Below are 288,358 nucleotides of genomic sequence, written 5' to 3'. Positions count from 1 at the left end.
TTAGTTTGGATAAAGGTTTGTCTATCTTGTTGACTTTCTGGAAGAACTAACTCTTTGTTTCATTGAGTCTTTGTAGTGTTTTCCTAGTTTCTACTTTATTGATTTCTGCCCTCAGTTTGATTATTTCCTGGCATCTACTCCTCTGGGGTGAATTTGCTTCTATTTGTTCTCGAGCTTTCAGTTGTGCTGTCAACTCTCTGGTGTGACTAGTCTCTAGTTTTTTCATGTGAGCACTTAGAGCTATGAACTTTCCTCTTAGTTTGCTGTCAAAATGTCCCATAAGTTTGGGTATGTTGTGTCTTCATTCTCATTAAATTCTAGGAAGTCTTTAATTTCTTTTTTATTTCTTCCTTGACCCAGGAATGGTTCAATTGTGCATTATTAAATTTCCATGAGTTTGTAGGGTTTCTGCAATTTGTATTGTTGTTGAAATCTAACTTTAATGCTTGGTGGTCTGATAAGATTCAGGCGGTTATTCCAATTTTTTGTATCTGTGTAGGCTTGCTATTTTGCTGAGTATGTGGTCAATTTTAGAGAAGGTTCCATGTGGAACTGAGAAGAAGGTATATTCTTTTGTGTTCCGATGGAATGTTCTATAGATATCTGTTAAACCCAATTGGGTCATAATGTCTGTTAGTTCTTTTGTTTCTTTGTTAAGTTTCTGTCTGGTGGTCCTATCTAGTGGTGAGAGTCGGTATTGAAGTCTCCTAATATAAGTGTGTGAGGTTTTATGTGTGATTTGAGCTTTAGTAATGTTTCTTTTACAAATGTGGGTGCCTTTGTATTTGGGGCATAGATGTTCAGGATTGAGACTTCATGTTGATGGACTTTTCCTTTGATAAGTATGAAATGCCCTTCTTCATCTCTTTTGATTGACTTTAGTTTGAAGTCTAATTTGTTAGTTATTAGGATTGCTACACCAGCTTGTTTCTTGGGTCCATTTGATTGGAAAATCTTTTCCCAACCCTTTATTCTGAGGTACTATTTGTCTTTGAACTTGAGATGTATTTCTTGTATTCAGCAGAAGGATGGATTCTGTCTTTGTATCCATTCTGTTAGTCTGTATCTTTTTATAGGCAAGTTAAGACCATTGACATTGAGGGATATTAATGACCATTGATTCTTGTTTGTTTTGGATTTGTTGTTATTGGTGTTATTGTATATTGATTGCCCCACTTTTTTGGTGTTTGGTAAAGTGGGATTATCTATTGCCTATGGTTGTTTTTTGAGAGTAGTTATCTTCATTATGTTGGAGTTTTCCTTCTAGTAATTTCTGTAGGGCTGGATTTGTGGATATGTATTGCTTAAATCTGGTTTTTTTCATGGAATATCTTGTATTCTCCATCTATAGTGATTGAAAGCTTTGCTAGATACAGTAGTCTTGTCTGACATCCATGTTCCCTTAGCATTTGTAGAACATCTATCCAGGATCTTCTGGCTTTCAAAGTTTCCATTGAGAATTTGGGTGTAATTCTGAAAGGTCTGCCTTACTTGGCCTTTTTCTTTTGCTCCTCTTAATATTTCTCTTTATTCTGTAGGTTTGGTGTTTTGATTATTGTGTGTCAAGGAGACTTCTTATTGTGGTCCAGTCTGTTTGGTGTTCTGTAAGCTTCTTATACTTTCATAGGCATATCCTTCTTAAGGTTGGGGAAGTTTTCTTCTATGATTTTGTTAAATAAGTTTTCTGTACCTTTGAGCTGAATTTCTTCGCCTTCTTCTATACCTATTATTCTTAGGTTTGGTCTTTTCACAGTGTCCCATATTTTCTGGATATTTTGTGTTGGGGATTTGTTGGGCTTGAGATTTTCTTTGGTTGATGACTGTGTATCCCCTAATGAGTCTTCAACACCTGCGATTCTCTATTCCATCTCTTGTATTCTATTGGTTAAGATTACATCAGTGGGTCCTGATCATTTACCCAGCTTTTCTATTTCCAGCATCCCCTCATTCTATGTTTTCTTTATTGTTTTTAATTGTACTTTCAAACTGTGAACTGTTTGAATTGTTTCCTTCACTTGTTCGGTTGTTTTTTTCTTGGCTTTCATAGGACAGACAGCAGAAGCAGAAGAATGGGACAGACAGCAGAGGCAGTCTTCATGAGACCTGTGACGTTCTTGATATTCCACTGGCTTTTATTCTGCATTCTCCCTGTACAAGAGGAGGGACACATTGTTTCCTTTTGCCTATTTTCATTTAGGTATAGAGTCTAAAGACTGGGAATGTCCCAGGGAACCAGAGTTTCACACAATAAGGAAAAGAAACGCTGACTCTAAAATACTGAAAATAAAAACTGTGAAATCAAAATTGGTTCTAACAAAATATGCACTGCATTTACTCAGCCCACCAATTTGTAGTGCACTGAACTCCTGTCCTCACTTGACAAGAATTTGAGTACACATGATAGCTGCTGAGAAAGTATGAAATAATTATCTATGAAGTCCTTCCTGATATACTTAAGTCACTGGAGAAAAATGTTAAATACAAGTATTATAGGAACCCAGTCATTTTGATTTGTTTATTATAATATGTGAACACTATCAGCAAAAGAATGCAACAGTCCAGATGTCCAGTTAAGATAAACTACCATTAAGTTCATATAAGCACTTCCATTAAAGTTGAAAAACTTAAGATTATGGCTATGCAATAACAGCTATCACAATCACTTATGTTACAGTAGTAATAAATATTTTGCCAAACGGAACTTAAGAAGAGGAAGAGGATGAGGAACAAGAGCAACACAGAAATGAAGAAAAGCACTTGGATATGGGACACACCTGCAGGGTGGCCTTGCTTTGTAACAGCTCATTTTCACAAGATCTAACTCACTTCATGAAACAATCTCAAGTCCCTATGAGGCAGGGCCACCCTGACCTAATTATCTTGTGCTAAGCCCCACCCCTCATAGGCTCTCCTATCTCCATACCACCATGCTGGAGCGAGGTCTTCAACACATGAACCTTCCAGATGGCAGCTGCAGAGACCTCAGCATCCACCACCTGCTGAGTGGACTAAAAAGCTGATACCTCCATAAAACAGAACAAACTGCTGACTGAAGCAATAACATAGACAAATTCAGAGTGTTGTGTGAAGTGATGACAGTGTATTCTATCCTATATATGATCTCCTGGAACATTTTTAAACTTTTCAGTTGCTCTGAGCTTCATCTAACTAGAGTTAGATGAAGAAATGGTCCGATTTTACTTTGTTTTTTTGGCCAAGTGTATTCCACTTTTCCTATTACCCCCACAAAGTTCACCTCAAAAATGAAACCAGAGATTAGAATATCATTATGAATTTTTAAAATAGAAAATATACACGATTAGTTTCAGGTAGAACATCTCTCATTGTTCTACCTTTGGAAAACTGGAACTAGGTGGCCCAACTTGGAATATTTATTTACTTCCTTGGGAAAATACAAACTCAAAAGCAGACAGCAGAACTGGAGATTCGGGTATTTGAATTTACTGCAGGGCACTGTTTAAAAGTCAAATAGGTCTTCCAGAAGGAAATAGTGTGCAAAAAATATTTGTATGTATGTTAGGTTTTTGACTGTGACACTCATTACTTAATACATACCCAAGGGCAAGTAATGCAGCTGATTCCATGCCTGCTTTCTGTAAATAGATACTATAAATTATTAATAGTGTTTTTCAAGTTATATTAACTTTTGTCTTTCTGGCTCTCTGTTACCTCACTCAGGATGATTATATCCAGCTCCATCCATTTACCTGCAAATTTCATGTTTTCTAAACAGTTGAGTGATATTTCATTGTGTCCATAAATCACATTTTCATTTTCTACTCATCAGTTGATGGCCATCTAGGTTATTTGCATTTCCTGGCTTTGGGGAAGAAAATAGCAATGATCATTGATGAGCAAGTATCTCTGGAAAAGGATGTGTCTATCTGAATTTATATAGCATTTATATTTTGAAAGTCCTCCATAGTTTTTAGTTACCATATTTACACATGAAAATGACCTAGTGACTGCCACCTAAATTGATAGTGACTGGCACCTGAAGTGATAATGGATTTTATTTCATTTTAGTTTTCAGTCACCAAGATTGAAATGATAGTGTCAAGCAAGCCCTTGGGAGGAAGTCTTCTAATGGGAACTTTAGAAATTTTTACAATATGGATATCCCAGCCAGCATTTTCTTAGCATGGACTTGTTAAGTCATTCTGAAAGATGCATAGTTTGCTTTGTGCTTTCTACCCCAGAACTAAAGACATTTTTGTAGTTCTGTTGGGGTGTAGTTTTAAAAGTCTTCTGCACTCTTCTGAAGTAAAACAGTGGCATCATTTGCCATGCAAATTTTGGCTCCTGTAAAATCTTATCTCATTCACATATCTGAGAAAGTTTGACATCCCCTGATTAAGCCTTTTGATGTGGATTCTGTATTTCTTAGCTATCTATATCCTGGTTGACACATTTTTTGCTACCAAAAATATTACATTTAGTATTTTCAAGGGTTACCCAAAGTAAAAACATGTTATTTTATAACCATACCAAATTTTATTAGGGCAATCTGTTAAATAAAGTGAGCAGTGTTAGCATTTGACTGTGTAGGGTAGGCTCCATGCCCAGCAGTGATGGCCAACACAAAATGAACTCAATGGTGATTCTGTAAACTTATTTTTTTGTTTCATATTGCTTTGTTTGCTTGGGCAGGGTTTTTTTGTTTTTCTTTTTTGTTTTTTGTTTGTTTGTTTGTTTTACTTACCAGTCTTTTGCTTGTATATTATGATTTCTGATTTTGTGTTTTTATGGTGTGTGTGTGTGTGTGTGTGTGTGATGCACTTGAGTTTGTGCAAGTAGGAGCTCAAAGACCCCAGTCTGACAGCTGGGGGACCAGCATAAGACCAAACAAAGCCCTTGAATATGGGTGTCAGTTGGGGGCCTTGGGCAGTTTATGGGGCCTCTGGCAGGGGAACTAGTATTTATCTCTAGCTATTGAATGGGCTTTGGGAGCCCATTCCCTATGTGGGGATGCTCTTTCAGCCTAGATACATGGGGCAAGGCCTAGGTCCTGCCCCAAATGATATGACAGATTTTGATGATCCCCATGGAAGGCCTCATCTTCCCTGAGGAGTGGGTATGGGGATGATGGGGAAATGGAAGAGAGGGAACTGAAATTGGTATGTAAAATAAGATTTTTTTAATTTAAATACAAATTTAAAAATGTTTTATTTATAAGAGTTGCAGTGGTTACAGAGTCACTTCACAGCAATGAAAAACCATAAGACACTTCCCATATTACTTAACTCAAGTAAAAAAACAGTTCAGAGGGATGCTAATCCTATCCAAACAATTTCTCAATGAAGCTCTTCCCAAAATGATTCAAAATTATGAAAAATAGACTACATACAATGACTAACTATCAGATGTAGACATAATATTTGGTTCAGCCAGATTCGGTTGATATTTCAGAGGAGGATAATTTCTATCATTTTGATTTTGGTTAAGAGAGACTGTTCGTATTTCAGTAGTTTTTACTGGCATGGAAGCCTTTACTATCTATTAGTATTTTGGCATATATTTTCAGGGTTACTGTGATGATTACCTTCCTATAACATCAGATATAATGTGACCAATGTAAAGAAATGCATTTTGAGTTTACTGAGATATTTAAGCACTATGTGCCCATCTCATCTCATTACCTCCCTGACTTTAAGCATGATATGATATGCTGATTTGTTCTATCAGATATCCTCTACCGTTGAGCTCTTACAGTGCAGTGAAGTTCCTAAAGCATGGGAGTCATATCTCTATCAATTATTTAACACCACATGCCTGTCACAGAGGAAGGACTCAATACTCTAAAGTATGAATAATCACACGGTAAAAATATTAATTTCCTGCCATTTTTCATCCAGGTCCTTTACCGTGCTTCTCTTTAACAATTATTCTTTCTTGCAAATTTCCCTGACTCAAAAGTCCCTTTAGTTTTGTATATATTCCTGATGTAAATTTGTGAGGTAATACGTGACTCTGTTACATCTCTTTCTTTATCATCTAATCTCTAGACTTTCTAGACTTAAAATCCAGCAATAAGGAGATCCAGGGTTTCTGGCAGAGGAAGTGAATGGGGTTAAAATCATGTCTTGTAATGCTTTAAAATGTCTGCTTAAAAAGTTATAAATTTAAAGTAGTTTTAAAAATCAAATTATTTAAAATTGCTTACATTAAAGATACAGAAATAATCAGTCCTGAATGTGTGCAGCCCCATTTCTTTTTCTTACAGCTGTAACTTACATTTTAAGTATTTTATAGACGTTGTCTCTTTAATATGTTTATGCCGTGACTTATTGGCCTTTAATATAATAGGTGAGATGATATTTCACTTGGACTAATACCCATAATTTCTTCTCAATTTCCTCCAATAATTAGATATGTTTTCTACTGCTTACCATTGTAACATTGAATAACATATCTTCTTACCTCCTTATTTTCATCAATAAATGATATTTCTCTACATTTTTAAGTGAAGTGTCGTATTATCATTCTCACCTATGAGTACAAAGGACCAGCTTTGAGTACAGAGAGCATATTTGCATAAATTAGGAGCAGATGTTCTTGAAAGGGTCACAGGCCATGTGGACATGACTAATAGCTCTGAACAGAGAGAAAAACCATCTTGTTTCCCAAGTGTTGACTCTTAGCCCTCATTGCACTGGTACCTGGGTACCTTCATGCAGTACAAATTGTCAGCATGTATTGAACCATGACCTAACTCCTTTCTCCCCCTCCCTCCTTTTGTTTCCATTATTATCCAATTGTCTTTTACTTTTCAACCTTTACAGACTATTTTGTAATCACAATGTTCTATATTTTGTACATAGATTGAATATCAATGTAAAGAGTTTATATTACTAGATTATTGTACTGTTTACTGTAGAACACGAATCATGAGTCCAGTTCCTTTCTGCTGTGTATCCTCTAATTTTCCTGAAATTGATGTTTTTCATTTTTATTCTTGTCCTATGTCAATTTCTCCTCGTCACCTTCCAACCTTTGCTTCAAACTGGAATAATTGATCTTGACACCTGCTTCATGTGGGAGATTTCCTAATTGTTTCTTTGGATTAGAGACATTATTTCCTCGGTCCCACATATAACTTATTTATTTATTTATTTATTTCTCTAACTTGCTATTGCCAGGTTGGACCACAGCCTCCTGTAACTGCTTACAAAAGAATTAAAGGTTTATTTCCTACACATATAATTGTCTTTTCATTACCTTCAAATATCATTATTTGACTGCTACAAAAAGCTAAATGGAACACCACTTTCAGACCTTTAGTTATGTCTCTGTCTTCTAAAACCAAACAATAAGCCAGGCGTTGGTGGCACATGCCTTTAATCCCAGCACTCGGGAGGCAGAGGCAGGCAGATCTCTGTGAGTTGGAGGCTGGCCTGGTCTCCAGAACGAGTGCCAGGATAGGCTCCAAAGCTACACAGAGAAACCCTGTCTAGAAAAACAAACAAACAAACAAACAAATAAATAAATAAATAAATAAATAAAACCAATCAATAGAGGAGATGTCTGTTCTTAGTCATATTTCAGATTGGGGGGTTGATAGATGCTTCAGAAATTAAGGGTTGTTGCTACTCTTCTAGAGGACCCAAGTTCACTTACCAGGGCCCACATCAGATAGCTCAAAAGTATCTATACCTCAACCTCCATGTGATCTGACACACTTTTTGATATCCATGGGCACCTCCCAAAATATAATATAAGACAAACATATGTATTCATAAAAATAATTCTTAATTTTTATTTTATCTATTTTATCCTATGTTATGCTATTTCCATCCCTCTAACACCAGTAGAAATTGGAAAAAAAAGGTAATCAATAGTCCTAATCACAAACCACAACCATGACTAGCATGGCAAGATAACCCCATCATGCAATAGTGGTACTTCAATATTCATGGTAACTAAAAGCTGTCTAATTAGAATTAGAATTCTCTCAATAGGAGAGAATTAATGCCTGGGGTTGTAACCTAGCCAACTAATTGGTTTTGACTGGTGAAGATACAGCCCCTAGAAGAGAAATTGCTACTCCCTCTTTCCTAAACAAATACAATTTTGTAAACAAATATAATTTCTAATTGCATTCTAAAACCACAGGTAAGTATAGCCCTGGCCTCTAATCAAAGAAGCTTCTCTCTGCAGCAGATGGAGACTATTATAGAAACATGCAATGGGTCAAATGTAGATAACAACTGACTGTGGAATGCCCAGCACTAATTGATACATACAACCCCTACACCTAAGACTCAGGGAACATTGTGGAAGAGGAAACAGAATGATTACAAAAGCCAAAGGACCAGGGTCTCAGTTGCAAGGTAGTGTCTTCTACACATGACATGGGAGCTACAGCCAGGAAACCTAAAAAATATATAAATAAAATTAGGAGAGTCTAAACAAGACCAGAACGATGACAATACCAGCTGACATGCTAACATGGATGGGGAAAATTTCTCAGGGCCTCAAGCCTAGATGAAGAGCTACAGGTAATTAATGGCTGAGGAGGGAGAGAGGAAGGAAGAGTCCAGGGGAAGAATTCCATGATAGTTTATCCAACCCCAACTGCTCATCCTTAAACACACATGTATAAGAGCAACATTAAATGAACACAGCAGGGTTTTGTGTTTGTTTGTTTTTGGTTTGGTTTTGTGTGTGTGTGTGTGTGTGTGTGTGTGGGTGTGGGTGTGGGTGTGGGTGTGGGTGTGGGTGTGTAATAATTGAAGAAGAGGCTATGAATTTAAAAGAGAGTGGAGGGAACTTGGGATAAGTGGTGCGAATAAGAGGTGGAAATCGTGAGTAAAACAGATGTGTAAGAAAGTCTAAAAGTTTAAATAAAAATTTTTGTATGTTCTCGGTCTCCTTCTTGCTATTAAGTTCCAGACTGTAATGTTGTATTAGTTGTGTTTCTCATTGTTCATGCCTTCTGGACACCAACAAAGTTTCTATTGTTGACTTCATGCCTTATTCAATCTCTTTGATAGCATACCCAGGAAAACTACAATTCTCAGAATATTGGTAACGTTTCAACTTTTATTTACTGTTTCTAATCTCAATTAGCCAAAGGCTCATCTTAATTCGTTGCCATATGATAATGGTTAAAAGTCAAAGAATGTTTTAGATTCACCATTCCATGACGTTTGGAACACAATTAGCCCTGGAAACAAACTTGCTTTAAATTTTTTTCATTACCTAATTGGAAAAATTGCTTCAGAAACCTTTACTGTATGAGACATAGGAAGCATGGTATGAAACAGGATAGGCAAGTTTCTCTCATTATACAGTTTCACTCTGGAGGTTTCCTGATAGACTCAGATAGGTCGATAAGACTTCTGGCTGAAGTTCCTATCAACAGAATGCACCTCCACTCTCCCTTTCTAATCCAAAGTAAAAATTTGCCAGTAGGAGTCAAACAGATAAACAGCTTGGTACATTTTGCTCTCTCAGCAACTCCTGCATTGTTATTTGGTATTTGCCTTTATGGAACCTCTCTAAGTGGGTGGGTGATCCATGAGAAGCAAATGGGGTTTGCAACTAAGTGGACTACATATGCTCAAACTTTGCAGAATATCCACCTGGCATCTTAAAGTGGGTGCTGAGTGACAGGCAAATTTTATTTCCTGGAATAGAGTATTTGTCCACTTCTCTTATTTTCATCATGGAACATCTTGTACTAATTCAATAGCACAGACAGGTTGTCAAGGACAGCCAACATGACTGTTTTCTTATTATAGACTTGGCTTACCAGGTAGTCACTACACATCTTCCTAATAGCCACAAAAGGGGAACTGACTTAGAACTCTTCCATTTTAAACTCTGAAAACAACAACAGCAACAACAAAACCAATTCTTCAGATGACATGGCAGTTGTCGGATCTTCTCTTAACGAGGCTGGCAGCAGCCACTAGAGGCCCTCCACATCCAGAGTCTACAATGGAAATAGAATGCTAAGCAGCTCTGTGCAGTACAGCCAGCCTATGCCTATGTGTCGGGTGATTAATCACTCTAAAGCACATATTTGCCAGTCATCTACGTGACTGGCATATTAAATTCCAGCAATCTGTTTAATAAAAGAAGCTTCCTTCTCTGTAGGGCATCATCCAAAACCAACAATAATTTCTGTACTCATCTGTTTACTTTTTATGGCACTTCTGAAACATTTTTAGATAGTCTTTTGCTTAAAAGTAAGGGATACCACACACTGGCAAAGGCAGCTATGAATCTTTATTGTTGGTAGCATTCATGGTTGTTCCATAGAAGATCTGATGAAGAGTAAGACTGAGCTGAGCTGAGCTGAGCTGAGCCCATGATTCACTGGAAACACATTGTGGTTGAGGCTGAGAGTCCTGGGTCATACTTCTATAGTCTACCTTCTATATGCCTGTGTGCTCAGAGGTTCTGCAATAGTTTATAACAGAATTGAATGAACTGTCTGGTTTTCTACACATACTCAAAAGCAGAAGGGGGCACCTACATGTGGGTTGGATACTTCCAAATTTAAAAGCCAAGCAACCTGCTTAAGGTACCTGTGTGGTATAACTGTGGGATACAAGGAAGTGCTAAAACATCCCTATGACCCACTACCAGAATGTTGAGTGTTTACAATGACAGTGCATCCCCCATTAAAATTCATCCCAATTCCAGAATGGCTTAGAATGTAGATTCCTATACTAGTTGTCAACTTCTCTTTACATCCTTCTTTATTAAGACACCATGTTATCATGTTCTAATAAACATTAACATGACACCCTTCTACCCCCAAGTCCTCTGATATGTCTCTGTTTTCACTTAAAGAAGTTAATCAAAGGTTCCCCCATTGCTTTCTCTCAAATCAAAGCTCTCCTAGAACATAGTTTCCACTTCTTTTTACTAGCCTTTCAGAAGAAGGCTCAATGTCTATGATACAGTTCACCTGTATGAAATTCTCCCAGTGGTTCTCAACCTTCCAAATGCTTTGACCTTTTAATAAGTTCCTCATGTTGTGGTGACCCCCAAATATAAAATTGTTTTGCTGATACTTCATAACTGTCATTTTGCTGCTGTTACGGATCATAATGTTAATGTCTATTATGCAGGATATCTGGTATACAGCCCCTGTCGGGGTCATGACCTACATGTTGAGAACCACTGCTTCTGCAATGAGAACTATAGCTGCTTATTGTAGTAAGAACACTGTAGTAGTTCAATATTCACCAAGTTCTCTGAGTCATTTTTGGAACAGGAAGTAAGCTTCATGCAACAGGGGCAATTTCTCATCTTTTAAGAGTGATCTCTGAGCACCAAAAATGTACTATGTTGCTTGGGACATAGGCTGATACATTTACTTATTTATACTTTGCAAATCACCCTAGAGCTTGTAGGCATCACCAAGGAGAAGTGTGACATTTCATTTTTACTGTTTCTTTATTCACTGGTTACTTCAGTTTTTCTAAATTTGGATATGGATGCAAATATCCAAAAAGTTACTAGTAGATAACTTCTTTCCAATTAATTAGACACATTAATTTAGTGATCAAAAATATTATGCTGTGTTTGGATTTGTTCTGCTGCTTATGTCACTTGATAAAACAATATATCTAGAATTCTGTAAGGGAAAATGTTTTGATTGACTTTTGATTAATTTAGACTGGTTCATGATAAGAGATGAATAAATCCAAAACTCTGATCATGACATTTACACTTTGTCCTAAGGAAATACATTGGGAGTATCTGTTTCATTGTATCTTAAACTTTCTGTGATGAGTAAATAGGGTGGGAATGGAAGGAGGAGGTAAAGGAGAGTATCTGATAGACAAGTAACACTAATGACCTTTGAAAAGTCTTATGGGAGTTTGATGCTTTAGGAGCTTTCTAAAACATACATGCATATATAGTTATAAGGAAATTATTTAAATAGAGTTACCCTATAATGGGGAAAGTGCCTTTCCCAGATAGCATAGACTATCAAACAAACAACAATAACAACAAATAAACAAAACCCATTTCCAGGTGTGGGCTGTTGGTCAGTGGGTTCCCACAGACTTTCAAATGGACATGAGTAAATCAAGCTGGTTCAGATCAGGAAGCTTCATCTGTACAGGATAGCTTTTATAGTTCTGGAAGGTTCCATATATGCTACTGGGGAAGAACAGAAATCAATTTTACACAGTTGTGAGAGACTGCAATACCTATTGGCCTTGTGACACTATCAGGTGTCTCTTGCAAGTGCAATAGTGACATGAATGTTACGAGAATAACCAATCACTTTCTCCATTGCTCCAACATCTATCTGCTTCCTCGATGAACAAATAATCCTTCACTTGTTTGTTTAGGTAACATATATAAACCCAGAGGAACCTCTCCTTGAAATTCTGCATTTAATGTTGTTAAAATGGCAATGTTTGTGTTGTATGTGAACCATTAAAAAATACATACTTTTAGGTCATCTAGATGGCATCCTTGCAAACAAACAGCTTGGTGCAGTGGCACGCAGTTGTTATCCTAGTACTTGGAAGAAGAGATAGGTATGAGTAGGTGTGGTAGGTATGGGTAGTCACACAGGTAGACCCTCTATCTCAAAAAAAAAGGGAAAAGAAAAAGAAAAAAGAAAAACAGGGAGGAGGAGGAGGAGACAGGACAACTACCCATATCCAGCGTTGTGATTTGATTGTTCTGTGTGGAAGGCACACCAAATACTCAACATTTTGAAGGACCATTTTGCCTGAAGTGTTGTTAATCCATGACCCAGGCAATTCCCTTATGTCAGCCATTTCCTTTGCAACTTATCCTACACACCGATGCTTCAAAAAGCCCCTAACTGTTTTGTGCCATCACTGCCTAGACTGATACCACCACCTCATTAGTACACTTCTATCAAGTGCTCATAGTTAACTTCCATGAATAGCGAAGACTCTGCCACACATACTAGTAAACATGTATTACTAATTTGTATGCTAGGAAAACAGTTTAAATATTAAAAATACAGACTCATACTACACAAGCATAGTATGAGTCTGTATTCTCAAGGCTAGAGACAAGTCCATACTTGGCAAAATATGTTGCGGTCCTTGTAGGATACAAGGTTCTTTATGGGTCATGTCCAGAAACCTGAAATTCCAACGTGAAAACTTCGTTTCTTTGGGCTGAAGAAATAGATATAATTAAATATAAGTAAGGGTCACAAGAGAAGTGTATGACAGTGCCTTTTTTGTCTAACCACTAGCTACATAACCAAAGAGAAAGTTTTATGGGGAACTCCCAAGAAAGATCTGCAAACACTAGATATCCCTCCAGCAGTAGAAAGGACATATGAGAATTTCCAAAGCCAATGCCTTTGATTCCATCACTCCCTTGTCATGGTGTGTGAGTGCACTTGGGAAATGTCCATCATGGAAAGGAGACTATCAAGTAGGGTTACAAGTATCTTCTAAGATTACATAGCTGTCACAAAACTCCTTCAATTCAAAACTGTAAAGCCGAGTAATGTGAAAACTTGCTTTATCAAGTGTGACCAAGAATTTTTAAGTTCAGAGGTGAAACTATAATGGGAGTAACATCAAGACATAGAGAGATTTTGGATTGGGAAAATGTCAACTCAATTAATAGATCTGAAAATAGAGGAGTATATGCATATATTACAATACAAAATAAATAGTGTGGAAACATGTTCACTGGCCTAGAAATTTAGCAAATGAAGCTTTTGTTTTACACACAGATAGGCATACAGATAATTTAGTTGAAGAAATGCAAGTACAGAAAAGGAATTAACTCCAGGTCACAGTATTTGAGGTCCTTATTCTTCCTGTGTATTTATTAGATGTCAACATCTAAGTTACATTTGTATAGCATTTAGAAATGTTTTATTCCTTAAAGGACTAAAAAGTGAATCATTTACATAATCATGAATTTAAAATTTTTAATTTTTTTATAATCAGAAGCTCATGACAATGATCACTAAGTGTGATGGGATGATATAACTAGAGCAGGGTTTGAAGGAATTTCAACTGTATCTAAAACAGAAGCCAAAGAATATAAACTCACATATGATCAGAAAATGAATTCTTAAAATGTCAAAGGAAGACACAATGAATGGCTTGGATGCTACTTGATAGAATAATGTAACTGAAGGACTTTCATTCCAATAAAGTAGTTCAGGTGAAGCTCTCAAATCTTTCCTGAGACATGAAAAGTACAAGTTGGTTAGGTGAACTAATTCTACCAAGATCTCTCGTTTGAAGAAGTCAGAACGAAGGGACAACACAATTATTTTGTGTCTGCAATTCTCCGTCTTTTTCAAGGGGCAAGGCTTGAAATGAGCACACATTAACACTGAGCAGTGGCAAGGTGGATTTCGACATGTCATGACCCGAGAGCCCACACAAGTATTAGGCAGCGCTATTCTCCCACTGGCCTGCATTTCTATTGCTAAGGGGACTGTGCAAACCAGATAAATGTCAGACTTGTAATTCACCCAGACACGGCTGTACACCAGTGAGGCCAATCTAATTATCTCAGAGCAGGGACAGAGGGAGGAGAGATGAGGCAACTTTCCAGTGGAAAAATAAGATAAAGAGACACAGAACTCTCCAGCATCATCAACATGGAGTGAGCACATGGCTTGCAGCTGACCTCAGTGTCTAACTCCTGTCTCCAAGTCTAAAGCTGCCCATTGTGAAACTACAGGGCCAGCCTCCCATTAGAGCTAGACCAAACTTTCAGTGAGTTAAACATTGTACATACTTTTTTCTTTCTTAACTTTTATGATCCTGGGGCTTGAACTGAGGGCTTTGTCCATGCCTGGGGATTGAACTGGATGCTCTATCCATGCTAGATAAGTGCTCTGTCACCTACTCAGCTGCATTGACTTGCTATTTGGAACAGGATCTCACTACGTTCCCCAGGATGGCCCTGAGCTCATTCTGTAGCCCAGGCAAGTCTTCCACTTATGATCCTCCTGCCTCAGCCACCTGAGCAACTAGAATTACAGGCATCTACCACCAGGCAAGGCTCTATGTTAAATCTCTGCTGAAAATAGGCTCTCCCATGTATCAGAACAGTTCCAAACAATAACAGCCAGGCACTGCTGTGAACCACTTATAATTGGTCAATAATCTATCAGTCCATTTGCATCCTTTCCATGTATATCACAATGTAAGCATAGGGAAATTAAATAACTTGATCTACTTAATACAGCTAGAAATGTGAATTAATCATAGGGCTGGGATACTAGCAAGCAAAGTCTCCTCTTTTCAGCCACACTGTATTCTGAGAAAATGGCTTGCATGAGAGTATTGCTATTTAAAGTCTTTGATAACAAAAGAGTCAAGAATGTGTTCTCAAATCTGATCAGATAGAAGAATACTCTATATTCCTCATGGGAAATATGGGATGCATTGAAGAGAAAAGAAAAATATATTAATGAAGATGGGAAAGAAATGGAGGATTGACTCATGAAAAGTGGAGCCCACTGTGGCTCCATCCATATAGTAGAATATTACATGGCAAGGAAAGGCAACACCTGACACCAACGTTGCAATAAGGATCAAGTCTCTAGTACGTTGTGATAAGTGAAAGAAGCCAGACAGGATGCCAGTATTCTGTACAATTCAGTTGATACTACTGTCTGGAGAAAGCAAACCCTAGGGTCACTTTTTATTAAGTACATAGCACAAAATGGCATAATCATGTTTATGGCCACTTCAGAGATGGTTGGAAATTCTGTCTTAATCCCAAGCCAAAAGTCAGTCAATTTAAAAACAATTTAAAAACATTTTAATTAGTGTTTGTATGAGAGAGAGAGAGAGACAGAGAGAGAGAGAGAGAGAGAGAGAGAGAGAGAGAGAGAGAGAGAGAGAGAGAGAGAGAGAATGTGCTCCAAGTTGTGTGTGTAGACATCAGAGGAAAACTTTTGGAAATTGGTTCTTTTCTTCCTTTCACCATATGGGTCCTGAGGGTAGAACTTTGCTCAGTCTGGGCCGTAAGCCTCTTTAACCACTGAACAATCTAGTGGGTCCCTTAATTTTTAAGGATACTTGGGTCAGCAGCTCCAACATTATAAATCAACCACTCTAACACAATTCAATCTGACGTCACACTAATCGAAGGATACTAAAATAAGTTGCTGAACACCAGAATATCTCCACATATTTCCCAAATATAGTATTAGTAGGAAAGAGAAAACTATATAGCAAGAAACTAACCAATAATCATGATTAACATCAGTAATGCCGAGGCAAGTTACCTTTGCACATTCCCTGATGTGATATGAAGTGCCAAGTATACTTTACTAGGTACTGTTCCTGCCAAAAATTCATAAACTGCAACTGAATCTAATTGTGAGGGAATCATAGACAAAACAAAGCTAAGAAGCACTTTATAAACCAGCCTGTACTCATCCAAAGTGTCAGATCACAGAAAGTTAATGAAACCTGGTTCAATAAGATGAAAGAGACATGACAACTAAATAAAATGTGTAATCCTTGTGATTGGACCTGAGACTGGAGAAAAAACAATAAAGAATATGATTGGAACAGTCAGTGAATTTTGAAAATGGTCTTTCAATTGGGTAATAGAATTATGTCAATGCTGAATTTTCTAAAGTCAATGAAGGTACTCTGATTATGTAAGAAAATATCTTTATTTTCATATGAATGAGAAAAAACAAATGTCCCATATGCAGGAACACATTCACATATACACACTGAGTAATTAAAGTATGTGAAAACATTAGAACAACCAATGACTTGTGACAAACAGTATGTGAGGTTTTCCTGTATTCTTTGTAGCGTGTAACTTTTCTGTAAGTGTAAACTTATTTTAATTTCAAGTTATTATCCAAGTCAGAGAAGTTGAGTAATTTCCCTAAACTTACATAGAAATTATGAGATTCTGAGCAATGTGACTACAACGATGCCACCATCTTCACTAAACAATGCTGCTTGGTATTGTTAATCTACCAGCCTGTCTCTCTACCTCGATTATCACATGCATGATATACCCAATAAAAATCATCACTGAAGACAGTTCATATATCCATTTAACAAACCAGTTCAGCTAACACTGCTCTACCAAGGCAATGACAGTTGCTCTTATCATAGTGATGGCTTGGGGGTTGCTAGTCTGAAATAGTACAAGAGCACCAAGCTGTTCTATAGGACAGTTCTCTTTGGTCAAGTTTGAGGGAATCAGTTTTTTTCCTTTAGTGTATATGGGGATGTTAGAATATTAACACCAGAAGAGAGAAAAAATCCTAAAGTCCTTCATTGTCTTGAACAATCAACTATGGGACTAAATAAAGTCTAGCATTAAAATAGTTTATACTGTATCAGACACATTTAAATGTGTATCAATGCACACTCATTGAATTACTGTAGTATAGAGAGTACTGTCATTGCCCACATCTTACAGATAGGGGAGGAAAGGCTCTAAAAATGTATTCAACTGATGCATAGAGATACTGTAGGTCTATACTGCAGACCATTACTCTATATAAACTCCTAGATAGAAAACTCCATAGTGATTATTCACCCGCAATGTGGGTACATTTATTGCTTAGCTACACAATTTAATCTTAAAGATAGAAAACCTAACAAGGCAAAAACTTCCTAAAATATATACATATATGAAGGAGATTGAAATGGATTCTCCAAAATAACCAGAAAGACAGGGGCCCAGCTGGACATCTTTAGTTACATTAATCAATAAGAAATAACAACATGATATTGCTAACTTTAATGGTATAAAATAGAAAACACCACATGAAAGTGCTCTAAGAGTATCATCCTTGCTGAAGAAAATCATTCACACATCCCTTCAATTCACAAACACTGAGAGCCTAGCCTACAAGAGTACCATGGATTGTCAGCTTTGTCATCTTTATTAACCCACATTCCCTAGTTCTTCTGTCAAACATCCATGTTACTGTGATGTTACTTAGTTGGTGTAATGAGAATGCATTATCAATTGGCTTTGTGTATGAGAAATCATCCTAAACAATTGTGATGACTCAGGTGAAATGCCTGAACAGCAAAGCTGAGGCTTCCCCAAAGAAGAATTTTTGCCTGAAAACTCTAGTTCAGCTTGTACCCAAGGCTTTCAACTGTCTTCCTTGAAGTCCAGCCTTATAGATTTCTTATGCATTTGGATACTCTCTGTAATCAATTAGGTCATTCACTGGCTGTATATCTCTTCTTATAATATGTGTCACTTACAGATTCGATGCCCTGGTTGAACTCTAATATATCCATGAAACCACAGAGAGGGTGAGGGCTTGTTTGTACTAACTGAGCAGTTTAGAGTAGCTGCTGTAGAGATTTCTGAAAGATTGCAATCTAATTTGTGATGGAAAGACAAAGGTGACTGTGGTGGGGGTAGATATTTACCCTCAGAGTGGTGTATGTAAGGAGAGCTTTCTGGAGGATATGAAGTTTAATTTGAAATCTGAGAAACATAAAGCAAGAAAGTAAAATATAGAGATATTTTGTTGCAAGAAGGTAGCAGCAAAATGGTCCAAGCAGAAAATCTTTGTGTGCTAATGTCAAAAGGTTAAAAGGAGCATGGAACAAAGGGAGGATGTTACTATAGTATCTTAGATCTGATGTATCCTGAACATGGGTGGTGCAGTAAGGAGACCATGGGAATAAGCAGGAGGCACATCATGAAGGTGCTAGCCTTAACTTTGAGATGAAAAATAATTTAAATTAAGATCTTCCTGAGGCTTTGTTTTTTGGGGGAGGGGATCAAGACAGGGTTTCTCTGTGGCTTTGGAGGCTGTCCTGAAACTAGCTCTTGTAGATGAGGATGATCTCAAACTCACAGAGATCCGTCTGCTTCTGCCTCCCCAGTGATCAAGTGCTAGGATTAAAGGCATGTACCACAACCACCTGGATTTCCTGAGGCTTTTCATCACAGTTCATGTGAATATGAAGTCAAGTGAGAACCACAGACACCAAAATGAAATAGTTATATATGTGCTCCTATTCTATAATGATATGCTCTAGGTAGCATATCTTTTACATGTTGAAAACGTTTTCATATACATCCTTTCACTGAATCTTGGGGAAAGGCCTGGAAAGTGACTATTAGCATAATTCACATGAAGACACAGACTTAGAGAAGTTAACAGCTATCCCAGGCTCACTCAACTCTGCTTGTCCCTGCTCAGCAATTACAGTGGTATTTATGGCTCTTTATATTGAGCTGCAGTCACCAACAGTCCCAAAACTATACTGACCCTGTATTATAGACAGAAGGAGAAGGTGAGCAGCTGAGACAGAACCAGGGTTCCTTACTCTATGACTATAGGAGTTGAACTTTCATTCAGATATATTGATACTGTACAAGCTACTAGTAGGTACCTAATTTACTGAGCAAAACTGCATGGTATGTAACTTAATGGTGTTTTTCTTTCTTTATATTGATGCATCTAAGCATAAAATATGTTCTTGACCTTCCCCACCAAGCATAATGGTTTTCCTAGGAACACAAATTTTGCCAGAAGGTACAAATTCCTTCTAAAAATAAGGTGGTAAATGAACACTAACCCTAGAGATTGCTTTTCTGTCATAGTTCCACATTTTCTGATGCCATCAAATTAAAATGTGGGTGTAATGTTTTAGAATTTTCAAGTTACTAAATTTCATCAAAAAATTTCTAACTGCTAGTGGAAAAGGAATTAATGAGAAATAACAATGTGATTCAGAAGTTTAATGCAGTAATGGGTATTAAAACCCCTTGGGATTTTTAATGTATAAACTTCTCATTCCAGGAAGGATCTACTTATGAATGTCTTATTGGTCTACTCTTCAACAGAGAAAGACAAGATACAACTAACAACGGCAGGTTCCATCTAAAATATTTCGAGAATCACTGATTTAATTAATATGAAAGTCATCTTTAAATGGTAAATAATCCCATGAAAGGGCATTATTGTCATTTTATTGATGATAATAATCAGAATTCCACATTAGCTTGCCAAGGTCACCTTGCCAGAATGTATAATTATGATAAAAATTTTCTTCATGAGAGGTAGTATTTTTATCAAACAAATCCTATGCATTCTAGTACTAATGAAGACAATATACAGATATAGGACATGATCTTAAAGGCTGTTGCTACCAGAAAAACAGCCTTTGAGTTTGGGTGAATGCTTGTGGTTTAATGACTGATTTCCTTTTAGTGGTGACATTTATTACCTCAAGGTTCTAACTGCTCAGTTCCCATAGCAACACAAGTCCAGAAGTGATGACCCAGAGAGTAATCTTGTATTTCTGTGGATGGATATTATGTTCCTTGTAATTTATTGCTTCTTTTATAAAACTGAGTTTCAAGTTTGGATCTTTCATTTATTTGATATGCGGCCCTATGTGACTCTTTACCTTTGGTTTGTCTCCTCAGCTAGCTACTGAAAAACTAATGAAAATGTTTATAACATAGTTATTAGAAAAGTGTCAGCATAAAGTTGTTGTTTTACTTTTCCTAAATACTAATATATACCCTACTTGAAATGAATGACTTTAATGAAATAGCATAGAATTATAAAAGGACACTAGTTTCTTTGGGCATAAGGAATACAATGCAATAAGAGGGATACATGAGCTACATTTTTAAGACTGTGAACCTAATGAATCCTGGAAGAACAGCATGTTTTCCCTCCAATGAAGGTGCTATCCTATAATGTATACATATATGTTTATATATGTAAGCATTTCTAATTGTATGTGTAGTGTAACATTTAGAAAAGAGACCAAGCAAAGGGAACTTTAGGTGATAAGGAAGGGTGGGATGTAGGCAAGAGGTCACATGAATCTTGAAAGATGATATAAGGCTAATATTTCTTCTGCTTTAAATTCTATCACAATACTTTTATTTTTCTGGTAGATAAATACATAAAATGTTTTTGATAGTGAAAGTGTAACATCCTAAGCAAACTCCATGATGACAATTCTAGTCATACATAAGTTGGCTGAGATGCCTAGAGTTTGGATCTGGTAAATGTTTGTGTAAGGAGCTGCTTTAATTTAGCTGTGTGATATTTTCATTTGTGAGCTCATTACAACACTTTATCTAAAACTATGAATCATAAAATAAATTAAAAATAAATACATAATTCTTTCTTTAAAATTCTTATCTCACCTTCTGTTTCTATTTTATTGTCTTTTAATTGATCATTTTCAAAATTCAAAACATCATTATAGAAATTAGGATTGAGATTCTTGAACAAAATTCTACCAAATTAGGACATTTGGCAATTTGTGCATTCATGTAAGAGTATTTTTTTAATTCAGAAAATAAAAAATTCTGAAGTTGGAAAGCAAAATATCACACCTGCCTCACTGATGTTGCAAAGAATAATCCAAGAACTTCAAAAGCCATTTTGCAGCCATTTACTTTTATTAAGAAGTAGGGACATTTGTTTATATCTGTGGCCTGAGACACAGTACATAAGCGTGCATTTCTAAGAGCACTGGATTTCAATCCTCATGTTTACTTACAAGCACATTTTTATTTTATTACATAATGTGTAGTTCTGTGTGTGTTTATGTGTGTGGGGGGGTGTATCTGTGTGTACATCCAGCACATGAGTCCAGCACCCACAGAGGAATGAAGAGGGCATTAGATCCACTACAGCTGGAGAAACAGGCAGTTATGAGCCACTTGTCTGGGAACTGAAACTGGGTCCTCTGTAAGAGTAGCAAGCTTTCTTACCCAATGAAATGGAACCACTTCCCTAGTCCTCAAGCAAACACATTTTACGACTTTCAATACAATAACTGATTTATCACTCTGTCTTTGTTACTTTTCTATTGCTCTGATAAAACATTATGATCAAAAGTAACTTGGGAAGGGAAAGGTTTACTTCAGTTTATAGATGTAGTCCATCACGAAGGGAAGTTAAGGCAGGAACCTGGAGGCAAAAAAACAGAACAGCGGTGACAGAGGAACATTGGTTACGGACTTGCTCCCATGGCTTGCTCAATTTTCTTTCTTATAGCATCTAGGACAGGCTCTCCAGGGGACACACCACCCACAATGGGCTGGGCCCTCCCATTTCAGTCATCAATCAAGAAAATGCTCCACAGGCTTTCCAACAAACCAGTCTGGTGAGGCATTTTTTTTTTCAGTTGAGGTTCTCTCTATCCAAATAATTCCAGCTTGTTTCAAGTTGATAGAAAAAACAAACCAACAAACAAAGCATACTAACCAGAAAACAACTATTTTTTCCATTTTTTTATTTGAATTAGAAACAATATTGTTGGGGTAAGCGGCCAAGCTCGGAGGCATCTGATGCCAAGGGTTTGTTCAGTGGATCCAAGAACAGCAGTGGGACCCTACATACCTAGACACTGCAGAGGCCCTGGTGACAGTTCTGCCTCCATCCATCACAAGAGGACAGACATCAGAGTATTGGAACTGTCTGCATCTACCAGAAGGGGACCTTGGTCCCAAATCCATCAGGAGAGGAAGAGACTCCTGCTACACCCACCAGAAGAAAGGATGAGAAGAGGTCAATGTAAAAGCACATTCAACAACAGACAACCCAATATGACACCACAGAAGACTAGGAACCATACACCAACAAGGCCTGAACATCACAATGCAGATGAAGCAGAAGAGAATCACCTTAAAAAACATCTTCAGGAAAATGATAGAGGATCTCAAAGAGGACATGAGAAAATCCCTTAAAGAAATGGAAGAAAAAACAAACCAAAAAATACAAGATAGCAACAAATCTCTCAAGGAAACAGTTCAAGACCTAAAAACTGAAATACAGACAATAAAGAAAGCACAATCTGAGGGAATGCTGGAAATAGAAAAGCTGGGTAACCAATAGAATACAAGAGATGGAAGAGAGAATCTCAGGAGTTGAAGACACACTAGCAGAAATAGAATCATCAACCAAAGAAAATCTTAAATCCAACAAATCCCTAACACAAAATATCCAGGAAATATGGGATACCGTGAAAAGACCAAACCTAAGAATAATAGGTACAGAGGAAGGTGAAGAAATCCAACTCAAAGGCGCAGAAAACATATACAACAAAATCATAGAAGAAAACTTTCCCAACCTAAAGAAAGACATGCCAATGAAAATACAAGAAGCCTACAGAACACCAAATAGACTGAACCAAAAAAAAAAAAAAGGTCTCCTTGCCACAGAATAATCAAAACGCAAAATAAACAGAACAAAGAGAAAATATTAAGTGCAGCAAAGGAAAAAAGTCAAGGAACTTATAAAGGCTTTTTGACTTTTTCATGGAAACTCTGAAAGCCAGAAGGTCCTGGATAGATAACTATACCTACACTAAGAGACCATGGATGCCAGCCTAGACTACTATGCTCAGCAGAGCTTTCAATCAATATAGATGGAAAAAACAAGATATTCCATGACAAAACCAGACTCAAACAATACATATCCACCAATCCAGCCCTACAGAAAGTTCTGGAAGGAAAACTGCAACCCAAGGAAGTTACCGACAATCAGAAAAATACAGGCAATAGATAATCCCACTTTACCAACAGGAAAAAGGAAAAAGGGATAGAATCCCACACATAATTTTGCCACCATCACCATATAAAAAACAAACAAGAATGAACAATCAATGGTCATTAATATCCATCAACATTAATGGTCTTAACTCGCCTATAAAATGACACAGATTAGCAGAATGGATAAGAAGACAGAATCCATCCTTTTGTTTCGTTCAAGAAACACACCTCAACTTCAAAGACAGACAGACGGTACCTAAGAATTAAAGGTTGAAGAAAGATGTTCCAATCAAATGGACCCAATAAACAAGCGGGGTTAGCAATCCTAATATCCAACAAATTGGACTTTAAACTAAAATCAATCAAAAGAGATGAAAGAGGTCACTTCCTACTCATCACAGGAGAAATCCATCAGGATGAAGTCTCAATTCTGAACATTTATGCCCCAAATACAAAGGCATCCACATTTGTAAAAGAAACATTACTAAAACTCAAATCACAGATAAAACCCCACACACTTATAGTGGGAGATTTCAACACCCTACTCTCACCACTGGACAGGAACACCGGACAGAAACTTAACAAAGAAACAAAGGAACTAATCAAAGTTATGGCCCAATTGGACTGAACAGATATCTATAGAACATTCCATCCAAATACAAAACAATTTACCTTCTTCTCAGTGCCACATGGAACCTTCTCTAAAATCGATCACATACTTGGCAACATAGCAAACCTCAGCAGGTACAAAAATTGAAATAACCCCCTGTATCTTATCAGACCACCATGCTTTAAAGTTAGAGTTCAACAACAACACGAATTACAGAAAACCTACAAACTCAGGGAAATTAAGTAACACCCAATTCCACAATTCCTGGGTCCAGGAAGAAATAAAAAAAGAAATTAAAGATTTCCTAGAATTCAATGAGAATTCGGACACAACATATCTCAACCTATGGGACACTTTGAAAGCAGTGCTAAGAGGAAAGTTCATAGCGCTAAGTGCCCACATGAAGAAACAGGAGAATAATCACATTAGAGAATTAACAGCACAACTGAAAGCTTTAGAAAACAAAGAAGCCAATACATCCCGGAGGAGCAGATGCCAGGAAATAATCAAATTGAGGGCTGAAATCAATAAAATGGAAACTAGGAGAACAATACAAAGAATCAACATAACAAAAAGTTGGTTCTTTGAGAAAATCAACAAGATAGACAAACCTTTATCCAAACCTACCAAACAACAAAGAGTGAACATGCAAATTAATAAAATCAGGAATGGAAAGGGGGTCATAACAACAGACACAGAGGAAATCCAGAGAATCATCAGGTCATACTTTGAAAACCTATATTCCTCAAAATTCAAAAATTTTCTGGACAGATTTCACTTACCAAAATTGAATCAAGAACAGATAAGCAACTTAAATAGACCTATAAGCCCTAATGAAATTGAAGCAGTCATCAGAAGTCTCCCAACCAAAAAAACCCAGGGCCAGATGGCTTCAGTGCAGAATTCTACCAGAAATTCAAGGTACAGCTAATACCAATTCTCCTCAAAGTATTCCACATAAGAGAAGCAGAAACATCATTACCAAACTCTTTTTATGAGGCTTCAATAGCCTTGATACCCAAGCCACACAAAGACACAACTAAGAAAGAGAACTGCAGACCAATATCCCTCATGAACATTGAGGCAAAAATTCTTAATAAAATGCTGGCAAATCGAATCCAAGAACACATCAGAGAAATCATCCACCATGATCAAGTAGGCTTCATCCGAGGGATGCAAGGATGGTTCAAAATATGAAAACCCATCAATGTAATCCAAGATATATTCAGACTGAGGAAAATAAACCACATGATCATCTCACTAGATGCCAAAAAAAGCCTTTGACAAAATCCAACACCCATTCATGATAAAGGTCTTGGAGAAAACAGGAACATACCTCAACATAATGAAAGCAATATACAGCAAGCTGACAGCCGACATCAAATTAAATGGAGAGAAAATCAATGCAATTCCTCTAAAATCAGGGACAAGACAAGGCTGTCCACTCTCTCCATACCTCTTCAATATTGTCCTGGATGTTCTAGCTAGAGCAATAAGACAACAAAAGGAGGTCAAGGGAATACAAATCGGGAGGAAGAAGTCAAACTCTCACTATTTGTAGATGATAGTGTAATCTACATAAGTGACCTGAAAAACTCTACCAGGGTACTCCTACAGCTGATAAACACCTTCAGTAAAGTGGCAGGATACAAGATTAACTCAAAAAATCTGTAGCCCTACAGTATATGGATGACACACTGGTGGAGAAAGAAATTAGAGAAACATCACCCTTTACAATTGCCACAAACAACATAAAATACCTTGGGGTAACACTAATCAAAAAAAGTGAAAGACCTGTACTGTAAGAATTCTGACTCTATACAGAAAGAAATTAAAAAAGTTACCAGAAAATGGAAAGATCTGCCATGCTCTTGGATATGTAGGATCAACATAGTAAAAATGTCAATCTTGCCAAAAGCAATCTACAGATTCAATGCAAACCCCCCCAATCAAAATCCCAACACAATTCTTCACAGATCTTGAAAGAACAATTCTCAACTTTATATGGAGAAACAAAAGACACAGGATAGCCAAAACAACACAGTATAATAAAGGAACTTCTGGAGGCATCACAATTCCTGACTTCAAGCTCTATTACAGAGCTATAGTCCTGAAAACAGCTTGGTATTGGCACAAAATTAGACAGGTAGACCAATGGAATAGAGTTGAAAACCCTGATATTAACCCTCACACCTACGAACACCTGATTTTTGACAAACAATCCAAGTTTATATGCTGGAACAAAGAGAACATCTTCAACAAATGGAGTAGGCATAACTGGATGCTGACATGTAGAAGACTTCAGATAGATCCAAGCCTATTGCCATGCACAAAACTTAAGTCCAAATGGATCAAAGACCTCAACATAAACCCAGCCACACTAACCCTATTAGAAGACAAAGTGGAAAATACCCTTGAATTAATTGTTACAGGAGACAGCTTCCTGAAGATTACACCAGGAGCACAGACACTGAGATAAACAATTGATAAATGGGACCTCCTGAAACTGAGAGGCTTCTGTAAGGCAAAGGACACAGTCAGCAAGACAAAACAGCAGCCCAAAGACTGGGAAAAGATATTCACCAACCCCACATCTGACAGAGGGCTGATTTCCAAAATATACAAAGAACTCAAGAAGCTAGTCTCCAAAACACCAAACAATCCAATTAAAAAGTGGGGTACAGGGCTAAATAGAGAATTCTCAATAGAGAAATCTAAAATGGCTGAAAGACACAGAAGAAAATGGTCAACATCCTTAGCCATCAGGGAAATGCAAATCAAAACAACTTTGAAATAACATCTTACTCTTGTCAGAATGGCCAAAATCAAAAACACCATTGACAGTTTATGCTGGAGAGGATGTGGAGAAAGGGGAACACTTCTCCACTGCTGGTGGGAGTGCCAACTTGTACAGCCACTTTGGAAATCAGTATGGTGACTCCTCAAGAAAATGGGAATCAGTCTACCACAAGATCCAGCAATTCCAATCTTAGGCATATACCCAAAAGAAGCACATTCATATAATAAGGACATCTGTATCTGTTCAATGATGTTCATAGCAGCACTATTTGTAATAGCCAGAAACTGGAAGCAGCCCAGACACCCCTCAACTGAAGAATGGATAGAGAAAATGTGGAAAATGTGGTACTTTACACAACGGAGTACTACTCAGCAGAAAAAAAAAAAAAAACAATGGAATCTTGCAATTTGATGGAAAATGGACGGAACTAGAAGAAACCATTCTGAGCTAGGTGACCCAATCACAAAAAGACAAACATGATATGTACTCACTCATATGCGGATTTTAGACATAGAGTAAAGGATTACCAGTCTACAATCCACTCTGCCAGAGAAGCTAGTAAACAATGAGGATCCTAAGACAGAATGGTCCCCTGGAGAAGGGGAAAGGGTCAAGATCCCCTGAGCAATTTGAGAGCATGGGAAGAGGGGGTAGGGAGCTAAGAGAATGAGAAGGGAAGAAGAGAAAGGATGCAAAGGTCATGAGGGAGCAGAAAGGTTGAGGCAGGGGAAGAATAGAAGAAAGAATATGTGATAGGTAGGGTTTTAGTTGCGGGGGTGGTAGGGGAGGAGGGGAGGGAGATTGGAACTGGGATTGGCATGTAAAACAATCTTGTTTCTAATTCAAATAAAAAATCTGAAAAGATAAAAAGGAACAAGATTGTTTTACATGTCAATCCCAGTTCCTTCTCCCTGCCCTCCTCCCCTACCATCCCCCCAACTAAAACCCTACCTATCACATAACCTTTCTGCTCCCCAGGGAGGATGAGGCCTTCCACAGGGGTTTCAGAAAACAACTCATTTATTTATTTATTTATTTATTTATTTATTTATTTATTTATTTATTCTAGTTAGGGAACAAACTTGTTTCACATGTAAGTCCCTTCTCCCTCTCCCTCCCCTCATCCCCATCCCTCCTCCCCTACCCCCAACCTATCACCCACCCCATCCACCCACCACTCCCCAGGCAGGGTAGGTCCCTCAAAGGGGGCTCTGCAAAGTCCACCAAATCTTCCTGAGCTGGTCCTGGGCCCTTCCCCATGTGTCCAGGGCCAGAATGTAACCCTTCAGGTGGGAGGGGCTCTCAAAGTCCCTTCTTGCACCAGGGAAAAATACTAATCCACCACCAGAGGCTCCCTGGAGTACAGAGGCCTCCTTATTGACATCCATGTTCAGGGGGCTGGATCAGTCTTGTACTGGCCTCCCAGACAGCATCTGGGGTCGATGTGCACTCTCTTGTTCAGGCCAACTGTTCCTGTGGGTTTCTCCAACCTGGTACAGACCCCTTCGCTCTTCATTCCTCCCTCTCTTCAACTAAATTCCCGATTTCAGCTCAGTGTATATCTGTGGATATCTGTCTCTGCTTCCATCAGCCACTGGATGAGGGCTCTAGGATGGCATAAAGAGAAGTCATCAATCTCATTTTAGGGGAAGGGCTTTTAGTTTATCCTCTCCACTATTGCCTGGATTGTCAGATCGTGTCATCCTTGTAGGTCTCTGGAGATCTCCCTGGTTCCAGAACTCTTCTTGGACCTATAGTGGCTCCCTCTGATATGGTATCTCTCATCCTGCTCTCTCTCCTCTATTTTCCCCCAACTCAATATTTCTGCTCCTCCATTTCCTCTCCTCTACTCCTCTTCTCTTGCTCTTATTGTAGCAGCTCCCTCTCCCCTACTCCCACGCTCCCAATTAGCTCAGGAGTTCATGCCACTTCCCATTCCTGGGGACCATTTATTCCTTAGAGTCCTTCATGTTTCCTAGTTCTTTTGGTGAAGAGGATTATAGGCTGGTAATCCTTGCTCTATGTCTAAAATTCATATATGAGTGAGTACATACCATGTTTGTCTTTTTGTGATTGGGTTACCTCACTCAGGATGGTTTCTTCGAGTTCCATCCATTTGCCTGCAAATTTCAAGATTCCATTGCTTTTTTCTGCTGAGTGAAAGACCCCCGAAGAGGTACTTTCGTAGAAGGAGACCCACACCCAGGAATCAGCGAGACCACGAACTTGGATGCAAAAGCAAGAGGCTTTATTGGAGACGCGGGTACCCGGGGCAACTTAGCTTCTGTGTGGCTAAGCGCGCCGAGCCAAGGGAAAAGGGTCCTTATATAGGAAAAAGGTGCAAGCTAGAAGCAGGGATTCTATTGGATAATTCTAATGAGGCATTGTACAGAGCTATTCCCATTGGTCAATGTAAATGAGGCGCTATACAGGGTTATTCAAATGAGGCGAAGTATAGAGTTATTCAAATGAGGTGAAACACAGAGTCTTTCAAATGAGGTGAAATACAGAATCATTTCTATTGGATGGTTCAAATGAGACACAGAGCCATTCCAGACCAGCATATTCTCAAGGTCTGGTGTCTGGTACAACAGACTCAATTCCCCCCCCCTCCGAGTCCAGATGGCTGACATTGGGGGCGGAGACCTTGGGACGGAGTGTTTCTCATCAGGTGGGGGTGTGGGGGCGGGGCCGGGCCGGCCTAACTGGTGCTCTCGCCCTCCGGCCAACGCACCTGGCGCTCGCCCTTGGGCCGCCCCACCTGGTGCTCATTGCTCGGCCCCAGCCCCTAGGCGCGGCGCCAGGCGGGGCGGGCCGGGGGCGCGAGCCCTGCCGGGGTGAAGGCTTGGGAGGCCCCAGCAGCTCCGTGGCCCCCCACGTCCTTGGCCTTGGAGGTGGCTCCCCGCTTGCAGCTCCTGGACAAGCAGCACCGCTGCTCTCCCAGCTCAAGTTCCCCTTCCAGGCGCCGCCCGCGCTGCATTCTCCAGCCCCTGGCCGAACCCTGGCCTTGCCCTGCTCAGTCCCCACTGCGCTGCCCTCAGTCATCTGCTCCTCCCGCCTGCTCCAGAGAGAACACCCAGCACCGGCACAGGTGGGGAAGACAGAGGGGTAGGGGGCATGCAGAAGCATTCCAAGCGGGTCTTTCACTGAGTAGTACTCCATTGTATAAATGTACCACATTTTCTCAATCCATTCTTCAGTTGACGGACATCTAGGTTGCTTCCAGGTTCTGGCTATTACAAACAATGCTGCTATGAACATGGTTGAACATATGTCCATGCTGTATGAACATGCACTATTTGGGTATATACCCAAGAGAGGAATGGCTGGATCTTGAGGTAGACAGATTCCCATTTTTCTGAGCAACCACCATACTGATTTCCAGAGTGGTCTTACAAGATCGCACTCCCACCAGCAATGGAGGAATGTTCCTTTTTCTCCACATCCTCTCCAGCATAGATTGTCATTGGTATTTTTGATTTTAGCCATTCTGACAGGTGTGAGGTGGTATCTCAGAGTTGTTTTGAGTTGCATTTCTCTGATGGCCAAGGATTTTGAGCACTTTCTTAAGTGTCTTTCAGCCATTTCAGATTCCTCTGTTGAGAATTCTCTCTTTAGTTCTGCACCCCACTTTTTAATTTCATTGTTTGGTGTTTCAGTGCCTAGCTTCTTGAGCTCCTTATATATTTTGGAAATCAGTCCTCTCTCAGATGTGGGATCGGTGAAGATCTTTTCCCATTCTGTGGGTGGTCGTTTTGTCCTACTGACTGTTTCATTTGCCTTTCAGAAGCTCCTCAGTTTCAGGAGGTCCCATTTATTAATTACAGACCTCAGTGTCTGTGCTACTGGTGTAATGTTCAGGAAGCGGTCTCCTGTGCCAATTTGTTCAAGGGTAATTCCCACTTTCTCTTCTAGAAGATTCAGTGTGGCTGGATTTATGATGAGATCTTTGATCCATTTGCACTTAAGTTTTGTGCATGGTGACAGGTATGGATCTATCTGCAATTTTCTGCATGTTCGAATCCAATTGTACCAGCACCATTTGTTGAAGACGCTATCTTTTTTCCATTGTATAGATTTAGCACCTTTGTCAAAAATAAGGTATTCGTAGGTGTGTTGTTTTCAATTCGATTCCATTGGTCTATCTGTCTATTTTTGTGCCAATACCAAGCTGTTTTCAGAACTATGGCTCTATAATACAGCTTGAAGTCAGGGATGGTGATGCCTCCAGAAGATCCTTTGTTCTAAAGAGTTGTTTTGGCTATCCTGGGTTTTTTATTTTTCCATATAAAGTTGAGTATTGTTCTTTCAATGTCTGTGAAAAACTGTGTTGGGATTTTGATGGGGATTGCATTGAATCTGTAGATTGCTTTTGGCAGGATTGCCATTTTTACTATGTTAATTCTACCTATCCAAGAGCATGGGAGATCTTTCCATTTTCTGGTGTCTTCTTTAATTTCTTTCTTTAAAATCTCAAAGTTCTTATTGTGCAGGTCTTTCATTGTTTTGGTTAGTGTTACCCCAAGATATTTTATGTTGCTTGTGGATATTGTGAAAGGTGATGTTTCCCTGATTTCTTTCTCATTGGATTTATCATCTGTATATAGTAGGGCTACTGATTTTTTTGAGTTAATTTTGTATCCTGCTACCTTGCTGAAGGTGTTTATCAGCTGTAGGAGTTCCCTGGTAGAGTTTTTCGGGTCACTAATGTAGACTATCATGTCGTCTGCAAATAGTGAAAGTTTGACTTCTTCCTTTCCAATTTGTATCCCTTTGATCCCCTTTTCTTGTCTTATTGCTCTAGCCAGAACTTCAAGTACAATATTGAAGAGATATGGAGAGAGGGGACAGCCTTGTCTTGTTCCTGATTTTAGAGGAAACGCTTTGAGTTTCTCTCCATTAAGTTTGATGTTGGCTATTGGTTTGGTGTATATTACGTTGATCATGTTTAGATATGTTCCTGTTATTCCTGTTCTCTCCAAGATCTTTATCATGAAGGGATGTTGGATTTTGTCAAAGACTTTTTCAGCGTCTAGTGAGATGATCATGTGGTTTTTCTTTTTCAGTTTGTTTATATGGTGGATTACATTTATGGATTTTCATATGTTGAACGATCCTTGCATCCCTGGGATGAAGCCTACTTGATCGTGGTGGATGATTTTTCTGATATGTTCTTGGATTCGGTTCGCCAATATTTTATTGAGTATTTTAGCATTGATGTTCCTGAGGGATATCAGTTCTCTTTCTTAGTCTTATCTTTGTGTGGCTTGGGTATCAAAGTGATTGTAGCCTCGTAGAAAGAGTTTGGCAATATCCCATCTGCATCTATTGTGCGGAACAGTTTGAGGAGTGCTGGTATCAGCTCTTGTTTGAATTTCTGGTAGAATTCTGCAGTGAAGCCATCTGGCCCTGGGATTTTTTTGGTTGGGAGGCTTTTGATGACTGCTTCTATTTCATTGGGGGTTATAGGTCGATTTAAACTGTTTATATGATCTTGATTTAATTTTGGTAAGTGATATTTATCCAGAAAGCTATCCATTTCCTTTAGATTTTCCAATTTTGTGGAGTACAGGTTTTCAAAGTATGACCTGAAGATTCTCTGGATTTCCTCAGTGTCTGTTGGTATATCCCCCTTTTCATTTCTGATTTTGTTAATTAGCATGCTCTCTCTCTCTCTGCCTTTTAGTTAGTTTGGCTAGAGGTTTGTCTATCTTATTGATCTCAAAGAACCAACTCTTTGTTTCATTGATTCTTTGTACTGTTTTCCTAGTTTCTACTTTGTTGATTTCGGCTCTCAGGTTGATTATTTCCTGGCATCTACTCCTCCTTGGTGTGTTTGCTTCTTTTTGCTCTAAAGCTTTCAGTTGTTCTGTTAATTCTCTAATGTGACTTTCCTCCAGTTTCTTCATGTGAGCACTTAGTGCTATGAACTTCCCTCTTAGCACTGCATTCAGAATGTCCCATAAGTTTGGGTATGTTATGTCTGCATTCTCATTAGATTCTAGGAAGTCTTTAATTTCTTTTTTTATTTCTTCCTCAACCCAGGAATGGTGCAATTGGGTGTTATTCATTTTCCACGAGTATGTAGGTTTTCTGCAATTCGTATTGCTGTTGAATTCTAGCTTTAATGCATGGTGATCTGATAAGATACAGGGGGTTATTTCAATTCTTTTGTAACTGTGGAGGTTTGCTTTGCTGCCAACTATGTGGTCAATTTTTGAGAAGGTTCCATGTGGCGCTGAGAAGAAGGTATATTCTTTTGTGTTTGGATGGAATGTTCTATAGATATCTGTTAAACCCAGTTGGGTCATAACTTCTGTCAGATCCTTTGTTTCTTTGTTAAGTTTCTGTCTGGTGGTCCTGTCTAGTGGTGTAAGGGGGTGTTGAAGTCTCCTACTATAAGTGTGTGTGGTTTTATGAGAGATTTGAGCTTTAGTAATGTTTCTTTTACAAAGGTGGGTGCCTTCGTATTTGGAGCATAGATGTTCAGAATTGAGACTTCATCATGATGGACTTTTCCTGTGATGAGTATGAAATGCCCTTCTTCATCTCTTTTGATTGATTTTAGTTTAAAGTCTAATTTGTTAGATATTAGGATTGCTACACCAGCTTGTTTCTTGAGCCCATTTGATTGGAAAATCTTTTCCCATCCTTTTACTCTGAGGTATCGCCTGTCTTTGAAGTTGAGGTGTGTTTCTTGTAAACAGCAGAAGGATGGATTCTGTCTTCATATACATTCTGTTAGCCTATATCTTTTTATGGGTAAGTTAAGACCATTGACATTTAGGTATATTAATGTCCATTGTTCATTGGTTCTTGTTTGTTTTGGATTTATTGTTGGTGGTGTCATTGTGTGTGTACATTGCCCTCCTGTTTCTTTTATTGTCTGGCAAAATTAGATTATCTATTGCCTGTGTTTTTGTGAGTGTAGTTATGTTCGTTGGGTTGGAGTTTTCCTTCCAGAACCTTCTGTAGTGCTGGATTTGTGGATATGTATTGTTTAATTCTGTTTTTGTCATGGAATATCTGATTTTCTCCATCTATAATGATTGAAAGTTTTGCTGGGTACAGTAGTCTGGGTTGACATCCATGCTCCCTTAATGCTTGTAGGGTATCTATCCAAGACCTTCTGGCTTTCAGAGTTTCCATTGAGAAGTCAGGTGTGATTGTGATTGGTTTGCTTTTATATGTTACTTGTCCTTTTTCCTTTGCTGCTCTTAATATTTTCTCTTTATTCTGTAGATTTGGTGTTTTGATTATTATGTGTTGGGGGCACTTCTTTTTGTGGTCCAGTCTGTTTGGTGTCCTGTAAGCTTCTTGTACTTTCATAGGCATATCCTTCCATAGGTTGGGGAAGTTTTCTTCTATGATTTTGTTGAATATGTTTTCTGTACCTTTGAGCAGTGTTTCTTCACCTTCTTCTACTCCTATTATTCTTAGGTTTGGTCTTTTTACGGTGTCCCATATTTCTTGGATTTTTTTTTGTTAGGGATTTGTTGGACTTGAGGTTTTCTTTGGTTGATGAATGTATATCCTCTAACGAGTCTTCAATAGCTGAGATTCTCTCTTCCATCTCTTGAATTCTATTGGTTATACTCACATCTTTAGTTCCTGATCACTTATCCAGACTTTCCATTTCCAGCATTGCCTCATTCTGTGTTTTCTTTATTGTGTCTAATTCAGCTTTCATGCTTTGAACTGTTTCAAGAACTTCCTTCACTTGTTTGGATGTTTTTTCTTGGGTTTCTTTAGATTCTTTAAGAGATTTGTTTATTTCTTGAATTTTTTGGTTTGTCTTTTCCTCCATTTAGTGTAATTTTTGTTTGCTTTTTCTTCTATTTCTTTAAGGGATTTGATTGTTTCCTCTTTAAAGGTCTCTATCATCTTGCCGAGATAATTTTTGAGGTCCATCTCATCTTCATGCTCTGTGTTGGGCTTTTCAGATCTTGCTGGAGTGGAGTTCCTAGATTCTGGTGGTGTCATATTGGTCTTTCTGTTGTTGAGTGAAATCTTATTCTGTCTTCTTCCCATATCGTCTTCTAGTGGGTGCAGGTGGGGTTTCTCTATCTCTTCTTGTTGCCCAATGGTGTGTGGGGGCCAGGAATTCAATATCCACAACTCTGGATGGTCTTGCCTCTCCTGGTAGTCTCCTCACTTGTTGTGGATCGGTTGGCGGAAAGAGATGGAAGAGTGGGGTGTTTCCAGATTCAGGGAGCTCCTCATTGTCTGTGCGTGTGTACCCCAAGCAGGCAGATGCAGGTCCGGGGAGGTTGGGGTGAATGATGGTTTGGATGGGGGTTGGGTAAGGGCAGAGGCTCACTCACCTCGTTCCTGGGTTGGTCGATGGAAAGGGATGGAAGAGTGGAGTGCTACCAGATTCAGGGAGCAGGGAGCTCCTCCCTGCCTGGGCGTGTCTACCCCAAGCAGGCAGGCACAGGCGGGGTGGGGGGTTGGGGGGGTGTTGGTCTGGTGGTTGGGTGGTCGGGGTGAGTGATGCTCACTCACCTCGGTCCTGGGTCGGTCATTGGAAAGGGCTCAGAAAACAACTCTTAACCAAATATTTTCATGTTACTGTGGATTTCATGTGAGAAGCCAACTATTAAAATAGCACATATGAATAGCTTTAACACCCTGGCAATGGGCAAAATCATATATTAGTGGTGTTCTTATGTCAGTCACAGGCAGGGCAGACTGCTGTCCTTTGCTCATCTTAGTTTTATATCAAAGCTGATTCATGCCTAGGGCACATTGAAAACAAACAAACAAACAAACAAAAAACAGCAAAAAAAAAAAACCAAACTTTCTTTACTTTTTTCTCAAGACAGGGTTTCTCTGTGTAGCCCAAGCTGTCCTGGAACTTGCTCTGTAGACAAGGCTGTCATCAAACTCAGAGATCCACCTGCCTCTGCCTCCCGAGTACTGGGATTAAAGTCAGGTGGGACTCATAGAAGAGGGAGCAGGGGCTGTCCCTAATGCTTTGGCTGGTTTCCAGGAACTTATTCCATGTACTGGTTGCCTTGCCCAGCCTTAATACAAGAGGAGGAGCTTAGTCTTACCTCAACTTGATATACCATCCTTTGTTGACATCCATGGGAGGCCTGCCCCTTTCTGAACAGAAACAGAGGAGAATGGATTTGGGGGTAAGATGCTGGGAGGAAATGGCAGGAGAGGAGGGAGAGGAACATGCTGTCAGGATGTAAAATAAATTTGATTAATAAATTAATAAATTTGATTAATAATAAAAACCCAACAACTCTTTTAGAAAGCCAATTGTTTGGCTCCTTGCTAAATCACCGCCTAAAATGATGAACATATCTTTAGTTGATATGACAATGCAATCTATTGAATTGAGTCAAAACCTAAACTAGTAATCAGTGTTTTTGCTATCCACAAATACATGGAGTATGAAGTTAAGAGGGAGAAAAATCTTCCCTATGTTTCCTTTTTCCTAATGGTGCAGAAAAATCCTTTGAGCAGCCTGAATTAAATTTATAATCATTTTTGCAAATTCCAAGCTATAAAGAGCAGCTTCTCTTCTCTAGCTTTACTAAACTAGAGAGTCCTTCCAGCAGCTCATATATTCCATCTACTTCATGGTCTGAATAAGAAAGTCAATTCCTCAAAATTTCATATATTTTTCTGCCATCTCCACCTCCCACTTTTACTTCAGATAGAAATGAAGAACTCAATAAGGAAATAATGGAGTGTGCTGAACTGAAATTCAGTTCACTCTGGTTCAATTCAAATAACACTCAAGTTCTTGGATCTGAATGATGTGTTCCAACCCAGTATGTCCTCTTGATGGGTAATTTTCCCTTAAGTAGTGTCTGAGAGTTAAAAGCCACAAACCAACAACTACAAAAACACTCTATGAATCCATCTGTAAAGAAACATCTAAAGGGGAAACCTCTCTACTTGAAAATTCTTATTCTGTTATAGCGTAAGCAAGAAATTTGACATTGAGAGAACCAATTATTGCAGTATGCTCAAATCAATATAAATCAACATTCTACGATCTTGAAGCCTCAGCTGGCTGCTATTCACAGGATGAGTGTTTTCTTGCTAACACATGGTGTTCTACTAGCCAAGAAATGAAAAGCACAAGATCAAAAGTTTCACTGTGAAACACTTATGACACCAGCTTGATTCACAGGCATAAGGCAGTGTACAGAAAAAGCTTACTAGTTTTCATTTTTCCCATGACTTGCAACCAACTAAGCTTGGTTTGCGTGGGACTTTCATGAATTTGGTATTCAGAATTCTCAAGGCCAAAGACTCCAATATGAGTGATTATTTTATTTCAAAGCTAAGTTAGTCCTGTTGGTAGATGTGTAAACACAATGTAATTTTCAGATGTCCTAAACTCCCTTCACCAGCAAAATCATCTTTTTCAGTTTAAAATGCAGTACTTGAAAAAAAAGAGTAGGTGTATTATACTAATAAAATGTTTTAAAACTATGAGTATTATAGATAACATACAATCTTTCATAACTTATATGATAACAGCATACCTTATATGTCTCAATCTTCTTACCAACTACAGCTAGAAGAGAGGTTAAAATTCAAGCCCCTTCAGTGCATTTCAACAAGGGCTGTCATGAATGAAGTTCAAAATTGTAGGGGCACCAACAGGAATGTATCTGGAGCCAGGAAGAAGAAAAAAATCCTTCAAAGGTGTGTTGAGTAAACTGGGAACTGATTTCTTAGGATAGACTCAGAAGTCTATCCATTGAAGCTCTGTGCTATAGAGGAGGCAAAGGGTTTGGGGGAAGGAGGATGAAGAAGGTGAAGAGTGGGGTAGAGGTCCTGACCATCATGAGACAAAGTACTTTGCATAAAGTAGACAGCCCAGGAAAGTAAATGTAGCTCAGGATAGGCAGCCCTCTGGAAATGGATCAACAGACAGGTAAAGATGCTTGAGGGACTTAGTCTGGTTCCTCTACAGCAAACTTTCCTTTATTATCATGCTTGTCCTGATTTCCTGCTGAAAAAAAAAAACCCAAACAAATAAACCATAGTCTGTGCCATTTCCCTTTCCAGTCTCAAGTACTCAAATATTCTTTGAACTTATAAGTTAAACCTCCCTCACCTTTTGAGACCCATCTGGATCTTGGGTCTTGATTTTTATTTCTGATGGTTTTCTCCATCTCTGGTGATCAAGCATGATTTCCTGTCTTCCCATCTCTCAACCTCTAGTATCCAAACTACCTGTTTACAAACTTTACTTGATGTCCAGTGTTTGTGTCTGCACATTTGTTCATTAACTCATAAATATGTGTTGAGCACCTACTGCACACTAAGCATTATATGAATTCTGTTAAGAAGAAATGATCAGCTCAGACAAAAATCCCTGTTTCTTCTGGAGCCCTCAAAAAAGATTTGAAACATCTAAGTGGAAGACTCAGTTATACATTTCAGTTGTATCCTCTAAATGTCAAAGCTAGCCTGTTTATAATTATTTAAATTGATTAAATGAAACATGTGTCAGTAAATTTGTTCACCTTGGAAAACAATAATAAGACAGACAAAAGAAAGATGTTGCAAAGTTACTCTATAGTTCAGTTAAACTGTGATGATATAAGAAACAATTCTTCACTGTGGTTCTGGATGGGATGTGACTATGAAAAGAAGGAAGAGTTGCAATTTGGAAATGCTCCTTATGATAACCATGCATTTTGTTTCTTTGCTTAACTTGGTAGGACCATTAGCATGAGGAGCGCTTAAGTTCACATTGGTTTACCTTTATGACCTTCAGTTGTCAAAAATTTCATTTGATTCTCAACTTGATCATGTTTAAAATGGGAAAATATGCTGACATCTCCTGCTTGTATCTTTGACTACCCTTCTCCATGCTCCTACATCAGAGGGTTCTGGAAACTTGGATTACATCAAAGGGTTCAAAGACTCTGGATTCAGATGGAGTTTTGCCAGTGGGGAGCTAGAGAATGTAGATGGTGGGAGGGTTGGTGACTTCCTTTCCTTGCTGACTCCTTCTGCAGAGTGTTCTCTGGCTCCAATAAACTCTTCCTGGATGATGGCCTTCTGGGTAAAACTCACTTCCTCCTTTCTGCTGCTATAGCCTGGGCAGATTCTTTTATTCGTTCCCACTAGTACTTCCTGTGGTTCAGCAATAGCCCCTTTTAAAACTTGGTATAAATTACCCAGTTTGACCATGCCATCTTTCTTACTACCAGCAACAAAAACAATCATATTCACCTTTGCTATTGTGAAGGTAAAGTTAAAGTACATTAATGATTTAGAAACATTCCTACTGTGAAATAAGTATTAGATAAATTTAAATGTAGCCCTCTAGTGCTTCTTCTGGATTTCCTTAAGATATGGTGCTAAGAAACAATAACATAATATGTGTGCAATGTAACTTTGAATAGTTTGATCAATTTCTCCTTAAAGGGTGCTTTATAATTATAAAGAAAAATAATTTTGCTTATATAAAAAGTTATTTTTAAATAAAGTAAGAAATAGCATCTCCCCAAAGTCATAGCATAATAAAATGAAGTGTACTTCAGCTGTAATTAAAGTTGCAACCAGAACCAAATGTGTTCACTGTAATGATCTGAACTTCCTTCTCAGCAACATGCTTATACTTGCACAAGAAAACTTCATAGGCAGAAGAGAAATGAATTGTGAGAGAGCAGATCTATTTGAATAGATAACATGTGTGTGGACAAAATGTGGGTTACAACAACTTATTTCAGAAATGATTGTTAATATTTTGAGCTTAAGTTTCTTATAAATCTTGTCAGAAGGGAAGTGTGCTAGCTTTTTCTTCACTATTATAAAATAAAATAACTAAACAGCTTTAGAGAGGAATGATTCATTTTAGCAGCAGTTTCTTCTAATGTTAGGCCCACTTTAAGGCAGAAACATTCTAGAAGGGTGCAGTGGAGGGGAGCTAATTACCATGGTAGCTAAGAAAAAAAGAGGAAGAGAGAAGGTCAGGGCCAAGTCAAGGTGGATCCTTCAAAGATTCTTCCTCAGTAACCTACTTCTCCTTCCTCCTTATCAATGGCACATTGATAAGGCTGGTGTCCCCATAATCTGTCATCTCTTGATAGCACCACCAACAGGGGAATGACCTTTCAACACCTTAGTTCCTTTGGGAGACACTTCACATCCAATTCACAACACTCCACCCTGGCCCACAAAAGCTGTCAATTCAAATGGTAATGTGCAATGCATTTAGTGTAGGGCCCCCAAAGCTGTAATACACTTGACTATTGCAACAGTGTTCAAAAGTTCAAGATCAGACATACTTCCAAGACTTAAGGGAAACTGTTAGCTTTAAGCATCCATAATATTTAAGAAAGTTATCTATTTTCAAGATCTAGTAGCACAGAATAAACATTTCTATTCCAAACTTGGCTCAGGATGGTTGTGGCTTAGCTTAGCATAGAAAGAAGCATGGAGCTACCTGTGAATAGATGGATGGCTTATACTGATCTGGAAAAGTCAAGCATTTGGGGAGTGCCTGGCATACACCATTTTCTATCTGGCCAATTTACAGGTTTTAATGAAATCCAAAAGGAAATAAGAGTTCATTCTTGCCAAATTAGTCAATAGTGTTAACTCTGATTATCTTTTTTCTTTTTGGTTTTTTTAGAGACAGAGTTTCTCTGTACTGCTTTGGAGCCTGTCCTAGAACTCACTCTGTAGACCAGGCTGGCTTTGAACTCACAGAGATCAGCCTGCCTCTGCCTCCTGAGTGCTGGGATTAAAGGTGTGCACCACCAATGTCCAGAAACTCTGATTATCTTAACACATGCACAGTTAGGGTGAGTTTAATTCAATATAATGGGTTTTATAGATGAATTAATGCATAAAACCATAATAAAATTGAAAATGTCTCGTCTCGAGCCCTTATTTGAGGGAGAAAGTATTGTACGTCAGCAATTGTTGGTTCTCAGCCAGCAAAACAGAGCTAACAATCATACCACATATTATTCTAGATGCTTTTGGGGGGGGAGTTTGCACAATTTTAAAACAAAAGTACAGTCAAGTAGTGAGAAAGTACATGTCAAGCACAAGATAGTAATGGTTAAATGTGTATACTTAAATAGGACAGAGATCTGAAGTACATTGGGTTGTATACTAACATTGACTGAATTGTTAATTAGTGTGCTATTAGATAAGGCATAATTCATCTTTAGCCCTTACTTTATTTTCAAACCTAGAATGAGGAACCAACCGACAATAACTGTGCCCCTTTGAAGTCCTCCTATGCCACCCCTTCGGCTCTGGCAATTGAATGAGCTGCTAAATTTACTTCTCCACACTATAGTTCCAGCTAAGTTCTGTCTCATGAACACCTGTAAGGCAGTGGCTAGTAAAACAAAATGTTAGACATTTCAGTGGGTACTGCTCTGTTATCTCTGATGCTGATGTCCATGGTAGCTATCTCTTGACTGTTTAGGTATTGAGCTTCCCTGGGCATGAGAATGGTTTTGACTCTCCTCTTCAAAGTATTAAATTACTTTATTTTATGTGTATGAGTGTTTTTGTTCCATGTATGTCTCTGTACCACTTATGTGCCTGGTGCCTGTGGAGGCCAGAAAAGGACATCGAATCCCCTGGAACTGGGTTGTGAGCCACTGTATGGATACTGGGAATTGAACCTGGCTCCTGTGGAAGATTGGCCAATGTTTTTATGCAACGAACCATGTCTCTGTCCCTGACTCTACACTTTAAATTGTAAGTGGTAAGCCTAGAAGATTTGAATGAACATTGTTGATAGACAAATTTAATTATGTTAGCAAATCACAGTAGACTTGGAAAAGAGAGTGTCTTCCCTAATATATGTAATGGCATCAGGTGACCTGTGGCATGTTAAGCTGTAATCTAATGATGATTGGGTTACCTTATCTGCCACGTTTCTTCCTAGTGTACCATTCTGTCTTTTTGTTAATTCAATGGAATTTCAGAATAGTATCATCCATCGGGAATCATGTTTGTCTTACCTGAACTTGCTTCTAAGGGGCAAGCTTAGCTTAGACTATAAATAGACAACACTAGGCTCCTACCCTGCTAAAAGCATGCAGGCTGCCAGTCACAGGTACTCTGGGTAACTGTAAGGCGGGAAATTACAAATATGGAGCCAGGTAGAAATACAAGGGATTTTAAGATGGAAAAAGCCTTACTTACTTACAGAGCGACCTAGCCAGCCGGTGGGCAGCAGTCTGTACAGCAAGCCGAAAGTGCCCAGCCACCAGATTGCCTCTCATTCTACTTCACCCTGACCATGCCCTCATAGGCGTGGTCAGACACACCTGTAGCCAGCCCCTAAGTAGGCATGGCTACAGCTTCCCCTACATAGCTGAATTCTCTTCTTTCTTCCTGCCTCAAGCCTATGCTGTGGCATGTCTTCTGAAATATTCTACATAGAACTTCTCTGCCCTCAGAGACAGGTTATTGAGTTGCACATCTTTCATTGGAACAAAAGCCTATTGGAAAACTTAACATCTAAAGTTCACACGGTTAAGTCAGATCTTAATAATAAAACTTCCCAACATCTATAGCAGTATTTTGAGGGAAATGGTTTTTAAAGATAATAATAAATCTCTGGTGGAGACACCTCAAGAACTAATAAAATTGCTGGCCATGCAATGCTCCCCCAAGGATAGTGACCTAAAACCTATTGATTAAGTATTTGGTGTGAGATGTGCACATTGTAGCTTAGTATTCTTCTGATTGTCTTATACTGCTTATTGTTCAGTGTCTTAGCTGAGCTAGAAATATAGTACATGATTTTCAGTAAAAGATCCGCATTTGGTAAAAAGTTTCTTAAAATATTTCTAGTGGGTCAAATGGATGGACATTTGACTGAAAGGGTGGATGGCTGCTTTAGTTACTTCCTTTTGCCACTGTGACCAAATATTTAACAAAAAGCAACTCAAGGAGGAAGGTTCATTTTGTCTCACAAAAAGAGGAAAGAAATCCACTATTGAGGGAAAGGTATGGCTATGGTCAGGAAGAAGAGGGAGGGAGGGCCATGATGAGCTACCTCTCTCCTTTCCACTTTTTGTTCAGTGCAGGGACTCAGCCAATGGGTGATAACTGCTCCTGTTCAAAGTGGGTCTCCATCTTCTTTGGTCATGCCTGTCTGTAAACACCCTTTACAGAAACACCCAATCAAGTTGACAATCAAAATTAACCAATCACAACATTTTCAAATTTAAAAATGCATTTAAAGTTCTAAGTAACCTTATAATTTCATAATAGTGATATAATCACATCCTTAATCTCCATCAAGGACAAGAAGACCAAGGTCCGGAAAAACTTATAATAGATTGTCACAATCTATTGTGATATTTTACAATATTAACTTTCATGAGAAAAACTAAGTTTGGAACCTGGGTTTCGAACCAGATAGCTCTGAGCTTTAAAGCCTAGACCTAATGTCTTTAAGCAAAATGCATACCTCTCTTGATGGGTAAAATAAGGTTGTAACATCACCTTTCAACATTATTGACAAATAAATGGAAGAATCTAGACAAAGTGCCTGACACGGCATTGGTATTTTTAAAGGGGTAGCAGTTGTAAAGTGTATATGTTATGGAAAGAAATCAAAATTATTTTATATTCACTTGGAGGTCATTTCTTTGTCACAAGACATTTTATTTATATTGATTATGTATAATGTTGAAAACTTCATGAGCAGGAATGAGTTAAAATAATTTTCCTTTTAATTTCAAAGAAATCAATAGCACCATGGGGATATTTAACTTCTTCTAAAGACAACCGGAGAGAATCAATAGCTTTTCATGATTTGCACTTGAAATAAGCTTGGAATCAAAGACAGCTCACTATGTCCAGCCAGGCAGAGGTAATAGTGTACAGGCCAAAAAAAAAAAAAAATCTCCCCTTCAGTTGGATGCAGTCCCAATTGTGTTTAAGGGTAGACACCCAGGTACAGCATCAGACTGTGGATTTGAGTTAGGCTTGTTTGAGGGAGGGATCGAGTTCTAAGGAAGTATCCTTAATCCTTCCTTATTGCAAGGCTCTTGACTGGGATGTCATGAAAATTGTGCCAGTAAAATGTCGGTTGTGATTTCTTATACAGCTAACAGTGGCATTAATATTAGCTTTGCTCTTGGCTACTTTTAACAGAAAGCTTAAACAACAGAGCTGAAGTGAAATATGGAATGATAACAGCAAATGAATAATATATAAATCTGATCTTTACAAACGACACATTGAATACTATTAAGTTTTAGAGTAGAAAAGAAAATCACAGAATCTGAGTAGTGACATGAGATAGCTCAAAGAAACGTGTATCTGTGGTTAGAATATAAGTGCTCTTATCCCATTCATCCCTCCCGGGGTCCTTGGGGACTTACCATCTCTGAGCCTTAGATCTCTCAGGCCTCCCCACACTAACATAGTGAGGTGCTCATTTCACACCCTGTGTATTATCTAGCAGTCCCTTCCCTTCTGTTAACTATCTTCAGACTGTCTGTGCACCCGGTGAATTCAGGTGCTCACAGAGCTCAGAAAAAAGTATCAGATCCCCTGGAAATGGAGTTACAGATGGTTGTGAGAACCAAATGTGGGTCCTAGGAACCAAACACCAGTCTCTGGAAGCCCACAAAGTGCTCTTACATGATGAGCCATCTCTCCAGCCATTTTAACACTTTTTAATATTGACTCATAACCTCAGATTCAAATGTAAGTGGAAAAGGCTTTCATCTTTTTCTGGTCTCCACAAGAGCCACAACATTCTAACTTAGAGTAATTTCTTGATTTTAAGGTTTTGATGGCTGTTAAATTATAAAGATCTCCGGGAATGGGTGCATTTTATATAATATACTTACACTTTGGTATAAATGTAAAAGAATGGGAGCAGTACACTTATTATTTATTATTTTTGTTTATTTTATGTATATGAGTGCTCTATCTGCATGCATGCCGGCACACCAGAAGAGGGCAGCAGATCCAACTATAGATGGTTGTGAGCCACCATGTGGTTGCTGGAAATTGAACTCATGACCTCTGGAAGCACAGCCTGTGCTCATAACCACTGAGATATTCCTCCAGCCCCAGTATGCTTATTATTATAGATAGTCACCCTGATGTCCCAGCTGTTCCATCAATGATGATTTTTCTCTCTTGCCACTTAAATTTCCTAATTTACTGCATGACACAATTATGCCTAGAATATAGATGCATCTAACTTACCTTGCAATAGGTGTTGTCATAATATTGATAGTATAAATGTCAGAACATGAGTACTGGAGTGTTTATAAAGGAATTGGGCATTGCTCTTTTACATCATGTCATTCTTGACTAGACTGTAGACACAATAGAGGGAGCTTCAGCAGCCATTTGGTACCTCAGCATAAGACTGATAGATAGCATCTTGATTTCAAGCAAAAGCAAAGTGCTTTGACGTTAGATAGATGTTTAGCTCCAGCTCACTTTGTTTTCCTGGCAGAATTAACTTCTGAAAGATCGTTAGTGGTTCTAGGTTCTTAAACTCAATTTTAATGGGTCACTTCACAAAGAAATGGTAGTAAAAACTAATGATCTCAATTAGCAAACTCTGATCTCAACACCCACACCATCGTGTGTACACACAAGTGTATGTGTAATATATATAATAAATAAATGTTAGAAAGATATACACCTTTATATATGTCTTATGTTTTTACAAGTCTTTCTGGTAGTTAGTTATCATGATGAAACATTAATTCTTGCCATTTATTTTGTTATTAACTGTGATGGTTTGAATGAGAATGGCCTTCATAGGCTCACATATGTGAATGCTTGGTTCCCAGTTAGTGGAACTGTTGAGAAGGATTGGAATGGTTAGGTGTGGCCTTGTTGGAGTAGATTTGGTCTTATTAGAGGAAGTTTGTTTTGTGGGTTTTGAGGTTTTAAAAATCCATGCATGACCCACACATGGTGTCTTTCTCTCTCTGCTGTCTGCAGATCAGTGTAAATGGAGGTTTCCCTGTTCCTCCGTTGCTTTTAAATAATCACTCAGAGTTACAAATTACAAATTACAAAATATTTTATTGAATATCACAGGCTCATTATTAACTAGTTCTTACATGTAAATTAACCTGTTTCTGTTCATCAAATAATGCCATGTGGCTGTGGTTTTACCTGTGGTCTACTACATCTTGCTTCTGGCAACTGGCTGGCATCTCTCCTGACTCCACCCTTCTTTCTCCCTGTATTCAGTTTGGCTTTCTCGACCTGCTATAATTTGCCTGGCTACGGGCCAAAGCAGCTTTCATTATCAACCAATGAGATCAACATATATTCACAGTGTACAGATCTGCTTATATCACAGCAGATCAGGGTGTAAATCTCTCAGCTATTGATGGTCATGAACTAAACCTATGATACTGTAAACAAGTCACCAGTTAAATGCTTTCTTTTATAAGAATTGCATTGGTTATGGTGATTCTTCACAGCAATACAGCAGTGATTAAGACAAGAATTAAAACATTTTCATTTTATATTACTATTTTTTTATTTGAGGTTTGTGTGTGTGTGTGTGTGAATACAAGAATGCCCCAAACCACATGAGACAGTCACATGATAATTTGCTGGAGTCAGTTCTCTCCATCCATTGTGTGGGTTCCAAGGATTGAACTCAGGTCATCAGGCTTGGCAGGAGACACCTTTACACAGTGGCTCTGTTTTTCAGTTTTAAGTGAATTTTCTCTAGTCATTGCATAACTCCTCCAAGAGGTGATCATTTTGAAGTGTTCTTTTGAGTTGTTATAAAAATATTCACTTAGGTGATACCAAATTACATTCTCATTATTCAGAGATTAGAAGACAGGTTCCAGAGAAAAACAAAAAATAAAAGATACCAGGTTTTTGTTTGTTTGTTTGTTTGTTTTTTCCTACAACAGGTACACACTGTATCACTGTTGCAATACTAAGAGTTTACAGGGAAATTTTGGGGTCTGTGTCTTTGACAAAAGTCATATAAATCCCTTAAAAGCAGTGTTGCTCGAATTACAGCAAAGGGATTGCTTGCATAAGACCTTCTGCAGATAATGTTGGGAATGTGGATCCCAGTAGGATCTCTGCATGGAGCCTGAGAATATGAAGGATAATTTTTACCCTCAAAAGATGTTTCCAGCACATTTAAGTTCCAGAATATCCTTTTTGCTGATCTAACTAAGGAGATGAAGTTCAAAATTGATTCAAATTAACCTTTGCCCGACTTCATGAGAATATCACGAGGGTTTCTTCTTTTACTCTGCATCTAATGTCATAAATCTGACTTCATGGAAAGGTGGAGGGAGGGTCACCGCTAGTGATGAACTTGTACTCTGAAGGGCAGAAGACTTGTCTCAGCGAAGGACAACATGAGTCATACACATTAGCAGTTGACAGGAGGGAGTAAATGTAACCAACATGCAGTTCAGAGACTTGAAAACCATGTTATGAACCAGTCCAGGGAGAGAGTGATTGCGATATAAAAGAAGAGCTGCACATTAAAGAAAACAAAACAAAACAAAACAAAAAAAACCGAGTAACTTAATCGAAGTCTCCCATCTCATTCTATGAAGGCGCTCCTGGGCTCTGGTGATGAATGTGTTCATTTTGTGCGACTTGCTTTGGGTAAATAACCCAGTGCCCTATCAGCTCTGTAGCCCTCAGGTGGTGTGTGTACTGGGAGGACTCGGGGAGGGGCTGCCGGTCGCGGGCGCCCCTGGCACTTCCTAGGAGACTCAGAGCCCTTTCTCTGCAGCTGTCACTAGAAGACTCCTGGGCTCCTCTCTGGAAGAAGAAAGCCACCCATCCGAACCCGCTGTCCCTTCCATCCCCCATTCGCTATCCGCAAACCGCTCCTCCTTCCTAGTCTTTCCATTGTGCTCTGCTGCCTGCATAAGACCTTCGCCTCCTTTGTAGTGAGTGGGAAGACTTCCTTGAGGCTATCCGAACCTCAGGCTGCAATGGAGCTGTATGGAAAGGTAAACAGAAAACGGAAAGGAGTGCCTCCGCGGGCTCAGCCAGAAATCTGGCTTTTGGGGACTTTGGGGTGTGTGTGTGTGTGTGTGTGTGTGTGTGTGTGTGTTCGCGCCTGCCCCTTGAAGATCTACTCAATGCAGTCGTTCGTGCCCACAAACAGCATTTCTTATATGTGTTTGGTGTGTGTGTGTGTGTGTGTGTGTGTGTGTGTGTGTGTGTGTGTGTGTGTGTGTGTGTTCGCGCCTGCCCCTTGAAGATCTACTCAATGCAGTCGTTCGTGCCCACGAACAGCATTTCTTATATGTGTGCCATTCATCGTCGTTTTCCCGCGTGATTGTTGAATAAGAGTAAAACTACTCCACTCTAGGTATGTATAAACTTTTCGGGTTCAGGATAGAGGTAAGGTAAACGCCCGTTTGCATTGGAAATTAGAACAAAGTGCTGCGTTCCCTAGCCAGAGAGATACAGTTTGGCTTCCAAACGCGACATTGAGGAGGTCCTTATTTGGGATGAACTCGTGTCATTTTTGCCAGTGCTCTGAAGAAATGGTCAGGCAGGATGAGAGCGATAACCACCGGTGTAACTGGAAAAGAGAAGGGAGGCTCCGCTGCACAGTGCAGCTGGAGAGACAATCCTGAGGGAAGCCTGCTGGATCTCTGGGAGTTGTAGTTCACGGTTTTCCCGTTTACATAGATGCCTCTTAATAGTACACTACAACTCCCAGAAGCACAAGGGGTTCGTGGCCAGCACGCCTGTGCCAAGTCAGGAGCGGACAGCTCCGGTGCTGATGTGGGTCGGGCTACAGAGCCCCACGCGTGTGGAGTGTTGCCGGGCGCGCGCAGGCTGTGCACGCTCGACCAGACGCCCGGACCAGCGCTGTCCTCGCTAGCAAGAGAGAAAGGACGTTTGCATACAATGAGACACGAGGCTCCCATGCAGGTGGGTCTACAAAGAAAGAGTGGTCTCGGGAGCAATAGAGGGGTTTCTCCAGTCTCTGAGGGGACGTCTTCATGAAAGATAGACAAGGTTGTTCAGTATCTTTTCGGGCTCCGTAAGGAGATTGAGTGTGGAAAATGAAAAACCGAGCTAACAAAGTCAGAACAGACCATCTCTTTTTGGATTTGGTGTTCTTGGCTTCCTAGGTTCGTGATAGTGGTGTAAACTGGAGATTAGTCACATGAATTAGCTGACACATTAAGAAAGAGAAGCCAGTACCAGTGTCTCAGAAGTCCCTTTTTAAAATTTTTTTATTATTAGGATCTCAGTATCAAAGGAAAAGAGCAAACACGTTTATGCTTTTATGTCAGAGCCATGACACCCTTGACGTGTGTCTACTGAACTGAGTGGCTCAGTTTTGAGGACCCTCTTTTCCCCAGCATTCCTGTGTGAGGTAGCCATTCATTGCACTATCGTATCAGATTCCCCATTTTAATCACACCCCTCAGCTTACTCCCCTCAGAAATGAAACATACCCCTGTTGGAGCTACTCACAAAGTTACGCTGTTAAGTAAAGACCAATGTTTTTTTTTTTTTTTTCTCCTTTCTGTGTACAACTGGTTAATGCTGAACATAAGTATGTTCATTAACCAAACAGAGTGAGCCCGTTGCATAACAGAAAGGCGTTTTATGAATGGGTTGAGAGGAGAAGAGATCACTTCATTTGGAATGTGTTGCCCCCCTTCAGAGTCCACCTCTGTTAGCAAACTCAGTAACATAAATATTTGACAATCTCAAATGCTTCCCATGGTTTCTTCAGGAATCAAAGACTTTATACATCTGTTTTGATTTACTTTTCATTTGTTTTATAAGTTACATATATTAAGGAATCCTAACAGGATTTTTAAATGAAAGCATTATAAAATTTGTTTGTTGGAGTATTATATAATGGGAGACCTCAAATTACCTTAAGAGTTATTGAAAACTTGACTTGTGCCTGGGAATAGTAGACCCTTTGTGTTGCATCTGATATTTCTGTTTTCGACTTAGCTTTTTATTTTAGACCTGATGCAAAATGAGCGTGGACAATAAAGACTGTTGCAATCAAGATATATTAGCTTATGATAATTTCTCACTGGAGATGTTACTAAGAGCCAACTAGCTGAATTAAATATATTTGATGATAGGTAAATATTGGCAGTTATCTTTAAAACTGGATTGTCATTCTTCACTTTGTATATTTACATCAGAATATTATGTGCTGACCCCTAACCTTATGGTTTTCCATAATTAAAAAATAACAATGTAAATTGGAATTTAAAGTTGACTCCATTGATGTACTGAAATCTTTCTGTCAAATGACAAATAAAATAGCTATTGCATATTAATTTTATTCTTCTGTGTTGCTTAGAGTATTCAGAAAGGCAATGAAATGTTACAGACTGTATGAAATTAATACTTTAGGACATATTTTAAATTATTGTATGTCCACCAGATGTATACTAAGTATTGTGAAGCTGTATTTCAATGAAAACTCTAATAATGAATTCATGTAAAAATTAGGTATCATGGAATCAACTTCTGATAGATAGAGATGCTTTCCTTCTTGTGGTGTGTTTCAATTCACTGGGTTATATTTTTGGAATTTAAAGTATAACCCCCCCAAAAGCTAGTGTGAATTTATGCATTTTAAAAATTCAGACTTGCTAAAAGTATATTTCATTCAAGCATGCACATTGACTCATTTTAATAAATTGTTGTTAGGGTGAGTTCTATCATTTTCAGATTTTTAAAATTATATAGGCAATTACTGTTTCAGGATCCCCTTTTCTAAAATAGAATGATACTGCATGTTACTTTGAAACACAAAGATGCAACATTAGAATAGTGGTTATTCTCTTTTTTCCTTTTAATGATTAGGCTGTGCCATAACTTTAAATATATGCCCCAAATATTTCTTTACTTACATTTACAAAGGATGAGTCACAAGGAAAGCCTCACTTTATATTTCCCTTATCTCAGATTTTTTTTCTCCATTTTGGAGTATTTAGTTCAGTTGTTGATGTGAAACAAAGCAAGCTTTTAGTTCACTGGCTAGCTTCATAAATATTATGTTCTTTTCTGAAATAAAATTCTTTCGAAAAATATATGATATCCATTATAAAGGATTTGATGTTCTTATATAGATGGCTTTGTGTTCAGCACATTGTAGTTGTATTTGATACTTGAATATTTTATGCAAAACATTTTCTTCAAATTGATAGAAAAGAAGACAATACTTATTTCTTGTAGTGACTAATACAATAATAACTAATGATAGACTTGGATGCTCGTATTTTCTTTCTAATTAGTTAATCAAAGATAGCATTTGGTAAGCATTGTAAGTTGAGAACATTAATGTGGATGGTAATCATACCAGTCTTCTCATTCAGCCCATTGATAAATCCCAGGGGCCAAATGACACAGGAGACAGGAATGCTCATGACTGAGGGCAAGATTTTGAGAGCAAATTTAATACAGGAGCTGACTGAAAAATAACTCCAGTGCACTCAGTGCTTACCTGTGACAACCACTGTGCTTTGCATTCAGATGTCACTGTCCCTGTGTATATGTATAAAAGCCTCATAGGCATGGCTATACATGGCTCAACTACTTGTAAATAAGTTTTAATATTCTACAAGTCACCATTACCTACTTAAAAGCAAATTAATTGGAGCTTATTAATATTAATAACTGCTCTAACATGGAAGAGTTAAAATACTGTTAGATTGCTCTATCTAGAAATCTCATGTCCTTTCTTCAATTATTTTATTATCTATTATCTATGCCTTCTCCAGAAGGCATAATTGTGTGGTGTAAAGAATGAGGACCCTACTGATAAATGTAAATGCTCAATATAGACCTGTTATACATAAACCAACTGATAGATAATTACTGTCTAGGTATTATTTTTGTAATGGCGATAGAAAGTTTGTGACATTCTTGTATTTTATTATGCATTAATACCTGAGTATTTTCATCCTCTACAATCATTGTCTTTTGTACAATGGACAATTAATTCCCATCCTTCACAGATTTTTTTGCTGATGCTGGTGAGACAGTCTTCCCTATTTCTTTTTGACTTGTTCCTCAGGTATCATCTGTACAAAGGCAAGACACAAAGCGAATCCATGTAAAGAGCAAATGAACTTTGGTACTATAAGGATGGGTTCCCATCTCTACTCTTTTAAGTTCAGGAATTTGGATTTATTATAAAGTCACTTCTCAGATGAGAAGCTGCATTAATCTATTTACAAGGGAGCTTGATAGTATGTCTATTTAGCAAAATAGTAGTAGACTCACTGCTAGGGCCTCTAGGCTTCAGGTTCATGGGCAGATGTTCAGTACTAGTTATGAGTTACTGCCAGTGGAAAAAAAGATATAAAGCATTTGCTACCTCCATAACATTTGTGTCATTATTACATTCATAGGCATATCTTATCAGATCAGATTTATAAGATTGGTGATGACTTTTCTCCTGCAGTAGCCTGAAGATCATCTTCAAGTATAATTAAAACTAACAAGAAGGAAGCTTCAAATCAGTACTAGCTTGATTCTTCTAAGTCCTGGGACTAAAGTGTGGTGTCCTCAGCAGCAGTAGTCTTATCATCAAGTTCTTATAGACAGGGAAGAGCAATGCCAATAGCTTGCATTGTTTAAAGGGTTCCTGGAACCGCACACATGACCAATAACCTAAAAGGGTTATATTTCATACCTGTATATTATCACTTTGAACCTCAGTAATAACCCAGATCTCACTATGTAACCCAGGCAAGCCATGAACTTGAAGCAATTATTCATCAGCCTTCCAATGCTGGAATTGCACATCATGGTCTTGGCTTTGCTTGTCATGCTTACTGCATAATTCTCAGTATTATTGATGTTTGCTCAGAACAGCCCACCGCCTTCAGCTTTTTCTCTCATTTTGTGTTTTATTGATTTTTGGCTTTTAAAAATCTCATGTTCTTTATACTTACATTAGGAGAAATTTAGCTTTGAGAATAGAATTGATATCACTGATTTTGATTATTTCCTTTTTGCTGGTAAATATAAGCATTTAAAATGATAAAACCCCTCTAAGGATTGCTCTGAGCTGACTCATTTCATTTTAGTTAGAACCAAAATTATTTTACATGTCAATCCCAGGTCCCTCTCCCCTCCTTCCCTGCCCCCCAACTAACACCCTACATATCCCACACCCTTTCTGCTCCCCAGGGAGGATGAGGCCTTCCATAGGGGGTCTTCAGAGTCTGTCATATCCTTTGGGATAGGGTCTAGGCCCACCCCCTTGTGTCTAGGCTTAGGGAGTATCCCTCCATGTGGGATGGGCTCCCAAAGTCCATTCCTAAGCTAGGGATAAATACTGATCCACTACAAGGTGCCCCGTAGATTTCTGAGATCTCCACACTGACACCCACATTCAGGGGATCTGGATCAGTCCCATGCTGGTTTCCCAGCTGTCTGGAGACCAAGAGCTCTCCCTTGTTCAGGTCAGCTGTTTCTATGGGTTTCACCAGCCTGGTATGGACCCCTTTGCTCATCAGTCCTCCTTCTCTGCATCTGGATTTCAGTTCAGTTCAAGGTTTAGCTGTGGGTGTCTGCTTCTACTTCCACCAGCTGCTGGATGAAGGCTATAGGATGGCATATAAATTAGTCATCAATCTCATTATCGGGGAGGGCATTTAAGGTAGCCTCTCCTCTGTTGCTTAGATTGTTAGTTGGTGTCATCTTTGTAGCTCTCCAGACATTTCCCTACTGCCTGATTTCTCTTCAAATCTATAATGTCTCCCTCTATTATAGTATCTCTTATCTTGTTCTCTTCTGTTCTTCCCTCAACTCATCCTCCCTGCCCCATCATGTCCTCCTCACCCCTCCTCTTCTCCCCTTCTCATTCTCCTAGTTCCCTCTCCTTTTTCCCCATGCTCCCAATTTGCTTGGGAGTTCTTGTCCCTTTCCGCTTGTTCTTGTTCCAGGGGAACATGTATGTCTCTCTTAGGGTCCTCCTTGTTTACTAGCTTCTCTGGCAGTGCGGATTGTAGGCTGGTAATCCTTTACTCTATGTCTAAAATCCACATATGAGTGAGTACATACCATTTTTGTCTTTTTGTGACTGGGTTACCTCACTCAGAATGGTTTCTTCTAGTTCCATCCATTTGCCTGTGTAGTACTGAATTTCAGTTTATGTTATTTCATTGTCTACTGGCTCCATTGTGTTGTAAAATTATCTGTTCTTTGTGTTATTGTAAGGTGTGTGTGTGTCTGCCCTTCTCTCTCTCTCTCTCTCTCTCTCTCTCTCTCTCTCTCTCTCTCTGTCTGTGTGTGTGTGTGTGTGTGTGAGTGAGTGTGTGTGTAATGTCATGTTTCCTTTTGTTTGTCTTGAATATATTTCTATTTAGATTTGATATGCCTATATTTTTCCTTTGTAGTTTGTCAACTTAGAGGGCTGAAGTGACATCAACAAACACAAATATTTATACATTCCAACAAGTTAGAGAATATTTAGTCATTGTATCTTTAAATATAATTCCATAACATTATTCTATTCCTTGTCCTCCCAAGCCTCCAGTTACATGTAAGTTAGACTTCTGATACTGACTCAGAAATTACAGAGGTTGTGCTTATTTTTATTTTAATTTTTCTTTGTTGTATTGTATGATTTCTGCTGATTTATCTTCAAGCTTAGTGACATTTTCTTCTGTGTTCTACAGTGTTTGTTAATTCAAATACAGGGGTTATTTGTTTCAGCCATTGTATTGTTCCATTTATGCTCACAATTGGCTCCATTTAGACTCGAAACATGTTATGTTGCCAACTAAAGATAAATGAGCATTCCTGAGTTGAGAGATTGGAGCATTAGAATAGTTTAATGGGACTCATTTGTAGTATTGCTCAAAAAAAAGCCAAGAAGAAATGTGATTATTTGAGCTTCTTACAGGAAAAAATATAGAAATGTAAACAATAATTATATCACTTTGGTTATACTTCATAAATTTGGGGTGTGAATATTAATGTTTACATTTTAATATTTATAATTAATTTTATTTTTATTGATTCTTATTTATCTGGTGGTGTACTTTGTGTGCCTTAAATAAGAATTGTGAGCTTCAAAGCAGTTTTAAAAATTTGAATGAGGTATAAAATTCCAAACAATAAAATGAAAATATAATTTCTTTAGCCAATTAATATATTTTTCAATGGCTTTAATTCTGCACACAAAGAATGCTTTATACAATGTTGATATATCTCATAATGGTTTGAAGTGTCATGTCTGCTTTATTGAAGGCATTGAACTTGTTTTTATATAGTGAATAATGAAAGCATAGGGCTGAATGATCCAGGCCTCTAGCAAATGCTAGCAAGTCTAAGTCAGATTGGGTATAATACTAGGATTTTTGAAAATTAGTATTTTGTATCTACTTTGCCTCATGAAAAAAGTCTGTAACCATGGTATTTAGCTTCTACATTTTTAGCTTTTCATCCCAGAAAACAAAATCGTAATGTAACTGGAGAGGAGGCTAGGAGCCTCTCATCTGTCTGCTGCTATTAGGTTAAGTGTAGCCCATCAAAGATTCTTGTGTGACTTGTCAGCTACACCATGGCCTTGATGTGTATCTGATCTTATCAATGTGAGAAACTTGTAATTGAATACAGATGAATAATTTCTATCCCAGTGGACATGATCTGATGAGCCTTAATGATCTTAAAGAAGGCATGTGTTAAATACCAGTTGGCAAATAATGATTCTCATATCACCCTTAGCTATAACATTAGAATTAAAAGATAGCTATTCTTATGAACATGTGATTCAGTGAACACCTGTCTGAGACAACTGACAAAAGCACAGGTGGACAGGTGAATGTGCATGTATAAATGTGCATGAGTAGGTTTGTTTTTACAGAGAGAATAGTAGTAGTAGCTTTTGCTTGCAAGGCAGAGATGTCTTCATCAGTCATTCTAATTGGTGGAACCCTGCAACCTGGAAATACAAGTACATTGATGACACGTTCCTCAAGGGTGGTCCAGACATTTCTTTGTCTTAGAAATGCATGGACAACTAGGTTCTGACCTACTGAGTGCCCAACACAAGTGCTGTCTTGATGAATGGAATAAGGGGATGTCCAGAAAGACATCTCAGAGCACATGGTAACTGCTTCTTACAGGGTTGCCTCTTCCCATTCTGATAGTGCCTACAGTGACTTACACCACCAGAATGGGTGGCTGGTCAAGATAGAAGCTGGCACAAGCATTTACAATCATATTTCTGTGGTCTTTGTGTTCCGATGCCTTAGGCCTTGACCCATGACCCTGTTTTGGCTTATGTTTTATGAAATCTGACTCGATGTCCAATAGGTCACTGCCCACCTCTCCATGTTTTCAAGTTTCAGTTCTAACTTCCCATATAATTTCTAGGATATTCAAGCAACTTAGTATTTAGAAATGACAGTAAATTTACGAAGCAATGGTATATAAGCCCCAGTGACATTCAAATGTTGCTGTTGAGTGAACAAACCAATTTCTGCTCTTAATAAGATTAAAGCTGTCTCTCATCTTCGGAGTCAGGATTTATTCCATTATTCAGAAGTTTTACAAAACACACATACATTTGCAATGAGCACATGACTTTGTGAATTTTTTCTGATATAAATCAGGCAACAGTAGACAAAGAAAAAGAAAAACAATCTTTAAAATAAGCGGCATTGGAAATTCTTTCTAATTATCTCAAAAAATAAGAGACAACCAAAGAAACAAAGGAAGAAGAGTGGAAACAAAGGAAGGAAAGAGTGAGGAAATAAAAGAGAACAGAAAAATTACTGAATTCCCACCATCAGGAGAATTCCCCTGGATATGCATATTTCCCCAGTGCCCCAGCCCTCATACTGAATACCCTCTCATCCTGTGGTTTGCTTCCAACACACAAACTATATTAGCCCTTGAACTTAGAGCTGATTCTTCCTAGGTAAATCTTACATCAGCAACTAAATCCTCACAATTACATTTAAACGCCCCTATAGTTGTGGATGTCTCTATTGATTCAGTTTTAAAATCCATACAACTTATTAATTAATAACAGTAGCCTGCTGCATAGTTTCTTGTAAGGCAGACTTGAGAATACAAAACCCTGTTGGCATAGCTCCTTACTGCTCTAGGCTGCAGAATGTGGTAGGCTAGCATTCCCAGCAGTCCTGTAGAATTTAAACTCTCCTAAATCCTGGTCCAGAATTTAAGATGACTCATGACAAAACATCAAAGGACCTTGTTAATGAAGGGCATTTGCAGACCTGCAGGACTGGCATCCCTTGGAAAGTTAGTAATTGGTAAAGGGCTTTGTTTGCAGGAATGCCAGTGTCAAAATAAAAAATCAAGCAACAACAAAACCAACAGCCTAATTACCTTCCTATTAGAATGTTGGAAGCCTTTTGTAAAACTTCTTGTTAAACTGATAGGTTTGAGCCAACTTTACTTTTGGCTACCAATACTAGTCAAGGTGTACCAGAGTGTGTACCAGGGAAAGTGGTGTTGCCTGTTTGCAGGCCCAGGTTCACACATTAGCAAACTCTCCCTATAAGTTATCACTATTCCTTGGATATGTCATTGTGGTCACATGGATTTACAAGAAATGCTTAAGTCTGTATTAGTTTAGAAAATGTGAAGTTCAATCAGATCTTTATCACTTTTAACTTTTGTGAAACAGAGAGATACTCCCCTTTGTGTTACTTTTATACAAATGATGGCACTCTACTGCTGCCAGTAAGTGTATGTAGAAGGGTGGTATGTTCTCTCATCTCATTTTCCCCATTTAATTCAGCTGTACATCCCTCCTCCACACTGTTTCTTCTGGCTTCAGGCAAGTAATATCATCTTAGGTGTCTTAGATGAGCCCAGTGCTGTTTATTGTTTTTGGTATCTACTCCTTGCTGGAGCTTCTTTTGTACTCCACCTTCTAGGATTATTACATTTTCAGTTGCTGCAACAAAATACCTGGTGCTGGATACTATATTAAAAAACATGATGTGCAGTTGCAAAGAGGGAACAGTGAAGAGCAAAGGGGTCAATACTGAGCTAGTGAAACCCACAGAAACAGTTGACCTGAACAAGGGGGAACTCATGGAACCCAGACTAATGGCTGGGAGGCCAGCATGGGACTGATTCAGAACCCCCTGAACATGGGTGTCAGTGAGGAGGCCTTAGCAATATATAGGATCTCTAGTGGTAGATCCGAATTTATCCCTGGGTATGAATGGACTTTGGGAGCTCATTCCATGTGGAGGGATGTTCTCTTAGCCTGGACACATGGGGGATGATATGACAGACTTTGGAGATCCCCATGGAGAGCCTCACCCTCCCTGGGTAGCAGAGGAGGAATGTGGGGGGGCAGGCAGGGGAGGAAAAGAGGGAAAGGGAGATGGGATTAACATGTGAAGCAGGCTTGTTTCTAATTTCAATAAAAATTTTAAAAACTGGATTACTGAGTCATATTTTTGAGATCCAAATTCATGGTGTCAACCTCTGTAAGTCCTCTAGGGAGGGTCTTCTAGCTGTATCATGGAATGTGAGGTGACATGATGTGAATACATGTAAGAGTCAAGAGATCACTGGGTGATCTTGGAAACCAGAGGGATTTAGGGCAGGCTTGTTTGTGCTGCAACAACATGCTGTTGTGGAAACTCACCGAGGTCCCTTGAGGAGTCACATTGCTCCCTTATGAGAGCAGTATTCCCAGTGACCTGTCTTGTACTAGGTCCCACATTTCAAGTTTCTACCACAGCAGATGGAGAACCAAGCTTCCATCACAGGAACACCATCATCGAACACATAGCATTTCTCAAGAGAAGATGTAATAAATATTAACCAGCTTTTATGGGAAACATACTGTCTAGGCTAGCATTTTCTGTAGAACTTGCTGCAATGATGCCAATGTTTTGTATATAACTATCCAGTACATTAGCTGGTGTATGTGTGGGGGAGTTATATGCTTAAAATGTGGCTAGTGTAATTAAGAAACTACATTTTAAATTCTGTTTAATTTTAGTATTGTTTAAACTGCCATATGTGCTTAGTGGCTAGCACACTGACTAGCAGAGCAATTGCCAAATAATTCATAGTACCAGGAAGGTGCTGAAGCAAATGGACTCATCATTCAAAAAAGCCTCTTTTCTCTCTTGAGCTACTTAGAAGTGATACAATGACTCTTTGATAGATATTAAAATTATCACAAAAATGAGGAAGAAGAAGCATCTATCTAGGGCATTTATAATCAACAAGAAAATAATCTCTATCTATACTGAGTTATAGTTTTGATTTACAGATATATTATATATTACTTTCTTGAGCATTCTGGGTACTATGTCATTTTCACTTCATGTGAGAAGAGAAACTATAGCATATCAATTATTAAACCCACAAAACACATTGTATGTCTGCACAGGATTCTCAGACAGTAAAACAAGTATACAATGAAGAAAACTGAAAATAAATAAAGCCATGTTCACAGAAATGGTAAGTAACAGAATCAGTGCTTGAACCTAGGTAGGATTCTCCATGCTTCCATCAAGAAATGCCTTCCACATGACCATCTGGACTGCTGAGCATATTTCTGTAGATGTCACCTAGAAATAGGTCAAAAGTCAGGAATTGCCTGGTTTTAACCCTGACTCTACTTCTTACCTCTATTTAAACTTGAGTACATCATCTTGTATTTCTGAAGCTCAATTTCCTCATATTAGTAGGGATAAGGTACCCCACCTCATGTTATTATGAGGATTAAATAAGCGAACAATGCCTGCTCCATTTTGAACCATATAAACTTATCATTATCATTATTTTTAATTTTAAGGAGATTGATTTTATATTGGGATGCTGACTAGATAATGATGTTATTAGATAAAGTAGAGATGTGCTTATAATTTTTTCTCAACAAATAATTCACACTTTTTAGGAATAAGCCTGGCTCATTCACTTTGCAGTCCCCCTAACTGAGATTACAAAGTTTCAGAGTTCACATTCCCTGCCAATTCCTCATATCTTTGCTTTTTTCATGTTACTTTGAGAGATGTCGCCTTTGGTGTCTTTGATTGCTTGTGAATGCTGAGCAGTGACAAGCACCAACACAGCTGGAAAGAGCTGTAGGATTTGCTGTTCTGTTTTCCAGCTGGGAATTATTGCCATGGATACCAGTATCAGAGGGGGATTGGGGAGCGCTCTCTACTTGCCTCCTGAGTCGCTGACATCTGTTTCTGGCAAGGGCAATAATGAGTGTGCTGCTAGCTTCATATCAAATGGGACACTGATTCATGCCTGCTTCCCCACAGATGGCCTCAGCACAAGATGCCAGGTTTGGCCAGAAGGACTCCTCTTCTGACCAGAACTTTGACTACATGTTCAAGTTGCTGATCATTGGCAATAGCAGTGTGGGAAAAACATCTTTCCTGTTCCGCTATGCGGACGACTCCTTTACATCTGCGTTTGTCAGCACAGTTGGCATCGATTTCAAAGTAAAAACTGTATTCAAAAATGAAAAGAGAATCAAGCTTCAGATTTGGGTAAGTGACTTTGAACTGACACCATCCTTCATTATGGAGGTGTTGGACATATAAGTATGCAAGTGAAAACCATTGTGTTTTGTTCTTTCTCCATGGGGTCCTCGAACTTTGATTTCTAGCCTTTTTTCTGTAGAACATTGTGTTTTAGACAGTGCAGTGATGCCTTTGAAGATATGGAGAATGACTAATACCTTGCTGTCATGTGATGCTGTTCAGCAACCCATAGAAGAGAAAAAATCCAAGCTCTTGATGTTGGTGTAGGGGGACACTAAATGGGAGTTTGATTCTGCCTTGATCTGTGTGATCTTGAACAGGTCTGTGACTCCTTCTGTGGTTGTTTTTTACAATATGTACTTAAACAAGCAATGCATATATATCTGGCTTTTCAGGACACTTGGGTCAGCCTGTCTTATGTACTATAAAAGAGAAGATAATAGAAGGTAGAGAAAAGTCGGGCTACTTTGTTTATGAAGTAAGAGCACAATCTTTCTATACTTCACATCCTTGGTATTTCAGCTCTAAATACCATGTTTGTATACCCAAATAAAAGGAAGCACAAGATACACAATGCTTAATAGAAGGTTCCCCACAAATTCCTGAAATCAGTTGGCTAGCTTGCTGCCCTCTCAGTGTGTGAAGATCAAAGGTTTCTTATAACTACATTGTTGGCATAGATTTGGAAAACCAGAAAGTGAGAAACAAGAAAATACATATGTGAATAGCAAACCCAAGTGATGTAAGTGGTGAAGAAACTAAGATACTAGATTACATCAGAGTGATTTATGTAGTAAATGTCTTACAAACATCACAGTATATTTACAGATAGAATGGTTCTCTAGTCAATTTGGACCCCCTTCTACCACTCAAATTGATGGAAGCAGTTGACAAGTATTTCCCAGGAAATGTTTTCTGACTCCTGTGGAGACAGTACCATTTGGTACTGGTTCAGGGCTGATCTACAGAGCTGATGCCTTTTCAGTTAAATGTGGAAAGCCAAAGAGACAAATCACAGACTGTGGCATTTAGACTATTTTTAAAAATAGAACAACCCGTATTCAAATGTTTATATAAGCTGCATGACCTTTAACCATCTTAAAGGTCTTAGGAATAAAATTTAAAGGTGTGAGTACATACATGGGTAGCTGTCTAGCAACAGATTATGACTGTTTCACTTATGCTAACTCTGGAATCTTTTAGGTCTACCTAGAACTCACATAAAATCCCAATAGTTCAGCTCCAGGCTTAGCGCCTCCAATACTCTACCATTTCCTGGAGTCACTTTCTGATGCAATGTGTGTGTGGGGGGGGCAGTGTGTATGTGTGGTGGGGGAGTACTTGCTTGAGAACTTGTCACCATCAGTGTGTCACTGGTCACTGGTCACAGCACCTCAGTGCAGATAGAAAAAAGGGTTCATTGCTTCACATTTAGGGCCTGTTTCATTCTTTTTCTTTTTAGCTTCAGGTAATCACAGTCATAGGATAAATTTCATATTCAAGTTTGAGAATGCTCCCTTAACTTTCAGGGGATTAGAGAGGTTGAAAAATAAATTCATTTCATAACACATATCTCTTAACTTCATGTTAATAAACTTCCTGCTCATCAGGCAGACAGCTCCAACCCTCTTTCTCTTCTTTGTCTCTTAAAGATACTTAAAAATGATCCTTGTAGCCATGTAGACAACAGCAATACACTAACATGGTGTGTTTATTTTTTTTAACTTTGTGATCACTGGTGGTTTCCTAAATCTAGGCTGCTGACATAATTACTTGTTGAGATCTAACATTGTCTTTAATACAAAGCTGATGTATTTCAAAAAATAAAAAAAATGAATTCTTATACTTAAGAAGATATTTTCCTTCAAATGGTGCTACAGGCCAGAGAAAACTTGTTCTCTGTTCTTGGGCACTAAGGTTTAGCTGCTTCTGTCTTCTCTCACTTCTGGGCAATGCTGCACCATGGAGCCAGACAGAGCCCAGCTCAGACTCTGCATCTCCTCCAGCTCTCTGGCCTCCTCATGAATCCCAGTTTCTGTGAGCTCCCCATATCCTCTGACGGTATTCTTCTCAGACTCATCCCCAATTTGGCAAGATGCATCACTTTTTGTGAAGTTGCCTTGTGTCTTCACTGGTAGCCCAACCTTGTACCTCATTTCAGAACTCCATTGCCTGGTTCTAGAGACCCCTCCCCCCAAAAAAAAGCCCAAGTCACATGGAAGCTTTTACCTAGTTTAATGATTCATGTTTTCATGATTAAAACATAATGTTTTTGGCCATGGGGAACATGCCTGTAATCCTAGCACTTGGGAGGCTGAGGCAGCAAGATTGTGAGTTTGAGGCTAGCTTGAACTACAAAGTAATACCATTTATCCAATTAAAAAAAATCACAAAAACCATAACTCCCAAATCTCCCCAAGCCAACAAAATAACAAAAGCACCACCCTATTTCTTTTGTTTGGATCTACTGAGGACTCTTATTGCACCTATGGTTTTAGGGTTGTGAAAATTAGTTTTACATTGTGGCATCTGGTATACTGTATGGAAAATATTCAGAAGAGGTACTATAGAAAGTGCCTATACACCAGAGTGGGGTCTTGTGAACCAACCACAGTTCTGTTTTATTCTGTTGTATTGCTCAAGCCCAAAATTCACAACTGACTCTAATGGAAGGCTAACCATTCAGTTTATGGTTCTCATATATGAAAGGGCAGGTTGGGAGAGGGTTTACTATGTCCTTCAAAACTATAAGCTTTCATGATTTCCACTTTTCTTGTCATTCTCAGTGTCCCACACTCTTTTGTTTTTGCCTTTCTTGAGCCCTTTCCCTTTACATATTTGTAGTATTTTGAATGAGAAATGACAGATAGTTGGACACTTAGACCAAAGTTGGTGATGATATTTGGGGAGATTGTGGAACTTTTAGAATGTAGAGACTTGATGGAGAAAGTGTTTATGGTAGGTTTTGAGAAAGTTAGGTTTGCCTAAATTCCAGTTTGTTCTCTTTGCTTTCTGCATGCAATTGAAGATGTGTCAGTTTTCCTGCTCTAGCTACCTGCTGCCATGCCTCTCTGCACTTATGAACTCTTCCCCCCTGAAACCATAATCACAAATAAACTCTTCCAGAAGCTGCTTTTGCCCGTGGTATTTCATCACAGCCACAAAAGGCAAATAGAATGCTACTTATGATCTCTGGACTGCTGTGAGTTATTGGGAAACATGCTTGGAGTGTTCAGATACCAGGTTGTCCTCCAGAGCTGGGGACATTGCTCACTGAACAAGGGCACCTTGAGAAAGGCCTGTTTCCTGCCAGACCTCCATGGACACACCTGTTGCTCCTGTTCAGATATTTGTCTGTTTCCAGAAGAGGTCAGCTTTTACTTTTACAAAGGCACTGTCTGATTGCCAAACATTTATCTACTGTTCTGAAAGCAACAAAGAAGATTCTATTTCCTAAGTTACTTTATATACTAGTAACTGTGCTCAAATCCATGGAGAAGATGGTAAAGACCTATCAAGAAAATGATGGTGGTCCTGCTTCCAATTGGAGGTTAAGGAGTGGACATTTTGAAACATGTTTTATTATTTAAATGTGACAAGATCAAAAGAGATGATGATGATGACTCTGCCCATAAAGAGATAGTTTGTTGTACTCAGTGATCACAAGACAATGGAACTTGGTTGCTCAGTGGGAGGGAGAAGCAGGTACATCCAGAGAATTAGGAATCACCATTATGGTCATGAAGAGACGGTCATAATGAGGAGCTGTGGGGAAGAGCCTCACTCAAGATCTCTGCTGAAAAGAACAGGGAAGGAAGTTCAAGTTTTTGGGTTGTCTAGTTGGGATCCTTCCAGCAGTCTCTGAGGTACTGGGGCTAACCCTAATGGTGTCGATGACAGGGCACATGAATAGTGGCCCAGAGTATGAGAGACACACAAAGGCAGTGGGTGCAAGCTGAGCGCTGGACTGGTTGTTTTGCAGTTTTAAAGCTTTCTTCAATAAGTTATTGGCTTTAGTGTTGACGGACCTAGAGAAGAACAGTTCCTCGGAAATGACTGAGACCTCACAAAGAAAGGAAGGGGAATACAGAGGAAGATTTCCACTTTGGCAGAGGCTAAACTTCTAAATTCTCTCATACAGGCTCCATGTGTTTATGGGTATCATTATTTGTGGACCTGGAAAACCAGGTCAGGGACAGATATTGCATATTGTTGACAAACCCTTATTGATATTCAATTATACTAATAGTATCACTTATACTATTTTTAGCCCAATACTGAGCTATAAATTAACACGCACACACACACACACACACACACACACACACACACACACACACACACACACAGTTAGAATTAGTTAATAATACAGGCTTTTTAAAAAATTTTCTGTCTCAGACTGAAGCTTCCTATGTAGTGGTCCTTAAACTCCTAATAATAATGCCTCAGTCTCCCAAGTATTGTGATTACAGGTATTTGTTACCATGACCACTCCAGGCTTTTATTTTTTGATACAACCCAGTGAAAGAAGGTGGCAATATTGTCCTGTTTCATAGATAAGGGAAAACAAAACTAGAAAGATAATATCATTTGACCAAGGACACAGATGAGTTATACCAGCGTCTGTCTTTCAACCTTTCAACATTCAAAGCCCATGTATTTAATCATACAATATAAATGAAGTCTGGGGGCAGGGCAAGATCTGACTCCTTGGGACCATTAATGCCAGATTTTGCTTTTCTTAATCTTCAGTGACTACTTTCCTGCACCATGTGATTGCTCATTATTGTTCTTACCTGTTCTAAGAAATGTGTTGTTCTGGGAGGCAGGGGATCAGTTAGTTGCTTTGCTTGGAATTTATTATGTGACAGCAGGAGCACATTGTGCATTATCTGTTTTGTGTTTAAAACAGATATGCATAGCAGAAGGGACTGAGTGGAACACATTCAGCTGGCTCCCTTCGTTCCCATTTCTGGAATGCCTGCTGACACTTCTGGGGAACACACATGCAGTCAGGGGTGTGTGCAGGGAAGAATTGCTGAGTGACAATGAGAGAGACTGCCTGGGCAACAATAGCCAGCCCCCAGCCTTACGTTCAGTGCTTTTAGCCCAGTCTTTCTTTCATCAATTTGAGGCTGGTCTTCAAGTCTTCTAGTGCATTTTAAGGAGTCAGCATGCTCTGCCCAGACAACATCCTTAGGAGAATCACCAGAGTCAGTGACAGCTGCCAGGGCTGTCCTCACTGTTGCCATTTGTATGCTCTTTTCTCTATCACATTTCCTTTAACTTAGTACTTGCTTTCCCTGAGAGACTGAGAGTGGCCAGCTTTCATTTTTTTCTCCCGAGAGGAAGCTGTTGTGTGTGAAATGTCAAGACGCATGAAACCATGCACTCTGTTGGTAGTTGAAAGCAACATCCCAGTATCCCACTGTGTTCAAGCCAATTTCCAGCACTGACAAGATACAGAAGGTGGCAGAGACTTTGTCCTGCCCTAATCAGGCTCGGCAGCTACAAGAGAAGACTGGGGACATCTGAGGTACAAAGGGTTACCTAGTGGGACCAGTAACTATTGCCAGCAATTGAGGTCTAGTGGCCCAATGGCAGGGGCAGGGATTTTGGCGTAGAGTGACCTAGGTTCTAAAATCTTCTTTATTCTCAGCAGCTGGGTGACCTAAAGTCCTGAGTCATTTGGTTTGTGAAATAACACATAGCTCTTAGGTGCCAAATGTCTGATCCCATAAATATTTGTACTTATTTCAGTCTACGCATGAAATGAATACTCAATAGATGTCAGTTTGCTTCTTTTCTAAAAATGGTATATATACCTCCATTAAAACTTTTGTACCTGATTTAGTAACTCCATGGTGTCTAATGCTTCTTGAGTGCCTACCGTGTGCCACAGCAGGTTCTGAAAATACAATATTGAAGGATGCACAGGAGCCAGGACAGGGCCCAACCATCTGGCTGAGTCATAGGTACCATCTGACATTGTAAAGAACAGGTGATATACCTGACCTAGTCTTGGAGACTCTGAGAAGCTTCACTGTGGCTATCTGTACCTGAGATGAGAACCAAGAAATGAAACAAAAAGAATTCTTCGTTCATTCATTCATTCATTAGCATTTATGTTGTGTTTACATGTTTTGTAAAGGAACTTGGAATTGAAATACACAAAAATATCAAGTATGGTAAATGCTAATGGAGAAGTGGAGCACTGTGATAATTGGAAAAACAATGGGGGGTAGAGCTTTTAGGTAATTTTATAAGGGTTGGAGAGTTAATATGAAAAGATCCCTAAGCTGAGGCCTGCAGGTATGTAGAGCAGGGGTGAGCTTTCCTGTGAAAGGAGAGACACATTTTTGATTTGTTTTTCCATCATAGTTTTATGTAATGCCTTCATGTCTACTTTTTGTTTATCAAATTCTGGTGTCCTTTCATGTTGCCCTCCATCCTAGGGTGAATTCAGACTATGGAAATCTGAAGCTTTGGCAATTTGCTGTTCCTCACTAAGAAAAAAGAAAATACACACCTATGTTTTGATTAATTTCAAAGGGCAGATGTCCATGTGAACATGTTACTGGGGCCACTAGGAAGGGGTCCTGTATCAGGCTTGCTCTTTTGGGTCACCAACCAGCTCCTAAATCATGACACATGCTCAGCCTTAGCTTAGTTCTTCTCTTGCTAGCTCGTATACCATAACCTGCTTTTCTTCATCTACGTTTTGCCTTGGGGCCTTTTACATTTCCTTTCTGTATCTCTTAATTTTTTGCTTCTTCTGTGTCTGGCTGGCTGGCTTGCTGGCTGGTTTGCCCCAGGGGTCTTCTTTCTCCCTCATTCTTTCCTCCTTCTCTGATTCCTAGATTTCTCCTCCTAGTAACCGGCCCTGTGAAAGGAAACTAAGTCTTGGATATGGGGAGTGATTTCCTCCAGGTCATATGATTGGAGTAGCATCAAACATCATTATTCATAGGAACATGAAAAAGTCAGGAAGCATCAACAGTCACTGAGAGAAAGAAATTGATATGTACCCCAGATTGGTATCTTCCATGATACTCCAGTCAGGTTCCCAAACTACTTTTATCCCATGAATACTCAGCTGCTCTCAAATCTAACAATGGCCAGACACTTTCCATAAAAGAGAGGCAATAATGAAGTTTTAAATGATCAAACTTGGAAAAATTAAATCTTCAAAATAGAAATCTTTTTATGTAACCATGAGTAGGAAAAAGAAAGAGAAAAAGAAGGAAAAATGTGGAAGATAAGTCACTTGATCCTCAGAATCATCAGTGAGTGACTGGCTCTGGAAACTCCTCCACTTCCTGGTGGCCTAGGAAACTTTCTGTCATCTTGGGTCTACCTACAGTTTCCTTTTCCTTATACAGTGGCAGACTGGCCTCCGTATGTGTCTCTCCAGCATTTTCTCCCATGACACTTTCTTTTCCACTGTGATTATATTTCTTCCTTATAAGAAAGCTTCTTGTCATTGGCAACCAGGTTGAAAGCACAAGTGGCTCAGAGTGGATGTGGGAACTGTTGCTATGCATGGGTTTTGCTACATCTGGTTCAACTTTACAGATGCCCCTTTGTTACTGTATTATAGTTTTTATTAATTTACCAACCAAATGTTTAAGCGGTCTAAACACACTGGTTTGTTTGATTGGAATTCTATTCTAGACTTACTTGGATCCAAGTTCTCCTAAAACAATAGTATCATGTAATAGTTTTGACTAAAAATCACCTTCAAAATCAGTTCTTGGAGTTTTCAAATCTTTGTTTCAGTAACTTTGACAAGTTGCTCAACTTTACTACACCTCAGTTTTCCCAACTGTAAAATGGGGATGGCAATAATACTTTGCTTATAGTTTTACTCTCAAGGTTAAGTAGATAGTTTATAAAATTCTTAGCATAATATCGGCACTATGTACATTCTGAATAAAAGAAGTTTTTGCTTCTTATATCCTTTATCTTATCAGCATTAAACTCACCCACCCAACTTCTTATTTTCTGGGTCAGAAATTTCCAGTTCTAAAGCATACGGACATTTGAATGATGCTCTGATGTATAACAAGACATAAAAGATGCTGATGAAGTATAGCACCCCCCTGGGCAGTGTGGTAGCTTTCCCCCAGCCCCCCCACTCTATCATGAGACACTGGTAAATTCCCATCTACCCAAGTGCAGTCAGCTGTGCTGTTGAGGTATGTCCTGGTGTTTTGGAGACATCTGTGCATTTAAATAGAGTCATTAGCTACACAGTGAAGTAAAATCCATACAGCTTGTTCATTAAATGCTCATAAAATTGATGTGCTACCCCAGAGCGAAGCAACCATGAATCATTGAGTTCATAGAAAGTTGTTATTAAAATGCTGAGATGTACCTTCTTCTCAATACTGTCTGCTGACTATGACAGCCTGTTGTTTAATATATGAACTGAGCTGTCCCTGTGTCACCAAAACACCTGTTGGCATTTTTCTACTAAGCTCATTTTAAATTATAGAGGACTTATTGTCATAAAATACAGCTTAAATTATGGTACAAGTTAAATATTTAATTACCCAGTATATTTCTCAAATATTATTTAAGGAAAAGGCAGTGTGCTTTCCTAAATAGGTAGTGGTTAATTTTATAGGAACAATATTTTTCTTTGCTGCTTTTGCTACCATAAAACTAATTGTGCTGACCCAGAACATTTTCATTGTGGTGGCTCAATTAAATATTGTGCAGGATAAAGGGGATATCGAAGGTGGATGAATGTAAGCCTATCCAAATAGCATTGCTCTAGCTGCTAATATACATGAAGAATTGGAAGCCAGGTTCATCATAGTTTTCTACCAACTTGACACACACCTAGCAATGCCTGGGAAGAGGAAATGTCAGTTGAGGGCATACCTCCATTGGGTTGATGTGCAAGCAAGAACATGTTCTTAATTGCTGATTGATTAAGCACTGCCCAGTGCGGAGAGTGTCTCCTGAGCTTGTGGCTCTGGTTTGTTTGCAAAAGGCAGCTGAGTACATCAGAGAGTATGCCAGTAAGCAATACTTTTGTCTTGCTTCCAGTTTCTTCCTCAAGTTCTTGCTTTGAGTTCCTGCCTTATTAATCTATTAATCAGATGATGTGTTTTCACTTTCCATAAAACTAACCTATTACATTTCAAAAAACTATTTTAAATTTAGACTAACATTCAGTTTCTTTAATTCTTTCCATTTATTCATAGTCAATCTGTAATCTTAAACATTCTTGGCATAGAAAGTATGTTGATTATTTGTCAACCAACCACTAGCACTTATCATTTGCATTTTTTTGCTATCAATACCTCAGATGTCTGGGAACAAGTGACATAAAAGAGTTATTGATCTGACCTCCCTGGTATTGTGCATTGGTCAAATAATCTGATGCTAATGTCTTAAATCAGGTATTTTGGAGTGATTGCTACATGAAAGTAATGCCAGGTTCTGAAGGGAAGGTGCCATGGGTTTGTAATGTTTCTGTTGTCTTTCATTGATTCAAAGAATAAGAGCACTGAAACTAATGTGGATAGGAATAGAGTACCCCAATGAGAATAACCATGGCAGAGAAGTCAGCCCCACCATTTATATTTTGATAGACAACAAAGGCAGCCAGTGGTGTGGGCCTACTATACTGTGGGAAATGGATTTCTTGGGAGTGCCTTGATGGCAAGCTGTTGGTATGGGGAAGCTTTAGGGAGGCTGACTTGGGAGGTGAGGATTCTCAGATACCACGTGATTGGCTGTCTTTCTTTGATTGATCCTAAGTTGGAAATAGGGATAAAACTTAGGAAGATTCCCAACTGTTTAAATGATTGGCTTCCTAGACTGTATTTTGACAGCAGGCTCGCTTCCTACTTTGCTAATTGTGGTAGACAAAGAGGCTGGTTTCCTAGGTAAGGCTGATGCAAGTTGTGGATCAAAGTCTGTTTTTGCATTTGGTCTGATGTTCATCCATTTGTATATTAACTCCCTCACAGTGTGCCAAACACAAGGGCAACTTTAGAGAAAAGAGAAGAATAGCACAAAGCAATGTATTGAGTTCTGTGAGTCCAGTAGTTTAATTCTAGACAAACTATTTAACCGCAATAGTCTTTGCCTTTGTTTCCTATAAAATATGGATAATGTATTTGCTTCATAGATTGTTTTTGAGAAATAACAGGACATGTGTAATGCACCTATTTGAGTGTCCTCATGCTCTTTGGACCCACATATACTCATAAAAGCTACCAAAAGCCCAGAAGAATTTATGTGTATCTGGATTATACTTATAGCTACATTCATTGGAGTTATTGTATAAGAAATTAAACCAGGATATTATTTAAAGTGTCTGTTAGTTTATGGAAACCCTAAGTACACACTCTTCATTTACCCACTAACATCAGGATAGTTGTTAGTGTTAAGAACTGGAGAAGGGGACCCTGACTCCTATCCTTGTCACTCAAGTACAATTTGATGAAGCAACAAGCTCCCCGATTCTGACAAAAACAGTGGGTAGTATGTATTACATGCCCTTCTTTATTCCATCCATTGTACTTAGCAATGCTAGCTTCCTCCACTGGGGTTTCTGGGATAGTCCTGAGATAGGCACAGCTGGTGAAAACAAATTCCTGGATCCAGAACTTCTTTCAAAGTTGGTCAGATGCTAATTGCCAGTTTACAGGAAGCTTTACATGACTCGGGGGTGGGGGGCAACGTTCCTATTTTTTCTAATTGTAAAACATTGGTTTGTTAGTCAAGTGATGAATGAACATTTGGCCACTATTCCTTTAAACTAAATCACCCATAAGAATGCTGAGACAAGCCCCTATAGCATATTACCGACACTTTACCATAGATTAGAGGGAAAGTTGGATGGTACTAATTACTCCATCTTTGGTAAGCTGAGAGCTTAACTATTTTACCATAGATTAGGGGGAAAGTTGGATAGTACTAATAATTTCATCCTGAGTAACCTAAGAGCTGAACTCCTTTCCTCTCCAATGCTGGACATTGGAGCAAGGGCTTTGTGCATGCCTCTTATCCCAAACTATTAGCCTTCTCCTTTAAGTAAAGTAAGAGCAAAGAAAGGGTTTTTCCCTTGCTCCCACCCCCTTGAAATTTTGCAAAGCAAGCAACTGTCTGATTAATGCAAAAGACTCATAAAATTTCATTTCTATCATCAATTTGTCACAAATTCACAATCAGCTGGAAGCAAAAGGATGTAAAATGGAAGCATTTTTCTCACTTGCTGTCCAGCCATCATCTGTGAAGACTGCAATAAGTCTGAAGCTGTGATTTTTGAGAGTTCAATTCCAGATAAAGTGTTGTAAGACACAGCCACTAAAGGATGAAAGTAGAGATTGGAGGAGAGAGGCTTCTTGTTCTGGACCTAAAGGAAATCATCTGAGGTTTGCAGAGGTCTTCTCTCAGAATAAGCCGGACTTATTTTCACAGAGAAAGGAGGATGGGAGTCTTGGAAGACAGACTTGCTCAGGGGAGGGTCTGCTGAAGCACTTCAGCACAGGGATCATGGCCTTTCTAACCATCAAGTCTCCGAGGGACTCTTTTGAGGGTCTTATTTAGGATGTAAATTGAGCCTACTTCCATGTCTACCAAGTCAGAATTGCTCTTTAACTGAAAGAAGGGACTCCAAATTTTTAATAATCTTCTAATTTGATTACTACCATTCTACAAAGCAGGACCTGGGTGGCCTGACATACCTCTCTCACACTGTGTCTGTTCTTGATGAGCTGGATGTGAGCTTAATGTATTAATATTAGATTGATCTGGGTAAAGGAACAGACTCTTTGCAGACCCCCCACCAGCCTGATTTCTGGAGCCAGAGAACAGTCTTTTCTTGGCTCCAATGTAGCTGCTGGCTGAAAGTATTTTATATGAAATATCTGGGGTCAGAGGGTTGTGTGGGCAGGAAGAATGGCATCAGTGTTTCAAGAATCACAGCATAATCTGGCATACAGAGGGTCTATCTGCTCTTCATCTTCACAGAGGGGGGCATAATGGGGTTAGGGAGAAACCTGGTGCCAGAGAAATTCCCAGCAATCCACAAAGATGACCCCAGCTAAGACTCTTAGCAATAGTGGAGATGATGCCTGAACTGGCTTTCTCCTGTAATTAGATTGGTGACTACCTTAATTGCCATAGAACCTTCATCCAGTATCTGATGGAAGCAGATGCTGAGATATGTAGCCAAGCACTGGGTCAAGCTCCAGGAGTCCAGTTGAAAAGAGGGAGGAGGAATTATATAAGCAAGTGAGGTCAAGATCATGACAGGGAAACCCACAGAGACAGATGGCCCGAGGTCTTGGGAGCTCATGGACTCTAAACTGACAGCTAGGGAACCTGAATGAGACCTACTGAGGCTGGCCCTCTGCATGTTGGTGACAGTAGTGTATTTAGTATGTTTGTGGGGCTCCTAGCAGTGGGACCAGGAACATGAGCTATTCCTGGTGCATGAGCTGGCTTTTTGGAACCTATTCCCTATGGTGGGATGCCTTGCTCAACTGTGATGCAAGGGCAAGGAGCTTGGTCCTGTCTTAAATAGATATGCCATGCTTTGTTGGCTTCCATGGGAGGTCTTACCCTTTCTGAGGATGGGGTGGTAGAGAGAAGGTGGGGGAGGGAATGGGAGCAGAGGAGGGAGGGGAAGCTGTGGTTGGTATATAAAACAAATAAAAATATTTAATAAAAATAAAAAGGCAAGATGTTTGTAAAAGTACACTGTAGAATTCAATTCCAGACTTAACAGTAATGTGAATATTAGGAACTCTCGAAGAGGGACAGGGAAGTTTCTTGTTCCCCTGATTAGTTGAATTTCTATTTGATTTGAAGGAACACAATAGCTTAGCCATCTGTCTTAGAGAAACCACACTGGACTGCATTCAGCTATTAGTTTCTGATGATTCTGAGTTCTCAGATTCAATTCATGGTGGTAGAAAATATTTGAAAAAGAATTTATGTTAGTACTAACATGTCATTTTTTCCCTTGACATTATTTACTAAACAACACAGTACAGCAACTGTACACATAGCGCTTAGTTTTTATATGGAATTTGGCATTTTAAGTATCCTGGATATGATTTAAGAATATGGGGTAGTATGCTTATATTATAGAAAACAACATTTTATTTTTATATGAGACTTGAACATTGGCAGACATTGGTATTCACAAGTGGTCCTGGGCTCAATCCTCCTTGGATATCCACTGATGAATGTGCTTATTTATATGCATAAATGCTTCATTCCTCTCTTCTACCTTCAGAGGACAGAATATTAAAGTCATAGAAAGATGATTTGATGGTCAAATACATATGTTAAGGTGATAACTGGACCTTTATTGTCCAACAAGATATGTGTAGGGGCTGCAGAACATCCTTAATGTGAGCTCTACAAATAAAGACTCTTGCTTCTGTGCTTCCAATAACACTTTTATTTCAAGTTGTGTCATCTGGATGCAGAATAAATTCCTGGGCTTATAGGGATGACTTCTAAAGAACAGAATATATTTAAGTCAGACAGAGAATTGTCATCTTGGGATCAAGTTCAGACTCATTATGTCTAGAGCTAGAAACCCTCTGGGACGTGGCTGTTACAAGCGCCTCTCTGGACCAGGGTTTGTACGGCTGTGGATTCTTGTTGGCCTCCCTTCCAGTCTCTGTGACTATTCCGAGCAGTTTGCCTTAGGACAGCTCTCACTGAATTGTTGCTTTTTTTTTTTTAAAATAATGGTGAAAGGAAAATGAATGACTGAATTCTTAGCATAGCTAGATTGTGTTTGGTAAAGAGGACTTCATTTCTCCTGCAAATGTATTTTCCAAATTGTTTGCCTTTAATTTTGTTAATATGTTTTAGACACATTTCAATAAGAGTTACCTTATCGCCTCTTTAAAAAATGAATACTTTAAAAAGATAAGACAGAATAGCAAAAGACCATGGAGTAATTAATGTATCTTTAATATTTTGAAATATAGCCCACTATACAACTCAAATTGGTGTTCCAAATATAAGCACAGTGGGAAATTCTGTGAACACTAAAAACCTGTTAAGAATGACAGTGTCGGAGCGAGTCATAGAATTCGGAATTGAAACTAGCAGAAAGTAAAAATTATATGTCAAGTGTTTATCAGTCTCAAAAGGGAAGAATGTGGAACACTGTGGGATACTCACAAATCAGTTCACATCACCCTTTACAAATGCCCTTTCCTTACTCAATAGACATGGGAGGCAGGTGTTCTGGGAGCCCCTACACATACTGTAGCTTGCTTCTGATGCTCAGGTCCAGCTTTAGTTTCCAGTTTGGTGACACTAAGTGTCTCTCATCCCCCAAACCAACCATACAGATATTTGAGAATTCCATAGAGCTTTTCCTGGATGGTTCAGCAAACTGCATCTATGCTTGCCAACTATGGCCTGGAAATAAAGGACCATAAATCTCCCTCTCTGTCAGTCATTGTAGCTCCCAGTTCAAAAAGGATTGGAGCCAGTGGATAAGCTATGCAGCCTCCCATGTTATAGGAGGACAGTTGTAAAGATTTCTGTATGTTTTTAGAAAATTATAATGCCACGGAGCCTTCCTTATTCACACACACACACACACACACACACACACACGAATAAAAAGACAGCATACAAATGTATCTTCTATAGCCTTGTTAATATATCTTTATGAAAAAAAAAACTATGTAACATATCTTTACATTTCCTGTTTCTCTTTGCCTGTGCAATCTTACTGGTTTGCTTCTTCTGTCATGCAAAATGCCAATCTAAGTGCTTAAACAACAGCAATTTATTTATTTGTTTTATCATTCAAGACACTGGACTGGCAGGCTTGGTTTGAAATTTCATTGAAAACACTCAAAAAATGTTTTCATATACTTTCTGGTTTGAAATGATCTCCCCTTGCTGTGTCCACACAAGATTGGAGAAGAAGTAGGGAGGCTTTATAGAGCACAGCTTTCTCTTCCCATAAGGATACTAATGTCATTATGGGGCTATATTCTTAGTGTTATCTGAACCAATCATGTCCTAGAGGCACCAATACCACCTACCATCAGAGTAGGGCTTAAGACTTCCATATCTCCCTCTGTAGACCAGGCTGACTTACAGGAGACCGCTTCCTGAACATAACACCAGTAGCACAGACACTGAGATTGACAATTAATAAATGGGACATTCTAAAACTGAGAAGCTTCTATAAGGCAAAGGACACAGTCAACAAGACAAAATGACAGCCCACGGATTGGGAAAAGATTTTCACCAACCCCACATCTAGCAGAGGACTGATCTCCAAAATTTACAAAGAACTCAAGATAGTCTTCAAATCACCAAATAATCCAATTAAAAAGTGGAGTACAGAACTAAATAGAGAATTCTCAATAGAGAAATCTAAAATGAATGAAAGATACATAAGAAAGTACTCAAATTCCTTAGCCATCAGGAAAATGCAAACCAAAACAAATCCCTAGATACTATCTTATACCTGCCAGAATGGCTAAAATCAGAAACACCAATGACAGTTTGTGCTGGAGAGAATGTGGAGAAAGGGGAACACTCCTCCACTGCTGGTGGGAGTGCCAACTTGTACAGCTACTTTGGAAATTAGTATGGAGATTCCTCAGGAAAATGGGAATCAGTCTACCCCAAGATTCAGCAATTCCACTCTTAGGCATATATCCAAAAGAAGCACATTCATACAACAAGGACATTTGTTCAAGTATGTTCATAACAGCATTATTTGTAATAGCCAGAACCTGGAAGGAAGCAACCTAGAAGCCCCTCAACTGAAGAATGGATAGAGAAAATGTGGTGCATTTACACAATGGAGTATCACTCAACGGGAAAAAAAAAAAACAATGGAATGTTGAAATTCACAGGCAAATGGATGGAACTAGAAGAAACCATTCTGAGTGAGGTAACCCAGTCACAAAAAGACAAACATGGTATGTACTCACCCATATATGGATTTTACACATAGAGCAAAGGATTACCAGCCTACAATCCACACAGCCAGAGATGCTAGGTAACAAGAGGACCCTAAGAGAGACAAACATGGTCCCCTTAAAAAGGGAAAGAGATGAGATCTCCTGAGAAAATTGGGAGCATAGGGTGAGAGAGGAGGGATCTAGGAGAAAGAGAAGGGGAGAAGAGGGGAGGTAAGGAGGACATGAGGGAGCAGGAAGGGGAAGAATAGAGGAGAGCAAGATAAGAGATACCATAATAGAAGGGGTCATTATAGGTTTAAAGGAAATCAGGCACTAGGGAAATGTCCAGAGATCTACAATGATGACACCAACTAACAATCTAAAGCAATAGTGGAGAGGCTACCTTAAATGCTCTTCCCTGATAATGAGTTTGATGACTACCTTATAGGCCATCCTAGAGCCTCTATCCAGTAGCTGATGGAAGAGAAGCAGACACCCACAACTAAACACTGAACTGAACTCCTGGAATCCAGTTATAGAGAGGGAGGAGTGATGAGCAAAGAGGTCAAGGCTGGGCTGGTGAAACCCATAGAAACAGCTGACCTGAACAAGGGGAGCTCATGGGCTCCAGACTGATACCTGGGAAACCAGCATAGGACTGATCCAGACCCCCCCTGAATCTGGGTGTCAGTGAGGAGGCCTCAGCAATCTATGGGGCATCTGGTAGTAGATCAGTATTTATCGCTAGTATATGAATGGAACTTTGGGAGCCCAATCCACATAGAGGGATATTCTGTCAGCCTAGACACACGGGGGAGGGCCTTGGCCCTACTCCAAATGATATGATAGATGTTGAAGATCCCCCATGGATGGCCTCCCTTCCCTGGGAAGCAGAAAGGGGATGGGATAGGGGGTTTGTTGGGGGGCAGTGGAGGCAGGAAGGAAGAGGGAACTGGGATTGACATGTAAAGCAAGCTTGTTTCTAATTTAAATTAAAAAAAACAGAAAAAAAAACTTCTACATCTGTGTTGTGGGAGGCAGACACAATCAGCATCTAATATTCCTGGGAGTTAATGTGCTTCCTGTTATCACCCACCAAATAAGCTACCCCCTTCCAAATTCTCTTTTCAGACTGTTTGTAAAGGATGGGCATTTAACTAATATATTCCTTTTAGTTGTTTTCTCTTTGTTTAATTTTGGTGTGTGATCACCCTGTGTGCGTATGCTCTCCTTGAGGACAACACTGTGGCCTAGGTTGCCCTTGAAGTGAGAATCTTCTTGTCTCTCTTGCCTGAGTGTTCTGGTTACAGATCTGTGCCACAAAGTGTGGGTATAAAAAGTGTCTTCCTAGTAACATATATATGCTAACCTGCCTCAGATGATGTGAGATTATATATTCTGAAAGATCAGTATTACAATCATAAAGTGCTACCTCTTTCTTTCTCAGTCGTATTTCATCGTCAGGGATTCCTGATATTTCTGGTCTGTGTGTCCCATATCCTACTAAATAATCAATGGTTTCCATAAGACTGACTGTGGTTTCAAAGGTACTAGAGAAACTCACTACTGAGAAGGCATCTTCTGTACTGAGAAGAACAGTGCAGATGCTTGCTTTTGTGGTGCACTCCTTCGGCAAAAACACATCTCATCCCTGCTGCCTCTGTCAACGAGCTTGATTTCTTCCCGTTCCAGCCAACCAGAAAGAAAGAGGGGAAGTGGGATGCAGCTTTCTCAGTCCATTGCCAACATTAAGCTCATTCCTGTTGGAATGAATGGCCCTCCAGCAGCTGACAGGAAAATTTTCTGCCTGCCCTGGAGCTCTTTTACATTGACCTGTTTCTTATGCCAGGAAGACAGATACCAGGAATCACAGTTTAGACATCAGAACTTGCAAAGCCGGGCACTGGCCACTTCTCCCTTTCCCAGCAAACCCACACCTTTAAAATAATTGTAAGCAGAGGACAGCTGAGAAAGGAAGATTCAGGCTGACTAGGACTTCTCTTCAGACTCTATTATTCCTGCTTGGATAAACATGTATCCCACAGATGCTAGGAAGGCTCACAATCATCATCACAGACAGCACTCCATTAAAATTCATGAGCCAACATACCGTGAGGAAATAATTATCAGTAATAATTACTTCCACGGAATTCAATGCCCTGTTTATTTGAGGCTGCCTTGCTTCAGGTGGTGTCTAAGATGTGACTGAAATAGCTGACTCCAAAACATAGTCTCATAAGCATCACTAAAAGATACTGAAATGGAAGAAGGGAATACAAATCAGATGTCTTTGGGGGACAGCATGGCCAGACAAGGTGCCTTCTCTTAGCAGGATGCTAGCCACACTTTTCATTATAGAATGGAGACAGCAACTCTTGTGCTAGGGATCCAGTGCAATATTATAATTATTCTAACTTTCCATTGGTGACTTTAGTATAGTCACATTGTTGGTATTTTGCTTCATGCTTTTAGGGAAAAAGTCTTTCATTGAATTTAAATATATCCCATTAAACTAGGCATGCCACAGTCATGTTAATGAATAAGCTGTTTTGTTGGTTTTCATCTCTCCAACAGGCCTACTATTTGCAACTGCAACCTAGGGTTTAGAATATGTTGTGATTTAACAGATTTTTTTTGGTTTAAGTTATAAACAAATAAACAAAACTTAATAAATAGATATATGAGTTGATTCCTCCCAGAATGCAGGGTAGAAATTTGCAGGCTTGGTAAGGGGACCACTTGAACATTGTGTTGTCAGTCAAGATTTCTCACCTCTTCCATGTTCCCTGAGAATAACAAAAATCAACCTTTATGACTTCTCTGAAAGTAAACTCAAACAGGGCTTTATCTCTCTCTAACAATAGAAAGGGTTATGGGAACACACACTAATTATTCCTCATTCTGTGTCATGCATATCAATTTCCTTCATAAAGCCTGGTAAATGAAGCCAATATTCTCATTGTATAATGCAACAGTATTTTGAGAACAAGTTTCATATATCTCTCTAGTAAATGCACACCAACTTCTAGGTATTAATTTTTATATTACCATTTGGAATTTGCATATGCTTGATTTTAAACATTTCAAATAATGATGAGTTTCTGAGTAGATCTATACAATACTATATAATTTATTCTTTATATATAGATGAAATTAGTTTTGATAGAAGTATGTGAGAGAAATAGGATACAGAACTGTGCTCTGCCTCTCCCCAGGAGTGTGTGTGTGTATGTGTGTTGGGGAACAATGATTTTATATGTGTGTATGTGTGTGTAATATATATACACATTGTATATATATTGGCTTCTCCTATGTTAGCACTGGGGAGAAAGTATCCTCAGGATAAGCCAGCTTCTAACGTTCATTATATATGTGTGGATGAATATATAATATATATGAAAATGCTGTATATATTATGTACTTGTATATTATCTATACTATATTATATATAGTATAGTACTATATATGCAGTATAGAGTATGTATACAACATATGCATGTATACATATAATATATTGTGTGCATGTGTATATTATATACTCTGTAGTATATAATACTATTATATTATATATATATATATATATATATATATATATATTTGTGCATTTCTACCCAATGTTAACATAGAAGAAGCCATGGAGCTTAAAGACAAAGAGCACCACAGGTTAGCAGCCACAGTCTGCTGGGAACTGTGGAGGAAGGCACTTGTTTTGGAGATCCTGGAAATGACACATCTGTTTCTATGCTGATGGCTTTTATTGTCCACTTGACACAATCTAGAATCACCTGTAAGGGAGTCCACAGTGAAGGAATGTCTAGAGTAGGCTGGACTGTGGGTACATCTGTGTCAGATTATTTTGATTACTTTAATTGACCTGGGAAGTTCTGTCCACTGTGGGTGGCACCATTCCTTAGCCAAGGGATTCTGAACTGTATATGAGTACATAAGTGGAAAAGTGAACTGAGCACCATTGTGAATGCATTCATTGCTTTCTTTTCTGACTGTGGATGTGTAATTGTTTAATTTTCTGCACTTACTTAGCTTTATTACTTGGTATAAAAATGACAAATTTAACTTGGTTCTTATTCTTTTATAAAACATCCACCTAACTCCAGAAAGTGTCCTTTGACCCCCCACATGCATGTTATTCTATGTGTACTCCTGATAAAGAAATACATGGGTGTGATAAGTTTCTAATTTTTCACTAAAAGAGCAACTCCAGGAAATGTGAAAAAGGAGGGCAAAGGAAGTTATCCTTTATTTGGATCCTAAAAATATCCGCATATTTCGCCAGAAGTAGATTAGCTGAATATGCACAAAATAAGCCTGCCAGCTGAAATTTGTGTCCTTTATTCTAAACTCACCAAGAAAGGAATATCAGGGGTTATAAGAGCAAGTATATTTTACCTATGAGTATTGCCATTACTTGTTAGTTTTAAGACTCCTGCCCTGTTCTAGGAGAGTCTAAAGCTACACTTGACAGATAGCAGGTTATTAATGATATGTAATTGGTACTTGGGTGCATAGGCAGACTACTAGCAAATGTACCATATTTTCCCGATGGAAATTCGGGCATATTGTACTGAGTTGAAAACACACAAAGTGTCTGATTTGGCTTCCAGATAGATATGTGGATGAAAGTAATGATTTTTGACCTTTCTAGCCATTCCATGTGACCCTCTGAATCCTCGTTGCAAATTATCTGTTTCTGTATTCCTGCCTTCATGTGGATACATCCAATTAATTGCCATGCCTCTCCTGCAAAGATCCCCTTCCTTGCTTTCCATGAACTCATTTATTAGCCTTGGAGGGATTTTACTGCAGTAGTATATTTAGTTTGCACCCCTGGGATATTGCAAACAGAAGAATGAGCTCCCTGGGGAAGAACAGTGGGGTTAGAAGAACAACCAAGAAACAAACATCTGGCATTTAAAATGTTGGTTGTGAAGAAGAAGCCAGTACAGCAATGCTAACTAGAGTCAATAGCACTGTTTTCCTAGTAGACTTTTTCTTACTCTAGGCGAGTCATCTCTCAGCCTTAGGCAATGTAATATGAAGCTCAGGGAATAATAGCTGTTATTGTTAAGATTGTTAAGATTAAGGGTAGTGAAAACAGTCAGTATAACACTGTGGTTGGTGACTAGGTTTCATATGTGTTAAATGGATGTGTTGAGTAAATGCAAGAAAGGCAGTTCACAGAGCCCATGGCTATGAGAAGTAGCAAAACAGAAGGAAACCTGGTCAGATGTCTTATCTTGTTGATGCCATATGCAAATGCCTGTGCATTGCATTAGTTTTCTGGGCTTTGGTTTTACCTTCCACTGATCTCTAACCTAAAGGTAAGAATTTCTTAAGACATCTTTTAATTTTAGTATTCCATGATTCCTTGGTAGCTCAATCTAAACGGCTTGCTATATTGAAAACCAATATTTGCCTGGAAGCCATTGAGTCCCAATCAAGCAAAATGGTGTGATTTAGTAATAGCAGAAATGGTTCACAGAAAGGAGTGCTGGGCTCTCAGGCATAGCCTGCTTACTAGAGCCATAATGCATTGCTATTACTAGCTCCATTGTGTATCTGGGAACTGAGACACAAAGAAATTACAATACATGCCCAAGAACATGTTATTGATAAATAGAACGTCAGAATACAAACTTTCAGTATCTGTACTATTGATTCATGTACTTCAGACAAACAAATTGGAAAACTTAACATTGACTGTCAATTTGATAAGACCTGTGATCACCTAAAAGATAGACCTCTGGGCTTGTCTGTGAAGGAATTCAAGATTGGGTAAACTGAGATGGGAAGACCCTAAATGTAGATGATACCATTTCCTGAACTAGGATCCAAGACAGAATAAAATGGAGGAAGTGAGCAGAGCATCAGCATTCTTCTCTCTCTGCTTCCTGACTTTGGACGCCATGACACCACACACATGATGTTTTAACTTTGAGTGAAAATGAACCCTTCCTTTCTCAAGTTGCTTTTGTCAAAGACCAAAAAAATTAACCAATTCATCAACATTGTACAGAAAAGGCACAGATATTTTACAATATAAATGACATACTTGTCTTTTCTGCCTGGGTTATGAAAAATGATTTAAAAACCCAAATGTTGAATAGATGAAACTTGAAAAACATCTCCATTATTTATACAACTGAAATTGGAAATGGTGGCTTAGGAATGTAAGCACAGATATGGGTAGATTTCTCCCCAGATCACAGATGGTACTAATCCACCCTGGTCTCCTTGAAGCAGCAGGTCTTCATGTACCCAGCATCCCGGCGGGGCAGAACAGAGCACAATTCTTGAAGGATGGTAGGGTTTTTGTTAGCTTGCTTCTGTCTCCTTCATCCTGACACTAATCACACAAATTACTCTGGACAGTTGGAATGGAAAGTAGAGATGCCAGGGGACCTCCCACCACTGATTAAAAATCAGGAACTGAGGAGAAATGTTCTCCTCTCTTTCTCCTGGCCATTCATTTACAAGTATTCATTTCCATGCTACTTCTGATGATAAAACTGTTCAGTCCATTTTGACTCATTTGGAGAGAAATGATTACAGCACACAGGCTTCTGTGCCTCCTTCACTTGTTTTCACATTGATAAGAACCCTGTAGGATGGCTAAGAAGGGTTCCCAGGAGCACACTGTGAAGAGAGGCTGCCCTTGAAATCACATTGGCAGAGTACATGAGAGCTTCTGATTTGGTTGTTTGTTGTTTAATAACCAAACGGAGTAGTTCAGAAATCAACTTGCATTTGTGAGAAGTGATTTATGATCAAAAGCGGCTGTCATCTGGGAAACATAATTTCCAAGGCAGTGATGGAGGACAGTTTGGACAGAAACAGTGGTGACTGAATAGATGACAGCCAGTGGACACATTAAGCGCAGGAGAGAGGCCTCCCTCAGCAGAGGCAGCAGTGTGTCAGCAAATGCTGTGGAATGATTATTAACACTACAGCAAACAAATTGAGAGATTGCTGAATTAAAATTCTGTCATGTAGCTCTCCTAAACGAATATGTAGAGATATATGACTATGACCAATAATGTGTCTCTCGCTTCTAATAGGAAAACTAGGTTTCAGATTTATACAGATGTGTGAAATATAACTAGCCAGAAATATGAAAAAAAGAAGCATAGCAGCAATTATTCTTCAAGTAGAATAATTATTGGGAGTTCTAGAGGCTCTCTAAAGACTACTGGAAAAAATAAAAGCCCAATGTTTATTCATCCATCTACCGACATACCCACTATTCATCCAGTCTACAAACTAGTGTTATGGGAACACAGTAGTTCCAGGCAGTGAGTACAAAAAGGAAGAAGAAAGATATTGATCTGTTTTCTGAAGTCAGGCAAGAATGAAAACATGTGGCAGTCACCAGTGTAACTTGCAAATACTGAGAGTAACCAGGCAGTTGTGGGTGTCAAGGGAGTAAGTAGCTTTATGGGAGGAGGACAGGGGTGATCTTTGGAAGAACTAATGACTTCTCTGGGCCCTGATGTCAAGCAGAAATTAATCAGGTAGTAAAAGGTTGAGGAAGTATGCCATGCAGCAAGTGAAGTTGAAGAGCTCAGGGGAGGAGAGAATTGCTACACAAACAATCTTCATTCACCTTCTCTTGGGCATATTGTGGTGGGTCAGCCACAGCTGGTCTCTGGGACCTCTGAACAGCCTACCAGCATAGACACTCATGAACCATGGTCTGCCAAAGATTCCACAAGGAAGGAGAGGGACCTTTTTATTTATCCCCAGACAGGATTCTTGGTTGCTACTTCGGTCTTATCTTTAAGTGGTTACAAACCTCTGGGCCACCATCTATACCTGCCCCAAGGCTGAGTTAGGGGTCTCTCTCTGCTCACAGAGATACTGTGATGTCATTTGCTTTGATGGCCCCTCTCTCAGTTTCCTGAGGGACATGAAAGAATGTAGTTTTTCTATACCTTTGCAATTTTAAACTTTCATCAAAGGTTCCTTAGGAAAACAATACCTAAAAACAGCTAATGAGGGTTAGTTTTTCTGGTGGATTTTAAGAGTGCCTGTTGAACTGGGGATTTCTTAGAAGAATCTTGTGCCAGGGCAGGTTACACCCCAACAGTCTTGTAGTAAAGCAGATAGCAGTGTTCTCATGGGTGCTTGGCAGAATTTTAAGTCAGTCATGGAGTTATAGAGTGAAAAAAACGCACAGACCTTTTTCTGGCTCTTACAGATGGGCGGTGAATGATGTGAGTGGGGATGGGGCACCCAGTGAAAATGGAAATCTTCTAAATCAATTTTGCCTCTTTCCTAGTATTACCTCTAGTCTCTTGTGGCCATGACTCTCATCATGAATGAGGGCAGGGCAAGTTATCTGCATGCATCACTCACCTGGGTTTCTTTGGGGGCGGGGGGGGGGGTGAGACAGGGTTTCTCTCTGGCTTTGGAGGCTGTCCTGGAACTAGCTCTTGTAGACCAGGCTGGTCTTGAACTCATAGAGATCCACCTGCCTTTGCCTCCCGAGTTCACCTGGGTTTTAGTATTTTCATTAAATAGCAAGATGATAATCAGTCATGGCTAACACATTCAACTAGGAGGCATGCAAATATTCTTCTCCAGTTGCTCCTTGGCACTTTCTGCTGTGACATTTTAACATATGCAGCAGCAGCTAAAGAGAATAATGATCGGGATACATTGTCCATGCGACAGATGCAGGCTGTGGTTGTGAGCTCCAGGCCACCTAGGAAGTGTCTAGATGCAGAGCAGCGGTGCTTCATCCAATTCTCAGTACTTTGTAGAAGTTTAACTAAGTCAAGTTTAGATTTTCTCTGTGATTTCTTCCTCCCTCTCTCCCTCCTTTCCTCAAGGATGCTGAGAATTGAATCTAAGGGCTGTGCAAGTTCTCTACCATCTGATCTATATCCCTTCCCACAGATCCTCAATTTTCAAGACATATTGAATAAAACACTTAAGCCAATTAAAAGAAAAATCAGTCCTTGGAATAATAAAAAATCTCTATACACTAGCTTTGTAGTTAATATTATATTCTGTCTATTTTCTGTTAACAGAACAGTAACTTCTCCACCCACACAATTTCCATTGTGTACATTGGCTAACACTTGATGCCCCAGGCAACCTCACAGGATTATCTGAGAGCAGATGGCACTGTGTTAAGCCCAGGACAAATAAATACTATTGTTCTTTTTAATGACACAGCAAAGTTAAAGATTTTCCCAATCCTCTGATATAATTACCTGTGCAACATCATCATACATATCTGATTGGAGAAAGCATATCTAGAGGTTGTAAGCTGCCATTTTCTTCTGATACTAAGTGTTACTTAGTATGTTGATGTCATTTTTTATTTTCATCACAGCCACCTTTTCAGGTTAAACGGAGGCAGATTTTTATGATTTTAAGATGAGAAACAACTGAGAATAAACATCACAAATGACAAGTATATGGATATAACAGTAGTATTGCATTATGACAACCAGAGTTTTATATCCAAGTTTTGATACAAAATAGGTCCTTAGATGTGAGGCGATCTTTTTCTGGTACTCTGTAGCCTTGATGGAAAGTAAGAAGTAAAACATAAAGTTGCCAGAGTCCTTGTAAGAAATAAAGCTTAATGGTTTTTGAAGAAATCCCCATCACAGTGTTAATTAGCAGAATACCCCAGGTTGGTCTCCTTATCTGCCTTCGAATTTACTTGTAACCAGCACATTGCTTTTCAAGTTACAATTAATGTTTGAGGGGGATATGAGGGCAACCCAGAGCCTTAAGCTTTCTTGTCAAGCTTTCTATCACAAGCCTATATTCCTAGCCTGCTGCATTAATTTAATCAGTGTTCACTGGTTGTGCCCTGTGGACTATACTGTGAACAGAAAGGTGAAGACATCTATCTTTGTGTTTCCACTTTTATCAATCACAACTGATCTGTGATTTCTGTGATTTTTGTATTTGTGAAATGAGCTTCTTCACTGATATAGGAGGAAGCCCCATATGGTCTTCTGTAATATACAATGAATCCATGATCTACATGTATGAAAAGCAATAAAAAATAACAAAAAATACTGAACCTACTCCTGATTCTTGAAATGTGATGTAAGATCCAGACTCTTAATTGTTTATATCATTACCTAAGACTCCCCTTGGAAGACAAGAAAATCTGGAACCTGCTCATTTTCACTAATGTAAAGCAGATGTACTGAATGGTGTGTGTGTGTGTGTGTGTGTGTGTGTGTGTGTGTGTGTGTGTGTAGGAGGGTTGTCATGAGTTGATCAGAGTAAACTAACACATAAGAAGCCCAGACTTGCCTCTGCCCTGCTCGGGGACTGCTCACAGTGGCAGACCCCAATTTGGCGGGATCCAGCCCATCCAGAGACTGTCTAGGCCCCAGTCCCAGGCCTGCCTACATCCACGGGACTTGGTAGGTTTGAGCTTGTTTCCAGCCGCCTTCCTCTGCCCTGCTCAGAGATACCTGAGGCTGGGGGACTGCTCATGGTGTTAGATCCCATTTGGTGGGATCCAGCCCACCCAAAGACTGCCAAGGCCCTAGTACCAGTCATTAATATCCCTCAATGTCAATGGTCTTAACTCGCCTATAAAAAGACACAGGCTAGTGGAATGGATAAGAAGACAGAATCCATCCTTCTGCTACATACAAGAAACACACCTCAACTTCAAAGACAGATGGTTCCTCAGAGTAAAGGGTTGGAAAAAGATTTTTCAATCAAATGGACTCAAGAAACAATCTTAATAATCAAACTGGGGGCTGAAATCAATAACATAGAAACTAGGAAACCAATACAGAGAATTAATATAATGAAGACTGGTTCTTTGAGAAAATAAACAAGATAGACAAACCTTTATCCAAACTTACCAAATGGCAGAGAGTAAAAATGAAAATTAATAAAATCAGAAATGAAAAGGGGGACATACCAACAGAAACTGAGGAAATCCAAAGAATCATCAGGTCATACTTTGAAAAACTGTATTCCTCAGAATTTGAAAATCTAAAGGAAATGGACAATTTTCTAGATAGATTTCACTTACCGAAATTAAATCAAGATCAGAAGCAATTTAAATAAACCTATAAACCCTAATGAAATAGAAGTAGTTATCAAAAGTCTCCCAACCAAAGAAAGCCCAGGGCCAGATGGCTTCACTGCAGAATTCTACCAGAAATTCAAAGAAAAGCTAATACCAATTCTCCTCAAAGTGTTCCACGAAATAGAAGCAGAAGGGTCATTGGCAAACTCTTTTTACGAGCCTACAATTACCTTGGTATCTAAGCCACACAAAGACACAACTAAGAAAGAGGACTACAGACCAATATTCTTCATGAACATTGATGTAAAAATACTCAATAAAATACTGGGAAATTGAATTCAAGAACACATCGGAGAAATCATCCAACATGATCAAGTAGGCTTCATCCCAGGGATGCAACAATGGTTCAACATATGAAAATACATCAAGGTAAACAACCATATAAACAGACTGAGAAAGCAAAACCACATGATCATCTCACTAGATGCTGAAAAAGCCTTTGACAAAATCCAACACCCATTCATGCTAAAGGTCTTGGAGAGATCAGGTGGTGGCAGTGCAAACTCATACAGCCACTTTGGAAATCAGTATGGTGATTCCTCAGCAAAATGGAAATCAGTCTACCCCAAGATCCAGCAATTCCACTCTTAGGAATATACCCCAAAGAAGCACATTCATACAACAAGGACATCTGTTCAATGATGTTCATAGCAGCATTATTTGCAATAGCTAGAACCTGGAAGGAAGCAACCTAGATGCCCCTCAACTAAAGAATGTATACAGAAAATGTACATTTACACAATGGAATACTACTCAGTAGAAAAAAATGGAATCTTGAAAATCTCAGGCAAATGGATGGAACTAGAAGAAACCATTCTGAGTGAGGTAACCCAATCACAAAAAGACAAACATGCTATGTACTCACTCATATGTGGATTTTTTAGACAGAGAACAAATGTTTATCAGCCTACAATCCACATTGCCAGAAAAGCTGGGAAACAAGGAGGACTCTAAGAGAGACATACATGGTCCCTCGGAGAAGGGGAAGGGGACAGGATCTCTTGAGGTAATTGGGAGCATGGGGAGAGGGAAGATGGAGCTATGAGAATGAGAAGGGGAGAATAGGAGGGCTGAGGAGGATATGAGGGAGCAGGAAGGTCGTGTAGGGGGAAGAATAGAGGAGAACAAAATAAGAGATACCATAAGAGAGGGAGCCATTATAGGTTTGAAAAGATATCAGGTACTAGGTAAATGTCCAGAGATCTACAAAGATGACACCAACTAACAATCTAAGCAACAGTGGAGAGGCTACCTCAAATGCCCTCCCTTGATAATGAGATTGACGACCAATTTTTATGCTATCCTAGAGCCTTCATCCAGTAGCTGATGGAGGTATGGGCAGATACCCACAGCTAGGCTGGTGAAACCCACAGAAACAGCTGACCTGAACAAGGGGGAACTCTTGGTTCCCAGACTGATAGCTAGGAAACCAGCATGTGACTGATCCCAACACCATGAACATGGGTGTCAGTAAGGAGACCGAGGAAATCTATGAGGCCTTTTGAGGTAGATCAGTACTTATCCTTAGCATAGCAATATATTTTGGGAGCCCATTCCACACAGAGGGATACTCCCTGAGCCTAGACACACAGTGATAGGCCCAGGCCCTATCCCAAAGGATATGACAGACTCTGAAGACCCCACCATGGAAGGCCTCACCCTCCCTGGGGATCAGAAAGGTTATGGGATAGGTAAGGTGTTAGTTGGGGGCGGCAGGGGAGGAGGGGAGGCAGAGGGAACTGGGATTGATATGTAAAATAATCTTGTTTCTAACTTAAATAAAAAATGGAGAGAAAAAAAAAAAAAAGCCCAGACTTCATCAGGTTAACGGAATGGAATGTAACCCCTCAGTCATGAGAAGTCCAATTCTGATTGTCATGGGGAAGTTCCCTAGTAATCTCCCCTTTAAACAGTAAAGCAGGTCCCAGGGAGCTCCCACTTCACAGCTTCTTCATTTCAAAGCCTCAAGAGCTCCCAAATAGCAGTGAGAGTGATTTCACACTCTGTACTCAATCATCTTGGCTGTGAAAAAAGCCACCTTTTCCTTCAGATTCATTTAGTGGGAACTAGGCACACAGTCTCATCTTGTAAAAAAACAAAAAGGATTCCAGAAATACCCTGGCTAGCCACTTCCTAGTATACACCTTAATTATTTATTAGCATTATGAACAAGGCAAATATTGGATGTCTCAAGTTCCCTAGGTGCCCTACCACTAGCTGGTTCTCTGTGAGCCCAGAAACTAAATGTCTAGAAGGAGGTGGTATGCACAGCATCATTTCCTTTCAACCCCCTCACCTAGCTTTCCCCTCTGATTGGTTGGCACCCAAGTGGAACAGGTTCCTCATTATTTTGTATCACTTAGTCATCCCAGCACCTTCCCAAGCTCTTTTTCTGAACATCCTGTCACTGACTTGCCTGTGTGACCACAGCTTTCTGGTTTTTTGTCTTCTTCACATGGAATTCCTTTGGATTTATTGATTGTTGTCTTACTGAAATTCGCTGTCTTTTGTTGCCAGGAGACAGACCCATTTGTCTCAGATGTCCACTTAAAATCAAGAGTCCATTCCTCCTTATTACATGCTCATGTCTTTCATGAGCCTCCTAAGCATAAAAAGTCCAACATTCTCCCCATAGCCCATATAATCATATTGGCTTACTAGCATGCTTCAGCAAACTATACCCGTTTCCCTCTTTCTCCTTCCTTACCTCTCTCTATCCCTCATCCCCCCCCCTCTCTCTCTCTCCCTGCCTCCTCCCAACAAAGAGATAGCTCCATCACCACCTCATCACATTGTCTGGACAATATTACATTTCCTGGGATCTCTGAACTCTATTAGCTAAAGTAATGAACATGTCTCTGCCACTCTGCCAGTGTTTTAATAGTCTGCCCCTCTCATGCAGCACATTTGCCTGATAGTTGAAGGCAGCTGAAGATAAAAACTCTGCAGTTCAGGCTTTCTTTCAGGAGCCATAGGACTATGAAACTCTGTTGTTGCTATTCTTTCCTTGTCTGTGACAGGCTCTGGTTTATTCTTCCTTTTCTGCATTCCTGCTTGTCTGTTTCAAATTCACAATTTATATGCAAAGAATGTTCAGCATCTGATCATTACAAAGTGAGGATGGGGGAAAGCTCTGCATAATGTTGTCCTTGGAAGCTTAGTTACATGGATTGAAAATCTCAGTTCATATAGCCAGTAACATTTTAAATGAACAAGCATTGAATACTGGTTCTTTATCAATTCACGGTTTCTTAAAAATAACAGGGGCATTTCTAACTCTGATCTTATTTAAATTGAAGATGTAAGAGGCGTTTTGTGCTAATGATTTAGTAGAGTCTGGTTGGGGGGGGACTAGTGGAAATGAAGGAAATAAAATGAAAGAGCAAGAGAAAGGAATGGGAGAGGAGACTGTTGTAGTTAGAGACTAGAGTAGCAGTCAAGACAGATGAAAAGAACCCATTGTAAAATTTCAGTCTCAGAACCAAAGCTCACAATCTAGCTGGATATAGTAGCACACACCTTTAATCCAAGCATTGTTGAGGCAGGTGCAAGAGGATCTACAAGAGTTAAAGGTCAGCCTGGTCTACACAATGTGTTAGGACAGCCAGATCTACATAGTGAGACCCTATCTCGAAAAACAACAAACCAAAATTCACAGTCTTCCTGAACCAGTGATTCTAAAGATGATGAATGCTACATTAGCTTCAGATAAGATGCCTTACCTAGCCTGAGGATGGGTAGTTGTAAACAAAGGTGACTTACTGTCCTTTCAATTTTCCTTTAAAATTGGAATACATTCTACAATATTCTGTAACAAAGTGTCCAAAATAGTATAATGCTAGCATCAGGTTATACATCTAAAGAAAGTGTTTTTTTTTTTCTCTCCTCACAAACGTTAATAAGATAAACGTGCCTTTTTATCTACTGCTGTACTAGACATGAAATAATTCTATGACCAGTATGGTCAGTGTCTTAGACATTGTTCTATTGCTGTGAAAGGCACAATGTTCAAGACAACTGTTATAGGAGAAAGCATTCAATTGGGGACTCTCTTACAGGTTCAAAAGTTCAGTCCATTATCATCATGATGGTCAATATGGCAGCATGCAGGCAGGGTCTGGAACTATAGCTAAGAACTACATCCTGATCTGTGGGCTTGGCATAAGCTTCTGAAACCTCAAAGCCCACTCCCAGTGACACACTTCCTCTAACAAGTCCATACCTCTTAATCCTTCTAATCCTTTCAAATAGTTCGCTTCCTGGTGACTTGGCATTCAAGTATATGACACTGTGGAGGTCATTCTTATTCAAACCACCACAGCCACATATTTTGTTAAGGTGCATTGCCCAGAAGTTGCTTACTCCCTTAGGAAATCAACATGCTAATAAGTATGCATTATACCTTGTTATTCCAGAATTGTGTACCTCCATATACACCTTCAGAGAGAGAAGTTAAGTTATTGGGGTTTTTTGTATAATAAACAAAATTAAAAGGATATGACAATTTGTTGGAGGAAATTTGTGAAGTTTTGCTTATCAAATTTGATAAAATAATTAACATTTTAAATAAAGGTAATTTTTAGTAAATACAAGTCTCTCCACAAATTAAGTGATTTTTTCCTTTAAAATCACAACTAAAAATGTTATTAGTATTTATATTATGCTTGAAATATAGTTCCTTGTATTATATTATGTTAATTTTGTGAACAGAAAAATTGAGATATAGGTACTTGTGTAACATATCTAAGAATTAACTGAGAGATGAATTCAGAAATTACCTTCTATCAACACCAATCTATTTAGACTTTCCCTTGATTTTCATGTTTCTTATGTGTTTTATGAAAACTAGTGTGAGATGGAATAGTGGTTTGTCCCTATTTTGCTACTTTGCAGTGGTCTCTTGACTATGTCTTAGCTTTGCTCTTCCATATTAGCTTTATTTATCCTTAAGTAAATTAAGGAATTTGATAATTATAATAGATACTTAATATCAGAAGATAAAATAATACAGATGCAGTTAACAAAGAAAAAACCATTACAAACCTTACGTGTCTATGAAAATGTTACTATTTTCATTTTGTAGCATAGCTTTCTAGAACTCTTTGTGTACATTTTAGACTTATAGGAATAGGTCCATCATGTTATAAAAATGACATTATACTCTTCACACCACCTATATTAAAACTATTTCATAAGCATTAAGGATTTTACTTCTTTGACATAAAAAAATAGATGATTTTCCCAATATATCCTTTATCAATCTCTACTAAAAAATCTAAAAATATTTAGAAAGTAACATATGCATAGCATACAAAATATACTCAGTTATCTACTTTACTGATTTTATTTTTATCTTTACTTTTAAATATTTAATTTATATAGACAGTGTTCTGGAATTTGTGCCTTCAGGTTTCTTTGTTCTAAATTACGATTACAAGCTCATTGTCCGGTTTCATGTTCCATTGATTAAACAATCACTTGTCACCTGATGTTTTGGAATGTTATTATTTTCTATTTTATTTTTGCCAGACTCTTGCATACTGCTTCATTGACATCTCTAATTCATTTCCATTTGCTCTAGCTTTAAAATGTGGTTCAGAATCTGAAAAAAATGTGCTCTTTCTCTTTTCATATGGTTTGCTGTTAGTTATTACTGTCTATGCCTCATCTAGATAAACTTAAGAAAAAATCATATAATTTACAAAATAGAGGTCTGTTGAGGTTTTATTTCGAGCCCATTGAATTTATTAAGTGATTCAGGAAAACATCAGTAGTATCACACTATTGTGATGAGATGTTAGGCAGATATTTAGTTGGTGATGACTACTAAAACACACAAGGGAGAGGAGTCAAAAATGAAAGATTTGGGCATCATTGGTTGTTAGGTGGTAGTTGAAGTCATGGTAGGGTCAATTTCATTCTAATCGAAAGAAAAACATCATAACCCTTAGTGTACACTAATCCCCATAATCTTCCTTGCATGTTATTTACTTCAAGTCCCCATTCCCATAACAGCTGCCTGAAGAACAATGCATTTCAGATGCAGCAAGTCTAGATATTAAGGCCCAAGTTATGCATTTCACATTTTGAACTAATTTAATGTTTTCTGCTTTTACTTCCCCCTGGCCATTTTTTCCTGCCTCATTCCTTCCTGTTGTTCTTTTACTTAAATGAGCTACTTTGGTTTTAAAGCTTACAGCAGTTGAAGGCTTTGTGGAGCATTCTTCAATCTACAACTGGCTATGATAGGCCATGTCAACAATGAAGTATTCCTTGAAAAGTGCAATTCACCCAAAGGAAATCATTTGTCAGGGTATATCATGAAAGAGTGTCTCATAGTCAAGAATTTATAATGCATTTGGAAAGTTTAGAAAGTGGGAATGCATTTTTATCTGGAATACATTTTTAAATCAGAAAAATTTCAAAGCAGTTATTTTACTGTGTAAGATTTAAAGGACACTTTTAAAAGTTATATGGCATCTCATATATTCAACTATGCCATTAGTAGTCATAATGTAAATGTTTTGAGTCATAGGAATTACTATCGCTACAGAGATAAGGTAGTTACATAACAAGGTATAAAAATGCTCAAATTTGAATAATCAACGTTAGATTTTAAAAAATCATTTCAATAAATGCCCATTGTGATAGAAAACATTAAAAAACAAAATACACAAAGCAAACAGTACTGAAATCTGCTTATCCTTCTCCCCTTCTGTCATTTCTTCTCTCCTCTCATGTCCCAAAATTACATCAGATAGTTTTTAACATGTGACTATAATTCTAGAAGTGTATAAAAACATATAATAGTAATTATTAAGAAACATGAATTCATTGTTTTCTTTCATTTTATTCTAAATTTATTGAGAGCCCTTTGTGTCCTAGGTACTGTTCTTGCTTGTGGGGATAGTATGTAAAAATTCATCAAACAATTTGATTTTTATGGATAAGAAAAATAATGATTAAACAAAAAACCATGTATGTTTTAGGGGTGACAAAGTTCTTGTATAAATCTGTTGTCTCTATGGTCTTTTCTTTCTTTTTGATAGCTATTAATAAAAATTAAAGCAGAATAAAAGGAATAGAGAGCACCTATAGGCTAAAAGTGTCTTTCTAATTCTGGTATTTTCTTCTTCTCTAGCTAAACTAAGCAAATTAATAAGAACAAATAAAATCATCTAAAATACGATGAGCTTCATTCAATCAAGAAGTGATTAAGGGATTGGAAGTATATCTCAGTGGTTAGAGTACTTACTTAGCATATGTGAAGCTCTATGGTCAATTCCCAGCTTCAATTTTAGAAATAGAAAGAAGAAGGAAATGAATGAGTAGCTTTTGGCAAAGGATTTGAAGTAGCACCAATTAAAATTATTTAAAAACAAAGGTCAGAGAATGACAGCAATAAACTGTGTTTGTGTGTGTGTGTGTGTGTGTGTGTGTGTGTGTGTGTGTGTGTGTGTGTGTGTGTGTGAAAGAATGTGCACACGTGCCATAATATGCATATCTAGATCAGTAGACAACCTTCAAGAGTCACACCTAGACTTCCAACTTGTTGGTGTAGTGTCTCTCTTGTTCAGTCTGCCTGCTACACTGTGTGCTCCAGGTTAGCTGGCCCTGGAGCTTCTGGCTAATTCTCCTGTCTCCACCTCCCATCTCAGAGCAGAGTGCTGAGGTTACAGATTCATTCAGCTGCATCAGGCTTTTAATATGGGTTCTGGGAAGTGAACTCTGATAACCAGTCTTGTAAGGCTGGCACTTTTATCCACAAAGCTATCTCCCCAGCCCAGGAATTACAGGATTGACAGAATAGAAATAACAAAGTTGAGAAATGGAGGAGGGATAGAGAATGATAAATCTGCAGGTTAAACTGATTTCTTGTGTTAATAGCTAGGAGTCAATGGTATATTTAAGCCTGACACAGTAAGTAATAGAATATTAAGGAGAAATGAGGTTAACAAGAAGGCAAAGAATAAATGAATGGATGATTAGGGAAAATGGAAATTGTTCTAATTAACAAGTTTTAAGACAAAGAAATATGTTTTCTAGAGATGAAACAGAATAAATAAAATGTTACTATAAAAATAGCTTAACCATTGTGACAGACTGAGCTCCAGCATCCTCGCATGCCAATGAGCATAGTCCTATTGTCTACTAGATGAAAGCATTCTAGGTTTCTGGCAAAGTAAAATCCACTTTTTACATGGTTTATAAGAGGCACACTAAACAAAGGGAGCTAAAGAGACAAAAACAAAAGAATCCATGGGGATAAAAAGGCAGATACAGACAAAAGCAAAACAGTTGTTCGCATGCTTCCTCCACAAAGCAAGATTCAGACCTAAAACCAAAGGAAGAAATAAAGGAAACACCTTATAATGCTCAAGACTTCCAACTTATAGCATCATGACCAAGGTTAGTAACGAAGTATTGCATGTTGAAAATCACTGAAAGTAGATTATAATGTTCTCTCAAAAACAAGCGACAATTATGTGGGGTGCAGATTTATTACCTCGAATTAATGACCCCTCAAGATACACATATATCAAAACACTTTGTTGTGTTCTATAATCCAGTAGAAATTTTGTCAAGGTAAAATAGAAAACATTAAACATTTTAAGTACATTTAAAATGTGATGCTAAAGTCTGTAATTGACATTATAAATATATAATAGTTTTTGATATCTCTTCCACAAATAGCATAGGCATCTTTATAAAGTAGAAGTGGGCAGAGGGTCACTGGCCACTAATAAGCTAAACCTCAGCTGAATGGCAAAATGAAAGAGTTGCATAGCCCACTACCAATGTAGAGAAAGCTGGGAAAGGTACAATGGCTCTGGATGTCCAAAAGAGTGAAGAATGAATGCTCATATGAACGAGTGTAATCCATGAGAATATGATAGAGCATCCCTATTATTGCTATATCAATATATGAACATTTCTGCCTCTGAAGAATGTCAAGAAGCCCTCCTATGTATTTGGTTCCCCCTAAAGTTTAGAGCTCCAAGTTGCTTCCATGTTCTACTTTACTTTCTTACTTTATTATTTGATTTTACTTTAACAACAGGAGTAAACGAATACAGAGTATGGACATTCTCTGATACCTGCTATGGGTTAGATGTAATGCTTTCCTTCTCTCCCATTCTTTTGCACAGAGTGATGCATAGGTCTATCCAGAGTGGATGTGTGGAGGAGATCGAACTTAGGTGACCTATAGCCTTCGTGACATATAGCAGTAGGTGTAAACCCTTGGCAAATGTGAACCCTGTCAAAACAGGTGTGTCTGTTCCTCACAAATTCCTTTCTAAATACCCATTTGCACTAAAGTCTTAGTTATATTTCATTTCTATTATTAAATGAGCAAAATATTTATTAGAATAAATAGTGAAAACTTAAGCTTTCTTTAAATTATAGCCAAGTGTGAGTCTCTTTAGTAGACTTTGCAACTTACATTTCATTGTACTCAGTGAAATAGGGAAGCTCAGACATTACAAATGAATGCCCTAGAATTCAATGTGATTCTATGTATTCATCCACATCTTTTTCCTACTATGTTGTTAATAACAAATATGACTATGTGAATGCTTTGACATATGCCCAGAAGAGTTGATTATCCCTAGAGTAACTGTTAGTCTCCTGGGACAAGATGTTAGGTGTCTAGAAATAACTTTTGTGCATTTAAAAAAATAATTTCCACTGCATGCCCGATCAAGCCATTGTACTTTAAGCCTTAAATTGGAGCTAGTGGAGCTGGAATAAGAAAATCGGAAATGAGGAATGCACTGGCTGGTTTGATGTCAATTTGACACAAGCTAGAGTCATCAGAAAAGACGAAATCTCAATTGACAAAATGCCTCCATAAGATCCAGCTGTATGGCATTTTTTTTTAAATTAGTGATCAATGGGGGGGCAACCCATGGTGGGTGGTGCCATGCCTGAGCTGGTGGTCCTGGTGTCTGTAAGAAAGCAGGCTGAGCAAGCCATGAGGATAATGTAAACAGCCTGTAAACAGCACTCCTCCATGGCCTCTGCATTAGCTCCTGACTTGAGGTTCCTGCCCTGCTTGGGCTCCTGTCGGGATATCCTTTGGTGATGCACAGTGTTGTGGAAATGTAAGCTGAATAAACGCTTTCCTCCCCTTTTTGTTCATGGTGTTTAATGCAGTGATAGAAACCCTAAGACAGGAAGATCTTTGATCCAACATCTGAGAACTGCCTTTGCATTGGTGACTTTGTTCTCTCTGCCACTTGGAGGCAATGCCTTAACAGGGACAGGCAGTAGTGAACCAGGTCATTAGGATGTTAAAGCAGCAACCATTTGCTGCATATACCAGCTCTACTCCAGAGACTGACTAATTTCTGAAACTATTGGCTCTCTCTGCTATTCTGTGACCCACGTTTCCTCTGAATGAATTTTCACACTCAAATATCATGGGTGTCCATCAGAGGAAGAGATAAGGCAGACAGGTACAGGAAAATGTGGAAACCCAGTGTTCAATACCAAAGGAAGATGGAAACCAACCATTTTCTAGTATGAAAAGGGAATTGGCACAGGTGAGTAATTAGAAGGGGATACTTAATTCCTTTTGCTGTTCTTCCTCTTCTCTGACAGAGTCAGGTCAAGAAGGATGAAGTCTTAAGAGAAGAGGAGGTTTTGGATTCAGTCGTTTATATTGACCTCTTGTGGAACAGCTACTTGAGGCTGTAATTCTGTTCTTCCATTCTATCTTCTACTGGGAAGGGGGAAAGAGAGCTTTATGGCCTCTTCATGGAAAAATATTAGGAAATTGTTAAAAGTTTTCTCTGAAAAGATCAGAGGAAGCACACACGTTCTGCCCCAAATTTACTTGAGGAGAGAGAGAGAGAGAGGGAGAGAGAGAGAGAGAGAGAAGATGATAATCCAAATAAATATTCAGAGAGTTAGGACAGAAGTGTGTGTGTGTGTGTGTGTGTGTGTGTGTGTGTGTGTGTGTGTGTGTGTGTGTGCAAATGCTGATTCCTCTTACAGAACACAATATGTTTGAATCCCATTTGCAGGAAGTTCATCGTTACCTCTTTTTTTCCTTTAGTAAAAGGAGATGGTGAAGAACATATCTCTACTGACATAATCCATACTGTTTGTCACCATTTTGACATGCCAGGCACCTTGATGTTAATTCTCACAGCAACCCTATGGGAAGGTATTTATGAGATCACTTCCCAGAGGACAGAATTAAGGTTAAGTAATTGGCCCAAAGTCATCCTGTGTAGGTATATAGATTATGCAGTTATTGAGAGAAGCTGAATGTCACACTGCCCAAAGGTTGGGAATGCCTATAAAAGCTTATTAAATTTTCTCCAGAATTCAAGTTCAAAAACTGAGCTGAATCTTTAAAATGTTATGTGGAGCAAATAAAGCCATAACGGAGATTTACTAAATGAGTTCGTGTATATGAAATTCCATAATGGACATAAATCGAGGTTACAGTGACAAAAGTCAAATCAGTGGTTGACTTGACAAAGTGTGTTTGGAGGAGACTACATTCCACAGGGCACATGTGTGCTTTCTAGGGATGAATTTGCTGCATTTGTTAGTTGTCCCTGTAGTTAAACAACTGTGTTTGGCAGAATTCATGGAAATGTATGTCATTTACTGTATGGTGTGGGAGTTTCAATGAAATAAGATTGTTGGTGGTTCTTGCAATCAATTCAGCGCCATGTATCCCCCAAGGAGATGCAGTCATCAGTCCCTGTCTATGACAGCTTTAGGGAGGGAGTGGTGGAGAATGTAATCATGGCATTATTTCTATTGAAGTTACTTGTGTCAAATCACCCAGATTAGTACTTCTGTGTTTTGTGTTTAACTACTGAATGTTTTCCTGTGTTTAATAGAGACACTTGTCAAAATTATGTTTAAATATACAGAGTGTGCAAAGTGAAAAAATTCAGATTAATCTTCTGCTTATACAATTTAAAATAAAAGAAAAGAAGCATATTTCAGTAAATTATGATATTCACATGATTTCTTTCATTTTTATTTGTGTCTGTGGACATTGAACGCATAAAGATAAGGAAGTATTAGCTACTCCGTAACTCTATCCTGGTAGGAAATGTAGCTTATGAAATTAATATCAGTTTTATTTAAAGGCATAGGATCAATAGAATCTTCTTTGACATAGATAGACTTTCCTGTAGACACATTACTAGAAGAAAGTTGGATAAGATTTATTAATCATTTCTTGAAAAATTAATTTTCAAAGATATTAATTGTATTTATCCTAAGATATTAAAGTTTGAGACATTAAAATGCAACTATGTTTATGTGGGTGAGATAGAAATATAAAGAAGCACCCACATGTAAGTATTGGCTAAAGGCAAATATATGAGTCAGTGGTACCAGCACATACTTTACAGAAGCTCATGTTCACATGTTAAAGATATTAAGAGACACTTGTCATTGAGCAAAATTCAAATCATAATGATGGTAACAGGAAACAAATGGTAACAGGAAACAAAACAAACAACTTGAAAGCTGTAAATGTCGAATATTTACAAGGCTGCAGAGCAACCGAAATCTTCACACTGTTGTGGTGGGATTATGAAATGGTGATGTGCTTGTGAAGAACAGTATAGTGCTTATTATTAAACAAAATAAAATTCATGTTTTCATCATTATGCCTTAAATATTAAGGCTTTCCATAAGTATATTTTAGAGTTAGGAGTGAATAAAGGAAGGGTAGTTAATTCTATTTCATATGTTTAGGAAAAAGAAACTTCTATAAATTTGTTTTCTCTGAAACCCCAAAAAGTCATTGAGCCTTAGCTTCTAGAAATTTATTATAATAGAAAAATTGCATTAATAAACATGTATTCCAGAAACTGAAAAGCTTTGTTTTTGTTGTTGCTGTTATTGTTGTTGTTGTTGGTGGTGGTGGTGGTGGTGGTGGTAGTCCAGAGAATGGTCTGTGATATGATACTCGTACTTTCAGTTTTGAATGAGTTCAATAAGTACCTAGCAAGCCAAAGTAAAAATAATTAATAATAATAATAACTGATAGGTGGGTAGACAGACAGACAGATAGAGTAAAGCATCATCAGATCAGGAACTCAAAATACCTAGCAGAACCTGACTGGCAAAGTCCTATTAAGATGCTTAGCTGGAGATCCTGATTGTGCTTTCTCTCCATGGATGAGCTTCCCACAGCTGACCTACAGCTTCTCCTTCTTGCTGTAAGCATGTGTATGCCACAGGATTAGTAGTAGCAATCTCTGTTAGAAATGGTTTACTTTGTAGCTATTTCCAGTAGCAATGTGTTTCTGTTCTTGAGCTTTAATGCTATTCTCTCTTCCCTGACACAGAGGGAGTGGCAGTCTATGTCTGCCTGGCGATAGGGCCTGGCGATCACTTAATACAAACAGGGTTTGGATGCAAGAGGGAGAGAGGGGATGTGGGGAAACCTGGCTTCCATAGCCAGTTTCTCAGTTGAACTCAAACAACACAAGAGAGTTTACCAAGATATCTGCATTGCCTATAGTCACATAAAACTATAGACATTCTTCTTACCCTTAATCTGTAAACAATCTAAAATTACTCCAGTAAATGAATCACTAAGAAAATTGTAGTATATCCATACCATGGAATCCAAGTCATCAATAAAGGTAAATCTAAGTCATCAATAAAGGTATATGCACTATGATACACCCACCAGGCTGCATGATTTGCCAGAGAATTCTGCTGAGAGAAAAAGGCAGTCCCCAAACGTGATAGACTACATGTTTATGTTTAAATGGTGTTATAGAAATGGAGAAATTTTGCTCAATAAGTGCTTGAAGTCAGCCACAGAAGATCAAGTAAGAAGTGGATGTGGCTGAGAAAGGTGAGGAGGTATCCACTTGGAGTGGAAGCTACTGTTCTTGACTTGGTGTCAGCATATGGCTGTGATCATCAACAATAACCTCACTAGGTATTACATTGAGGGCTACTGGTAAAAAGCATATAGTATTTTATATTCTTATAACTGCACACAAAATTATAGTTCTTTAAAAAGGAAAACTATGATTCTTTAAAAATATATCAGGTCATCTTCTCAAAGTCATGAGTTACTTCCTATCCTTTTTAGAATTCAAAAACTCCTCACCATTGCCTAAAAGGATTTGGAAAATTTGGCACCAAATTTCTCTCTATCTCATTCCATCATCTTCACCCTTTAGCTGACTTTGCAATTGACTACACTTGCCTTCTTCCCACATCCCAGATATTCCAAGGCTTGAACTTTCAGACTTGATGCCTCTATTTTCTCAGATAATTAACTCACTGCTTTGTATAGTTGACCCAATGTTATTTCCTTAATCTCACTTACTCAATGTCTCATGGTATCATTATAATATGCCTGGTATACTACAGGCCTTTCATGAGTGAATTTCAAAATAAAAGAATGAGTAGAAAAGAACATTTACTTAAATTTGCATATTTAGTTGATGGGGACCTTTGAGAAATTTTTTTATATATATCTAGTGTGCAGAGCAATAGGTTTTATGGAATTTTTATACGTAATTTGGTTGTTTTTTTTTTTTTTGCTCTTCTGCCTAACCCTTCCTCTTCTGTACCTCTCTATTCCTTTACCTTGAATCCCCAATACCTGCCTTTCTATTTATGCATCACATGTCTTCCCCTCCACACATGCTTTGATTTTGTTTGTGTGAAACTACAAACATTCTGAAATATTATACTTTTAGAAATTATCAGGCAAAGCTAATGGGCAATTTTCATGTCTGCAAAGGCCTATAGAGGCCAGCACCTCTCACTAAATTATTAAGGAACATAAAGAATCCATTTTATGTTTGCCTACAGGCAAACTTCCCTTGCTTTATACAGTGAATAGACCATGAGCTATGCAATGTTCTTAATTCAATGCTTCTGGCATATTGCAACACATTGGGCTGAGAGGGTGAAACAATGAGCAGTTAGCTATTGAATAAGCTACAATTTATTGTCTCATACAGTAGGGTGCTATACAATTAACTCCATTTTATCATGTTTGTTATGTTCCTGTTTCCCAGAGTCATCTGGGTTTTATTCCAATGTAATTAAACACAAAGCATCGAAAGCATTTCCTGCTGTTGAGTATCTGACAGCAGAGTAATCTGTTACTCTGTGAGGAGGAGCATCTCTATCCAGTCCTGCTGAGTATTTAGGGAGCTGAAAACAGCAAGAATACCAGGACATTCTCACACTTGAGAATGAATGAGAACCATATGAAATATTTGTTAAAAATGGAATATTCTTGGACTCTGCTCACAGAGATTCTGACTCCAGAAAATCAAAGTGGGCACAAGAAAATTAATTTCTTACATACTACAGGTTGTGTCTGATTGGCAGGACAGCCTGCTGGAGCTACTCTGAGTTTGATTTAGCTGGAAGGCAGCTGAAGCTTGAGCCCAGTTAGGCGGAAGAAGACTCATGTCCTCTGCAGAAGGAAACTGTGACTTCTAAGACAGATTAATGTGAAACTGATTGTGTGTGTGGTGACTCATAGGGTAATGGAGATGATTCATGGAAAACAGTGCTTCAGACTTGAATGGAGACATAAAAACAACAGGAACAGTGACGTTGGTGGAACGTCAGACCAGAGCCAAAGATTTCTTTTATTGCATATGAACCTTTAAAAGCATTTATCCTAGGGAGACAACCAGTTGCAATTAGTACTGGAAAACAAAATTATCTGATACTCTTAGATAGGCTACATGATGTGGAAAACAGTCATGGAAAACAGTTCTGGTTGTTTGCCTAACCTCTCCCACCTCTCTCTCCATCAATAGAACTACAGCCTTGTAATAACTGGGGATATAGAAGAATTACTTTAATGCTCCCATTGAAATAATAACAAGGCCATGTTTTTATAGATGGTAGCTGTGTACTCTGTGATGAATTTTTTCTCAACTTAAAAATATTTATTCTTTACAATTTAATAGAATGTATTTTGATCATATCCCCCTATATTCTTCCCATATCCTCACACTTTCCTATGCCCTCTAATTTCATGTCCTCATTTTTTTAATAACCCAGTGAGTCCAACGTGTGAGACAATTCGCTGGAACATAGTCAACCTACCAGAAGACTCACTCTTAATGAAAACTGACCACTCTATTCCCCAGAAGCCATAACCGGTCCATAGATCCTCAGTCAGGTATGGGACCTCTTGAATCCCTTCCCTCCATGCTTGAACACTGAGTGGCTTTGTTTTCTGCAGGTAACTATGGCCACTGTGAGTTTGAGTGCAGTAGCCCTTCATTCCCAGAAGACACTGTTTTACTCCAGTCCTCCTGCCCTCATGCTCTTGCAATCCTTCTTCTCCCTTTTCTGCTATGGTCTCTAAGCCTTAGGAGAGAGGTGATATAGATGTCTCAATTATGCCTAAACTACTTCTTATAGTTATGTGGCTCTTTAAAAACAAGTTATAGTAGGAGACACAACCAGACATTTGCTCTGTGAGCTCTTGGAATCTACTGTGTTCCTGATTCAGTGAAAGGGCAGAATTGACTGTAGTGTGCTACATCTTTCTTGTTCCCTGGATGTCTATGAGTTCTGGATGTGTAGAAGCTAGTCCAAAAAGCACTGGAACAGCCAAGTGGGAAGATAAGAGGCCCAGAGGAGCTGCTGTCATTATGGAGTTTCCTTATTTGCCCTGGGCTGCCTGCCACAGTTTTGTTGCCTAAAAAAAGTATATTTGCTTGGTTAAGCAGCTGCTCTTGGAGCTTGTTTTATGGAGTCAAATAAAATTCTTAGCAAATGAAATGGTTATCACTTGTTTCATTTATGCCAGATTCTAACTATATGGTCACCAGTTCTGTAAAAATTAGACATGTGTTGTTTTGATTAATCCTGACTGCACTCCCATCAGATGCATCATTCCCTTTTATTCAAAGCTTCTAAAGAGAAGCAATAGTGTTTTTTAAATATACCTGTAATTATGTTTTATTTATCCTAACCTGGCTTAACCTCAAGATAGTGACATTTACTGTAGAGTGAATATATAAATATATACTACCAGTCTCCATCTCCAGTTGAGAATAAAATCAGGTGAAAATTCTTTTCAAAATAATTTATTTTTGTTTTTCATATTATAAACAGCAGTAGATGTGTCTGATTTTATGATTATAGGCTTACACAATCAATGACCTTCAGATGAGTCCTTCTTATTGTTGAATCAAATTTCCATTCCAAAATATAGAAAGCATGGTTGAATGTGTATCATGTGACATGGGCATGGGTCAGAAATTCTACCCCTTAGACCTATGGGAGAGACAAAGCCTTTCCCAGGTGAGGCTCAGAGGGATGGCAAGCTTTCCTCTTGTCTGAGTACACATGTTAACAGTATCTACAGAAAATGTCTGGTGTAGTTTTTTTCCCACCCCACAATGTTCATGGCCTGAAGACTGCTCCCTAGAGACTTCTTCTACAGAGTAGCTAAACCTGCCTCTTTGTTCAGGAATATACAATATTCCTGCTTCCTTGTTTATCTGTATGTAATAATCTGGCCTCGTGGAGCAGCAGTGTGCATTAACCCTGACTCCTTGTTCAACTGTATATAATAAACAGGCTGAGATCTGGAGTGCTGCAGCCTCTCCATATGAGCCATGACAACCACATCCCAGGTTTTTCAAATCTCTCTCTATGTGCATATCCTTTCATCATCCCCTTGCTACCCAATTTTGGTCCGTCTCTGTAGTGTGTAGAGCAGACAACCAGATATGTTCACATATGATATCATTTTCACTTAAGAAAAAAGCAGAAATTACTGCTGAGCAGTAAACTTGGTCCAAAGAACCACTCATGTCAGTACACTGGTATCTACTATTCCTGGAAGTCAGTCAGCATGGGTGGTGGGCTTAACTCACACCCAACACACTACCAAACAACTTCCCATTGCCCCAATCTGAGATACAACTGAGAATAAAGTATGAATCCAGCACCATTTGAGCAGATGCCTGCTTCGAGGCAGGAGAGACCTAGAATTCTAGGCCACTAGTTTGGGAATCAGTGTATATGTTCTGATGGCAACTAGTTTACTACTTAATTTATCTTAAGCAAAGAGTTTTTAAATTTACTTTAGCGAGTAGCTTGTTTTGCTTTGACAGTTTTAAGCCTGTAAACTGAAGTTAACAATTTTAACTCTGTAAAATTATAAAAGGATGAAATTGTTACTTGAAATCTGGGAAGTCCCCGAGAATTACATGTGTTACCAATCACATGTGTCTTAGTTACTATTCTATCACTATGAAGAGATACCATGACCAGGCAATGAATAGAAGAAAATAATTAATTGGGGCTTTCTCACTGCTTCAGATGGCAAATCCATTATCATTATGTTGAGGAGCATGGAAACTGGAAGCCAGGCATGGTGCTGAAAAAATAGCTGAGAGCTAAATCATGATCCACAGACAGAGAGAAAGAGATTGAGCCTGATGTAGGCTCTTAAAACTTCAAAGCCCATTTTCAGTGACACATCTCTTCCAACAAGGCCACACTTCCTAATCCTTCCCAAATAGTTACACTAACAGGGGGGCTAACCATTCAAATATGAGTCTATGGGAACTATTCTCATTCAAACAGCCACATTCTACTCCCTGAACCCAATAAGCTTGTAGCTATATTATAAGGCAAAATGCATTCAGTCCCACTCCAAATGTCAATCAGTTTCATCACTGTTTAGATTCCAAAGTTCAAGGTCTAAAGTCTCTTCTGAGATTATGACAATTTCTTAACTGTAACCCCTGCAAAATCAAAATTTAAAAAGAGGTAACATATTTCCAGCAAACATACAGTGACATAGAATATTCACTATGATTTCAAAATGAAGGAAAGGAAGCATAGCAAGGAAATACTGCCCCAAAACAAGACAAAAACCCTGCAAGACCAAGTCCAAATTCTGCATCTCCATGTCTGATGTCAAAGCACTCTTCAGATATCTCACTTCTTCTAGTTTTGTTGACTGCAATGTGCTTCTCTTTGAACCAACTAGAAGAAAACACATCAAGACATGCTCATAGGCAAAGATTTTTTTTAAAGGATTCCAACTGAAAGTGGGATTATACAAAATCAAAAGGCTTCTACACAGCTAAGGAAAGAGCCAGGTTTAAAAGAAAATGACCTATAGAATAGAGGGGAAAGTATTTATCATATATACATCCAGCAGGAGGCTGGATCTAGGTTCTACAAAGAACTCCAAAATTCAGACACCAAAAACTCAAATAATCAATTGACAGTCAATATACATCAAGATGAAATGAATAGATAGTTCCCTAAAGATGAAGTACAAATGGCCAATAAGTATATTAAAAATGTTCTATATCATTAGCCATCTAGAAAATTAAATTTAAAGCTGCATTGGGATTCCATCTTACTCTAATCAGAATAGCTGTCTTGAAGAAAACAAACTGCAAACACTGTGGAGAATGTGGAGAAATAGAACCCTTGCTGCTCATGTGAATGGAGTTGAAGATAATCATATTAAACGAAATAGACAAGTCTTAAAAAGACAAATATTGCATGTTTCTCCCTTTTGTGGTACCTAGATTTGCATGTGACATGAAAGTAGAAAGGAACTGTGTGGGCAAATGAAAAGGAGCTGTGGATGGGGACACGAGAGGGCAATAGATGGTGACTACATTCACAGTAGATACTATGTTTGAATGAAAATGTCTCCTGTACCTGATCACTATGTACAATGAATACACAGTGGCAAGAAGAGAATGTGATGACAGCTATCCTCACTCTGTTATAGGCTCTCTGGAAAGGCAAATAATGATAAATCCATCTATTTTAAGCTCATGTATACATCTTAAGAACATATTCCAAATGATGGGTTGAAATCATTTTTAAACCTTGGCTAAGATATAGCTGAGGAAAAAAATGTGCCAAACAACACAAGGGATTTGCACTCAACATCTGAGAAAAAGAAGCATTTGACATCAGACTCCCTAAGTTATGTTAAATGTGATAATATTCTTCATTAGCCAAATCTCATCATAATCTGCCAAATTTTAAATAAGAGTTATATAACTATGCACTGCCAACATAACAAGTTAAGGTGCATATGAGAAATGTTTTAAGAGACAACTCATGTGTTTATCACTTCAAATGTGTAGATTATACAAAACTTCATTTCTTGTCTGAACTGTCTAATTGAGAAATAGCTGGTAATTTAAGCAGAGTGTTTATGCCTAACTTGTGTGACAGCTGGGAACTTTGAGTTTATTGATTACATCATGGAATCTAAGCAACATTGAAGTGAAAGCCTTGGTCTCATTTTCATTACTAACTTTGCTCCAATGCCTCATAGAATACTCTCTGAGTACCATTCCTATCAGTATGGGGTAACATCTACAAAATCACATTGACATCAAATACATGACTGCATGATTGAAACTAAGAAAGGCACCTGGACACCTAGGTCATCTAAGTGGACCAACCAGCCTAGCAAAACTCAATTCTCAATTCTGTTTGAATAGCTTGGCAAACACTTTGGGCTTCATGTCAGGTGGCTGACTGAATCATTTGACTCTAAGGCAATGGCTCTCAAGATGGGTTATTGAGTTTTCTTTATATATTTATTGGCAATTTGTACTTTATATTTTGGGAACTATCTGTTCATTTCAATTGCTCATATATTGATTGACAAGTGATTGTTTGAGTTTTTGGTGTTAGAATTTTGGAGTTCTTTATCGATCCTAGTTATAGATTCTAGATATTCTTTATAAATTCTAGATATTAGATCCTAGATATTCTTTATAGACAAACTTCTAGAACACTCTATGCTACAGAATAGTTTCTTAACTGTTAATTGTAGAGCAAAATGTAAAGCAATGGTTCTCCACCTTCCTAATTCTGTGGTCCTTTAATACACTTTTAATGGTGACCCCTGACTATAAAATTATTTTCATTGCTACTTCATAACTGTAATGTAAATATTTTTGGAGATAGATGTTTACCAAAAGGGTCATGACCTACGGGTAGAGAACCACTGCTGTAAGGTCTCATTCAGTGTGTGTCTCATCAGTGGCTGCTTGTTCATTATGTGTTCATTCTTTTCCTGAAATTCATGAATCCCATGACCATGTTATCATATGGATTCTCTTATTATCACCAAGTCACTGTCTCACCTAACAGAGACAAGAGGCAGGGTGAGGCTTCAGAGTAGAGGCCACCTGGGGTCTGAAGCCCCAAACTTACCTGTTGTTCCTAGTAAGGATACTTGGGACAAGTTTCTTATTTTCCATCACACTTCCTGGACTTGTGATATTTAGCTGATGCCTTCTTTGGAATTATGACCATTTAGATAAAATGTTCTCCTAAATCAACTTAATGTAATTCATTTCCTTACCAAGTAACTTGACCTTCAGACAATGCCTTCCTAGCTCTCTATATGAGCCCCCAGCAACAGATGTGCAAGTCACCAACTGTGTGGGTTTTAAATATCACTTAAGACAAAGAATTTTGGATATAATTTACATGACTCCCATTTACTCGAACTTGCATTTTCATCTGCTTTTAGATGTGTTGATCTCCAAAATATATACTGGCTTCCTTTTCATTGGAAATAGATGGCTGATGAAGTACAAATGATATTTTGAAATACTAAGGATAATAGTCAGCTTCCACTTAAGATTGAGAAATTCAGTAATATTAATGCACACTAAAATAGCATACCTACCCATTAGTTTCTCCTCCCTCATTCACCCAACTTGGTATGTTATGAACTGGCTGATATCGTGCAAGGAATTTATGATAGATATGCCTTAAATATGTCATGCTACATTAAAACTAAAAGTAAATCAAAAATAGAATGCTCCAGTGATTTTAGGATAATAATATAGAGCAAAAATAGCCTTTACATTAGAAGTCCAGAATCTTGTGTTCTCTAACGTTAATAGTATCTTCTAAATTAGCCTTACAGTCTCAGGTCATTTAAAAGACAAGCACATTCTCAACATCTTGCCATCTGGAGACTGGAAACGTGTAGACAATCACAATTCACTTGTAATTATGAATTTGTAAAGGTTTGGATGCCAGCATCCCTAACAATGAATGTAAAATGAAATGCCAATTAATTTTGAGTCATCTAAACCAGGCCCAAATCCTGGAAATTATTCCTGGTGTGTATGATTCCCATTCCTCCTCTTACTGCAAAAGTTGTTACTTTTTCAATATTTTCCAGGCTTATGAGATTAAAATTAAATATATATATATATATATATATATATATATATATATATATATATTATATATATTCAAGGTATACACTGTAGTTATTTGCTGGAGAAATACATTATGAAATGGTCATTCGGCCAAAAAAAGAAAGAAATGACATTTAGCAATGTGAAGCCTTGATTCTCATCAGTCTCTGAGAGAGCACAGCTTCCTGTTGTAGTAACACTGTGTGCTTTTCTAGCCCTTACTAGTCATAGTTATATGGCAAGAAGAGATTTAACTGTGTGTAATAATTCTCATTTGTTAGCATTTATTGCCTTCCAAGTATTCAGTTTTTGAAATTGCTATATTGAAGAAATAATTTATATTTCATTTAAGAAGTTGGATTTCTTTTCTTTTTTGTTTGTTTGTTTGTTTGTTTTTTGTTTTTCGAGACAGGGTTTCTCTGAGGCTTTGGAGGCTGTCCTGGAACTAGCTCTTGTAGACCAGGCTTGTCTCGAACTCACAGAGATCCGCCTGCCTCTGCCTCCCAAGTGCTGGGATTAAAGGTGTGCGCCACCGCCAGGCCGAAGTTGGATTTCTTAACCAGATGTTTCATTTATATGTTAAGATGTTGAAGAATTCAGTGCTTTTGTTTTTCATGAAGAGTTTGTTCCTACAAGTTATCGTGCTGGAAGACATAAGAGTGAATTGGAAAATCAAGATACCAATGAAGTAAAGATGAAATGTAGTTTTTGTAGTTGTTATTTCATAGACATTAAATTTCTTTTGAAATCAAAGTAGTATTGAGGAAAAAACATGCATGTTACCTCAATTTCTTTCCCTAGGACTCAGAGGTCCCTCTGAGTGCAGCACTCAGACCTGTTGGTAAATTCAACACCTTTTGGATCAGACTGGACTACCTATGCTGAACTGAAAGTTTTTATCACAAGTCTTGTGATGTATCTTAGAATCACTCTCTCACACTCATCAAACAAGGCTTCCTAAAACCCTGAACTTGTCCAAGACTCAGTGTCTACCTTTCGTCAAGACTCCATCACCTTAACTGCCTTGTGCCTGTCCCATCCCATTACTTTAAGCTGTTTGGGATTCCATTGCAGGAGTCATCAAATGTATCTCCTTAGAAGAGAAGCTCCTAGCTTTCTCCACATGTGATGCTACTGTCTGGTCCCCCCCACCCCCGCCCAAGTATCATACCTTTCCTCCCATCCACCGCTGCAGGAACACTGCCCAGTAAGACACTTTTCATGTTCATGACTAAGGATATATTTAAAGCATTCTGTACATTGTAATGGAAATGTCCATCTGCTACTCAGGTTTTCTTCTCAGCAGAAACCCTCACCTTTGCTACCTTTCCATACACGGCAGGCATTCAAGCACAGCAAATAGAAGTCCCAGCCCCAGCTATGCTAAAACAGGAGGGAATACACTTCCTGTCAGAGTCTCCCATCTGAGGCCATTTGCCTTTTTTAAAAAACAACAACAAAAAAATGAGCATTGGAAGAAACTAAAGGCAACTCAGTAATGTCTCCATCCTTTACACAAATCATTAGATGTGGTCATTTACAGTGTAGGATTTCTATTATCTATGTTTTCACTTGTATCTATGATAACCTGCCTCTGAGTTGCTGTCTCTCAAGTGGCCCTGAAGTTCCCCACTAGTGACTTTTGCTGGTATCACCTTTCTCTTCCAAGTGGGTCTTCTGCACAGGCTCTTCTTTTTAATTTAATTTTACTTAAATTAAAAACAATCTTGTTTTACATTCAAAATCCAGTTCCCTCTCCCTCCTGTCTTCTCATTCTCCCCACCATCCCCCCATTCCACCCTGCATCCACTCCCCAGGGAGGGTAAGGCCTCCCATGGGGGGGTCATCAAAGTCTGACACATCATTTGGAGCAGAACCTAGACCCTCCCCTAGACCCTTGTTTAGGCTAAGAGAGTATCCCTCTATGTGGAATGGGCCCCCAATGTCCATTCATGTACTAGTGATAGATACTGGTTCCACTGGGTAGGGTCTTTTCTGTGTAGCTTAAGCCTAGTTCTTTCCAAAGGTACCCTTGGGGCCTAGGGAACTGCTATGTGCTCTCACTCTACTGCACTGTGGAAGGACAAGCCTCTCTAGATTCTGCTCTGCAAACATTTGCTTCTCTCCATGCTTGGCATGGAAGCTTATTTCAAAGAAAGATCCCTCTGTTGTCTGGGGCAATATTGATTGTTTTTACTGAGTTGTTCCCTGAAACTATTGTTCACCATTACTCTCATAGGAAGGAATTAATAATGGGGGCTGGAGAGATGGTTCAGCAGTTGAGAGCACTTATTGCCCTTTCAGAAGACATGAGTTCAGTTCCTAGTACCCACATGGAAGGTGACAACCATGCCTAACTCCACTTCCAAGGGATCTATCCCATCTTTTTACCTCCAAAGGCATTCATGTGATATCTGTATATATGCACAGGCAAAATATTCATGTACATCATAGTAAAATAAATCTAAGCCCAAACCAAAATAAGCAATAGGCAAATTCTGCAGAATTCAGACAATTTGCTCTACACTGTGAAGACACAAGTCCACTCTGAACACTCAAGCCCAAGCTAGGTAGGCTGGACAGAAAAAGACAGAAAATTCTAACAAGAAATGAGAGATGAGCTGATTTTGGCAGTAGGTTTTCATCACCAGTCCCTTTGTAAACTCTCTTTATGCAACTAAATACTTGATCATACTTCCTTTCCTATGGTTTGGGAGCTCTGCTAAATTTCCAAAACAGGAATCTCAGTTAAAATACTGAACATAGAACTAAATTGCTGATTTTCCAATTAGATGATATTTATTTGAACGGATGAAGGAAGAAAAACTGATGAAGAAATCTTAGAGACATAATAAAGCCCACAGTTGTAATCATCCAAAAGGATTAAAAAAAAAACAAAAACATTTTCTCTACTTAACAAAGCAAGTAAATGCAGTTCCTATGAACCTCTTTGCTCAGAGATAAACTCTGTATCCAGACTGACCTTGAAGCATAAATCCTCTTGCCTCTTTCTGCACTGCTGGGATTATAGGTTGGAGGTGATGTGACTGGCACATATCTTCATTTCTAGCCTCAGGGAGAGAATAATAACCTAGTGTAGCATGAGTTCTAATAGGTCTTACTAATAAAAGCCCGGATTCAGATATTAGGGAGTGAAAGCTGAAAGATTAGAGAAGCAGAGCCGCCAGTCACTAGAGCTCTTACCTCTACGAAATCCTCAGACTGAAAAGAGACCAAGCTCTTGTCTCCTCCCACCTTACACCCAAGCCATTTTACTTCCTGTCTGTCTGTACAGACCTCCAGACATCTATGTTTAGCTAGTAGCTAGCTCCACCCTCTGATCTTCAGGCAAGCTTTATTGTTAGAGTACAAACAAGTTGTCACCACAAGCTAGTACTGAAGTGATTTTTCTTTTACACTTTTTGAGACTTGCATGCATGAATGTTATGTATTTACATCCTTTACTGCTCCCTCTCTCCTCCATTTTTAAGACAGATTTCAACTTTTTTGAGGGGTAGTAGATTATTTGGATGAAAGGTTGGCTTTACATGTGTGCATGTGTGTAGTGATTGTGAAGAAGCCAGCAAGAGAAGGAAGCCAAGAGTAGCTGTAGATGCTCAGGAAGCAGTTTTAGGGAGATGATAATAAATCATTGGTTCAGACCCTTTCAAATGATAGAAAAAAACTATTGTTTGGTGCTAAATTCATAGACATATTTCTTTTTAGAATTTCATTTGATTTATTCATTTACTTGATCTGTGACCATGTAATCACAAGATAATCAGTGTAAAAAAATGGAGACTAACATCAATTTGTGAGCACTCTAGACACTAATTCCTACTCAATTTTGACAGCAAAATTGACTAGTTTAGAAACGTTTTAAGATGTTATGAGGTTGCAGAATCTCTTAAAATGTTATTATTGCATATCCCATTCATCTTTAAAACTGTTGTGAAATGAGACATGGTTTTTACTGAAAAATATTTGTTTTCATGCAATAAATTTTGATCATGCTTTTTTCCTCTCCCATCTCCTCCCAGATCCTCCCCATCTCTGTGCCCACCCAACTGCAAGCTTATTCTTACTGTCTTCAAAAATCCAAGAAACTCACACACACACACACACACACACACACACACACACACACACACACACACACACAATAAATAATAAATAAATAAAACCCACAAAGTTGGAAACCAAAATATACAAGCGAAAGACCGAAGAGACCAATCAGACACCCAAAAAGCAAAGCTATGTGAGACAAAAAGTATACAAAAATACCATTGAGTTCATTTTGTGTTGGCTATCCTGGGCATGGGACCTACCATGAAGTGTGTTTAATAGAGTCATTTATATACTCCATTGAAGTAGATCATGTTTTTTGTTTTGTTTTGTTTTCTTTACAAATAGGTGCCAGTTACAGATAGCTTCTTGATTAAGGGTAAAAGTCAGTGTCCACTTACCCTTGTAAGCATTGGAATCTTCTCTGGCTTGAACCCGTGCTTGCTCCCACAGTCTCTGTGAGTTCATATGTACATCAGTGTTACTGTGTCTGGAGAACACTGTTCTTTGGTGTTATAAATCACCTCTGGCACTTATAATCTCCTCAACACCTCTTCCACATAGGTCCCTGAGTCTCAGGGGGAGGGTTAGATGAAGACATCCCCATTTAGGACTGAATGGTCCAATATCTCTCCCTCTCTGCACATTGTCTTGGTTGTAGGTCTCTGTGTTAGTTCCCTTCTTCTTCAAGAAGATGATGGCTGATCAATAAAACTAATGACAGATCCTGCTGTTGAGGATGAGAGAAAGCAGAATACTTATTCATTACTGGTAGAAGTACAAATTGTACAGCTGCAATGGAAATTAGGATGGTACTTCCTCAGGAAGCTGGGTTCCAGCTAACTTACTTTTGGGAATATACCCAAAGTACTGTACATCCTAGAACAGTGATACTTGCTCATCCTTGCTCATTCAGGCTCTACTCAAAATCGCCAAAAATTGTAAATATCCTAGATGCCCATAAACGGATGAATGGATAATTAAAACAGAGTATATTTACACAATGGAATATTATTCAGCTGTAAAAAAATGAAATGCTCAGTTAAATGGCTGGAGCAAGAAAAAATCCAGAGTGAGGTAACTTAGACATAAGCATTTTTCATAAAGACAGGAAAGTTAAAGAAAATAATTCAAACTAATTTTTAATGGATACTTGAAAATGAAAGTTACTTGAATTATGTTTGATATTTACAAACAAATAAATATGAACTTAAAATGTTCTGTAAACAAATGAAATTGTTATGGTATAATTTATATCTATATTCCAAGTGGTTATCATTACATATATGCTATTTGAAAAAGCATATGGTGTCAGCCAGTTGACTAATTAGTTTCTTTAAGTAAAAGATGCTTCATATGACCAAACGACATGATCAGATATTGACTACATGAAAGTGAAAAAAGAAATACACATCTAGGAAGTAGTGACTTCTCAAAAAACATTTTTTGCTTCCTTGCAATCTTCCATGAAGATCATGTAGAAAGCATTAAAATACCATCATCTGGAAGCAGGTCACATTTTTCAGCTCTTGCAATCTTTTCTTTCAAATTCTGAGTAGGATATTTATTTTAAACCACATAAAAGTTTAATGTCGCTCTTTGGTTTGGAAATTAGAATCAGAACCAGAGAATCCAAGTTTGAGTCAGTCAGCAAACTTGCCTAGGCTTTTCTTTGCATGGGGAATAAAGCAGAGGGAGTATTGCCTTGGGTTGGAGAACAGCAAGCACAGCCTTTAAGAAATGGAATGTTCAAAATGGATCAAAGATCTCAATATAAATCTAGCTACACTGAACCTATTAGAAGACAAAGTGGGAAATACTCTTGAATTAATTGGTACAGGAGACCACTTCCTGAACATTACACCAGTAGCACAGATACTGAGGTCAACAATTGATAAATGGGACCTCCTGAAACTGAGAAACTTCTGTAAAGCAAAGATCACAGTCAGCAAGACAAAACAGCAGCTGACAGACTGGGAAAAGATATTCACCAATCCCACATCTGACAGAGGGCTGATCTCCAAAATATACAAAGAACTCAAGAAGCTAGTCCCCAAACACCAAACAATCCAATTAAAAAGTGGGGTACAGAACTAAATAGACAATTCTCAATAGAGGAATCTAAAATGGCTGAAAGACACATAAGAAAGTGTTCAACATCCTTAGCCATCAGGGAAATGCAAATCAAAACAATTCTGAGATACCATCTTACTCTTGTCAGAATGGCCAAAATCAAAAACACCAATGACAGTTCATGTTGGAGAGGATGTGGAGAAAGGGGAACACTTCTCCACTGCTGGTGGGAGTGCCAACTTGTACAGCCACTTTGGAAATCAGTATGGCGACTCCTCAAAAAAAATGGGAATCAGTCTACCACAAGATCCATCAATTCCACTCTTAGGCATATACCCAAAAGAAGCACATTCATACAACAAGGACATATGTTAAACGATGTTCATAGCAGCACTATTTGTAATAGCCAGAAACTGGAAGCAGCCTAGATGTGCCTCAACCGAAGAATGGATAGAGAAAATGTGGTACATTTACACAATGGAGTACTATTCAGCGGAAAAAAAATGGAATCTTGAAATTTGCAGGAAAATGGATGGATCTAGAAGAAACCATTCTGAGCGAGGTAACCCAATCGCAAAAAGACAAACATGATATGTACTCACTCATATGCGGATTTTAGACATAGAGTAAGGATTTCTAGCCTATAATCCACACTGCCAAAGAACCTAATAAACAAGGAGGTCCCTAAGAGAGACATACATGGTCCCCTGGAGAAGGGGAGAGGTTCAAGATCTGCTGAGCAAATTGGGAGCACGGGAAGAGGGGAGAGGGAGCTAGGAGAATGAGAAGGGGAGAAGAAGAGGGATACCGAGGACATGAGAGAGCAGAAAGTAATAGACAGGGGAAGAATACATGATAACAAGAATGTAGATGTCATAATAGAGGGAGACATTTTTGGTTTACAGAGAAATCAGGCACTAGGGAAATGTCTAGAGATCTACAAAGATGACACCAGCTAACTATCTCAGCAACAGAGGAGAGGCCACCTTAAATGCCCTCCCCTGATTATGAGATTGATGACTGACTCATATGCCTTCATCCAGCAGCTGGTGGAAGTAGAAGCAGACACCCATAACTAATCACCGATCTGAACTGGAACCTAGATGCAGAGAAGGACCAGTGAAGAGCACAGAGGTCCAGACCAGGCTGATGAAACACACAGAAACAGTTGACCTGAACATCCAGGAACTCTTACTCCCCAGTCTGATAGCTGGAATACCAGCATGGGACTGATCCAGACCCCAGGAACATGGGTTTCTGTGAGGAAACCTCAGAAATCCATGGGACCTCCTGTAGAAGCCCAGTATTTATCCCTTGCATTTGGGATATGCAATGGAAGCCCATTCCATATAAAGGAATACTCCCTAAGCCAAGAAACACGGGGGTGGGCCTAGGCCCTATCCCAAAGGATATGAAAGACTCTGATGACACCCTATGGAAGGCCTCACCATCCAGGGGGAGCAGAAAAGATATGTGACAGATAAGGTTTTAGTTGGGGGGGGGGTAGGGGAGGACAGGTGGGAGAAGGGAACAGGGATTGTAATGTAAAACAATCCTGTTTCTAATTCAAATAAAAAAGTTGGAAAAAAAAAAAAGAAATGGAATGTTTGGGTTCGGTGCAGAATGGGACTCTGAGCTCATTCTTTCTGAGTTTGCCAGCAGATTTTTGAGCCATTCAAATTTTCACTTATTTCTCTGGGAATCTGAATTTGCTCCCTGGATCTTTCAAATGGCCATTGGCCACTAATGTAAAAGCTGAATTAAATAAGGTAGTTTTGTGTGTAGTGAGGGCAGTGTGTCCTTAATTAGTCAAAGAAAAGGAAGGATTTAGTTTATTTGTGAACAAGTACTAAGAATTTTCTCATCCAAAGAAGATGTTACATCCCAGAAACACTGCCAGTCACTGAGCTATTTGTTCATTAGACCATGGCTTTCTCCTTTAAGATCCTAGAGCCTAACCATAAATAAATAAATAAATGACTTTGCCAGATCATTTGACCAAGGAGACTTACTATGCTTAAAAACCATGTCAGGGACAACTCAGAAAGATCATACGTTTTTGGATGTGGGTGGCTTTATTGAAATGAATTGTGAAAAGAAAATGACCTTGATAATTGTATGTTTTAGCAAAATAACAGCTAGTAAGCACCAACTTAGAAAAAGAATTAGTTTTCTTTCTATTAGTTTGCCATTGATAGAATAAGTTGCTATCAACTTAAGACTTTAAATGCCACATATTTATTCTTTTATAGTTATCAAGATCAGAAATCCAAAATCAGTGTCCTTGGAACAAAGCCAGGGTGTCTGCAGGGCTGTGTTCCTTCTGATGAGTCCAGTGAAGAGAAAGTCTGGGCTCACAGCTTCCTGGCCCCTCTATTATCACATTTGCTTCCACGTTTTTCCTATGTCATCATTATGAGGACTCTGTCTTTACATTGGGCCTATGTAGATAACCCAGGATAATACCCCAAGATGAAAGCTTTATTTACTCACATTTTCTACATCCCTTTCCACCTTGAATTGGTATGTCACAGGCTCAATATGTGGACATCATTGGAAGGATATTATTAGCCTATCACATACCCCTTGTTTCATTGCTTTATTTTAAAAGTAGTTAATTAAGTCATAAGGGGAGAAAGGCTTAGATTTTTCTTCAACATTTGTAGATCCATCAACAGATAACTGTATTTATGGGGAAATATAGTTATATGATTATTAATTGCTTATATCTACTTGTTTGCTTATCATCCATAAGACAAATGAAAATATCTGAGCATAGAAAGAAGGAATGTGTTGTTTTCCATGTCTATTTCATTTCATTAAAAATAAAGTACTTTTTTATTTTTTATTTTTTTAGAAAACAAAATACTTTTAATTGATAAATATATCCATATTTAAGACAATATACTAAAATATCTATAAATAATGCAATTGGGATACTGAGATGTTGCCAAAGCAAAGTTCTGTTTTATTCTTAAAGAAAATGAAACTGGCACTAAAATGTAATATTGTTTTGGAAAATTGAAGAAGCAATTGGACGAGTTGATGTGATGAGACTCATTCCCCACAAGAGCAGGCCTCGCATAAATAAATTAAGGTGAAGCAGCTTAAGAATTCTAAGTAAACAAGCACCCTTTACTTCTGTTGCTAGGAGGACAAGTTATGGCAGTGAGAATAGATGATAATTTTACCATCAGGAACCAAGGTGGAGAAAGGCGAAAAGAGGAAACATAAGCATTTAGGAGTTGTGGGTGGAGTTGAGAAACACAAAAAAGGAGCTGGAGATAAAACTTTTGAAGCCATAGTGTGAGGTTCCTGACCCCCCCCCATTGAAAATTAATACTCAGTTTAGAGGACAATGGGAATAATTGGGGACTTGGTGAAGAACAGGGTGTTTTCTAGATTTATCAGATAGCATTGTCTTGTGCATAAATTGAATTATAGAGAAAAGAAGTTGGCAAGGACCTAAGTAAATTGTAGAGGGGACAGTGCTAGAAGGTAGGCAGGAGAGATAGTGCCAGCAGGCAGATAGGCCTGAGTCCCTGAAAAGGAATCAGCTTGTCAGCTGGAGAGAGTGGGACTCAAAGAAAGCCAGGTTTGTGCAACAAGTGAGATATCATTAAGACAGTGTAATGTGTGAAGGTTTGGGTTGGGTGTTATTGCATTTAAGGTGTTTGCAGCTATGCGACTTGTGATGTCAGCTTCACTGGACATGGGTAGGCCAGGAAGGGAAGTCATGGTCAGAAAGAAAGCATGAGCCTTCTGCATTCTGGTGTCAATTTAAGCTATGAAATTTAAGAGTAGCCATGAGGTTCCTTGTCATTCATTTCATAACTAGGAAGTACTTTCAACTTGGGCCTTATTGCTACTCTCACCATTGTTATAATATAATGAAAAAGGCTTATTTAATTGTTATTGTTTTACACACACACAAAAACCCCTGAGTCTGTATAGTGTTTCTCATATGTACATGTGTTTAGGGCTGACTACTGGAATTGGATAACTTATCAGGGGATCCTCTCATCCCTGAAGAAAACTGATTCTTCTCTCAGCATTACTCTCCAGTTAAGAAGGGGGTCTGTGAAATTTCCTTCATCCACATTAGCATGTCAACTGGTGTTATCATTGTACAGGTATTGTTTAGGGAACCATATGGCTTAGATTTCATGGGTTCAACTTCCTTGTTATGTCTAGAAGTCACTATCTAGGAACAGTTACCCCTGAAATGGGAGGAAGTTTGGCACAGAAGAAGCTGAATGGGGTGGAATGATATAAATATAGAACTCATGTATAAAATACTCCAAAACTTAAATAAAAAGAAAATAATGAGAAATATGTGCAGGGACATTATCCTTTTAGGATATCATTTAAGATCATCTCACAAATACCAAGAAGGTTCAAGAGTTGTCAGTTTTCCCTAAATTCATGAAGGTTAGTTCTCAACAAGTCAAGCTGTATACTGTATGATGTATTGCCGTTAGGAGAGATGTGCAAGGGGTTGTGGGAATTAAGTGACTAGGAGATCCACATGGTTTAAGGGCATTAGGTCCAGTGTCTGGGCTATCTTGACAAACCATAATCTTGAGATTTACATACGTTCCTTGTCGTTGTTTGCTGCAGCGCTGAGAAGCGAACCACAGAACTCAACAAAATCCACATGGAGTTTATTAGGGAGGGAGATCGAGGAGAGGAGTTGGTGTTGGCCTACAGGGAAGGGCAAACCAGTACGAGGAATTTGCTTAAAAGGGAAAGCCTGTGTATGCATACACAGTCCTTATGCAGCCACAGAAGTCATGGTGTAGCCTTGCAATGGATGACATATCCATGCCACGCAGGGCCCTTTGAGCTGTCTAAGAATCTGCCTGAGTACCCATGTGTTTACCATGCCAGTTGACAGGGGTCAGGGTTAGCATAATGCCAGGATATCAACATTCCTGACCATGGGACCAGAGAGAAATGCCTCTATTGGGTCCTTAGAGAAGATGATGTCATCATATATTGTATCCTCAGAACAAAATGCATGCATATGTAAGAGAAGTGCCCAATGGATGTTTCTTTTAATACTTCCTAAAGAAGGACAAAAGTCTAAAAATAAACACAGTCTACCAAGAGCAAAGAGAGAAAGTACACTTTAGGAAATATTAGAAGAAACATTCCACATGAATCTCCTTACATTAACTGCAGGAAAGAATATATACAATTTATTTCCACTTGAATCCTTAGGACATGAAGTTTGAAGAATAATTAATCAATTTCTATTTCATCTGAGAGTCTTATTGCTTCTCCAATTACTATGCTACATTCCCAGTGAAAACCAGATTTGTCTTTATTTTTTTTATTGTTATGAGCAACTCACAATTATTTGCAACCAGTCTGCATTTTGTTTGAATCTGCAAACAGTTAGGCACAGTTACATATGATAGTAGCCTATCCACACAGAAACGTAGTCACAGGCTATGCTGCAAAATTTTCACTTGATCTTCAGAAACTGACTTCAGAAGGAGGTGGAAATATGATGTTATCTCACCAGGACAATGTACGCATTTTCCATCATTGCAGTAACAGATTGCTACCACTTTAATAACCTCAAGAACATCAACATATTAGGTAAATGCTCTGGGTATTGGGTGACTAGAGTGGGTCTGTGGGGCTATGATTCTTCTCAGAAGCTCTGAAAAAAAAAGGCCTTTTCTTTTCAGTTTCTAGCTTCCAGGAGCCACTTGCATCCTCTAGGTGCCAGCTCTGTCTGTCTTCAAAGCCAAACAACACAATGCCTTCTCTCTTCCTTTAAATCTTCTCTTTCTTATAAACACTCAGTGATTAGACAGGACCCACCCAAGAAAGCCAAAGAATCTCATCTCAAAGTTCTTAACATAATTATGCCTGCAAATTCCATCTGGCAAAAAAGGTCATGGATTTATGTAGAGCAGTAACTGGATTCCTTGTGATAAAATATCTCTGAGGAACCATCATTATAGCATCATCTATGACAACCATCCATCCATTTAATTAATACTTTTCCCCTTCAGGAGTGCTATCATAAATAAGTTCACTAAGTTAACTCTCCTTGGTGGGGGGGAGGTGTTGGTCTATTCTGTGAAAAAAAAATACTTTCTGTTATGGGCAGAGTTACATATGATAGTAGCCTATCCACACAGAAACGTAGTCACAGGCTATGCTGCAAAATTTTCACTTGATCTTCGGAAACTGACTTCAGAAGGAGGTGGAAATATGATGTTATAAAGATAATTTGTGAAGATACTTATGGCTGAAATATGAAATGAAAAGAAATTGGGCCATAATTAAGGCCAGGTAGGAGAGACAATTTCAGTCCAAGTTGGAGTAATAATAGCCTCAGTAAACATACAGTATTGGACGCATCAAGAAGTAGTCAGTCAAAGTAGGACAAAAACATTGAAAATCATCATCATTGGGCTGGTGAGAAGTTTTGTCAGGTAAAGTCACTTGCTGACAAGCCCAATGACCTGAATTCATCTCCAAGGCCAAGTCACACCAGTTATCCTCTAACTTCTGCCCCAGACACACATGCCATGGCAAATAAGCATGCATACATGTCAATAATTATAAATAAAATTTGAAAATAAAGAAAAATATCATTGTGGCAATTTTACAGTAAATATATGGAATAGTGTCAAAGTTGAAAAGGGCCGAGTAGAGGACAAAAAAAGACATAAGAGAAAGAATCAACAGGACCCAGGAATTAGAAGTCTGGGTAAAGAAAATAAAGAAAATAAATATAGTAGACAGCCTGTGTTGACAAGCTACAAGACTATAAATGGTATAACTACAGAGATCAAGTTTGATTTTTACAATTTCAAATAATATTCATAACATGTAACTATAAAGTGGTCTGAAGGCAGGAACTAAGAGGTGATGGTCAAAAGAGCTATGAAGGTCAAGGAAGGGAGGCTAAGAAGTTACATATAGCTCCTCTGGGAACAGTGGGTATAATTTGAGGTGAGGAAGCTTGTGTTCCAGTGTTCATCACATTCAGTTCATCATAATCAGAGATGATAATGGTGGCCATAAGAGGAAGAACCAAAGGCCTAAGCTTCTATGTAAGTGATTATTATTAATCTTCAAGCATTAGATCAGGGGTATACCAGTCCTACTGACTGATCTTGATGACCAACCATTAATTTCCTTGGAGAGATCTTAGCTACACTCAAGGCAAAGAAATATGCATATTTACTGAAGAAGTTAAGGTTGCTAAGCACATTGCATAGGAAAGGAGCTTATTAGTTAATAGCAGTGTAAATATGGGTTTTTCTTATTCTCTAAGCCCTCATGAAACAACAAACAAACAAAAAACAAACAAACAGGAGCTGGCAGTTGGCATAGCCATGCGTGGGAGTAAGGGGAAGTCTGACTTTCCAGGTGGTCAAATTGTACCTCAGGTACCAAGAGTTAGTGGATTCATCCTGGTGTACCTCACAAAACCCTAGAACCTAGAAACACCAGGAAAAAGGAGATGTGAAAGAGCCAGTTTTGTGGAATATATGGTACCTTTGACCCTAAAACAATGATATTAAAAGACTAATAGGAAGAAAGCTATGAGACAAATGAAGACAAGATCAAACTGTATACTTTAGGAAGATTTTTTTAAAGAGGAGCATGAGAGGGCTACTATTTTCTTCAACATTTACAATAGCTGTAGAGTTCTGATAGGAGAACAATTAAGACAATAGAGCTAATGTATTTTGCTCCAACTTCACTGTAAGAAGAAAAGGGTGTTTACCGTGGGGTATCTCTAAGCTCAATAATCCTCTGCTGGTGTAGGAAACCAAAACATAATATCAACTATTTAGACATTTCAAAAAAATATATTATTGAGAAATGTGGTCAAGATGATCAGTATTGCATAGAATATTGGAACCTTCCTTGAAAGATATTTTTCATAATATGCCTTTTAAATTTAGTTCATAGATTATTGTGATTAGTGTTAGCATTCATCAATGTCCAAATGAACAAATAAAGCTTGAGGGAAGAGAAGTAGGATATTTACTTAGGAGAAAGAAGCTCCAAGTAGGCTGGGTACAGATAGAGGACCTAGCATATTTTGTTGAAAGAGTATCAAGTCTGGATGCCATTACCTTCTCCAGTGGAAGTTACTGATACTAGCCCATTGAAGGCTATCACAGAGTAAGACAATGCTGAAAAGACTGAGGTGTTTGCTTATGAACTCATATGCATCAGTTTAGATAAGAACCACAGCAAAGAAGGACAGAGGATGGACAGTCCTGACTCCAGGGAGCAACCTAGACCACGGCTTCACAGCGGAGCCTTCAGAGCTCCCTGGTTCTTTGCAGAAGAGAGGAGACAAGAGAGCTCCAGGCATGCTCTGGACCACAGAGATGCTCCTGGTAGTGCTGACACAACACACTCCATTTTCTATTGTTCAGTCTCTACTCCCTGGCATCACTGTATCTGTACGTGCCAAGATCATCACTTCCAGAGAAAGCCAAGATGAAAATGTGGAGATGGAAAGTTGTGGAAGGAAATATAAGGAAGAAAGTGATAGAGGAACCCAAAAAATCATGTAAATAATGGAGTAAAGGAATAAACTGGGGGAGGAGCAAGCTGGAAATTGTTTGTTAGAATCTTTGTCAATTTTTACTGACACAATAATGTATTTTTCTTATAAAAAGACTCTAACTTGGATATGGTTTTGAAGTATGTGTTTACTCATCTTCTTTTGAGAAATTGAAATCTCTACTGGTAACTGCCAAAGATTAGCAAATGAAGGAAGGACTATGAACCTAGTTGAGATATATGAGGGAGCCATGCCTCTCCCTGGGCATTGAGCAGGTGTGGTACATTGCTTAAGCCTTTGTCATTCTATTAAAAGTCCCTGCTAATGTTGAAAATAAGTTCTTTATGTTGTAAGCACTCCAACTGTTGATGATTTTTCTGTAAGAAAAGACACTGAAGATACAGTAATTTGAATCCTTAATTGGCAGATATTAGACTCTCCCTTGTTGTGCCTTAAGCAGAAGGACTATTAGTCTAAAAGCCAGATGGAATGCTCTTATGCCAGGACCAGCCATCTTGAATACTCTATGGACTCTTTGAGATAACTATGCTAAAGGTTAAAGCTCTGATTGCCTTGGCTCCTGAAGATGTAGCCAACCAATGCTTTTTGAAATTATCTGTACTAGATTTTTGTTTGTTTTTTTTTCTGTAATAAGCCAGCATGAACTATAGATAGCTAGGAATTTCCACATCTATTGCCATAAAAGCTCTTCCCCTGCTGAAAGAACTACTGTGACAAATGCTAGGTGGCAAGGAGGCTGTTCTAAAACACCAGCCTTAATGACATTGAGTAGTACAAAGAGGCAGGACTCTGATCTCTCCAAAATGAAGAGTTGTGATTGGTTCAAACAAGTATATATGATTTGTCCAAACACTTCTTCCTGGGCAATGTGAGCAGGTTGTTTATCCTGGCTAAATTGATTTGCTGGGAAATATTCTTATGCTGCCTCTACTGATGTTGTAACTTCAGACTCAATAAAAACTGTTTTGGAGGAGTCTTTCCTTGTTTTCACTCAGTAGTGAAAGCTGACCTGGGGACAAGAACACAATAGACTACTAAGGGAGAGAGACGGAAACAACAGCAGGAATATCTTGACAATTGACTGGCAGCTGAAAAGTGTGGGCCTCTGTGGGAGTTTTAGAGTCAAAGAGGCAGCTTGACACCTGAAGAAGCTAGGCAGGTGCACACAAATTCAATAGTTCCTGGCCTCCAATTGCCAATGCTACAATCTGAAAGGTCCCGGCTTGTATCCAATGCCTGGTTCCCACCTCCAGCCCTAATTTTCAAGCACAGTTCAACAACTTGCTTGACAGGTGACAATCCAGAGGTGCAGTGCTGGCCTGCCACTCATCTTTCCTCCCTTTATCTGACAGTCTTACCATCTATTGGTGCCCATGCCCATGCCCGAGTGATTGTGTTCTGCCAAGGGGCTGAGCTGCTGAGCATCCCGTGGTAGTAGGATGTCCCCTGACATGCCCCTCATTCCTGACTGTAGTCTGGACAGAGGCAGGAGCTACAAGTCATCCTGGCAGTGGCCACCAAGTTGTGGAAAGGATCAGGCAGCCTCCTGCCTGCAACTGAAGAAGTTGTAAGCTGCCAGGCAGGACAAAGAAAAGAAGCAAAAATAGAGAGATGGATACGAGAGAACAGAGACCGACTAGAGCCTGCCAGGAGCCTTCACAGAAAACCTGAAAGCCCCAGTCACCAGAACAAGTTCAAGAGAGCAAGCAAGGCTTCAAGGGCAAGGTCTCAGACCTTGACATAGACCTTTAAATACTGATCTGCAACAAGAGCCTAGGGTACTGATATACAAGGCCTATGCAGGAGCTACAACACTTGTAAGGCTCAGCACCTTGATGACTGAGGCATTCAAGGGAATTGTGACATTAGGTGGTGTCACTTGCCTGCTTCTACCGGCCTTACTGATGCCCCTCCCTGCCCCCCCAACACCTTTTCTTTTACCCACACAGCACACAGAGTAAAGTTTAATTCAGGGACCCAGCTGTCCTAATCAGACAATGAAGGTGAAAAGGAGAAGATACCTGTCGATACTTTTGACCTAGAAATAAACTTATAAATAGAAGGCCACCTCTTTGCCCATGTAATTGTCCAGGAAAAGACAAATACCATTATTAGAGTAAGTTGGAAAGAGGTAGAATTTCTAATGTATGTAAGATCCTTCCAACAACCACAACAGTTTTGATGAGAGTCCAATAATCCTCAAAATAGAGTTGGAAAAAAATCTTTAAATTTTAAATCTCAAAATAATTTCCAGTCAGTGGCCAAGAACCCAAAGACGTTTTATGCTGCTAACAACCCAAACCACCCAGTTCTCCCGTGACTAAAAATGACATTGTAATTGCCTTTGTTTACTTTCGTGGTTAGCTGGGAAGACATCATCTTGTCAGCCTTCACGAGTTAAAGCCCTTCTAGAAATGATTGCGGTTCATTTGTCCACCCACTTAGATACGAAAATAGCCTGCTGTCTTCTCAGAACATTCGTTCACTTTCCAAATCGTATTTTATACCAAGTTTCAAAAGAGAAGGAGACACACCAGGATTGATTTTTATACCTAGTTCTGTTTCGTGTTTCCAACACCAGGGCGTGGTAGATTGTGTTTGCAAGTCAGTTGGCTTCATTGTCACTGTTTCTTTTCAGATATGAGTTTGCTAGAATTGGGCTATAAATGAAGTTAACTGCAGACTTAACAGTAGGTAACAATGAAGGCAATTGCCAGTGAATAAACCCTGGCAAACTGTCCAGTGACAATTTGCCTCATGGGACAGTTAAGATTTCACCTGTGTTTAGGAAATACTAATTAATGAATGCCAGGAATATCTCACCTAAGAATTTCTGGCTTATATGAATGTGGCATACACTGAAAAATATTCCAAAAAACAAGGATATCCAATTCAAAGGGAAAGAAGAATGTCTGTTGTCAGTACAAACTCTGTATTCCATACTCCAGATGTTAGTGCTATTGATCCTATTGATGAGATTCACTCAGAACACAGAGAAAGAAAGAATGTTGTCACTTAGGTGTATTGGCATAATATCTAATCATAATATCAGTTCATCGAGAACAGAAGAAAATTGGAGTGGCAGAAATGAAGGAGAGAGGGGATGATACACACTACACACATACCCTTGAAGGTTGTGTTAAAGTATTTTTATTAGATGTTTGGGTTAGTGAGGAAGTATGGGGGGGTGTCAGCTTTAGAAGAAGCTATGTCATGGGTGGATATATATTGGTGTTAGTTTTTCTTGTGCTCATAAACAAACAGAAGGCTCTTCTTCCAAATAGGGAAGCACTTAACAACTAGAGAGTAGTGGGGGCCACCAGCACAGGGTGCTGCTTGCTGAATAGCAAATAATAAAATCCACAGGAAAAGGAAAGTGCATCAAGGAAAGTAGAAGATGTTTGTCTCTTCAGGATAACCTGTGTGTAGGGAACAAACCAAGATATTCAGACAGTCTCTTAGCCCAGTCACTTACTGTAATGCAGTGAGTACAAGGGACATGTTGCCTTATACCTTACTCATGAGTGCCTGTGTCTCACTGTGATGCAGTGAGGATGAGGAACATGTTGTCTTGTCCTTTACTCATGAGCACCATCCCTGCATTCCTGGGATGAAGCCAACTTGATCATGGTGGATGAGTTCTCTGATGTGTTCTTGAATTCAATTTGTCAGTATTTGTTGAATATTTTTGCATCAATGTTCATGAGGGACATTGGTGTGTAATTCTCTTTTCTATCCTTCTGATTATTTAGGATATGGTATTATATGTTACATGAAAATGGGTTTAAAGGCGCTTCTCCATCATAGGATTTATTTTTAACCACTCTCATTCTATAAGTAGGTAAAGCAAACTTTATTTTTCTAACAAAAATTAGTTACTCGTGACTGAATTTAATTGCAAAAAATTGTAGGAGCAGGTCCAGTGTAGATAGAACTAGATTCTTTTGGTTTCTAGTCTAGAATTTCCCAGTGCCCATGTTAGTTGGAATCTCCAGAGATTAAAAAAAAAAAAGAGTTGACTTCTTTTCTTTTCATAACCTATTGAAAACATTGGTGATAAATTTTATACCATGAAATTTGGGTGCTTTTATTAGGAAAGGAAGTATGATCTACTTAAATTTAATATCTGTGGTTTAAAACACAAGCCTGTTTTAATGGAAATTCATGGTTGTCAATAAAGCTAAGAGAAGTCATCTTTTAAAGGAAAACTGGGCTTTTGGAATAGAGATAGGCAATACTCACTTTTCCAATCAGATTCCATGCATAAACTGATTTATTCCCAAGTACTATTATCCCCCAATGTTCCCTGCCTGTTCTCTTTCTCTCTCCCTCCTTTTTAGAAAGGTGCCCTGTGATTCCTAAATTAATTAGCTTGTATCTGGAAATGGAACAAATTGAATTTTACATGTCTCAGTGCTGATGTATGCATAACCATCTTCCTGCCACTTGGCTGCCTTTGGCCCCATTGCTCAATCTACCCCATTTTGCTGTTATCCTGCTCCCGGTGGCCCTGTGTTGCATTTAACAATGGCACGGGGGCTAGATAGCAATCTTCATTCAGTCCTTAAATATAAAACAGAGGCTTTTTGACTACTATTGAAATTTCAAGGGAAATTTAGGTTGAATTTTAGAAATTCAAATAAAAATTATCAGGTGCAGGCAACATTGGATGATCTAGAAAAAAAGTATAAATAAGACAGCAAGTATAGAAGTTTTTTGTGTTTGGATATAGCACATGCTGGTCATATTTAATGATAAACATTAATTTTACACTAATTTTGTACAGAGATAAGTCACTTCCAGCTCTGTTTTGTAGAGTGATAGCCTTAAGCTTGCTTCATACAGCCCATGTGTCCTCTGGATATGCCTATTTTTCAGCCTCTGCCTTGAACATCCAGCCCAACTTTATGTCTTTTATTTAGGAATATATGGCTAGTCTTCCTCATTTCCTGGCCTACCTTATAAGATGAGAAATGATAGATAGATAGATAGATAGATAGATAGATAGATAGATAGATGGGAAAACAGCGCTTAAAATAGTGGAAAATAAATTCCTGATTGGATAGTTCTTTTCATGGGCTATTAATTTCAGAACATCTATGCCCGAAGCCCCCTCCAAGTTAAAATTACTTTATTTGACATAGTTCTTGTACAGATATTTAATATCTAATTCAGTCATTAAAAATTATCTATAACATTAACCTTCCAATACCCTACTGTTTTGTAAGTCAATATTATCAATAATTTACATCTTATAGTCAAATCTCTTGTAGAATGCAGAAGTTCCTTTTTAAACACATTATCAAAGCCACTAAATAATATACTTTTTATTATTAAGCTTTTTATTTTGAGTCAATGATCTCTGTAATCATTGTCACCACTCCGGGGTTGGGCGTGATGGTTTTAATCCCATTGTAAAGTCAGCTTAGAGAATGTTCCAGGGGCCATCTCAGTCATCTTTGTCTTTTTTCCATTGCAACCTTTTTACTTTTATTGATTTGTATACCTTTGCTGTTTAACCATCTTGGGCATTTCATTCACAAGTAGGTTTTTGTGGCAGAAAGAGCTTGTAAAACATCAACCCTTTAGCAAATCAGACAACTATAACCATCATTTTCATGTTATTTGAGGAAAAGGGTGATATTTTGGGAAAACATGTCCATTTATAAAAACATTTTTATTTTGTTATCTGTTATCATGTTTTAAACAGGAGTGATTACTAATGATTTATAGCCATATCTTATATTTTGGCTGTGAGCCTAGCCTTTAATGGCTGAGCCACCTATAGCCATATCATGAAAATTATCTCCCAAGTTAGATTCTACATTAATATGTTCATTATTCTATGGAAAGTTTAAGAATTTAACAACTCAAACAATGTGTGTGAAAAAGATGCAAAACTAAAGAGCAACAATGAGGCAGCTTGCATGTACCACTGCATGTGAGGGCCCAGGCCACAGCCAAGTTACTTGTGACAACATGTTTGGTCATCATAACCGTCTATTCCTAAAAGCTTCATTTGTCAGTTGAATTATTACCTGCAGAGAAGTTGATTGATTTGCCCAAAGACACGAGCTCAAATCATGGAGATGAACCACTAATACACATCATTCAGTCCTATGGTCCCTTTACTTACCCACCACTAGTAAAATTGTCAGCATCAGAATGTGCACATCACCAGAATCAGTGGCCAAGATTACTCAGGAAGAACTTCTGAGACTGCTTCACCTTGCTGTCAAGTGCAATTTATAAATTTTGGTGAGAAGGGATTGGTATCCTACTATTGCCCTGAAAGGCAGAGGTAAAAGGACATCCCATGCCAACTAGTAGCAACATCAGAATTCTAGTTGTTGACTAAAAAAGGAAAGAAACCATTCTCCTGGTTATGCTTACCAGCAGCTTGCAACATGTTTAGGTACCAAGAACCATCCCTTCATCTTTCCATGAAGTATGATGAATTCAATCAAAAGCAACCTGACACTCTTGCTCATCTGCCTGCTTCTCACACTGTGAGGTAACTCCGCAGGTTGTGCTTGTAGCCTGTGGCTTGGAGCAGAGGGAAGAACACAGGGGTCACAGGGTGGCCTTATTAGCCCAGCACAATGCTCAGGTTGGGGTAGCCAGCCCAAGTGGTCCAGCTGGAGACCCTTAGTTTTTCCTGCAGAGGGTCCTTAGGTGCCAGTACCTCTGCTCACATTTTCCCATTAAGCTTTTCAGGCAGCACAGTCTGTTTGCAGAGTAAGAAAAATACACTGTCTGGCACAGGAGTCCTAAAAGGATGTTTTGTGTGAAAATGGAAATGTGAATGATAGAACACTAACTAAACCCTTCCTGGCTTCCCAATCCACCAACCATGTTGACAGAAAAACTGAAATGTGAGAAAAATGCTTTTCTGGGCTGCTACATGTTTCCTGGAATTATTTAAGCTGATTTGCTCTATTTGCAATGCTGCAATTTCATGAGGCAAGTCTTCACTATGAAATACTTTTTAAATCCCTAAATTCTGCTAATAGGCATGTTTTATTTCCCAGAAAAAAAATTATGTGTCCAAGATAATCTTTCTTCTTAAATTTGAAGTATTAGGTTTCCTAATGCATGCTTTTATCCCAGCACTAGAGAATCAGAGACAGGTGAATCTTTGTGGGTTCAAGGCCAAAATTAAAACAAAACAACAACAAAAACAAGTTTATTTTCTTAATTTAGATTTGAAATGTTGACATAATATTTTATTATGGAGAACCTGTATCATTTCTACTGTAGACATATGTTAACATAGGTTCTTTCCCACTTTTTTATTTTCTTTTATTTTCTATTGACCTAGAAATTGTAGGGCTGGTCCATTTGTAATTCTTAGAAGTTTGCTTTTTCTGACAGCAGAAAAGGTGACCCCGATTCTGTAGAATAAATGCTATAGATGTTATTCTGTCTCAGGGTTAATCTGACTTTATATGTTGTATTCTTGTGGGTTTTCATCAGGTTTTATCATTTAAAAAACCAACAATAACAGTAACGGCGTAAAAGGGACCCTGAGTCCCACAATGCTCCCTGAATCCTTCAGTGCTCCCTGAACCTCATAGTGCTCACTGCTACTCTCCATTTTGTCTTCCCTGGTGGCACGGCACTCCTTCTACAGAGGGAATTGCAGTCCTCAAGCTAGGATGATTTCTAGGCTGTTCCATTTTGTTCAGGTGAGGATGTGGCTTCATTTCCCTCAATAAACTTTAGTCCTGAGTGAAATGAAGATGCAGTTCTGCTCTAGGAACTACCTCAAATCCTCAATGCTGATAGGAAGCTTGGTAGAAAGAAACCACTGGGTGACCGAAGACTTCTTCAGGTGTACCATCAGTATGTTCAACAAAGCCTTTCTTCATCTGACTTTGAGGGAGGCTTCTGAATCCAGCCTGTGATTTCAGTTACTCCAGTTATAGAGACAAGCACCAGAGTCAGATCAAAGTTAGTATCTGCTCTGCACAGAAAGGAAAGATTGAATACTTCAGCAGCAACCAAGGCCAACTCTAGATAGTTTCTACATCACCAAAATGTGGAGGCTAAAGTTAGGATTTGTAATCTAATTATCTGTGCAATCTTGAAGTCTCATTTGAAATTTATCTTAAGAAGTTTCAGGTCACTTTATTCCTTGTAAAACTTGATATTATGTTATCTCATATGGAAATGTGAAGTCCCTAAAGTCCGAGGCTGTCTAAGACTTCAGTCTAAATACTCAATCTGAGTACTATTTCATGTTTTATTATTGACTCAACAACTCAGAAAAGAGTCCTGAACCATTTAAAATTGCCTTTAGTGTTTGCATTTTTAAATTTGCCTATAAAATAATCTCATTATATTTTTTAATTATTTAAGTTGAAAGATGGTTTTAAAAGAAACAAGGAATTGGACCCACTTATAAAAAAACAATTGCATATCCTATTTTTGGCATATGTGTGTGTATTCATGTCTGTGGGTATCTGTGTGTACATGGATGCCCATGTGTGAATATGAATGTGGAGGTCTAAGGTCAACAATTGATAGCATCATCAAGCTGAAGCAAACCCTTTCCTTCCCAAGGTACTTTTGGTCATGGTGTTGTATCACAGCCATAGAAACCCTAAGACTGCAGTTGTGTTATTTTTGAGTCATGCCAAGATTTTTTCCTTGCCAGCCATTTCTTATATAGCTCCTTTGCCTTTGATCTCCAGTATGCCCCAGACAATACTGCCAATCTCATGTTGCTCACATCTGCCTCACAGGCAGTTGCTTGCTGCATGCTCCATCCTCCAGTGGGCTGTAAACAAGGAGACACTGTCGACAGTTCTCTTTTTCTAGCATTTGATTTCTACATGTTCATTCCCCATTGTCTCTCTTTATATGTTAGAGACTTCATCCATCAGACATAAGCTTAGTTTTAAGTTTTTCTTGTCTTCAGCTGAAGTAGTTTGAAATACAGAAATTGTGCTTTAATCTTGAACTCATGTAACCTGTCAGGTCTCTTGCTTCATTAAAGATCAGAGTAGTCATTGAAATAAAAGTGAGCAGAAATCCCTAGAGAAATCAATGAACAGTACCAGCTGATAGTCATGGTAGGAGTTGAACCGTGCATTTCATCTCTGAATGCTGTTCTATTTTTAAGGCAGGGCAGATGGAAGGAGAGAAGAGGGCATGCAGATACCGGATGACCCTGAAGGAAAAATGCCTTTCTTTTCTTTTCTCCTCTAGGGGATGGATGAGTAAGGAATAATATTCTATTGATACATCCAGTTTTGTGTTCACATACTTCCTGTTGGGATCTTGCAGGCTAGATTCAATTCTTAGATCTTATTAATGTGGATGGTAATAATAGTATAAAATATAGGTATAATGTATAGAGAATATGTTCGTATTTAATATTTATGGTTATACTCAGAATGAGGTGTTAATTCATTTTCAATTTCAAGAAACCTATTCAGAGGGGTTAAAGGACATCTCTAAAGCCACCAGCATATGCATCCCAGAGGTATTGGTAGGATTCCAATTGTTCTAGTTACAAAGCCCTTGCTTTCCATTTGTTGCTGCTTCAGGGCCTGGGCTATTCCCATTTATTGAGCACTTGATACACACAAGACATCTTTATGTTAATATATGCTATTTATTTATCCCAACAACCTTGAGAAGGTAAACAATGCTGTTATTTCAGCCAGAAAGTGAAAACTCAAAGGAATTTAGCTATCCAAGAACATGTAGCTGGTATCAGATCATGAATGAAACTTTTTCCTTCGCATTGTATATTGTCAAGGTTGCTCTAGCATAAACAAGGATTTGCCCTCAGAAACTTTTCCCTTGTGTGTATATGATGATAGGATAAAAGTAGGTATGGGTTTGTATTGCTCATTCTTAGAACCCGTTGAATTTTCAAATACCAGGCAAAATCTCTGCAATATTTCAACACTATTTGAGTCCCTTTAGAGGGGACATGAGAAGGCAATATACAGATGATAAATATCTGTCAATACGTTAACTTCATGACAGATTTCTACTGTGTCACTATTTGTAGCAATGTTCTGCCCAACTACCTATGCCTTTTCATGAGTCATGATCTGAATATATCTCATAGGCTTCCTGTCACTTTTGCTACAGTTAAAATAAGATTGGGCAAAGTGTATAATTTTTTAAGGTAAGGATACTTGTAGGCACACATCGCAGGTGGACTATGCACTTTGAATGACATGATCTGTCAGTGTAGGTTCATAGACTGTGATGAATGTATTATTGTGGTACCAGATGTTCATAGTGCAGGATGCTAGGCATGTGTGGTGGAAGAATACAGATGGAGTCTCTATATCTTTTGCCCAATTTTGATGATAATCTAAAACTTACCTTAAAGTAAAAATAAATGGAGTCCATCATTTGAAAACAAAAACGAAAGCTTGGGTTTGTTGAATCTATTTGAAATTGCCATTGTTATACCCAGTTTGGCATTTTTATTTGTGTCTGATCATCTAGTGATAAAACAGACTAGATGTCCAGATTGCTAGTAAAATAAGAAGAAGGATTTTCAAAGCCACTTGTACTTCCTGTTTCTCCTTTCCCTGTGAAGGACTGATGGACTATTGGGAGGTGAGAGAAGCCCACCCACCTAGACAGACAGGGAGTTGCAGTTCTTGCTTGGCTTCTTCAGCATCTGACCTGCAGCAGTGCTGGTTTTCTGTGTAACACCTTCAGGGAGCCACCCAGGGCTCTCTTTGCACATTTGCAAGCAACAGAAATTTAACCCTTCTTTATCTTCCTTCCCCCATTAGAATATCTTATCTTTCTCTATGCTTATCTGTGAGACAGGTTTTCTAGAAGGTGGCTGACTACAACTTGTCTCCAGTACAATGCCTTGCTGTGGTGTTTCTTATTTCTGAGGAAGCTCACATAATATATCCATAAGGATGACCTGTGGGGACTTCTTTCTTTCTTCTGCCTCCCCCTTCTCAAATCGGCTGTCCTCCAGATAACAACTATTTCTATTCAAGGCAGATCAACAGCCCCATTACTTGCATCCAACCAGCCACGGCTCTGGGCTTGTGTTGAGTGAAAACTTCCATCCTTTGTGAGGAGTCCCTTTGAATCTTAGTGGGCAAATTAAGGTAAAAGTCTCACACACACAATCCTGTAAGTGTAGTGCATTTGATCTGATGCAAGCATTTTGTATTTCACTCTGTGAAGAACAAGAACAGCCACCTTCACTGAAAGCTCAAAATTGCCTATTTTTTATGTATTTACGCCTCGGGATTTCAAGGGGGAAAAATGAGCACAATCAAAATCCCACTGGGAAGAAGCATGTCAAAAAAGATTAATTAGAAAGAAAGTAAAAATGGTGTCTCTCTGTCTTTGTGCTAAACAATCACAGAGACAAAACTCCTTAAATGAAATGAGAAAAAAGGTGCCTTTACACAGTTTGGGCTGTGAATTTTATTAAGATCATAAAGAGAGTTCATCAGAGTATTTAAGTCGTATTTACCAAAAAGTGTCTCTGAGTTTCATAAGCAAAAACACATAAGAGGGATGTATGTCAGGGAATTTCTGACAGCAGAGTCAAAGATCCCCTGTAAAAGAGCTATATATGGCCGTTCCTCTCTGCCAGCAAAGATGAATTGCCATGGCAACACTACCATGAAATAATAGGTCAAGTTCTATCCCTCTGCCTCGGGCTGAATTTATTAGGCTTTACTTAGAAGTAGATGCCATTGTAAAATGAAGGTTTGGGTATTTCAGAGCTAAACATTATAGCAAGTTAAATCTGATCAATATGATCTCCAATATAGGTTAGGGGAAGACTTAGATTGATTAAATGAGTGTTTAGGGGCTAGTTTATTAATGTTCTTTTCTGAAATGTGGTCTCATTTTCACAGATGTGTTTGTAACAAAGTGTGTGAAAATGGATTTCTACTGATTGCTTGCACAAGGTCAGCAGGGGAAAGTGGTTTATAAATTTTATTTTAATGGATGACTAACTGTGATAAAGAAAAAGTTCTTATTTCATTCCCAAAATCAGTATGCAGCAAAAGGCATTAAACATTTAAGAGGCTATTTTTGTTTGCTCTCCTCGGAATACTAAATGGAATGATGCTTCATGCCTATTTGTAGGAATAAAAAATTAAATACATCTTGGGGAAAGTAACATACTATAAAGTAAGATGTGTAGTCATTATTTTGCTTTTTTTGAGGGAGTTGTGTCTCCTATGACATTAACTGTTTTTTTAAACAGTATCTCAATCATTTAGGAGTAAAATTCTAATGTGAGGGAATACATAAATTTTGTCACATCAAGCAAAACTGTTTCATTTTCTAATGGGACATAATTACTAGAATAGGGAGGGAGGGAGACAGTCCAGTTTTTTTCAAGACCAGTATATATTAAATCATCTCTTTAAATGATTAAATTTATGTAAGTAGAATATGGTAGTATATTTTAGTATTATATCTTTCCTGATGTCACAGAAGGCTATGCTTAGACTTCTCTGTAAGGCTACCTTTAATTTTCTTTTCTTTTTTTTTTCTTGGAGTAACTTAATAAAGGTTGTGCAGATATCTGTGAAATTTATATTGCTTTTGCTCTGCTCACGAAGATGGGAAATCAGAATCGGTGGCTACATTCATTTCCCAGTGCAGCCTATTGAAGTGTAATAAATTGATTGGGCTAAACAACCAGCATTCATCATCTCCAACTTCTGGAGGCTGAGAATCTGACTTTGTAGTGCAGGTACAGCCTTGCTCTCTGTGGTCTAGAAGAGATGATCTTCCCTGACTTTCCTTTAGTTTCTAGAGAATGCCTGTAGTTCTTGGCATACCATCTCTTGAAATACAACGTTCCAGTCCCATTCTATGTCTTTATAGCTTTCTTGTTTATGTGTATTGTGTTTTGACTCTCTTTTTGTTTTAATAACTATGTCTTTTCAAAAATACCTGTATATGTCCAGGGTGGGCAGGGGACAGGATACAAGTGCCTACAGAGGCCAGATGTATTGTATCACTCCTGGAACTGGAGTTCCAGGCATTTGCAAGCTTTCTGACATGGTGTGAGGAATTGAATCTGGGTCCTCTACAAGAGCATTATATTTTCTTAAGCCAATGAGCCATCCCTCCAGCCCCATCTTCTCATTTCCTGAAAACTCTAGCCACAAGAGTAGAAGCCACCTAATTTTGTATGGCATCACTTATGTTAGGTTGCATTTGCAAAGACCAGAGAGGGCCTGCGATGAAAACTTGAAGATAACCAATCCATAACAGCCACTGAGCTAAAGGACTCCATCTCGTAGTAAACTGTTTCCATCACAATTTTAAATCAGTATGTTGTCTGATTCTTTGTATGTATCTTTCACAATTTTCATCCTTTTTATTTTTGGAACAATGGTGTTCTGCTTAATAAAGATCTTCAATAGGTATAATTTTGCAGTATCCAAAAATCTATCTAGAGTGCATATATGTGATATATCTTTACCTTCCGTGACTATTAATAAATGCTTATTAGAGATTTATTGGATGAATTGAACAATATTAATATGAAACTATACAGATATAATTTATTCTTTCTTGATTATTCCAAACAATTCCTTGAGGTAAAACTGTAGTTACATATTAGTTAAAAGATTATCATTTGTCCAGATGCAGAGAAGGACCAGTGAAGAGCACAGAGGTCCAGACCAGGCTGGTGAAACATACAGAAACAGCTGACCTGAACATCCGGGAACTCTTGTTCCCCAGTCTGATAGCTGGAATACCAGCATGGGACTGATCCAGACCCCAGGAACATGGGTTTCTGTGAGGAAATCTCAGAAATCTATGGGACCTCCTGTAGAAGCCCAGTATTTATCCCTAGCATAGGTGTGGACTTTGGGAGCCTATTCCATATAGTGGAATACTCCCTGAGCCAAGACACACAGGGGTGGGCCTAGGCCCTTCCCAAAAGATACGAAAGACTCTGATGACACCCTATGGAAGGCCTCACCATCCAGGGGAAGCAGAAAAGATATGTGACAGATAAGGTTTTAGTTGGGGGGGGGTTAGGGGAGGTCGGGTGGGAAAAGGGAACTGGGATTGTCATGTAAAACAATCCTGTTTCTAATTCAAATAAAAAAAGTTGGGAAAAAAAAAGAAAAAGAAAAATATAGTTTCAAATTAATTAAATGAAAAAAAAAGATTACCATTTGCTTAAATGACTGGTTATTTATTTCACTTTCTTGTGTCCATTTGGATATTCATTGGTGAAAGTGAGTTTTATGTCTTGGGTTACAGTATTCCTACCCCTCCCCCATTTCTGTTGTTTTCTCATTGAGTTATTATATATGACTTCATTTATCTTAATTAAATTACTTTTGTCACTCAGTTAATACTAATACACTTTGATTTGATTTCTCCAGCTATAAAAAAAAGCCTGCTTTATTTCATGCCATTATTTTCTGTTCTTCAATTTAATTGTGTGTGTGTGTGTGTGTGTGTGTGTGTGTGTGTGCTTGTAAACATTCAATAAATGCATTTTGGTTGTGGTTATCTTGTGTTATATTTCTTTACTAATAGGTCATTCCATTTTCCCTTTAATTTGATATGGAAATAAGTAGAGAAAGAAGAAATAAATTGTAGTGTAATCCTACTTTACAAATGGAAGCTATTTCCACAGTCTTAAAACTGTATATTATCTCTGCTTGACTTCAGAATGCTTTGAAAGTGCAATTAAGAGAAAGTTCTATTGGGGAAAATCACCGAAGGCAAAAAACAAAGAAGGAAATGGCACAGTTCACATTGAAAGAGTTCTTAGCTACTTTTCATCAGGCTGCTAATATTTTCCATTTTATGAGTCTTTTCTAGACAGATAGTCATGCATTTGTTACTAAACTACCATTATATCAAAACTGCTTCCTGAAATCAATATTTGTACAGCAAAATATTTGAACTAACTAAAACGATTTTTTTCTATATAGAGGAACAAGAGTGTTGCTTGTAGAAGAAACATTTCTCATCTTGTAGTCACATTTCCATCCGTTGTTTTCTCTGTGAGGGATTCCCAACCACATTTATTTCCATCATGAGAAGATGACATTTATAGGAAACCAACATATAGTCCCAGCTGTTAGTAAATCAGCAGGAAGAACAGGACTGAGATGTTGAAACCCAGTGAGGACAGACACCATTTTGTCGGCTATCTTCTGGACTATTCATGTTTAATTACAGTAGTGGCACTTGACATTATAAAATGTTCCTTTATTTTAAATATAACCTTTTATCATCATTAGTAAATGTCAAATGTAATGAAGTATTTTCCTGCCTTCCTCTTCCCAGTAAAATAGTAAGGAAATGTTATTAAGCTTGCAATCCTGAAATTCTTTTCAATACCAAGGCCAGCAGGGTGTCAGCGTGGTGTGAGAGTATTAGACTAGGTTTAATGTTTATATTATTCTCCTTTTGGGAGGAATTTTCCTATTTGTGCTTCTTCCTACACTTGCCTTCTCTGGTACAATTTCTTGTTTTGCCTGAGTGCTTTAGTGACAAATAATTCCAATTGGATTGTGTTTCTGGGTTCAGTCAGAAAGATGTTGGAGATCTGACCCCTTGATGTGACGACTTCTATCCGAAAGCATAGTCTTTCTTCTTCTTTTTTTCTTTAGTTACTTATCTGTCTATCCCTCCCCTAAACTTAGATATGTAATGGTTACTCAACCCTGTGGTTTCCAGCAGCTTCCTGTAACATTTCAATTACAGTATAGTGGAATCATGATTTTTGCTATCTCAACGATTAAAAAGAAAATCCTACAGTGTGAAACTGATATATTCTATGACAATACCTCTTTACCAAACAATAAAATTAACATCCTGTGAGAAGGGAACACTATCACCAAAAAAGGTCAGAGAGATAAAGCCACAGTTTCCTAAGACATTTACGAGCAGGCTGTGTTGAAAACAGGCTTGACGGTGGTCTGGTCACCTTTCTCAGTATCTCCAGTCTGTTTTCAGGCTTCCTTTATGACAAAATGAGAGAAAAGCTGTGTGCTGTGCAGAGAATAGAGGTGGCATGGCATCATCAGCATGTGCCCCTGGTATTCCGTGTATGCCAAGAAAGAAAAGCAAGCTGCTCAAAGCTACCTGACCATGGATGGGGCTGGGATATGCTGCATAGTATATTCTGAAAAATATGAAGTCAGGAAGAACGTGGGGAAGGTTTTAAATGATCTAATCTAACTAGTAGCAAGGGACTCTGCTCCCCAGAGAAACAAAGCATCCTACCATGTCTTTGACTATCCCATGCTCTTGTAAGAATGCTTGTCAGGAATTTAGCTCTGGCATTCTTTGTGTGTTCTCTTCTTAGTTTCCTTAGTTTCATGGCTACATATACTGTTAACTAAATTAAGTTCATGACTTCCTGAGAACACACAAAAAGACTCAACATTAGCTTCTCTCTGCCCAGTTAGTTTCTATATTTGTTCCAATTATATGCAGTTGATATCCCAGGCATCTACATTATCATAATATTTATAAAACATTAAGCAAATCATAACAAAATATTCAAGTAATTGCTAGGAAACCCTTACTTATTATACTAGAATGTCACTAAGAAGCTTTTATTTCTGTTATTATGGTTAGAATATGACTTCTTACTAATTAGTCAGTTACAATTTGCATATACAGTTTTCCTAATGATTTTAATACTACTTTTCCTATTAAAGATAGGAATTGTTTTCTTTGGCATAATACAAACTCACTTTCTATTATGCTTTCATTTTCTGTTGCTTTCTTTCACTGGAAGTGCATTCTAAAAGCTTCCTCACAAGCTTTCCTTAATTGCTGTGCATTTGAAAACTAATCTGTTTCATCCAAACTTAAATTCTCATTTTCTCTGATAAAACCTTATCCAGAGAAGCATGTGTTCCTGTTGGCTTTTCAAAGTCACACTCTTGGCTAAGTCGGTTCTAGTGCCACTCAGACTCATTCACCTAGCCTGGCCTCCTCTGATCACTCTCCTCTGAACCTGTAGTGGCAGACAAATATGGCAAACAAGATATCAAGGAACTGTGAGCAATCTTATGTTCCTCTCTACTGCATTGCTGGATGTCAGGATCCAACTGGGATGATGTCTACGGGTGGAATTCAAAATCCAACATGGGCTCCATGGGATCTCGATGTGATTTTGATGGTATAGGAAGCTGTTTTTGCATCACCCAACAAGTTAGCTCTCCCTCTGAAGCCTACTAGGTCTTAGAAGGATCTGGGGTACACTCTGTTTATAGGCATCTTAGGCATGAGTGAGGAAGAGGGTCCAGGCTAAGTTAGAAAGAAGGTAACTTTTGTTCAAAACATCAAGCTCCTATAGAGTTTATGCAAAGAGAAGCTAAGTATCATCTGCAAAGACTGTGGGAAAGGGGAAAACCTATTAGAAATGATGCTTGTAATCCTGAGAGAAGAGAGGAGGAGCCATAGTGTGAACCAAGGAACTGTTCTTCCTGTACAGTGTCTGTGATGGGTAGCAGACTCCTTTAGAGTATTTGCCTGCTCAGAGTTCTGATTTCACTGCCACATGCCGTGACCTTTGCAGACATTACTACTTCCTTCATTTGTAAGTTGATGTCTATCTACAATCTTAAGTTAGCCCTGACATCACAAAAAAAAAAAATGAAACCTTGTGCTTGTCATTTATTAGTGACTGTTTGTCCTGTACTTTTTGAGAAGCCCTGGAACCCCAGTGCACTTGCTTAGCTTTAGAAGGGTTCGATTTACAAAGGTTCAGATACTTGTCTCTGACCCTCAACCATGTGATAGAGGTGCAGGAACTCAAGTTCACATTTGTTCATCTAGCTCAGACATTAAAGAAAGTGCTTTATTGTCATCTCACAGATGATTAAGCTGACATTGTACTGTAACCTCCTTAAAAGTAGGAACATGTTCCTTTTGTTCTCACACCAGCTGATATTCATGGACAGACAATTCATAAAGGCATTGTGTTGGAGCCGAGGTATCCCTCTGGTTTTAAACTATGTTGAGTCACCAATTTCAGATTGATGTAATCTTTTTCTTTCTATAGTTGTATGCTGGTTGGTGGGGAGTAAACTTTGATATTCATACAAAAAAAGAAGAAAACATGAAGGAAAGAATAGAGGGAGAAAAGGAGGGACAGGGAGGGATGGAGGGAGTGAGGGAGAAAGGGAGAGCAGGAGGGAGGGATTTCTTAGAGTACTGCAGAAATGACTTGTGAGTATCAATAGGAAAAGCAAAACTAAGGGAAAAACAGCTGTGCATTATACACACAGCATTTTAGGTGCTATTGTGATTGCTCTGAAAATTATTAATCACTTCCCCAAAGTGTCTTGCTTTGTTTATGAGACAGTATCTCTGTTTTGTTTATTAGGACACAGCAGGCCAGGAGAGATACAGGACCATCACCACAGCCTATTATCGAGGGGCCATGGGCTTCATTTTAATGTATGACATCACAAATGAAGAGTCCTTCAATGCAGTACAAGATTGGTAAGTTACTGCCATTATAAGTGGTGATAGTTTTCCATTTGACAATCTATTCCTCCCACAGCAGTGGTCATGGGGCAATGTCTATGTATGTTTATCACAAACTACAATCCCACTTGTGTACTGAGGCAAAGAAAAGTTGGTTATGCTCACAACCATTGTCAGGAGATTAGCAAGAAGTCATTTGGGTGACTTTTCTTCATTTTGTTCCCTTCAGTGTTTTGCATCCAGAATCTTCCTTCTATAGAATTGAGTATATTGCTATAATGTAAATGATGACTTGGAAGTTTATTTATCTAATGTAGGGATCTAGAGAGTAACACTGGTGGGCCTTGACCCACAACTTGTTCTTTAAATAAAGCTTTATTGGAACACATCCAGGCTCATTTGTCTATTATCTGTTATGCTTCACACCACAAAAGACAAGGTAAGTAGCTACAGCAGGATCCATGTGGCCCATAGAGGCCAAAACATTTCTCCCTGGACATTTGGAAGAAAGTTTTGTTTATTCCATTTCTAGTAGATTTGTTAAATAGATTATTCAAACTAGAGCATTTGAAAGGACCTAGGACAAAAGCAGGGTCACACCTGGATCCTTTGTGACTCTTAGCTCTACCAAACTCTGTGAAAATACTTGTATCCATAATGAGTGTGGTGGCGTGAACTAGGAGGATTTAGTTTCTGATAAAAAAAAAAAAAAAAAAAAAACAAAAAAAAAAAAACAAAAAAAAAAAAAACCAACATGTCCCCAAAGGACCATTCAGTTAACAGTTATGTGTGTGTTATCTGGCTAATTGCCATTCCCAGCTGCAGTCATTTCAATACTCACTGCTCTGCTAGAAATGCTGAGACCTGTGCAAGGATGCAGAAAGTCTTCTCATTGAAGTTTTCATACATCAGCATTCTGATGCTGTTTTATACAGATCCTCTTGCCCCATTGTTTCAATGAGTTATTTCACCACCAAGAGAACGTACAGTGATGCACCTGGCTTATTAAAAAGAAATGCCGGTAACATCAGGAGCCCCCACAGTCAACATTGCTGATTCTACTATCAAGGTGATAGAGGAATGATCAACATCTGCCTCTCTGAGCATCCCTCTGTGGTCCAGTGAGTTAGACGTCACCACACTAATGTTTATACTTCCTCATGTGTCAGCAAACTCACATTACCTCAGTCTTCCTCTACCTCCAATTGTCTAGACAACTCTAGTGTCCTGTCCCTATCCCTCTGAGGTTCCATTCCTGTTTCTGAAAGACACATTTTGCAAATCACTCTTCTTTCTCTGATCCTTCTTCCTACTCCTCCCGGGCACCAGTGATATTTTTCTGTGCCCTGTCCTTGATCATTTTTTTCACTTCCCTAGTTTCATTCATCAGTTAGATGTCTGACTGTGGTTTGTAAACTGCTCTTGCATTTCCAGGTATTCAGAATATTTATTCTACCTGGATCCTTTCCTAGTGCCTTGAAGTCATTTATCTTCACCTGAATCTGCTCACCTTCCTTCCTGACATAATTCCTGACTTTCACTATCTGGATCTGGGCGAGCTCATGCATATTCACATATTTAACATGAGAGTCCTATGACATGTGTCCTGCCTTTCCCCTCCTTCTGTGGCCATCCTCTTTTAGTTTCTTAGTGCTGTATTTTGCTCATACCCTCATTGGAAACTTCAGATTTTCTTGATCTAAATTTCTTTGTTTCTTAATACATCCTACCCCCTTGGGTCCTTTCAGGTTCTTCTAAAGAACATGATTTTGAAGTTTCTGAAACACTCCTGTCCAAATGCCACAGCTCACTATTGCCTCCTGAGTTGGAACTTTCTTGGCTTGGCTTCAGACACACTACCTCATGATGATGCTGTAACTCTGTAACATTATTTTTCTGTATTGTAGAGAAAAACAGAAAGTACTTTTTCTGAAACTTCCCCTAAACATTCCAAACTTTCAGCATTTTTTTGCTATGCCTCTTTTGGATTTGTATATATTTTTCATAGCTCCCTGTTCCATCTGTCTGCAGGCATCTAGATTTCTCCAAAAGTGAAGAATAAGAAAGTCCATCCTTGAAGAGCACTACTATTTACTCATTTTTCTTACCCCCACAGTTACATAGCTACTCATTCATTGGGAATTCAATTTTGTTTTTAGTATTCATTCAGCTGACAGTTACTGAGTGTCTATCCTGAGAGCTGAAGGCCAGACTTGCCTATGCCATCATTTTCTGTCTTAGTGGATCATCCATAAACCAGTTATATGACTAAGGTCTAACATCTTGGTATTTTGATTATCATAGCACAAGCCCCTATAATTCTGAGTTCCTGAATTCTTCTCAAATACATTCCTCTCCTTTCTCTCTATTGTCATTGATGTAATCCAAACTGTCATTTAGGGACTTTCTATCTTGTCTCCATCTCTCTTGTTATAAAATACTTTCAGTAGTTTCTCATGCCCTGTGGTAATGATTCTGGAAGCACAGGTAAATCACTGTGAAGCTTTGATAGGTATTAATCCAGGCTCCATGTTGGACCCACTGAACCAGATCTCTCATGAGAAATATGAATATAGCTGTTTTCAAATTTCCACAAGTGACTCTAAAGTCCACTTGTCACTAAGACCATTGGTTTGCAATGAAATCCAAAGTCACCCTCCTGACACCATCTCCTAATGCTCTTCTCCATGTATTCTATGCTTCCGCTGGGGCAGATCTTTCATCATTTATCAAAGTTTGATCCTTCTTCTATATCTGCTCTTCTGCCTAGAGAATCTTCTCTCATGACAGCCTGAGTTTTTTTAAGAACCTTCCAAGCCAAACCCAAATGCCAACTCTTCTCCACAGCTTTCTAGTACATCTCTACCTTCCTGCTACCCCATCTCTGCTCACAGAGGCCAGTGTCACCCTCATCTCTGTAGCTATGTTATATTTTCATTTTCCACAGAACACACAAATAACCTACAAGACAGTTGTCATCTGAGTACACTTTGCCTTGAATATCAGATTGTGAGTTTGTCAATTTTCTCCTGTACTAAATACAGTACAATGCAATAAATTTTCTTACATTTTTCTAACATGTAAATTGTGGCAAAATACATACACCAGCCAGGCAGTGGTGACACATGCCTTTAATCCCAGTACTCAGAAGGCAGAGGTAGGTTGTTCTCTGTGTGTTCAAGGCCTACCTAGTCTACAGAGCAAGTTCTAGAACAGCCAGAGCTACACAGAGAGACCCTGTCTCTAAAAAACAGCAAAAAAATACATATACAAAAATAGTCATCTTAATTCTTCTGCAGTGAACAGTTGCAGTTCAGTTGCATTAAATGCATTAATCTTGCTGTGCAGCTATTCCTGCTCTCCATCTCCAAAACTCACCTCATGTTGCCAAGCTAATACTTATCTCCCCATACTTTCAGTTTCCCACAGCTCTTAAAAAACATATTCGGCTTCCCAATGTTGTAATTGTGACTTTAAATTTTCTGATAAAATTTTATTGATGATTTATTAATGTGATCACTTTAATTTTGTCAGAGTGTCTAGTTTTGTAAAAATTAACACAAAGGAAATTCATTTTGAGCATAAATATAAAATTGCCTAGTGTTTACAAAGTTTCAAAAATGGCATGATAAACTAAACACAAGGTATGTACACAGTGGAGTTAATAAGACAGTGACTGATTCTAAAGAATGGGGAGAGGATAATTGTTAAAATTCACCCTATAGACCAGGAAGAAGGGCTTGTGTGGTAATACTTTATTAGTGTGGGAGAAGTAGAATTCAGAAAAAGAAATGAGTCACATTGCAAGAGCAAAGACTTTTTGGTGAATATGTGTATAATACAGTCAAAATATAGACAAGTTCATGGATCCGTTGCTCAAACCTGCAGTTTGCTAAGTTGTAGAGGCAAACACAACAATAGAGTGGCACTATAGTATTGGGAGAAATGAGACTATCAGTTTTTAAAGAAAGTATTCTACTTCTATTCTTTCACTAAAATTTTAGTTAAGAAATAAACTAACAAGTGATATTCTAGATAAAAGGGTCTCCAGTAGGTTAAATAATTACAGGAAAATAAGGTTCCCATTAAAACTGATCCATCACCCTTGGGATAGTTTTTCAGATGGTTTGTGTTCAGAGCATCTTTTGGATCTCAGGTGGGTCTCGTCCCCAAGACTGTAAATGAGAGCTCCACATCCTTACAAAAGTCTAGCTCTGTGACTCGCTGCACCTACATACATCACTGAGCATTTTAATTTGACTTAGAAATCTGCCGAATCTGTGACTTTACAACTTTTTGTTCGAAGTGTGACATGGACCACAGTCTGTGGTATTTTTTCTTAGAGAATGTCTTTGGCTTGTAACTCCCACCCTCATCTTATTTATTTACATTCTTCATTTTGTGACACAGTGCAGAACTATAAATATAAAAAGGGTTCTTTTTCAGGCAGGAAATCTGGAGAGCAGATTGATTGTTCAGCACCAGACTGGGGATAAAAGTCTAACACCATCCTCCCACCAGTTTTAAATAATTCTTCCTGTGACATTCGGTTACCCTGCAGATGTACTAGAACTAGAATGGAATGTCACCTTCACACATTCTCTTCCTCTAAAGTTTTCTCTTTTCCTTCACCTTCCAAACATATCTCACAGTCAATCTTTGTTTTTATTTTTGTTATTATTTTGGTTTTTTGCTTTTGTTTTTTGAGACAGGATTTCTTTGTGTAACAGCTCTGGCTGTCCTGGAACTTGCTCTTTTCAACTTTTAAATCATTTCTGCAACAGATTAGAAGGGACAGTGGCAGGACTAGGGCAAAATGTCTGACCTTCAACATTCTCCACAGCACCACATTGGACCTCAAGCTGCTTATTCTTTCTCCATGAACAACAATGGCTATGATGGCTACCGTTTTTTTATTGTTGATCCGACTCATCTGTAAAACATTTTCCTTATGTATAAAACCCCACTTAAACTCAAGGTGCACTTAGAAGATAAATGTCTGCCTAATCAATTCATGGCCCTTTTCAGATCAAACAGCAACAAAACCCAAATATCCATTTCCTCTATTGTCTTTTGTATGTTAATTAACACCTGATAAAGGTTGGGTGTTTCATCTTAGTTTCTCATTTTCCCAGATCTCATATCCAGCCCTTCAAAAGAATTTGTGTTTTTACATTTCAGATTGAATTTTGAAATGTAGTCTTTTCTCTTTACTCATAATTATTCCCTACAAGGGTGCTATGAATGTCAATTTAACGAATTATTACTGAATTATCTCATAACAGTACTAGCCAAATGATTACAAACCATGGTTTTTGTGTGTTTCTACAAAAAGACTTTTTTAGCATATATATCGCTGCTATGCTGGCATTGAACTCATAACCAATGTGCTGTCTATGACTCATGCCTAGAAGAACCTTATCTAACACAAATATGTTTTCTTTAAGACACATCACATCCTTGTGGTGCTCAGAAACTACAAACAGTATTTTAGCAATATGCTTGAGGAGTACTTTTGACAGTAAAGTCACACAAACAAACACACACAAAAATCACACAAAAAGTGTAAATTATGGCAACAAGTTAATATGGAAAATGTTCCTGTGTATACTATGAATGCTGAAACAAGAAAACATAGTGTGGTCATACCCACTCTCAGCTACATTGGTGCGCAACAGATTGTTACCATAAATCTTTCTGCCAAATGACGCCTGAGCCCCACCGCCACGTGTGAGCTTTACGCCAGCCACCCTCGCTTAGATATGAGTCTCCTTGCCATGTCACTTCCTGCCTGAATCATTACTTCTCTACTACATTTCCCAGAATCCTGTTTGACTCCCAGACCTTGCTTGCCATTGGCCAAACAGTATTTTATTCAACCATCAATAAGATAAACATACAAAGAAGTACATTCCCCATCAACAGATGACTCAGAGATGTTGGCCATCATCTCAAAGTCACAAGTAATGACAACCAACAGGATTTTCATAACCTTCCTACTTCCCACCATTTGTATTAGCTTGCTAAGGCTTCTATAACAGAGTGTTAAAAGCTGAGTGGTTCAAACAGAAAAAAATGTACTACATAATATTTTTTGTATGTTTATGTGATCTCTTGGTTGTCAAATGATGCCTCTCTTTGGAGAGGTTGTGGAAATGTAAAGACATGAGACCTTGTGCCAAGAACTGGGTCGCTGGGGACTGGTAGTCTTGTCTTTTGCTGCTTCCTGTTTCATTTTATGCTTCCTGGTTAGATGTGAGTGAACTCTCCTCTGCCCCAAGATCCTGACTCTATGATGATCTGCCCAGTCATTCAGGAGCCAAGCAACTATGTATTGGGCACTCTGAAACCATGAGCCAAGATAAATCATCAATCAATCAATCAATCAATCTCCATCTGTCTCTATCAATCTGCTTTTCACAAGGTCATAGCCATATTGGATTGGGGTCCACCCTAATGGCATCATGTTAATTTGATCATTCTATTTCTAAGTTAGGTTAAAGACTATTTCTAAATTAAGTTACATTTACAGGTATTGGGGGTATTATTTTTTCATCATCTTGAGAGGTTCAGTAAGGAAACAATTCAACTCAACACACTGTTGCTCCCTGGCTATCCTTTCATTTTTTCCTGTCTGGGTTCATGAAACAATCTATCTTGACTCCTTGCTTCTACTACTGTCTAGTCTCCAGAATATTTCAGAACCAACTGCCATGAGACTTTCAAAACATAAGTTAAAATAGGTCATTTCTCAGATCCAACCTTCATACTATCTCCCCTATCCTACACTAAAGCCAACACCTTGCTCTCTCCAACCTTGCCACCAGCACTCTTCTTATCTGCATGCTTGTCTATCCATACCAGCTTTTTTTTTTTTTTTGCTCTTCCTGGAATAGAAAAGGAATGTTTCTGTCTCAAAGCATTTATATCTGATATACCACAATCTGTGAGTCTCTTTTCCAAAATAGCAGTATGAACCCTATCACCTCACTTATGTTCATGGTATTGTGTCCTCAGGAAGATCTTTCTCTCACCACACACAGTTTCTGCAGTGCTCCCTACCCCATCTCTCTGCTTCTTGTTTTCCCATAGCATTAATAGTCTTCCTTAGCATTTATAATTAACTTGTTTGCCATCTTCATTAACTGTATCCCACTGGACATGAAAGTTTCATGGGATGAGAATCTGTTCCTCTTACCCAGAATTATGTTCTCTATAATTATATAGTCCTTGAAATATACAAGATGTTTGAGAAATACTGGTTAAGTGAATGGATACTACATGGATGGAGAAGGAGAAAAGTTTAAGTTTGATTCTTAACCAGTTTAAGTCTTCATAGTAGAGCACAGATCCAGAAACATGAATGGTGTATTTTCGATGCAGAGTTGATGAATGACAATGGAAATAATACCCATGTACCATGAAGAAAGCAAACCATTTAATGCCCTCAGTTCAGATCATGTGAGGAGGCAGTGTATATTTCACTATACCTTCACCCTCCACAGTAAGAATCCTGCCCTTTCCATAATAGCCATGGAATATTTGATTTGCACTGGCTTATCTTACAGATTGTATTACTGAAGCTACTATTTTTTAAAGGGGTATATTTGTAGAATAGGTTAGTACAAATTAAAGGTACTCTGCATAAAAGAAACCAGGAATATGGGAATTAATCTGATCAGACCTCACAGCTTCAAGTAAAAAATCTTTTACTATTGCTATGTGATCAGTCAACTTCCGATCTCTAGGTGCTGGTGTGTGTGTATGTATGAGGAGTACATGCACATACAGCACATGTGTGGAGAGGTGACATTCACTTTTTTTCTTTTGAAAAAAGAGCCTCTCATTAATGTGGAATTCACCAAGAAAGCTAGTCTGGCTGGTCAGAAAACCCCATGGATCCCCTGGTGCAATTGAAATAGTCACATTGGCTGTTTTCCAACTGCACTATCTCCACAGCTCTCTTTTTTTCCCTTTTTAACATATTCCTCTTAAGTTTCATACTTCTGACTTCCAACAAATTGGACACTGACATAGAAATTAGCTCAGTCAAGAAAGCAGGTAAAACCTTATGTCAGAGATGTCTCAATTAAGGATTTCATTTACCCAAGCTTGGATTAAAGAAGTAAACTTGGTCACAGAGAATGGTTTTGTGTATATATTTGACCCAGGAAAGGGCAAATGGCTTGCAATACATATTAGCAATTAATATGCTATCCCTGAATACAGAGTCGGGAATGGGGAATCAAGAGAAACACCCACCTTGTATGATTCTGGTTTTCATATTTAACTAACCTCAACTGTACTTTGTAAATGTTAATATTCCTTAAATATAGACACTAAAATGAAGAATAGAAGCTAATTTTTTGTGTGAGTCTAATAACAGACACAGTCACATCATAGTTAGGCAATATAAGAACATTTAAAGATTAAACTGAAAACTTGAACTCTTGAACACAAGGTATTATGTAAATGTGATTGATACTTATTCTGCTTCACTTACATTCCAAAAATATGCTTTCTGAAAGCTGCTAATGTACAGGTTTGTGTCATAATATTTGTGATAAATTCCAGTGTTTTCTAACTGATTTTCCCCAGTCTTTCTTTATTACAGTATAATTTATTTTAAAATGTGTTGCCTACATTCCAGGGTTATATTTTTCTCAAAACAAAATAATTATAACTGTCATATAGTTACCAGGGAGTGAATTCTGAAAAAAGCCCTTTTTCTAGCTCTGGGTCTTTAGCTTGGTTTGTGGATGCCTTTGCTTTAGGTTGTCATTTAAACCAAACCTCTAAAATCCACTTATGATCATCATGTCTAAGACAGTATCTAAGACATTACCAAGAATGGTTCATGGTTCACTTGTGACCTACTTGGATATTCCCATAATCTCTCTGTCCATCATGAACACTTTCCATCCAAACTGTTTCTTAATCTCAGGGAATGTGTTTGTGTTTCCTAGAGCATTTCACTGGTCCTCATTTTGTTTTAATTGCCCAACCATCAGTATACAAGCAGCCACTGCATTATGGAATGGATAAAAGACCCAATCTGCTTCAACCCAGGTCCCCCTCTATCTAACTTCAAATGTGTAAGACTGTTTACTAAATGTAGAACCCTTTAATCTAAGTGCAGAACTATGAGGCCCACTCATTCCTTTATTTGGGGGGGTAGATTTGGTCTATTTTTTTGCTGTTCAGATAACTATCCTAATTAACAATTGTATAAGATACCCCACTCACTTATCAACTCACTGCAGAAAATCAAAACAAATTACAACTATTTGAAGGGGCAAGTAGAGTAATAGCACAATAGCTGTAAGTGGATTGCATGGTTACCACAAATCAAATGGTGTGTGCCATGTGATTCTACTAATTTCAGATAGAACCAATAGTAAAGATTTTCACATACTGATCCCGTTGTAGTCATCAATTTTCAAGTTAAAATCAAGAATCAGGGTGTAAGTGAGAGAAGCTACAGGCCAAGCATGCCACATACTCTTCACTCTCAGACTTCCACAGAACCCTTCTCAGGTAGACTCCAGTGAGGCCCAGAGCCTACTTCTCATTTATAAACATCACAGTCACTGTTAAGGCAGTTTTCCTCCCCATAGCATAGTAGGTGGAAAGATGGGCAAGAGATAGCAAGGTTTGAATGTTTTCTGAGGTGATTTTCATCCAAATACTATTAGCAATTAAAATTTTAATAGTCATCCCAATATATGTCTACTCAGAGTTAGCCAAAATAAGGGCACTTGCTCAGTTTTCCACACGTTTGGCCTCACTTTATATGTCAGCCATACTAGGGCTGTCCTCAATTCAGACCATCTAGCTACACAATGGGGTCCCAAGGACTTAGCTTTAATAATCTGCTAGAATGACTCCAGAAACTGGCAAAAAATGCTATACTTATGATGATTGCTTTGTTATTTGTATACAGAGATCCAGAAAGTTCCAAACACAAAGTCTCTTAGGTCCTAGGGGATGTACACATTGTGACACATTGTGTGTGACAAAGTGCAGCATGCTGACAAACAGTGACCATCACCAAAGCTTCCATGCCCAGTGATTTTGATTTCATAATGTTTGCATTATGGTTGAATCATGAACCACATGGTTGAACTCGATTCCAAATCCAGCCTACCTGTCCGAAAGTGTACTTGATTCCACATGACTAAACAAGTCCAACTACTTAATGATGCATTTGGCCTTCCTAGCATGGTCAGCTCCCATTCTGGGTCATCTCATCAGGATGGGAGGGGTCAGTAACTGTCAGCAAAATTCTTTGTTATACAATATCTACTTACTGATTGATAAATAATCACTGGATTGAGGAAATTCACAATGTCAATTATGGCAAGTATAAAAATTGCTTTTAAAACAATAGATTCAATAGATTATTTAGAAGTAAACGGAAACTAAGAATGATTGCTTTCAGTTCCCTTGTAAAATGCCACTTTGATAGAAAACTGCCTTGAACAACTCCACCAAGGACCCATGTGGCTGACAGAAGTGCCTAGGAGCTGCAGCAATCAAAGCCTCCCTCTTCACCCTCTCCATATTAGCTTCCATATCTTCTTCCCCTGACATTCTTTCCCACTCTCATCTTTTTTGGTGCCCCCAAAATTTGTCATTCAAGTCAGTAATTTCATTGCTGATGAAGTGAAACATAGCACTAAAGCCAATATGACTAGGTCATCTTAATGCTCCCTCATCAAAATGCTTATGTCAAAATGGCAGGATAGTCCTTTTTTCTTTGCAAGTCATACAATAAATATTTTGACCCTTTCTTCCCTCTATAACCCCAGCTCTGAACAAACCCCTATTTGTCACCTTCTACCCAGAATTCCACAAGGCTTGATTAACCATGAAATTTTTGATACATTTCATATTTCTGCAGTGAGTATAATAAAAACTAGTTGTGCCCCTCAAACTCCTATCCAGCACTTCCTAATTGCATATCAAATATGAAGGCAGCTTGAAGACAGAAGGATTGTTACAGCTGAAATCATTTTCTTATCATTCCATTTTTGATAAATTGTGAATTTTAAATGTGTGTATTAATATGGTAATTTATGTAAATCCCTACATCCCTATTTTATATTCTAGACATGAGTCCTTTCTGAACTGATAGAGCAGAATTTACATCTATCACCTTATTCTATGTATTTGAAACATACCAAATATGACTTAATTTATGGAGCTAGATAAGACAGCTTATCTTGGGAAATTTTTCCCTAAGCCATGGGGGAGTTCTTTTCTTTTTGAATTTCCAATTTTAAAACCAACAATGACCCAGAGGGAGGGTGATAAGAGGAGGAGGAGGAAGAAGGAAGACCTGGTGAGGACGGTGTTATTTGATAAAGCTCCTTCAAAGAAGGGAAAAGTGAAGAGGCTGTGAGTTCTGGATACAGTGAAGAGAGCTGGGAAGGCTTCAGATGTCCCTAAAGTTTCCTTGCCTCTAAGTTAGGAAAAAACAACAAACCCAAATGCTGTAGGAATTTGCCTGTATCTAGTTGTTCCCAACTTCATCTGATGCAATTAAATACAGAGACAGAGTTCCTGACCTACAAGATGCCTGCAGAGAATAAAGGGGAAAAGCTAATGGAGCAACAAATGGCTTTTGGCCTTTGATCTCCTTCAGACAGCACAGTTTAATCTAGCCTATACAGAAGACCCACCTAGAGAGCTGCTGAAGGCATGGCTATCTTCTGCCACTTCAGCCCTGAGCTCTGCATTTGCAGCTCCAGCCCCTGACACTTAAAAATGTCTCTCCATGTGGTTGTAATGTGGGGTTACATTGAAAAGTGAAAGCTTCTCCCAAGGCAAATTCTGGCCAAGTATTCTTGGAGTTATCATACATCATGGATAACAATTCAGATCTTATGTGGTGTCTGAACCTCTTGTACAGCATGATTTTGTATGGTGATTAGTTTCTCTATCTCTCCAACCAATGCATTCCAATTAGAAGTAACACTTTCGTTGTTTTTTTGTTTTGTTCTGCTTTTTTTTTTTTTTCTGTTTGAGATAAGATTTCTCTGTATAGCTTTAGAGTCTATCCTGGAACTCACTCTGTAGACCAGGCTGGCCTAAAACTCACAGAGATCCACCTGCCTTTGCATCCCAAGTGCTAGTATTAAAGGCGTGCACCACCACGACCTGGCTAGAAGTAACTCTTTTTTAGGGTATCAAATTTTTTATTTAAATTTTTTAATTACTACTCATATTTACATATCCATACACCCCCATTCCCTCACCCTTCCATCCTTCCATGTTCCCCACCAACCCCCAACCCATCCTCCAACTCCTCCCCAGGGATAGTGAGGCCCTCCACAGGGGACCTTCAAAGTCTGACACATCATTTGGGGGAAAGCCTAGGCCCTCCTTGCTGTATCTTGGCTGCAATAGTATCCCTCCATAGGGAATGGACTCCCAAAGACCATTTGTGCTCTAGGGTTAAAGACTGGCTCCACTGTTAGAGGTCTGACAGACTGCCCTGGCCTCCTAGCTGGCACCGACATTCAGAGGGCTTGGTTTGATCCAATGCTGTTTTCCCAGCTTTATGACTAGGGTCTCCATGCTCTCACTGGGTCAGGTCAACTGTTTCTGTGGGTTTCTGCAGCACTGTCTTGGCTCCTTTGCTCATCCCTCCTCCCTCTCCACAACTGGATTCCAGGAGTATGGTTCAGTGCTTAGCTGTGGATGCCTATTTCTGCTTGGAACAGCTCTAGGAATGGTAACCAAGGTAGACATCAATCTCATTATAGGGGAAGGGCATCAATGGCATCTTCTCCACCACTGCTTGGATTCTTAGTTGGGGTCATCCCTGTGGATGCTAAATATTTGTCAGCATTTTCCAGGTAGTCTATGACAGACTCACAAAGACACTTGCCATAGAATTTGGACAACACCAAAAATTTAAACCAAATTGTGTGGAGCAGCAGAATTCACATGTCACAGGTGTCATCATCAAACTCAGGACCAACTGCAGAGATTCCTGTTTTCTATAACCAACATGAGAAAATAATAGGCCTGTGCTCAGGGACAGATTCAAGCAACTGCTATAGAAAACACACAATGATGAGAATTGAGTTTTTATAGTACAGTTTGCATAGTGTTATCTCTACAAAGTTTATCAGACATTATTGTCTTATTAATAGATACAAAGAAAAGTGATAGGGAAAATGCTTCTGCAGGCTCAGAATAAATAACAGGAAACAAGCAGAGTCATATGATTTTCAGCCTTTCTACGCTGTAACCTAGGATAGGATTCCCACTAGCCTGAGCAGTATTGAATAGCTCATTTGAAATGGGGGGCGGGGTGAATACAGTTCCGGCCATGGGGTTTGCCCATTGTTTGTGATGAGATGATTGTGTAGGAGAGGTAAGAACTGAGTTCCTGGACTTCTGAGGAGGAGACAGGTGGTCACATCTGTGGCATTCTAAGTATTGCAATCTTTAAACTTGAACATCAAGGCTATTGTCTGCTGAATGTAGCAACAAAGTTGCATTCAACTCACAGAGGGCTTGAATCATTTTCTTTTAACCTCAGAGCCATCTCTCCAGCTCATTGTATCATTTTCTCAATGGAGGATTTTTGCATGGCCATCACCACAAATGAGACAAAAATGGATGACATCCTGATCTCTTGGACTTCAGAGTAAAACATGCAGTGTGTAGGCCACCAGTTGCCTTTTCAGCCTGTCAACTGCTGTCTTCCCTTCTACCCTCTCTTGTGCCAAGACTTTCATGCCACCTTTTTTCAGAACTCCCACCTTCTCACCTGCTAGTCAGGAAGTAGATGTGTTATAAGGATGTCCAGTGTATTTAGAGTATAGCCAAACCAGGCCAACAGCTGTCATCTGAAGCTGAGTGACACTGTTGTCCCATCAGAATGAAGCCTCCTTTTCAACTCTGCACTCTTCCTTAGCTCACTTCCTTCATCTGCGTCTCCTTGCTCCGTCTTGTGTATGAAGTCTGTCTAGGGTGAGCCATGAGGCAGGTGTTCCTTAAATATCCACCTTTCCTGTCATCAGGGTCAGTTGCTTTGCTGTCACTCTCTTAACAACATTCCCTCTAGCCACTTTTGAGGGCCTTACCCTGCCTGGGGAGTGGAGGGGGGATGGCTAGGGGCAGGTGGGATGTTGGGGGGCAGAGGAGGGAGAAGAGATTGACATCTGAAGCAAGCTTGTTCCTAATTTGAACTAATAAAATAAAAATAATAATAAAAAACAACATTCCCTCTATGTCTTATTCACTTATTTCACTCTGTGGAATGTGATCATTGTTTCTTCAGTTCATTGTCTCCACTGTGCTGGCTGAGTAGGAATAAGATGTATACCCTTACTCAAGCATCTCTCAAAGAATCAAATTCTTAGTAGGCACCCAGTTTACATTCAATAGATAAATGAATGAATGAATGAATGAATGAATGAGAAAATGTCTGTGCCCAGCCTCATACCCCAATGTTTCCTCCTTTTCAATAAACTCCTTTTAGCTGATTGTTTCACTGCTTTCTAGGGACTAAGTAACTTAAAACAATTCGCAGGGTATATACATCTGAAATTGATTTGATAAAGTAGATGGGAACATTGAAATTTGAAATCCCTAAACTAATCTTTAATGTCTAATGGGTTTAAACATTTAGTGTCTTTGCTCCTAGCTAAGGTTATGAGAAAATAAAAGAAAAAGTTTATCTTTATTTTAGGCAAGTGGCCATCTCTCTAACTCTCAGTGTCCCTGTAAAAGCTCACAGAAGCGGGAGTTCGTGGGGTTCTTAGACAGTCTAGTCCTTCCTCATAATTCCAAGAGCTTGTAAACACGCGGGACCTTTAAGAAAATAAAGACACCACTAAAGATAAGAGATGAGTTCTGTTGTGAATATTTTAGCAGCAATTTGGGGAGCAGCTAGCAGAGGTGGTCACTGCAAAAATATGCATACACACATAGCTACATGTAGAGATTTCAAGAGAACTGCATGTGGCGGCTTGAGCTGAGCATTAAGGACTGATTTATGACTTCTCATTAGCAGCCATGACACATCCATGTGATCCAGCACCATCCTGCATAATAATGAACTCATCAATAAAGCATATGTTTGACATCTAGGAGGCAAAGCAACATTTGCTGCAGCAGAGGTAATTCACAGTTTATCTGAGATCAAGAATCCCCTGTGTGTGGTGCTGAAGTCAAAAAACTTCCATCAAGATGTTTCAGGAATCAAATGTGCTAACAGATTCAGAAAAGATTTCAAAACTGCAGTACAGCAAATATAGAGATATTCATGATTTGACAACCAGTGTTGATGTTAATCTTGTTGATTTATGCATGGAGATGAGAGAGCTGTTTGACTGGTTCATCACTTGACTGCTAAATTGTCCTTCAAGAGACTCACACCAGGGTAGGAAGAGTGGAAAAGAGCCTGGAGATGGTGACTTTTTTTTTTTTTTACATTAGTAATTACTCTGATGGGAACTTTGAGCACTCTAATTCCTCTCAGGAATTAAACACACCCAGAGAAGAAAGGACTCTCATTGATCCAGTATCAATGCTGAACCATTTACATTAACTTCTTAACCACTGTTTTGACTAATCTGTTCTATGTATAGTTCTGAGACAGCAATAAGCACAAAGTATAATATCTTACAAATATTTCAATAAGGTTGCCAACCCTACAAAGCCAAATACAAACTGATTCAATGGAATTTCAGACAAATGGTGAAGAAATTTGTAACATTTTCTTTTGCTATCTTTGGGAAATGGTTATATAAGAAAATATCATTCCCCTATTTTAGCTAATATTCTGTGCTTCACTTGGAAATGCTGGTTTTTAGAGACCTATGGATACCTGAATACAGTGAAAATTTTTTGGAAGCACGCATAGCTTAGATTTCTCTCTGAGCTCCTTCAATTCTTGCCGCATACAAACTTTTCTATTTTCAGTCAAGATATTTATTATTTCTGGAAAAGCATATGAACTGTTGAAGACTGCAATATGAAACTATCACAAAGAGAATGAAATAATGGGGGTGGATTATTTTATGCACAATGGCTCCAACTCTTCTCTCTTCTGCCTTCATCTATCCTTATTCATTCTCTTCCCCTACTCTCCTTCTCCTTTCTCTCTCTTGTTCATATGTATGTGCAACAAATGTGTGTATATATATATTTGTGTGTTATCTTCATTTAGATAGCTTTCTTGTTCCCAGTCCAGTTTTTAAAATCTTTTCCTTAGGATAACAAAGTAAACTTTATAAACCTAACAATACTCAACACTGAGTCATTCACTTTGTAAATATTCAGCAATTTTTTTATTTACATTAGAAACAATCTTATTTTACATTTTAATCCCAGTTCCCTCTCCCTCCCATCCTCTCATGACCCATCCCACACCCCTTTAGCTCCCCAGGGATGGTGAGACCTTCCATGGTGGATCTGTCACATCAGACTAGGCCCTCCCCATGTTTCTAGGCTGAGAGAGTATCTCTCTATGGGGAATGGGCTCCCAAAATCCATTAGTACACTAGGGATAAATACTATTCCACTACCAGAGGCCCCAAAGACTGCCTAAGCCTCCTAACTGACACCCACGTTCAGGGGGCCTGGTTCGGTCCTATGCTGGTTTCCTAGCTGTCAGTCTGGGGACCATGAGCTCCCCCTTGTTCAGGTCAGCTATTACTGTGGGTTTCCTTAGCCTGGTCTTGACTCCTTTGCTCATCACTCCTCCCTCTCAACAACTGGATTCTAGGAGTTTGGCTCAGTTAGCAAGTTTTTAAATTTTATTTGGGACTCTTGGAGATTTGGTCTTCAAGTTAGCCTAGCTCTGAATTCATGAACCACCTATTCATCATCCCAAATGTTGGGATTAAAAGAATTTGTTTCCATGATTTGATAAATGTAGTATTTATTTTAGATAACAGCAAATAGCACAGTGGAGACCTTTAAATAGATGTTATAAGGTTTTATGGCTCCAAAGGGAATTTGATATTGCCTATTTATGCTTTTCCTTGTGTAAGAAACCATGATTCTTTCAGACATTTATAGAGCACATTTGGCATCTTCTTGGGTAAGGGAGGGAGTAGACTACCTACACTGTCAACACATGGCATCGTGATGTTAACTGCAATATGAACACAGAATGGAACAGAACAAAACATGTAAGGGATTGAAGAACTTCACTGCTGGCTTTCCTCCACCAGTCTCCATGCTTATTGATAACAGCAGAAATTAAGTAATTCTCTCCCACATTATAGGGAAGATTTCAAATGCCAAAGCTCTATTAACTCAGCGAGAGTGATGTGAAAACACAAACATAGTTAACCCTTCCAAGCATTGAATCTATAGAGATTTTGTCATTGTACTTTTGTGTGTTTCTCTCCACTAGGCTGAGCATTTATTTCCAAGAGGTCATACAAACCCTGCCTCACTGCTGAGTGTCACCATGGTCATGGTCAAGTGTAGTATGCAATTCACAGAATGTGCAGTAATTATTAGCATCTGAGAATCATTGCTGTGAAGTCAACTGTTACTGACTCAGGAAGCAAGTAAAATGACTTCGTCTCTAAATTCAGAATGAAGCATATCTCCAAATTTTATTGGCTTGCTTATAGCCCAACCTTTTATTTTCCAGGGTTCATGTTCTAAGTGTGATTGTCTTCTAATACTTATATTTCATACTATGAAATAGTACACCCCAGGTTTCCATTTAAGGTCCATCAGAAATTATTTAGGATTCATCATATAACTGTCCATCAAAGTTAAGCTCCTCCTTCTAGAACAGTTACTTGAAAATAGCCATAGTCAGGGACTGTATTTCCTATTGTCTCACTCCTGTAGGGGCTATGTGATGAGATCTCCTCCATAGAATACAGGTAAAGTGATATAAAGACATTGCATGCATCCTTTTTTCCCCCTTCTAATGGACTTGGCACAAAATCTTGGAGTCAATACAGTAAAAAATCTAGGGCCAGAGACAGAAGGGACCTGGGTTTCTAGAACTGACTAGGCAGTGTCCTCAGCCAGATACTTAGAAGCACTCATTCTGGACACTGGGTGCACAGAGAGGACATTTCAATCATGATTGTCTGCTCCAAGACACTCTCATTCCCAATAGTAGCTTACTTCCATTCCACACTGTTCATTTCCCCTTCTGCTGTGTCCTCTCTAAAGCCACAGTTCAGGATGCACTGTTATCATTTGTCATTTTCCAGCCCTGCTCCCCAGAGTTTGGAAAGGTTCTCTGTTTGGGGAATCATAACTCTTAAATAATTTTAGAGTGAGAGGTTCTGTGTAGCTTTTCTTTTCAGTTAGCAAGCCTTGATCTAACACCTATTATGTAGAACACACATTCTGAGACCTTGTGGGTAGAAAGAGGTATTAGTTTGTGGGTTTACAAAAGAAATGGGCATATAAGGACAAATGACAAAGGGATTTAGAAAAATGCAGCAGTGTGAATAAATCACTCAGAAAAGGCAACATATATTGCTTTCTTTACACCACACCTAAGAGCAAAGCCTCCTGGAAGAGACATTGTGTGGGGTCTCACAGGGTGGATGTGAGGTTTGTCAAAGGTATGAATCTCTGTTTTCACCTGCTAACCATTTGTACAAGGAGAGAACATTGCCTTGGATGTGACTGTACTGTCATATGACAGCCTGTTTATTCAACAGAAATAACTTTCCAGGGTTTTACTTGTACCATTCTTCCAAACAAAATTTTTAGTTAACTTTGTCACCAATAATTTATTCTTTTGCGTCAATAACTATTTGCATTCACACTCCTTAAAATTAGGCTTGAAAAAACATGATTCTTTAATCCATCTGGAATTTGAATTTGCATGTGAAAACAGATACTATTTTAATCTGTTATGAATTTATGTTTATTAATCAGCACTTATTTGTCTGTTAATTTATTTCATACAGTGTTATAAGATATTAAATGTGTGGAAGGTGTCACACAATTTTGACAACTACTATATATCACAGGTCAAGGTCCACAGTGCTTGTCTCCCTTCTCTCTCTCTTCTTGATCTAATACAGTGCTCTCCTTAGCAAGAACCAATTCCCACAATGATACGTTTGATGAGAAGTTGAAAGGTTTATGAAAAATAGCAAGCCATACAGCTGATGACTTCCACTTATTGCTTTAGTCAGAGCTTGAAGGGCAACCATCTCATTGTTCTTTATAACTCTAAGACTTTGGGAAGTAGTTCCTGACATATGTGTAGAACCGAATTATTCCAAGGCCATTTCTCTATGTCAGGAACCTAAGAATGAGCTAAGGAAGAGTTTCATTAAGTAACTGTAAATGTTATTTTTAAATTTAATAAATAATTATTAGAAAGCATTGAAAGAAATTCTTAAGCTAAAAAATGTCTAAAAAGAAGAAAAAAATGTGTCTGTCTCTCTAAAAGAGACTGAGTCTAAGATTTCACTTGATCTTTTAATATGTATGGAAATTACTCTATGAACATAACCTTCTTAAACAAAGTGTAAGCCTTTCAAATTTTATCTTATGTAGCTTATCATAATTCATGCATTCATGTTAAAAATGTAAATTAGTTAAGATTGCAAAATGGTGCTACATTTATTTAAATGTTTAAAATGTATGTTGTCCTTTATAGACATTGGCTGTTACTGTTTGTGGGGTGGAGACAAGAACCATATATAACCAAGATAAAACCAAAATGGAATCATAGTTGAGGCAGGAATCTGCGAGGTAAAATAGAGGCATGTCTGCCTTCTCTGTAGTAACAGACCACACTTTAAGACACACACAACACAGTAGGCACTTATCTTTCAAATGATTTGAAGTAGGATCAAGTGTGATCTATAGTCAGCAAGGAAGCTCATGGGGATCATGACTCTAAGTCAGGGAGGCTGAGAAAGGGGTCAGGAATCAGAATGTGGGCTGGATGAAGACAAGTGGTTTAGATGGAAGCTGAGTGTAGTAAGTGGAAGAGAGACATGTGAGGGAGATTGACTCCTTAGCTTTACACAGTGTACAATATAGCCTTCTGCCTGTTAAAGACAAAGGGCATGAGGAATTCTTTAAGCTCTTTTGGAACCCTGTAGGCCATTTTTGAAAGTGCATTGAAATTACTGCTTACTTTCTGTAAGTAGTTATCCACTACTTTCTGTTTGTGTTATCCATATTCCATGCTATAGGCCTTACTGATGGCCGTTGATGATGTGGGATGTCCTGCATGCTGCGAATATGTGTTGCTTTTATTGGCTGATGAATAAAGCTATTTCGGTCAATGGCTTATGCAGGAAATCCGAACAGAGATAGAGAGGGAGAAGGAAGTCAGAGTCAAGATACATATAGTTGCCAGGGAAGCAAGATGTAAGATAACAAGCCATGAGCTTCATGTAAAATATAGAATATTAGAAATTGGTTAATTTATAGATAGAGCTAGTCAGTAAGAAGCCTGAGTCATTTGCCTAACTATTATAATTTTAATATTAGCCTCTGTGCAATTATTTCATAAGCAACTGTGGGGACCCTGGGGCAGAGAGAAATTGGTCAAGCAGAAGAAAAATCTCTACACCTTATTTTCACTTACTTGACCTTGTATTTAGTGAGTGATGTCTTTCTTTGTTTTTCAAAAGCTAAAACTACCCTGTCAGTAATTATAATTAAAGCTGTAGGCTAACGATTGAAATATATGTCAGAGGATAATTGTTGTTTTCCTTCCTTTGAAGCTTCTAAAGCATTACCTTTTCAGCTCTACATCAAATAAATGGCCAGAGTTCTAATAGCAATAAAGCGTGACAGTAGAATGGAAAATAAGCTTTCAGAATCATGTCTTTTTAATTATGAAGCAGTTATATGTATTTAGTTACTTTAAGCTGCTAATAAAAAGTTTGCAGACACTCAGTTTTTCTTCTCTAATTCAAACTATACCATATTTTAGAAAGCTAAATTCTGGATAGCTGTTTGCTAGACATCACTTCTTGAGTCTACTCAGTAACTTTCAATTTCCTAAAGTGTGTAAATATTTGGTAAGAAAAGTGTTGACTAAGCAATGTTCCCTACTGGGAGAAATGTTGGTCTCAGTTCTCAAAATATTACTGTTAGAACGTAATAAGAAAGCTGTAATTCAGTACTTGGAAGAGAATACCATTAACCCCTAATTATGCACAAGGGACTTGGGAACACAGCCAATTATGAAAACTAACAGGACTGTGTCTCGAAGGAATATTCTTAATCTGGGATTGCTTTGGGATAGACTACGTCTAGGACCATATTGTAGAAAATTCACTGAATCAACTGATGAAAAAAAAAGGTATTTGTAAATATAAAGGAATTGGGCATTTGTGTATGTCCATGTCAAATTCTTACCTCTTTTATTTTATAACTTTTTACCTGTGATTCCAGGTAAGGAGATTCTCAAAAGTCATCCTTTTGTTTGGCTACAAATTGTTAACATGATTACTGATGAACTGTCTCCAGCTGTTTGGTTAAATGCCAAACAAGAAAGAAATTACAGCTTTGGGGAACATACAAAGCTCTGAAATTTCTACAACCATTTTTCTCAATTTTATTATTTTTTCATCTACTGCTTAAAAATGTAGATTTATTCGTAAGTTTAAAATATAGTGCATTATTTGAATAATGCAATCATTTGTTAAGGTTGCCACAAGATTAAATTATGGAAATTCACTCCCAATCTGAAAACAGGGTTACTGATAATTGAACCACCTATGGAGATTTACACTAAACATTTTATGACTGTTGAAATGTGATCCATAATTTCAAGATGCCAGATAGGGTTGGTCTTGGTGAGGTTCTTAAAGAATGAAAGAAATACTTTTAAAAGTTACAAAAAAATACATTGCTATTGAAAAGGTGGATAATAGGTTGTTTTGAGCCTACTCAAACTTCCTCCAAGATTCATAAATATTCATTGAATCAATTAGTTATTTGAAGCCTAAGCTGCTGCTGCAGAATGCAAATAATTATCTGCTAAGGTGGGTGTCCTGTCTGGAGGCTGCATTTATTTTGAAATATGTGAAAGAGACTAATGGTTATTATCTATGTGATTTTTCTCTGTGTAGAGCCATCTTGAATGAAACTACAGATTTAACAGATTAAGAGAAAGAAAAGAGAGAATGAGGCATATTGCCATTCCTTAATTCATAAATAATATATCTTAAACAACCACTTCTTCAAAGGTTTTAAGAAATTCCCAGTAAGTTCCTACCCATTTACAGAGTAATGCATAGGCAGTCAAAATATAGTTTCACAGAAGGTCTCTGCTTCCCTCAGAATGTTCAAATCCAGTGGAAATCCTTCACCATCATCTACCTCCCCTACTCTAGTCATTTTGCAAGGTGAGAAAAAATCCTTAGTGGGCATCGGGAAAGCAGGAGGATGGACAACTGAAACCAGCTGGAAGAATTTGCCTGAAGTAAACTGAGCAGCTGCCTCTAGAAGAAGAGAGGGAGAGGAGACCACTCAGTAACTTGCAGATAGGTAGGATTTCGGATAAGGGCCCAGAGACGAGCATCACAGGGGCGGAGCAGCCAACTACAGTGTGTTGTCATGGGGATGAAGTGCTTGTCCTCCTGGATCCGTGATGGCTATGCCTTAGAAAATAAAGAGAGCTCTTCCCGAGGTTCTGAGTTTAATTCCCAGCAGCTATAGGGTGACTCACAACCGCCTGTAATGAAATCTGGTGCCATCTTCTGGCCTGTAGGGACACATGCAGGCAGAACACTGTATAGATAATGAATGAATGAATGAATGAATGAATGAATGAATGAATGAATGAATGAATGAGTAAATAAATAAATAAATAAATCTTTTTAAAAAATAGAGACTGCTTAGCTCACAACTAGAACCTACAGCTTCCCCACTTCCACCTATAGCATTTTAAGTACTCCAGCTATGGTCCAGTGAGATGGCTTACTGGTCAAAGTGCTTGCTGTAGTAGCCTGGCAGCCTAAATTTGATCGCCTGAATCCACATAAAAGTAGAAAGAGAACCAGCTCCATAGAGTTGCCCTCTGGCCTCTATGTGCATTGCCACAAATGCATACAGCATCATCATAATTTAAAAATGTAAATGTTCCAGCTTTAAATGGAGAGTACATGAAGAATAAATGCTACAATAATATGTCAGGACTTGCCGTTCATCTGCTAGGATCTTGGAGGTGAGAAAAGGTCTTAAGTAGAAGTGGGAGAATCTCCCCTTTGAAGGAAGAGTGCTGTATGATTTTAGGTAGATTTATAACACAAAAGTCCTAAGTTTTAGTGCTTATAAGTTTGTCTTAACCTCATCTCTCTGCTATTAAAAAGTGAAGTAATCAATATCCTGTTTCTCCGACACTGAGACTTGACTGTATAATAAAATTATTTTTAGCATCATCCCTTTCTTGAGACAAGGACTCACTGTGTTTTCTGTTATTGCTGGACTCAAGTAATCCTCTTGTTTCAGTCTCCCTGGTAGTTAGGACTAAAAAAGTTTGTGTCCATGCTCAGCTAATTATTAACAACTATCTATGCAATCCTTGAAAGCTGTATGGAAACTATCAGGCCTAGAGGCACTAGCCTTTAGCACCAGCTACTTAGAGGCTAAGGCAAGAAGATCATAAGTTCAAGGATAGTGTGGATCACAGGGTGAGTTCAAGGCAAGCCTTGTGGTTCTGTCTCTCGTGTGTGTGTGTGTGTGTGTGTGTGTGTGTGTGTGTGTGTGTGTGTGTGTGTGTGTGTGTGTGTATAGATATGTGCACTTGAATGCAGGTGCCTGTGGAGACCAGATCTCCCTGAGCAAGTGTTACAGGTGTTTGTGAGCCACTCAACTGAATTCTTGGGTCCTTTGTAAGAGTAGTATGAGATCTTAACCTTTTATCCCCGAGCCATCTCTCAGCCTGAATTTAGCTATTCTTAGCCCAGGTACATTCCATATATTAGGTTCTAGATAAATGCTTAGCAACAGGCAAATGGGTAAAGACCAGTTTTCCTGTCAGTATGAATGTATCTAGAGTCCGAGGGCTATTTTGATAAAGAAGAGACTATGCACAGGAGATGTTAACCTCTTCAGGAATCATACACTCTTTGTCACCCTGAGCATAATGATAACAAACCAAGTATAGGTGGAAGAAAAATGCATACAAGTGTCCCAGCTACAGAGCCACAGGAACAAAGAAAAACAATAAAAAGAATGCAGATCATAGTCAATGTATTGACATCATTTCCTTCTTGAAATAAAGAAAAGTGTATGCAAAAAGAGTTGTAAATTGTATAATTAATGTCCCTCTAGTATTTATTACAATGATACTCCCTCCTCCATTGTCCCCTGCCACTATCTTTGGCCATTCAGCATCACCCATGTAGATAAATAAAAATTCTTGGTTTTTTTATTGGATTGTTTTTCTGCTCCATAAATTGATAAAACCTTTTTTTGTCAGCCTAACTTAAATTGAAGGAATCTGGGGAGAGAAACCAAAGAGGAAAATGGTAACAAAACAAAGAGACAAGACAGCTATAATATGGTGTCTATACAGCAAGCAGTTGGAGCCCACAGAGTCTGAATGTCATTTTTTGATCATGCACACAACTCTAGAAGAATGGCAGGCACACATGACTTGTGACCAAGAGCCTGTTCTCTCAAGGAGGAAAAGCATGTGGGTAATTTCCAGAAGTGACAGTGACACTGCACTTTTTGACTTCTTACTTTAGGGCAATGCATTTGACCTGCTTTAACGTGGTTAGAAGCCTGAACCAATCCTGCAAAACAAATGCTTAATTGGCTACTTGCAATTAACATTTCCCCTTAATCTGGTGACTTATTTTTATGTGACCCAGATTGTTGTTCTTTAAGGCACAGTTTGTGTCTAGACTATATCATGACAGGTATTTGTGTTTTGAGTACCATTATAGGCTGGAAGTTATCCCTAATAACCATGTGTGTGAATATAGCAATGACTCTCTCTATGGGCTTCTGTGCAAAGTCCTGTGTGGCTTGGGATCCAGCTCCACATGAGGCTTGCAACTGGACAAAACTGGACCACAGCTGAGAAAATGAAGGAGACTGTCACATTGAGTAGGAAATTGGTGATCTGTGCTGCAGAAAGCAGCCAGCTTCTCCTTGGTGATGATGGCCAGGCAGAGTATTTGCACATCTCCACTCCAGTCTTTCCCACTGTGCAGCACTGAGCAACACCTTGGAAACCAAGTACTTCTAGGTTTAGAGGCTGCTGAGTAGCATGCTATGGTTTATAAGCCTTTATCTGATTACTGCTTTTATTTTACTTTGATCTTTGAATTGAAACCAATTGTTAGGATGCCAGGACCATTTTTAAATTTAAAAGAATATCATAGTATTAACCAGATGAAGTGTTAAAACTCATATAAGTGTTTTTATGAAATGGTATTATTATTATATTTATTGATACATTTTGACATGTGTATACCATTTTAAATTTTACCCAAATTTAAAATAAAAATACTCATCTTTTATCCAGAAACAATTGTACCACTCTGTATAACTGCCTTTCAGATTCATTTCTATCCCCACCTCATTCTCATTTATATGTTTGTGTCTGTGTATGTGAGAGAGAGAGATACATATGGTGTATATGTATATATACACCAATATATAATCACACATTGTTTTGTCAAAAAAATAGCCAGTGATGTTACATATAGTATGGACCTTAATTCCACAACTGCAGCATATATTTCCTTACTTAGCTTCAGTAAAGTTAGCAACTTTGCTACAGCTAAGTTCAATGACTTACTTTAATCTGTCTTTTATACTTCAATGCCATTGCAATCAGATGAGCCAGTGATGTCCTTTGTAGCAGTCTCTCCTCCGGGACAGACTCAATCTGTGCTCAGATATTGTATTTATTTCCATGTTTTTTACCCTCATTCAATGTACATTTCTACATCTCTTCTTTCCCTTTTCCAGTATTGATATTTTGGGAGTCAAGTACCCATCTGTGTAGCTTTTGTTCAAATCAAGAGTCCTCAGGATTTTGCCTGAACTGTTCCTTATGATGAACTCTGTTGTAAAGTGGCAGATGCATAGTTGTGTCCTTCAGCATATCATGTCTGGATGTACACAATGTCCATCTGTCCTTCATTGGTGATGCAATCTTTAATCACCAGCCAATATACCTCTGATTTTCCTCACTATATCACTGCTGCCTAATTGCTCCCCTGGAACTAATAAATACGCTGTGAGAGACACTTTAAAGACATGCCAATGGCTAGCAACTCATCAAGTTTTCCCTCTAGCATTAGACTTCATTGAAAATCTCATCTGACACCATCTTCAATAAACGACCTAAAAAACAATATTCCCATTCCAACACCCCCACACCTGCCTCAGCTCTCACAGTTTCAAAGCATGTAAAAGCTCCTTGGAGTGTTAGTTATCCATATAGATCTAAGAATTTCTTTCTCCAAGTTCATAATTTGCAATAAAATTTTAATTGAATAATTTTGTCACTTTTATTCAATGCATATTAATTGATTTCTACATATCCTAAGTACTATATCCTGATATATAACAATGAGCAATAGTGAGTTATAGCCAGTGTTTCATTGCATGAAGGAGTATATTACTTACATTTGTATATAGAAATACAAAGACAGCCCCAATCCAATTATTCTTTTTTACATGTTTTATTGGAAGAGTTTGGTCCTTTTCCATCTTTTTTAAAAATCTTCTTCCAACTGAATTGCAGCAATATTATTACCGGGAATAGAGCGCATTCATTCTATTGCTTCCTTTACGAGTCCCACTTTGGGATTTAACATGTTCAATCTGGTGACTCCATTCAAGTAGTTTCAATGTTGAGATATAAAAGATAAAATAGATAAACAAAGAACTCTACACTAAGCAACACTCCTTCTCTCACTAAATAACAAGAACACACCATGGGACAGTACATGGAAAATAATGGTGGCAAGATATGCACTTATTTTCATTAGTGTGTAGGTTTCAATGAGACAGAAACAATTACAATAACTGCCACAATAGTTAAAGCATGGTTCTGAGAGACACTCTGAAAGGAGACTCTCAGGGGTGGTAGAAAAAAGGTAAACACACAGAAAAATGCTTTCTAGAAGAAGGGAATGAGACCCCGAAAAAATGCTGCAAGTTTTCCAGAGTCCACAAAGTTTCCCAAGTATCCCAAATGCAGCATTTGCAAAGTCATAAGAGAAGCAGGTACATGCACCCTGATTCCCTAATTCACCCCTGTGCCTCAGTCTGATCCACAGTCGTCACTCAGCAAGTATTTGTCGAAGAGTGGGTTTGTGCATGCCTAGGATATTTTATCCTCACAACAAAAGACAACCTTGACAAGATTCAATATCAAATTCTGTATAGTATTTAGTGTGCCAAGTTGTACCTCATAGTGTGACTTTAACTAAATGTTAAAGACATCATTTTAAAGTCCTTAGCTATTAAAATTTTTTGCTGATGTGTTTAAATTTCAAAGCACATTTTTTATGTTCAGAAGACCCAGCTCGTGCTCGATTAGATTTTTCCAATTAACTGAAAGCCAGATTAACTTGGCTTGGATTCATACTTATGGTCAAAATTCCTCATCACGGGTATTGATTAATTAGTGATGAATCATTAGCTTGTAACATAAACCACATGATGGAAAATTTCAAGGATGAAAATTAGGTCAGAAAGGAGTGCTGTTCCTTGTTAAAATGGTTCTGCCAAGATGCAACTAATGAAAGCAACAAAGGGAACCCTGGAACTCATATTTCTTTCATCTTTTTTGTTCTCTGTTGTCTAGACAAGATGCCAAATCATATCTTAATACCAAGCTCTCTTCCCTCCCATGAATGGATTGTTGTCATTCACTAGTTACAACCCTAAAAATAGTATCATGATGCATAGGGGGATTTTTGACTCAAGAGGATTAGGTGTTTGTTTGGACTTTTATTAAATAGTTAACTTCTTGTCTACAGTGACTACATAGAAAAGACTTGTAGATTTGGGGATACAGGCTCCCCCAGTTAATGTGAGTCCCAAGTTCAAAATGCCCATACTCACTTCACAGTGTGCTTGGAAATACGTCATATTCTTCATCGTGATTGGAAATTTAAAAGTGGCTATGCAATAGGGTTGTTATGTGGTTAAGTGACTTCATATGTGTAAGGCACTCACAACAGTGACTCAGTGGTGTTTTTAAGCTTCGTTGAAGCATTATCAGTCTTAAAGGGGGATTTGCAAAAATTCTATGCCGAACATAGTGTTGCCTCTGATTGCCTGTGCCTATTCATGTGAACATTTCTGCTCAGCAAGCAGTTAGTCTGTGCCCCCTTCTCACCCAGTGTTTGGGACCTAGAATATCTTGTATAATTAGTAAACACAGACTAGAAACAAGAAATGTTAGTTACCAGGAAAGCTTTTGTGCAAGTTCACTATGGATGTTCAATTTCTGCCATCAGTGTACTTCAGGCTAGCTAATGGAGACACATCATGGATGCTGATGCCCAGCAACTTCACCCTAGCAGGTCAGATTAGCATGGCAGGCAGTGGAAGCTATATGCTGGGGTCAGCACTCCCAGTCAGAGAGATGTATTAATTAAGCATTTTAGTTTTCCAGAGAGAGATAGCATCATGGTCATTTAAGACAGGTCGCAGAAACAGCAAGTATTACATTCACTGCGGGAATAAATCTCTAATCAAGGGATTGGACTGAAGGGGGGTGATTTCCTCATCTTATTCCTTTAGAATTTCTTGCTAATTAAAATTTTATGGTTATTAATCTTTTTCCATGGGAGAAATGAATGAAACAGTGTATTTTAAATATTTTGAAGGGGATTGGAGAGAGAGGTCAGCATTTCAGATCACTTGCACCTCTTGCAGAGCACCAAGGTTCAGTTCCCAGAATCTACATGGTGGCTCCCAACTGTCTGTAACTGCAGTTCCAGAAGATCTGGCACTGTATTCTATATCAAGCATGTACAAGAGGTGCACATATACACATGCAAGCAAACACTCATACACATAAAATAAAAAAAATAAATCTTTAAAAATATTTTGAAGATAATTCCCTGGAAAAGCTCAATTCAATCTCATGTTAATTACTTACTACCTACTAGTTTTTATAATTTGTCCTTCCACTATAACTAAAAACTATATACTTGTTTGCTGTACCCATAAATACCTTTCTACTAAGTTGGGGTAGACAAACATCTTAACCCTATGCTACTTGCTCTGAAAAATAAAGTAGGTCAATTTATAGAATCTTGTTTGATGTAAGACTCTAAATGGTTTCCAAGGTAACCAACCGTATCTCTAGAAAGCCTAGCTAAGCTCCACCTCCTTCTTTACTTTAAAGGTTTAGCTTCTTTTCCTTTCCCCACAGGAACCTTGAACTTCACACACACACACACACACACACACACACACACACACACACACACACACACACACCACTGTTTGTCTTGATTCAAGGACAAAAGATAAAAGATATAAAACTAAATATATGCTTGTTAATCTTTAAACCATTCACCACAGCTGTTTCATTAGCTACCCTATCTTTATGCGCTATAAATGATGAAAAGTAAATGCTGTGTTATTGTTCATAAGAGCAAGCATATTAATTTTTCATGAATTCCCAGGTAACTGCTCTTCAATTTATGACCTTTCTGTGTTCTTGTTTATTTTAGTTCTTTTTTTTTAAGCATGGATTTGGAACCCCAAAGATATGTCAATAATACTTAATAAAGCAGTAATATCTTTTTGCTTCATATACCAGATATAATATTAGATACATATATAACATTCAATTATGCATTTAAAATAAAGAAATAAGATTTATTTTAACTGAATTTGACTTAACCTGATTTGGCTTAAATCTTAACATTTAGTTAATATAAAATTATTGGGATGTTATTCACTTTATTTTATGCTAAGTATTAAAACCTGGGGTGTACTGATGCCCAGCTGTTGTTTGGGGCTAGTAATCGTATGTATACTCAGCAGCAGACAAAGTGAAGATGGCCGACTTGGACACTGCGGCTCTACTTCTTTAAAACTTCTACTCTCCTTTTATTCCTGGAAACCTGAGCATGTAAAATATAATTTTACAATGTGATTTTCCTCCCTGAACTATATAGTTCATAAATACCATGAAAATTTACTTCCTGAATGGAAAAATCTTGTTTTTAACTTTTCTGTGTATTATTTATCCATTTGATTATGTCTCCTACCCAGGGCCATGTGATGAGATTATGATATATCTTTTCTTATTTATTGTCTCATAAAATATAGTTTTCAAAAAAAGATAAATTCCTGATTTCCATAGAGATACAGAAGAGTGCATACCAGGGAATTTACTCTTCTGATATGAGGCAGGTGGTAAGGCTAATTTAAATGAAAAGCCAAACTCAAATGACTTTATATGTTTATACAAATTACAAGTTATAAAAAAAACTATTTCTGCAGGGGGAAATAAAACTACCAAATTATTTTTAGGTGACTCTGAACTTACAATTATAGGTGACACATAACTTACAATTATAGAATAGTATTTAAAAAAAAAAGTAGGAGGAGCTGTAATTCCATACCCTAAAAGGTATTGTAGGTGATGTATGGTTTTCCCATGGAAAAAGAAATACACTTGCACATAGTGTGATAAACCTTTTAATGCCAGCTTCTACATAGGCTGGTTGTTCATTTAAGGACACCTGGGCATCAGCAGCATGACTTTTCCTCAGAAGTATAGAATAGTTTTCCTCATAGAAGAGTCTTATGCTTCATTGCAAAACCACAGTCAGTAATGTGTCTTTTCCCCCCTTTTTTATTCCATTTTTATTTAAATTAGAAACAAGCTTCTTTTACATGTCAATCCCAGTTTCCTCTCCCTCCCCTGCTCCCCTGCCCCCCACTAACATCCTACCTATCCCATACAATTTCTGCTCCCCAGGGAGGGTGAGGCCTTCCATGGGGATCTTCAGAGTCTGTCGTATCCTTTGGGATAGGACCTAGGTCCTCCCCTGTGTGTCTAGGCTGAGGGAATATCCTTCTATGTGGAATGGGCTCCCAAAGTACATTCCTACGCTAGGTATAAGTACTGATATACTACAAGAAGCCCCATTGATTTCTCAGGCCTCCTCAGTAATATGCCTTTTTGAAAGGATTATCTCCAAAAATGGGCTTTCATCTAGCCTCCTCCCACTTTGGTGGGAGGAAAGCAAGAGGAAATTCAGAAATCTGTCTCCAAAGACACTGGAAGACTGGGCTCTGATCTTACCTGGAAGTCACCCCACCACATACACACAGAGCCCATGTGCTTGCAGGTTGTCACAAAAGAACAGGGTGACCAGGTTTCCCCACATGTTCAGGTGCTTGAGCTCTTTATTTGCTCCTGGGAAGGAATAGTTCCAACCACCATGATTTACCATGTAAACACAAAATGTTTTTTTCCTTCCTCACAACATAGAAAATCATGATGATTTCCAGAAGAAAATAAAAGCATTTGCTTTTATTCCACTCTGTTGAACAGAATAGCTAATATAGAGAAGATGGCTAACACCACCATCTGACAAAAGCTCATTTCCATTTCCTTTAAAAGGAGGAAGCAAAACATTCAGGCAGCATTAAAATGAGTCTGCATTTTGATCTTTGACAATTTGGTAGAACCCAACTCCCAAATCCTTGCTGAAAGGATGCAAACATATGGTTCCTCCTTCAAAGAGGCTTTCTGTTTTTCTCAGCTGTTCCTTCAGCCAGAAGACTAGAGGGGTCTCATCACTCAGAGTTACAAAGTCTTGGTCCTGAGGAATGTTCTGAATCTTGGCTTCTACCCTATGCTTATAACAAGGACTCCAGGCCCTAATATGTGGTGAAATGTCTAGCTGAATCCTGGCATTCAGAAAGTGGTCACTCTACTTGAGCAGAGCCTTATGCTAGAAGCAGTGTCACTTACACAACTAGCATCCCTCCTTGTGTGCAAGTGACAGCCAGAGGTAAGGAGATCTTGTTTTCCTCAGAGTGAGTGGTTCTCACTTAATGAAACAACGTATCACTGCCGTCCACAAGCTGCTGTCTGTTAAGCCTGTGGTTAAAATGGTATGCAGAAAACTTGACCATAGAGGCTAAAGATTCACTACAACTAGAAAGATGCTCAAGGGAAGGGATGCAAATGCCCCGTCTTTATGTGAATTTGTATCTTAGTCTGTCACCTTAGCAGCATCCACTTCATTTTTCTGCCCTTAACAAGATCTTCACAGTAAGTAACCTGCACATATGTACCATACCCGAGGCAAGTGACTAGGATCTAGGTCATCAGTTTGGGGACTTTCAGAGTAAACTCTTTCCAAAACTAGTATGGTTTAAAATAAATAAATAAATAATAAATGTCTATTATGATCTTTTACCTGATACTAAGAGGCATACTGGCCTGCAGGCTTCTTTTTTCCCTGATACATTACAGTAGTTTGTATCCATAATTAAGAGAAAACTGGGGTGTCTACAGGATTTTACGGTTTCTACAACAGGCTAACACTTTGCAAAGAGCATAAGGGGCTTATTAGTGAGTTGAAAAGAGGAAGGCAAACAGACTTCAGAAATCTGTCCCAAGTGATTCCCCTGATAATTCTCAGCTTTGCAAGCTGAGCTGAGAGGTTGCCAAGCTCTCTGGCTTGATTCTGTTATGCGGCTCTGGCAAGCAACCAGTCACCCGATCCTGAGCTCTGTCCTAGATACAGGTTTCATTCATTCACTCTTCCAACAAACATTCACTGAGCACCTGCTGTGTGTCTCCAAGGGATGCTTGCAGCACAGGCCTGCATATTTCAAACAGTGAAATAATGCCTTAAGGTAACTGGAAGGGAATAAAGCCATAGAGATATCTAAGCTAAAATTGACAAATTTCCCTTTTCGCTTTTGTGGGGAAACATCACCAGCATGTTAGAAATCAAAAGGCAACTTGGGGGCTAAAGGACATAAGTGTTCTGCTTGTATTTTGACTGTCGCCTCTTATTTATTCAGTGGATTCAAAGCACTAAGGTAAACAAACATAATCATATCCACCAAGTATTTACTATACCCCAGGCATAGTTCCAGGCCCTAGAAACAACACGTAGAACAAAGAGAGACATTGAATCTTATAGCTTGGTAATAATAGTAGAAGAAAATACAGAAGAAAAAAAAGGATGGTGAGAGACAGGCAGAAAATTAAATGGCAGCGTTATGATAGAGTGCATCAGACACTGCTGTCGGATAGGTTGCTCTGCACAAGCTCTGTGGAAGGCTAACATTTAAGCTGAATTCCAAGGACAAATGGAGACAGCCTCTGGGACAGGATTCTAGCTTAAAGTTTGTACAAGAACACCATGGGAAAATTCCTAAGCTGTGAACCTGCAGACCAGCAAGAAGAATATAACCAGAGGATTGAAGCAGTCATAGGGGAAAACAGCCATCTGTTTTGAACATACTGACTTCTAAATGTCTAAAGAACTTGCAGTGGGGAGCTAGGGAGTAAGCAAGGCACCTCCACTCACTTAGGTCATCAAAGCAGAAGGAATGAAGTGTAGGGGGAAGTCCTGTGCCAGTAAGTGAAAGGCGTGCCATAAATGGGTAAAATCTTAGCTTCTGAAGCATGGCTGAATCTCAAGATGTTCTTAGGGTAGCAGTGTGCCTGGTAAGCGTCACCTGTGCCAGCCCGCAAGTGGGTGTGGTCAGCAATTCCCCCTACAGAGAAAATGCTTCATCTCAGGGCCACACACTCTAAAAGAGTCTCAGTGGCATCACAGAGGAAAGTTTAAATTAAACTTTTCCTGTATCTGATTTTATAAACACACTTGTTATATTCCTATATAGACTATGGTCTTTCAGTTACCCCCTGAAGGAAAATTGCTAAGTCTCTAAGGCTCTTCTGTTGTCCAGGTACAAAAAGTATACTTGGGGACGCAATTGACAAATAGATAAAAAGATTACATAGATAGATAGATAGATAGATAGATAGATAGATAGATAGATAGATAGACAGACAGACAATAGATGGGTGGATGATGGATAGATGATAGGTAGATACATAGACACACACAAATAATGCAGTACCCAGTGGCAATGCATACTACAAAGAAAATAAGATTGAGTAGTCATGTGCCTAGGGACCATTTTAAAGAAAGTGCAAGTTTTTGCTTGAGCAATTATGGCAAACTGCTAACCATGTGAAGATTGCAAATGATAGGAGGAGCCTTCCAGGAAGAGGAGATGGTAGGAGGGACACACAAAGCTCAGAGCTTCTAAGCACAACAGCTGAAAGAACAAAAACCACTGGTGGGTAGATATCAAAAGCATATTGTCCTAGGTCACAATGGATAGCTCTAAGGGTACCAGAGGCTCTGAGGCCCTTTCAGACATTGTTGTCTGTTTATAATGGAAACAAAGTGTTCGAGTTCTTTTTCTGATACTATAACAGAACATTTAAGGCTGGATAGTTTATAATGAAAAGAAAGTAACAAGCTCACAGTTCTGGAGGCTGTGGCATCGAAGGTCAAGTCAATAGCCTCTCATCAGGGCCTTGCAGATGCATTACCACAGGGTAAAGGGAGTAAGGGATGAGTGCAAGAGAGGAAAGCTACTCCTGCAGGCCCTTCATGCAATGATGTCAATATGGTCATGAGTATGGTGCCTTCAACCTAAAAGCTTTCATTATCTTTCCATGTCCCAACACTGCCACACTGGGAACTAAGTTTCCATCACACAGATTCTAGGAGATATGTACAAATCATAACTGGAGATGGTATTTTGATGAATTCATTCCCACTTCTGTGAGAGTAATCTGTAGAAGTCTAAGAAAAAAATCAAGAGAAAAATGAAGAGGCTCAAACTCTCTCGTTATACATGATGTGGTGGCTGCTAGACCATTCCAGCTATACTGGAGGAACGGAGAGGGAGTCTTCAAACTACACATGAAAAGTAAGTCAGACCACACTGAGAATTCCAAGATCAAGGCATGAGGCGATGCTTGATGATGACAACAGGAAAAAGGGTATCTGAGCACCTTTGTGTGTGTTGGGAGCAGCCATGTGAAGGGAAAACAAAGAGGAGATGCTTGTGCTAGTGGGAATTTCAAGAATGGGGACATTGGTAGCATTTTGGAATGTGCCTTGGACAGCTCACACTTCTTTTTTTTCTCTGTTTTTTTATTTAAACTAAAAACAACCTTATTTTACATACCAATCCCAGTTCCCTCTCCCTCCCATGCCCCTCACCAACCCCCCTCTCACCCTCATCCTCTGACAGCTCATACTTCAGTTGAATGTTCCAGCTAGATTGTTGAGGTTGCACTTAGATGTGAGGGTGCAGTTTAGGAAAGAGGTCAGACTGAGAATTACCACGTAGATGTCATCAGCTCAAAAGAATGGGCACACTGGGGCTTTCTCCAACTGATGTGGGGTGTATGGAATACCCGTGTGCCTCATGCCTGTTCTCTGACAGAGTACATGATGTCAGGAATGCTACAGCTGCCTAAGAGAGCAGTGAAGACAATCCTGGGAGTCATGTCTTTAGCACATAAATAAATAAATAAATAAATAAATAAATAAATAAATAAATAAATTAGAAGAAAAGGGAAGGGGAGAGGGATGAGGGAGGGGACATCATTATCATTTGTGTTGATCCAAGGGAGCTTCTGCAATTCTAACTTAAGCTCTCAGTACACTGTTTTATTAGATTCAGACCTTTTACTTCTTTATGCTTTTATGACCCTTCTATCCAATTTGAGCCTGATATACCTTCAAGCAGGAAGTGAGGTGATTAATACATATTGGAGAACTCCAATCATCTGCAAGATATGAACTGACATTTAATATTCTCCATTTGGGAATACTGGTAATATGCAGTGTTTTGATCAGACTATTTCTAATAAAATATGAATCTCTGAAGAGTGTTTATGAAAAACAGCAACTAAATCCCATGTTTCTATGTCTTAAAAATTCATTCTAGGAGAATAAGTCTTGACACATCTAGTCTTCAAAATCATAGGGTACAGAGAAACTACAATTCAGTCCCATCATGAAGATTGTCATTGTCTTCTTTAGGTTGTTTCTATGTCATTTAATGATTCATTTCAACATAGGATAATATTATTAAAGAATAAGAATGATAATTATGAATATGTTCTTCCCTGGGTGACAGTTGTTTAATTAATGGGCTAGCCTAACTCTGACTTAATGGACAGCTCATGAATAGATGTACAATACACAGGGCTTTTAGGTATCTGGTCCTGATAATGCATTTTCTGAATCATTTTATCAACTAGAGTAAATTAGAAGTTGTTCTCTGTAATCCATAATTGATATTGGCAAAGAATATGAATCATCAATAAAGCATCCCGGGATCATGTTCATTTTGGAAGACTAACAAAATGCAAAGCAACAACCTGGCTCTTTGGGGCTTGGAGAAAGGCTAATGCCAGCCCAGGAGGTTTTCTTTGAAGTGGCTGGCATCCACCCTAGATGTTTCTTGTTTTTGAGAGTTTTGGAAAGATAAAGTTCCCTGAAGTAATTGAAGAGGAAATGCTTAACGAGTGGCATTTGGTTAGAGCTTTTAAAGTCATGATGTCTCCTCCAGCCTTTAGCAGGAAGAATAGAATTGCTAAGCTACCGCATGCTCTACTGTGCTCTGCCGTCTAGCCAGAATATGATTCATAATTAATGTTAATTGGATAGTGAGCCATAATTGCTTCTTACTATAAATGTGTTATTTAATTGTTCTCGGTATTTATATCATTCTTATAGAAAGTAGCTAAATATAAGGGAGGAATGGTAATGTTTATGTCACCTCCTTTCCCATACAGTCTAGCTTTTGCATTCTTTTTATCATCAAGAATATATGTAAAGGAAAATCCTAAATTTCTCATTTTTATATATCAGGTTCAAACATCATAGGCTTATTTCATAATGTTTTCAAGTACAATGAAAAGTCATTATATATTCACAGAGCCATGAAATGGGGGAGGGGGATGTAACAATTTAGGAGGGAAGGCTACAGAGGCAGGCATTTTACTTTTCATGCATCTTTCAAGCAGTCTTGAATTCCATCTACAAAAATGACTCTCCCAAAAGAACACATTACACCTGGGCAGGTGGAGACTGTTTATAGTTCTAAGAGGACCAGGCCAATGTGGAACACACTTACCTGGATCAGTTCAATGGCATTTCACAAACCATTCACTTGGAAAAGGGAAGTCCATGGGGAGTGAGAATCAATGGGTATATAAAATGACATTTTTTATCATTGAAGCTTTTGGAGCAATTCATACTGGATACACTTGATTCTAGAGCCTTGAAAGTGGTGCAGCTGTTAATCAGGCAAACAATTTAAAGGTGAAATGACAGAGGACTATTAGAGTTAGGAGAGGATCAGTTGACTCCTGCTCTCCCTAGTCCTCCTACCACATACTTGGCTAGCAATCCTCAAGACAAATTTATTCCAGCCATCTGTTTTTTTTTCTGTGTCTACTCCCAGGCTGCAAATGCTGCTAGGGAAAATTGGATTCCTGTGCCAACTGGCACAAGGACAACCTCAGCTGTCCCTCTCTTTACTCTTTACTCAGCAGTCTTTACGCTTGCCTTAACCACCTATCATTTAGTGTCCACAACAGCTGTGCAAAGGCTTTCAGCTTCCCACGGGCTTCCTGTAGCTCTCCTTTTCTCTCTTTCTCAGCTGCCCACCTTTCTGTTTCTCTAGAGAAAAGAGAGGACAACATCTCTGCCCCTGAGTACCCAAGACACAGTAGGGATGTGTCAGTAAGGGCCATATGAACTTGGCACAGGCCTTCTTCCTGTTTAATTTACACTTACCTAAGAGAATTCTCTTTCCTCCAGCTACATTCTTGATTTTTTTCTACTTTTTGATCTCTCCTTGCCCAAAATTAACCTCTCTCTTTTTTGTGCACCACTAGTTCTTCCCATCTTCTAGGCTATTGCTAATATACTTTATCTCTGCCTGTCTGCATAGGTCTCTTCCATTCCGTACATGCTGTTCACTAGGATGTACTAGGGACTCCTCTCAGCACTACAGAAGTATCGGGGATGGCCATGAGATGCCTGCCCTTTAATGACAGGAAAGCAAATCCTACCCTGAAGGAAGGAAAATAAATTTACATGCATGTGTATCAATGCCTTAGAGAGGGAAATGAGCCAGCAATGGGGTAGAGTATAATACAGAGGGAATGGCGACTTTCAGATATGGTGACATTTAAACTAGTTCTGAAGGAGCAAAAGTTATAGCCAAGTGGAAGTCCTCATTGGAATCTAAGGAGCAGCCACTGGCAAGTGAGCCTACTATGGCAGAGTAGCACTGTCTCAGTGTAACTCAGTTGTCACAGTGACAACAAGGGGCCTATGAGGTTGAAGCACAGTGCAGAGGTATTGTGGATGGCTGTAAAAAGACTGTTTCACTCTGGGGCTATTGGGAGTTCATAGGAAGGTTGTTCTGGGAAGTGATTTGACCATACAGATTTTGAAGATCTCCCTAGCGCATGTGCTCTGAGTTAGGCAGAAAGCATAAGAAAAATACAGTAAGCCAGGTGAGAGGTCATCACAGTCTGTAACAGAGGGTGTATGCACTACTGTATCTCAACTGCTATAGTTGTCAAACAGGCTGTTTCTCACATTCATTCCTTACTTGATCCAATCTATTCTTTTCTCCTTCCTACCCTCTTTCCATCTTTTATCTCCCTTTCTTTCTCTTTCCCCCTCTCTCTCTTCTTTGTTATTCCATATTAGGGACTATCCACTTTATTTCATTACATCCTTCTGAAAAATACTCTTAAGAAAGATTACAAATGATATAACCCTCAAGTGCCAAACCTTAAATGTAGGAGTTTGGGGGTCCTTCATGAGAGATGTTTCAGAGATAGAGCAAGCCCTCTTGTATCTTTTTGATCTGTTAATAGTAACACTGAGTAGGAAGTTCCCACCTGTCGCATGACAGAGACCTCATCTCTCTCCATCAATACTTCCTTTGAGCGGCTTTCAGAAACTTCCATCTGTTCAACAATGTTCATAGCAGCACTATTTGTAATAGCCAGAAACTGGAAGCAGCCTAGATGCCCCTCAACCGAAGAATGGATAGAGAAGATGTCGTACATTTACAATGGAGTACTACTCAGCAGAACAAAACAATGGAATCTTGACATTTGCAGGAAAAATGGATGGAACTCGAAGAAACCATTCTGAGCGAAGTAACCCAATCACAAAAAGACAAACATGATATTTACTCACTCATATGTGGATTTTAGACATAGAGTAAGTGATTACCATCCTACAATCCACACTGCCAGAGAAACTAGTAAACAAGGAGGACCCTAAAAGAGACAAACTTTGTCCCCTGGAGAAGGGGAAAGGGCCACAATCCCCTGAGCAAATTAAGAGCATGGGAAAAGGGGGGAGGGAGATATGAGAAGGGAAGAAGAGGAAGGATGCAGAGGTCATGAGGAAGTAGAAAGGTTGATTCAGGTGTAGATTAAAAGAAAGGATATATGATAAGTAGGGTTTTAGTTAGAGGGGTGGTAGGGGAGGAAGGGAGGGAGAAGGGAACTGGGATTGTCATGTAATTCAATCTTGTTCGTAATTCAAATAAAAAAATGTTAAAAAAAAAAAAGAAACCCATTCCCACAAGGCTGAAGGTTACCAAGAGTGAGGACAGCTACAAACAGCATGAGCCCGCTGAGGCTTAGGTCCTATCTCACCTGCCCCTGACAGGTGCCATGTAGAAAGATGTCTCAGTGCTGCCATGCCTTCTGGTTGTCTGAGAAAAGTTTGAATTCTGAATTTGGTTACATGTAGCACCTCTATTTTCAAATGGCTGCATCAGTAAGGTGTCTATACTAGTGACCATCACTTTTTAGACCTGAGAGCAATGCTGAGGATACTGATGACCCTTCCTGCCTGGTGGTGTGACCCATCATCCAAGGCACTTGCACTGCTTAAGCTGTAGCACTCCCCTTTTCAAATCTTGTTTTCTCTTCCACTATTTGGCATTGCTCTGCCTGCTCATAGCCTTACTGATTGAACCCCACACTGACTTTTCTTCCCGGTGTACCCCAGCTGGATCTCCTTCAATTTGTTTCTGCCAGCTCACTTCCCCCCAGGCATATTAGGCAATTGCTGGCTCTCTCTGTAGCATCTCATTCCTTCAGCAACTGTTTAGGTCATTTGTTCCATTATTGGAGCAGAGAGGGCTATATTAGAATCTGTGTTCTCTAGTTGCTGACAGGTGACTTTAAAGATACCATGTCTTCATGCCTCAGTTTCCTCATTTCTAAACTGGAAAGTTGTCCACTCCACTAGATTCCAATGAATGTGCCTATAGCTGTTTATAAAAGCAAGGACTACTTGGCACAAAGAAACTGAAATGAAAGGCGTTTATTTCTGCTTCTCCCCACACACCACCATTCTCTCCAAACTTTCCACACATCTTCCTCTGCTTTCCACACCTTAAATATTGTATCCAGATCACTGCCTTAGTGTTGCCATCTCAACCTATCTTCCCCAAGGGTAGCTCTTACTTCTTTCATGCCATAGGATATTCTTCAAAGAGACTTGTGCTGAGGAGACAGCTAGGTCAATAAAGGCATTTCCCATGCACATATGAAGACTTGACATTGGATGCCCAAAACCCACACAAGTGCCAGGAAACTGTAACACCAGAAGCACTCAGGAGAGAAACAGGTGGCTCTGTGAGACAAGATGGCTTTCTAGACTGGTCAAATTGATGAGCTCAGGTTTTATTGTGAGTCCCTGATTCAATAAACAATGTGGGAATGAATCATCTGATACTGGCCTCTCTCTCTCTCTCTCTCTCTCTCTCTCTCTCTCTCTCTCTCTCTCTTCCTCTCCTCTCTCTCTCTCTCTCTCTCTCTCTCTCTCTCTCTCTCTCTCTTTTTTCTCATACACAGGCACACACACAACACACACACACACACACACACACACACACACACACACACACACACAGCTTCTAAATTGAGCATATCTAGCTTGTGCTGGTTAGTTTAAAGCCAACTTGACAAGGGTAGAGTTATCTAAAAGGAGGGAAGCCCAATTGAGGAAATGCCTCCATAAGATCCAACTGTAGAGCATTTTCTTAATTAGTGATTGATGGAGGAGGAACAAGCCTATTGTGGGTGATTCCATCCCTGGGCTTATGATCCTGGGTTCTATAAGAAAGCAGGCTGAGAAGGCCACGATAGGCAACTCAGTAAGCAGCACCCCACCATGACCTCTGCATCAACTCCTACTTCCAGGCTCCTGTCCCATTTGAATTCCTGTCCTGATTTCCTTTGATGATGAAGTGATGTGGAAATGTAAGCTAAATAAAGCCTTTCCTCCACAACTTGCTTTGGTCGTGGTGTTTTATCACAGAAATAGAACAGTGGCTAAGACATAGCCTTCACTGTTTACCCACTAGTGTTCTGAGCACCCAGGTGCTTCTGCACTTACCTCAAATTCAGTATAGATAAAAATGGGCTCATGATTTTCTTCTAAATTTTCAGTCTGTGTACACCAATACCATTCTCTGCTCTCAGCATTGCTGACAGTAGTAATACCAGTGGGAAACAGGTGAAGCACAGACAGAGCATCATCATGGCTTTCCACATAGAACCTGGCTGCTCATTTCTTTCCTTTGTATAGCCCATGACCCTAGAGTCCTGCAAGGTTATGAGGGATGGGCAGTATTGACCAAGTCCCTTCTTTGCTGTGGCCATTTTTCAATGTTTTTTTAAATTTTTTATTCAAATTAGAAATAAGATTGTTTTACATGTCAATCCCCTTTCCCTCTCCCTCCCCTCCTCCCCTGCCCCCCCCACTGACACCCTACCTATCCAATACCATTTCTGCTCCCCAGGGAGAGTGAGGCCTTCCATGGGGGGAGTCTTCAGAGTCTTTCATATCCTTTGGGATAGAACCTAGGCTCTCATCTTACCTGGTGAAAAAGAGGTGGTGCTTAAGTTGTGCTATCGTGTCCATAAACATCACTATTTCCCACACTCTGTTGGGGAAAACTCAGATGTGTAGTCCCAATCAGCAGCAAAAGTTTAAGAAATGATCCTTAGCTTTGGGGCTGCTGAGTGCTCTGGCACAGGCCTTTGGGAGGTGGAGACAGGAAGATGCTGAGTTCAAGGATAGCTTGTGCTACTTAGGAAGACCTATCTCAGAGAATGAGAGTGAGTGACCCTGGGGTTGGGTAACTGACCACGTTCAGAATTTTGAGCTATGCCATCCCATAACCTGGGCAGAAACTACGATGATCTCAACTTCATCTGTTAATCTTCACAAAAGCTCAGCATCATCTCCTCAGGCTCTCCATTCTCATCACTTGTCATTGCACTTTTGACACAATGCCTCTGTGCTCACTTCTTTCTGCTTGCTCCAAGGTAAGGATTGCTTTAACCAACACTAAGATTTATGCTGATCTCTCCTTTAATCCCTTCTACCTCTTACCTAATGCTATGTGCCAAAATTTCTTCTTCTTCCAAGCTTTATGTGTTCCCACAGTGTGTCCTTGTTGTGATGTGTCCTTGTAGTGATGTGTCCTTGTAGTGTCCTTGTATATGTGTCCTTGTGGTACTCAGCCTCTACATCCTCAAAAATATTATTAGAGAATCAAATATTACTTTTGGTAAGAAGATCTGCCAAGCCCTGTAGTCTCAATTAGCATATCTGCACATCCATAGCAATTTGTGTATACTATAACATTTTAGTATGCTCAACTACAGCTAATTTTATATGTGTATATCTCTGAGGAACTTCAAAGTTCTTGAAGTGAAAGCCATGTCCTAGGCATAATTTTACTGTTTCTAATCCCCTACATTTTTTGTTCAAAGCTTCTATGTTGTGGTGGCTTAATTGATGTTTATTAGATAAATGAATCAATATAATGCAAATTAGAAACCTCTATTTCTATGTTTAGAAAAATATTAGCTCATCATTTTCCTGCCTGCCAGAGTTTTATTATTTGTTAGCCCCAAGCCTCACAGGTTTTAAGAAGAAAGATTAATGGCAACATTTTCCACTAGCTAAGTCAGCAGACATTTTTTTCTCTGAAGATTATATAGCATCTCGCAATTATTCCTCAGCTGCCTCTCAACTGAATGTGGAGCTTACCAGCACTATGCCTCGTTTGACTGATCATTGTTACACACTGCAAATCTTAAACCACTAACAGCCTTTTGGGAAGAGAACCATCTTTCTAGGTTGTCAGAGAACTGATTGCTTGCTTTTCTTCTTGTTGTATGAAGTCTTGACCTATGAAAAACCAGTGAAGGATAGTGCAAGCTGTGAATGCCGACCAATACAACTGTGCCTGAGTTCAAAGGCTAAATAAAGACAAGGACAATCTCCTGAAAGCCCCAGAGACTTCAGATTCCTTTATATCTCCTGTCATATACATGTGGAAAAATCAAGGCTACTCCACAACATTAAATGAGAAATGTTGAGAATACAGTCTTGCTTGCCAGCTTCTCTACCTCTCATATCCAACCAGAACTTCAAGACAGTGAATCCAATGTTTCCCTATGTCTTTCATTGGGACTTCTCTCCCGTGTTCCCTGTGTCTGACTGACTCCTGGCATTTCTACTTAGAGGATCCACAATGATCTCTAATACAGAGTGCTAAAACACAAATTAATCACCCTCACTTCTAAACCTACTGCAACTCCTCTCCTCCAGTCAGGCAGGATTGAAAACTGTGTGTGTGTGTGTGTGTGTGTGTGTGTGTGTGTGTGTGTGTGTGTTTCTGTGCACAGGCCCACTGAGTCCAAAGGTGTCATAGTCTGCTGGGGCTGAAGTTACAGGTACCTGATGTGGTCCCTGGGAAACAACTGGCTCCTCCACAAGAACAGAAGTGCTCTTAACTACTGGCCCTCTTCTGGAGCCCAAGTTCTCCTGCTCCTAACTTCTATGTCACTAAATGTTTCAACCATCAGGTCTAAACTCTTATAAAACCAAACTTAAAATCCAAGTATTTATAAAAGCAAACTTGAATTAACTCTGCAACTCAGGATTTTGTGACATACAGGGAATTTTAGACTTATCAAGAATGAATCTCTCTGCATAGCCACTGGGTTTCTTTCTAGTTCTCCAGGCCACACTTGGTAGACTTAGCTTCCTGGTGCACTTCAAGATCAGACTTCAGTGAAACTCAAAAGAAGACAATACCCTCACAGTGAATGAGGTCCTTTTCCTACTGCGGTAACAGAAATGGCAAATAGAGCAACACCATCAAGAATCTATATGCTCCCTACTTTAATAGTCCCAGTGCAAATCATCTACTGTAGGTTTTACTTGGAATTCCTTAGTGCCTAGCTTAATACATTGTAGATAATATTTAAGTAGGGATTCCAAATATGGATACTCATTATGCACACTCTTATTACATATGTAGTTGCTAATCTCTGACAGAGAATGTTAAAAAATGTACTCCTGTATTTGTGCATAATGTATCCTTTTTAGTGGCTGTTATAAGCTGTTTTCCCTAAGTCAACACAAACATGAAAACTGAGCATTATTTTCCCTGCTTAGAAATCATTTCAACGATAATAAGAATTTTTAAACTTTGAATTTTTAAAGAAAATTATATTTTAAAATTCTGGTGTATTGAGTGTAAGTCACATGGAGGCGCGAAGAAGTCAGCGCTGTGCTTAAGTATAAGCTTTGCCACAGGACTGCATTCACAGCCTGAACAAAAGCCATGAGGACCTTTTCTCAAGAGCTTTCTTCTGCATATGCCTTTCAAATGTAAAATGGGAAGGTTTGCCCTTTTGACAGCCCTTGACTTGATTATGCCTTGTAAAGTCACTTACTTCAGTTGTTTCTGTTCCTTCCTGGATTGACCTGCTGTAATCCTTGTTCATGATTATTCTCTTTGCTTCAGATACATTTGTCTATAAATATAGCCCTGAAATGTCTGCATATGTCTCCCATCCTTCTTTCACCTTCTTTCTGTTAGAATTAACTTAGTGAGAGCTCAGAAGGCATGCTCACATGCTTACAAGGCAAACATTCCCCCAATCAAATCTATGCCAGCATAGGGTTTGAAGAAAACTTCCTATGAGTTGCCCCTCAAGGAAACTGCTTTTCAGATTAAAGGTTAAAAACAATAACTTTCCACCAGACCTTCAGAGTAAAATGCTTAGTCAAATTTTTGTATGTTGAGAAAACTCAAATAGCTATTTTAGTCACTCAAAATGATGCATATCAAAAGTACATAAATATAGAAAACAAGTATGTACCATTTAAAACAAAAAGATCTGCTATTCAAAATATATATTGTATTTTTTCCCAAGTATTATACTTTTTATCAAAACATGTTCTGGTTAATAAATTTTTGGTTGCTAAAGCTCATGAAAACACAAAATAGATAGGTGTATAGATAGATAATAGATTGATTTAAAAATAGAATTTTTAGCTAGCTAGAGATATAAATGCTGATAAAGAAGATAGATAGATAGATAGATGTGGAGATAGGTAGACAGACAGATTGCTTTAGAGATAGATTTTGTACTTAACTAGCTATAGATATAAATGAAGATGATAGCTAGATGAAGATATACTTATAAATAGAATGATATGGCTATTGATAGAAGTAGGTATAGGTAAGTAGATAGAAAGATGACAGACATGAATATAATTATATAGAGAGATTGTAGGCATTTCTCTCATAAAGCACTAAGATAGCTAAAGCTAAGTGTTTCCTGTGTAGCACTTGGTCTGAATAAAATGCCCTTAAAGTAAATATTCTCCCTAGGTGTGACTTCATGAAGGCATCTGTCCTATGTTTGGGGGGAAAGAATGCACTGGGAGATTAAACATCAAAAGTATATTTTTTCTTCTGGCATTTCCCTTCATCATGTAATAATAAGTTCCTTTAGGTTTCATGAGAAAACCAGGAGCCTTGAGAAATTACTGTATTTGACCAAATGACATTTTTTTCTTTCATGAAAAACACAGAATTTAAACATAAAATAAAATTCAGTTAAAGAAGACCCAAAATAGAGATGAGAACTATTCTCTTCTGGGTCAGGAGTCTGAGGGTGAACATAAAAAGACTATTTATGCTTAGAGGTCTGGGATATTGTGCCCAGTTTTCATTTCCATATGAAGGTTGAAGGATGTACAGGCTACTCTGGGACAGATACACCTGGACCCAGTGCTCCTTAGTCTGGTGAAGTTCTACCCATAGCTCTCTTGTTTAAAAATGTCCCTTAACAATAAACTGATTAAAAAGCCTTGCTTACCTCCAATACAAGTACTGTGACAATTACAGCCTTCATCTTAAGTCTCAGATCAGCATGCCATGTGTGAGTTCATGTGTCAAAACATGGAGGACCAACTCACATGTGGGAAATAAACCCAATAAGGTTTCTTTTATGGCCCACACACCCAAATAGGAAATATCCCAGGACTGGAGGTCTGCCACACATCTTAATTAGAGGTTGGAAGGCATCAGGTTTTTCAGATTTGGTCACAAAGTGATAGGAAATTAAAAAACAAAACAAAGGAAAACGTAGGGGGAGGTTATATAAGGGGGTTAGAAGGGAGCTAGAATGTTCAGTGTATCTTTTCCAGAAGCTAGACTCTCTAGGGTCTTGAGAGTAAAGCAATGACTCCCTCTTTCTGCCCCACTGCGGCACTGACCTAAGTCTTACAGGCCCTAGGCTACCCATACCATCCAACCTGGAAAGTCTTAGGAATACCAGGGTAGAAAATCTGCCTGTGGACAGCTGCAAAGTGTACTCCACAGCAAGGCAAGCATTCTCCCCATGGAGTTCACTTAGAGCCCCTCTGCACCTGGCTACCTAGTTGATCATAATGAAATTCACAGGAGGTCAAATTTACAGGCAGTACCTGAGAAGTCTTTTGAGGATGTGGAGTAAAATGCCATGATTATCAAGATGATGGTGAAGTTGCAGTTAATATATTTTTTTCTATATTTTCCGGTTTCCTTGAAGAATGTTTTGTCTACGTAATTTTGAGTATGTTTTTAATTACTTAAGAGTTAAATTTTCCTGGCTGAGACTAGCTGAGGTAAAAACTGGGAACAGATAGTTCCACCTACACCCAGACCTTGGGGATCTGTATCTGCTGTTCACTGAGAGGAGTCTCAAACTGCCATTATGTGCCATGAATGTTAAGCACAAACAGTAGCACTAATGAGCAGAGACTTTCTCGCTGTATTCTTTGAGTGCATAACCAGGCCACGGTGAATTCTGAGCCTCCATCAGCAGAAATTGCTCCCTTGATATTCACATTATAACGCCAGTGACTAGTGCTAAGTGCTGAACACTCCCCTCTGCTGTTGTTCAGGGACTCCAGACCAAACAGACATCAAACCTTTCACTTTTTAATTTAAATTTTGTTTTATTATGATGATGTGTTTAATTTGTTTGTGTATTGTGTACTCGTGCCTGTGTGCTTGAGTGTCTCTGTGTGTGTGTCTCTCTCTCTCTCTGTGTGTGTGTGTGTGTGTGTGTGTGTGTGTGTAGAGGTCAGAAAACAATGTTCAGGAGACAGTTGTATTCTATCATGAGTTCCAGAAGCTGACAAGCAGTTTTGCGGTTTTACCTACTGGGCCATCTCAGTAGTCCAAGCCTTTCCCTTTCTGTGCGATAGTCAGAGTTTGGATTAAAGCTCGTATAGAGAGTAGTACGACAGAAGTGAAGATTGGGAAGGGAAAAAACAGTTCCCACCTTTCAGGTCACTTTCTTTCCCAGGCCTGCTGTTAGCAGTAGGCCAGAAAGGAGTTGATCTTAACCATTGCACATAAAGTAGGCTGTTCCCTTGATGTGTGCATTTAATTCAGCTTGTTCTGTGCACTGCTCCGGCCTGGCATTTTTCCATATAAGGAGTTCCCAGCATCTTCCTGCAGCACTCCTGCCTGTGTCTTACAAAGCAGCCCAAGATGGCTGTGTTTGATGCCTGTGTTGTAGGCTGAAAACCTACAGCATTGTCACCACCTGGCCTTCCAGTCCAGCCAGGAAAATCCAGTGCATCCCATGGCTGACTGTCCCACAGAGGAGACAACTCGATGAGGTCTGTCACTTTAGATTTTAATGTAAGTGAATGATGATTCTAATGGTGTTTGTCTTCAGCTTATATCAGAACAAATGCTGTGTGTGTGTGTGTGAGTGTGTGTGTGTGTATGTATTGTGAATGTGTGTGTATGTGTGTGATTTTTCTCTCTGTGAAATATTGTTAGATTCTGTTTTGAGTATGATTTTAGATGGAATTGGCAGACACTTTAGGCACATTTTTTACAGGGAAGTGCACTTTGAATGCATTAGTGAGTATGGTGGAATAATATGTGGAGACAGGGAGGAGGGGATATTTCTACTTTGTGTATAATGTTCTTTTCTAAATAAATGCCACCCACACCTGTGTATAATGATGGTTTCATTGAGAGGAACATGAGTTTAAGTGGATGCATTTGGGGTCCTAACACAAATAAGCAGCACTTGCTAGAGAAACCTCACATTCTGGATAATGGATAAATGTGACATAGTCCCCTTGCCCCCACAGTTTCTTGTGTTTAATGCCTGTCAAAGTTTTGTGAAATATCTGCAAATTGAGATGATTCTACTACAGTGAATGGGATAGAGGGGAGACTGAAAGGTAGAATTGAGTTTTAGGGGCCAATATAGAGCACATGGAGGTTAGGGTAAGGGAGCCTGGTAGACTTCAGCCTGGGAAAAAGAAACACTTATCAAAAGGCATGAAAGAGGGGAGTTGCATTATAAATACAAAATTGAGAACATGACATTTAGAGGCTATGCCAAGCCTTGTCTGGAAAAGCTAAACAACATTGTCTTGTTTGCTGCGTCCTATTGCTGTCCTACTTTGGGCACCAGATGCCTCACTTAGGATCTATTCTTTTCACTTTAACCATGGAGAATGTATTACAAATCCCTGGCAGTGGGTGCTGGAAGGGTAGACATAGTGTATATGTGTACTCAAAGACGGATGAGGCCCCAGAATAGACACTCTTAAGTTATTGTCTTAAAATACGGGTAATACATGTGACTTTTTGCCTGATTTCAATGGTTATAGCAATGTTGAGAAGCTTTGAAAGTGCCCCATAGTGTTTTATTTGAATTATCTCACTTGATAATTATATCAATTATCAAGATGATGAATTGCTCATCATCTTCTGAAAGCTAGTGTTATTTTAATTTTCTCAAACAAAAACAAAGAGTAACTAGTACTCAAGGAAGTAATGCCAGGGTCACACCTCTAACTAAATGGAGGAAGCAGGGTTCGAACTCAGTTCTATAGAAAACAAAAAAGTCCATGTTTTGTCTACTTTGAGGCAGCCACTTTGTTTAATTGAAATCTTCACTCAAACACAGAATAGGAATGCATAAACAAGGAGTTGTACAATTAAAATCATATTCTTCTTGGAAAATTTGAGAAATACATTTGAAGTCCAATGTGTTTTTGATTCATTGCCTGGATTTTTGAGCAGCTGAAGTATTGCTGGACACTCTGGACTTTGTTCCTTTATGATGATTTCATGTTATAGCAACCTGGGGGAACTTAAAACATCCTGATTTCTGATCTTGTTCACAGAACTTCTTATTAAATTGATGTGAGATGGGGTCTGGAAATTGTAGGGTTTTTAAGCTCCCCAGGTGATCCTAAAGTATAGACAGACAAATAGGTATTCCCCCTCACAGCCTCTCCTAAAGTCCAGACCCATTCATTCAACAGATTCCCACTCAATAGATTCACATTTAACTGATTCCCAGATTCCTCTTCCTTCATGTCCTTCTGGCATCTCAAACACAATGATTCTAAGACAGGACTTCTGTCTTTACACTCAAACTTGACCCTCTTCTTTTTCCATATGCTTTTAAAAGAAAATGTCAAACACTTTTTATGGTGTTGACAGAAATTAAACTTACTATTCTAGTTTAATCATTAAAAAAAATCTTAGTCTGAAAGAAATGCAAAGTTGGCCCACGAGTGGATTCTTTGTAAACCCATTGTGTGGCCTTGGGATTTCCAAAGTCTAGCAAATTCAAGAGCCTGTTAGTATTGAAAGTGTTAGGAAACCTTGAATCCCAAAGGTAGGAAATGCAGAAATTAAATGTTCTACATCAGAAAGTAACTTGAAATAGGCATTATTTATCAAAATGGGCCAACCCATCAATTTCAAATAAGTGATTATGATTGCTTACTTTTCAACATTTTTAGAGTATTTACATGGCCACAGACAGAATGTCAGGTGTCATAGGGAAACAAACTCCAATAGAGTCCAATCTCAGACTTGAAATGTTCCCCCAGACCAATGTTCCTGAAGGGAAAAATAAGAAAGCCTATGGCTCACATTAATTGGAGAGTACATAGTTGGTTTAGGGAATTCAGAAGTCAGTGGTTGACAACAAAGGTCTATTTCCTCCTGCATCTCACCCTGCTTTTGCCCTGTCTCAAGGTCACTATGAACACTCAATACTCCCCTAAGCTCTTAGTCCATCAAAGTTATTTTCTCTTGTAGAAGTCTTATAGAAGCTTAGTATTTGAGTCGCATTGAGCTCACCTCTGACCTGCTGGAACTGGTTTGCTCTAGAGGTTTACCCCTGAAATCAAAAGACAGTTATCCCACTCAGAACCACCAGAGAACCCCAAGAAGGACACACCCACAGGGAAATGCAGGTTCTGTTGTAAGAGGAAAAATTGAGAGCTGAGATCAACAAGTCAGCAATCCTCATGCAGACTGAAGATACAGGGAAGAAAGAGTCTACATCCATCCTGGTAATAAGATGTTTATGAAAGTACAACTTGTGATGAACCCCAGAAGATGGACAGGTATGGGGGAGACTTAACACAAAAAGAATTGCTAAGTACTTTACTTCCAATGGCTGCATACCTGTGAAGCATAGCACACATCATGAGCACACACCAAGCCATGGGATGGTGAGAAGCCACAATATGTCAAAATGTTTCAGCTTCCAAATTAATATTCTTGTTTCTAAGAGAGGAAAATATGCATTCAGATACTCAAATGTTAGGCTTCTACCTTCAGGTTCTGGACTTTTAAAGTAAGAGCCTCTCAAATTTGATTATTTTAAAGGTGATCATTGAAATAGTTCCATGAATTTCTGAAAAATATATATTTGAAGTTATTAAACCTAATATTTGGGCTCTATATTATAAATCATCAAAGACACTGTGTCCTGTGACTTCCTATGTCTCTATCCCCAGCTACAGAATCACAATAAAAATTCACTGAATTTTGTTTACCAAAGACTTGGCAGTACCCTGCTACAGTACAATGATTTTTCAGAGCATTTTGTATGAAGAAAATGTTTCTCTCTGAAACTATCCATCTCCATAATTTAAACAAGACATCCAAACAGCATATACTTTCCTAAAATGGAGATAATGTTGGCTGGTAATACAATGACTGCTAATAATGTTGTAAATAACAAATGAAATTGGGTAATAGAATCAGCTCTGCAAATAGTATGTCCTGTACAAATAAGTGTGAGATAGTGTTATTGTACAGTTTGGAAAATCATATCTTCAATAAGGAAATTGGATAATAATGGTAGGGCCTTTTATTGTGAACTACTTCCATCTCATGTTCATTAAACTCATATCAGAACTTATAGTAATTTAGTCTCATGGGTAAAGTTTTGCAACTGCTTACTGTAGACAAAAATATAAAGTTGAGAATTGCATATGGAATAGTGCTATGAATTATGGAAAGGATCAGGCAAAGTAAGTGTAAGCAGGCAGCAGCAGCTAAGCACCATAGGACCCTAAGGAGTGAACCTCTTCAGTATGGTGTGATCAGGGAAGATTCTCAGCCTGGTGTGGTGGCTCCTGTCTGTGCCTGTCATCTCAGAACTGAGGTCGAGGCAGAAGGATCGTGACTTTGAGGTCAACCTAAGCAAAAAAGTTCTACGCCAACAAGAGCTATATAAAAAGAGCCTTTTTTAAAAATTTGAAGTAAATAAATAAATGGCCATTCTTGCTGACTGACCATGGTGACCAAAAATAGACATGTCAAGAAGTGGCTGAGGCCTGGTGTTGGTAACGCCTTTAATCCCAGCACTCAGGAGGCAGAGGCAGGTGGATCTCTGTGAGTTCAAGACCAACCTGGTCTACAAGAGCTAGTTCCAGGACAGCCTCCAAAGCCACAGAGAAACCCTGTCTTGAAAAACCAAAAAGAAAAAAGAAGTGGCTGAGTGCACAGGAAAAAGCAAGAACTTGAACAAAAGGAAAAAAGAAAAGTGGGTATGAAAGGAGAGAGAAGTAAGGACAATACAAGAGCTGTAAGGGTGGAATGGTTCAGACCCACTGCCTGCAGCTGTGAACCACAGAAATACTGATTGTGGTGCAAGAGAAGGGTAGAGACAACACTGACCCTAGTAGGTATGTGACATTAGAGGGGTCTATTTCCTATCTACCCATCCTATATGCCACAGAAGTATTCTCCTTGATCAATGAACAATCAGAGCTAGACATAAACTTGGTAAAAATGTTTCTTATGTTGACCAATGTGTTTACATCATGCCAGTATAGATGAATACTGAAAAGTAAAGGACTGTCAATGGAAACATTCAGGTAATTACTAAATGGTTCAGTAAATAAAGTTATTGTCTTGATGTACATATGAGAGAAAGTAATTGATATTGTCTTTCTTAGACTGGCTTTGTCACCTTAACTTTGTTGGAGAAGGTGTCTCACTGGGGGTGTTTTGTGGTTCCAAAGGCTCATACCAGAACCAGTGCTCTCTCTGTAGACCAGGATGTAAAACTCTCAGTTACTGATCTAGTACCATGTTTGCTTGCAGGCTACCATGATCCCCACCATGATGATACTATATTAACCTTCTGAAACTATAAGCAAACACCCAATTAAATGCTTTCTTTTATAAGAGTTGCCAGGGCTGGAGTGATGTCTCAGAGGTTAAGAGCACTAGCTGCTCTTCCAGAGGTCCTGAGTTCAGTTCCCAGCAACCACATGGTGTTTCACAACAATCTATAATGAGATCTGGTGCCCTCTTTTGGCATGTAGACATGGCATCAGAACACTGTATGCATAATGGATAAATAAATAAATCTTTTTTAAAAAAGATCATCAGGAAAGCAAACAGAGAACCAGAAAGTGACTGCTATGGACATGAGAAACAGACCACAGTTAGACCGTGAACCAGGCTATGGTTGTCCTTAACAGCACGTTGCTTCAGTCTGCCAGGGTTTCACTACCCTTTCATATCCTTCTTAGGAGACTGCAAGTCACTATCTCCAGAAAAATGTCTCTTCTCAGGGCTGCACCTTTCCCAGTCACTGATATCACAATTTTGCCTATTGAATGCCTTTTCTGTGTCTGAGAGGTAAACTTAGAAGAAGAAATATTAAAGTCTAATTGTGCGAGGACTGGGAAAGTGGCTCAGTTGGTAGGATGCTTGACTTTCAAGCAGGAAGCCATGTGTTTGATCCACAGAAACACCATCCAAACCAGATGCTGTGGCAATTGGAGCCTGTGATCTCAACACTTAATAGGTAAAGTTTTAAAGATCAGAAATTCAAGGTCTTTTCCAAGGTCTACAGAAAGAGCTCAAAGCCAAGCTGTGGTACTTGAGACTTTGTCTCAAAGAAGAAAGTAAATAAGATGTGAAAATTCTAACAGGGCTAGAGAATACTAAAACTTATAGTGTATGATTCCTGTGTCTTTGCTCCAAGCAGTGCAAACCTTTAGGCAACTTCTTACCTATGAGATTAAAGCTCCATTCATTACCTAGAAAGAAAGGACTGTTAAATTATAGACATGGGACCATTGTGTGGCAAAGTAGATGAATGCTGACAACCTCTCTCACTGAGTAGCTATGTGATACTTGGCAAAACTCGCGACTTACCTGACTGTGGTTCACCCAGGTGCACTGTGATAGTCATGACAACCACACAGAATAGTAGGGGAAGAACATGCCAATACATTTGTACAGTACATGATAGATAGTGGGGATGTCATGATGCTGCAGGGTCCTGGCAGGAAACAGAATCCATCCAGAGAAAAAGACTTTTATAAAGAGATTATCTACAAGAGTGTTGGCAGAGAAGAGAAAGTAGGAGATGGGGTTACATGCAAGCTGTCATAGTGGGAAATTATGACTTTCCCCAGGCTGAAGGCAAAGGGAACAGTTTCCTCTATCTCCAGCTACAGCAGGAGATATGGAGAAAAGCCCATTAGAGTTTCATTGTAGAGTAACCCTTTACTATCCAACAAACAAAACATACCTCCTGCTTCTGCCATTTGAGCTCCTGCTGAAGTCTCTCATTGTCAGACTCATAGTAGAGAGAAACCCAGGTTATACTGTTCCCTGAAGTCTTGACACACAACAAAACAAGGTAGGTAGTGATGAATTCATAAGGTGGAGGAGATCAGGAGGTATTCAACCGAGTTGTTTGTTTACCCCATTCCTGGCCCACCACACACACACACACACACACACACACACACACACACACACACACACAAACAAACAAACACACACACACTACTTCATGTTTTCAAATAAAATTATGCAAGTAGAGTTGAAAGAAACAGTTTCTGTTTAGCTAACGATTCCAACAGTGACTGCTTGCCAAGTTCTGTAAACATTGCTTGTGATTTCCTCAAATCTCAGGTCACTCATGGGCTTATACAAGAAATATTAACTCTTGCACTCAAACCCTGTCTCTAAGGTACCTAAATATTCTCTAGATTCTTAAGGTAATTCATGTTCTTCCCTTAGGATTTTACTTAGTAACTCACTGCCAATGAGGGAATTTAGCACTAATGATACCAGATTGCCAAGAAAACCACAAAGGAGAAACTAAAGAATGAGCAAGCCACTTGCAGTGTTCTGTCTGCCCTGTCTTTTTGATTACTGTTCTTTTCCAGGTGGGCTTGTTTAAGTAATGACCTTCAGTCAACTTAAGTTTCTGTGAAAGGATGAGTATCCCCTCTTTCCTTAGAGGTAGAGAATAGTCAGAGGATAGAGGTTGCAGCATCTGTGGGACTTAAAAAGGAGGTCTGTGCTCTGAGACTTGCAATGGAAGCACAGGCCTTACAGGAAGCTGTGACACATTTAGCCTGTGTATTGTGCTGCTGTAATTTTCATATTAAGCATAGTCCCAAAGGCCCATGTGCTTGGCAGTTGTCCTAGTTTCATTCTGTTGCTGTGATAAAATGTTCACATAGTTTTCAAGCATCCTGCTACATGCCAGTCACTACTAAGAAAACAAAATGCTGTCTCTACAACAGAAACATATAGCTGGAAATACATCATTGAGTTTTTGAGCACACTTAACATGGCCAGCTCTAAGACAAACGCACACTATGTATTATTATGTGGAATATGAAATGCTTAATCTAAATCTATGTATTAGGAAACAGCTTAGAGCTAGAGACATTACACAACTAGCCACAACCAACAGGGACTATTAAAAATTACCAGCATCATCAAAATTAACGATGTTATAGGCAGTACTCTAAACTAGCATTGACTGGAGATGAAAGACTATGCCTTCAGTGGTTGAAAGACATTAGTGAAGCAATTTGAATGCAGACTACATAGCATTATTTTTAGTAGCAGTATTATATTTGTCAGCTAATTTAATAGAATTGTCTTTAGTTACGCCTGCAGAAATCCCTGCAAAGTATTTAAATGCCGTCGGGCCTGAAAGTGACTGTCAAGTAGTTTGGCAGCCACCATGACATGTTATGTAGAAAAAGGTCAAGTAATTGTGGCAAACAGCCAGTAACTAGTGAAGGAAGTAAAAACTGTGTATATCGCAATTTCTGCTAGTGTGCTTGGAATTTTTTCTAATAAAACTATGCATGTACAGTTGGAAGAGACAGTTTCTGTTTAAGTGATTGTAAGACCCTCAGAAAGCTGAGGCTTCCAGAATCTTAGCCCAGGACCTCGGCCACCCCAAACACAGAATGGAGGCGAAAGCTTGATGCATGAGGCTTTATTGTAGTTTAATGAGCTAACCCCATGTTAGCTCGGGTCTTTGACCCACCCACCATGGCGGATGGCTAGCAAAGACAGTTTGAAGCCGCTGCACACAGATCTTTATAGGGCAGCGTAAGGGGAGTGTCTAGGGGTACACACAGGCTCAGGATTGGTATGCCTCCAGGCTTGGAGGGTTTGCCCTGTGTTGATTGGTCAACTGGTTGTTATGGCCCATAGGCCCTCCCAGGGTGGTTGCTATGCTTTGTGCGTCATTGCTGTGCGCTTGTCCGTAAAGCACACCAAGGGTCGTAAAGCATAGCACCACCAGCTAACTTCTGATTGGCTCCTTGTCACGAGACAGGCATCTGACTTTCTAGAGACTAACTTCTGATTGTTTCCTTGTCACAAGGCAGGCATCTGACCTCTAAGTGACCAAGGCAAGTTTATGGCAAGCACGTGTTCGGCTGTTATGGCTGCCGAAAGGGAAGCTGGTCCCTTTAGTGATGATCCCAACAGTTACTATTCTCCTTGTTCTTACAAATAAAGGTGTGGGGAAAAATACTTTCCTAATGATACCACTTTCTCAGAAATGGAACCCAAGCTTGCAATCACTCAGCTAGAACATTCAAATCCAGATCTGCCTGATCTCATTAACCCTGCTACACACTTATAACCTAGAATTGTCTGCAGATGTAATGAATATAAAACTGTTTGTTCCAAGAATGTCATTTGCTTCTCTGAGTTTCTCATGACTGAAATTACAGGAATCTCTACATTGGAGTTGAGGACCCAAGTTCGGTATGTTCTAACTTTTCCAACCCCACGTTTCCTTTTCCCAGGACTGTTTCAGACAGTGGTTTGAATTCATTCAATGTCAGTGTTTGAGGGCCAGAGTAAAGTCTTGAGTACTGAATCTAAATGAATCATGAATTTTCATCGTATCTAGAAATAAAGCTAACAGGATATACAACTCCCGTCTTCCCACCCCCCCCACCGTGTGTGTGTGTGTGTGTGTGTGTGTGTGTGTGTGTGTGTGTGTGTGTCTGTGTGCCTGTGTGTGTGTCTGTGTGCCTGTGTGTGTGTGTGTCTGTGTGCCTGTGTGTGTGTGTGTCTGTGTGCCTGTGTGTGTGTCTGTGTGTGTATTACATGATCAGAGATCAAACCTAGGACCTTCCACAGGCTAGACAAATGCTCTATTACTGAGATGCATCCCCAGTACCAGAAGGTAACTTAGATTAGAACTTTAATAAAGATCAGATTCCTATAGTTATTATAGGATGACTTATACTCATGGCACATGAATGTAAAACAAAGAAAAGGCCTATCTTCAAGGCACTTGGCCCATTTCTTCAAAGGAACTAGCTATTCAGAAAAACTGAAGTATTTTATATAATGTTTAAGAGATGATTAATCATGGGATGATGTCCTTTTTTTGGATTTGAAGTGTCTGCTTCATGTCTCTGTTACATATAAGGCTGCCTGTTACATATAATTCCCCATGAATGATGTTTGGAAGTTTGCACTCCCTTTACAGCTCATGTTGCTGCACAATAACATACTCTTATGGCACTTGAATAAGATTCCCATTTGAATGCCTTCAGTCAGGATAACCAAACAAAAAGGAAACACAGCAGTCACATTTATCCCACTGTGATTGGGTGCCCTCTGTGTACCCTGTATTCAGTCTGTGGATTCTGAAAAGTGCTGTCAGAAACCAGTTCTTTTTGGGGGGAGGGGGAAGCATTTTGTGCAGGAGGAAAAGCTCACAGTTGGTTAGTGGTGTTATTAGCAATTTTGTTCTTCACAGAATAGGAGAATATAACCAGGGTTTTTAAGCTATTACTTCTATAGGTTCGTGCTTCCCTCTCACTAGGAAGCATTAATTTTCTCCACCCCTGAAGATGGGTGTTTCTTAATGTTTAAGCAAATCCCTGCTGTGTCTTTATCTCCATAAGTATAATGGAATAGCTGTGCTTCCCTGCTGCCTGCAGAGCACACAGGGCTTGACTGCTGCCTCTCAGTTGCTGTGAAGGGTGAAGGACAGAGAAAATCACATGTGTGTATGTGGGGGGGGGGCTCTCCACATGGTTTTCTAAATGGAGTCCTTTAGCAGGCTGGAGGAAAAGAGGAAGGAAAAATGAAGGACTCCAATGTCTCCACTCACTAAACTGAGCTCTAAGTGGCCTTTGATGGATCCCATCATCACTTTATGAAACTAAGTTCAAACATTCAACCATAGAGTCGTTCAGGCCTGCCTCCATCATTCTTAGAGACCATATGATTTTCCCTACCACTCTGAGTCCCTTTCTCTCCACCTGGAATGATTAGCATTTTCTCATAACATATTTAGTAGCACACCCCCTCATTGAAATTAAACACATTTCTGAGGCTTACTAGAGAAAATAAGCTATCAAGGCAAGCAGATAAGCCCCTTACAATTTGGGGAATATAGTGCCTCCATAAGGATTTTGGTCCTCTGTCTCTCCCTGGGACTCTTAATCATCTAGAAAAGCACAAGCTCATGATTGAAATAAGTAGAAATGCTAGGAGCAGAAATACCAGTCAGAGTTCAAGGATTGCCTTCCGTGGGCATGCTCTCATAAAGGAATGAATGATGAGATGAAGAATTCTAATGGCACACAGTATCATCCATCCAAGACCTGGTGTCAGCTGGGAACCAGTTGATGGGTACATGAAGCAATAGGTAATGTGGGGCCATTAGAAGCACATCCTACTCTTTGTAAAATGAAGATGTACCCATCCCACAGTAGAGGGTTATTTGAGCATAGGAAACACAAAGCATGTGAGATTTACAGAATTTGCACCTTGCATGATAACTTCTCCATAAATGCTAGCTACTGAATTCTAGGAAGAAATTACCAGGAAAAAAAAAATCTATGGCTCAGGTGTTTGACTATTTAGTGCCCAGCTGGGGGCACAGTTTAGAAGGTTCTGAAACATTCAGGAAGTGGTGCCTTGCTGAAAGGAGTGCATGATAGAAAACAGGTCTCACATCCTGTTCATTCTGTCTCTGAACTGCCAGTGACTTCTGTTGGGACAGTTTCATGCCCTTGCCTCCATGCTTTTTTTTTGCCTTCCAATGAACTGTATCCCCCTGGAGGTATAAGCCAAAATTAAACCTTTCTCCCTAAAGTTGCTTTCATCAGAGTATTTCAGTTACAAAAAGTAACTGAAGAAAAACAAAAATTCATTTTGGAGTATGAGGAAGATAGGGAATCTGAGAGAATATCTGATTACCTTAGATATGTGACATGGGGAATAAAAGACACACACACACACACACACACACACACACACACAAATATGGTCCACACTATGGAAATTAAGAAGTGTAAATCTATTCCACTTAGTTGCAAATCTGAGTACTTCCAGAAATACAGATAGCAAGCCATCTTGCCATAGTTATAGTTAGTTAATGTGAAAACATCGTTATCATAAAAGCATCTACTTTGAAAGTTTGTTCTTGATGATATTTTTCAAAGATTCACTTTACTCACATGTATATGTCTGTGTTAGCACATGTTAGAGGCCAGCTAGCACGGTAGGAAGTTGCAAGCTCCCTGATATGGGGGGCTAAGAACTGAACTCAGGTCTTTGGGAAAGCAATAAGCACTCTTACATGCTGAGCCATCTAGCCAGATCTTCTACATGATATTATAAACATAGGATTTTTTTCCATGGCCTACGAGACCACAGAGTAACGCTCAGGGTTACTTCCTGCTCTGTGATCCTTCAAGGAACTCTAAGTAGCTATCTTGATTTCATGTGAGCAAGTCAAACTCCTCACTCTATGTTGTCACACCATAGTTAACCACATGTCCCCTGGACACCTGACCACTTAGGAAAAGAAATCCCAGTCAGGCATGCTGACATGTGTATGTAGTCCCAGCTTCTCAGAAACTGGAGGATCACTTGAGCCCAAGAGTTCCTATTGTGGGCAAAACAGAGAGACACACTCTCCGTAAAAATAAAAGGAAGGAAATGGGGAAGGAAAAAGGAAAGGAGGGAGGAAGAAAGCAGAGGAGAAAGGAAGGAAAGAAGGTAGGAAGGAAAGAAGGAAATGTGGGTGCATTCTTGAATCTATTAGAACTGAGTTTCTCAACTGTGGCACTGCTGGCATTTTATATCAAATAATCCCAGCAGTATTTCTGGCCTGTGTCCATTGCATGCCAGCAGCCCTTCATTGCCTTCTGTCATCCAGACAATACCAAATGTTACTTGATGGCAGAAATCACCCTGGGTGAAGAACTACTGTGTTGAAACTGTTAAGTGTGAACTGTTGCTTGTGCTTTCAAAGAGGAGATGAAGTACACCAGGGGTACCATCACAATGGACTCACAGATCAGGACCAAACCACTTCAGTGCCAGTTGTAATGACAGGTGTGGAAGACATGAACGGGAAATACTAAAGAAGCATCCTGACTTAGGAAGATCTGAGCTGCTGTGTTGACTCACCAACAATACCGTCCTAGGCCTATTACTATCGTTACCTCTTGTCCTTTGCATAATGAGGAAATGAAGGCAATGAATGTCTGGCTATTAGCATAGCTATTAAGTTTTTATGTATGATTACTGTGATTTGTACCTAAAATTATCAAAGATAACAGGCATGTGAATTAGGTGTTGCTGCTGTGTGTGTTTTTCTGTTATGCTTTTTAAAATTATTTTATTTATCTCTATCAATCTGTGTATTTTTGTGCCGCTACTGTATTGTGTAGTCATGACTTGAAATCAAGTATGGCGATACCTCCTGTGGCTCTGCTAATATTCAGTTATGGCTCCCCTTGCTGAACTATTGGCTACTAAAAGATGGTGGGAGAGGATGAGTCTTCATTTGTGTGAACCCACTAACCTCCAATGGATAAACCCAAACCCATGATCACACAGATAGCCTTGTTTAAACTCCATGTCTCTCATGCTCCGTCTCAAGTCCATGGCTTTTTACTCTTTAATTATAATCGCTGTGTAATTATACACACACACACACACACACACACACACACACACACACACACACACACACACAAAACCTGGTAAGATCATTTAGTGTTGTTCATATGTGCTTAGGTCTGACATCTTGAGCCTAGCTAATGTATCAGGGGAATTGTCCCCAGAGAAGACTGATTCCCTATCTCTCAGCAACTCTTAATTACCTACAGTTCTACTTTTAAGAGTGAAGCCTTGTGAGAACATCTCCATTTACATTGGTATCATTTTGTAGGTCTTGTTTAGGCAAATATATCCTTGACATTTCCTTGGTGCAGTTTCCCTGTCATATATAGAAGACACTATACTGACACAGGCATCCCTTCCTGGTTCTCTGGCTCTTACAATCTATTCCTTTGCTTTTATGATATTCCCTGAGTTTAAGCATAGGGATTTCTGTTGTAGGTGTATCTTAATTAGAACCCTACTGTCAGTTTTTTGTATTTTGACCAGTTGTGGCTTTCTGTAATGGTCTCCATCTATTGCAAATCAAAAAAAAAAAAAGAAAGAAAGAAAGAAAGAAAGAAAAAAGAAAAGAGAAAAAGAAAGAAAGAAAGAAAGAAAGAAAGAAAGAAAGAAAGAAAGAAAGAAAGAAAGAACTTCTTTGGTGGGTGATAAGCTATACTATCTGTGGGTATAAGGTATTTAGGATTAAGTTAGAAATTATACTGATTTAGTGAAGTGGCAGGAATAGGTTCTCTTCTTGGGTCCATGGCCTCACCAGACCTGGGTAGTAAGCTAGGTTTACAGTATCAAGCATAATTTTCCCCCTATTGAGAGGACCTTAAGTCTATTTAGATAGCTGTTGGTTATCTCAGGATACAAGTGCCACTATTACACCTTTCAGGGTGTCTTGCTGTGATGGTCATTGTTGTGGTTCTTAACCATCACAATTGGGTAGGACTAGTGCTTTCTTCTCTCTCTCAGCAGCTTGCATAGCTCCTTCCAGTACTGGAGGTTCCTTGGCCTTCCTAAACAGCACCACCAGCTGGTGATGAGCACTTAAAACATGAGCCTGTGCAGATCATCTCAAGTTCAAACCATAGCAGATACCGACTCTGCAATGGTGGTATCACAACATAGCCTGGTCTAAGCCTAGTTATCACTTAAGGGCCTGGCCTCCACACACAGAATAGCACTGAGAATTACAACTTCAGCATACAACTAAGAAAGGACCCGAAATTCAGTCCACAGCATAGTGGGATTTTTCAATAACATCAAGGAAAAAAAAAAAAAAACTAGGACAGAAAAAAAAATATATTATCACCTACACTAAGAAATAAACAATAATGAAAATAGAGAAACAGGTTCTTTTAATTAATTTATTCAAAACTCTAGCATTTGCCAAGATAATTGAAATTGTCTTAGCTGGCTTTGGGCAAAATAAGTAAATTGGGAAATAGCAAATGATGATGACAGTTTCTTGAGCACTTAACACAATACACAGAGGAAAGCTGCAAAATGAACAAATGTTCTTCCCCAACTCCCTAGGAGCAAGCAAAGTGCTCAGAGGTGAAATTCAGATATTTGTCTCAAGAAATAAACAATTTTCAATCAAATCATTAAGGTATCCCTCTTCCTCATTATTTCAGGTTATTATGGTAAGTAGACCCTTAGGGCATATCTTATGCTGACAGGTAGCTCTATTAAGAAGCCTAAGGCTCCTTTGAAATTTCCAATTTCTTGGACTTGTAACATGATTAAGTAATGTATAATGTGATAAAGAATATAATTACTTTTAAGATTTTTTAATTTTTTGAGACATGGTCTCCTGTAGTCTAGGCTAGCCCTGAACTTCAGATGCATCTGTTTCCAGCTCTCAAGCACCAGTGAAGGAGACAATTATTCTGAAGGAATACTTCTGGTGCTTGTATCAATTCATACTGAAACCTATGCATTCTGGAACATTCTGTGTTTGTTCACTGAATTTGTTTCTGCTGTGTAGCAGTTGCTTATTCTTATCTGTTCAATCTGATGTGCTTTTACTTGGACCAATATCATATTTAAACATAATTAGCTATAACTACTGTGACTTCCCTTAATGTTTGCAATATTATCACCTCCCTTCTTAACGACGAAAAGTCACAAGAATTCCATTTGCAGAGTAAACATGCAACTAAGTCTGATTCCATGTGCCAATTTGATGGTTGTGTCTTTCCTCTTTCCTCTCTTTCTAGCTGTAATATGAAAAAATAAGTTACTAGCTCTCCAGCTGAAGAAAGTCTAGTATGAGGAACAGTACAGCAAAAACAAGCAATATCCAAGCATGCGGTATACCCAGGGAATCTCAGTGCACAGTGGAGCTGTGACACAGGGCTAATACATGAAAAGGAGGGAGTATTAGATAATGGGAGCAAAGCATTCATTTGAGTTGAAATATTTACTTCTGAACAAAATTTGTTTCAACTCAGACATCAGGACAAGCCCACAGCTGGAGAACTGTGGTTATTCCTTTAAAAGCCTTTTCTCTTCCGGCTATCATTGAAGAATTTGTTTCTGAAGCCTCATGGAGGCCGATGTCTGATTTCTAGATTGAGGTAGAAATGACCAATTACTAAACTGATTTGTTGATGTATTTAGTATCTTAGCCCTGCCTGCGCTGCCTATTGCTAAGCATGACTTCACTTTCTACCTAGAATGAACGACCTGGAGAAATAGCTGAAACAAGTCATTGCCTTTAACAACCTGACCCATCTCACTTGCTTGCTCCACCTTGTGGTTTTAGAATACAAAGTGAGAATACAAACTGGACCCAATACTGAGGACCTAATCCTCCAGCGATGTCTCCTTTCTTCCTCTCTCACTGATGTCAGAGACTTTTTTCCATAAAGATTCCCACAGCGTGTCTGTAAGTTCTTTTTCCTTAGTCAAAAATAAAAATAACCAAACATGTGTGATAGAAACACAAAATTTAAAAGTGAGAAAAACATGTGGCACTGAAATTTTATACATTTGAAAGCTAGTTGTCGGCAGGAGAAACACAATGTAAGTGTTCCAGATTCTTTAAGAACTACCTTGAGCTTGAGAACTAATATATGTCCATGTTATGCAAACTGCATGTTGGAATTCTAATCCTCATGTATGGCAGTAGTGGCCTTGGGAAGTGAGTAGGTTTGGATGAGGCTGTATAGATGGCTCCCTGTTGTCATGTGTGGGGTTGGTGCCATGTGAAGCATCACTCTCCTTTTCTGTATCTGTCGACCCTTTGGCCTTAGACTTCTCAGACTCCAAATGGATCAAAACAAGATGTTGTTGTCTGAGCTAACCTTGTTGAAAGTGTCTTGTTACAATCTGAGCTGTGTAGTAGCTTCACTAATATTTAGATTAAGCTGGTCTTTCTGGATTTGATCAATTTTGATGGGGGAACTCATTGGCATTGTTATTTATTCTTGCTCTTCCATTTCAAGTTGTTTGTGGTGTATGCAAGCTCCACCACAGCTGGGAAATAAAGGTGGCCTAGACTTTTGTAGTGTCAGTGGATGCCACAGGTTGAGGTAGCCTAAAAGCTGGAGTGACAGAAATGCAACAGTCTCTTCAAGGGAAACTACTGGAACCTGGGCAGGGCAAAAAATCAACCTCTCCCCGTCTTTTCTCCACCAGCCTCTTGCTGGTGTCTCCCTGTGAAAACCTGCCAGCAATATGTCCTGGGAAGCAGAGAGTGCAGGGACAGGCTCTACTATCTATGCACCTCAGAAAGGTCCATGCACAGACCCCAAAGCAAATAGACAAACTACTGATGCATCCATAAAACACGGTATAGGAAACCAAAGTGATTCTGTTGACGGAGTCTTTGTACAATCTCTACCTGTAGTGTTTTGTTTGCTTTGTTTTGATTTGAAATACAGTAATTACTAACTACCACGATTCACTAATGCTAATGTTGGACAACTTCTTCTGAAGCAATGAGAGAAGGTCATGTGCATGCATCAAGAATGGATATTAGGGCAGTAAAGATTGCTCAGCGAGTAAAGGCACCTGCCACCAAAGTTAACTACCTGGGTTCAATTCCTAGTACTCACATGGCAGGAGAAAATTAACTTCACAAGTTATTCTCTTACCTCTACATGCACACCATGGCAAATGTGTCCACACACATACACCCATGTGCATCAAGTAAACAAATAAAAATATAGGGGTTGGAGAGATGGTTCAGTGGTTAAGAGCACTGGCTGTTCTTCCAGAGATTCTGAGTTCAATTCCTAGCAACATGGTGATTCACAACCATCCATAATGAGATCTGGTTCCCTCCTCTGGCCTGCAGGTGTACATACAGGCAGAACACTGTATACATAATAAATAAATAAATAAAACTTTAAATATAAACAATGAAAAAAAAAAAGAATGGATGTTAGTAAGTAGGCAAAGTGCATCTTTTCCTTCTTCATAGATTGCTCTCATGAATTAATTGTAGCTTGCTTATTCACTTACTTTAATGATAGAATCTGGGAACTTCTCTTACCAAAATGGTGTGGCCATGACATTGTTTGCTTCTAAAAAAAACCAGTGTAAACATGGACACTATTCTGATCACAAGATACAGTATGGTCAAGACTTCAGCTGAGGGTCCAAGCTAACTGTGGGTTCAATAAAGCACTCCTCCACAGTGTAGTAAAGTATGTTAGAGAAAGTGCTGATTTGGGTATGCAGGGCCTGCTGAAGGGACCATTGCAGGTTGCATCATTTGATGGAAAATCTGAAGGGATGAATAGCAATTACTCTCTTTAGTCAAGGACAAATGGCCTTTTACAGTTTCTTCTTTCCTGAGGCCAGAGTTCTCTATAGTAACAACAACAACAAAAAAAAAACTTATTTGAAAACCACTGCCATTTTAAAGGTTACTGTATGTGTGTGTGTGTTTGTGTGTGTGTGTGTGTGTGTGTGTGTTAGGGTATAACAATCTGTAAGATTGGGATTCAGAAACATTTACTAAGAAGAATTTTAAAAGCAAATATCCTACTGAAAAGGCAAGGTTGGTTCTGGCTTTTTCCAAACCCTTTCGCCAAAATCAAGAGCCAGAGAAAGGTCAGCAGCACATCACCACCCCCTTAATCTCACCGGTTGCCCCTGAGTTCATCTTTCCTTGCTTCCCTGCATATTTTTCTGTCTTCCTCACTCTTCTCCCCTTTCTCAGCTCTCAAAGCTAGTGGGCAGCCTGACACCTACACTCCTTTTCTCTCACTTATCCCAAGAGAGTCAGAGTTAAAATTACAAAAGTAATGGTGGCTTCAAAAACAAATATCCAGGATGCACCCCCCCCACACACACACACACAGGTTCCTGCTATCGAAGCCTGGCACAGTACTCCTAGCCAGTTCATCCCAATGGTTCCCTTCATCTCTTCACTGTAGAGAACTTAGCTCCGTTTGAGCACCTATTATCTTCCATGTTCTGGGAAGACCAGGATTCAAGTTGAAAGGCTGCCCTATTCACCTCTACCACTTCACCAACTTTCCAAGCTTGAAGTTACCTTTGTAGGGAACATAGCAGTGTGACTACAGGGCCATATTGCTGCTTAGACCTATACTCTATTACAGTGCCTATCAAAGTACAGCCTGATAACATCATCAGTCAACACTCTGGCTTTCCCCAGGTCTTCTGAGTCAAAATAACCAGGTAATTATAATGTTTGATAAATTTTGAAAAGCATCACTGTATGCTTCAGACACTCAGGGCTTATGCAGAGTAGTTTCTTTATAAACAATTGCTGGTTTTAGAATATCTGAAATAACCAAGTAAGGAACCAGACAGAAAGCTCTCTGAAAACAGACCAGTCTCCACAGCTGTGTCCCTAGCTTCTAAACCAGTATCTCGAAACATATTTTCTAGTTGAAATAGAGACCGTATTTTAGTTTTTTTTTTTCCTCCTACTTTAAACTTTATGGTCAGAGATTACAAAATACCAACACAAGTCACAGTGAAAATTGCCTAGAGAAGGCGTCTGCAACATTATGCCAATGTCATGTGGGCAATTAATGATATCTATTTGCCAGTAATACTAGTTTCTCCAATTTATATAACTCTCTGTGTTTTCAAAACCCTTAGAAATCTAGTGGAAAGAAATAATTTCTCTCTCCCTTTCAGAGGAGAAAGCAGAAAGCCTTAAAAAAAATGGTCCTGATTTTCTTAATCATGTACAAAAGCCTAGAATCCAGGAAGAAAACTGGGTCTCTGGGAGTTTGACATGGAAGATCCTTGAGCTTTATCCTTTCGCTTTCTCCTTGATTCCTGCGCTCTGTGTGGTGACCAGGTTCCCTGCATCACGTGATCCTGCCCAGTCCCAAAGCTAGGAACCCATATGATGATGCACCAGACCCCCTGAAACCATGAACAAAGTGAACCTTCCTCATTTTATTTAAAGAAAGTATTTCTTGCCATTTTTTCAGATTTTTTATTTGAATTAGAAACAAGATTGTTTTACATGACAATCCCAGTTCCCTCTCCCTCCCATCCTCCCCTACCAGCCCCCCCAACTAAAACCCTATCTATCACATATCCTTTCTGCTCTCCCTGGAGGGTGAGGCCTTCCATAGGGGATCATCAGAGTCTATCGTATCTTTGGGATAGGGACTAGGCCCACCTCCATGTGTCTTGGCTTAGGGAGTATTCCTCTATGTGAAATGGGTTCCCAAAGTCCACACCTATGCTAGGGATAAGTACTGAACTACTACAGGAGGTCCTGTAGATTTCCGAGGTTTCCGCACAGAAACCCATGTTCCTGGGGTCTGGATCAGTCCCATGCTGGTCTCCCAGCTATCAGTCTAGGGACCAAGAGCTCCTTGATGTTCAGGTCAGCTGTTTCTGTGGGTTTCACCAGCCCAGTCTGGACCCCTTTGCTCTTCATTCGTCTTTCTCTGCATCTGGATTTCAGTTCAGTTCAGTGATAAGTTGTGGGTGTCTGCTTCTACTTTCAGCAGCTTCTGGCTGAGGGTTATAGGGTGGCATATAAGTCAGTCATCAATCTCATTATCAGGGGAGGGCATTTAAGGTAGCCTCTCCTCTGTTGCTTAGATTGTTAGCTGATGTCATCTTTGTAGTTCTCCAGACATTTCCCTAGTGCCTGATTTCTCTGTAAACCTAAAATGTCTCCCTCTATTATGGTATTTCCATTCTTGTTATCTTCTATTCTTCCCCTGTTTCTTGCCATTTTTATTTCTCCTTTTGATAATTCTCTGCTCAGATCTCAAGCCAAACTTGTAAGTGGGCCATTTTGTTGTTGTTATTGTTTGTTTTAGCTCTGTTTCTTGGGTTTTTCTGGAGGGGGTAATATTTTATTTTATTTTTTAGTATTTTTAATTGAAATAAAATTACATCACTTCCCTTACTCCCTTTGTCCCTCTAGCCCTTCCCAGTTACCCTTCACAAATCCCTCCCATGGCCCCAACTGTCAAGTTGATAGCCTCGTTTTCTTTTATTATATTTGTTGCTCACACATGTTCACACAAGGGTACACACACACACACACACACACACACACACACACACACACACATTTGTGGTTATATATATAACCACAAATACATATAAGTTGAACATGCTGAGTCCATTTTTATTGTTTGTTTGTATATGGTTTTAAGGTTGAGCACTCTCCATTAGGCAAGCAACAAGGAGGCTCATCCCTGGGAGGCTAATCCTCCCTGCAGTCAATAGTTTTCTGTAGTTCTTTTTCTATGAGTGGGACCCTGCAAAATTTTCTGCCTTCCACGTTAATATGTTCATTGATAATGTCATTGTTCTTCTGGTTTTGTTTATGCAACCATTCTGAAGAAAGAATATTTCACAGCACACTTCCTGGTATTCTGGCTCTTACAGTCTTTTCACCTCCTTCTCCAAAGTGTTCCCTGTGACAGACAGGGAAGCTGTGATATAGGTGTATCTCTTGGGGCTGGGATCCCCATGATCCATTTACCTCAGGATCTTGTCTCAGTTGTGGTTTTTCTGTGATGGTCTCCATTTGCTATAAAGAGAAACTTCTTTGATGAATTGATGGTAGCTACACTTATCTCTGAGTATAAAGATAAAATTTAGAATGTAGTAAGAAATTATGCTGGGCTAGCAAAGTGGTGGTAGTAAATTCTTTTCTGAGGCCTATGACCACACTGTCTTCAGAAGCTGGCTAGGATTCCAATACCAATCATGATTTCACTCCTGTTGAGTAGGTGTTAAGTCCAATTAGACAATGTAGATGTCCTTCAACAGATTAGTGGATAATGAAAATGGGGTACATATACACAATGTAATACTATCCAGTTGTGAAGAAAAATGAAATGTGTAAGTAAATGGATGGACCTGGAAAATATTATATTGAGTGAGGTAACCCAGATACAGAAAGATAAAAGCTACTCGTTCTCTCTCGCCTTTGATTCCTAGCTCCAAATCCTCAGATGTGAGTATACAACATGGAGTGACCACAAAAATAGAAGAATACAAAAGGTCCACATGCTCAGGTGGTAGGATGGCCTTGGGAGGAGAATACATGGACATACATACATGATATGAAGTGGAAAATGGAATTACAGGGAGGAAGCTCCCACTATGGAGGAGAGAAGGAAATCAATACAGAGACGAAGGAAGGACAAATAACACCAAGGTTATTTGATAATACCTTGCTTCAAGGAATCATGTCATCTTATATGTACCTAAAATTATAATAACAGGAGTTATTATAATAAAGGAAGTTAAGTCAGTTGGGCTGACAATGCTCCCCACAAAAACCATAGACTAACAAAAACTCCAGTACCACACAAAAGAAGCCTCTTTTCTAAGGGTTGTCAGGGCAACCCCTGACTACCAAAGGTGGTCCAAGTGACCACCAAAAAGATATAGACTGTCTATAAAGCCCTTGGTTTCCTCTCGGGGCTTGAGGATGGCCCCTTATTGCTGAAGACACCACACACTTAGGACAAAGGACTAAGATTACTCCAGTTGGATCTGACCTCAAAGTCTCTTTCTTGCAGTCTGGTTTTCATGGATTCAAAAATGCTATACAAGCTACCAAGAGAGGAAATCAATTAAACCGGTCTACCCAGCTACAATACCTATGAACCACTACAATTTACCAGCATGCCATAACATGCATAGAGTGGCATTCACATGTCAGTGGCAACTAACAGTTGTCTAATTGGACTTAAGGTCTTTTCCCCTTCTAAGTTGCTTTGTCATACTGTGTTGTGTTGCTAATTTGTCATATCAGCAGAACACAATGACTAACATGTCATCTCAATACAGTCTCCTTTTCCTGAAGGTCCTATAGCAAAAACCTACAAACTGATTAGTTGCCCATTCCTCCTCCTTGGAAGACCTCCTTCCCTTACAAGGAGAGGAAGTTCTGTCTTCCTTGGCTTCATCTTAATATCTTGTGTGCCTCAGTCAGACTGAATGTGTATTAAGTGTAGACACAAACTGTGCAGAAGGTGACAAGAAGGTTCTGGTACCTGGGTCTCCATGGGACAGTTTCTAGACCCTCATCTCAGCTTCCCCTTCATCAAGCCTTGATCTTCAACCTGGGAATCAAGCTCATCTTACCAAAGACCATTAATCCTTCCAAGGACACCATAATCTTGAGAGTCTGTGACATGATTATCTCTAACATGACTTTGCCCTTGTTCATTGTGAAGGAACAGCCAGACTTTCTGTAGCTGACAAATATCTTCCTTGATCTTCTTTGGTCATACTGCCTGAGGATAGGCTTCCATCCCTGTCTTTGATGTCCAGAAGGATAACCTTTGCTACTCTGAGTTATTTCTATTTCTTTCATGGGAGAGAAATGTTCAAGTTTCCTATTATAGATACTATTTTAAAAATAGATTTTGACATTTTATGAAATCAAAATGGGGTCAGAGGGCTGGGGTATAGTTCAGTTAATTGAGTGTTTGCCTACTGTGCAGAAAGCCCTAGTTTGATTTCTAGCACAGCATACAAGCAATATAAAGCAGAAATGGGATGATCAGAAAGCCAAAGTCATGCTTTGGCTACACAGTGAATTCAAGACCATCTTGGAGACATGAGACTCTGCTTCCAGAAGGGGAAAACAAAAACAAGCAAATGAAAACTCATGAAATCACAAGTGACTGGAAAGGCATTCTGAAAAAGATAAGAAAGGTATATGGAAAAGAGCCAAAGGTGATGGGGGATGTCCTTCTGCATGCTGTGAACATGTTTCAAGAAGTGGAATCAGATGTGCTATCAGTTAGCTCTAGCACCCTGTTGGCTCTACTTCTTCAGTTCCTAAACTGAATCCCAGTATCAGCTCTCAGCAGTAAGACTGCTGAAGGGAAAGAAGTCCAACATACCCATTCAGGCATATCCAATTCTGTTCATTTCCTCATTCAACTGAAGAACACTCTTGTACATTCAGAGATTTGGGGATTTGGGAATTTCTCCAGGAAAGATTCTGTTATGGAAAATAATTAGATATTTAGCATATGAATTTCTTCCTTCCCTGGTGGAAGCAGCCAGCATGTTTTTGAAAAGAATTCATGGGAGACTTCTGTTATGAACCACGTCATTCCCGGAGCAGTTGAATCATTTCAGTCAAGTCACTTTGCATCTATAGTCTTAGCTTTGTCTCTAAACTGAAGGAGACAGATCAAGGTCGCTCCCCCACCCCACCCCCACACACACAATGACTCTATAGTGTAAAGAATGGTCCTGACTATTAGTGTTGGACCAGAAAGGAAATGTGGCTCTTCTCAGACTGGACTGAAAAGCTAGTCACACAAAAGCCTGCAGGTCTGCAAAGTCACACAGGCTGTAGAGGGGCCAGCACTTGCCTTCCAGTACCAAGAACCCCACAGGGTTAAATAGGCTATGAAAGATCTCTGTCCATCATGCATTCTAAAATGGCACTTGTCATCACAGGAAATGATGATTCCCTTTCTGATTCTTCTTGCTTTGTGCTTGTATTTGAAATATGAGACTTCTTAGTCATTATTTTTTTGCCATACTCCATCTGTCAATTGCTTGTTCCTTCCATCACCAACTTGGAGTTACCCTAGGAGCACCTCTCATGGTCTAGAAAGTTGCCTGAATGCAGAGACATAGCAGTGAATAAGCAGTGGATGGGCTCCCTAACAGAAACTGTGAACTACAGTCATGTATATAAGTGACAGACATGATGAGTGATACCCAGGGCTTATGTGGACCTACATTATGATCACCAGACCCAACGGGATATGGGTAATGAGACTAAGTGAAAGACAATGAGAACACCTGACAGATATGGGGACACACAGGTTCCTCACAAAGCTGATAAAGCATAAGTTCAAGGATATATCTTAAACTAGATTCTCAGGAAAGGGAAAAACAATTAATAGCCATTACTTTGAAGTCTGGTGCCTTAGTCAGACCAAAGAAAACAATTTAATGGGGAAGATTCATCTCTGCTCACAGTTTCAGTGGCATCATTGCTTCTAGGCCCATGAGTATTGTGCTGGGAAGCATGTGGGAGGGACAATGGTTCACGTCTTGATGGACAGGAGACAGAGACACAGAAGGGGAAGAAGACATAGGAAGGGAGCAAGACATATCTTTCCATGTCATATATCTGTGACATCACCTACAATAAGCTCCTCCTCCTAAGTCTCTACCACCTCCTAATAATGCTGTCAAATTATGAAGGAATCCACCCAGATATTAATCATTGCTTTTGTCAGCAGGGTCTTTATGATTCCATCATTTCCCAAAAGCCCCTCAGAAGGTGTCTTAGTTACTTTTCTGTTGCTGAAATAAAATGCCATGACCGAAGCAACTTATAGATGGGAGGGGTTATTTATGGTTCCAAAGAGATAATAGTGCATCATTATCAAGTTAGGGAAGAGTGACAGCAGAGAGTTCACATCTCAAACCTCAAGCAGCAAACAGAAAGGGGCCCACTGGGGATTTGAAAACTCCAAGCCCACCCTCAGTGACACACTTCCCCTGACAAGACCACATCTCCTAAGCCTCCCCAAATAGCCTCACAAACTGAGGTCAAGTATTCAAATGGTCTACTATGCGGGACATCTCATTCAAATCACCACAGCATGTGACCAACCCTTTAACACTTATGGGGACATTTAATACCTCATGTCCAAACTCTACTGCCACCACTGCCACCTCCACAACACTTTGAAACTCACTCTGGGCCCTTTTCCAGAAGAAACATTCTTAATGTGCCTTTGTAGGATTTTCCCAGAATTAAGCTCTAAGACAGAAGTTTGAATGAAATTAGTCCATTTGGAAAGTGTAACAAATACCTAAAAGTGTTGGGGAAATGAGCTGTAAAAGGGATGAAGCCAACAAATGGTATATTTTCAAGCCAGCCATCGTTATGGATGCCTAGAGGTTTTCCTGTTTACAGATTTGGGAGTCAGAGCAGCAGCAAGGTGCGGAGAGAGGGAACTTGGGTATTTATACAGCAATTCCTACCAGTCTTTGGCTGAGGTCAGCTCCTGAGTGTGTTATTTACTTGTTATTTTTGGACTTCCCTGATGGGCAAGATGCCCTTACATTGCTGTATAGAAAGCTGTAAAATAAGGAGAAGCAGATAGAGGCAGCTGGAAGTCAGCCAGCAAGCACCAACCAAAGCAATGGGTCCTGGGGGAGAGGAACGGAATACCAAGAACATCTGCTGCAAAATACCCTATATCTAATGCTGTGCTTGTAATACACAATTTGTCTTAAATGGGCTCTTGGTCTTTTGTTAATTTTAAGCATCACAAACCTGAAACTTCCCAGAGTGGTGATAGTCCTCAGTTGTTAAAAATGCAGCACATGTGGGGAAACTAAAATATAATATTGTGCTCCTACCAGAGTTGGAGGGAAGGGAAATAGCAAGAGGTAAATCTAGAAAGGCACCCAAGGCCCCAGAATGGTGTTGAGTGAAAGACAATATATAGATTAGACAAAATGTTAAGGTCTGTGGAAAATGCCTGATGCACATAACTTGAGGGGAAGAAGTGTTCAGTTTTTCTCCTGGTTTCATAAGTATTCATTCATGTTTCCTCTAATCCATTGCTTTTGGGCCCAACACAGAAAGAGCACAAGGCAAAGAACAGTGTTCACCTCATGGTGGCCAGGAACCAAAGAGGGTGAATAACAGTATGAAGTTATAATTTCAAAGGCATACCTCAAGGACCCATTTTCTCCAGTGAGAGTTTCTCACCTCCCACTTGTCAGCACTCCCCAACAATGAAATCACATTTCAAATCCATCATGGAATTCATCTGTTGATGAAGTCAGTGCTCAAAGGATCCAGGCACTTCCCCAAAGTTCATCAGTTAGCAACCATGCCACCAAACCATGAGTCTGGGAGGGGCATTTCATATTGAAACCATGACACTGGCCTTTTCTCGATTGGGTGAAGAGTATAAATATCTGCAGAGCTCAGTGGGCTGCTTGTGCTGTCTGTCCTGGAACTGGATGTGGAAGAGTGGACTGTTCCCAGGATGAACATACTCATGGGGACTGGAGAGATGGTGCAGCACCTAAGAGCACTGATTTCTCTCAGAGGACCCTGGCTTGATTCCCAACACCCATGTGGTGGCTCATAACTGTATAACTCCAGTTCCAGGGTCTCCAGTGTCCTCTTCTGGCCTCCACGAGTACCAGGACTATACACCAAGACATATATGCAGTCAAAGCACCCATTCACATAAAGTAACAAAATATTTTTTTTAAAGAACACACTGATGACACCCAACAATGCCTCTAGCCTGCTGTCCATAGTGGCACAAAATGGATAATCACCATTGGCCAAAGCAACTCACATGTTCAATTTGGCTATCGTCTAGGCCAGAAACCATCTACCTACAAGGGTGGAATAAATGACAAGTGAGAATAGTAATCCATCTATTATTGTGACATTACCAGAGAGCTAAGAGTGGGGATGAAAGCTAAAAATGAGATTTTTAGCAACAGCTACTTCAGCTTTTATATATTGTTAGATTTTTTATACCTATTTTGGCATGCAAAACCATCTCATTAAATAATAAGTGATATCAGTATTAGAAGGACATAACTCAATATTTTAATTTTTCTTTGAAATCTTCTCTAAAAATATGTTGCTATACATATAAAAGCCTATCTCAGTTCCTAAAACCATTTATTCACATTTATTGCATAAATCAACAATCTTCCATTATGTCCAGGTATCTGTTTCCTTACTAAGACTCTCTCAATGGTAAAGTTTCTTTATGGTATGCTCATCTATGTGAACCACTTGAAAATGCACAGTGGTGTTATAAGTGAAATAAGTAATTCAGTTGTTATGAACAGAAAAATGCAGATAAAGAAAGTGATTTCATGACTGTTCTGTCCTCATTGCACACATCGTTCACCTAGAGATAGTTTTGTATATGTCTGGTCAAGTCACTGGAGGTTCTAAACTATTTATTTTATTACTATATTTTTCAAGTGTATGTGTGTATAAGTATCACACACACACACACACACACACACACACACACACACACACACACACACACACTATGGCCCAAGCTTGAAGACTGGAGGACAACTTGCAAGAGTTAGTCATCTCCTTCACATGTGAATTCTAGTGATAAAACTCAGGATATCAGGCGTCAGCCATATTGCTTACAGTTCTTGGATTTAATTGTTATGAGTTGGAATAAGATTCAAAATTCTCCAGAAGTTAAAAAATGAATAAATTAGTTAAATTGAATGAAAAGAGACTCACAATAGGAATCGTCTTACCCATGTGGTGAGCACTTAGTGTTGGGGAATTTCCTTACAGAGCTGATATTCTCTATGACCCAGAGAAGCTGAGCTTTCTGAACAGGAAAAGACTAAGAGAAGTGGATGCAAATGAAAGCTCCTCAAATAAAGCAAAGGGTGCTAGTAAGATCTGCCTGAGTCCTACTTAAGGAGGGATAGTAGAGTTATATTCTCTTTGTTCCCTTATCTTTCCAACTTACAGCTCAAAACAATTGAAAACAATTGCTTTTAGTCACTGGTACCTATTGCAGATTATTTTTCAAAACAGCTTGACTAACTGTTTATGAGAAGACTCAGGGTTCACAGGAAATCACTGACATACACAGAACAGGTTAGAAGAATAAATACTGTACAAATTTGGCTCATTTACAGCTCTTCAAATGTAAATTATTTTATTCCTTGCAGAGTTTGCTTGTGCGTAAAATGTTATAAAAGATTCTTTGGCTTTCTAGAAGCTCTTTCTTTCATCTTTGGTAAGACCTGAAAGGAAGAAAGTATGTCCCGACCAGTGTTACATAAATGTGTTGAAGGAAGGTCTGAAGTGCTTTTGTTTCGTTTTGACTAAATGGCAACTAAATAGTGATTCATCCGGTGCTGGTGAGGTCTGAGTTAACTGAACTTGGAAGAGTAACCATGGAGACTAGCATATGGTTTCTGATTCCATTAATCTTGTCGAGATTAACAGTAAATCCCCCAGGGAACTTTTGCAGTGATTCAGAAATAAATCATCTTTTCACATGTATATTATTCAGTGACAGCTATTCTCTTTAAATGTGCATCTTCCCAACAAAGAAACTGCACAGTTCTTCTAATTAGATGATGAGAAATTCATTCCACAAATAAGAAATTTTATAAAATACAGAAAATAACCAAGTCATAAATGTATATTAATACTACCAAAAGATAAAAATTTATTCAACAAAAATGTTGAATGCATTGCCCTAGCCAACACGCTACAGGAAGATTATTTATTCCCACTTAAAAATGAATTTATGTTGACACTGGGATTAGAGTGTGGGCTTAGTGTGTGTGTGTGTGTGTGTGTGTGTGTCTGTCCATCCCTCAATTACAACCTCAGAAATACCTCCAAGAAAAATTACTTGTGTAGGACCTTAGCTTGAAAATAGGAACTAAAAATAAAATTTTAGGTTCTCTAATGAAAATCATCAATTATCATTTAAATTACAGGAACCAAAATGGATGGGTTTATTGGGATTTAAGAAGCAGTTGCTGTTCTAATCACTATTGTCTCTCCCAAAGCTTCCCCTCTCACACTGGTGATAAGGAGCCAGAGTAACCAAGCATATGTGGCACATTCACAATTCTGGTAGCAGGCGTCAACTCACCCAATTCCGAGGGCTTATCAAAGTTTTGCTCTCCTTGGCACTACAGCCACAGATTTATTTTAGAAGCACCCATAGACTTTTAAGTTTTAAATAGTAAGTTTTTAAGCTAATTATCCTTTCTAATGATAGAAAATACTCATTTCACATTACTTTTTGGTGTTGTGGAGCCCACAAAAATTCAAATATTTATTTCAAAGCAACCAATAGGAAGGAGGAGAGTTCTGATAACCAGAGGAAAATGTCTTCTTGGTTTAGCATATTTCTATGCATTGTTACAAAATAAGAAATGTCCAAGTGTATACACATGGATGATCTAAAGTAGTAACCCATGATTCTGCAGAAGACACAGCAGCAGGAGTGTGCTCACCTGTGTTTCACTACAGAAACAAGCATTCTGTCTGCTGGTTAAAGAACAGCAGTGGGTGCTGAGTTCAGTACCTTCATTACCTACTCAAGGCTTCAGTCTTACCTGAGTTCACACAGTTCATACTCTGGCACAGGAGTGCCCAAGACACAGGAGTGACACTCATTTCACCCAGTTCACATTGTGGGATAAATTTGGTGAGGAGAGGGGACTGCTATAGTTCTTTAAATAGGGGCTGATTTTCAACAAACTCAATCCACATCATTGACCATCCTGGCAACAACTGTGACATACTCCTAATCACCCCTTCAGTGTCTGACTTCCAACTATACCATCAGGGTTGGAGCATGCATGACCCATTAAGGTGAAGACTGAAGCTAGCCTTTCCAAGCATTGGCTCACACTTGGTTTACAAGACATAAATACAGAGATAAATCTTTTTTTAAAAAAAAATGCTTAAGGAAATTGGTCAGATTTTAGGTCCAAATGAAAATGTTCACTTTCTTGGCAAAAAATATATTAGTGAAGTGAGTGAGGTGATGCCATCTTGTTCAGATCTTACTCTCATTCCTGTGTTATGGTACCTTTCATCCCATTACACCCTGAAGAGCCACATCTGCCTTGGCAACACATCCAGGACAATCCATGATCCTGACCATGACCCAGATGTATAACCAAAATATCTGTTGAATGTATAACCAAAACCAATGTCCTACACCTGACAATGATGTCATTGTGATGTTTTTTAATGGCATTTTCCTTTATAAACACTGTATCCCTGAGCATCATTGTCAAGAGATCTTTGTAGCAGGAGCCAGCTCTTGGTCACCACCTTAAATAAAGGACTCTTTTTTGACCCTATATGAGCAGTGGTCCTTTTAACTTTCTCACCTGGACAATAGCATTAGTACCTGCATTATTACACACATTCAAATATGTAAGATTTTTTCAACTTTAATTCATGATGAGTGTATCAACTTTCATGTTTTCTGTACATATATGGTGAAGAAAAAAAACATGGAATTTAGAGCTTATGTCTTTATTCACCCAGAATATCGGTGTCTTAGTCATTGTTCTGTTGCTGTGAAGAGACATCATGACCAATGCAACACTAGAAAGCATTTAACCAGGGGGCTTACTTACAGTTTCAGAGGATTAGTCCATCATTATCATGGCAAGAAGATGGCAGCACACAAGGCATTAGAGCAGGAGCTGAAAGCTACATTCTGATCCACAGGCAGAAAGAGAAAGAGAGAGAGAGAGAGAGAGAGAGAGAGAGAGAGAGAGAGAGAGAGAGAAGAGAGAGAGATGCTGGGAGAGAGATGAGAGATGCTGGGCCTGGTATAGGCTTTGGAAACCTTAAAGTCCACCCCCATTGACACACTTCCTCCAACAAGGCCACACCTACTCCAACAAGACCACACTCTTAATCCTTCTGATCTTCAAATAGTGCCACTCCCTGGTGACTAAGTATTCCAATATATGCATGGGCCAGGGGTGCCATTCTTATTCAAACCACAATAGGCATATGCAAATGTCACTACAGGAACATACTTTCAACTTGTCAGAATTAGAATGGTCATTTCCCCAGGATTTTTCTGATAAACTATACTGTGCTTCTGTAATTTCCAGGAATCAAAATTATATTAACCTCACATGAAAACTTGGGCTCTCACACTAGAGAATTAACATAACAACTCAAAGCTCTAGAACAAAAAGAAGCGAATTCACCCCAGAGGAGTAGATGCCAGGAAATAATCAAATGAGGACTGAAATCAATAAAGTAGAAACTATGAAAACAATACAAAGAATCAATGAAACAAAGAATTGGTTCTTCGAGAAAATCAACAAGATAGACAATCCTATATCCAAACTAACCAAAGGGCAGAGAGAGAACATACAAATTAGCAAAATCAGAAATGAAAAGGAGGATATAACAATGGACACTGAGGAAACCCAGAGAATCATCAGGTCATACTTTGAAAACCTGTACTCCACAAAATTCGAAAATTTAATGGAAATGGACAATTTTCTGGTTAGATATCACTTACGAAAATTAAATCAAGAACAGATAAGCAATTTAAATAAACCTATAACCCCTAATGAAATAGAAGCAGTCATCAAAAGCCTCCCAAACAAACAAACAAACAAACAAACAAGCCCAGGGCCAGATGGTTTCAGTGTAGAATTCAACCAAAAATTCAAAGAACAGCTAATACCAATTCTCCTCAAAGTGTTCCACACAATAGAAGCAGAAGGGTCATTGTCAAACTCTTATTACAATGCTACAATTACCTTGGTAGCCAAGTCACACAACGGCACAACTAAGAAAAAGAACTACAGACCAATCTCCCTCATGAACATTGACAAAAATACTCAATAAAATACTGGCAAATGGAATCCAAGAACACATCAGAAAAGTCATCCACCATGATCAATTAGGCTTCATCCCAGGGATGCAGGGATGGTTCAACATACAAAAATCTATCAATGTAATTCACCTTATAAACAAACTGAAAAAGAAAAACCAAATAATCATCTCACTAGATGCTGAAAAAAAAAAAAAATCTTTGACAAAATCCAATACCCCTTCATGAAAAAGGTCCTGGAAAGATCAGGGATAATAAGAACATACCTAATATAATAAAAGCAATATACAGCAAACCAACAGCCAACATCAAACTAAATGGAGAGAAACCCAACACCATTCCTCTAAAATCAGGAACAAGACAAGGCTGTCCATTCTCTCCATATCTCTTCAATATTGTACTTGAAGTTCTAGCTAGAGCAATAAGAAAACAAAAGGAGATTAAGGGGATGCAAATTCGAAAAGAAGAAGTCAAAATTTCACTATTTGCAAAAGACATGATAGTTTACATAAGGACCCGAAAAACTCTACCAGGGAACTCCTATAGCTGCAAAGTGGCAGGATACAAGATTAACTAAAAAAAAAAAAAAAAAAAAAAAAAAAAAAAAAAAAAAAAAAAAAAAAAATCAGTAGCCCTGCTATAAACAGATGATAAATGGGCTGAGGAAGAAATCAGAGAAACATCACCCTTTACAATAGCCACAGAGAATGTAAAATATCTTGGAGTAACACAAAACAAACAAGTGAAAGACCTATATAGCAAAAATTTGAGTCTTTAAAGAAAGAATTTAAAGAAGATACCAGAAAATGGAAAGATGTCCTATGCTCTTGGATAGGTAGGATCAACACAGTAAAAATGGCAATCTTGCCAAAAGCAATCTACAGATTCAATGCAATCCCCATCAAAATCCCAGCACAATTCTTCACAGACCTTGAAATAACAATTCTCAACTTTATATGGAAAAACAAGAGACCCAGGATAGCCAAAACAACCCTGTACAATAAAGGAACTTCCAGAGGCATCACCATCCCTGACTTCGAGCTTTATTATAGAGCTATAGTCCTGAAAACAGCTTGGTACTGGCATAAAAATAGACAGTTAGACCAACGGAATCAAATTGAAAACCCTGATAATTAACCCACGCACCTGTGAACACCTGATTTTTGACAAAGAAGTTAAAATTCTACAATGGAAAAAAAGAAAGAATCTTCAACAAATGGTGCTGGCATAACTGCATGCCGGCATGTAGAAGACTGCAGATAGATCCTTGTCTATTGCCATGCACAAAACTTAAGTCCAAATGGATCAAAGACCTCAACATAAATCTACCCACATTGAACCTCTTAGAAGAAAAAGCGAGAGGTACTCTTGAATGAATTGGTACAGGAGACTCCTTCCTGAACATGACACCAGTAGCACAGACACTCAGATTGACAATTAATAAATGGGACCTCCTGAAACTGAGAAGCTTCTGTAAGGCAAAGGACACAGTCAACAAGACAAAATGGCAGCCCACAGAATGAGAAAAGATATGCACCAACCCCACATCTGACAGAGGACTAATTTCCAAAATATACAAAGAACATAAGAATCTAGTCTCCAAAACACCAAACATCCAATTAAAAAGTGGGGTACAGAACTAAATAGAGAATTCTCAATAGAGGGATCTAAAATGGCTGAAAGACACTTCAGAAAGTGCTCAATGTCCTTAGCCATCAGGGAAATGCAAATCAAGACAACTCTGAGATACTATCTTGTTCATGTCAGAATGGCTAAAATAAAAAACACCAACAGTTTATGCTGGAGAGGATGTGGAGAAAGGGGAACACCCCTCCACTGCTGCTGGCAGTGCAAGCTTGTATAGCCACTTTGGAAATCAGTATGGTGGTTCCTCAGGAAAATGGGAATCAGTCTACCACAAGATGCAGCAATTTCACTCCTAGGCATATACCCAAAAGATGCACATTCATACTACAAGGACATCTGTTCAACTATGTTCATAGCAGCATTATTTGTAATAGCTAGAACCTAGAAGCAACCTAGATGCCCCCCCCCCAACTGAAGAATGGATAGAGAAAATGTGGTACTGTCACACTGGAGTACTGCTCACCCGCAAAATAAAAGCAAAAATAGAAACAGAAAAACAATGGAATCTTGAAATGTGCAGGCAAATGGATGGAACTAGAAGAAACTATCCTGATCGAGGTAACCCAGTCGCAAAAAGACATACATGGTATGTAGTCACTCATATATGGATTTTAGACATAGAGCAAAGGATTACCAGCCTACAATCCACACTGCCAGAGAAGCTAGGAAACAAGGAGGACCCTAAAAGAGATGGTCCCCCAGAGAAGGGGAAAAGGACAAGATCTCCTGAGCTAATTGGGAGCATGGGGGAGGGGTGAGGGAATTAGGAGAAAGAGAAGAGGGGAAGAGGAGTGGAGAGGAGGACATGAGGGAGCAGGAAGATAGACTCCCGGGAAGAGTAGAGGAAAGCAAGAAAAGAGATACCATAATAGAAGGAGCCATTATAGTTTTAAAGAGAAATCTGGCACTAGGGAAATGTCCAGAGATCTACAAGGATGACCCCCAACTAACAATCTAAGCAATAGCCAAGTGGCTACCTTAAATGTTCTTCCCTGATAATGAGATTGATGACTACCTTATATGCCATCCTAGAGCCTTCATCCAGTAGCTGATGGAAGCAGAAGCAGACACTCACAGCTAAACACTGATATGAACTCCTGGAATCCAGTTGCAGAGAGGGAGAAATGATGAGCAAACAGGTCAATACCAGGATGGAGTAACCCACAGAAACAGCTGACCTAAACAAGGGGGAGTTCTTGGACCCCAGAATGACAGCTGGGAAACCAGCATAGGACTGTTCCAGACCCCATGATTGTGGATGTCAGTTAGGAGGCCTGGGCAATCTTTGGGGCCTCTGGTAGTGGATCAGTATTTATCCCTAGTATAGGAATGGATTTTGGGAGTCCTATACTCCACATAGAGGGATATTCTTTCACCCTAGACACATGGGGGGAGGGCCTAGGCCCTGCTCCAAATGATATGACAAACTCTGAAGATCTCCCATGGTAGGCCTCCCCCTCCCTGGGGATCAGAAAGCAGATGGGATAGAAGGTTGGGGAGGGGGAAGGAGAGGAGGAGAGGGAGAAGGAACTGGGATTGACATCTAAAACAAGCTTGTTTCTAATTTAAATTAAAAAAGAAAAAGGAAAAAAGAAAACTTGGGCTTGGACCAGAAGAACTCTGACAAAAACCTTATCTGCCTCTGCCTTTCTTCCCAGGAGGGAGAAACATGGCTCCCAACTCACTGCAAGCTCTCTTGCTACAGCTAACAGCCCTTTGCCTTTTCTTCTCTACTTCAGCTGAGAACAGCTCATCTCTATCTTCTATTCAATAACCCTGAAGGACTTGACAATTGTCGGTAAAACCACCTGAGCTCTCCTGCCACTTCTCAAATCTATCCTTTCAGAGTTTAATCATTTGTTTAGATTTCCAGGATTCTAGTGTCCCTCCCTTGGCCACCTACTGGTGATAGGTATTTCCACAGATCCTATCTTGCTATTCTCACACAGTAAAAAGGAAGAAATTTAAAGACCACAGCTTCCTCTCCTCTAGACTTCTGCTCTGGATGACAGCACACTGGAACTTTACTTCTTTAACTTTTAATGAATAGCAGGAAATGAAAACATTTTAGGGGCCCCAAGATTGAGAAACATGTCAGTTGGGTAGATTTCTCAGCTCTACCATTTTACTAGTTATGTGATATAAGAAATTATTTAATTTCTCTGTGTCTCATTTTCCTCCACTGTGAACTAATACAACAGTCCTTCCTTAAGTTAGTCTATGAATTAAATGAATAGGTTGTAGGCAAAGCACTTAGATTTCCCATGCTGTTAATATGAGAACTACTACAATTGTTATCTAAATTTCAAAACCAACTGTTGTTTGTACCATGATCCATATACTGGAAGTCTATTCATAGCAAGTGAAAATGTCAGCCAACTATATTGTTATTTTATAGTAATGTGACATGTTTCTTTTAACTATAATGTGTGAGTACGATAGTATTATGATTCTTGTTTTAAAATTATAATTTCCTCTGATTTCTAAAGCCTTTGCTCCGTGTGTGTGTGTGTGTGTGTGTGTGTGTGTGTGTGTGTGTGTGTGTGTGTGTGTGTGTGTGTGATCAAGGAAGTGATATTTTTATTTTCCCTTGTATATGGGTTTGTCACTGGGGGCAGCTGTCTATAGACAGAGGAATCGACCATCTCAATATGCCTGGAACTGAGAAGGTTCTGCAGACACAGGACTTTTACTGCTAAACTAGGAGTCTCTTTTGCCAGCTTAGCCTTACAGCTATTACATAAGCCAATGTAGATCTGTGAGAAGAGGTTGTAGTGGTGCTGATCTCATCAGAGACAAATAGTCCTTGGCACAACATCTGTTGCCTTTACTGTCTCTTTTGCCATGCTGAGGTCAAACACAAAATGTGGCACATACTATATAATTTCATATCCTCTGCCTCTGAGCTACACACCTAGCTTTGATTTCTGTTTCTATCAATTCTTTGTAAGAATCCAAGGAGTGAAACTGTACTGAAATAATTAATTCTAAATGTTAATTGTACCATGATCTTGCTTTCTCTAAGACTTCTTCCTCAGTTTATGCTTTTCTATTTCCTGCTGATCATTTTTGTACTTTTTATTTTTCTTTTAGGTCAACTCAGATCAAAACATACTCTTGGGATAATGCCCAGGTTATCCTGGTTGGAAATAAATGTGACATGGAAGATGAACGAATCATTTCCACTGAGAGAGGCCAGCATTTAGGAGAACAGCTTGGTAAGACATAAATTAAAAAGATAGAAAGCTTGGTAATTGTCACACTGAACACAGTCACGAGAGAGAGAGAGAGAGAGAGAGAGAGAGAGAGAGAGAGAGAGAGAGAATAAAGTTTGTCAACAGACTTTGAAAAATAAGCTCTGTGTAAGCCACACAAGTGCATTTCCTTTTATATTCTGTAGCTTTGGTCAAATTGAGGCACAATTAGAAACAAAAATGATAGCAAGAACTTTGGTCTTAGCTCAAATTAATGGGGAAAAAATCCTAATTGTTATTTCATGAGAATCACAGGTCTACCTTCTTTGTTTCTTCATTCTGTTTTGTTTTAAGCCACACATATCATTTTGCATTGAGTTGAGTACTTTATTGTTTTCAAGTTCCTGTTAAAGATAGTAATAGCACAGAATAGGTTATGTCCTAAATTCTGGGCTTCATGAGACATCAATCATGAGCAATGGTACTGTTTAAAAACTTTTTAAGAGTCAATATCTTCCTTTGAGAATGGGTATCATAACTTCTCCCTACTGAACAAAACTCTTAGAGATAACATCCCATGAGGTGATGTGTAGAGCTTTAGAAATGGCATGACCATCGAGACCAGCCTGGGCTACAAGAGCTAGTTCCAGGACAGCCTCCAAAGCCACAGGGAAACCCTGTCTCCAAAAACAAAGCAAAAAACAAACAAACAAACAAAAAAACAGAAAAAAACAAAGAAAAAAGAAATGGCATGACCATTTCAAACACAAAACATAGTGGAAGAAGAAAATGCCACAGTGAATCAAGTAGAGTTTCAAGAAAGATTGGTGTCTGATTGATCAAGACATTTGTGCTCAACATGTACTCAAAAATTATTCTATGTCTTCTTTTGTGTCAGATATTAGACAGGGTCAAATAATAATGATAATATATGATTGCATGGAAAGATTAAAGGTACATACAGCAAAACTAGCAAGGAAACAAAAATAGGTCAGTGAACAGTCCATGATATAGAAGGCAGAGGCAAGAGGAAAGCAACAGGGCAAAGTGGAGACCAACAGGTAGAGAGAGACCCCACTGCTAGGTGGGGGTGTGAGAGAAGGAATGGGACAGGAGGTAGGAGAAAAACAAGCACAGAAAACACCTAAAGAGAGGATGGGTGGGGCTGGGCTGTTCTGCTTGGAAGAGGCAATTGATGATAGAAGATGACAAGAAGATGGGCTAAATAGTGAGATATATTTAGGATCCCTAGAGAAGGAAAAAATAATTAAAACCAGTAAAAAGCAGATGTGATTTTGTGAGTAAAGACCACAGAGGAGCAAAGACACCAAATGGAGTTAAGCTGAGAAGACAATGAGCAGGAAAGTTACAACCTGGCATGAGCAAATGGATTTATTTGGAGGACAATCCGTGTCCTGCAACCTAGTGTGCACATACATAGAGAGATGGTGAACAAGAGGTCACAAAGCACCTTGACACTAGATGACACTCTCTATTCAGCGTCCACCCCTTTGCCTCTTCTGTAATGATGGCATCAGCTCACATTGATCCCAGTAATAGGTGGAAACCTGACATTTGAAAACACAACCATGTAATGGATGATCTGAGCTTTGCTCCGTTACTGGAAGCATGGGCTGTAGAAGCACAGTCAATTCCTGTGGGTCAGTCTACTGCTGGGAACTCTCAATAGCTGAGCAGAGTCCATTTGCCAAAATTTTCTATTTCCTCGTGAGATCAATGAGCTCATTACACTGAAGACTGGATGGCCACAGGAGTCCATCCATGAGACTTCCCTGCAACCAGCTATGAAAACATTAGTAGACTGATATTTAACCTTGTCATTAGCCTCTATATTCTCTGTCATAGGACCTCTCCACGTGCTGCCAGTGTTTGAGAGTCTTAGAAACTTAGTGACTTTTCCCAGTACCTCAGGAAGATAAGAGTGGACATGAGCAGGTCCTCTATGTAAGAGAGTAGGGGAACCTGGGAGGATATTTCCATCTGACTTCCTTGGGCTCCATTTGCTTACCCTGTATTTATCATCTAGCTGGACATCTGCCTGGGAGAAGAAAGTGCTCCAAGAAGCAGAGTGTCTTTTTAAATAAAGTTCAAAACATAGAGCAACATCAAGAACAATTCAATGTTATTGTCAAAAATGGATAGGTGATAGCTTTATGTTTAACAGTCTAATAAACAACTAGGGTGCTGGAGAGATGGTTCAGTGGATAAGAGCACCAGCTACATTTCCAGAGGTCCTGAGTTCAATTCCCAGCAACAACATGGTGGCTCACAAGCATTTATAGTGGGATCCAATGCCCTCTTCTGGTGTGCAGGTGTACATGCAGATAGAGCACTCATATACTTAAATAATAAATTTAAAAAAAAAAAAACGTGGCTGTTGAGAAGATTAGGTATGGAAGAGATGGTAGAATGACACAAGTACTTCTAGAGATACTTTCAGTAGCACACTCGTGCACATGTGCACCCCCACACACACACACACAGGTACCCTCATACCCTCTCCATTCACTGCACAGATATTGGTAAACGTCTCAAATTGTGAGACAGATGGATTTTATGCTCCTGTGCAAATTCTTCCAATAGTCTCTAATTGATTTTTTTGGCTCTTTAGTCAATAAAACTCAGCAGTTGTCATAGCAACCAGCAAATGTGCCTTCTTGGAGAGTCATTTACCTCCAGTGTGGTTCATTCTCCTCATGACTACACACCCTCTACAAACAACCAGGAAAGACAATTCTAAAAACTAATAACTTTCTTAATCTAAATTACAAGCTTTTTTCAGAGCTTAACTTAAAAAATATTGACAGTAAAATTCAGTTTCTTGGAGATTAGAAATTGTTTTTCCTAAAGGTTATTATCACATATTGTCAGGTGGTTAAGTCTCCGTTATTGATGTATATTTCTATATAGCTTATGCTCATCCAAATGAGGAGACTGGATGAAACTGTACTGTAGCTGAGGTCTTTGTGTTTCTTGGGGAAAAGGGGTGCTCTTGTAAAACTGTTTTATTTTTTAGGTCACCAAACATGTTTACAAAATGTTTACAACATTCTGGGTACTTATCATACAATTTGGTGAATGACCTTACCTTCTAGAAACAGCCATCACAGAGCCTGTGAGTGACAATATAGAAAATTAGTATTTCCCTGCCATCCCTCTCCTGGATGTTTTGTTCCATTTGGCCCTGAGAAGTAGCCCCTCATTATTAATGCTGGTGTTTCCCATCCTTTCACCCTATCCAGCACTGTTTTCCCTCTTCTGGTAGCCGTCTTCTCCTCCATCTGCTTCTTGCATCCCTGGTCCACCACACAAGTCCCCACACACTTCCTTGGAAGTTCTCCTTCTGAGATTTTAACTCGACCTAACAACAGACAAATCACATCCCCAGCAATGAATCTATGGTTAAAATTCAGGTACCTATCCCCCCTCCCCCACCACCATCCCCCACAAGTTTTCAAAGTTAAAACCTAGGAGTTTACATTATAAACAGAAATGTTTTTGACTTTCACATAATACTAATTTTTTCCACACTAATTTCCATAGTAGGAGTGTTTGAACAGGGTGAATCACTGCCCTAGCTGAATATGATCTAGGGGCTAACATGCTTCCCGAGTATTTTTTAAGCATATTACAGTGCAGCCTATAGCATAGAAAATGCTTTGCATTTTTAATTTATGTAGTTAAATGTTGTCAGCTATAAACAGATTCCATCTCATAGCTAAATTTTAGATAAAAAATCATTAAATGTTCAATGAGAGAAAAGTGAAGATAAAACTAAGGATACAATTTTTCTTAAAAGTAATTTACCTGGGAGGAAAAAAATAACAACAAAAAATCATGGCCAGGAAGAAAAGAGTTTGTGTTGCCTTGAAACCAGAGAGAGATGCTCAATACTTTAATTGTTTTTATTATCTCTGAAGGGAAGAAATGCCTTAGTTACCCAACACAAGTCAAAGAAACACTGTGGAGAAATTAAAGTTGCTTTCTGCCAAGAACTAATTATTTTTTATTAATAGTTTGTAAGCATCGAATTTTGATATACTTTAATTTATATTAATATTTCTAATAAAGCAAATAATAGCTAATATTCCCAGTGACTTTGCATTCAAGTAATTTTCAAGGTCTGTGAGGCTGAACTACTCAATTTCAGCCTCTTCTCTGTTTCTACTTCTTGTCCCACAGAGAGACCCTACAACACTTTCAGACAACCACAGTATATAGACACATTTTACCATCTTTCCAACATAGACTATTTTCTTCCCCTTCTTTTGCCATTTAATGAATTTTTGTGTGTTAATTATTTATTTGATAGCCATTAAAAAAAAAACTTCTATTTTGAGGCTGGGAGTAAAAAGTTTACCTTTCTTGTAAAGCTTCAAGTATGCTTTCTAGATCAGAGGTACTTTCCAATATTAAAAATACATAAAGCAAACAGAAGGAGTACCTCGATGTGAGACATGAGTTTATCCTAAAAGAAGGGCTACCTTCAGTTCAGTGGTAGACGGCTTCTTCTGGAAAAGATAAAGACTGTCAGAAAGACACCTTTTACATCTGTGAACTCTAAGCCACGTGTATTTGATAATCCCTAGTTTAAGTAAACAATTCTTTTAAGGGAGTCATCTTTTAGGATAGGGAAAGATAAAGTCATGGAATGAGGTATTCTTTCACACAGCAGCATCCCTAGATGTGTGAGATGGGCCAGGCAGAACATGTCACTGTTTTCCAAAAGATACAGATAAATCAAGGGAGAAAAATCCCAAAATGAGCAGATGAGACTTTCCTCTGTGGTACTACTTCTCTCCAACAAAAGCAAGAGTAGGCCACATTGTCTGTGGGGCTCCAGTGTCCTTGATAAAAAGAGAACTGAAGGATACGAGGCATCATTAACATCCAGTCCGGAAAGTCTATTGCTTTAGTAACCCCAAATTCTGCTTAGAGCTAAGCCTGAGTGACCCCAAGGTCTCAAATTTGTTCTTGAAAATCTTGACTCTTATTGCTAGCTAGAGTAGGAGGGAGAATGGAAGGAACTGTGTGTGCAGTTGTCTGCTTGTGGGAGCTCTGAGTTTGGGGATCTTTGGGCTGACCCTAGACCACTTTCGCCAGGGAAAATAACAGTCATTTGTCCCCGAGGGTTAAGCTCTATCCCAGGCATCATATCGTTGAGTTATGTAATCGATTTTCACTAGATTTAGTTTTATCTTAAAGTCCAGGGGGAAATTTAAGGTATGTGGCTAGTAAGCCTACTTAAACTCTTCTCAAGTCCTGTGATCATCCCCAATGATTCCATTATTCCATGAAAGAAGCCTGGAATAATTAGTAGCCATTGTTAGTAAGAATGAATTCTCAAAAAAAAAAAGAATGAATTCTCCTAAATAGTCTCTCTCATGCTCAAATTTTCTCCTTCAAAATGTATCCAACAAATAGGGGAGATCCAAAACAAAGATTGTGGACTGTGATGTTTTTAATCTGTCCAGTAAGGATGCAGAGAAGTTCCATTAAAATCCACTGAGCAAAAACCAGCAAGCCAAAGATTCTCCCTGAGCTGTGTTAGAGTCACACAGTGAGATTGCTTCTTGATGCACACAGGAGACAGATGCTTCACAAAGAACTTTGGGAATATGACACAGAATGATTTTCATTTGCTCATTCAATCAACCTTTCATTCTTCTGTTCAGTGTTGTTGAGCACTCATCATCGGTTAGACACATAGTTAGGAGATTCTAGTCTACAGAGGGACACAAACACAATGACTTTTACAAGGCAGCCTGTGGGTCTCCAACAGAATTGAAGACCCAATTTTAAGGCGGTCAGGAGATCAAAAACATCCCCATTCAGAGGCACAGAGGAAGGACACATTGACAGTGTTTGCAGCATGCTTGAAGGAAAAAAAAAAAAAAAAAAAAAAAAAAAAAAAAACAGGATTTTTCCAGATGCACAAAGAGATGAAGTTGCCTTTATGAAGAAGAACCTATGTGCTAGACAGGTCTAAACCCATAGAAAAATGACTTATCACTGAGAGGCTATCTACCAGATTGAAGAGACTGGGATTGGCTGTACACTCTTAGGAACCAGTGCCAGATTTAAAGAATAAAATAGCAAGACTGGATTTCATTCAGGCTAAGTACAAAGGTACCATTCCTAAAATTGGGATATTTAATGTTAGACAGAGGAAAGGAAGAAAGTGTTATAGATATTTACCTATATTTCAACATCAATTTTTTACTTATTAGTAGGTTATATTAACTTACAAAACTAATCTTCATGCATTAGAATAGTGTTGAATCTTTTTAAAGCTGGATTACATAATAGTAAATATGGAGAAACCACTGGTTAAACATAGATTGGAGGTGATGGACAGGAAACATGGAGTCCAACAGGAGTGGAGCATTACCTCAGGAACATGGCCAGGGTGTGAATCAGGCATCAGTTCTGTATGCACGACAGCATTACTCAGAGAACATTAAAAAAAAAATCAGGCCAGGACCTTAACACACACACACACACACACACACACACACACACACACACCAGAAAAGCCACAATCCCTGAAAATTAAGCATGTTAATTAATTAAGCATGTTAATGTTGCTCTGATAAACACCATGACCAAGAGCAAGTTGAAGAAGAGTTTATTCAGAGAGACCATGTTGGCTAATCTGGATTGCTTAGACACCTTTTTCATACAAGCCAGGCCAACCTATCCAGGGTGCTACAAGCCACAGTCAGCTGGGCCTTCTCAGGTCAATTAGCAATCAAGAAAATGCCCCCACAGACATGCCCAGAGGCCAGTCTAATGGCCTGAATTGGTCAAATGAGATTAGAATAGCTACATACATGTCAAGGTGACCAAAACTTTGAGAGTCCATTCCCTGTCAACTTGGACACGCATGCACATCACTAAAGCTAAAGAAGCATATGCAGCCCTGAGGACAGACACCCTCCAAGATAACAGTCTAAAGGACCCCATAGTTTGGAACTTGGAGGCTCTTTAGCAGCATGGGGACTTTGTGTATTATGTAATGCAAGTAGCCTCTCCCAATCTTTTGTATGAAATTAAACTTCCTAAAAGTTGCCTCCATTAAATATATTCTTGTATGATAAAATAAATTTATATGAAAAAGTAAGGCAAATCTGTGCTCACATTGTTAATTACAATTTCATTGGTTTGGTGGCCATGTACACGCGCACACACACACACACACACACACACACACACACACACACACACACCTAATATCATTTTATAGTCATCGGATTCTCATTACAGTGTAAATTCTACTTGCCAAGGGTCATTTAGTAGCCACAGCACCAAAACTGAAGAAGCATAAGCAGCCAGTGACAGACACACTCCCATCTTGGTAATTTTTTAAGCTGAGACCATAACATTGCCTCCAGGCACTCCAGTTTAATGAAGATGATTTTCCCTCTTTTCATTTTTTTTTTCCTCCTTGCCCTTGCAAAACAATTCCACAATAAAACCGGGTTGAAGAGTCAGCAGCTCTAATGGGATACAGCGTTGCCCCAATGCCTATTTTTAAAACTCAAACCACCTGCTCCACATTTGCACTGACTGCTCGTCAGCAGTTCTTAAAGATTTATTTAAATCTTAATTGTAGTGTGTATGAAAGAAAGGGGATTGCCAACTTCTGGAATTGGCAGGGAGTCCCAGCAATGCTATTTAAATGTTCTAAGTACCTGGCTATACACAGCTCTCTGTGGAGAAGTGCAGACACCCTACCATTATTTCCCCTGGCTCACATTCTTTCTGGCTAAGTTTTCCCAGGAGATAGAAAAATAGGTCAAGGATACTTTATAATGTGTTTAGTAGGCTTAGATATGGTCACATCCACGTGTTAGAAAAAGGAGCTTATAGGTCCCTTTTTCCTGGTCCTGTGAGACTGCCATGTCTTATTAACTCTTGATCTACGTTTCACAACTCTATGGATCTCTGTCCTCCTTACTGGCAGCCTAAACTCATTCCTAAGGAAATACTCTTTATGAATGGAAAGACCATGGGTCCTATGTATCCCACTTTGCTCAGGATGGTTGTAGCTGATTCTTATGTCCCAATAAGGATACATAGCCCTCCTTTCAAGCTCAAAATCAATTGACTTTGAAAGACAAGAGGCTTAGCCTGGCCCAGGGCACTCCACCCTGTAGCACCTTTAAGTGATATACCCAATTTGCTCTTTGATGTCAGGGCTCAAACTCTTACACTTCCACTGAATGAGTTTCCAAGAGCTTTGCAAATCCCTGTTTTACCCACCACTTTCGTTAGACAACAAAACTAACCGGTGTAGCCTTTTCTAGGCTCCTTCTTACTACTTCTAATCACTATCAACATTTGACCCCTGTAAATCCCTGTTCCTTCCAAGAGCCACAGTGTGCAACATTGTGTTTTCCCTGAAGAGCTTCCAGTCTCTCATCCCATGTGTCCATCCTCTTGTTTTCTTCCTGGAATCTGACTCAGAACCCACATTTGCTCCTTCTCTCAGGGTAATCTGACTGCTGTGCCGTTCTCAATGCTATATGCATATCCAACTAGTGGGGTATTTAAAATATATCCAGTTCCAGGAATAAAGATCTGTTTTCTTTATTCTGGACTCTTGTTTCTGTTTTAAACAACACAAAAGTGCTAAGAACAATGTTACTGAAATTTTAAAGTTGAATATAAGAAATGGAAATGGCCTCATTTTAGTTACCAGCACTGAAAACAAAACAAAACAAAACAAAACAAAACAAAAAAAAAAAAACAAGCAAACAAACAGAACTCATCTAGATGAGTTTTTGGTGTGTTCAGTGTTGAAATTTGGAAGGGATCAAATCCAAGATGGTCTGATGCAGCTGACAGAGGTCCATGTCTGTTTATTAGCTGTGCACACTAGTCAGTGTGATTTTCTTTCTCTCAAAGTAAAATTATCATAACTGGGGGCAGGACAGAATGAATCCCACTAACTTAACTCATGGGGGACTGGTTTCTAATTAAAAATGCCTATTATTATTCGCCCCCAAGAAATGTAAATGCTACACACTTGTGAATACAGATGTGTGTTTGACTTAACCAGGGTATTATGTCCCAGTAAACTTACCAGTAATTTGAAAACCTTAGAGGCTAGAAAAGATTTCAATACACTTAGCCTACCTTACATCATCGATCAGTGGTGCCTTCCCTTCCACATGCTCAGTAAAGTTAAATAAGCCTACATCCAAAATAACTCTAATTTATATTAATGTTGAATATCTCATGGAATTTACTGAATACTGTTCTGAAATTTTAAAATAGAACCATTTGACAAATTGTCAGCCAGACTGTCCCAATGATGTTTTCTCACTTATCTCCTGTTCTAGTCATTGCTTCTAGGGACAGGCTTATGATATTAAGGGAATGCCGTTGAGTAGGACAGACTCACTCATCCTCTTGGAGTGTACAGGCAAAGCTACATCCATGTGGTTTCATACAGACCCTGTCTCCAGCCTTCTAGATTGCAGTGAACAGTGATTGCACTCTTGCCTTTGCTCTTTTCCCTTCCCTTTCCTTTTCCCCTTCCCCTTCCCCTTCCCGTTCCCCACCATTATTCTCTGATGATCTCACCTTGAAAACTTGTGGCTTGTTAGGTCACAGGTAAGAGAGAGATTGTGCCCTCCATGTTGGAAATGTAAGAGACAACCTCTTGAAAGGGTCCCCACCTCCCCAAATGTCATTGGTAAGGCTATGTGGGTGAGTTACTTCTGTAGATTGTTAACTGTGTGTACTCCATGGGTCTGAGTCTCTCCAAAAGTCATTGGCAAGGTTGTGTGGATGACTTGTTTCTGTAGATTGTTAACTGTGTTTACTAGTGTCCCAGTCTCCTCAGAAGTCATTGGTAAGGTTGTGTTGGGTGAGTTCCTTTTGTAGATTGTTAACTGAGTATTCTTTGTGGTACTTACTAATTTTATTCTTAGCCAGAGATTTTCTCTAGTCTTTCAGGCCTGAATCCCAGCACTACATTCTGATGCTGGGGGATGACTTTTCACCATACACATACAAACCATGGTGTTTCATCTGTGAAAGCCATTCAAGGAGACTTCCTTCTCTGCCTAGGCACCACACCCTCTCCTGCCTTTCTCTTTTGCCTTTAACATTAATTAGTTTCCAATCACCCGGATTGGCTTTTTTTGATAAGGAGGTGATTGTTTAAAGGAAGAATTCTAATGACTGAGAGAGAACCTTCATCATCTCCTCTGCCAAAGTCCACAGAGCAAATCATTTGCTTCTGGAGATTTTTTTTTTCTAAATACAAACTATCAAGAGAGGAGATGAATTTATTGCAATTTTCAGAATTTATCACCATAAAAAGGAGACTCCAAGGTTTAATGACAGTCCGAAAACTTGACTATATACAGGGAAAATCCTGACCAAAAGTGAAACAGTCTCGGGATCAGATTAATACTCTGTTTTGATTGGGGAGAGAAAATGCAGGGCAGGGTTCAAGGAGGATTCAGGGAGACTCATGAGGGAAGAGCTGCAATGGGGTAGCCTTTGAGTCATTTACCAGCCGTGGAATGGACAAGCTTGGCAGAAGTGGAGGATTGGATGTGGAGGTGCAGGTCTGAGATCTAGGGAGAAGGTGCAGAGTGAATGCCCAGCTATGGAACCTGGATTTTATGGGTTCCTGTAGGCTGTGCAGACTGAACTCCAGCAAGCTTAGGCAGCCCCTGTCAGTGATAGAATCTGAGCACTCCTGACTCTGAAGGAGGCTAAACTGGAGTATGGAAGGTTAAGGGCAGGAAGGAGAACTTTTCTATGTAGGCCAGCTTTCATCGACACTATATGATGATCCTTGCATAGGTTCTGAGTCCCACCATCTGGTTAAGTGGGAACTCAGGGCATGAAAGACCTGTCCATTTTGTTGTTGTCTATTTTTATCAACATTAGCCTTGGGCTGAGCTCTTGTTCCAGCTTCCGGCTGCTTTCTTTGGCCATTCTTCAGGGAAGTGGGTCAAACCCTCATCCCAACCCCTCCTAAAGTCTGTCTCCTGGCTGGATCCCAACATGGGACCAGCTAATATGACAGTTGGTCCCGCTGCTTTGAAGCCCTTACTTCTGGCCCAACTGTCACCTGCCAGGCAGCACGGTGACCTTTCCCTGCAGCTCTGGTTCATCTGATTCTGCAGGGAAAGTGAAGATGAGATCCTGTAGGTGCAACTCAATGAAGAAATGGAAGATGAGATGGGAGATGGGAAAACATCAAGACTGTGAACTATTGCCTAGGAGAAATGAAATGATTCACTGTGGTACAGTTTAAGCAGTTACAGGGGTGGGGGCACAATTATGAGTTTTCTCTCAAATCTAAAAGATCAGAGAGCCCAAATAGTGGTCAGGACTTCTTTTCTGTGGTGAACAAAAAATATTTAAAAACAAACAAACAAAACCATGCTGTAGTGAACATGGAGTTTTACTATATGGCGTAATTATTAACATGGAGAAGTTTAGCATCATCTACAAAATTGAATAAATTCACTGGACAAAGGGTCTGAGAAAGAAATGTTTCAACATTCAATCTTGGAACCCTGATCATTACTGCTAACACGGGCCAATCACAGTAGGGCGCTGTGACATTTCAGTGCTCCTGGTGGCTGAGTGACAGCCTGCCCCCTCCCTGAGCAGTGTGCTTTTAGCCTCATGGCCCTGTTTGTTTCCCTGTATGCCGGAGTCTCAAAAAGTACCTGGCTTATCTGAGCTTTGCCGCAGAGACCTTCAAGGAACGGGTAGAGAACCATGGCGGCAAGCCAGGCCTCTGTCACTAGCCAAAAGGCTCAGGCTTTGTGTTGCCACTGCTCGCCAACAGTGTCCTTCTAGATAACCGGCTGCTCTTTCATTTGTGCAAAGGCCACAGCAAATGGGTTGGACTTAATGAGTATCTGGGTATGCCCATCATGGCTCTAGAATGGTCAGAAGTTGTTCTTTCTAGGTCAGGCCCAGAACCCCAAGGCAGAAATGTGCTGGCTGGGGTGCGAGCTCTTCTGTATTTGGAGCAATGCTGCCTCTGCCAGAGAGCAGTTGGGAATGTTCTTCTACAGGAGGGATGGGAAAGCGTGGCCAGCTCCCCTGTGTTTCACTGAGAGTGTCCACTGCTCAGCTGATGAAGACACATGTTGTTAAACTTACTAATTGTAGAGCATGCAGCATACAGGACAGGTGTCCAGGGCAAGAAGTTAAAATGGTAGCCTTGTCGGTGGATCTGCCAGGCTTCCTATACGACCTTAGTCTACTTACTGGATCGTGATGAACTGCAATTTCCTTGAATTGGAAACAGTCTCCGGGGTTTTCTAAGACCCTCAGGGTGTCTTCTTTGACTGATGTGTGGCTTCTGCCCATTTTGGTGGGTAAAGGCTTCTGAGAACAAGCTATTATTTTGAGGGAGCTGAGGTAAAAATACCAAGATACTGGGAGGTAAAACCAGAGAGTCCATGGAGCTCCTAGAAGAATAAAAGATCCCATGTTTGTATTCGTAGTGGTGAGGTGGGATGTACTTTTAAACATGCTTGGACATAGGTAGGGGACATGAGTGGCTTCTCACATAGCGCTCTAACCTTTGTGATTCAAATGGGCACAGAAGTCTGGGCTGCATGATAAACCCCCATTTCCCCTGGATTTAAACAACTCAATAACAAAGTACTAAAAGCTGTGATTTTGATCTTGAGCTCCCATTGTTGAAACATCATGCTTTATGGTAGATTTGTGCTGCTGGTCACTGAAAAACAATTTCGTTTTCAGATGTGTCTCTAGGCCATAAGGAGATGTGGCTGCCACAATCTCATCGGGTATTTTAAATTGTTAGAAGAATGTTCTGTTTGGTTTGCTGACACTCTTAGGTCCACTTAATCACCTTCAAATTATTTAAATTAATGAAAGCGTATGTGAATTACTAATTATCCTAAAACTGATCATTTAACAGCAACAAAATAGTAGTTCCCTTTTCAGGGCACATGGAAAGGCAGGGAAGTCTGTAGGTGACTAATTGATACTCTTCCTCCACCATTTGCCAGCCAACCAAGGGAATGTTTAAACAAATCACTCATCCATTTTGGGCTTTCATTTCCTTAACCAGAAAACTAGAAAAATTAATGATGCCAGCTCATGGATGAAATGAGTTAGAAATATTCCAAGTGTTTGCAATATTCTCTTCGACATGCTAACCAATAGACAAATGTCAGTTGGTTGTCATCAACACTGCTGTCATACTTCCCAGCTTGTTTGGTACCTTCACCCACATTTCCCCATTTGAGAATCATAATAACACTGTAAAACAGGCAAAGAAAATATCATAAATCATGAAATTGAGCATTGAATCCATAATTTGCTAATTGTATCAGATCTAGTATGTCAGACCAGCAATAGGGATCAGTGCATCAAGGAACTTGTGGCCAAACCTGGTGCCATGAGTTCAATCCCCAGACCCATCTGGAAGAAGAGAACAGATTCTTGCTTGTTGTCCTCTGCCCTCTGCACATAGGCTACATACATGCACACTCACAAATATACATGACCACATACAATAAATAAACAAAAACAATGAAGGTTAAAAAAAACCTAGCATGTTAACAGCAGGTTGCCAAGGTACTTGGTTGGTAGTCCCCACACTTTCATCATAGGATGGTCCCCTTGCCATACTGGACAGATGGGTGCTGTCATAGTGTGCAGGTCTCCTAGACACTCAGTCCTGAGTAACAATATATTCCTAGGATCCCGAAATAATGTGGAGGAGTTCGGAACATTTTTGATTTTGTGATCAGAGATCATGTTACTGTGCACAACTTAGCAGCAGCATAAGGTGACTTAATGCCCAGAAAAAAAGAGTTACATTTGACAAAGGGAGGGAGGTGTGAATCCACATCTTTCAGCAATGACTGGGTACTTAAGTTTGGCACTTTTCCAGTCACACTACCATGTAACAGAAGTGCTGGCTGACATGATGATACAACTGAAATTAACTGTCCAGGCTTTGTCCCAAATTCAGAATTACTTTTCCTCCAAAGTTTTATCCAAATATCTTACTGCATTATTGGAACATTCTGAAATGATGTCCATCTCCATTGATTCTGGGACAATAACACCAGCACCTAGAAAATAACAGGCTCAAGAGTGCTGAGAATTAAGCAATGACATCGTTCAGAAGGTGCCTGCCCTGGCTTGGTCTGGATCCAATGAGAAAGAGAATGATCCAGCCCTAGGGACTGTGTTGACATTAGAGAATTTGGCATTGCCCACACCACCTGGCCTTGTCTATAGATGAAGAAATGTCCATGTAAAAGAATGACATGATTGTTGTGTAGACAATAAAACAATAAGAGAAATGGAAGCCAAAAATGGACTGAAATACCTTGTTTTCTAGAACCTAATTCTATCCATGATTGGCCTCCCAAGTCTTGCAATAACTCATTTGGATCTTATCACGGCAGCAGCTAAAATGCCATCATTTATTTTCTCTTTCAATTCTCTTTTTCTAGAAAATAAGCATGTTTTTTAGTTATCAGGGGGATTTTGACACAGATGCAAGTATAGGCTATTCTTTTTATTTTGATCCCAGAAGCCAGGCATTAAAAAAAAAAAAAAAATCACTGGATTTAATCATTTTGAATCTTTGTGTCTCCTCTGAGATAGGACCAGATGTAACCAGAAAGATTTATAGGGTGTAAAATTGAGAATGGATTAGAAAAGGCTTTCTGTATTCTGCCCAACACATCCTAAATCAACACACCCCCAGTGGACCAGTCCAATCTCTGGCTGGCCAAGTGGGGAAGTTGCCATGGCAACTGACTGGCAAGCACAGCCAGTGGAATGTGAATGTAAACAATGGAATGATAACATTGTGTGCAGAACTGCCTGCTGAGGCTGCTTCCAGCCCAGGAACATCCTGGAAGTGGGAATTGGCCCTCTAGTTCCTGTCCTCATGCAGTTTTGCTGCTCATTGGAAATGTATTGTTTCCTTTCCCATTGACTCAAAACTTTACTGCGTTAGACAGACAGATGAGGGAGCAGTCAGCCCCACCAGAGAGCTGGGTAATTGTAGTAGCTTTGCAAATACCTGCAGAGCTGTCTGTCACCCAGCTCAAAACTCCAGATGCTCAAACAGGCCTAAGGTAATTCCTGTGACTCTTTAGCGCCACCTCGTGTGCTGTTAGACACTGCACATGAAGCCTATCCTTAGACCCATGACTGGGCAGCCACTGGACAGACAGGAAAAGAGAACATGATTGTATGGGAACCTCACAGTCCTCTAGGTAGAATATGCACAGTGTCTTTTCTAAACCTTTCATTAAAAAGAAAGAAAGAAAAAGAAAACTAATAACTTTGACAGAATGCAGAAATGAGTAAAGAACGAAAGTCAGTTTTAGAAAAGGCTGCAAGGTGGCCCCACAAAACAACTGAAGGGAGGAAGGAGCTATATGTCACCATCTTTCATGAAGAGTCAGTATGTGACTGAGCAGAACAATTCACACTGTGGTGACCAGGACACAGAGCACAGGGTAACTGGGAAAATACAATACCCAAGGACACGCCCTCTTCTCCATAACAAATTCACACCAACTCAACCCCACCTGTACCCTTCACCACCTCATAATAAAATGCCATCAAGGGGTTGATTCATCAAGTCAGAGTTCTCACCATCTAGTCTGACATGCTCAGTGCTTTGCTCCTAAATCAGCCAAGTTGGCAACCAATACTTAAAATTACACCAGGGGCAGGAGCAAGAAGTTAGCGTGAGTGTGCTGCCCAGGGTTCTTTTGTTTTGTTTTTGTTTTTGATTTTCAAGACAGGGTTTCTCTGTGTAACAGTCCTGGCTGTCCCTGAACTCACTTTGTAGACCAGGCTGGCCTCGAACTCACTGAGATCCGCCTGCCTCTGCCTCCCGAGCGCTGGGATTAAAGGCATGCGCCAACACCGCAGGAGCAACGAGTCTGTTCTTAATGATACTCTTGAGTTCCTTCATGGTACTGCTATTTACTATTCAGTTCCTTTCATAAAATCTCTTTGCCCTTGCTGGTAGCATAAATGACTCAGTAGTGACAAATAGGATAAACATCATCAATCCTGCTGTTCATGGTCAGTGGGTAGCTCTTTATGTCCAGCTGCCACCTCAATCTAAACCACAGCATCTCCCATCATCATCACCTCATCGACCCTCAAAACCTTGATTGAGTCCACTAACCTTCAGAAACATGAAATGACAGAGTTGTTTCTGTTTCCTCCAGGGTTTGAGTTTTTCGAAACCAGCGCCAAGGATAATATCAACGTGAAGCAAACCTTTGAGCGCCTTGTGGACATCATCTGTGACAAAATGTCAGAGAGCTTGGAGACTGACCCAGCCATCACCGCGGCAAAGCAGAGCACGAGACTCAAGGAAACGCCTCCCCCGCCGCAGCCCAACTGTGGCTGCTAATGTCTCCCACACAGGAGCTCCAGTGGCTCCAGAGCCGCCAAGAAATAGCATTTATAAATGGTCTAGTAGCCTTCACTTATACTGCCTAATAATTATTTGAAGGAAGTCTTTGATGTCAGTGGCCCATATATGCATTCAAACCTTGAGCAATTTCCTGTGTTAGTATGTGGCAAGCTCGATCTTACGATTGTAAGGATCATTCATCTATAAACACCCAGTACTTGCATGTGACTTATTTATTTGTCTTTCAGAATATTTTTGGCAAATTTTTCTCAATTAAGCTATTGCTGAAACTTCAGACTATAATTTCACTGCAAATAACGTTTGTGCCATGGATTAAAATCTTGCTTCTCACTTGTATGGATGCTGACATAGGGACCCCCTGTGTGTGTGTGTGTGTGTGTGTGTGTGTGTGTGTGTGTGTGTGTGTGTGTGTGTGCTGTGAGCAGGGGAGATGTCAGGAAACTTAGTTTGACTGAAAAGGAAGTGGGACTTTTGCTCTTGATTGGAGACCCTATCAGAGGTCTGGGCAGTCTACTATTAGGAAATGTATATTGCACTTTCACTAATAATAATTGAAGAGTGTATTGACTCTTTAAAAAAATTAAGGTGGTGGATGCACTGACACCTGGATGGCTGAGGCAGAAGGACAAGTTAAAGTAGGCCTGAGCTACAAACTATAAAACTCATCATGGAAAAAAGTATAAAAGAAAATGAAATTGAAATGTTTTTAAGGCTCTTGCAAGTTTTCTAAGTCAGTGATATTAACATGACTGGATCCAGATAAAGAGCAATTGAGTCTGCATATCCTACTGCAGGGCTTAGCTTCCCACTCATTCTGCCCATATCCACCTATGTGAGAGCAATGACCCATGAGGAGGCTTCTACTTAATGTCAGTTATGCAAGAAGTTCAGTGACCAGGAGTGCTGTGAGAAGCCATAGAATTCCACAGCCTGGGTGGCCTCCATCATAAAATGACCCATCCCACCCCACAACACAGCAGCATGGCTCTCTAGAGCCAGCACCAATTCTGGAAGAGAGATTGGCTTGATGCTCTGTCATGACCCCTCTTTTCAAGAAAGGTAGGCCACCTTCCCAACCACTGCTCTCTGCTCCAACTTCAACCAAGCTTTTCCACCTATTTAGAAAGCAACTGGGTAACCTTCCTTTGAGTCCCACACTGAGGAAAAGATAATTTTTATGGACATGTTTTTCAGAGGATTTAAAATTCTAAAGCATGCTCTCATCATATTAAACCTCTAAACATGTTCAAGTTACATGGAAGATTCCAGAGCTGAGCGGGACAGAAAGTTGAAGCATCATGGCAGTTGGAGAGAGGGAAGGGGACTCTTGAACATCTAGTTTTTTCTTTTAGGTTTCCTAAATACAATATAGAAATGATATACCACCAACAAATCTCCCCCTCTGTGCCTAGCACAGAGTGAATCTCTACCTTCCAGAAGTATCTGCAGCTAGGATCTTCTGAAGACATCAGGCAGTCCAGAGTGAAGGACAGGACAATTTTGTTAGGTAGACTTTTTCCTCTTTGGTGGTTGTATAAAAGATTCACCCTCCCCTTGAAAAACAGAGAAACAGCTTGTGAAAGTATTTAACACAAGCTTGCTGGACAAGGCTATTGACAGAACGCTATGTGCATGGTCTCTTTTTGCCCACTTAGTTTCAAACTTATAAATTAGTGGTAAGTTTCCAATTTGACACCCGGTGGAGCAAGACTTGGCTCACCAAAGACAAGAAGACACTAATGTCTTATTTCATTTTAATGACACCTAGATTAAAGAATCACAGAAATTACGGTAAAGGAAAATAGAGAAGCTGGGAGCATAGAGTAGGATTTCTTTGCCATTGTCATAAATTCATATGGCATTGTCCTGTTTCTATGACCTGGGCCAGAATGTGGCCATGTTGAATGCTACAGCTGTCAAACTCATTTTTAGATCTAGTACAAAACAGTGAAGCCAGGAATCCTGGGCCTCCTTCCTTGCTTGTATACAAAGAATGTAAAAGGCCTCGCTTTTGTACTTTAAATGGCTTCTTTAAAAGGGCATTGTGTGTGTTATAAATTGAGAACAGATAAGAGAAAAAGAGAAACTGTCACATTTGCTAATTTGAAAATTCCCCGAAGAACTGGTTATGACTGACTGAAGTCAAGTGTGCACTCATACTCTCTGTCAGGAACCTGGAAGTTAGACCATTATGTGCTAGCTTGTCAGTGGACAGAGGGCCAGCAGTAGCCCTGGTGTCTTTGCCCCCAGAACATGTCATATCTCCTGTTTCCCAAACTCCCATGGAGACAGTCTTCCCAATTGATTTTAAGTTATGAAATTCCCACCCTGCTATGTATTTCATTCCAAATAATTCAGTAAAAATTTCCAGAGAGACTTGTCACTAAGATAAAAGAGAAGGCAGTCTGTGTTCTTGCTGTGACACCAAAAGAGAGAAGAACCACTGTTCCTAATGTCATCAAGATGTCTTGGTTGTAAAATCAAATTTGGCAAATGGAAACCAGATAATTGATTATTTATTAGTCTAGAGCTGTATAGGTTATAAATTCTAACACGGTAACCCTGAAGTTTTTTCAATCTTTGGCTACAGCGTACATATATACAAATACACACTAATCTCCTGACATCAGCCTAAACATGAATAGGTCCTTCTGACTAATGACCTGGCTCAATTTGTATGTAAGAAGATATTTAAACAAATGTTATTTATTTAAAAACACATAGATGTTAAAAACACACGTGTAGGTCTTAGACATCATTTCTTATTGTCTCTGATGCAGTTCAGTTAGTATTTTAAGTGTCCTCCCCTTCCACAGTGGTCACCCCAGCATCCTTGCCCATGCAACTGCTTTTAGAACCAAACCCCAACTGCTTCAGGAAAACACCCCCAAGAGCTCTAGTGTAGGTTCATCCCATTCCTTTCTTAATGCACCTTAAGCAACCACCTTGAACTGTGAATGGATGTGGGAGGTTCATGAGGTGTTCCCCAATCCCAAGAAGGCAAGTTAGCCATAAGCATCACTTCTATGGGCTCAAAGGAAGAACTTCTTTAGAACAATGACCCCATTGCCTGTTTTCTCCCCCTTCAAACAGCATCTACTGCCATCATGAGCCTCTAAGACTACAAGGAACAAGAGGTTTGTGAAGTTCCTTCTTGGGACCACTTAAAGTTTAGTATTGCTCTCTGCCAGACAAATAAGTGCTGAAGCTTGTATTAGAAAGGGACCTATTATGATGCTTCAGTTTTACTGACAAATTGGAAATATAAATTCTACAAAATTGCAACTGAAGTTATGCAAGACATCAGTGTACTCAATTAGAAATGCATTTATTCCACTTACTTCACTCTTATCAGATTCATTCATTCAGCACATTTATCATTTTTCCAGGTGCCAACTTAAGCTTCTAATTTTAATTATGTCTGTGACAACAATGATTTTAAAGTAGAATGCACTCCACTATTAATGGAACTTCTGTTAAGCAGCATTAACTTCAGTGTTGATCTTTGTAGTGGTTCATTGACATGCTTTATCTTAGTGGATGGCTAAGTTTATCCTTGGGTTTTTAGTTACTTGTGTGGCATTTTGGGGGCTGTATTGAAATGTATCTAGACTCTATCAAGCTTCACCAAGCTGAGATAGCAGCTGTGTATGAAAAATGGTTACATGAATGATCTTAAAAACATGACCCAAACTATCCCAGACCAGAAAGTTAATGTTTGTTGCTAATCTTCATCATAATGTTGAAGTGTTCAATCAAGATATTTTTTGATGTGCTCGAAAGCTGGCCCATCTGTCTGGGCAACTGTCTTTGTCTAAATTTTAGTCTTCATGGCAGACTCTGGGAACTTTCTTTGTGTGCACACTCAGTTTGGTATGTCAGGGTGCTGCATGAGCACTAGACTCAGAAGGCCTTTCTTCTCTCTCTGAATTAACTAATTCAGTGTCCACAGACCTGCCTATGAATGGATGCTACCTGCACTTTAGTTGCCTGTTAGTGGAATGGAGAGAACTCCTTGGTGTGCTAAACCTTTGAATATTCAAACCAGCTTTTTGGAGTTATTTATAATTTAGGTGGTTTTTTTTCTAGAAATCAGTTAAGACATAAACCTATTTATTATACCCTCAAATTTAATTAAGACAAATTAGGTAAAATATAAATTTGGATATACATTATGAACAGATTTGGAAAAGATCTTTGCCTCTATACTGCACCTAAAGTGCTCTAGATTCTAGACATATAGTATTCCCTAAGTGGGGGGGGAGAATAAGTTGTGAGCATCTATATAAAATTTCCCTACTTACTATTAGTGGCATTTCATAAACAATGTATTTTTTAAAACCATTCTAGAAATGCTTGGCACTCCCATAAAACATCTTCCTACAGACAGCTTATTTACATGTTTACAGCTGGGACACACACATACCACTGCCCCTCTCATCACACACTTGCAAACATTGACACTTTTTTGGTGAAGAGAAAATCCCCATTGGCCGCACTGTCTGTGAAGGGAAAAGGGGGCATTTTGCTATGCACCCACTGTCACTCACATCTTACTTTGAAGTTCAATGAAATGAATTCTTCATGTAGACGTGCCCATGGCTTCTAACAGACAGGATGGAGAGAAATTGCGTTTTGCAAACATTGGAGGTAATAGAAATGAATCATCTCAAAACCACACCTGGAGTGGAGTAGATTGTGTAGCTAAGGGCATGTTAAGACTTTATCATTGCATGGTCCTTTTATATAAACTTTCAGATTTTTAAAAAAATAGGCAATTTTCACAGCACTATCCTTACAGAATGACACTAAATCTTGCCATGAACTTCCCCTCAGCCACTGTTATTGGTGGACTTTGCATCCATTATCACTTGCTGAAATAATCCTGTGGACTACCTGTGTATTTCATTCACATGTTCATTTTTCTTTCATTGTGGACAACTGAGACTTGCTGTTGCTTTTTTATGTAGTGGAACTATCACCATATTACTGCCATTTGTGGCTAAGGGTTGCTTAGATTCATGAATGCTGTTCTCATAGACACAGATAGTACATGAGCCAAGTGTCTACCTGGCCTGTCAGGGATGTGAGCATGACCTGTGTCTTAGTAGTGAGTCCATAATCCTTGTCGAAGTGAAGCTTGAGGATTGTCTGATGTGTCGATATGATGATTTTCCATGAGTTGTTTCATCATCCCTAGATAGAGTGATGAATGGAACTGTCCTGTAATCCCTGTTTATATATTGTTAATGTCATATGTGATGTGGTGCCATTGGACTGTCCAAATGTACAACTACTTAATGGTGTTTGTAGAACTGAAATGTCGTAAATGTTGCATGAAGTATGTTCTAAAAATAGATTTGTTTTCTATTTTTCAACACCTCAGAATTGAGGGTTCATGGGCCAATAAGTGCAATATTTAATGACTTACTCAGTGTATATAAACTAGTGTGAAAGTGAATTATGATGAATGTGTGAGCTGCTTTGATAGCCGTGCGCTTATTCAAATGATTTCTTGTAGTAGCATTTGTCTAATGGTGCAATTTACGGGCACCATGGGACTCTCCTCTGTGCCTACCTAAAAGTACTTTTTTCCATCTATAAACTAAACATTCTAGTATCTGAAAACACATGTCAGTTTATGTTTTAGAATTGTGGGTTTTATTTCCAAGAAAGAATGACTGTGAGTTTGTTTTATAAAAGTATTCAGCTCTATAGTTCAGAATTGTTCCTAATCTTCATACAAGAGTGCATTAAGCAGCTAATTTGGATAGCTAAGAAAAATATGCGTAACCAGAAGCCACCTTGTCTCCTCAGAACAGTTGATCACATGTTCTGTTTATGGAGATGCTCCACTCTTGTATTGTATATATATATATTTTATTGTTACTTAATCTTGCTCTGTTTGCAAGCTCAGCAATGTCAGCCTCGGGGTCTCTTAGCACTATCAGTGTCTTTTAGTTTGTAGATAATGTTATATACACCTTCAACTCTCAGTTGTCCACAATGTTGATATAAAAGAAAGAAAAATCGATCAAAATCCTTAACCCGTTTTGAATGTTATTACACACAGAAACATATGTATGTACATGTATACACACACACACACACACACACACACACACACACTTACATATACACATTAAAACTCTATGCTTAGCAGCACACTTACTGTCCTGGAACTTCATAGAAGTGTACTCAGGTAGTAGTTGGATTATCACACTTAAAAATACTTATGTGTATAAAAGCTAACCAAGATCACAACTTTAATTTCATGTTTGTTCTATCAATTACTAAAGTAAAGCCTAATTTTAGCAGTCTTCTTTGTCTTTCATGTATGTAGCAAGGTATTAATCATTTAGGAAGTATGATTTCATCACTGAAGTCCATGGAGTGCAGCTGGCTCCAGGTGCACTGTAAACATTCTGCTAGCCCTACACAGTAAACATTCTGTTCTCTCCGTGACATCTGTCTAAAGGCTGACATATGAAGAGTGCCAATCATACTAAGTGATGTTGAGTTGTGTGGGCGAGATATGGCCCAAATGTAACCATGTTAGGCAGGCAGTTGTACTCATCTCTCAAAATCCACTGATGAATTGAGGTGAAATTGGTGGATCAAAGATAGAGATAGCAAAGACTTAGTGCCAAATCAAAAGGAAAATAAAAGTAGAAGCAAGTAGCCGACCACAGATAATTTGTGAGTGTGTTTACATGTTTCATTTGTTGTCAAATGGTCATTGGTTGCTATGTGCTCAGCATTGTGGGAATCCAACATGGAGGAAGTATGGCAAAAGTAGATGGTACAATCTAAGTGTTATATTATGGCAACATATATGAGCAAAAAAAAACAAAAAAAACAAAAAAAACAAAAAAACAGAGACTTGTAATAACTAGAAGAGTCAAGGGAGGGTCATGATCCCAGGAAGAAATTAGGTAGTGAGGTGATTATGATAAGTATGCCAATGCAAAAGGCCACAGGGTGTTCCCTACATGTGGAATGGTAACAGAGTTAGCAACTATAGAGATTGAAACCCACAAATTGCCCAACTTAGCTCTCTGCATTCTGATCTCCATGGAGAAGGCAAGCTGCTACATCATTATATTCCCTGAACTGAGCAGCCTCAGCTCAGCCACAAATCACCAACTGCTTTCAAGTCACTTTAGAGCAGTTAATGTAAACATTTGCCAATGAACCAAACCATAAGACATTGCCTAATCCAATGTCCCCTACGTAGATATGTACTCAGATTGTTCTGTAGCTCTGGTTTTGTTTAAGGGCATTGGACAATGCACAAAGAAAGACTCTCCTTTGTGGCCGGGTACTTTGTTCTCCTTCTTGGTGGTGACACTGTGGAACTCTTCTTGAGACAATATTTAATGCTTTCTTATAGTGATTGTGATGTTTAGTTGAAAACTATTGCTACATAGTAAGTATTGTGACTCTTCCTGTGTCCACAGAAGCTCTTGTCTGAGTTTAAAGCTATAAAGTGTATTCACATTGTGAAATTATTATTATTATTATTATTATTATTATTATTATTGAAATTAATTGTGTAAAAATGGTATGTGCTCTGTTAGGTTTCTAGTTTATGTGTGAATTCTGTATGGAAAGTGGTTTTGTTCTCTGAGTTTATCTTGTTTTATTTTTTGAAGATTACAATAAATATCTAAGAGACTATATTCCTGAAATTCCCAGTCTTAGCCTAATGAATCCTGTAAAATCTTTCAATGTACAGTGTATTTTGCTTTGTCTAGGGGTGTTGTATCTTTACTTCTTATAACTACTGATGCTCCTCAATAATAATCCTATATATAACACTGAAAGCCTGAACTGAGGACAGAGAATGAATATATATTTATTTAGGGCTATTCTTATCCAATGTATGAATTCTGACCTAAGTGTATGAGTGATTTCTATTAGTTAATATCCCTTGCAACATTTTTTCCATCTTGGCTGTTCTAGAATTGCAAAGGCCTTGATTATAGATATAGATCTGCCAAGGAAAAACTCACCTCTCACATCCAAAGTTCATGGGTTCCTATGTCAGAAGCCTAGAGACCTCATGATCATTTTAACAACTGTTGCTACAGTCCTCAAGGATAGCATATGGATGGGATGTGTTCTAGTTGGTGTCTATTACTGGGTTAAACCCCATGACCAAAAGCAGCTTAGGTAAGATTTATTTCAGCTTACAACTTAGAATCCATCACAAAGGGAATCAGGACAGAAATTCAAGGCATGAGCAGAAGCAAAATCCATGAAGGGATGCTGCTTAACTAGCTTGCTCTGCAGGGCTTGCTCAGCCTGATTTCTTATATAACTGTCTGCCCAGGATCATCTGCCCAAATGTGGCACCAGCCTCAGTGAGGTTTACATGGCAATCATGAATCAAGAAAGCATACTGCAGACTTACCTACAAGCAATCTAATGGCAGCATTTCTCGACCAAGGTTCCTCTTCCCAGATAATTCTAGCTTGTGTCAAGTTTACCAAAAACTGGGTAGGACGGGATGCATGAGTGGACACCATGTGATCCACATTAGCTTGATGGTATAGACATCCCACTTTTCAGACTCTCTCTAACTGTGAGCCTCAGGGCACAACACAAGTGCTGGCACCAGTTTATCCATAACCCAGGAAATGTATCAGCAATGCCTAGATTCCTTAGGAATCTTGTGTTATCAGCTGGACATAGTTCTATAGATCCTCTTTCAAACACACCTCTCAGGGCCATTTGCAGGGCTTTTCACTGAAAATTAACTGAGCAGATCACAGGAAGATCTGCATGGACAAATTAACAAACTGTGGGACTTGGGGTGGGAGGGTCATTTTCCTAGGTTAACAAAGCAAGGAGCATAGAAGAAATAAAATGAAAGAAAAAGGCCCACCCCAGGGTCTGCAGGTAGACTGAATCAGTCCCTGAGAACCCAGGGACCCTGACTCTGCTGAGATCACTGGGCTACTCAGTCCCCAGGTAGTGCAGAGTGCAGAGTGCAGAGATAAGCTGCTTTGGCCCCTGACTTGGGCCCAATTTCTGCCTGCCCACTCTAGGAACTCCTGCTCAGGGGTCTGCAGTCAGGTCGACTGGCCCCTGAGGACCAAGCAACCCAGAGTCTGCTGACATCTCTCTGCTAGTCCTGCTCTCACCCACCTGAGTGCCTCAGACCTGCCTGCACCCACCTTGAGACCAATCAGAGTATCAGAGCCAATTGCATCCACCTGAAGAGAACCCAGGACCCATACACACCAGGAAAGGAAGAGACACCTGCACCCACTGGAAGAAGAGATGGGAAGATGACAATATAAGAACACATCCAACAACAGGAAAACCAATATGATACCACCAGAGTCTAGGGACTCTACACCATCAAGACATGAACATCCCAACACAGATGAAGCAGAAGAGAGCAACCTTAAAAACAACTTCATGCAGATGATAGAGACCCTAAGAAAGGAAATGAGAAAATCCTTCAGAGAAATAGAAGAAAAGACGAACTGAAAAGATGAAAGAAATCAAGGAAAGCCAAGAAAATACAATTAAACAGCTAAAGATAACAGTTCAGGACCTGAAAACTGAAAGAGAGACAATAAAGAAAACACAAACTGAGGGTATGCTGGAAGTGGAAAAGCTGAGTAAACAATCAGGAACCACAGATGCAAGCATAACCAATAGAATACAAGAGATGGAAGACAGAATCTCAGATGCTGAAGATAAACTAGAGGAAATAAATTCATCAAGCCAAGAAAATCTTAAGTCCAACAAATCCTTAATAAAAATATCCAGGAAATATGGGACACCATGAAAAGACCAAACCTAAGGATAGTAGGTATAGAAGAAGGTGAAGAAACCCAACTCAAAGGTGCAGAAAACATATTCAACAAAATCATAGAAGAAAACTGTCCCAACCTAAAGAAACATGCCAATGAAAGTACAAGAAGCCTACAGAAGGCCGAATAGAGTGGACCACAAAAGAAAGTCCCCTGTCACATAATAATTAAAACACCAAATGTACAGAATAAATAAAAAATATTAAGAGCAGCAAAGGAAAAAGGCCAAGTAACATATAAAGGCAAACCTATCAGAATTACACCGGACTTCTCCATGTAAACTCTGAAAGCCAGAAGGACCTGGGTAGATATTCTACCAACTCTGAGAGAACACGGATGCCAGCCCAGACTACTATACCCAGCAAAGCTTTCAATCACTATAAATGGAGAAAACAAGATATTCCACGACAAAACCAGATATAAACAATATGTAACCACTAATCCAGCCCTACAGAAAGTACTGGAAGGAAAACTCGAACCTAAGGAAATTAACTACACTCACAGAAGCATAGGCAATAGATAATCCCACTTTACAAAACCCCAAAAGAAAAAGCAGAGTAAATCCACATACAATACCACTACCAATAATAAATCAAAAACAAACAAGAATAAACAGTCAATGGAACTTAATTTCCCTCAATATTAATGGTCTTAACTTGTCTATAAAATGATACAGGCTAACAGATTGGATATGAAGACAGAATCCATCCTTCTGCTGCATACAAGAAACATACCTCGAATTCAAAGACAGGCATTACCTCAGGGTAAATGGTTGAGATGAGATATTAGAATCAAATGGACCCAAGAAACGAGATGGGGTAGCTATCCTAGTATCTAACAAGTTAGACTTCAAACTAAAATAAATCAAAAGAGATGAAGAAGGTCATTTCATATTCATCAAAGGAAAAATCCATCAGAAGAAGTCTCAATTCTAAACATCTATGCCCCAAATACAAAGGCACCAACATTCGTAAAAGAAACATTATTAAAACTCAAATCACAAATAAGGCCTCACACAGTTATAGTGGGAGACTTCAACACCCCACTGTCACCACTGGACAGGACCACCAGACAGAAACTTAACAAAGAGACAAAGGAACTAACAGAAGTTATGACCCAATTGGGATTAACAGATATCTATAGAACTTTCCATCCAAACATAAAAGAATAAACCTTCTTTTCAGCATCACATGTATCCCGCGCTAACTGTCTCGCCAGCAAAAACGACACGGGGACACTCCTCAGGATCCTTCTGCAGTAAAGCTTTAATACTACTTGAGAGGGAGAGCATCAGCTTACAGAGCGGAGATTCTGAACTCCCAAAAACCCCTCCTTATATAGGCTGGCAACCGTCGCCTCAGACTGTTACTTTTTGACTGGCTGAAGCTTGTCGGACGATATGACGTCAGCTTATCGGACCATATGACGTCACGGGAGGGGCGGAGACTAAGGCCTGGAAAGTTACAAAGTTACCTAGTGTGCATGCTCACAGCTTGTAACGGCTCCTTACATACGCACCAGTTTGTAACGGCTCCTAACACACATGGAACCTTCTCAAAAATTGACCACATACTTGGCAACATAGCAAACCTCAACAGGTACAAAAAAATTGGAATAACCCCATGTCTCATCAGACCACCATGCTTTAAAGTTAGAATTCAAAAACAACACAAATTGCAGAAAACCTACCAACTCATGGAAATTGAACAACACGCAATTGCACCATTCCTGGGTCAAGGAAGAAATAAAGAAATTAATATTTCAAAACAATATCTAAGCAGAGATTATAATATAATTTGAAAGTGTCAGTGGGAGGTTAAACAGAAGCTACAGTGTTTCTAGGGATAAGCAAGTGGAGAAAATGACATGAAGGGGAGTGTTTCCAGAGGGAGAAGAGCTGCCTGGGAACTAGAGTACTCTATACTTATAAGTAACTATCAAGGCAAATGCACAAGAAGATTCAAGAATGGAATGGTGGTATGATTGGAATATAGCTTTCTCCTCCAAAACTTGTGTCAAAATTCTTTGTGAGATGTTAAAACATAGAAACTGCCAGGCCGTAGTGGTACATGCCTTAAATGCCAGACAGACAGGTGGATTTGAGGCCAGCCTGATCTACAAAGCTACACAGAGAAACCCTGTCTCAAAAAACTACAACAATAAAAAAACAAAACAAAAAACCATAGAAACCTAATCTGACTGTATTTAGAGGTAAGCATTTGGCTTGAATAAGAACAAGGTGCAGCCTCATAATTGAATACTAGTGGTTTATGAGAGGTATGTGTGCTCCCTGCTTCTTGTCATTTGGTGATTTTTATCACCCTGCTGGGGCTCTGGCAACAAGCAATCATCAGATATGGAGTCTCAAAAGTGAATTAAATGTACCTCTTTCCTTTGTAACTTACCCAGTCTAGAGTATTGTTCTATTAGCAATAGAAAATTAGGTGGAGAGAAGTGACCAAAGAGATGGATGGGGACTCAAGTGTGAGTGGCACCAAAGCCAAGTGATGTAAAAGCATTGAAGGATGTCAAGATGACTCAGTGGTTAAAGATGCCCACAACTAAGCCTGATGACCTCAGGTCAACCCCTGTGATCTATGAGGGAAGGAGACAACTGACTCCCACAAGTTATCCCCTGAACTCCATTTGCATGGCATGCCATGGCATGGCATAGCCCGGCCCCCCTACACCACATGCACATGAGCACACAAGATAGGCCAAAAAAAAAAATGAATAGAAGAGATGAAAGCTTTGAGAAGGGAGTGATCCACATTTTCATTTGATAAATAGTGGGGGGGGGGGGAATGCCAATCAGTCAGGCATGGCTGTGTACATCTTTAGTCCCAGCACTCTGGAGACAGAGCCATGTAGATCTTTTTCTGTTAAATACTGGTCTGAAACACATAGAAAATCAAAGGCTATCCAGTGAAATACACTAAAATTATGACTTTAAAAAAAAAAGCCAACTAAATTGACAAGAACAGTTTTAGGGTAAGGTAAAGACGGGAAGACATGATGTATTGGGTGGGCAAATAGACGAGACTAGTAGAGCCATAGTGCTACTTGCTATGGATATTAACTGTGCCCAAGAAATTTACATTAATGTTAGGCAAAACAATTTTAAGTGTTATCATGTACATACTCATATATTAATGCTTGTTATATATATTAATATGTATTAATGAGCTTATGATTATTGTCTAAAAAAAAAGAAAGGAATTTACATTGTGAATGCTGGGTTCCACCTGGCCAGTCTGTTGAGAAGTAGTAGAGTCAGGGCCTAGTGGGAAAGAGTCATGTCATTGAGTTGACCTTGAAGGGGATTTGAGAACCCCAGCCCCTCCTCACTTGTTTTCTGTTTCCCTTTGCTGTAAGGTGAGCTGCTTTCCTTTACCACATGCTCCATCATCTCAGACCCATAGCTACTGGGCCGAGTAATTGTGGACCAATAGTGCAGAAACTGAAGCCAAAACATACCTTTCCATGTTATAAGTTCCTTCCCTCTGGCATTCTGTCATGGTGATGCAAAGCTGATATGCACACTGCTTCTTTGGGTAGACTGAAGAAAAGTAAAGGAGAGGCAGACTGAATGAAAGAAGTCAAGAGTTTTATTTTCAAATGAGAGACTTATACATCATTATATGTTGAAGAAAAGGCCAATACAGGTAGAATTAAAGACAAATTAACACAGTGATCTTTTCCATCCAATGCCCCCCATTTCTATTCCTCTTCTTGTCCCTTCTATGCCCTCCCTGCATAGCAAAGGATTTCTGTGCAACTATCTCAAGATAGTTGATTTTTGTTTTTGCCTCTCCTAATACTTCCACTGGAACATTTTGCACAGAACCTCTAACAACTATCCACAGTGAAATTGCCACTATGCTATTTGAGGTTTATACTGTAGATATTGAAATTATGGTTTTCTTATAATTTACAAGCTAACCCACACAAGAAGTAAGTCATCGCCACAGTGATGATATATTCATATATATGTATACACACACACACACACACACACACACACACACACACACACACACATATATATATATATATATATATATATATATATATATATATATATATTTGACTGACTTCTAGTCAAATGAAGGGCAAACCTAAAACCTGAGGCTTCATTTGCCTGACCACTCACAAATCTACTTGGAAGAGGAGGCAGGCTGGGTTATGTTTCCGAAGAGTTGGCAGCTGCTCCTTTACACTCCCCCCACACACCTCATTGGATTCCACCAGGTGTGATGCAGTCCCTGTGGCCTTTCAAGCACTATAGAGCAAGCATCATTAGCATATCCTTCAGCATCTTTTTGCCCTTGCCTCTATATATAGAACAGAAAGTCAAAGACAAGAGTCACCTAATAAAGCAAGCCAAAAGTAAAGGGACAGTGAAAATAAAACTTTAGAGGGAGAATAGTGTTAATGATGGAAATTATAGACTAATGCAGTTGATATAGTCATGACAAGACAAGGATGGCTTTCACAAAAGACGAAAGCTAAATGGAAAAGTAGGTTTTGCCATGGTAGGTGAGAGGGAGAGGGCATTTCATGCATTCTGACAACAATTTGAGATATGAGGACGCAGTCAAAATCTCTCTTCCAAAGGATATAGAGGGACAGGCAAGATGGCTCAGTGGGTAGAGGCATTTATGGGCAGGTCTTATGACATAAGTCCCATAGTCCTGTCACTACATCTCATAAGGTGGTAGGAGAGAACCAACTCCTAAGAATTGTCCTCTGAAGTAACTTCTTTCTCTCCCTCTCTCCCTCTCTTTCCCTCTCTCCCTCCCCCCTCTCTCTCTCTCTCTCACACACACACACACCATTGCATAAATAATACACATTTAAAAGATGGTGAAATGCCTTGAAAAAATACATTAGGTTCAGTGCTTTGGTTTCAAATTTCAGAACTGAAACAGAGTTCATGGTAAAACTACTGTTAAGATTTTTGTATATGAAAAAGCTGAATACGGTATGAAGAGTAGATAGAGAATTTTCTTCCTCCTCTCTCTAGTTTGAAACACAGCTACTTTTGAGACATCCTTCCATATTTCTTTGTCACATTTCCATTAACACTCTCCTGTCTTTACCGTGGCTCTGTAAAAGACACTGTCATGTTTCTTTATGGACCAGAAGTGTTTCTCCTACGTGAATGACACATTGAGTCCACAGGAAAAAGACTGCAGAGGCCATACAACTTAAACAGTGGAGGTCTAGGTGTTTCTTCTTACACTGTTGGTAGAAAGATTCTTCCAAGGACATTGTGATACTAAAAAGCATAGCAACTCATTGAGATTCATGATCCTTCATTTCCATTTGATCTTCAGGTCAAGGCTATAAATAAAATTCAGTTCAAAGAATGCTATCTTTGGATTTGAAATGTAAATTGTTTAATATTGTGACCATCCCAAAGTCACCCCAAGATCTTACAGCTAAGACCAAGCAGAGTTAAATGCTATCTTCTATTTACCATTTTTTGAGGGGACTCATAGCATATAATTCCACTCATCTATTCACTCGGTGGGGAGTAGAGTTTGAAATTGTCCTTCTGTCAGACATATATGTTAATGCTTCATCATCCCCTTAGGCTCCTTCCATAAGTAAGAAACTTGAGCTGGCAGCTAGAGCATTGTAGGGATAATAATGACCCAACCTGAATCAATTCTAAACTTGATTCCCTACATCCACTTGGACCAGTTACACTAGAGTCTCTAGTGATGAGGAATGTGTATTTTTAAAAACTTATCAGGTATTTATAGCTTTCAATTTTATAAAACACAAAACAACTGCAGCAATACAAGAAAATCAATAAAGTCAAGCAGGTTTCCCAAATGCAGAGAAAAATGGAGTTCTCTTTGCCATCAGAGGTTATCGAGGTCTTGAAGGGTCATTACAGTTGTCCTTACACCTCTTCCTTCTTCTTTATCCAGCCCAGAATTCTGAATACAAATGCAGTATCTGCCTTTCTTATATTGGGTTTGCCATCTGGACATGCAAATTGAACAGACTGAACTAGGTGAGCCCCAGCAGCAAACAACCTCACAGGCAACAAATGATTGGCAAGGGCTTTTAAAGTGACTTCATTCACTTTAAATGATTTTCTCCCCCCTTATCTTTTCTGGTAATTTCTAGTTTCTAGTGTCCTTTGAGTTAGTCTTTGCTCCTTGATGCAAGATACCAGGGCATTGTGTTCATTTCACCAAAGTAGCAGAGGAAGCTCATTATTCCTCAATGGATCACCCACTACACAACACACTCTGTGTGTCTGTGGGAGTTGTCTTCATTCTCTATACAAACTCAGTGTAGTTGGCCATCCCTGGGATCTAACTTCTCAGTACAATGGATTGCATACTTCAGTCCCGCCTCACACTCAAGTACTGTTACCCACATTGAAATCCTCATCCCTCAATGGGGTATTGTAGGATAGGAGTCTCTTGAAGGCAATCGGGTCATGAGATGAGATATCTCATGGAAAGTACTAGTTCTCTTAGAAAACAGCACGAGACATTTCTGCGCCCTTTGCTCCATATAGGACAAAACCACCTGCCATACACATAGAACATGGCTTCACCAGAGCTTGCCCATGCTGTGGCCCTAATCTCATACTTCCAGCCTTTGAAACTATGAAAAATAAAGTTCTATGGTTTGTTTAGGAATCACCCAGTCAGTGGTTCTTTTTAAAATGATTTTTAAATTATGCCATTTCTCCCCCACTTTCTTTCCTCCAAACCCTCTCCTATACCCCTACTTGCTCTCTCAAACACATCTCACACTAAGACTTGGGATTTATGCATGTCTTGGTTTTACATGGCTGCAAATATGTAACAAACAACTTATCAGATTCTTTTAAAAAGTTACATTTATTTATTTATTGTGTGTATGTATATATATATATATACACAATCAATCAATCAATCAATAAAAATTGGTTGTTGGCAAATTGTAATATCTTGTAAAATGAATACCATGTTCTAACTCTTTGCTGCCTGTCATACAGGGACCAATCTTCACTCCTAGAGAATCTGGGAAATTTTGCTCACACTCTGAGCACTCCTACACACATCTCTCTTCTTCAGCATAGTCCGTAAATGTCAGTCTAGAACAGCATCACACTTGGACCCTCACATTCTTGCTTAGCTCACCCATTTCTCCTTTCCAGTCTGACCTCTGCTGCTTTTGTGAACCGATAATCTAAAATGAACTTTTACCATAGTTTGAGGTCCATATCTTTCTTTTTATTTGTTTATTGTTTTTCAAGACAGGGTTTCTCTGTGTAGCTTTGGAACCCATCCTAGAACTCAGTTTGTAGACCAGGCTGGTCTCAAACTCACAGAGATCTGCCTGCTTCTACCTCCTGAATGCAGGGATTAAAGGTGTGTGCTGCCTCCTCCCAGCATCTTAGTCATCTGTCCTGTCATGCATCATTGTACAATAAAGATCTCGGAAGGTATTATCACCACATACCACACACCTTGTGTACTCACTATTGAGCGCAGAGTAAACTTATTATGTAGAAAGCCACAGAAGTTATAAGATGTCATTACATTTATAATGATGCCGAGATAGCAACACCCATCTTGGGCACTTTCTTCTTTCCTCATCACTCATTGTGGTAAGACCATGTGTTGAAGTAGACATGAAGTTTCTGGAGGAGATCTTCTTAGGCATAACCACAACTAAATGAACAAGTTTAGTAGCAAATCTAACCTGAGTTGAATTTTGTGATAACTTCAAATATGGCCAATATCTTGATTGTACAATTGTGAGAGACCCTAAGCCTGAAATCCTTAACGAAGTCACACCTAGATTCCTAGCCTAAAGGAACTGTGAAATAAAATTTGATTTTTTTAAACTGGCAAACTGTACAATCACTCGTTATACAGTAATAGATAACTATTAACAGTTATAACATCAACTCTCTTACTAATATCTCCTAAAGCTAAGAAGACCTTGTTCCTCTTATCTGTACAAAGTAATATAATACTGGATGTTCCTAAGACCTCTCACTGTGAACATTATAAACATATTTGTTAAAATATAGAACATTGGGTCTATGAGACAGCTCACTGGATAAACACAAAACCAGTGACCTGAATTCAACCCTTGAAACTCATGTAAAGGTGGAAGGTGGATCCATAAGTTGTCTTCTGACTCCATACATGAGACACAACTCATATACATTGGCACATGCATGTTCTTACACCCACCATACACACACACACACACACACACAATAATAATAATAAATAAAAATTAAAATATGGACATATTTAGATGTAACAAAAAGTAAATATATTTCCATTAGCTTTGTATTTCACTCAGAGTACTACATTTTCAAAATGAAGAAAGGAAGGTAAAAACATCTAGATAAAAGACACCTACTTAGTCTGAACTTTGGGCATATAAACTCTAGACTCCAGGAAATTGGTTTATGCCAACTGGGTAATGAGATAAGAACTGAGGCACAGCATGATTTGGTACAGCAAGGAAGATTGCTCTTCTCTGGTGGAAGCAAGAGGAATAGCCCTGGGGAAGGTTCCTCAGTGTGGCCACAGACCACTTATTTTAGAGTCATCTGGAGCTGGGTAAATTTCAGATTCCTGTGTCTTCCTTGACAAGATCTCCAGGTAGTAAATATAAGGTACTAGTCAGTATTTTAGATGATATTTCTTCTCGTAAAATATTCAAGAATCATGGATACAGTGGCTAGGCATGCAGATTTTGAACAAATGTGTTCTTTTAAGGAGATGAGGCTGTTTTCACAGGCAGTGTCTCCAGTGTGTAGAACTCTGTGCAGCACACTGATGCTCATAAAAGAAATTTACACAATGAAAAAATGTCAAGAAAAAACTGCTTGAACCTCATCATGTTTCTTTGCAGAACAAAATAAAAGTGAGGCTGTTAATCTCTCCTTTACAGTGCTATGGGAATAAGCAGGTGAATTGATATAAATACATGACACCATGGAGTGCTTGAAACCCAAACAACATTCCCACGGCAGGGCACTGGAGTTGGCTTACCTATGGTAGGCACACAGTGGCTTCTGAAGGATGGAAAATAAACACTTTGCCTCAGAGATGGTCGGAGCTGGACAATATGCTCTCCTGGCGCTTGTTGGAGAGATATTGAGCATGGTGGTTTGAATGAGAAATGGCCCCATAGCCTCATGAAGTTGTACACCTGGTCCCCTGCAGGATGTGCTGTTTGGAGAGTGACTAGTAGCTTGAGGAGGTGCATCCCTCAGGGAGGAAGTCCATCACAGGGAACAGGCTTTAAGGGTTTATAGAGTCACCCACTTCCTGTTCTCACTAGCTCAGCTTCCTGTGTGAATGGAAACGTGCCTGGCCAGCTCCCAGTGCTACCTTCATGCTTTCCCTGTTGTTATGCCTCCCCCACCATGAAGGACTCTATCCCTTTGGAATCTTAGGCTAAAATAGACCCTCTATTTGTTATTCTTTTGTTTAAATTAGAAATTTGAGAGATGAACAAGAACTATAGAGAACACATTAACCAGTTTATTATAGGGAGAGAGAGGGAGAGAGAGAGAGAGAGAGAGAGAGAGAGAGAGAGAGAAGAACAGAGTAGGGCAGAGAGTAAGAGAGAAGAGAAACAGAGAGTAAGAGAGAGTGGAAGAGAAGAGAAGAGAAGAGAAGAGAAGAGAAGAGAAGAGAAGAGAAGAGAAGAGAAGAGAAGAGTAAGTGGGCAGGGGTCTGCCTTTTAAAGGGATCCTCTACATCTTCCTGCAGACTCAGTTCCCATGGACCCCTGGGCTGACCAGGGTCCTGCTTGAGTGGATTCTGTCAGGTAACAGGGGCAGGTCAGCATAATCCCTGAACCTTTTATTCCCACCTTTACTTATTATTAAAAAGGTGGGGTGTTAGACATGGTAGATTAAGGAATAAGAGAGTCAAATTCTCAAGACTGCTTCCTGCTGACCTGGGGGGTGCTGACAATCTTTGGGGAACCTGAGAAATCTGGGGTGCTGCTATGTCCTGGACTTCCTAGGGTAGCTGGTTGCTCCATTGCAGTATAGGCTCTATGGAACTCTGGTGCCTCTTAGACCTGGCAATATGTTGGCAAAGCAGAGGACAAGGTTAAGTTTAGGAAAAATTTTTTCTTAGGTCCTGGTACTTGAGGGGAGGATTGTAAGATGAGGGAGGGTTTCCTGAGGGCTCCCAACATGAGGGAAGGGAGTCCTGGGACCAGGGAATGATTGAATAATATTTATTTGGAGTGAATCTGACCTGTTTGTTTGGATCCAATTCAGCTCCCTGGAACTTACAAGAATCCTTAGAGTTTATGGAAAAATAAATTTTAAACACATTCGCAGCATATTCATGTTAGAAGCAACTTGGCTGAAAGCATTAACATTTTAAAATTAACAGATTTTTTTTAGGACAATGAAATGCATCTTGATCTTGACCTTGTAGTTATAATCGTATAGTGGTATTGTAGAACTTTAAGCTTGACAGTTTGCCAGTTGTCAAAAGCATCTGAGTTCTTGAGAAGGATAAGATTTTACATGAGTTAATGACTAAAGAATAACAGAGGCTTGCCAGCAGGCTGCATGGACAGCCACCCCCAAGGTCCTCCATTCATGGTTGTGGGCTGCAGACACCTGCCTTCTTGCTGATAACATGGGACCTATGGATTGGGAACTATAGGAAGACTTCCCCTATTGTTGACCCAAGCAATGTGGAGAAAGTTTATTCCACTGTCCTCTTGTCCACGGTCTGGAATACTTTGTCACAGCTGAGGTTAAGGGCAAGGTTGTTCAGTGACTAGTGTTGCCATTTTTGTGGCTAGAGTTTCTTCAGTGTCCACCAGTCTTCTTAGAGGAAATGGAGTGGGGCCAGTGGCCATCTCTGTGTTATAAAAAGCTTTTTAATAAAACATTTTTAAATGCCATGTTCTCTAGATCTCTGAGCATTTGAGGCTGTCTGTTTATCAAAGAAGTAGAGGAAAGTCCCTTTTTTGTAATAAAAGCGTTACCTTTGTAAACAGCTTGCAGGATGGACTGGGTGGTATAAATATTTTGTTAATTTGAAATAGACCTTTATGACTTTAAATGTTCATCATCATTTAAAGATACATCAGTTAAATTTAAGTTGTATAGTTAGCGTATATTTTAAATATAAAGTTAAATTAGACCTTTATAATTTAGCACAGTTAAATTTAAGTTGCATATAGAGTTAGCTAAGTATAAGGTTAAATTTAAATCATATGTACAGAGACAAGCAGATATATCAAACAGGACTGGATAAGAGTAATCTCTGATCCGTATGTTGTAGCAAACAGACAGGAGATTTAAAGAGACAGAGTAGAAACTGCCAGTGACAAGAAGGCAGGTCTGCAGCAGGAAAAAACAGGGAGCCCTGGAAAGGCACAGGATTCCTTAAAGGAGCCATGAGCAACAGGGCCAGTGAAAGAAGAAATCAGAGACAAAAAAAAAAAAAAAAGGATCTGGCAGCAGTGTTTGCCAGAGCAAGCAGCTGGACTGAGTGGGCATGCCTACAGCTAGGTCACATGGTCAAGATGGCAGCTCCCAGGCTAGGCCTCATGGCCAAGATGGCAGCCCCCAAGTCAGACCACCAAGACGGCGGCAGCCATAAGCCATTTTTTTGTCTGTTTACCCATCTGTTGGCTGCCACCAGAAAGTTCCCATATGCATTTCCCATGGGGGAGGCAAACAAAAATGGCAAAATCCACTCTCTGGAAGCTCGTCAGCCTGGGAGTGGTGCCAGGGCCACACCAGAAAGACAGCAGGGGTCAGTGGAGACTCAGCAGTCCCCATACTGAAAAAAAGGACAAAAGAATGACAAAAACCGAAAAAAAGGACAAAAGAATGGCAAAATCTGCTCTCTGAAAGCTTGTCAACCTAGGAGCGGTGCCAGGGCCACACCCAAAAAACACTAGAGTCTTATGGGGGACTCAGCAGTCCTGATACTAAAACAAAGGCTTAACGCCAAAACGCACTGCTCCGGGAGCAGAGTGCTGGACCTGATCAGAAGGGTTGTCTTGCTGGATTGCAGGCAGCAGGCAGATGAGTGGGTTCCAGAGATGCTTAGTTGGAAAAGCAACCTGGTTGAAGTTCACAGGGCCCCAGCACATCTCAAGACTGCCACAGGCAGGAAAAAATGCTGGGGAAACCTGCCAAGTCTTATGGCACCAAATATTAGGTTTTTGCTTAAATTAGAAGGTTGAGAGATGGTCATGGACTATGGAGAGCACATTAACTAGTTTATTATAGGGCAGGTGAGCTAGAGGGGGAGAGGAAAGAAATGGAAGAACAAAGCAGGGCAGAGAGTAAGAGAAGAGAGAGAGAGAGAGCATAAGTGAAGAGAGGAGAAGAGAGAGAGGAGTAAGACAGTAAGGCCTCTGTCTTTTAAAGGGGTCCTCTACACCTACTGCCTGAGTGGATTCTGCCAGCTAACATGGACAGGCCAGCACAATGCCTGAACCTTTCGCTTTTCCTTTAGTTGCTTTTGCCCATGGCATCTTATCACAGCAACATAAAATAACTAATACACTGGGTGAGCAATCTTAACAGAGGATGTCTTTGTGGTATTTATGAGAAATAATTTTCCTTATGAGATCTAAATGTTCAAGTGAGACAATGAGAAAGTTCAAAATGTGGCATCAGGAAACGCCTTTGTTTTTATTTATCATCTCCTATATCCTTTCCTTTCTTTTCCCTAAATAAGGAATTTCAAGATTTCTAGCGGGAGACTTCTAGATGTTGGCTGCCTCCAGTCATAAATGATGTGTCCAATATTTAAGTAATAATTTTGAAAACACTATAATTTTTGAGTATTTCTGGCTAAAATGCTAATTCTCTAAAATGTAGTTTGTTTGTTTGTTTGTTTTTTGGTTTTTTGAGACAGGGTTTCTCTGTGTAGCTTTGGATCCTATCCTGGCACTCGCTCTGGAGACCAGGCTGGCCTCGAACTCACAGAGATCTAACTGCCTCTGCCTCCTGAGTGCTGGGATTAAAGGCATGCGCCACCGACGCCCAGCAAATGTAGTTTATTCTTAAAGATACTCCACAATTGAAAGACAGCAATGGTATTTGGAAAGCTATTTTGCATAATTTTGTGTCTTCTCCAGAATTAAACTAATAGAGACAATGCCACTTACTGCCTTAGAATTCAACACACAATATGTTTATTGTTGTCATCACATGGCTAAGAAAGTTTTAAAATACATTCTTTAGTTGTTTTTCAACATTCTTTTCTTCAAGAAGTGAAGGGGAATCCACTTTCCCTTTACTGCAGGCTAAAGAGTGACCTTAAGAAACAAATGACTTTGGGAGCCCATTCCATATAGAGGGATACTCTCTCAGTCTAGATACACAGGAGAGGGCTGAGGCCCTGATCCAAATGATATGACAGACTTTTAAGATTCCCCGATGGAAGGCCTCACCCTCCCTGGGAAGCAGAAAGGGGATGGGATGGGGGGGCGGTCAGTATGGGATAGGGGAGGAGGAAGAGAGAGGAAACAGGGATTAGAAACAAGCTTGTTTCTAATTTAAATTAAAAAAAGAAACAAATGAAGAGGAAGTAGAGAGTCAACTGCCTTCAGAGCCTAAATCCCAGGAAGCTCCTGTTTGCCTGCTTGCTGAGGGAAATTAGCTCCTGTATTGTCTAAAGCCTTAGGAGTCTCATGGCTTCCTGTCAACTGACTTGAGCATCCCAGAAACAGATCCTTCAGTCTCACCCTGACACCCTGACTGGAGGAAGGAGCCTGAGCCACCCAGATAAGCCACTCCCAGATTCCTGAGCCACAGAAAATGTGAGCTAGCAAATAAGTTTGTTGCAACTACTAACTTGAGCATAAATTTATTAGATATCCACCTTTTTATTTCTCAGACATACTTTAATTGAAAATTTTCTTTAAAAACGTATAACTTCTTGAGTTACCATGAAACAAATGCATTACCTTTGCAACCTATTGATCCAAAATATAATAAGTAAAAAAAAATTTTTTTTAATCTGGTATGCAAAATACTTCCATTCTTAAGCATTTTGGATAAGGATGCTCAAACTGTATCGTGACATATTACTGGAAGGACATTGGGCTTTTCTTAAGATGACAATGTGTAGATGGTATATGTAGAACTGGCCCCTTGAAAAAGCAAGCAAAGACAATCTGGGAAAGAATTATTTGGCTGCATTAAAGTAAAACTACATTCCCATCCGTTATTGCTAGATCCATTTTCCTGTTGGCAAACTTTTTGTTGTTTAGAAAAGCCATCTACATCAGCTCAAAAGAAAAGTTGATCACTTGATAATTTCTAACTGCACCAGAGACATTGAAGTATAATTCATTGCTGGTCAGTTTAAGCAGCTGAGGCAAGACTTAGATCTACAATGACATGGAAAATTCTGTTTGATTTTCAAGAGTAGCCAAAGATAAATGCTGTGTTTATGATGGAATATTTTGAATACACACAGAGAAAGACAGAAAGGACATTCTGTTATTCTTTTGCTTAAATTAGAAATAAAGAAGAGGCGCAAGATGAGACATGAGACTAAGAGACATATTAACCAGTTTATTATAAGCCCGGCAGAGTAGAGAGACTAAGAGAGAAGAGGAACAGGGTTAATGGCTGACTGCCATGGCCGGTCTCAAGAGAAAGAGGCACAGAGAGCTCATAAGAGAAGAGGCAGATAGAAGAGAAGAGGGGCAGAGAAAGCATAAATGGGCAGGGTTCTGTCTTTTAAAGGGGTCCTCTACACCTGCGTGCAGACTTAGTTCCCATGGAACCCTGGGCTGACCAGGGTACTGCCTGAGTGGATTCTGACAGTTAACAGGGGCAAGCCAGCATAATGTCTGAAGCTTCACCATGCAACAGATTTGAGTTTTAGGTTTCTGATTTACCCACTGTTCTGTTATGATCGATTTCTCAAGCTATCTTCCACACTAATGTATTGCTGGTGACGGTATTTTTTTTTTTACTGGGGGGGAGGGGTTGGTGGCAGTGGTGATATGGGAGATTGAACCCAAGGTTGTGTTCATACTCAGTACCTACTTTAACAGTAAAATTATATAGTCAGTCTGCAATATTTCTGCTGGCAATATTTTAATTCTTTTAAATCTAAAAAGTATGATTTATCTAAATAATCACCTTCTCATATTTCGGTTGTTTTCACCTTTGAAGTCATCAGTAATACTGCACTAATTATCTCTTAGTAAAAGCTTTGCCTTCCTCACTACCTCCTCATCCTCACTCTCTCCCTCCGTCCCCACCCAGTACAAATTACCAAACTACCTTCCAAAAATGCCAAAAAAAAAAAAAGAAACAACAACAACTTACAAACTCAGCAATATTATAGTAAGGTTTCCAGCTTAGCATGTTCCCACATGCTAAGAGAACTCCCACACTAGAGAACTCTTTCAGTTGTGCCTTTTGTTTTCTATGAGACACTGAATCATTCAAACACACTTCTGTCATCTCCACAACTATTTGACACCATTTGTTCCCATACTTGCAAACAATTCAGTTGATGGTAACCCCTTGTTAAGGATGCCAGAAGACTGCAAACCCCTTTGCACTGGGAAAATTGCATTTTAAAATTGTGGTGAGTCATGTGAACCAAAAGAATGCCCCACCAATAAACTTGAGTTTGCTGAGCATGCAGTATTTTGGGGATCATGGTCATCAGACACAGCATGGCCCTTGCTTAAACACAGTTGTGAAACACAATGCAGAATTCTCTTAAACAGGTTTCTTTGTTGAAGATGTTGACAGAGTGCCATAGATAAGTGCCTGCAATAGATATGGACTATATAGGGTTTGAATCTTGGCTTTTTGGTCTAGACTATAGCATCTATGCTCTTTGGTGTTTTTTAGAATTTTGCAACAAAATGTTGGGAGAATGAAGTGACATAACACCCAGCACAGCACCAGTGAGACACACAGAATGTGTTAGGTATTTTTATCAGTATTTTCTGTACAGTGCAGACAGGTCTAGAAGGAAGCATCGTGGCCTATTTCCACCAGCAGAGGGCAGAGCAAGAATGAATATGACTTTTTCTGTTTCATTTCTGACTGGGAAAAGTACAATGTCATCTGAATGCAACACTTAAATATCACTTAGTAATTCTTAAATCTTGAGAGGGGCCCGTGAGACTTACAAATTAAAAAAGAAACATGAATTGTATCTAAATATGATTGCAAAATAATTTGAACATATAGAACTGGTATATACTCAACAACATATTTTACATGTAGCGTGTGTGCATGCATGCACACCTCTATGTTGTGTGTGTGTGTGTATGTGTGTACCTCTACGGTGTGTGTGTGTGTGTGTGTGTGTGTGTGTGTGTGTGTGTGTGTGTACATATATAGATCAAAACACAACTTGTAGGATTCAGCTCTCTCCTTCTACCATGTGGGTTTGGGGAATAAATTTAAATCCTCAGTCTTGGTTTCAACAGTGCTTACATGCTGACATACACCTACACCTAGTTTACTGGCATATAAATAAATATTGTCAAACAGGGAAAAACATGGAAGGGAGGGAAACTATAAAGCAATCCTGGGGATTTTCTTAAATTGAAAAAGACCTGGCCATACCCTCACAGTTGTTCTAAAATATGATACAGGTGAAGAAAATGAAAAGATGGAGGAATCGTATAGCCAGCAACACCAATTTCTCTTTTAAGCAAGCAAGATATTTTCCAGAAACAAGATACTAAGACAGAGTGTTACAAAAATAAGTATATGCGTAAATAGAGTGAGGTCCAGGTCATCAAACACTGCCCAGGAATGGACCTGCCCAAGTCAGGAAGAGCAGACATTCCCACTTCTTGTCTCACAAGTGGCGACCACATGACATTGCATTTTCCTGCAGACAGGAATTGTCTCTCAGGAATATTAGCCCTGTGGTCGGTACAAAGCAACTGGCAGCCAACTGTTACCAAATATTTTTGGTTTTAATGGTGTCATGAGCATTGACTTAGGTGACTTGCTTAAATAAAAATTAAGTTCTGGTAAACGGTGAACTTTTTAGCTTACTAGATGGCATTCCTAGTCAATTTAAAAAAAATGTTCATATCCACTGAACTCGAGACACCAAAGAGGCCAACAGACCTGTAGGAAGCCTCCCTAAAGACAGAGATTCCTGGAGGGGGTCTGTTCTGGCTCCTCCCAGCAGCCCTTTCAACTGTGCAGAACCCAGCCACCCTCTGAAGCCTGTGGAAGCAGAGGTACATTTATTATACATTATTGTCCAAGGGCTCCTGCCCCTCTAGAGATCTTTTAAGTCAACCCCTGAGCCTATATATAATCCATTTCATGTATAAAACTTAATTGTAGGTGTAAGAGTATAGAAAAACTATGACAATCTCACATTCGAAAATCTACCCCACACACACTGAATGGAATCATCCAAACTATATATGTTTAATGTTTATAGTAAACAAATCCCATGAACACCACATTTGGAAACTACTGAGCTAGAGGGGTGCTAGAAAACACAGGATAAATTATTAAATGTATAATACAACAATGATATCATATTTTCCACAGCATTTGCTATGTGCAGAGTGACTATATATATATTTCCACTGAAGTATATATAATAGCTATCTGGGACAATAATGTAAGCAGCAAACTTAGATTGCATATTTTATATGCATCATATTGCCATATTCTCTATGATTTAAACTCTGTCGGGATCCTAAGTATTAAAGAATATGGCATTGAATTGAGTTTTGGATCCAGTGTACCCAATACCCTGAATTGTGAACTTCTAAAATGCAACACCATCTCACCAACTTTTGAGAAAACAGAAACAGGTCTTATCAGAATTACACCCACTTCTCATTGGAAACTCTAAAAGCCAGAAGGACCTGGATAGATGCTTTGCAGACACTAAGAGACCATGAATCCCAGCCCAGACTGCTATATCCAGCAAAGCTTTCAATCACCATAGATGGAGAAAACAAGATAGTCCATAACAAAACTAAATTTAAACAATACCTACCCACAAATTTACCCTACGAAGGAAAACTCCAAGCCAAGGAAGTTAACTGCACCAGTGAAAACAAAGGCAATAGATAATCCCACAGCAAAACCAAAGAAGGGAAACACAGACACACACACAGACACACACACACACACACAGACACACACACACACACAGACACACACACACACACAGACACACACACACACACACACACACACACACACACACACACACTATACCACCACCACCAAAACAAAAACAAACAACAACAAAAACAACAGGAATTAATAAGCACTGGGCATAAATATCTCTTACTATCAATGTGAAGGGACCAGATCCCCATTTCGGCAGCCATAACAACCAAACATGCACTTCCTGACCTTGTCTTGGTCACTAAGGTCAGATGCCTGCCCCTTTTGGCAGCCATGATAGTAACACGTGCTTTTCCGACCTTGCCTTGGTCACTAGAGGTTAGGTGCCTGCTTTGTGACAAGGAACCAATCAGAAGTTAGCTGGTGGTGGTATGCTCTACGGCTCTGGGTGTACTTTACGGACAAGCATACAGCAATGACGAGTAGAGCATAGCAACCAGCCTGGGAGGGCCTATGGGCCATAACAGCCAGTTGGCCAATCAACACAGGGCAAGCCCTCCAAGCCTGGAAGCACACCAATCCTGAGCCTGTTCGTATCCCTAAACACTCCCCTTACGCTGCCCTACAAAATCTTTCTGCAGCCAGTTCGAGCTGTCTTTGCTAGCCATCTGCCATGTGAAAGACCCGACCTAACATGGGCTTAGCTCGTTAAACAACAATAAAGCCTCATGCAGTTTGCAGCAAGCTTTCAAATCCACCTGGTGATTGGGGTGACCGAGGTCCTGGGCTGAGACCCTGGAGGCCTGAGTTTTCCTGGGGTCTAACAAATGGACTCAATTCACCTATAAAAAGACACAAGCTAATAGAATGGATAAGAAAATCATCCTTCTGCTGCATACAAGAAACAAACCTCAACTTCAAAGACAGACGTTACCTCAGAGTAGAGGGATGGGAAAAGATTTTCCAATCAAATGGATCTAAGTAACAACCTGGTGTAGCTATCCTAATAATCTAACAAAATAGACTCCAAATTAAAATTAATCAAAAGAAATGAAGAATATTTCATATTCATCAAAGGAAAAATCCATCAAGATGAAATCTTAATTCTGAACATTTATGTCCCAAATACAAGGGCACCCACATTTGTAAAAGAAACATTACTTGTCATAGTCCGGCCCATCTCAGCTCCAAGCCATAGCAGCCATGAGGTTCGGCCTGAGTGGGGAAGTGTGGACTTGGAAACTCCTAGCAACCCAATGTCGATAAAGACCAAACACAGGCATCTTGTCATCTTTAGAGAGCTCTCAGTTCCATGCTGCAAAACTGGAGTGTCTTGTTTATTCAGCATCTTCTTGGCTGTTTCTTAACCATGCTTCCATGACCATGAGGAGGCCATTTCTCTCCTTCAGTTGACTCCTCTCTGCTAGATAGCTCCTAACTCTCTGTCCTCCCTTGTTACTTACACACCTCACCTCCCACCTAGGTGCAGGCCTATTCAAATGCTTAGTCCTGTAGAGATGCAAACTAGGAGGCATTCTACACTGAGGCTATGCTATACAATAGCAGACTTGCTCACATTAGCAATACAATTATAGGCCGGAGCTCCTGGGTGTTCCTTTTTACTGAAACTGGAGGCTGGACCTTAAGACATTCCATAATGGAACTTTTTTGGTCACCAACAATTACTATGGTTTAAAACACACATCAAACCCCACACATTAATAGTGGGAGACTTCAGCACCCCACTCTCACCAATGGACAGGTCTGGCAGACAGAAACTGAACATACTGAACATAAATAAGAACTAACAGATGCTATAACTCAAATGTACCTAAAAGATATCTATAGAACATTTCACCCAAACACAAAAGTGAAGGGACCAGACCCTCACTCAGCCCCCTGCTTTAGCAGCCATGGCAGGCTACAGAAAAGACATGTAGGTCTCTGACTCAGCACGTGACACAAAGAAACTCCAGATCCCCTAGCCTCCGAGAGCCTAGGGCCAAAAGTGAACACAAAGAAACTCCTGACCACCACCCCCAGCCTCCTAGATACTTAGTTCCTGGGAAGTGTTTGGCCACAAAAGAAACTCCAGGGGAGACCAAAAACTCGTCTCCAGGACACACTTCTGAAAACTATTGGTATTTATGAATAACAGGCCACCTGCAAGTTACAAGATAAAGCCATAGAAACCACAGAATGTTCCCTCTCAGCACTGACCAATGAGAATAATTGGTGCATAGGTATTTCATGTCAAAATATGACTTTGAGAAATTCCCCTAATTGTTCCCAAATGTCAACCAATCAGAAACCAACCTGCATCCACTGATATAATCCTATGATTTTTGGTCTTTAAAACCTAGCAGTAGATAGGGAACTTTACTTCCTTTGGTGGCTGCTGCCTCAGCCAGCTAGACCATCCCTGTCATGGCTGGATGAACAATAATCCTTGCTTTTGCAGTTTGATGGGTTTGTCTCCCTGGTGATCTCTTTGAGGATCTTCGTGACTTGGGCACAACAAAGACTATACCACATGGAACCTTTTCTAAAATTGACCACATACTCAGTCACAACGAAAATCTCAAAAGAAAAAAGATTTGGAATAACCCCTGTATCTTATTGGATCACCATGGGTTCAAGTTGGAGTTCAATAGCAACACAAACTACAGAGAGCCTACAAATTCATGGAAACTGAACAACTCTCAACTGAATTACCAATGTGTCAAGGTGAAGGAACCGGCTTACCTTTTGGCAGCCATAACAGCCAAACACGTGCTTGCCATAAACCTGCCTTGGTCACTTAGAGGTCAGATGCCTGTCTCGTGACAAGGAACCCATCAGAAGTTAGTCACTAGAAAGTCAGATGCCTGTCTCGTGACAAGGAGCCAATCAGAAGTTAGCTGGTGGCGCTATGCTTTACGACCCTGGGTGTGCTTTATGGACAAGCACACAGCAATGACCTACAGAGCATAGCAACACACAGCAATGACCTACAGAGCATAGCAACCACCCTGGGAGGGCCTATGGGCCATAACAACCAGTTGACCAATCAACACAGGGCAAGCTCTCCAAGCCTGGAAGCACACCAATCGTGAGCCTGTGCGTAAGCCTGTGCGTACCCCTAGACACTCCCCTTACGCTGCCCTATAAGATCTTTTGGGAGCCCCTAGTAGCTGTCTTTTTCTAGCTATCCGCCATGGCGGGTGGGTGAAAGACCCGAGCTAACATGGGGTTAGCTCGTTAAATTACAATAAAGCCTCGTGCAGTTTGCAGCAAGCTCTCGAATCCGCCTGGTGATTGGGGTGACTGAGAACGTGGCCTGGGACCCCGGATACTTGAGTTTCGGGGGTCTAACAAAGGAAGAAATAAAGGAAGAAATTAAAGACTTCCTAGAATTCAACAAAAATGAAAGCACAACACATTCAAACCTATGGAATACTATGAAAGCAGTGCTAAAAGAAAAGTTCATAGCACTTATAAGGCCTCCCCAAAAGGGAAGATCCTCACTCAAGTCTCGGGATGACGTGACCCCCCAAGAACTCACGAGAGACTGTCCTTGCTGCAATCGCACGAGGTTTATTGACAGGAGCCAGCGCGCTGGGGTCGGAGACTCATATCCCACGCAGGGGTAGAGGAGTTTCGACCCCGAATGGCTGGGAATTGGGGTTTTTAAAGGAAGAAACCACAACCCAAAATACCAAGAATACCAGTGAGGGAAGAAACCCCAACCCAAAATACCAAGAATACCAGTGAAGGGTCCCGAGTGAAATCACAAGGGGAAACTCCCTATTCCTTAAGATTGTTTGTAAGATTCTAATCTAACTTTTTATGGCTAGCCTTTTTCTGGAACAGAGTTGCTGAACCAGCTACCCACCCTATATCCTAGGCCTTATTTTGTCTGCTGAGGGAGTCTTCTTTATCCTGGCCCTTCACACTAAATACCTACATAAAGAATTTGGAGAAATCTCATACTAGAGACTTAACAGCACACCTGAAAGCTCTAGAACAAAAAGAAGCAAACACCCAAGAGTAGTAGATGGAAGGAAATAATCTAACTCAGAGCTGAAATCAATAAAATAGAAACAAAGAAAACAATACAAAGAATCAATGAAACAAACGGTTGGTTCTTTGAGAAAATCAACAAGATAGACAAACCCTTATCAAAATTAACTAAAAGGCAGAGAGAGAATACACAAATTAACAAAATCAGAAATGAAAATGGGGACATAGCATCAGACACTGAGGAAATCTAGAGAAACATTAAGTCATACTTCAAAAACCTGTACACCACAAAAAGAGATCAAGTGAGTACAAATTGAAAAAGAAGAAGTCAAAGTATTGCTATTTGCAGATGATGTGGTGGTATCCATAAATGACCTGTGGTGATATATTTTTTATGATTTATTAACAATTGCATGAGGATTCAGAAAGCACAGCCAAAAACTATGAAACTCAGGCATACACCTTTAATCCCAGCAGTCAGAAGCTAGGAAGTGGTGATGCACACCTTTGATCCTAAGACTCAGGATTAAGATGGATCTCTGTGATCCAAGGCCACCCAGATCTACACAAGATTGATCCAGTCCTAAAGAGAAACATCTCACACAAAGATGATCTCAGCACCTGACATCAAATGCTTTTAATCCCATCACTAGAGGGGTATAAAAGATATGAACAGGGTCTTCAATGGTCAGTATCGAATATTCATTCTCCAACTACATTGAAGATAGGAGGGATTCATTCTACAGCCACATTGAGGACAAGAAGTCATTGGAATCTCAGGGTTCTCCAGCTTCGCTGAGGAGATTTCAGACTGAGGTTTGGGGGAGCTCATGGATCAGCCATTTCAGTCAGAGGTAGAGTGAGAGATAATGCCCAGATGCTTTGCTTTTCTGATCTTCAGCTTGAAGTTTGAACCCCAATACCAGTGACTGGGTCTTTTATTTATCGTGTTCCAGTGACCACCAAATATTCTACCAGGGAACTCCTACAGCTGATAAACACCTTCAGCAATGTAACTGGATACAAGATTAACTTGAAAAAAATCAGTAGCCCTCCTATATACAAATGATAAACAGATTGAGAAAGAAATCAGCACCCTTCACAATAGCCACAAATAATATAAAATGGTACCCGGGCTTGGGACACAAATTTCCATTTAAAACTTGACAAAAGCTTTAAAAAGGATTTTAAAAACTGAAGAGCATAGTCAAGCACATCTTCTTGGTAGCAGCATTTTCTCCAGTGGGCTCTGTTTTGCTAGAGACAAGCAGAGACTCAAGCAGCTCCTTTAAGGGAGTCTTCCTGACTCAGCATAAGCAGCAAAAAACTGCAAAGCTCTTTTAAGAGGCATTCCTAACAACTGAATGGTGTGTACAAGTAGCTGGCAGTGGCAGTGACCACATCTCCAAGCTGGCAGCATGCTGCTTGATGGCAGCATAGACCAAAGCAGTGAGTACAGCTCCCATTGCTTGTGGTAAATGTTAGACCCCTGGAAAACTCAGGTATCCAGGGTCCCAGGCCATGACCCCAATCACCAGGCAGATTCTAGAGCTTGATGCAAACTGCATGAAGCTTTATTGTTTTTTAACGAGCTAACCCCATGTTAGCTGGGGTCTTTCACCCACCCACCCACCATGGCAGGTGCTAGAAAAGACACCTTGAACTGGCTGCCTAGTGATATTGTAGGGCAGCGTAAGGGGAGTGTCTAGGGGTATGCACAGGCTCAGGATTGGTGTGCCTCAGGCTTGGAGGGTTTGCCCTGTGTTGATTGGCCAATTGGTTGTTATGGCCCATAGGCCCTCCCTGGGTGGTTGCTATGCTCTGCGAGTCATTGCTGTGCACTTGTCCATAAAGCACACCCGGAGCCATGTTGGAAAGCCAGCAGCTAAAACAGCTGCCACTTTAATTTTAGCAATGTTGTTTAGCAGATAAAAGACACATGGCCAGAAAAAGGTAAAGATTTACAGTAAAGACAGACTCAGATGAAGAAAAACCTCTAAAAGATTTACAGTGTGTTTAAAAATATACATAGGCTTGCAAGAAAAAAGAAACAGGATAAAATAATAAGGAAGGAAGGAAGGAAGGAAGGAAGGAAGGAAGGAAGGAAGGAAGGAAGGAAGGAAGGAAGGGAGTAGCTTGGTGTGGTGGCACACAACTTTAATCCCAGCACTTGGGAGGCAGAGGCAAGCAGATCTCAATGATTTCAAGGACAGCCTGGTTTACAGACTAAATTCCAGAGCAGGCAAAAGTAAACAGAAAAACTCTGTCTCATAAAAGAAAAAAATAAAAGTAAAAGAATAGAGTAATAAAAAAGCCACATAAGCCTGGGGCTGGTGGCTCACGCCTTTAATCCCAGCACTTGGGAGGCAGAGGCAGGCAGATCTACATGAGTTCGAGACAAGCCTGGTTTCCAGAGCGAGTGCCAGGATAGGCTCCAAAGCTACACAGAGAAACCCTGTCTCAAAAGACCAAAATAAATAAATAAATAAATAAATAAATAAATAAATAAATAAATAAAGTTAAAAAAAAAAAACGGCCACGTAAAGATGGAAACTATACAGAGAGTCTGGAAACTGTGTGCTATTGTGCTGTCTTTGAATTGTTTGACTGCTGAGGAAATAGTAATAACTGCTAAAAGAAGTGCTGCTGGGTTAATCCAACTTATATATTTTAAAAATGCTTTGACTTCAAAATTTAAGTCTAAGACAGGTTACTTTGGAAAAGAGGTGTTGGGACCTTCCCGAATTGGGGTCTGCTGACCATCTCTTGACTAGGAGCCTACTTCTTGTTTCCCTCCTTCCGATAAGGCCTGAATGCAAGAATGAAACATATCCACCCATCCTTATTGCCTGAGGGGCCTGGGGACATGAACTTCTGACCTGGGTAGTTTTCCACATTGTCTGTTGACTGATATATAAGCCTTGCCTCCTTTGTACCAAATGGCATTCTCCTTGCAAGAATGACCCATTGTCTTGTCTTTATTTGAATCCTCAGATCCATCGTCCAAATCCAGGAGAAGTGTTGTAGCGCTGGTGCTACAAAGAGGCTTTCTTTTTGTTTTCACAGAAAATGAAAAGCTGTGAATTCCTTCTAGACTAATATGGTTTGATGAAGCAAGACCCCCTGAAACAATGGCCAGGAGATCCAACATTGAAGACATCTTGGACAATGCAGTCACAGACCACTACAGCCAGGATTTCTGAGTTTTCTTAGGATCCCTATGGTATTTCAGCACCCCCAAACAGGAGGAAGCAGTTTGGAGAGAATAGCACCCACATTCCCAAATATTGTTTATAAATGTTTGTTTTCATTTAAATGGGGTTGGTTATAAATGATTAATGATCACAACCAATCTCTTTCTAAAGAAAAAAGGGGTGTATTGGAATGGATTTTCATTTATCGATACAAATTTAAGGTCAATTTTGTGATATGTATATTTCTCCTCTTGTTTAGGTATTGTGCTTATTAGCTCATTTTATTTTTTATTTTATTTATATGTATTTTTTCAAAACAGGGTTTCTCTGTGGCTTTGAATGCTGTCCTGGAACTAGCTCTTGTAGACCAGGCTGGCCTCGAACTAACAGAGATCCACCTGCCTCTGCCTCCAGAGTGCTGGGATTAAAGGTGTGTGCCGCCACCACCTGGCTTATACAGCTCATTTTAAAATGTAATGTGTAATTAAATACAAATTGTATATAGTCATCTACAATAGTCAAAACTTGGAGTTAGGTTAGTTAGTTTTTTGAGATATACAGAGATATATTTGAGATGGATATTCTTCAAACCTTTCAAAGACCTACAAAATATGGCATTTAAAATGGTTTAGGGTTTTTCGTGACAGTGAGACACAACTGTTCCTGGCATCACCAATTATGCCAGGAAGGAGGATGGACATCGCAGAAACTCGTTATGGAGTTTGCTTTCAATATGGTGAGACTAGCCACTTGAGCTAGAAACCACTCTTGCCTAGACTGTTTGACTGTTGCTGTATAAACTGGACATGTAGGACCCACAAGAAAGTGACTGCTGAACTTGCAAAATAAGATGGACAGTACTGACGGGTTTCTGCTTCATGGAAGAATCTGCCAGACATTCTACAGAACATACAGAAAAATGACTGATAAACTGCCAATACAGATGGGACAGTTTCAAATTTCCTGCTTTGCTGAGAAGTCTGCCAGACACATTATGGCCTATGGGCTGAAGATAGATGTCCTGATGTTACAGAGGAACTTTGGCTGACTGTCTAGGCATCAAGATATCTCTGTCAATTCTATAGTGTATATGTTATCCTTCTGTGATCTTTGATGGAGTTGAAGACAGATAGTTATAGTTTTCCTTAGTTATGATAAAAGATAATTTACATATAAGACTTTAGGCGCTCAAAGATAGGATAGATGATATAACATTTTCTTTAAATCTTGCTAAATGTTAATGGACTAAGTATTGTAACTATAGGTCACTTGATAACTGTTTTGTTATATATAATTTGACTATTTTAAAGTTAAAACCTTTTTATTTAGACAGAAAAGAGATGATGGGAGATGCCATTCTGTAAATATGTGCCCTGGCCATCGGGGCTCCAGTAATTCGTGGGTCCAAGGTGGATCAAGCCTGAAAATAATGGGCGAGAAAGGAGGAGACCAAGCGATTTTTGTCAAGGTCTGACTTTATTGATTATTACAAGGGGTTTTTAAAGAGAAAGGGGGAAGCAGAGAAAAAAGGAGGGGGGGGGAGAAATGAATGTTAATTGCTCTCAGGCCAGGGCGGGTATCCAGAATCTCCTGTGTTTACCTCAAGCACTAAACTAAGGAAGTGGGGGGAAGGAATAGGTGTTAATTGCTTCTCAGGCCAGGTCCCAGAACCTGAGGGGTGTGATGCTAGGCTAGCTGACGGCTAGCTAGGCATGGGGGGTCGCCAAGGCTGGCTTCTGACAAATATATCTCTCTTATTGGTTTGTGAATAAAACATTGTTGTCCGATAGGGAAGCAAGATAGGTGGGACTAGGAGATAAGGAGGATTCTGGGAAATGTAATAGGGAGCCACCATGTGATCCAGGGAGGAGAGGACACATGAGTCTGGCATTCTCGGTAAGAACTTGTAAAAATACATGTATTAGTAGTTATGGGTTAATACTTAAGACAGAGTTAGCCAATAAGAAGCCTTAGGCATTGGCCAACAGCATTGTAACTAATAGAGTCTCAGTGTGTTATTTTGGGGCTGAAGCATCGAAGGAACCCAGGCAGGAATCCTGTAACATAAAATATCTTGTGGTAACTCTAATCAAACAAGTGAAAGACCTGTATGACAAGAACTTTAAATCTTTGAAGAAAGAAATTGGAAAAGATATTAGAAGATAGATGTAAAATAAATGGAAAAATTTAATTAATAAAAATAAAAAAGGAAAAATTCTAAAAATAAATAATTCACAAGCTTAAAATAAATAAATAAATAAATAAATAAATAAAGGTTTTAATTAGTAAGTGGAGTATGACAGAAGTGAGGCTACTTGATTGGGACAGAAGGAAAGGCCAGTTCCTCTGACTGGATTGTAAGAACACATCATGGATACATAGAGAAAGCCTATGTTAGTTCATATGGAAACTAATTTACACCCCTAGTCAGCAAGCAGCACTAACTAGCCGATATAAGTAGCTAGACCTGTATAAAAGTTTAGCATTTGAGCTTTCCAACAGTCCTCCAGAGGCTAAGACCTCTTGGAACAGAGAATTACTGGTTCTTCAGTATCCTGTCCAAACTGTTGTCTTCTAGACCCATAAGCATAAAAGTTCTGCACTGTGTCACTGAGTTTTGGTGTCATTAGCCACAGTCGTAAGCAGAGCTCAGCTAGCATTCAACAATTGCTCGAGAGAATCGAGTCATGCAAAATGAGGCAAACTAGCAGATCTTTCTTCTCAAAGTACTCTTAAGCAGAATTAGATAAACACAGGGTACAGACAGACTTCAAAGCCCATCCTCTAGTGACACACTTCTTCCAACAAAGTCATATCTAGCCCAACAAGGTCATGCCTACCTCATATCCCTCTCAAGTAGTGCCATTCCCTGATGACTAAGCATTCAAATATATGAGCCTATGGGGACCATTCTTATTCAAACTGAAAGACCACTGGTGGCTCAGGCCCCCAGGATTTCGGCCGGGGACCTCGGTGACCCCAATCACCAGGCAGAGGCGAAAGCTTGATGCAAACAGCAAGAGGCTTTATTCAGCTACCAGCGTGCTGGGGTCCAAACTCAAGCTCACACAGGAGTTATAGAGTTGGACCCCAAGCTCAGAATTAGGAGTTCTTTTAAAGGGAAAAACTGCAAAGCAGGTGACCAACAGTTAAGTTTTTGATTGGCTGCCTATATCTGCCAAACCGCAGCCCCCGGGGTCATAGAACGTTCAGGGAGGCTACACTTCTATTTCTGGGAACTGTTTATCAGGGTGGAATTTCCCAACATCAATGGTTCTTTTCCAGGCAGGACCATAAGTTCAGGTAAGTTCAGGTTCTCACAGCTCAAGCAGGTTCTTCAAAATCACCACAGTCTTCTTTAAAAATCTTATTTTCTGTTTTGTACTATTTATGCCCCTGACCTAGCCCCTGCCCTTCCTCCTGCTCCACCCCTTCCTCTGCCCTGCTACACCAAGTTCAGTTTATACTACTGGATGGTGAACCATTTTCTTTTCCCCTGGTGGCTGTGTAATTGTATAATCACATCAGCCAGAGAAGCATGGGTTGGCGTTCTATTCTACTCAAAGATGTTTGCATCTTTATATCAGACTTATCCTCATACCCAAAGTACCAATCTCCAACTGCAAAGTTTCATATAAATAAGTGACTCATTTATAATTTTGTGGAATCATATGATGGCTGATAACCACTACAGCCCCATTCCAAACCCCACTCCTCCCCTGAAGCTGCTACCTGCTCAAGATCGAGCCGACAGGTATTTAAGGCCCCTCCTCAAGAACAGCCATACGATTTCTCCTGCTCCCTTAATCTGCCTCACTTCTGAGAGCAAAAAAGTCACTCAGAAGTGCTTGATTCAACAAACCTGGTCTTTTTAATCAGGTTTGATCTGGCTTACTGTGGAGAAACCTTTTATCAGGGCAGAAAAACCTATCATCCACTTTGCTCAAGACTAAATTATAGGATCATCTTTGCTCGAGGGGCTTCTGATGCAAAGAAAAAGGAATTTGAGCAATTATCTATTAATTTTTTCTTATAGTCCAATTTGGACTATTAGTGCAAGTTCTGATTTAAGCATAAAGAAAACTGATGTAGCAAATCCCAGTAGTATAACCTGTAGATTACATTTGAGGCTTTCTAAGCTTTTGTGGTATCCTGTTGTATATGGTATCATTACTTATGCCAAGGATGTAAACATAATTGCTGGATATTAAGTTAGTACATGTAGCCTTCAATGGAGCTTTCTATACAATACCTTTTGGGGATTTCTATCCACATCTCTAACTTGCTCTGTGACCTCCAGAATGTTGTATTGTCTCCTGGTTCTTACCTAGTCATTAGAAATAAGGAATTTGAATCATGTGGCTGTGTCAAATATTCTGTGATTTCAAGGACAAGCACATTGGAAAACTCATCAAAATCTAACTCAAAGTATTTTTAAATATATGTATGTGTTTAGAAAATACAACAAAAGCACAGTAAGTATGATAGGCTCCAGGGCTGACTTTAAGAAAGAGTTAGTAGATGAGTATTCAAGATGAGTACTGTCCACAGCCCTTATTAAACTACCCCTCCTTGTTTTTCTCTTAATGAGACTAATAGGTTTTGTCCCCGCCCACCACCACCACTACCATAATAAGTTTCTTCTCTGACAAAATAGGCCAGATCAAGCCAAACTGAAACAGTATAACAACAGGTTTATTAGAGCAAAGCAACTACCAAGCAGGTTCTCCAGTTCCAGAGATCAAAGCCAGAGAAGCCACATGCCCAAACTAAAGCAGGGAGATTATGTAGTTTGTAGGTGAGGGTTAATGATATGCCCACCACTAGCCAGATTTATGCCTGAGTATGGTCAAAAGCTGAACACTTTAGGCAGGGACTTGGGTGGCTAACAACATCAGGGGAGGAAGCTGAGATATCCACTAAAAATGCAGACCTGGGCTTTTTGATGCCTTTTCTTTGTTTGGAGACTCTCTGGGTGGGTGGGGTTTGGAAGAGAGACAGGAATGGGGCTTTCTGGATCATGCAGAGGAGCTGGAGTTCCCAACAGAACAGAGTCTAATCAAAAGGGAAGCACTCTGCTCTTGTAGATACACTCCAAGATCTGGAAATCACTACCAAGCACAAAATGCCAGGCTTGCAGACCCCTTATATCCTCCCCACAAATGAGCACTATAACCTGTCCACTGGTTGTGTTCAAATAGTAAGGGGAAAAGACAAGAGGAAGAAAAATGATCCCACTGAATGATTTGACTTCAGCTTCCACCTATGTTATTTGTATATGATTTGACGAAGGCAACCTTGGAACAACCTCAAGACCTAATTTGGGTCAGAGGAAGAGACAATAAAGTATCTCCAACCCCAGAGACACCCCTTGATTGACAGACACTCCCTAGCCTGTAAAACAGCAGCCCAGTGTTGATCTCTCAGTGTTCCCTAACTCCTGTACTTTCTCTTCCTCTTCTAACTAACACTTTTGCTTACGGGTCTACTGTGTCTGTCTATACATTCTTTTGATAGATCTTCCCGACAACTTCAGTAGTGGCTTCACAGTGGCAGCAGCTGTGGCAGAACCTCTGGGCTTTGATGTTTTCCCCATCCGTAAATAAGGGGCTTGATAAATTCCTCAGAGATGAGCATCATGTCCCAACAAAATGACACAAAGGAAAAAAAAAAAAAAAAGAGTAACTCCTTTTTGGCATTTTATTTTTCTAGCAAAGAAGACTTTTCCAGAATGAGGGCCTCTGACCCCAGCCAAAACCAGCAGACTTTTACTATCTCTGAGCAGATTTGATCACTTGCCCACACTGAATCCATCAAGAATCTCCCAAGTTAGAGTAGACTAAGCCATAGTTAGATTCCAGACCAGGCTGCTTCTCAGGCTATAGTACCTGCACCCCCACCTCCTCCTCCTCACAGACAGCGACAGACACCCCATTGAGAGTACTGTCTGTGACTCTAGTTACTTGAGTTTCTCAACTGGAGAAGTGAATTTGCAGGTTCTGACATATTGAAGGGCCACCTGTGACCAGTGCTACCCCACATACCCTCCCCCAACCCTTCCATTCTGCCTACTGAGGAATCAGAGAGCCTGGCTGTTTCTTGCTGAAACCCTCTTCCAAGGCCTCTAAGAAAGGATCTGGCTGTTGCATGGACTTGATTCCTGCTTAGAGCCCCTGCCATGCTTGCTGTCCATGTGTCCATAGCATTACCAACATTCCTAATAAACTTCTTACCACCAACAAGCCCCCCCAGTGTCCCCTTTGAACCCCACTCCCAAGACCTTTCAGCTACAGAGTGGATGCTGAGTCATTGTGAAAGACCCCCAGAGGCTCAGGCCCCCAGGATCTCAGCCCAGGACTGTAAAAGCTTGATGCAAACAGCATGAGGCTTTATTGTAGTTGCTTAACGATCTAACCCCATGTTAGCTTGGGCCTTTCACCCATCCACCATGGCAGATGGCTAGGAAAGACGCTTCGAAGCCACTGCATAGAGATCTTATAGGGCAGCGTAAGGGGAGTGTCTAGGGGAACGAACAGGCTCAGGATTGGTGTGCCTTCAGGCTTGGAGTGTTTGCCCTGTGTTTATTGGTCAATTGGTTGTTATGGTCCATAGGCCCTCCCAGGGAGGTTGCTATGCTCTGCATGTCATTGCTGTGCACTTGTCTGAAAAGCACACCCAGAGCTGTAAAGCATAGCACCACCAGCTAACTTCTGATTGGTTCCTTGCCACGAGGCAGGCATCTTATCTCCTAGTGACCAAGGCAAGGTCAGGCAAGTACATGTTCTGCTGTTATGGCTGCTGAAATGGGGAGCTGGTCCCTTCAATTGTTTTCCCTTCATCATCTCTGCCTCCAACTTCTGCATAAGCCATGGCTTTCCAACCCTTCCTTTTCTATCAAGGGGCTGACGGTCTCTCACTCATAAACTGTAGTCCTGTGTCTCCTAATCTCAAGTGTCCAGCTAGAATTGCCTGAGTGAGAGGGCTAGTGATCTTGATTCACCTAGGTCTATAGAAAGTGAAGGATTAAACCATACATCCTGATGCTGGCTCAGTGTTCCTTCTGTCTATCTGTCCACAGTATTAACAACATAGGGAATTCTACATGGGGGAGAAAAGACTTCACTAACTAAGATGCTAAAATCGTTTAACTATGAGAACCACTAACAAAAAATGGTCAACATTTCCCTCTTAAGTTTTAAGAATATTACTTTGTAAGGAGCCGAAGAAATTCTCCTATTTAATGGATAATCGTGCCACATAGCTCCCTAAGATGCATTCACAGTGCATGCATTTTTGTATAGCACACTTTAGAGGAAATTTTCATGTTTTGATATATGTGATTTATTGTGACACATTTGCATGAATTACTTTGCAGCCAAATCTCATTGTTTACAAAAGCACTCATTCCTGGATGTGTTTTAAGAGTCTCAACGACATTCTCAAATTAAATTCCAGTCGGACTAAGAAGCCATACATTCCTCCCTGTAAGTTCTCAGGAGAGGGAGGGGGAGGAGAGGAAGGAAAGGAGAGGGAGTGGAAAGGAAAGGAGGGAGAGAAAGAGAGAGAATCATTTTTAATTTCATTTGCTCTAGAAGTCAAAGATGAGTTTCAAAACTCCAAAGTCAGCAATGTTCCGACCATAACATCCTACATTTTTAACGTGTGTGCTCTAATTCCTGCATGTTATCTCCCCCTCAAAGATGCAGCTTGCATGACGGAAAAAATTGGTGAAATGGAGGGTTCAATAATTTTTAATGAGCTGAAAAGTGCTGGGTCAAATCAGGAAGACTATATAATATATATATATATATATATATATATATATAATATAATAACCTAGAAGTGAAGTGGTGCTCTTTCCTGTCTAAAAAAGTCCGCCAAGCCCGGAGTCCTCAGTAAGCGGACTGAGCTGTAAAATAAAGGAAGGAAAAAACCTTGGCCACACTGAGGTGGGAGGAAGTAGTACACTTAAGAAAGTGTACTAAATATTTAATGTCTCAGGTTCGCGGAGCCGCTTAGCTGCTTCAATATTTACGGCTTTGATTGTTTCCTGCCTTTCACTCCCTCTCCCTTTCTTACTAAGCACAGGGCTTTCACTCTCATCCGAAATCAGCCTGTCCTCCGCTGCTTTGCACCTGCCCTTTTGACCTTCTGGAGCTTTTTCTTTCAGCCCTGGACTCCATCGACCTCTTCTCCCTGCTAATATTCCTCTATATGATAACATGTCCCCGGGTCACCCAAACTTGGGGCTACAGATGTTTTAGGCCCATTTCTTCATCTCTAACGCCCAGATCTCTTCACTTCTACTCTTAACTACTCTGAGTGTGTGTGCCCTGCAATCCCCCATCTGGTGCCTTTGTGACCTTGGGGAAGTGAACTTTCAAACCCAAGACAGGAGGCTAAATTGCCTATTTTGCATGTCAAAGAGGACCTGGCCGCTAGGTTCTCTCTGCCCCCACCCCCAATATATAATGCAGCCATTTTTGATTACCAGCCCTTTTGTACCTTTGGCTTCCTGGAGCTGCCCCTGGCTCCCCTCTCTCCTGTCTTCCTTCCCCTCCCTGTTTCTGCCTATGGCTCAGCTCACTCTGGTCTCTCCCAGATGTCCCTGTCTCTACCCACTCTCTCCCTTTTATCTACAATAAACCCTCTCCTCCACTGTATTTAGCAGCAATCCTTTTCTTTTCCTTTTCATTTCTTTATTATTATTATTATTATTCATTAATCAATCCTTCTGCTCTTCGCTTTCTCTGTTGGCAAAAGAGTTGGTCACACCACCTCAATGGCTGTTGTGAAAATGAATCTGGACACAGATACTGGTGCTTGCTACCTCTATCCTACTATTTTGCACCCTAGGGTTTATCCTTAAACATCTTTGCTGAGTAGACACCTCAATTCCCCTTTAATGTAATTTCCAAACCTCTAGGAATAAGCAATGGCTTCTGCTCTGCTCCTCCAAAGCCTTCTGTGGTTGTCACTGGCAGAGGTTCTAATACAGCCAGCCCCTCACCTTGACATTTACAATAGATTCACAGTGTTATCTAAGTACAGGAGGCCCATTGAGCCAAACCTCTTGCTTCAGGTGAAAAGAATGGGATCTACCTCTTCATGGAGCTGTGACATTATCTGTTTCTGAAAGAGTTAATCCTTTAGGCTAGCTGATTGCCTGGCTAAGGGAGTTCCCTTCAGGAAGGAATAATGATCATGTTAATGAGATAATCTCCTTCCTAGAAGCCTTCCTCTAGTCACTTACAAAGCCACAGTCACATAGCCTAGTTAAGCCTGCCCCCTTTTGCATTCGTTTCCAATAGAGGCCAAAGCTGTACATTTTCCCTGGTACTTTGAGATTTTCTGCTCTTCTCCAGAAGTCATCTTCCCTGCCATGTGACCGACCTCATACTGGTTTACCTTAAATAGCATGGATTTGC

General features: G+C 39.3%; 1 protein-coding gene across 1 annotated transcript; it reads left to right on the top strand.

Annotated features, from left to right (window-relative positions):
- Positions 1–60,142: 60,142 nt before the first annotated feature.
- On the top strand, positions 60,143–243,801 carry Rab3c (RAB3C, member RAS oncogene family). The gene is made up of 4 exons (XM_035439138.1): positions 60,143–60,373; positions 142,665–142,783; positions 227,257–227,381; positions 243,614–243,801. The coding sequence occupies exons 1-4, from the start codon at positions 60,143–60,145 to the stop codon at positions 243,799–243,801; spliced, it is 663 nt and encodes a 220-aa protein (XP_035295029.1).
- Positions 243,802–288,358: the final 44,557 nt, after the last annotated feature.

The sequence above is a fragment of the Cricetulus griseus genome, chromosome 2 (assembly GCF_003668045.3).
Source record: "Cricetulus griseus strain 17A/GY chromosome 2, alternate assembly CriGri-PICRH-1.0, whole genome shotgun sequence".
NCBI lineage: Eukaryota > Metazoa > Chordata > Mammalia > Rodentia > Cricetidae > Cricetulus > Cricetulus griseus.
The sequence above is the reverse complement of the archived record's forward strand: the minus strand, read 5'-3'. Positions and strand labels throughout refer to the sequence as shown.

Excerpts from the sequence above, each read along its gene's own strand:
- Rab3c (XM_035439138.1), top strand. The coding sequence starts at position 60,143 with ATGGCCTCAGCACAAGATGCCAGGTTTGGCCAGAAGGACTCCTCTTCT. Across the intron at positions 142,784-227,256 it reads TTCAATGCAGTACAAGATTG|GTCAACTCAGATCAAAACAT; the intron begins GTAAGTTACTGC and ends TTTTTCTTTTAG. Across the intron at positions 227,382-243,613 it reads GCATTTAGGAGAACAGCTTG|GGTTTGAGTTTTTCGAAACC; the intron begins GTAAGACATAAA and ends TGTTTCCTCCAG.